This window comes from Oenanthe melanoleuca, chromosome 4A (genome assembly GCF_029582105.1).
Source record: "Oenanthe melanoleuca isolate GR-GAL-2019-014 chromosome 4A, OMel1.0, whole genome shotgun sequence".
Lineage (NCBI taxonomy): Eukaryota > Metazoa > Chordata > Aves > Passeriformes > Muscicapidae > Oenanthe > Oenanthe melanoleuca.
In genome coordinates, this window is record NC_079338.1 from 6,742,901 (window position 1) to 6,992,895 (window position 249,995).

A 249,995-nucleotide genomic window follows, 5' to 3' on the forward strand; every position below is an offset into this window, starting at 1 on the left:
TCCCTCTGTTACCTTGTGGTGAATAGCCACTCTTAATTCTGCTTCCTTTTAAAACCTCTGTTCTAAGGACTTGAGCTTTGACAGATATCTGTTATTAACATGAGTTTTGTTTTTCCATCTATGAATTAACCTGCATGGAAATTCTTGTGCACCACTGTGATACTCAGTATGAAGAATGTGAAATAGGAAAATTGTACATTGGTTTTGCTGTGCATTACAACATGCACTTCAAATGTTCTTATTCAAAGAACATCCCTCTCTTTTTTTGAAGCATATAATAAATCTGACTATTCACTTCATTTGGTCTTTGAAAACAAAGTGGTATCCTCTAGACGTGAATAGGTTTAATAATATAGGATATGAAGCAGTTTGTACAGATGCTGTTTTTAAACTCTTATCTCTGTTATTTTGATGTCTCCAAAGCTTCTGTGTCCCTTTCCTCAGCTGTCAATGCCTTGGATTCTCCTGGGTATTATGAGAAATCAATCTACTTTGTTTCCAACAAAGCAAGATGCCAGCAAGAAATTAAAAGGTTTCTAAGAGAAAGTATTCATGTTGGAGGAATATACATTCAACTTGTATATTCTATTAATATCTGTGTATCTAGTTATCCCAACTTTGATCCAAGATGCAGTTGGAGAGAGACAAATTGAATTGAGAAAGAACATTTAAAACTAAAACTAATTGTACCAAAGAAAAGGACAAAATGGTTTTATTTAAATATATTCATGTTTACACATGCTAAGCAGAAAATATCTAGCTGGTTTGATGGTGAAATCTTCTAGGAAAAAAATATTCTGGAACAGTATTTTCTCATAATCCTAAAGATGCTAAATATATGCTAAAGATAAGGTGCAATATAAAAATCCATTGAAACTTTTCTTGGTAATCTTTTAAAATTTTTTTAAATTATTTTTTAGAATAATATATTGATAACCTGCAAAGAGCCAGAAAAGATATGTATGTGGTTCATAATTCTGGGAATTCTAGAAATGCAGGATTTATTTATTACTTTATTTAGTATCTATTTATGAGCTCCTTATGAACACGTTTGTCTTAGAACATTTTTCTCTCTTCGGATACTGTCCACTCTCACAGGCAAATCACCAAACATCAGATTTAGTTTCTGACATTTCTTAGGTAAAAAGTAAGAAAAAAAAAGACCTAAAAACACCTGTTATGACAAAATCAAATCTTTTAATGCCTTCTATGATAAAAGGCACAAAATTTTGCAAAGTTAATGTTTAAAAGCCTTTTACAGCTTCAATCTGCTGTTCCACACAGCCTTGGGACACCCGAAGAACTGAATGGATGTAACCCTCTGCTTAAGATAAAACAACTTCTATTCTATTGATGTATGTAAAATTAGACCTGGACATACAGAAATGTTCTGTTTCTGTTTGTTTCTAGGGTGTTTTGACAGGTGTTTTTTCTAGGGTGTTTGAAGATTCTTGGTTCTTTTCTCTGAACTTCTGACTCATGGAAATGTCTGTGCTGCTATGGCTCAGGGAAGCTGAAGTTAAGCATTGGCAGCCAAAGAAGGTAACAGCTTTTGCCAGGCCTTCCTCTCTACCAAGGGACTTTGACAGGGATCAGTTCTCCTTGTGTCTTCCCTCAAGTCTGCTTCTCTTAGCTGAGCACTAATTAAGCACGGCTCTTCCTTTTTTGTTCCTCCTTCAAAGTCTCTTGTTTGCCTCTGGGAGAGGCTGATTAGGTACCCAACAGCCCATGAGCTTGTTCCAGATTCATATAATGGGGTGTACAAATCCTGCATTATGCCACTGCAAAATCATCCCATTGGGAGCAAAAGGACAGAAAGGTTATCGAAAACAGACTAATAGTCTCCTACCCCTCTCCAGCATTACCCACATCCTCTCATATGTACAGTCTGTCAGGCATCACTGTGACCACCCCAGCACCAGTAGAGCAGAACCTGTCTGTAGTGCCTGATTATTAGAGCTGCTGACCACAGAAGAAATCCCACTGAAAAATAATTCAGAGAAGACTATGTAGGAGTGAAACTTCACATAAGCAAAGTTTCTGTGAATTTTAAGAATGGTTTAAAGTGCCATAAATGACTATTCATTATATCTGATTTAATGATATGGCCTTTTTTTATGGTTCTCTCTCCTGCTTTATTTTCCCCTCTCAGCTTTGCTGATAATACCAGAATAGAGTTAGTGGGGAAATTTAGAGGTAAAGAAGTGTGGAATCATCTTAAGCAGACCATTGTAATGTATTCAATTTATTTTATATATGTATTACATAGATTATTACGTCTGCATATATTCCCTAGTGATTAAAATGCAGGGTGAGAGATCGCCTTCAGGGAGGCTCTGGACTGCTCACCCTTCTGTGTGCTGATTATTCCACTGTCTTGAGAATTCTGCTAAGAACTGTAGAAATTAAATTAAAATTAAAGTAGTCACTGGTTAAGAGTATCTTGTATACCATGGGACGCTACTGAAAAAAGATCTAGAAGTATGGTCTTCTCAGCATTTATACTTCTTTCCTTTCTTCCTATAAAATGCCTTTTTTCTGTGGCAGTGGTAGATTATTTATTTACAAATATATGACAATCCTTCTCCCAAGATTTTTGTTTCATTTCTGGGACTTTAAGACAAAATTCTGTACATTCTTTCTAGTTATACAACATAAAACTATTCTGAAACAATTCCATTACATCTAATCACTTTCTTGAATGTTTTTTCAACTGCCTGAAAAACAGACACTGGGAATAAATCTTCAGAACTTGAAGTTGGTCAGCAGTGAACATATTCAGTGCCTTATTTTATATTTTGTTTGTAGGCAGTTGAACTTTGTTGGACTTTGCTGTATTCATTGTAGTATTAATTAATGATAAACCCACCTAAATTAGTCCAGTATAAGTTAAAATAGATAGGCTGAAGAAATAGTACTTTTACTCTGAAGCTTACTGTACAGCATGGTTGTGCTGCCCTTGACAATGCTTAGTGCCCTGCAGGACCATCCAGCTGGAATAAAAAAGGTAGGAGTTTGGCATATTGTATGGGCATGTTGTATAGTTCTGCTGTAAATATAACTGGAAATTATTACTTGACTGGTCCATATAGTTTAGAGCTGCTTAGAGTATAATACACGCTTCCTGTTCAGCATCTATTTCAAACCATTCATCTACATTTCATGCCAAGTGATACAGTCATGTTTGTTGCAGCATAGTGTCAAACTCTCAATGCTATTCTGGTCCTTTGTTTCTTAGAAGGAAAATTCAGAGAAAAGGTTTTCAGTCAGTAGTGAATATATAGTCTGAACTGGTCTTTAGGTCGATAGTTCCAGGGTAAATCATCACAGCAAGAAAATACGGAGAATCATATATCAAAGTCCTTTGAGTTACATTTTATGTTACAAGATGTTTATGTTGCCAGATATCTGCCTGATAAACAGCATACACAGATGGTAGACTGAATGTAGAGGACAGAATTACTTATATAACATCATTTTCATGAGACCAGGTAGAAGGTAGTGACTGGGAGAGCTTTGTGGGGAGGGAGCACATACAGAAAAAAGGGAAGCCAGTTCTGGTAATACAGAGAGCAGTTTAGGGAAAGTGAACAGTGTCAGCAGAGGGGTTACTGCCATGCAAAATACAGCAATAGGAGAAACAAGAGATAGTGGCAGCTGAGAAACTGTTGTTCTTGCTGGGTAGATGTGATGTGTTTTCTGTTCTAGGAGCATTATCAGATCTGCACAGGCATTCTTCAGAAAGGCATCTTTTTATACAAAGGAGAAAATAGTATTTTTCCTTGTTGAAGTATCCAAACGATTAATTTTAAAACCACAGAATATAATGTAATATTTGTATATATAAAATACAAAAGTCTGGACATTAAAGGGGAAATAGATTCTATATTAGAGGAACTAGTTGGGAGGAAGTTTGTGGAAGTACTCTGATAAGAAAAAAAACCTTCAAGCAACAAATTATGACAGTTGTTTTCTAGGAAGGAGTGTGTGGCACTGTAGTTGGAGCAGTAAGTAGCAGAGGATAGTTGTGCAAGCAGTAAAATAATGTAGAGTTCTGAACTGTGCTACACAAGCCCTCTAAACTGTCATTCAATGTGATCAGTGATTTGCATTTTTCTGTCTTTCTACTTAACGCTTCAATAGGATGTAACATGATTTTGGAGAACAGGGGAAAGCAGAGATTCTGACTGAGAGTGGAGTACAGAATATTCACAAAACCAGTTTTTTCAACCCCTGGATGAAGATTTTCCAGCCAGATGAGTCTAATTTATGCAGAAAGTGTGCCATTTGTTGAAAAGTCTGTTCTCTGCTACTAAGCTTGAATGATGTATTAAAGGAAGAGGAAGAATTTCACTGAAGTCACATTTTAAAATCAGTGTAAGGGCCACAATTCTACAAACATTTCTACCAAACAGGAGACAGTCGACTGAGTCTGGATCTGTGTTCTGTTTTCTCTTTAGTGTAGGAAGATGGTGAGTCTTTTTCACTAGTTTTAATTGCCAAATGCTCTGATTTCTTCTCATGCAAAAAATACTCTTAGACATGTATGCACTTATTACTTATTTCCCTATGCATATCCTATGATGATCTTTTGTTGTGTGCTTGTACAACCAGTGGTAAATCTATTCCTCTACTTACCTTGTAAAGCAGCTTACCTTGTGTGCATGGCATTTCCAGCTGGAAAGAACGTATTGTCAATGACTCAGGCTGTTGCTTCTCTTTCTTGCTTCTACAACTATCCCTGTAAACAAGAACGATGTCTACATTTTTGTATTTAAATTTTGCCAGAGGGCTTTTGTATTCCAATTGCAAGAATCTGTAGTTGGAACAGACCTCTAAATATATTACATAAATGCAAAGTTATATAATTCTGTGACTGAGTATTTAATTTTTCTATGTTTGGGGGTTTTTCCACAGGCAGGTGCTTCTAGTACACTAAATAATTTTTTTTTTTTTTTTTCTTTTAAAAACGTTTTATGTTTGAATAACATATCTAGTCTTACTATTAATAATAATGATGTATTTCAAACTATCACCTTTCCTAAACACTTTTATCTGTGCAGTTTGTGGCACACACTGCACTCCTGTTGAAGTGATCATGATTTTAACTGTTCAAAGCATTGGAAGCAGCAGCTCCCTATTCATGTCTCAGTTTGATGTGAGCTGGACAAGTGTGTTAGTACATCCCTGAAGCACAGACCTCAAGGCTGTGTTTGGGATCCAGTTTAACCTGAGGAATCTCGTAGAAATGCAGTGTCATGGTGTTTTAGGCTTTGCCAAATTGTGTGTATCCATACATTATCCTGCTGCCTGGAACATGAGTCAGACTCAGCTGTGCATCTAAAGTTTCACACTGTAACCGTAAAAGGAGATACCCAAATTACAGCTGAGCCAGCAGAAGCTTTTGCACTAGTGATATGAACAGGTTCCAAGACAGCAGTGGTCACAAGAGCAACTGGTTAGTTGGACATATATTGAAAACATGTGAAAGTCTGTCTGGAGAAAATGGTAGCAAGAGATCTTCTGACTGTGTCTCTTAAAGGATGAGAGAGAGGAGGTTTGGGGTATGTGTGTTAACTCTATTTCTCTATCACTACATTTTGTACTTCTATTCACACTTTTCAAGAATTGTTATTTCAATTCTTAGAACTTTTGTAAATATATTTTCAGTATGTGAGAACAGTTAAATTACATTATAGGTCTGTCTGTAAATTTTTTCTGGTTTATTCAAAGGTTTGTTTTTTAAATGAAAAAAATCAGTATTTTATGGCATATATTGGCTGTCACCGAATTCCACTTCAGTGATTTGAAACATTTTCATTATGTTTGGTTTGTCTCTGGAGCATTGAGTTAGTTCCAGATCCAGTATTAAATCTTTCTGGTAGTATACTCCCTGGCTAGCCTGAGATATTATCCCAAGTATTTCTAAGAGAGGGAACTTTTCTGAATCTTAGAAGATATGAAGGATAATCTGAAGATTTGGGAGATGAGCACAGTTTAATTCTGCATTGAGGTTTTGGGTTTTGTTTCTAAAGCAGCAGCAGCAATTTTAGAAAATCACAGACCCGCAGGATGGCCAAAGTTGGCAGGCACCTCTGGAGAGCAACCAGTCCAACCCTGCTCAGAGCAAGGGCAGCTACAGCAGGATTACAGTCCTGGGCTAAGGTCTGTTAGCTTTTCAGTACCTCCAAGAGCAAAGACCACACAGCCTCTCCAGAGAACCTGTTCCTCTGTTCAATCACCCTTTTCTTAGGTTCAAACTATGTTTTAACAGAATGGAATTGATGGAATGGTGAACTTATGGAGGCTTTCACTTTCAAGTACCACTTAGTTTTTATTAACATTTAAATGTCAGTCATGGTCTTAAACACTTAATATGCAAATGAAGATTTCTGCCAATGTTGCAGCTATTCTAAGCATAGATACGGCCATTTAATTTCCTACAAGGAAATTGCTATAACAATTTTTTGTTATTTTTTGTCATGACGATGCATAATTTAGTTCTTGATATACTTAAAAGATTATTAAATCATTGGCATGCTTAGAAGGAATTTTAATACTAGCATTTCCATACTTGCAACAAAAGTTATTTTCATGCAGCCATTCCGATCTGCTCAGCATAACACAGGAAGTCACCAGCAGATGGGAATGTAACCCAACTGTCCTTATTACCTCTTACCTTGAACTTGCTGACAAACTCAAAAAATAAGTTGTCACAGTATTGTACAAAATTACATGGCTCTTAGCATAATTTCAAAGAAATGTGAAATTCCTCATGCAAAATAATGTAAAATCTAGGTATATCTTTTCTTGGCAGAAATTATGCAAAAGTAAGTTCGAAATTCAGGGTCCTTCACACAGAAAGGACACTGACATGTTGAAGTAAGTCCAGAGGAGGCTACCAAGGTGATGGAGATGTGGAGTATCTCTGCTGTGAGGAAAGAATGAGAGAATTGAGACCATTTAGCCTGAAGAAGAGAAGGCCCTGGGGTGACTGAATTGTGGCCTTGCAGTGCCTGAAGGGAGCCCACAAGAAAGATGGAAAGGGACTTTGTACAAGGGCCTGTAGTGACAGGACAAGGGGGAATGGCTTTGAACTAACAGACAGTAACTTTAAATTAGATGTTAGGTAGAAATTGTTCCCTATGAGGAACGCAAGGCCCTGGCAAAGGTTTTCCAGAGAAGCTGTGGATGCCTCATCTCTGAAAATGTTCAAGACCAGGCTGGATGGAGCTTTGAGCAACCTGGTCTCGCGGAATGTTCCCTGCCCATGGAAGTGGAGTTGGAACTAGATAATCTTTGAGGTCCCTTCCAACCCAAACCATTTTATGGTTTTGTGAAAATACAGTATTTTGTTATTTCTCGCTATAGGCAACGCTGTGCTCTTTGTATACCTAAATTTTGTTTGTGTTAAAATACTTCTCTTGGAACTGAAGTGTTCAGTCATGGTCTAAAAGTAGGTTGCAGTTGGTACTACCATGTAAATTGTTAACCCAGATTTATATTTTAAACTTACATTATTTCCTCTTTTTTTTTTCTTCTGTATGTCTTTGCCACATAGTGAGATGGATGAGCAAAGTAGTTATAGAAGGGCAATTTGTGTAGCCAGCACTTAATGGTGTTTGAGTTCTTGCAGTTAAAGCCAAAGCCATTAGATGGTGCCATGCTGTAATCAGAATTTTCTCCTCATCTGCTTAAAGCCAGCTGTGTGTTATATCTAGCAGGATTTTAAATGGCTAAGCCTATTCTTCTAGGGCACTGCCTTGCATTGGTCAACCTCAGTCATTATATGCAAAACCCAGACGATAAATTAAATCCCTAGAATTTTTTTATTTGTTTCAATGAAAAGACTGCAACATCCTGAAAATTCAACAAAAGAGAATGCAATGGCAGGACAGATTTACTGTCCTTTTTTCAGTTGAAAGCAGTGCGCAATCTAAATGATTTACTTGTTTACTAGCCCTGCATGGTGCTGTCTCCTGGGTTATCATTCACTTAAATGGCCAATGTAGGACAATGAAAATGATAGTGCAGTTACAAATTCGCTGCAATTTACTGGTTAGAATCTCAAACTGGTAAATTATTTAATTTCCACTTTTTCACTTACTGTTGAAGGTTGAAAACTTAAATGTGGAATGTTAAAAAAAGGAAAAGAATTTAGCATCTTTGGAAGCTCAAGTTGTTAAATTGTGGTGATAATAGGGTGGGCTTTATTGTGCATGTAAATGTAATAGGCTTTTGTACAGCATCTGACTTACTACTGTGTGACATTCTGATAAAAAATTAACACTCTACAGTATCAGCAAAGCCCATCTTAAGTGGATAAAGTGCTGGTTAACTGACAGTTATCAAAAAGCAGTTGTAAATAGGGAATCATCATGTAAATGGGAGAGTTTTTACCATGTTTGTGTGGGGATGGTAGGAGGTCTGACTCTCTGCATTTCTGCACATACAGATAGATATAAAATCATCACTGGTATTTAAGGGTGATGTAAAAATTCTTTGGGTGGCAGGTCATGTCCTGGTCAAGGCACCCATGAAGAGTAGTTTGTGTTACTCTGACATCAGATAGTATAAACAAATCTACCTATTCATTTAGTACAGACAAATGCAGGCTCATAAAACTGGATGGATAGGAACAGGCAACACAATCTATGTAAAAATGGGGGCTGTGTTCTGAGAAGTGAAAATGGAAAATCCATGGGTGAATTGGAATGATGATATTGAGACAGTGTAATTTCTTTTTTTTTTTTTGCCATTTCCATTGGCATGCAGATGTGGGGTCACCCAAATGAGGACTAACTATTTTCTTTGGTAGGTTAGTTTTAAGCTGGATCAGTTCCTTTATCAGACTGTGTGGCCTCATAAGCGCTTGTGCTTGGCATAGTTGGGAGCTAGGGAATAATTGGATTGCCTTTTTCAATGGAATCAATAATTGATTATGAAAGCAAACCCTGTCACCACACAATTTAGCAGCAGCTCCCACTTGGGAGCCTTGAATAGTAATACTGCAGAGTAATGCACAGGAGCCAAGGAAAGGATTTTATAGCTATATAAATGTATTGATATATAGGTATATATATATATAGATACATAGATACTGCAAGAGTGACAGCACTGTGATGGCAGTTCTAATTTTATAAGATTTTAGTCTCAACCCTGACTCAATGATTGGAGTAAAGCTTTGGAGGAGAGAGGCTTCAATACCTTGAGGATACCAGAGAAGGACTTTATTACAGTACCTGTGACTGCCTGGCCACTAACAAAAGTTCATCTCCTTGCAGTAGGACTGCTTGAATCAGAATGACATTTAGCAGTATGGTGAGTGCATGTCCACCAGGCCATAAGTAGCAAAAGCCTGTCTGCAGCAGGATCCATTCACAGCAGCTGGACATGCACAGGTGCTTTCTGCAGGTCTCTGATCAAAATACAGGTCTTGCCAATCAGAAAAATACTGCTGATCTCAGAACATTTGAATGAAGGTCTGGTGAAACTCTTGAAACAAATTCAGCAAGGTCATTTCATATGCTTTCAAGTTAATCCAGAATATGTAGTGTTTCCTCTAACAAAGAGGTTACCTATGTATTATAATTTTTAATCAGCTATCATAAAGCTGTTTCTTTGAGTTTTCTTTGCATCTTCTTTCGATCTGCATTGAAAACAGTGTGGCAATTCCTGCTATCTTTTCTTTCTTCATATTTGATATCATGTGAAGAAGAGAATAAATTCAAGGGAGCATTGTTTATTTCCTGTAAAACATGAAGATAATAAATCCTTTCATTATTATTTATTATTTATTATTTATTATTTATTATTTATTATTATTTATTATTTATTATTTATTATTTATTATTTATTTTATTTTCCTGTTTGGCTACCAAACATTTTGATAAATGAGCATAAATAGATCTTAAAAGAGAGAAGCAAAAACAAGAAGAAAGGAAGCAATATATCAAGTTTTGGAATGTTTCTATTAATTCATAATATTCCACCTCTGGTGACATTGCTTCAGAAGGTGTCTAGGACAGGTTTAATGACCTTGGTCCACTCAATTTAATTCCAAGAAGACATTTGTAATCCAAATTACAAAACCAAGCCAGAGTCTGGCCCGTTTTCCATAACTGACTGGTTCTGATAGGAGAGGTTTGGTAGCTGAAGCATGGGGATACTGGGGGCCAGGACTAAGGTGCCTGGGCAGAACTGCAGGGAGAAGGGACAGTTCTTGCCTAGTTCTGGATGCCTTTGAAGTTGGCATGTTGGGCTGTTTCTTTGCCTCAGCCGAAGGTGCCAAAAGGAGCCGAGAGTTGTGACAGCCTTTTCCAACGCTTTGACTTTTATTCTGTTACATAACCACAAAATAGTGGCAACAAACTTAATCTCACTACCAAAAAAGACTTTCTAACAGAAGAAATTCACACTTTCTCTGCATTTCATGGCCAGGCAGCCTGTGTACAGTCAAGGAATTGTTAGGGTGCACAGTGTGTGACCCTCAACTTTAATAATTGTCCTTTTAAGCTTTGAAACTTAAGATACTTGATTAAATAAATATCTTTATAAATTTGAGGGGCCTATTTCCACATGTGGTTTGATAGATCTAATTGCATTAAATTATTACAGTTCTAACAGATTTAATTCCCCATATAAAAGTAAAGGAGAATGATTGCATCACAAAATTCTTGTCTTCTTTATCGTTTGTAAGATCTAAGAAATGCAAAAGGAGGCAGTGCATTGAATATTCACATTATGTGATTGTTCTAACAGTTGTTTGTGATATGGTTGTCTTCACTGCTTAGATTCTGCTTGTTTGAGACAAAATCTAAGCATCTGCTAGTCACTGCAGAATCCTACAAAATAAAGGCTAAAATTTTACCTCAGCTGACACCAATCAGTGAAGCAGATGCTGCAAAAACACTGAATAGAATTTTAACGTTGTTTTAATTGCATGTTAGAAGTCAAATAGTGCTTTCTCAGTGGGGCAGTGAGTTAAAGGAATAAAAAAGGGAATTTTTTTTTTGTCAGCTACTATTCTTCTGTTCTTTTTTTTTTCTTCTTTTTTTTTAATTGATCAAATATTTTATGTTTTATTTGCAAACTGTGCTAGTTTGTTTGAAATTACTCAAGGTAATTTGAGAATGTACTGTAATGCTTATAGATTTGCTATGATCAGTGTAAGCACACCAGCTTTTCAGTCTGAAATTGGAATTGTTTATTATAAACATTTGCTTTTTTCAGTTTGAAACTTAATAAAAAATACTACAGTTCCTGCAGATTTATTTTTTTATTTAAATAGGCCTATAAAATTGTGGTTATATTTTAGAGTTCGGTAAATGAAATTTTCAATGTGGCTTTAATGCTTATTAGGAAGCATGAATTTTAAAATGAGTTTCATATCAGACCAAACTATTTTTGTGCATGTGATGTCTATGAGAGATGTGAACTCTGATAATGTTCATGAGCTCTGAAAGCTGAAGCTGATGACACCACCAAATATTGACAGTGGGGCTGTATCAGATACAGATGCTGTTGCAATTAGAGGAAGCAGAAAATGTGTTACTGAATAAGAGCAACAAGTTCTCTGTATTCCACTCCAGCCACTTCCTCCTTTCAGTGCTCTCGACAGAAAGCAGCCCCTGCAAGCAAGGAGTCGTGGGGTTTTGGATGAATAATTCTTATATCACCAGGAGCCTCTCCTGTGCTGCTGCTGCTGCAAAGGCTGAGCTTTCCTCAGTACTTTGTCAAGACATTTCTGCTGTTTTTAGGAAAGAACAGAAACTAGAAAAGATAGGAAAGTCACGTGCCTTAATATCCACATAAGAGGGAGTGTTGATTATGTCGCTGCAGCTGCTGAGTTTTTAGAAGCTCACGGTCAGTGCTCTCAGGGCTTGCACTCTCAGACAGATGTGGATCAGTACAAATGAGGTTGCCTTTACTGCTGTAGTTGGGCACTTACTTGCTAAAGTTATGAATAAAAATGATGGGGAATTGCACTTAATTTTAAAAAAAAAGAAGTAGGAAAGCATTATATTCCAGTGCCCCAAAACGGACTTGAAAAAGTGTATTTAAGAAAATAAAATACCACAAAGTTCTTGTGACAGCAAAATTTTTATCATTTGTAAAACTCTATTTAATTTTATTAATACGCATTGCTGTGTTAATATAATATCTATTAATTAATAAATATATGCTGCAATTTGGTGTATTAGTAAAGTATGGTGTGGGAAAGCTAGAAAATTATCCTGGTAAATCAGGTTGATTATTTAGTTATTGCAATATAAGTATTTATTGTAATACAATTTGAGGGCAGGCTTCATCTGCTTTTTCTCTTGATGTGAGGAACCAAGCAAGTCTATGTAAGCATGTTGAAGAGAGTAGGGATAGTGACAGAAGAGAAAGCTCCAGTGTCCAGATTGGTAGCTAATCGTTACTTCAGGATATTTTAGATTGTAAACATACTTCATAGAAAATATCTTTGTTGACTGCATTTCTGTTTTCTTTTTATTTTTTTTTTTCTTCCTGCTGACTCAGTCTATCAGTTTCCATTTAGTTAGGCAGAAAATTCAAGTAAACAAAATATTCCAAGAACAGCTCAGATGTACATGCCTCTTCTGAAATACTGTGAAATTAAATTAATCTGTTCTATGTTTAATGTGAAGGCCTAAACAATGAGTAAATTATAGACATTCTAGAGTGTCACTCTGTGGTAGTCAGTTTGGAAGATGGACCAGGGCTTAGCCCAAGTTCCCTCCACAGAGGGCATACATCTAAGGCCCTGGGAGGCAGGCTGTTGGAAAGCAAAGCCTTAGACTTACCAGGTCAGGCTCCTGCCCTGCAGACACAGAGGTTTTGGCCTAAAACAGTGGGACTTGTGGGGACATGTAAGGGCATGCCCAGACATGTTCCCGGTTCTCTTTGTGATTGTACCTTGCCCTCAGGTATCCCTATGTGTTGTTAAACCGATCCCTCCCCCCTTGTCTTTGGATGCTGCCTCTTGGACCACATGGTCACAGATGGATTAAAGGATTTCTCAGGCACACCATCATACCCGTCCTGTTTTTTATAGCCACGTTCTGACCCAGTCAAGCTGAAGAAGTTGTCGCCGAGGGAAACTCCCCCCCCGCAGCATCACTATAGACATTCTAGAAGAAATAGTTAAAGTGTATTAAAACTGGAATGCAAGTCTGTGAAAAACATATAGTTACAAACAGCAAATAAATATGACCAGGCAAAGTGAGGCAACAAAACTACTTATGCTCCACAGCAGGACAGATGTTTGGGTTTGGTGAGATAATATTTACTGATAGGAACTTACCTTTGTATACACATATAAACCCTTTTACAAGAAGTTTATTCATTTGCTTTTCACCAGGGATTTTACTGGCACATTCCCAAGACTAATTGAAGCCTGTGGATCAAAGCCCAGGAGTCAAAACTGCTGAATGCAGACAGTAGAATTTATTTCACATGAGCAGTGTGTGTTGGGAAATCCTTGAAGGCAGAGAAGAAATGGTGCACAATTCATAAACTCTGTTCCACTGACCTGCTCCTCTACATGATGTACGCAGGAGGACTCATGTTTTTACCAGGTCCCATCAGAATCTTCGAAAATATGATCCATTTAATTTCAAATTATAATTCAAGTATCTTTTAGTGACTCTTCACAGTGTCCACTTATAAAGACACATTTGGATTGTTTTACCAATATATGGTACCAGGAAAAGAAACAGAAGCATTTGCTGGGAGCTGCTTAAAGTGGTACAATCAAATGGAAACTTCTCTGCAGCTTTCCCTAAGGGTAATAAAATTGTGAAGAGGAAACTTCTTCTCATTAATATCTCAATGCAAAAGAAATTTGGACAAAAATGGTTAATGTAAACATCAATATTTCTGGATCATGGAAATACATAAGTGCTTTGTATGTGAAAGATGCAGGTGCTTTTGAGCCATTTAATACATTCTGAACACAAAAATCTATTATAAAAATCTTGGGTATTTTTCTGGCACAGCTGATTAGTCAGAATGGGTTGGGATCATATAAGCTGCAGCATCTGTCCCATTGTTGTTGTTTCAAGTACACAGAGAGCCATTCCCCTATCTCTTTAATTGACTGATGTTTATTGCTTAGCAATGGGAAAAGCCTGTTGCCTGACTAGAGGGCTTTCTGCATGTATTTGAGTGGAACCCATTCTCCAGGTAGAAATAAGGAACACCGCTAGGAGAGAATCACTGCTAACCCAAAACAGTATTCAAAGACACGGTACTCCCATTTACAAGGATCTTTCCTGTCAGGATTTGAGTCTGAACAGAAAACTCCTATGAAAGATACTCCTCTACTGCAGAGTACTGCAAATGTCCTATACAAAAAATCCTATGAACCCTGTTTTTATTTTGGACAGCAGTAAGAAAGAGAGCATTTGAGGATGGAGGAGGGGGTGTCTTTTTCTCTTCCCCCAAAAAACGTGTAGCTCACTCATCTAGGAGGCAGATGGTCACAGTGATCATACTCCCCACTTTGTAACTAGCACTTGTTTTTGGCATGCAAATGATTTATTGTTCTCAAAAATAGCTTTACAGACAGGGTCAATTATAGTTTTGGATTATACAGCATGTAGAGCAATTAGTTGCACAAGGCAGTTGGTTTATAATGCAGTATGGCCTGTCTTCATAATTGGCACGTTTCTGATATCGCATTTATAGCGGAGGGGTCTATTTTTAAAAACAGTCCCTTATATTAACATGCAAATACACTGTCTCCCCCTAAATAGCTTTATACACAGAGACAATTATATTTTTGCTTTGCAGGATGTGTGGACTACTTAGCTATAGAGAAATGGGTCATTTGCTCTTCAGATTTCAAGATCTTACTGCAACTGACTTTGAGGCATATTTAAGGGTAAACTGGTAGGTAAAATTATAGGAGGAGGTTGTGCTATCTCTCACATCTCATCTCATCTCATCTCTCCGGCTGTCATTTGAATGCAGAATGACGCATTTTGTAGTTCTGTTGTTTCATTATCCCCCAGCGTCTGGATCACTCTGTAGTGGATAAGGTCAGATGCCACACACAGCACTGTGCTGGTCTGGGTGAATACTGCACATGGTGCTCAGCCAGGTGGGAAACATCCTAGAACCAGTGGGATTAGTGGCATGCTTTAGATTCAGGTATTAGTTCAGATGTACATGTTATTAGTAACTACCTACTGATTTGTTAACTTTTTTGATGTAAACAACCACACTGATTGACATAAGTTAAAAGTTTTCACATTTAATATAAAAATAACTACTCTCAAGAGAGAGCAGATAAATGAGGGGGAAGATGTTTTCATACATGGTATTTATGACAAGATTTGTCCTTAAAGTATTCTGAGTCAATCTGTAGCTCTGCTAAAAATGTGGTGCTAAATCTAGAGATTAGTTTAGGGTGGCATTTTACATATTTTTTTTTCTTTTAACTAGCAAGACTATAAATGAAAAAACAGAGAAAACAGTAACTCTGCTATACTGTGTGTGGTATGTTTGACAGAATGGTCATCACTAAAACCTTGTAACTATGCCCTGGGGGGATATAGTTAATACAAAGCTTTGTTGATTTGAGTATGGTGAAAAAACACATTGTAGTGGATATTAGCAGGTGGTTTCTGAAATACTGGGGACTAGGTTTAGTTTTGGGGTTTAGCTAATATCTTTTTAAAGTGAGGAATGCTCCATTCATCTGTCCACTTATTTATATTTCTAGTACCCTGTCATATGTTGCTGGGGGAGCAAGAGGAGATAAGAAGTAACAATGCCAGGAGGAAATGAATGAAAATTATAGATTTGAAGCTCCCCTAACAGAAAGGGGCCTGGTCTAGCCTATATTGTAGGTTTGGGGACTAAGTGATTGTATGTTCTTTTCACACCAAGGAAGAAAATCACACTTGTTCTTGATATCTAATAACGATACCACACAATATGCACAGTCTGAAATCAAGCAGAGAATAAAGATAGGTTTCCTGCTGCACAAGGGGACTGATGTGACTTATACACATTTTGGAACCATCTTTAAAAATGGATTCAAATTGTGGAATCATTTTAGAATACTTCAGCAATCTACATAGTAAATGTTTCTGTAGCTTCAACCAGCACTTTGACATGGCTTATACTTTTCTTGCTGAAAGTTTGGCTACTTGTCATCTGCAACCCCAAATGTGTGAGGATTTTCATGTTATTAATAAAAAGCAAAGTGGCATAACAATCTGTGACTGGCTGTATGTATATACATATGTACTACACATATATACAGCTATTTTAGGAGTTACTGCTCCTAGGTGAGGGAAGGAGGGAAGACAGTGGGTAGTGGCTTAGCTGTGCCAACACTGGACATAGGTACTGACACTGCTGGAGACTACTGGCATGTTACCTTCTCCTGGGCCAAGAAACAAAGTTCTTCAGAGGGCTTTTGATCAGAGTGAAAAAAAAATAAAAAACCCCTGGTGTTTTCTTCAATAATTTATGAATTAATTATTTACCTAATTGTCACGGTCTGACTTGGGTTTTGCCAATTTTAATATGTTTAATTTTTTTTAGAGATAGGATTTAGGAGTAAAGACAACGCAGGCTTAAAACTAAAAAGGTACAATAAGAAATTTATTAATAACACAAAAAGAATTCAGAGTAAGATTCCTAGATAATTCCCTCCTCCCTTTTCCTTCATTCCACATTCCTTAACAACAACATACAGAGAACACTTAAGTCAGTTATCCACCCAAATAATCATTTCAGTTCACTTAAGAGAGAAAAGTCCCTTTTTTTTGGTTATGGCTTAGGGGGTGTCTTCACCTTCACAGTCTGCATCCGCCTGAGACCTACAGAACCATGAATTTTCCTCCCATTTACATAGTCCTTCCAGAGCCCTGTTATGGCCTTACTATGGGTTACTACTTTTTTAAATAAATAGGCCAAGAGACCTGCTCCTTTATAAGGCCTTTATTAGAGATCAGCTCTGGGCGGGGAACCCGAATGGCTGCGCACACCACTGCTGCTCCCGAAAGGCGACATGGAGAAGGAATAGTTCAGTTCTGTATTCACAGGCAGAGCTGGGTCTTTCGTCCTCACGGGTCCCTAGAAAGACTGAAGTGGCTCGTTATTGTAAGGAGAGGTCCTGATGGTAGGGTGTGATTCAGGTCACAGTGCAGCTCTGGATGGTGACCTTGCCTTCTGTGTTGTATTTCCCAGAAGTAGACCGCTATTTTCAGTCTTCGATGTTATTTGGGCTCGTTATTTTAGGCGTTTCAGCTCTGAATGGTGTCCCAGCATTCTCTGCGCCTTTCATTTGCATTTACTCCACTGACGTCACTCCTTCTCCTCTTTACAGGCATCATTTTAGGGAGGCAGCCAGGGCATTAACCCGACGCGAGGGGAAAAGGATATGGGATAAGACAATTGGCGCCGAAAACAGGGTGAGGCCAAGAACTTAACATTAACAATTAACATTACAGACAACTGGAAACATTTATAAAAACATACAACTTTAACCCTGGGGAACGTCCCCGTGAAACCACTTGCCCTGCCCGGAATCCCAGTGGGGGCCGAAGCCACGGGCAGCATCCCCCTCCCTCCCGCGGGAACGGGAATGGGGTCAGGATCGGCATTAGGGACAGGAAGGGGAGCGGGATCGGGATCGGCTGCAGTCCCGCGGGGACAGGAGCAGGGAGTGGGGCCGGGGCAGGAGCGAGGACAGGACCAGAGGCAGCAGCTGTCCCGAGGAGACAGGAGCAGGGAGCTGGATCGGGATTGGGGGCAGCCGTCCTGCGCGGACAGGAGCGGGGAGCGGGGCAGCCATCCCGCGCAGACAGGAGCAGGGAGCAGGGTAAAACTTTCTCTGAAGGATTTATTCATAACACTTTTAAAGGCAGGCTGGTGCAAAAAAAAAAGCAAAATTCTCTTCATCTCCTTCTCTATCAAATGTCTCTGTTCATATTCCAGTCCCAAAACAGAGAGCTCAATTTCCCCAAGGCAAAAAGTCTTCTTCTCAAGCACCCCAAACCTCCCCAAGTATATTTCACACTTTAAAGGAATTTTAGTGAAGTCACAATCCCCTCAGCCCACAAAAAAAAAGGTTTTCAGCTACTTATCAGTTGCATCTTTTCAATCTCTTCCCATCAGGAACTTTATCTTCATTCCGCTGACTTCTGTGGACTCCATGCTTTATTCCTTCTCATTCAGGGGAGCTCAGGAGATCGAAAAATCTTATCCAGGCATTAAGAAATAAAAATTGTATCCAGATCATGAAGAAACAACACGGGCAGCTGGAGGCCTCTCCTGCCACGTGGAGAGGCGGGCCGGCAGGGCCGGGGCCGTGCGGTCGGTGCCGGGGCCATGTGGCTGGTGCTGGAGCCATGCGGTCGGTGCCGGAGCCATGCAGCCCCCAAGCCAGGGGCTCCCCGCAGAGCTGGTGCCGGGCCGGGCCCCCCGCTGAGCTTGGAGCCGGACCAGGGGCACCTCCAGAGGCCGGAAGCCGAAAGAGAGCCCAGTCAACTTGATCCACTGTGATTTGTGAACGCGAAACAACCCTCTATTGGTTTCCCGAGCTGTCCATCACCAAATCAGCTCTCCAATTGGTGCCAGCAGCTCACAGGGGAAGCTTCCAGAGACGGGAGAGCCTCTCCCACTCCCCAGCCCCATGGAGCCTGTCCTGAGGTGAATCCACTCCTCCTCCCCAGCACGTGAAACCAACACACTAATGGATTTGCAACTTCTGTTTTCTAATCAAAAGTTAAATGCTTGCACTACACTAAAAATGTAATTTCTAGTCCTGTGAAGTATGGAAAATATAATTTTTAAAAAATAAACTTATGCAAAAATGCAATTAGTTTGTTAGTTTTAACAAAACCTGGAAAACTAGAAATTTTGTCTTACATAATTCTTGGTTTTTCTGGAATGTGCCTAAGACTAATATACAAGTTTCAAAATTATACAGGAGTTTAAAAGTTATACAGGCATGGTTATCTTGTCCAATTTTGTTACGTCTTTATGTGAGAAAATTAGCAAGACTTATTTGGAAACTGGAAGTTTTTTATTGTTTCAAATCCTATTTGGAGACATTCTTTGTTCTGTTATCAGAAATGCCTTTGCTTTAGTCAGGAGAAAAGGTTAGCCTAGGATATAGCTTGTTGCTGAGTTTATCACAAATATATTTCTCGCCCATACCTCTGAATATGTGTTATAAGTTTTCCTCTTTGGATTTCACAGAAGATCCCTTTGGCTTCTTGCTTCAGGATGTGCATTTTATCTCTGTCTTTCCTGCAAAATACTCACAGTATCTGTCCTCTGTGAATACAAAGATTAGACCTTTAACAATTAGAACAACAGATAGGAGACCACATATATCATGGGTTATGATGTATACACATTAGTCAAAATAGAAGTGCTTTAATCATAATTTGAAAGAACTTTAATTAAACAAACTCTTGCACTTTCACTGATAATAATCATAAACCAATCCCAAGCAGTGGCACTACAGCCTGATTACTATAGATACTACAGAATGATTACTATTTAATCAGTATATAAATAAGATGCTCACAGACATCATTCACCTTATTTACATATTGGTGAGCAAATGTGGATAAGAAACTGTATTCGGATTGACTAGGGACAGTAATTTTGGTGGAATTCAATTAGCTCATGTTTTTGGTTGAAGATGTATCTTGGTTTATGAATACCATTACACCCTTTAATGTTTTACTGGTAGGACAAGGCTAATAGCATGACAATTTGATCTGATTAACATAATCTATTGCACTAACTCAAAATTTACTTGCAATTTGGAGGAGACAAAATTTCTAACTTATTAAAGGAATAAGTGCTGGCTAATTTTTTGTTTCAAATTCTGGCATCTCAGCTCTTGAAATCTCTTCCCAGAGACAAGAAAAGTGGTCTGAATTTATCATATCCAAGATTAGTTAGAAAAACACCAATCTCATGTAGGTGTCTTGAGAATGGCAGATGGTCATGTCTTTGTATCAGTGATACAAATGAACACTGTATTTTAATGATATAAACTGAATAAAAGCATGTCCAGGTTCTCGGGGAAAATGTGAACATGAAGGATAGCTTGTGGTACTGGAAAATCCAGTTTTAGTTAAAACTTTATTTTATATAGAGATCTTGTCATAAGTTATTTCTGGAAAAAATCCATGAGATATCTATATGAATATAATTCTGGAGCCAAGCATAAGATACTCTTTCATACCTGCCACAGCAGAAAGACAGTGTCTCTGTGAATGTGCACATATCTCTGCTCCTCAAATTAGTTACATATAAATGTATTAATCTATAGATGTAGCTGTATCAATGCCTAATGCAGCTGCATCTCAAGGGCTGTTCCAGTAGAAGGGCAGTAGATTCCTGAGACCTGGTCTTCTATAAATTGAGACCAACTCTGGAGCTTTGTTGTTTACTGAGGTTTATGATGCTGTTCTATTCACTAGTGCCCAACACACTGATTAATTCTCTCTGTGCAGTCATTCCCCCTGTTGTGAGAAGCAGTGCACTTTTTATGTAGCCCAGCATGTGCCCCTTTCTCCAGAAATCCCCATCCATGTTGCCCATTTCCAACCCCCCAAGGCAGAAAGTCTTAGATTAACTCCCTTCCCTTTCTTGAGGGGGGATTTCCCCCCACACTACTAAGTAGGCTCCTTATGCTACTCTATGTTCTTAAGCCATTGTATTTCACAGGATGAGCCTCTGGATGGGAACAATTGCCCTGAGCTTTCAAGGTCTATTATCCAGAAGCAGCACTCCCCAAATCATAACATGCTGGAAGAGTGTGAGCCAAATATAAGACATAGCAAGAAACTGACATTCTTTCAGCTGTGGATTAGAATGAGTTGGTTTGTGACTCACAATAGAGAGCTCTGGACTTTTTTTTAAAATTCTCTCCATGTAATGTGTCTATGCATAGCATGAAATATATTGCACTTGCTTATTAAAATGTCATTAAATTTGAGTTAATAACAGGCAAATAAGAATGTAGGGTCAAAGCATGTTCTTTGTTTGCATCTCTGTAATTTGCATCAGAATTTTACCCATCATTTTAAATTCAGCTAAATGAAAAGCATATGGCAGGCTGTACTTAAAGCAAAATCAATGCAAACAAAACCAAGAATATTAGCAATGGTTCATCTGAAGGATCAAAAAGATGGATCTGTAGTACAATTTCACAGCACAACATTGCAGCTGGATTGTTTTAAAGTGTATATGTATCTCTTGGACTCTAAATACAATTAATTATTATGAGAAATAACTTCCATAGGTACTGCTTTTCTTTTGCTCAGAAAAAAAAATCAAAACAGTTGGGTCTAAACTTCAGAGAAAGGTCATAGGTTAATGGAGTTCGTAAATAGAACAGCAAGGGAATCTAAACGTCAATTACTATAATGTAAATTACCTTAGAGAGCCCAAATTAGTGATCACTTAGCCTAGCCACTCCACCTTCCCAGTAGGTTCTGCTCACTTTAGGGGCTTAACCCAAATTCCCTAAATTCCATCCAGACTGCTGAGATTGTAAACAATTTGCATAGTTGCAGCTTCTTCTCCAGGAACTTTAGGAAGTCTTTTTTTCTTCCAAATCCCTTTCTGCCAGTTTAGTGCAACTAAAGTGTCATTACTTACTAATTTTTGTTTTAAATAACAGATATAAAGAAAATGACAAAACCAACTGCATTAACTCATCCTGGGGAGAAATGCTGACATACAGATGAGAAGAGTATCAGAAGAGGGCTTTGCAGTTCACATTCCTGAGCTGTAATTTTTCTGAGGATTCTCTTTGCTTTTAATGGCAGGCCTGAGTACATTAGAATTTACTATACAAATAAATTTATTTAACAAGTTGCGCACCACAAACAACTTAAATACATTCCAAGTTCTTAATTCAATGATAAGATGGACGTTGAAACATCCATTTTGAATAATCACTTTGAAGATCAACATAAAATTGTTGTGTTTCCACCATTATGGCTATGAATTGTCTGGCTGAATAGGTGCAGTGTGACAAGAGCTTAGTTAAAGGAAGAAACTTTCTTTTATGTTTGTACTTACTTGGTTCTTCTCATCATTTTAAGAAGTCCCTGTATTTCAAATGCAATAAGCAGTTTTTCCCCAATAAGTCTTAAATTATGTGAGCAAATGCAACAAATAAAAAAGAAGTTTGACAAGATCTATGAGGCTTCCATTCCAGGATTCAGCATTTCAGGGGAGGAATGGTGCCTCTTTCTTTTTATTACTATTTTAAATGGAGATTTATCTTTACCGAGAGGTAATTGTGAAGTGATTTATGGTTTATGGGTGCTTCTGTTGAGAAGCAAATAGCAATATCTGTGTTCATAATCAAGATGTCTTTAAAGTTTTGGTGGCCCAGCTCTGTAATCCTGATGCCTGGTTTGATTTGTCCTGTGAGTGGTGCAAAAGGGGCTGCAGAGAAACACTCCAACAATGCCTCTGCATAGAAGACAAAAAGAAAGAATGAATTTATGGAAGTGTAACCTTTTTGCTTTGAACTTCACAAGATGTACTGATTAATGAAGAATCATGGATAATTGCCGGTTAAATAAAAGCATTCCCTCTCCAGAGTTAGAAAGTTTTAGAGGCAGAGATGATTTGGAAAAGGAAAATATTTCAAATAATAAGAAAAATGAAAAAGCTTTAATATATCTATAAAAGTAATTGCCTTGCTTTTAAAATATTAGAATAACACTGGATTTAATTCTTGACATGTTCTGTGAGATTGCCCATGAGACCTCTCTGTGTGTGATTATATCCTCCATCTAAAAAAACAAAACAGTCTATACAGATTACAAGATCTCCAGGACAAGAGATTTAGACTATGTTTTACAGTTCCTACACAGGATGGTTTCAATGGAAATCAGATATTGTAACTTTTGCTGAAAATACATTTAATGATAATTAAAATAATAGTAATACAACTAGTTAAAAACAAACATCCCCCCCCACAAAAAATACAAAAACAAAAACAAAAACAACCAAAAAACCCACATTGATCTTAATACAGAAAATTTTAGGTATGGATGTTATCTTCAAATTCTAGCCCCACTGTTGCAGAAGTCAAGTTCTTAGTTATCTTAGTTCTGTTAATATAACACCTGCAAAAGAATCTTATATACAACTCCCTAGACACAAATTGCTCTCTCCCAAGTGGCCAGATAAGGTCTTATTACTTGCCAAGAAGAGCATCCTTCCAGGAGAGGAAGCTGCTCTGCCCAGGGACTCCAGGCTTGCCTGCTTCAATTTGATCTTGCTTTGGGGATGGGAACTTCAGCATGTTCTAAACTTACCTGTGCATGGCAAGCCTGCAGCTGCTGTATTGCAGCTTTTTCCATGGCCACTACATTGCAGCCTCTCAGGAGCAAAGATGCCACAATAAGTCCTAAATGGAGGTTGTGAAACAGCCAGGCCAGTCTGAAAAAGGCAGTGCAGAGGAGACAGATCCTAGGAGTGTCTGGGAAGGATCCCCAGCACTCCTATATCTGTCACTTTCCTGGGACATACCAATGTGAGGCTGCTGGGCATAAAGAGGGGTTAACAGAGTTAGTGAGAAATCAATCAGGAGATGTCAGGGCTAAGAGAGATCTCCAGAACACTACCAATAATTTCTTTAATGGATTTTTTCACTTCTATAATAAAAGCACATTTATAAAAGTAATAATAGTTGATTTATTTTAAGCACAAAATGAAAGTTCGAGTTTGCATATTGAGTTATGCAACACATTTGCTGTATATTGCTGTACTTCCAGAATGTAGTCTGTCATAGACAAGAAATAGTGTCTTTGCATGGATCAGGAAAAAAATGTACAGTATTGAATTGAGCTGTGCAGATCTGGTCAGCTTCCAAGCAGGAAAACAGAACATGAGCTGTTACTTAATTACTGCTGCCTTTTCCTTATTGTGAGCATTCTGGTGCTGCTTTCTGTTAAGATAGGATCATAATTATCAGTTTCTGAGGCAGAATGGGAGTGTTTTCCCTGAGTCTTTGAAACTTAAGGAATAATATTCCCTCTCAGCAGGCACATGCTGTTGGTCATACTGAATCTGACATATGGGGTTGTCATTCTTGTGCTTAGCTAGCATTGATCTTTTCAGAATTGTTAATGGGGACTGTGTGTCTCTACTCACAGTCCTGTCATCTCTCCATAACTGAACCTGTGAAATCCATATCTGGTACAAGTACAAGGGTAGTATTTAGTATTCTATTTTTCATCGCCAGAATTGAGAAGAGCTTGTTACTGCATCTTGCGTGGACAAGCTCTGTTACTGTATGCTGCTCCCACTCAGATCAAATGTAAAGATACTTTTGCTGTTGACCTCATTTAAAAGCCATCTAGAGGGAAAGTCTGAAAAGTTGATACAGTTTGCCATGGTTATTCATTATGCATGGGAAGTGCATTGCTTTATTTTCATTAATTTTATATAGAAATTAGATACAGCAAAACATGGTTTTCTCATTTTTGGGAGCTTCACAAAGCTGATGTTGTTATGTTCTCTTCACAGAACCACTTACAGACAGCCAAATCCAAAAACATTCTGTATTCCCCAGCTCATCAACCCATGTTTAAACAGATTGGGGTTGACCTTGTGTTCAATATTTGCATTCTGTTACTTCTCCTGCATATTTTTCCTGGTTCTGCAGAATGACTGGCACTGATGAAAAAAAAAATCAGGTGTGATAAAAATAGAAACTATTCCCTTTGTATACCATTGAAAATTGTAACTAATCACCATTATGTAAATATTGGAATATGAGAGCCAAGGTACAGAAGTCTAGTTGTAGCTGTACTGAACCTTCAGTATCATTCACAGAAAAGCTCAAATACAGCCTGATTGTTGAGTTTCTAAATAGAACTGAGTATTCCTATACTGCACCTTTTTCTTTGAAACCAAGTTGCTTTCTTTCTATTTTTTCTGACTAAAGGAGATGTAAGTGAAAGGTCGGCATGTCAAATTTAGGATGATTTTTATAATCATATAATATAGTAGAACATCATTCTTTCATTCATGAAATATATGCTGCTTTTTTTAGGGCATGCAACTAAATTCAGAAAAGTCTTGGGAACTCTTCAGACAAATGTGGTGATTTACATACTGGTGGAGAACATGAATATAATTTTTTTCTAACTCCTTATAGACCGGAATAATAAAAAGCATAACTTTGTCTTATGAAGATAATGAACATTAAAGGTGTTTTAAATATTTGCATTCAAGCTCAAACCTATTCACAATGACCTTAGTTGCAAGGCTCTGTGCGTTCAGTGACCCAAAGGACTGCAAAGGTCTGCAAATGATGTGCAGTCCCTTTCTGTTCTGCTTCCAATTCCTCTGTGCAGCTTCCAAACTTTCTTACTCAAACCCACTTCTTCCAAGCCCTCCAAATGCCACTGTGAATCAAGTCCTATTGTTTCTTAACTTTCAGAATGACTGCTTTTTCTTCATAGCATATATTAAATTAGCTACAATCCTGGCAGCCCTAGCAAAAATTACTTCTTCAGGCCCAAAAACCTTAGCTAAGATCTAGTGGTTTGGCCACAAAATTACAAACCAGAAACTTCCTTGTAAATCTATAACAATTGCCACTTGTTTCACCCAAAGTAAGCAACTCCTTAAAGCTGATTGTGGTGTCAATTCTTAAATGTAGTATGATGATAATACCTCTTACATTTTAGAAGTGTAATGGAAATTATTTGAAGTCTGTGATCCTGAATGACCTAGAAGTACTAAATGTTGTCATCTAAGTATAACTAGTGCTGATTATGGAATATTTCGTTGTTTACAATATTCTTTTCAGAAGGCTTATGCATGCATTAACATCAAGTTAAATGTAGGTAATCACTTCTGTACTGTAGTTACTAAAGCTACACATCCAGCCCTCACTTAACCTTCTCTGATCCCATTGATTGTTTTGTGATTTACTTTGAGCTTAAAATAGGGTAGAGTTGGAACCTAAATGTTCACTTCTAATGTAATTTATGTTTTGACATCAATGGAGGTTTTGCTTCATACCTCTGCCTTGCAATACCTTGCATTAATTCCATGCAGGGACTGGAAAAATCGAGTAAGTGGAATGTAAGTGGAATGTGTGGAGTATGTTTTGCATAGCAGTTATTCTCAAGATTGCATAACTGAAGTATGGCAGAAAAAGAGAAATTCTTACTGGCACTTCACATTTTTGCTCAGATGGATAATGAGGTTGGCAAGAGGAATATTCCTCATATGTATGTAAATTAAAAAGACGAAGTAAAGCTCTTCTTAGTTGGAGACAGTAGCTCCTGGTTTTCACATTGTATCTGTTCAGAACATAGTTTACCATGTGAGTGTTGCAGCAAAAGAAAAAAGGAAATGCAGCAATAGGCTTTTCTCTGTTCCAGCCACCTGGCCATCCTGAGTCCCAAGTGGTCGTAGAAGCTGTTCTTTTTCCTTCCTACTTAATCCAGCTCTGAGCTGGATTAGCAGTGGCGCGTTCCTTTGTCAAAGTATGAGCTTAGGCTGGATAGCCATGGGAATCCTGCCCTAAGTACCCTCACTTGACACACAAACATGGTCTCTTGGCTGCCTAAGACCCCTGCCCATCTGTTGGTGTGGCACTGTGCCCACTTCCCCAGCTCCCTGGCCATCCCAGTAAGGCATCACTGCCAGCTGATTGTGAGGTTCCGTGGGTGGCTGACAGCACTGCTGCCTGCTTGGCTCTGGGCACAGCCTGCTCTGTACAGAAACCTGTGTTACAGGTGAATTTGGTCTTGAACCACTTGGAGTTGTATAGGCAAAACCCTGGTCCAATTGAAGCTGGGTCAGCTTTACCATGACCTGACTGAAGACAGATCTGAAGAATTACCTCTGCACTGGGGGACAGACAGGGAAGAAAAGGGGGTCTGCCAATGGATGCTGAATCCAGCGCTTCTCTGTGTAAGTGCTTCGTAGATGGCATAGAAGGTCTGCACATAAACGGCAATTCATGACAGCTGATGAAGCAAGGAAGAGCTATGTGTCACCATGGTGATTCCAGGGGAGTTCAAGGCATGTTTTACTTTGTGTTTTTTGTTTCTGCACAATATTTGAGTCATTTGATTCATCTCCTAAAAATAAAAGAATCTGACTGCTTGACCTGCTCACACTCAGTTGCTTTATGCTTTTGCAAAGATCTTACATCCCAGCCCATGTATGTGCATCCATACTGACAGGAGATTCTTCTGCATTTGAGGGCATTCATAGTTTGAGAGTTTTCATAGCTTCCCCATAACTACTTCTCTCAAAATATAGCAGTAATGAGGTTCTGATTGTAGACGAGCTTACATGAAGAATTAAGAAACTGTGAAGTAGCTTTCTGCTCCATCTCTTTTTAAAAGGCATTGGAAATATTTTAGATCTTTCAAAATGTTTGGTTTTGGTTTTTGTTTTTAATTTGTTTTTGCACTTGTTTTGTGGGTTGAGTAACAAGGAATTCCTTTTCACTGTGTGAAAGATAATTGATGGAATCGTCTCAGAAATTAAATACCAATGCCAGTTAATTCCAGTAGAAAGAATTCCATGTTGTTTTTACCAGTTTATACTTTTATCTGGCAGAATAAGTAACACATGGAGAAAATTTGGCCTTATGTGTTGCAGGGTGAAAGGTGCAGTGGGAAGGGAAGTGGGCTGAAAGTCAACTAGGGCTCTTTTATTGCCTCTGATGTTGAACTACTTTATGACCCTTAGCAAGTCACTCAACTTCTCTATGCCTTGGTTTTCTTTTGGTATTAATTAACTAAATTGTAAATTTACCAACAAGACTTCTACACTGATCTTGGCTTGGCCTTCAGGTGCTAATGGATCAAAAGTAGTTACATTGAAAACTTCATAACTAATCCTTCATTTAGCCAAAGGCATTCTTACCTTTTTCAGAAAGTACTAATTTCCTTCCTAAAGACAGGGCTCTGTAATAAAAGAATGTCACAGCACATATTCTTTATTGTCAGTCATCTCTTTATCCTTCTATTCCATATTCACATAGAAGCAAAGTATTTTAGATCCTGTAAAACAAAGAGAACAGCAAAAAGAAGGAATTTATTCTAGCCATTATAGATTTTACAATTTCCTTTATGCCTCAAAATGAAAACCAGCTCTTTTAGCTAGTATATGTAGCTGTATATGTGTGTGCTATAATGAGTACACAATAAACAAATACAGTGTATTAACAAGAAATGTTTAATGTATCATTGTAATTAGATATTCACTTTTCATGGTTTTATTGTTCTGTACATGGCTGTTCTGGATATAACCAGTATTATCTGGAAGCATTAAAACAGACATGCCTTTTGCTGAGAGGAGCAAACAGCAGCTCCAGCTCGTGCAATAAATGTAGGTCAGTTCCCACAGAAGGAAATCTGTTCTTGCACTGCATCATGCCCGCATGGGGCCAGCTCCCACTAACTCTGTGGGCTGTCAGCACAACTTCTTAGGCTCCTCTTCAGTTAATTATACATTTTTTTCCCTTGGTTGCATGATGTGTCTGAGCTGTCTATGGAGTATTTTCTCCGTTCTACATTCAGGTGGTTGACAAAAGTATTTCTGCTTTTGGAAATTTAGCATTTTACCAATTAGAACAGATATAATGTTGCATTGTTTTCTTCTCCCCCACCCTAAAATGTCTCCCTAGTATTTATTTATTTTTAAAATAACATACATGTTTTTAAGCTCTCTGAAATTAACATGAATAGAAAATTTATTATAAGAATGGTGCCAAAGTTTTTCATAGTCACCACTTAGATATGAAAATGCTCAAGAATGAATGTGATAAAATTAATATAATTTTTCATACAGCATTCTTGAAGGGGGTAGATAACTTGCAAACAATTTTAGATAAGTCAATTTTTTCTTTAACATAAAGAATTTAGTGGATCTATTTAATATTATTTTTAGGTTTTGTTTCATCTTTGAAAGTTCTAAGGACTGCTTATTCATTGATCTCTAATCCCAATTCAAACGCTATAAAATTTCCTATTTGGTCTTACTCTTCATTCCTTTCAGATGTTATTGAGAAGCTTCTGCAAGTTTCCATGCAGTGAGTACAAGCAGTGTTTACTTTGTCCATTTTTCTCCCATGTGTGACTACAGTTTAACAATAGCCCTGACAATTTTTGTCCCTGAGAGGCCTAGTTGAGAGTATGGTGAAACAGATATTTCATTTTCTGCTTCCTCTATGGCCATCCCAGAAAAAGGTGATTATTGGATCAAAATATTTGTGTATGCGCATATACACATGTGCACACACTTTTAAGAAACATACATGTATATTTATATAGAAGAATTACCCTTGAAGTGTTCTTGGTTTAAATATGAAAAATTTAAGAAAAAGTGTGTTCTCTGAAGGGGAAGACAGAAACAAGTCTTTAATTCTGCATTGCAACCAAATACATACAGTCTGCACAAATCACCAAGTATACTGATTGGGGGGAGGGAGGAAGTAAACCCCACCTCACTGTGCACTTTTGGAAAAAAAGTGAGCTTACTTAACTTAATTGGAGAAACACTGCAACATTCTCTGACTTCCACACTTGAGGGAGAATCAAATTAACGATTTACATTAAATTACAATGTACACGTGAATTAGAGTGCCTCAAATTCATTGTTATGCAATTTGTGGAATTCCTGAAGTACCCCAAATGCTGCTACTACCTCAGAAATACAGGTGTGGGCAGTGTCCAACACAGTCTCACAGTCTCCAGTGAGAAAGAGCAATTCTCAAGGAGACAGGATGACTCTTTGAGTACCTCAGATATCCAGACTTTATAGAGGACCCTGTGTCAGAATCAAGCACTGTATTGAGACATTTTTCCTAGATACTATCTGATGGAGACAATCTGCTCTGATAATGTATTTGCTAAAGATGCTTTACAGATAATACGCAGTGTTTTTCTGTGTGTGTGTGTGTGTATAAAATTGTTTGTTACTAGGGGGTCACAACTTTTACATGTTATTAAGATGCCAGAACTTTGTGGTACACTTGGCACTCTCTGTAGCTGTAAGCACTTGTTGTAGATCTTTCTTACTTGCATTTGGGAACTTAAAAATCCAAGCAATTCATGGAACTGTGAGGGGTATGTCCTGGCAAGCTAAATAAGGTAGATCAATCCCCTCTAATGGGCCCCCTTTTAAAAGGTTATACAAAAGAACTGTTTTGTTTGAGCAAATTGCTTTCTACATGGTGAAAATAATATATAAATGAGTCCCAGACCAATGCTCCTGAGGCTGCAAAAGGAACAAAAAAATCTCCAGCCCAACATAAAAGATAGATCAGAAGCTATATTTTAGCAAAAATGTCTCTTAATGTTGTCTGACACTATGAACTCCAATCAATGTGTCAGTGTTTTGGAATTTGAAAGGAAATAGGGATCAGACCTGACAATCCAGAGCTGGAATTTGATGCTCTGGTCTTTTTGATAAACTGACAGGCAGTGAAAATTGCACATGTCTGCAGGGAATCAGGAGAAAAAGAGAGACAGTTTTGTGGAAAGTCTGCTTATGATTCACAAAGACATGCATTTTATCCAAATGGATTGCTTCTGCAGTCTGTGGCAGGTTGCCTTCCTTTTTGAATGGAAGGTTTTGCAGGTTGTGAACTGGTAGGTTTTGTAGACATCTACAATGTATTCTGACTTTTGTTAGTTAACAATTTCATTTCAACTGCTCTCTCATTCCTGCTAATGAAGCAAACTTGTTAAAAAGAGTTAGAAACTTTACCCCAAAAGCCTTTTTCATAAATATATGTTCAAATTTAACAAAATGGGTTTTTAAAACTATTTTTGTCAATAGTTTGAAATAACTGAAAATAATTTTTCATGTTTCCTCTTCCTAAACATTAATTCCTTTGGATTTATGTAATACTTTTCATCTGAGACTCTGAAACCATGCTGCAAATGCTCAGTCTTAAATATCTTATTCACACAGACAAATGCCATTATACCCATAACTGCAGGCTGATATACTGAAAGACTTCAAGATTGGGTGACCAGCCTGAGATCACATGGAAACTGGGAATTTATATGGGAACAGAGCCCAGGAATCCTGACTCTCAGGAGTCCTGAGTTCAGGATGGTATTCAACATGGTATTTACCACTTTTAAAATACCAGAACTGAATCCTGCATAAAAATGTGCTTAAATGTGCTTTGTGTGAGGGAATAAAGAAGTTACCTTGTGGGACGGGTTTACTGAGCCACCGAGTTCAATGTACTCTCTCCATACTTACAAATACTTACAAATGCTCCACCCACTCTGTGGTGGTTTTTTTGTGGTTAATTCATGCCTGGAATACAAAGATTAACCCCCCTTTCTTAAATTCCCCACCCCATTCACAGTTATAACTCTGTTTTGTTTTAGACACATGAACAAGTTTTGTGCATTTAGGCAGTGTGCGTTGGAAGTTGAACTCCTGTTTTGCTAGAATTGTTGACCTTTAAAACACTCCTTTTTGTAGTTAATTTAAAATCAAAAAGATACCTGGCTCTGCTGCTTTTACAGCCTTTACAGAAGTTACTAAAATTGCAACCTAAAAACTGCTTTATGTAATTGTACCTTTAGTATTTAGTCTTATAAGAAAGTAAATACCACTACTTTTCTTCCTTAGGAAAGTGTTACCTTTTTAGGTAAGAAAAGTTCTCAGAATTTAGTCACATGTGTCCCTTTGCTCCTGAGGGCATTATTAATATCAAAGAGAACTATCAACTCAGAAAACCTGCTTTCATAAACTTGAAGAGGGTGGCTAGACAGGCTAGAAAGTTTTGCTCCGTGGTTTTATTGGCCATTTCTGAAGTTAAGGGTGCTGTGACATCTCGAGATGACTGTACAGCTGTAGAGACAGAAAGCAGAATGCAGAGGTGAAGCTGCAAGGAACTGGGGTGGTAGAATATGGAGACAACAGGTTCCTTAAAGGGCTGTGGTTTTTCAGAACTCATCTGCCCAATCTGAACCAAATATGTTTCAGTCTAACTAAAACTGATACAACTGTGATTTGTATCTCAAAATATCAAACCCCTTCAGATCTCTTCATCACCGAGAAAAGATGTTACTGCACCCTATGCCGTTGTCAAAAAGGGGAAAATAACTATCTTCTCTTAAATTACTTTACTATACCATGGGCAAAAGTGTCCAGTCCCAGACCAGTCCCGGCTGCTGCTGATTTACCTTGATTGCACACAGCAGTAGATAAAGTGAGTCTGACCATATCAGCTCCTAGAAATTAAACTCTGGTTTTATGTTCGTGGATCCCCTACATAAATCAAGTGCAGTTGTATCTGAAATAATTCTCTGCCAAGGCTACTAGAGCTGTTTCACTCTTACATCAGGCAGTAAGCAGGGTACAATTGTTTATGCAACTGGGAACCTTTTGCTTACTGGGCTCGCTCTCTCTCAAGCATTGTGGAGCATAATCTAACCAACTGTTCTATACAGACCACTTAGGTGGGAGAATCAATAAGAGAAAAGTGAGCTCTGTGTTATCAAACCTTACAACTATTAAATCACATACTGATGTTTCATTGGAGATAAAATCCACCTAAGTTCATTGCAAGCAAGGGAAAACACCTCTACTGCTATTACTACTACTACTACTACTTCTACTTAAATAAATGAAAAGTTGTTTGACATGGTGTCTTTCCCTCTTAATATATATTTTCATCTTGGGGAATGACTCCCTCTAATTGATTCATCTAGGGCAAAATATAACCCAGAATATATTAAACATGATAGGTCCTATTCAAACTGGCAGCACATGTAAATGTTTAGCTGTTTATTGGAGGATAAGGAATTATTCACTTTCAGTTTTCTTTTTACAGATAGATTTTTTAAAAAGGATCTGATATTTACAGCTATTGATTTTTCCGAAGTCTTTTAGCTGTGCACATTCTCTGCCTTGTTTCAGTTTATTTAAAAAAAAATCCTTAATGGATATGCAGAAATTTTGTCCCCTATTACCCAAGCCTGAGTATTCTTACTTCAGTAACTTTCAAGTTTTTTTTTTTTTAACCAATTTTTAATGATAATTTGACTCAGAGAATCTGCATTAGTTGATTAGATACTAACATGCTTTTGCTTTCATTTTGGCCAATCTGACAAGTGAAAAATAGATGTCTGCCATGTGACAAAATGCTGAATATAAATTCTGTTAGTATTTGCTCCTGAGAGGAAGAGAAAAGGTGGGGGTTGGGGAGGGTGGGTTAAGAAAGAACAGGGAGTTAGAGGAGACTGGAAAAGGAGGAATGTTAGCAACTCTTAAAAACATCAAGCCTAAAGAAGAGTGCTAACTAGGTTAGTCAGTTGTTAGAAGCCGACAAGTCAGTCAGCTCCCTCTCCAGCTGTAGGCATCATAAAAACACCTGCAGAAGTATACCACAATTTCAAACTGGTAAGTAAATAAAAGCAGTAAAGAGGCATGTTTGTGGGGCCTTGTTCAGGTAAAGTGTCAGATCAACCTGATTCTTGTATTAACTGCAAAATGTACTGATACTTGACAAAAGAAGATTATAGAGAAAATTTAATTTAAAGTTCCAAGCTTTTAATTTTGTCACCTTATTTTGTTGGGAGGCATTTTGCTCATATAGGGAACTGACATGGCTAGATATCTTTGTTAAAATATTGTACATGTTAAGACCTATTTATTTGAAAGCAGGCGAACAGAAAAGATCTTCTGATGGTTTCTATCCAAAGAAGCTTGTGAAAGGTCAGTCCCTGTCAGAATTCAACATAACAGTACTGAGGGTGAGGATAATATGTTAGGCTGCACTCCAACGCTGTCTCTGTGATTGCCAGCATCTGTTGTGGTTTCCAGACTTGTCCAATGAGATTTGCTAATCCAGTTGTGTATTTGATGCCATGATACTGGATGCAGCTCTCTGGAGCATGTTACATCCAATATAGCTCACCCTCAGGGACAGTCTTACTGCCACACTTCCCCAGTACAGCCCCTGCTGTATTGTGAAGATGACATGGACGTACAAATTACATTGAATCAAAACTCAGGTGCTGTATTTGCATCAGTAACTATAGACCTCAACTACAAAGTAGAGAACCAGATTCAGACTTCCACAAAATTCTGGTCTATTCAGATCAAAACTGAGATTAAGACCTTACAGTAATGAAGGGAAGCTTAGCAATATTTTAGAGAGCATGTTGTCCCAGTTTGCCCATGTTCTGAACTTCTTAGGAGCAATGTTCTGTGGGGTGTGCTCTCCAGTAGTCTCTATCACAGAAGATCAGAATGATGATAGATAGCATTTGGAACTGGAATTGGAGGGTGAAATTTTCTGTTGGCTTTGTATCTGCTAGTAAGTGATGCAGGGAAGTTTAGTGTCTGGATAATAAGATTTTAGTTTGGTGATTCTTTCTTTTACTATCTGTTCACAGAGTGTGTGGATTTGAACTCAGGTAATTAATGGCCTTAGTGTCATGCTGAAAAAATCAAAATGAATGTGCATTATTGTACTTGTAGCCAATGATGATTCCTAAGAATTCAGACTCTTGTTAAGAGTTCCACCATGAGTTTCTCAAAGGAACCAGCCAAATTCACGTTTTCAGATACTATTAAGGGCAGTGGGATATGAAAATACAGAGAAAGAAACTCTGTCTGATCTTAACTTTTGTACTTTTCTAGCTTTTTTTCTTTTTATTTCATCGCAACTTATTTCAAGGAGTTGAAAATAAAGATATTTTATAAGGAGGGATTTAAATTTTAGGCAACTCGTGTGTGTTTTTTGTCAAAATGCCTAAACAGCTATTTGCAGAGATCGTAATGCACATTGTGACCACAGCATATTATAGTCTGGTTTGTATAAGACACACATTTCTTGTAATGATTTAACATCCTCTTTTTTCTTTGTGGTACTCTCATCTTCTCTAACAGCCAGATGTTTGATTTTAGTGGCACAGAAATAATCTCTTACAGTGCTGACATCTTCAGAAAAGCTTATAGAAGTGTAATATATGTTTTTAACTAAAAGTAAAACATTTCTGTAAGAGTCAGACAACATGCCTGCAACCTACCTCTTTTCCAGAGCAGCCCAGCTCACTGTAAGCCTTGCTCCTGCCCTGAAAACAAGTAGAGCACCAGGGACTTGTCACCCTTTGTATCCACATCACTGGCCTCCTACAGAAGCTTTCTAAATAAATTTTTCCTTAAGTACTTAACAGATGACTTTCTTTGCAAGCCTCTGTGCAACTGGCCAGAGCTCTGATCACTGCAGATCTGCTGACCCTCCTGTGCAGGGACTGCACAAGGTGGACAAGCTGATGAAATGAAGGCTTCTTCCCCTCTGGACTATTCACCTATAAAAAAAGCAAAGTAAAATCTGGTGTGCATTCACTAGCTGCAATGCTAACTATTCCAAATCTGACTTTCTATTCAGACAGTAGGGGGAGAAAATGACTGGGCTAAATTCAGGTGAGACAGGCCCCTAGAGAACCATGGAGAAGCAAAAGCGAGCAAATCGATCTGTGCCGTAGGATAGCAGGTCTGAAATGGCATGGTAATGGCAGCAGCTGAAGCTCCTATCGATGCAGCACGGGATGCATTTTGCTCCACTGATGACTGTTGTTCAGTTTCAGAAAATACAGAAAATTCTCTTTCATGATTAAAAGTTAGCCAGAAGGTGTCTGTATATCTGGTACAAATGTTTACAAATCGTTACAACAGTCATTTCTGTAACAGTACTCTTATCCTACCTTACATGCAGAAAGGTCAGGGACTTGTTTAACAATTGCGTTTCACTTATGGAGGAAATAAGAAAGCAATGATCTAATCCATTTGGTCTGAATAGTGAAATTTACTCCAGAATATAAAAAAACATTTTAGCCAATTTAAGTAATAGGTGTGATTATAGCACATAATGTGGTGTGTTCAATACTGCATAATATGTTATGAATTGCATGCTGAGGTATTTTTTTTAGTATATTTAAATTGCATAGAAGCACAAAGCATGCATCTCTGAACTGTTTTTGTTTAGCTGATTATAGGTACAGGAGGAGGCTGAAAGAGCTTTGTTGAGAGGCATTGATTGATTAATAAAGAGCACAGTAGCAACAGACATAACATTGCAGTTATAGATTTTCCATACTTTATCTTCATGGCTTGTAAAGATACAGTGGTGATCAGATGATGAGATTTCCTTTCACCTTGCAGTAAGATGCAACATATCATGGCATTCTGCAATGCCACAAAACAGATTTTTGCAGAACATTGAGTAAAAGAAAACTCCCCCACAATCACAACTTTACAGTTAGACATTGTCCTTTTTCCATCTGATCTCCTTTAGGAAGAGTTGCTTCAAGCAATAATTTAAAGTAATGGCCCAAATTTAGAAACAAAGTGGGAACTGTATATTCAAACACTAACAGATTCTATTTTTATTAAATTGAAAGTGAGTGGAAAGTCACATGAGAAGTCTGTACGCATTTCATTCCTGGTGATAGATACAGAAAATCTGCTAAAGAAACCTGTATTTAGATCACAAATGAACAAGTACAACAGCCTAGAGTTAACAGTTCTATTTGTTCCATTAAAACAACAGCATGGGTACCTTGTTAAAGAGAAGATGTAGAAAGAGCAGGATCAGTATGTGACCAGAATATAGCAGAGTTTATATTTTTAATTGAAAGTCAAATCCTGGCTGGGAAAACACATTTCAGCTATATAGGACTGATCATGGTGGAACTGCTGAAAATAAAGTGGATTCTCATTCATTAGCTGTCATTTCACTGTGTTCCTGTAATAAAGGTCTAAATAGGACAGAGAAAAAACCTGCCACAACAGGAAGATGTCTTTACCGCAGAACATCTTTTAAAGATGTGTATTGAAATAGGATTTTTGAATGTTCTTGCATTATTCTGTATCTTTCCAATAAACCTAAGTGGGGCCTATGTTTTTTGAGGTTTAGCGTAATAAGAGTTTAAATGTAACTTGTTTTGCAGTTTTTGTTAAATCCACTGATCTTGCAGTGGTTTTGAACCCATTTTTAATAACATTTTGTCTTTTCTTTGACATTGTGAAGAGTCTGTAAAAATGGGATATTGAATCTACTCAAATTCACAACTAATGGAAGAAGTATGATTATATAATTAATAACTCCCGGAAATTTTTCAGACAGTTGTCTGTTCTTCAGATTGCCATTACATGATTTTTGTCCTGACTTAAATTCACAGTATATCTCTTTTTTATCCATTTAAAATATAAATTAAGAATCAGAACACATGAAGGTCTTACTAAACAGTCTTTTAAATTTATAAGTACATATATTTTGGAGATTATAATATGACAGTTTTTTTAAAGATAGGAACTGCTTTTAGAGGAAGCATCTCCTCAAGGATAATTACCTTTTACCAAGTTGTAATTTAAGTTTGTACTATTCCTCAGCTCCTAAAACCCCAGTGAAATTTTATTCTGAAACTTTTTTTTTGTGCAGTTTAAAGGATGACTTTAGTTTAGTCAAGGCGAAGTGATCCGCACACATTTTCCTGTAAGTGTTATACAAATACAAATAACCACATATACGTGTACTTAAGTCCCTAAGTGCTATTTGAGGATAAATATTGCACTAAGAAAACATGAGGTGAACACCTCTCATGGATATGTTTCTTTGAGGTGCAGGTAGGACACTGAGTACAGTCATTGGATTTCTGTATGGGACTTGTGCTTAAAAAAACCCCTGAATTCCGTGTTAGGCCAGATCACTTCTTTCTGTAAAAGTTGTCACTGAAAAATGCCTTGCAGTCAGAACATCATCGCTAATAACAGTCTCCATTTTCAGCATGTATTAAAGGAAACCCTTTTGTTCATGTACAGCCCACACACTGACGCAGCATTCAATGATCCCAACGGGGAAACCTTAAGTGATTTTTTGTTAGGAATTTTAAAATGTGTCCAGTTCTTCAGCAATTACCATTGCTCCACGGAAGCAAGTGGAGGTATGATAGTTAAAACAGAAGAGGATTTTAGTCTATGCTTTTAATTTTTATCATAACTTGGAGTACGATGCAAAGTAAGATCTGCCATATTCCATGCATGAAATCATTGAATCATCATAGAATCACAGAATAGTTTTGATTGGAAGGGACTTTAAAAACCATCTCATTCCAAACCTTTTGCTAGGGACAGGGACACCTTCTGCTAGACCAGGTTTCTCAGAGCCCCATCCCACTTGTCCCTGAACACTTCCAGCATGATAAGGCATCCACAGCTTCTGTGGGTGACCTGTACCAAGTTTCCACCACCCTCACAGGGAAGAATTTCTTCCTAATATCTAATCTAAACCTACTTTCTTGCAGTTTAAAGACATTCTTCCTTGTCCTATCACTCCATTCCCCTGTTGAAAGTCCCTCCCCAGCTCTCTTGGAAGGTGTTCTAAGGTCTGCTGGGAGCATTCTCTCTTCTCCAGTCTGAACACTCCTAGCTCTCTTAGCCTGTGTCCATGGCAGAGGTGCTCCAGCCCTTGGAGTTTCTTTGGGGTCTCCTCTGGACTCACTCCAACATCTCTCTTATGTGGGAGGTCTTGAGCTGGATGCAGAACTCCAGGCAGGGTCTCAAAAGGGCAGAAGAGAAAGGGAAGAAGCACCTCCCTAGACCTACTGGCCACACTACTTTTGAATTAGCTCCTGAAATGAGCTGAAATGGTCCAGTTCCCTGCTGTTCACATACTTACATCAACAAGCAGGTACCTGTGTTGAAGCTGTACTTGATTTTGCAATCTCACAGGCATCAGAGCATCAAAGTCATACAGTTATAAATAAATAAGTGATGCTGAGTAATTCGCTGTCTTGGTGATAGAAAAAATGTAAGCACGTGTAGGTATGATGCCTTCCAGACTTTGCATAGGATTTAGCAGTAGTCTGTTTCAAACATCAGCTGAGAAAATCCTTTTATATTGACCCAACAAGAAAATAGTGTGAATTCTAAGACTACCAGCACGTTCCATCTCTTTTTAAGAATAAATATAAGTATATTTTTACTTTAAACTTTTAGGTTACTTTAATCTTATAATCTTAGTAGATTCACAAACTTTTATTAATATGTAGGATATGGTAATTCTGAGACCTACAGGGATCAGACTCTTCAACTCTTAAGAAGAAATTTGTGACAAGAGAGAGCAACTACTGTAAAGTGCACAGGAGCACTTTAAAACAGCTTAGAATGGGAAATGAAAAATTCTAGTGGAGACTTCAGGTGAATTTATTAACTACATTGTTACTGCTGGGAATATGAACAGAATAAATATTGAAAGATTTGATATGCCACAGCAGTGTCTGTTAATGTCATCCTGAGGCATTGTTTCAGTACTGAATTCATTCTGTATCAACATGTGTCCTGGGAAGAAATAAAAAGCCAGTTCCTCATGATAAACACTGAACACTGTAGGCTTGCCAAGTCCTCTGCAGCACTGGACTCTTAACACAGAAAGCAAATAAAACAGGAATTATTTTGCAAGTAGATCCACTCAGATTGCCTCAGCACTTTGGTGACAATCCTTGACTATGTTGGCTTCATTAAATGTATTTGAACAATTAAAAAATAAAATAGGGGGAAACACACATGTTTCTGTCATACTGAAAGCACTTCTGCATCTCAACAAACTTCAAAAAAACTCTAAAATAACTAAACTTAGCTGTTTGCCAGCATTTGCTGGAACAAGATGAAGAAGAGAGGTGGATTTATACTTTACTGCTCAACTTTATTTCTGTATCCATATCTCCTCCTTCCTCTCCTCCTTCCACTCTGCACCTGTGTGCCTCTCCTTCCCCAGCTGTCTTATAACTGTTTAGATTCACTGTGCCCTGTCAGCCTTTGATTTTAAGTTACTCCCTGGAGCTTTTGCTTTAACACAAAGAAGAGTGTACAGAAAGAGCACTTTGTATTTCTTTCTCCTAATGGTACACAAACCTGGCTGGCTGATAGCTGCTGGCACTGAGACCATCTATGCTGCTTCCTCCCCCTTGCTTTCCCATTTATCTACTGATCACATTTTACTGGGAGTGGTGTGGAGCAGGTAGAATAGACAGATTCATTGGATTGAGTAGCTGCTAAAGGAGAAGGTGCCAATAAAATACTTAGCCTCTGCCTGTGATGTGTGGATTCAGGAGACCTCCTTAGAATAGAAAATATTTTATTATAATTGTATCAAAGGAAAAAAAAGTGGTGAGAAATGCTTTTCAGTGAGAAATTAATTTTCTGCCTGTGATTTTCCGTCTGTCGAAGACTGTGCAGGTCACTTCTTACTGTTCAGCTCTTACAGAAACAATATTATATTCCTTATGCTAATTGTTAGTTGGGAAGGAACCAGAACAGAAGAGGTGCTGTCTTTGGAGGTTCTTGGCACTTTGGCATATGCTTGTCATATAGACTTGATGCTACAGCATCAAATAAATATTAGCTCAATATTCAAGAATATGATACCGCCATCTGTAGGAGGTGTTTGCCTCCAGTTTGTTTGTTGGGGTAATTTGCTGTGTTGATTTTTAACAAGCAGGGTTTTCATGCATGGAGTTGAACCTCGACTACAACCACTGAAATCATGTGGGACTCTGACATTCCTGTATTAGTTCTTAATTGCGGAATTTGCTGCTCTTGCTGCTCCAGTGGAATTCAAGATTGTTGACCTTCAGGCCTCACTGTGAAGCCTATCTCTTCTTTCAGACAAAAAAAGGATTAAGTACGAAGGGGGAGTTAGGTGAGAGTAGGAATTAGGAGCAGGTGAGAGATTTTATATGTTTTTTTTAACTTTACATTGTGTCATTCTTGGCACGTACTATCCAGTAAAATAATGGGTAAGGATTCATGGGTAATTTTTCATGGAATTGCAGTGCCAAGAGCCACATGTAATAATTCAAAAGCTGAAGAATTTAGAGGTATCCCTTTAATTTTACTCTAGTCCCTATACTAACCTGAGAAGTTAGTGAGTGTTGTATGAGGAGGCAGTGCTTTGGACATAGAATATGGCTGAGCATTTGACACAGAAGAGGGACCACAGAGAATGATTTTTCTGCACAGACTTTAATGAAGATAAGGAGAAAGCAATGCATAACTCACTCATGTACAGAAGCCAACAGGGATTTTGCTTTTCACTGCATTTGTATGGTTTTGAGTCCCTGTGTCTTTAATAATTTACATTGCTGAAAAGCTTTTTAGAACTGCACATGCAGATGTTTTTCTATTGGAGCACCACCAAAAAGTCTGTGTAAGCACAATATGCAGGGAAAAACATGTCTTGAAAATATTTTCCTGCACAGAGAAAAAAAATATTTAAAAAGGACAATATGCTGCATAGCATTTCTATCCTTTCCTGGAGTCATGAAACTGTTAATATTAGGGCCTTTTTCTTATTATTACTTATTTATTTACTGAAAGGACAAGTGTGAAAGGGTCAGCCTAGAATCAGAATGGGAGATGGTAGGACTAAAATAACCTACAGAACACATAGGTAGCATTTCTTATCTTTTTCCCATTCACACTTCCTCAGTTTTCTCCATATAGTGTAATTAGCACTGAAGCTCCCATTTTTATATAGGGCTACTTTTTGTTTCAAGAAAAGACAACATTTTGACTCAAGAAGATTATTTTATGCTCTGCCGTGAGATTTGTACTTCTCCCCCACCTCTGCTGTTAGCTAAAGCTGCTTTGTAATACATTAAATGATACAACACAAAAGATCTAATAGAATTTGAAATAGCTTGGGTTCTTAGAAACATGTAAAACTCTGCATAAAATGAATATTGCTAAAGCTCAGTCTGATTTCCATATTATTTCCACATTGTATTTGTATATAATAGGCTTCCAGGAATGTTCATGACCTTACAGCTGTCCCTTTTGTTTACAGTCCAGTGCTCTGTCCTTGAGATATGTTGCACACAGAATGAAGACAAAATCATGGCTTCAGGCCTCTGTCTCCCTTCTCTGGAAAAAATAAATAAAGCCTATATAGGAGACACTCTCCAGTCAGTACTGTTACAACTGCATGTGAGTGATTACACCCTGGGAAACAATTATGGATGGTAATAAAAAAAATTAAGCTCCAAGGGCAATACAGTTTTTCTCAGGAACTTCCAGGGAAAAGCCTGCTTTGTGCTTTTTTTTTTTTTTTGTTTGTTTTTTTTTACTTTGTTTGTTTATTTGATTGGTTGGTTTGTTTGGTGTTTTTAAATTATCGAACACACTTATTTTTCTCACTTAAAAAATAAAAATGGACAGATCCATTTCCAAGCAGTTTGACTCAGTATTTTAGAAGATCCTTTTCTTTTTGAAGGGACTGTATCCTGCTCCCCCCCAAGAAGCCTGTTTCTTGTTTGCTGTCAGTGAGCAAACAATCAATGCACATTTACAATAGCACTTTAGCAGCATAATGGTGATGGCAATGTTTGGTTTCTTTTTGCTGCCATGCAAATTTTCATTCTCTTTCAGTAAAAGTATTTTTCTGCTGATATTTTGCTTTCTGGCAGCTGCTAAAAACTTCCTTGTTCAAATGTATTTACAGATGGCACAGGCATGGGTTTTGTGTATGGTGTCTGAGTAGACAGTGCACAGCCTGGGACAAAATTACAATCACTAATTATTTTAGAAAGAAGGGCCTGTGTGAGATTTCAGTATCAAATGTTTTGATACCAGCAGTGCCGTGCACAAGCACTAACTAATGTAGCTCTTTTTAAAGAAGCTTTGGGGCTGAATTTGAAGTTTGTAACTATAGGATGTGACAGTGAGTATCCAGGACAGCCTTGCTTTTGGCTACGGCCTCCTGATGTGGAGGCTGGCCCAGAGAAATAAAAACAGTGCTGTGCAGGTAGATGTTGGGAGGACCTGTGCAGTAATACTTAGAAGTGCAGTGGCGTTTTGGTGTTACATTAGGGTTCTTACTGTTTCCTTCTTTCACTAGGAAGTTTACAAAATTTGTTAAACAAATGGGATGGATGCCTGATGATTATATATTGTGAAATAATTGTGTGACTCATAGTGCACTCCATTAATTTAGATTACAATTCAAACTTTCTAGAAAATGCCAAGTAATTGTCCACTTCCAAGTATTTCTGAACATTCAGATCCATGCTTTTATATGGGGTTTGAATTTTGTGAATGTTTTCTAATTGCAGGGAGGTGGAGCTGCTCACATTAATCAGCTCCTTCTGGAGACACCAAGCAGCTGTTTCACAGTATTGTTCCATGTCTGGACAGTAGTTTTAAGTGTACATTCACAAGCAGCTCTACTGGTGAGGATTGTTGCACAGCTCTGGTAACATTCCTGAAATTCAGAAGTCACTGGATTGTGTCTGGATCTACAGACATGACTCCAAACTTCCCAGGATCACTTACTATGGTCCAGGCACCACCTTTGCTATTCTCTCTGGCAGAGATATTCTATCTGACATCATTGCTTAAAAGGAGGGTCTTTCAGTCCCGCTTGCCTTAAGTTCCAGGAGCAGTTTTAACCTGCTGAGGTTCATAATTTCTTTCTCCTGTTCTTCATCTAATTGACCAGTTTTAGCCATACAGTCAAAAACACAGACAAGGAAGTCATCACATCATGCCGAGGGATTTTAAGAGCAAATCCTCTTGCTTTAGCAATAAAAATTGGCATATCCATATAGAACACACAACTCTTCTCTGACATTTTCTGTGGCTGTCCTAAGTGCTTACAGCTATTCTTTAGGATTTGGGTATATGTCCTGCCAGGATTTGTGAGTTCCTTCTCTTTAAGTACCTCTTTAGCAAAGGCCCTCTCCTTCAAACATACAGTGGTACTCTGACCTTTCCAGTCACCATCTTTCAATGTCAGGAGTTTTACAGATTAAAAAATACTTTTCTTCTTGTAGGAAAACTGTCCTTTTCAATGTTTTTCTTGCTCTCTCCTCAACTTCAAGTAGAGTTCATAAACAGTATGTTTGTTACTAGATTTCCCAAATTATCAGAAACTCTTCCTATTATTTACTGGGTAAATAAGTACTTATAGATGACATTTAAATGAGGAAAAATACAGTCTTTTTCCAAAACAACTGAAGTGACCTGAAAAATAGCAGTAGGATATAAAACCACAAGCAAAAACATTAGTAGGACAGAATAGAGAGAATAAGTCCTGTCATTTGTAGTAAAGCTGTATCATGTTATCTAATTTTTATTAATAATTTAATTTTAATAACTACATGTGTGAATTTTGTTTGCTGAGATAGAAACACTGGCATTGGGTGTTAGGTGAGCTTTTTTTAGAGACAGTACTATGTTTTGTTAAGTGCTGTGGTTAACAATATCATCTCAATGTTTTTCATCTTTCTCTTAATTCATACAGTGGCACTCTGGTTTTACTGACTGTCTCCCTTGGGTGATGAGAGGGCCCTTACTTCCACATACCACATTGTTTGAAAAGAATAGTGATAAGGCACATGAACTGTAAAGATATCTCCCTTGAGGTCCTGAAGGGAAAGTCTGGGAAATTTTCAGATGGATGTCAAGACAGATCCATGCACTGTATGTGCAAGGGGAGGGAATTACTGTCACATGAGCCCGCAGAGCTTTAGCACACTTCATAATTCCACAGTGTGTCTTGGGCATCCATATTCTAGCAACTGATGCAGAGCCTGTTAAGCTAAAGAAAAGCACGGAAAGCAAGAAAAGTCAAATAGTAAGGAAAGCATCTTGGGCAAAAGGCTAATAGTGAAGAAGATCCATAGCATTCTTGCTTTCCAGTGGCTCTGCCAAGCTGTGCTAGAAAGACCTGAATTCATATGCTTCAGAGAACAGGTTTTGGAAAAGTTTTCTGCTTCTGCAAACTCGGCATTATCTTAGAGTCCCATTCTTGCTGCCATAAAAGTCAGAGTCAGTGTTGGAATGAGAACTTGCTGCATGGCTTTGAAATGCCTTTAAAATACCCTAATACATAGAAATATACTCCAAAGCAGATAAGGATGCTGCTTTCCTCAGAATGCTGGTTATTAGCAGTCTCACAGTGAGTGAGTGTAGGTGGGAAGTTCCTCATTGTCTCCAATATTCTACTACAGAAGGTGCAAAGAGATATTAGGTCTGACTTATAAATGATCTTTGTACAATATGTATCTGTATTTATAAGAAGTACAAGGATCTATCCTTTCCCCACTGAGCTGAACACCTTTTATTCTCATTATGAATTTATTAGTAGTGCAGGATGTTCAGCAGTATAAAAGAATGTTCTTTTTTATCAAACAGTGTTCTGGTGAGTTCTGTCTTTGTTTTAAGGGAAAATACTGATCCTCAGTTTTGGAATACAGCTGAATGAAAAATGTGGAAAGGCCGACATCCATGAGATATGCCACTGGCACAAGTGGAAACTGGAAGTGGTCCAGGGATGCACTGTTAGTGTCATTCCAGATACTCATTCACGGGGTGGTTCAGCAGCATCCTCAGACTAAAAAGCTCAAGGGAGTGTGTATCAGCCTGGATCCTCCTGACTGACAATTAATTCGAAAGCTGGAAGTTTGTCTTTTCCTAGCAAAAACATCAAGTTGAGGAAGAGATGTGTTGCCTCCTACTTTCCTTTCTCAAGGTATTTTACCACAACTTAGCCTGAGCTGAGATGAATTACATAGTTTGGCTCAAATGGTCAATTTGCCTTTTCATTCCACAAAAGTAGATTTTAAAAAACCCTAAAAATTATTTTGTTTCCATATTCAGCATACGAGAAAGGAACAGCAAAAGTCTGGTGAACTTTACAAGTCAAATTATACATAAACCTCTGTAGCTGTTTCTGTGAAAGTAGAAAATGGATACTAGAAGACTGCAGCATTTCTGTGGCTGGCATTTAGAATACTTAGGATGCTGGAAAGAAAGAATAATGGATGCACTTGTCATAAGCTGGAAAATAGATTTAGTGTTTATAACATGACTAAGATAAACAAACACGATCAAACAAGAGCTGAGCAGGCTTCTGTGTAACCCAATGCCTCATGAAGTGCAACTGCTGAAAGGAATCTGTGAGAGGGGAAACAAAACTGAGCAGATGAGACAGACGGCATAGTCTAAGTTCAGTGCTTTCTGATGACACTGAAGATTTGCACTTGTTTTGGCAGCTGATTTGGTACTTTCCCTTATTGAAAATGAGCTGGGGAAGTGCATTGTGAGCATCTCTTGCACCTCTGGTGTCAGCCTGCAGATTCTAGATTAAACATGTTCTTGGCAAACAAATAATGTCCAGCTCTTCATGCACAGTGACCCACCAGGGTGGGAGTTAGGAACAGAGTTAAGAGTTGGGGTGTCTATTTTTATGGAAAATGTCTCAGGTTGGCATTTGATATTTTGCCTTTGTGGTTGCTTGTTTATTTAGTGGAGTAAATTTGCTTTTTTCTTTTGTTCTTTTGTTTGTCTTTTGCGGCTTTCCTGTCTGATGAGCTGTATGATATATTAGTCTTTAAATGTGGACAGCACTAACTGTTATTATCATCCCATTCTGATATTCTCAGCTAGTAGTAAACATAAAGGGAGGTTACTCTGCTGTATACTGAGTACATGCATATATTGAAAAGTTCCTAGCAGACTATAATATGACTTTCTGTTTTTATTGTGCATAACTTTCTCACATAAAAGAGCTCTCATTCAACTTCTTGCCAATACCCAGAAGTACAGTACTGCCTTGACAGTCAGGGAAGTGCAATAAAACGCACTGAATACATGCAAATGAATTAGAAGGAAGTGATGGGCACAGGAACTATCTTGGTTTTCAGCATTTTTTTTTTTTCTATAATATAACTTTTAGCTGTCCCCAAGCGTATTCCCTGTCTACCCTCTATGGTCACAGCTCAGTCACTCAAGTTTAGCTTTCTGGCATTTTTTGAATCCTGGAAGTCTTACCACTCTGTGGTCTAAAATTGTCCTTGCAAGGAAAATAAGACTCTCTTTTACATGTTTATTCCTTTAAGTGGGAAAATTGATTACAGTGAAATCTAAGACCCACCAGGTCAGATTTCAAGATAAAAGTAGGGAATTATCAGGAGATTCTGTGGTCTTCTTTCTTTTATATCATATCAGTTTAGGGAAGTATGAATATAATATCTGTAGTGTTCTTAATAGGTGTCTTAATGCTCTTCTAACCTACTAATTTTCTGATATGCCAAAATACATGCAAAACATAGTAAAAACTGAGTTGCAAGGATTGTTCTTTGCTACCCTTTGGTATTTAGTAAAGGACAGTCTGTGTAAGTCATCATAGTAGCTTTACAGTGGTCAGTTTGTATTTGATGAAAGCTAAAAATATTTTTCCAGTCCTTATCTGTTACACTGTAGTCAGGAGACACTATTTTTGCAGAAGAAAGGGCCATTGATTGCGTTTAAATATCATCATAGCAAAAGCAGTCAACAAAGCCTACTGAAAACTGCCTTCCAGGAACACAGGAGGAAAAACTGGTGACACAAATCCCTCCTCTCGTACCTTTGTGCTGGATTTGCTGCTTTGGAGAATATATTCACTTTACTCTGCTTATCAGCACAGGCCTGTATCCTGACAGCTGAGTAATGTTCTGCTCACGTCTTCCCTTGTAAAATGAAAAAAGTAGATAATTTAATATAGATGTGACACATACAAGATATATTTCTACCCAGCACAGTTCACTGCTGAAAGTATTAGGTTGAAAGCCTTCTTTAAGGACAACCAGATTCTTAAATTCTCCCCCCTTCCACCTTCTCATTTCCCCCTGCCCCAATTAAACACAATACAGAGAAAACTAAATCCTGGATTTATTCTTTGATCATTTCAGTATGGGAAAAAATCTCTTCTGTTTCCTGTTCCACAAAATAAACAGGTGTCTGTTACTTCTGCCAAAGAACAGCCTTTCTGCGAGACCTGTGAGATACAATGTATGTATGTTTCCACTGCAGATATTTTTGGTCCATCGCTGATTTTCTTGTCCTGAAGTTTATACTCCTGAATCACAGATGCAGTTTACTGCTACTTCTTGTGGCCACTGTGGTTGGGGACCAAATTAAGGGATTGCCTTCTGAGGCAAAGCATGACAAATTCTTTAAATCCAAATTACATTTCTGAGTTTGACAGGGTCTGCGCTTGGATTTCACCAGCTTCTTAAAAGAAACACATTGGACAATCCCCATACCAACAAGTGCATTAGACATGGTGAATACACAGCATTGTTGGGCTGTCCTGATGCTGCCATAGAAGTGTTATGTCCTGTTCTCTGATCTTCAGCCCATTTCTGTTCCCCTCAAGCATTAGTGCTGTCTGCTGCTCCAGTCCTCCTGCTGCAGCTCCAGAGCAGTGACTTGGAGCTTGAGGCAAGCTATGCTGCTCCTCTATTCCTCTCAGCCAGCAAGGCATCTTCTTGTCTCTAAAACATCTCAGAAGTGGAGCAGAGCTGTGACTGGTGGGGGAAGTCTAAGTCTTTGAGGGATAAGGCTGTGGTGAGGTGAGGAGAGTTTAACAAGTGACCCAGCACCACTGTGGAAGCTGCGTCCTTGGTAACAGCAAAATCAGATTGAATTGGGAAAGATAGAAGTTAGCATGGGGTTCAGCTCTTCTAAATCCCGCTTTTTCCAGTCTTTAATAGCGTCATGGATTTGTTTGTGTTCTTATATTGTCTCTTAAAAGTCAGTGATGTGAAAAATCCAAATGGTTGTGACCCATCACTAAACTGATTTTATAGTACTTTTTTCTGGTTAAGGTTATACAGTAGCAGAATTTGAAATTTTGGGACAGTACTTCAGAACTGAGAATTGAGAGAACTGAGTCAATTGAGAATTCATTTCTTTTTTTCGTATGAAGCTGAGAGCAGATTTACCATGAAGTTCAATGGGTGAAATGTTAACCTACTACCAAACATTAAACACCCTCATGTTTGCTGCATCTGGGCATTGACTACAATTATCTATGTCAAAGGAGCAACTTTTCTTTTATACACTTGATATGGTACATATACACTGCTTCTTTGAGATGCACCATGCTCAAATGTCCCTACACCAAGGAAGGACTACAAATAAAGACTGAATACAAAAGACCTCTCTTAATGTTTTTCACCAATATCCTGCTTACAAATGACTCAAACACACTAGTTAAGGGGAAAAACACCTAATATCTTCAAACTAAAAGGAATATTTTAATCTAAAAACACTTTAACAGCTTTACTGAAAAATTCATAAAGATTGACTGCCCAAACTTATAGTGCTGTTCTATTGACTCTCTGTTCAGCCCTGCACAGATGGTAACTCCCATTTACTTTGATGGGAGATTTGCCTGAGGTGGAACTGCAGAACTGATGCCCAGGGTGTTAATTAAATGTACAGTCAGCTGGCCAAAATGTAGCTGGTTGAATCATAAGGACAGTTCTTCCTGGCTTACCTAAGAATACTTCTTAGTAAATAATTAAACCACAAAACTGACATCAAAGTAACGATAAGGGCCTAATGTAATGCACGTAACTGAGGAAATTCACGCCAACATTCCTTCCTTTCATCACCCAACTGGGCCAAGCTAGTACACAACTCTGGGTCTGGATACTCCCTTTCTCAAACACTGGTATAAAGGAGGTAAAACTGATGGAACTGGCTAGATTGGGTATAAAATTGCTCAGGAAGGGGTCTTTGCAGGCACAAGTCTACTAGAACCCTAGGAACTGTGTTTCTATACCATATCTCTTGAAGCTATAGATCTTAACTTTAGAGATGCTTTAAAGCATTCTTTTTTCACTTAACATTGTCTTAAACAAGCTGGAAAAACGAGATCTAGAAGAAGATCTACTATGGAGTATTAGAAAAATGAGTTGGGAAACCGAAGTCAAAGAACAGTTACCCATGATTTACTGGAAATAGAAAAGGGTGTTTCAAATGTGGTTTCACATGGATTTGTCCTGAGCCAGATACTCTTAAATATTTTCATTAGTGACTTCATTGATAGGATAAGGAATGTTCATATTAAATTTGCAGATGCCACAAAGCTTTGAAGACTCCAGGAGAACATGATTAGAATTCCAAGGGGTCTTTACAGATTAGAAAGATGATATGAAAAAAAACCCAGGATGCAATTAAAAATAAGTCCAGTTTCTGTACTTAGACAAGAAGAATCATTCATAGAATCAACTGAGTGAGAAACAACCAAACAATTTACAGTCATAAAGGAAAGGAATTAAGGGCTGTAGCTGTCTGCAGCTTGAACATGAAAGGAGAATGCCATACTTGTGTAACAAAAGTGGAGGGGAGAAATTTCGAGTTCTAAAATCAGCACCACAGTCTGCAAAACGAATGAAGTATTTCTACTCTCTTACGGCTATGTAAAGTTCTAAGCTAAGTTAAGGTTTAATTCTCACATGCACCAGAACAGAGCAATATGGCAACCTATGAGAAAAGATTGCAAGGGTTTGAGTTGTTTAGACTAGAGTTAAAACACTGAGTAAAAACATGACAGCAGTTCCTTCAAATACAGAAAAAAGCTGATGCAAAGCCAGAGAGAATAACCTTGTGGCTAGGACAGAGTGAGTGATTCAAGTGCAAAACGAAATGTTTTGCTAGGCTTTTTTAGGCAAGAACTTTTTTTTACTATAAAGCTAGTTAAACACAAATTACTGTAGAAGTGTTTTTTCATTAAGCTGAGGTTAGAAAAAGTACCTGTCTGGAATGAGAAGGATATAGTTCAGGGTATCTTGGGTAGCCACGATATTTCTTCTTGAAGTTCTTTCCTGTTTTGTAGCATTCTCTGACCTGATAGGAGAGGATTTAGGAATCTCTTTAGGAGACTTGTTTCTCTGCTTGCTCTGAGTTTAAATCACTTTCTAAGAGCCTCCCAAGGCCTGATGGATGTTTTTGAGATGCAGGTTGACCCATTATTTCTTTGGCCAACTTTCTGGGCTACCTAGTAGCAGACTTTCCATAATTGGGATTACATGATGGACTCGGCAACTAGTTGTGGTTGTTTTGGATTTTTCTTAAATGATGGCCTTGAAGGATTTGTGAGAAAGAATCAGTGAAACTGTTTTGTCTTTAAAATAATTGTTTGTTACACTAAATATCTGACCAGTTTGATGTTGTCCTGGCCATGTGGAGGGCTGCTGGATTTTCCTGTATGAAGTAGCAACCACATGTTTTCAGTAAGAATGACCTTCCATCCAGATCAACAGTCGCAAGAAAATTGTATTTGTCCTCAACACCAGCCCTCAACATATTAAGTGAAAGTGATTAAAGGTATAGCCTTTACAGCTTAAATACTGAGTTAAGTAAAAGTTATGTAAGCTCATAGAAAGGCAGTGAACACCAGAAGACTGAAATGAATGGTACTTGTCACTGGATGATACCAACACAACCAAGCATGAGCTGGATGTAGACAGATAATTGTATTTCTCTATTTGGTTTTAAAATAACATTAAAATTTGGTTTCAGGCTGTAGAAGTCAGTGAAAAGTGCTCCAGTGGTACTGTGTACAACCTGCTTGAAATTCTTGGGTAAAAACATTCTTCTCTAGAACAAATTATTTTCTTCCTGCTAATAAGAAAAACAAGGGGAGACAGATTGCAAGATCTTAATAGGCTTTTTTTCTTCCAGTGGGTTTTGTGCCAAATTCTATCCTCGCATGAATTCTTGAAACCTCTGATATCACAGGGACTTTGTGGCTGTAAAAGAATAGATTTCTTGGTCTTCATGTCTAAAAAGCTTCCTTCTGTATAAAGTGCTTTACACATGGAATGGCTGCTGAAGCAAATTGACTAGAATGGCAGTCAATTTTACACTGCTGCCCTCCCACCTGAAAAGCACTTTTGATGCCCTACAGAGAAAAGAAATGGAAGAGGAGGGGTAGACACATGCGCATACACAGAGGGAGAGACAAGATGCTTCCAAAGAAGGCTTTAAAAAGTGAGCAAAAATGAACTAGTACTGTCTGCTCTCTGTCCTACATTTTTGTCATACTGATTGGGGAGAAGTGTTTCTACAGGGTGGAGCATATCCAGTGAATGCACATTGAGCCAAATTTGGTTCTTATCTGACATTACCTTCAAATAGCTTTGCTTAAGGGCTAGAATATTCCCAATTTACATCCAGGGAAAGTGAAGATTTTACATTTAAATCAGTTTTTAAAAGATGCCTGCTTAACGTCTTCCTATATTGTAGTTTTTAGGGACATATTTTATATTGGTGTTAATTCAGCATATTTCTGCTAAGTATGTTAAAATGATATATATATATCAATATATAATATATAAGTGTATATATATATATAGTATATAAGTATATAAAAGTATATATCAATTTTATATAAGCAAAGTTTCTAGTCCAACATCATCAAACTAAACTACAAGCTTTAACAAATAATTGACCAGATATCTTTAGTTAAAAGTAAAGTTGCATCTTCTGTGAAGAAGGCTCCTGACAGCTCTGACCAGCAGTATTCATAAAGCATTGACTGTGAAAGTCTATTCTAGAAAACAATCTTCAGCATATGTGGTCAAACAGAAGTGCTGCTAATGCAGCAGCTACTTTAGAGGGTGAGAATGGGAGTGATAGGAGACCATGCCAGGAAAATATGTTGATTATGCAAGGTCTCTATCTTTTGCAACAAGAATGGTGTAGTGATATGACATAAGATTGAACAGCTGTTTCTCTGAACATTTGAGAGTGTTTGGAATATATTTTAAGGATGTCTTCTGTGTCCAAAAAGCAGCCTATTTGGGGCTGTTCTTGAGTACTCTGATTTTATTTTCAGGGATGTAACAGAAAGGGATACACACAATATGATAACTCCAAATGTTACCCCGTCTAGATAAAGTCTATTTTCAAGGATTTCAGAGCTCAAGAGAAGTTTTAAGCCTGTTCCCATAATTACACACATTATGGGAAGCCTTTTTTGAATTTATTTCTGATAAATTTTCTTCTTTTACATGTAATGAGGCTGTTTGAGTACTAGTGATGGTGACAGCCTCTGCAGTGTTACCATTGATTTTCATTTTTCATCTGAAAAAGTTTTTGTTTGATAGTGTCTCTAAGGAAGTGTTCCTCTTTACAAATGTTGATTCTGTGTTCCTCTTTGGTTGAAGATAACAAGCAGGTCCTCAGATATGTTAAATTGTCATAGTTCCATGAACTCATATGCTGATTTGGACAATCTGACTAATTGTAACAACATATATTTTTTCTGATCGGCAGCAATCTTACATTAAAACTAATGTGAGATTTCTATCATCAAAGTATTAGTTATGCATTATCTTTAGAAGAACACTAATTTGTATGTTTATTTTCATTCATAAGAAAATGTGCAATCTATTGTTTCAACTCTGTTCATTTTAATTAGGTGAATGTCTGGATCTATATTAATTACCTAAATCTTTAATTTTATTACTTAGATATGATCTAAACATTGCAGAATCTTGTTCATTGGAACATCTATTTAATGAAACTTCTTGTTATCCAAAATTTGGACTATGTGTCCCAATATGCATAATTTGTATTGGATATTCATTATTTATGGGTAGCATATCCCATTCTGATCAGGGTTATAGGAGTTAAAAACATTTTACACACCAGGTATTCTGTTCTCTCTGAATTGTGTCCTGAATATAATGTTCTTTAATTTTCAGTCAATAATGAAATTCTGTTGTGTTCTTTATTTTTCATTTGATCCCTCTTCTATTCCTTGTCACCTGGTCATCAGTCAGTACCAGAACCTGGCCTTCAGATTGCCAAGTCAGTATTTTACTAAAATCGTTGGCAAATTAAATGGAGAACTTCAAGAAAACTGCTACTTGCCTCAGTGGCAACTCGTAATGTGCAAGTAACTTCTGTCCATGTGGATCATATCAAAGAAATTCAGACATGAGACAGGGTCACATTACATTTTTGAGTTAATTTGCTATTTTTGTTTTGTATTTTTCAGACCTTTGGTCAACAATTTTAAGGAAAGTGATATGTGTATGATTTCAGAAGTTGCACAGCTCATTACCTGCAGTAAAGCTTACAATCTGGTTTCAAAGACTTTTTTCTTAAGTTAGCAGATTTTTAGCACAGCCTAAGACACTTCAGACCCCAGATGTGTGAAGGAATAAAAAAATGAGAGCGCTCTTGCCTGCTCCTATTCTGGGGCTCCCCAAGGAGCAGCAGTTATCCTTGAAAGCTTCTGCGCTAGTGCAGCCACTGGTATGAGGAGGAGCCTGCTCGGCTGCCCCAGGCACAGCAGAATGAAGGCAGGCTTTCAGAAATGTGGGGAGATAAGGCAAAGGAAAGGTGCTGGCAGTGGTGTTCATCTTAAATTTTAGAGTTCATAAACTCAAAAAACAATACAACCTGAGTGGATGGTGTAACTGATGTACACTTTCCAAAATCTATTTAAACTGAGACCACTGAGTTCAATGCAGCTCTAACAAGGACTCACTGAAGTGAGGAGATGAGGTCGCTTGAAAAAGCAAGAGAATTTAAGTAGACTTGTGCCTTATGAAAGCAGGGAACAAACTATAAAAGAGCAATTTTCAGTCTGCAGCTGAATTAACTAGGAAAATACAGTTTGCCTGTTATGGGCTCTCCTGGATCCAGGCTTATCAATGCTGTGAAAAGGCTCTTTCTTGGAGGACAAACACCCGTGATGTTAAGAGAGAATGGTTTTGTGGCTGGCCATGTGAGCTTTTGCTGAAATACCAGTTCAAGCACTGAAGCCTAACCTATGACTTTTTCTGAGTGTTTTTGAGGCAAAGTCATGCATATTCTGTGATAAATGGAACCTGAAATGTAGCATTGCTACTAGCAGTGAAGTGCCTGACTATAAATAGTGTATTTCAGTCAATTTTAATCCTGAGAAACAACAGGCCCCTTTTCTTCTTTATTTCTCCTTATGTAAACTGCTTCCTCAGAGATCAATTCACACAGATATATAAATAAATTAACTTAATAAGAATAATTAAGGCAATGTAAACAATATAACAAATTATAGAATATCTTAAGAAATATATACATCCTCATCAGATGCTAAGATTTGTAATAACCTGCTCTGACTATACTTTCATTGTAGTCATTCAGTGTAGTTTCACCTGTTTTACCTGTTGCTTTTTTACAGTCATAAAATTGTAAACTACAGTTACGCTTTGGTCTTTAGCCATACCATGTTATACCACACACACTGAAGCCATGGCACATGGGCAGAGCCCAGTCCATCTGCACATTTACACATACATCTGCCTTTAAACATGTAAGCTTTGTGCTGACTTGCAGTCTACCTTCTCAGATGATGTCCTAATCTCTTTGCTTGTGTCCTAACCTCTTATGCTTCCTGGTGAGAAAAGAAACTGAAGGCTTGGGTGACATTCATACATCTGTCGTGCAAATACTGTCTGTACCTGTGAGCTGCCCCTGCCGTTGGATCTCCTGCCTTGATACGAATGTCTTTTTAGGTACCCTAGCTGAGAAGCAACTTAGAAATTGTAAGGTAGTGCTACCGAAACCAAAAATACACAAATTGGGTGTCTTGTCAGCTAATATCTCTTGCTTTAATGACAATAAAGGCTGCTGACTCGTGTGGTCGCGGCAAGAAGGCTCTGCAGTGTGAATGGAGCAGCTGCTGCTGATAAGGGAGGGAAATCAATGACTCAGCATTCATCAGAAGCATCCTCCTGCTGGTCACCACTGCCAAGTGCCGACTCATCGATTTTTCTCTCTGCTAGGCGAAGACTGCTCTATTTTCTTTACAGCACGCTTTAAAATGTTTGCAGTGCACTGTATGCAGCTGTCAGTTCCCATTGGCGGGTCTCAGTAGGAGCACCCCAATACATGAATTGCATTGGGGCTGGAGCATAAATCTCAAATTCGTCCAATGTAGTTTTTTCAAAGTGCCTGAAGCTCAGCATGTGTGAATCTGCAAATCACCCTGTCTACCCCAATCATCACAAATGAGGTATTCTGCTTGCCATAAGCTTGCTATGTATTTTTTTCTTGTGAAATGGCAAATGGAACACAATATGCATGGCTCACAGATTCACAGCCACTGAAACAAATCCAACAGCATGCAGTTGTCATCAAGAAATACATGTAGGAAAACCTCTCTAGCCACACAGTTACAGCACAGCATTTGAGTTTCACCCAGTCCTTCGATATTCAGCCAAAGAGATTGCCATATATAGTGCACATGAGGAGTGCTGTCCTTTGATTTCCCCTTTTAAAAGAAATCATCCTAGTTCTCCATTGTCCCTCAGTCCTGAATATCTTCTTTATTTAAAGACACCCTGGAAATCAAAAATAGAATCAGAAAGGGGTCTTTGTCTGCTGGTATTAAAGTCCCATGAGTCATGTTTTCCCAAATCTTTCACAAAATTCATTCAGAATTCAGCTCACAGCTTCAAATTCAGAAATGCTGTGAAGGTGACTACAAACAATTATATTAATTTACAATTTGAAAAATTAATTTACCCTAAAATGTGTGATATATTCACATGCATCTCTTTTCTGTTTCATTTACAAAGAGCAACAGAATTGTGGAGTTGAACAATAAAGCTTGAAAGCTTTTAGTTCCATTCTATTTTGAAGAAGCAAATGAAACAAATTCTGAAATCTGCAACCCAGATTCTACTTGCTGATTTTATTCTAAGAAATGGCATATTTACTAAAATACTTACTGAAACAGAAGATTTACTTTAAAACAGTATCTCACTGTTTTAGAGTTGCAAAGATTTTCAGACTTCTAACATCGCTGTTCTCTTCAGAAACAAGGAAATATGCAAATAAGTTGTTATTTATAATAGCTTGCTGCTTGTAAAATAATTATATTTACAAGTTAATTGACCTTGTATGCACAATAGGGACAAAAATAAAGAAATGATGCATGAAAATTCAGAGTAATACTGAATTGGATTGGTTTGGAAAAATATATTAACTGTTAATTTTCAAAAATAGCAAGCAATTAATTGATGCTGTAATGAACATTTCCGTTTTACTTTGGCAACCGCACTGTGTTGCAAGTCAAGGCAGACCAATTGATTGCAGTGTTTGCACTGCAGAAAGTACAGTTTTGATTTAATGTTAAATTTTCACCTCAAATATTCTTATAGGAATGCAGATGTCCTATTTGTTGGTCTTCTTAAGATCTCTGTCATGTGAGTGCCAGTGCATGTAGTAACAACTAATAAATTATGTAAAGTGTTGCAGTGTGCTGCACTTATATGACCATTTCAATATACTGTAATTGTTTTCTACACTTCCCTCACAGGTTAGTCTGGCTTCCAGCAGAGGCAAAAGTGAATAACAAGCCAATCAACATGCAAAATATTGAAGAAAGCAGCTCAGCACACAGCCAGCACTCAAACGTGAGATTAGCATGTGGCTGCAGACAGGATGGTGAGTCTTTGGTCGCCTTCCTGAGCCTGCACATCTCTCCCTGTATCTTCTGAATCACATTTCTGTTGTTGGCTGGTCAAAATGAGCTGTTCCTCCTGTCAGCAGTGGATGATTAATACAGTGACAGAAGTATGGCTAGGTTGTATTCATTGCCAAGTACCAGTGAGGATCTTCATTTTGCCTGTTAAGAGCTTTGGCACTGTATCCCAAAGTTTGAGCCCCAGTTTTGTTCTGAGATAGTAAAAGCAGGTAACGTGGGGATATGTCCTGGTGGTGCTAACTGGCCCTTGCACATAGGACCCTACTCTGACATGTAGATGCACCTGGTCTGGCTTTACATGAGGAAGTTTGATCCCATTTACAGTGTGGGATTCTGCCTCTGCTGTGCCCAAGTGGTACAATCCGTTTTACTTTAGTAGATTTGACTTGAGGAACCCATTGTCCAAAGACATTTAGTGGCTTAAAGAGTTTTCTGTTGAGCAAACCCAGATCTATTATTAGAGTGGTACTTGGAGGACCTGTGTTTGGTAGATGCCTTTCGAGCCCAAGTGAGAGCCTGCTTGCATAACAAAGCTCTTTTTCCTTGTGGGAACAGCTGGCACTGGCAACTGAGCCGAGACCGCAGGGCTCCCTCTGGATGAGCCACGCTGTAAAGATACTGGAAGGTTGCAAATTTTAGCCTGTGGGGTGTTTAGCCAGTGATTTAAAAATGAAAATGTCTGAATTGCATCACAAATCCTCTGAGGCATCCAGCACTTTTTTTTATTATTATTATTCAATATGTTTTTAACTCATTTTTTTAGCATTTCTGGAATTCACATTAGCTACCATAAAACTAGATGGATTACTGCCCATAATCTGGTTTAGTTCTCAAACAGTCAGGTATCTACAAGTTGGGAACCATTGACTTTTGCGTGTGTAGGTTGGTTCCTTTCTGTGAAACAAGTAGAATGTTTTTGCTGTATCTTTTTCAGAAATGAATATTTTGCAATTCTTCTCTGGTGCCAGAACATCCTTATGAGAGTAGCTAACCTGTGCTAATGATTGTTTAAGAATAAAATCGGAAAAAAAAGTGAACACAGGAGCATCTCTGAATTTATGGCTTTGCAGTCCTTCCCATGGCAACACAAATAGTCAGATGGTTCAGTAGCAAAGTACAAGCAGGAAGAATAGACAAACAATGACAGAAAAAAAAGGGAGAGAAGGCAATGTGATTTTCTCTAAAAATATAACTAAATGGTAGAAGAAAATCTTTATAAATGGTATTGTTTACTTGTAAAGAATATCCTTCACTTATTCATTTCTTTCTATTAGACTAGCTTGTCTAAAACATATACTGAAAGCCCTTTAATATCCCATTATACTGTATACTGAAGCATTCAGGTCTAATACTATTACTGATAAAGAAACCAAAAGTATATTTACAGAGACTGAATGTCTATAAAGAGCAGATCAAGCAAGTCTCTTGAGAGAAGAAAGTCCCATATCAGATTATTGTGTGAAAAAAAAACCATAGCATGCTCATCTCAATTACAGCAGCGATTTGGTTTATTTAAAAAGGAAGTAATTCTGGGTTTATATCATAAAATCACTTTTTTTAAGCCTGTAAACATCCAATAAATTAAATTTTTAGATAAGATTCATTTTGCAAAAAGCTATTTATGAAAAGCTTCAAATAATAATTAGAGAGGATTTAATAACCTAATCACTGACTAATGCTAGCACACAGTAAGTACACTGAATTAGATCCTTTTGTGGAGTTACTGTTTTACCTTATCTCATTTGGTAGCTTATTATACAATGTAAGTTGCTCAAGCCTATAATCCCTATACCATTGAAGGTATGTAGCAGAAAAATTCTGATTGTAGTCTCTTGAGTTACTAAGTAAAAAAATCTTTAAAAATATTTGTCAGGATAAGTCTAGTTGAACCTAATGCAAAAGCAAAATACAGTGTTATACTGTAAATTTATGAATGTCAACATCTGAAACATAAAGTTATGCTGCTTAGCATAAACCTGGATTAAATATTGTCAGTATGGTATGGAATACTAAAGCTTTTCCTTTAAAACTGTGTTCATATTTTGGCTTATGTTAACTGTAGCGCTCTACTAAACGTTGTAGGTATTCTACTAAAGTTAATATGAGGCCTTTTGTTTATCTTAATGCAATTTGAGTCAGACTCTAGAGTAATTTCATTCCTGGTCATCCAATTTACCTCTGAACAAAAATGAGTGAAATGTCACCCTGAACCTGGCAAGAAAGAGAGGGATGATGGCCCAAAATCAGAAGCATTACAATACAAGTTATATCCCTTACAACTAAAACAACCACTTTTCTACTTGAATCTTTTCTAGTGAGATTTAATTTAATTTTTAAGAACTTCAGGGCAGGTTAATGAAGGTCTACTCACAAAACAGACACAAGATATTTAAAATGGGTCAAACCATAACCCTGGACAGGCCATTACAATACTTTGGGACTTTAAAATCCTGAACCAAACTTCTTGTGTTAACAATGCTTGGCCATTGTTGCTCTTAGCACTGATGCTCTTGGTGGTTACTCCTGAGTGTTCTGTCACATCCATCTGCTGGTCACAAGCACCAGATACACTGCACTGAAACACAGCATACCAGGGCAAGAGCACACCCTGGACACAGTCAAGTTACATTTTGCTGTGTATACTGAAATGTAGGAGAGCACTGTAGTAGTTAAAAAAGGCAGAATAGGAAAAATAAAAATACAGTCAAGCAGTGTGTATATATATATATATAGGCAGACTAGGGAACCACTCCCTCGTGTTGGAACTGTCCTCAAGGAAGTAATTGTCAGATCAACAATGTGACCACTTCCATAGGTACGCTTCTGGTGCCATTGAAAAGTTTCCACTGAAGATAACTATACTCCTGTAGTCACAAAGATCTGGCTCTTAACAGCTCCAAATTCCACCTGAAAGGCAGTCACTTTCCTGTAATGGGAAAGTGAAAACTGGGAGAGGATTTTTGGGTTTTGAATAAAATAGTTTTAAAGTATGTGTGTATACAAGTGCCTGACAAAAAGTGAGCAGTTAAAACCCTGTGTAATTTTATGCATGATATTTGTGGCAGTGTCTTAGTGCCACTGCATTGCTATTAAAGTGCAAAGCAACTGCAAGCATCCCATGTTTATTAAACCACTTTAAAGAAGTTCCGACAGTGTTATGACTTCAGTTTTCAAAGCATATAAATGGGCAGGGCAAAAAAGGGGAAGAAATCAGAAACCAAACTTCCAGTTTACTCTTTCATGCCTCATTATTGGAACATACAGGGGGGAATATGTAGTCCTTTGAGATGTTTGCAATAATAATCTTAATATTTAGAATAAATGATCTCAAAGTACATTGAAAATTTAACAGTTTGATATCAGACTTAAGAATAAGATGATTACTTGTATAACTGAGATTTCCTAGGCAAAAGGTTTTCAGCAAGGAAAGAATATGTTCTTTCCCCACCCCCCCCCCTAAAAAATAGCAAAGGAATCATAGGTGTGAGGGTGTAATTATGCAGGCTGAAATGAGGCCAGTTCGCTACTGCTAATTCCTTATTCTTTAGAAAAAGTGCTGCAGATGATTAGATTGTCAGTTTCAAGTATCATCTGCAAGGTGACATCTCCAGCAGCTTATCCAACGATGTCCAGTTTGCAGAGCATGGATAAATCCTGGTAGGGCAACATGCAGCATTTCCCCTCCATTTTTTTGTGACCCCACGTTCCACATCAGTGGAGCTGGAGATTCAGTGCCTTGTCATTCATGCTTTCAGCTTAAAGTTTCCATTTATTAAATCAGCCCTTCCATTATCATCATTTATGTACTATTCATACATTATTTCTATCTATTGTAGTACTTCTTCCAGGATTTAAATAACTCTGGCACCGAATAGCTTGTGCAATCTGAACAAATAGTCTTAAACTATCTGAATAGCTTTATCTAAAACATACTTACAAATAGATAAAAGGAAGAACATTGTTTGTGTTCTTTTTGTGTTTTGTGAATAAGAGTTATGCAGGAATAGATATACTCAGCATTGAGTACATTCTGGCAACAAACAGATGCAGCCCCAACAGATGAAGAAAGTTGCTGTGACTTCTAAATGAACTCTCTCTGCATGTTCTGGAAATGTTCTTCACTGTCCAGTTAATTACATATCTTCGCATTTTTTATTATATGTAAGATGTTGCTAAAGACTGATAACCTTGGACTTATTTTAACTTCTAGCTCTTTTGGGTACTTTTCTGGATAACATCCTTTACTTTAGTTGTTTCTTTCACAATCTTCAGCCAGTCAGATGTTGCCAGTCCAGCATCATATCCAGATTTTTAGCTTGAAAACTGCATTGCTACCATTTCTTTGCATCAGAACTGTTGGTTGTTGTGCAACATCCCAAATTGTTCCAAGATCATACGATAAAAGCATGTAATTCTTGCACTCTAAAGATTCCATAGCAGATGCATTTTTTGAGAGAATGTACAAAAAAAAGATGGTTTTAAACTAAAGCCAGGCTCAAACTTGGAAACTCCTCTTCAAAAATCATAGATCTACTGCATTGGAGGAGTTGTTCTAGAAAAGAATGGACATGGGGAGAGTATGAGTGATGTCCAGGAGGACTTCCTTCAAGTCCCTGCTTTTCCTCAGCAGCTCTAGAAGAGCTGAGAGGAGGACCTGGTCAATGAAAGCAGTGGTAGAAGGCACTTCAACTTGTTTCCTTGGATCCTAGTAGAGCAGAAGGTGCAATATATATCTCCCTCTCCTTGTGTGTGTCTTAAAATGTCATCCAGAACTCTGCTGGAAAAGTAAAATGAGAAGCACTGGCATATATAGTCTTTGATATAATGGGTAATGACCCAAGTTGCATGTCAAGCCCTTGCTTACAGAAGATGTGGAAAAAGAGAATGAAGAGCAGCTGCTATGTAGGCATGTTTTACAACTACATTAGTTTTGTTTCATTTCAATTGCAAAGTGCATATTGCATGTTGAGTTGTGATAAATATGTATTCAAGACAGGAATATTTCATTCATACCTTTTGTATTTTAGGTAGAAATTTGAAATGGATCATCAGAAATTACTTTTTCAAACCTTTTGGTTTGCAGGCTTCTGACAATGCAATTCTCAATCCATTTCCACCCCTTCTTTCTTTCCTTGCACTCTGTTTTGCTGTGTGCTGCTCTGCATTCTGAAATTTTTCCTTTATGAAATTACACACTTTTACTTTGATGTTCTTCCTGAAGATGATTCATAGCATATAGGAAGTCCAAATCTGTGAAAAGGAGAGCCCATTTCACAGCTTAGGGGTAGGGCAGAAGCATTTTTATTGTTTAATCTTTCCTTGCAAAGGTGGTCGTGCTGACCAAACAAAGTGCAGCTGCCACCTTGGCTCTCAATGCTGCTATGGCGTTAGTACCATATGTAAGAGTAGGTATCAGGACAAACCTGGTTTCTGGTATCTAACACTTGTGTTTACCTGTTATTCAAAAGCACAAGAATTCATTCTTGCATCTCCTACTATAAAGTTGTACCATAATAAGTTGATGCACGTTGTTTCACACCTTCCCTCTCTGGGTAGATCTGGTCAGAGAACAAAGGTTTCAAATTCCAAAGAGTGTTCAGAATGGAGACTTGCTAATGCTGTTTGCTTTTTCCTGTAGAGTTCTTATGCCTGTGATTTGGTGGTGTGTGATAATTTAAGGACGGATGTAGAAACACTCCTTCCTTTGCACTCTGGAAGCAGGCTGGCAGTATTCAATCGTTATTACATTAAGATGATTCAAGGCTGAGAATACTGATGCCACCCTTCCCCCAGCACTCTGAAGACGTACACAGACATGCACACAGGCGTGCACACGGTATTATCTCTGTTTGCCTTATTAATGTAATTGTGCAGAATTCCATTTTCCTCTCTCTTCTTGTCCCCAGGGTCTATAAAAAAAACCTGCTGGACCTTTTATCCACCCACTAAGTCCAGATTAATTTATTATACTCCATCTAGTTTTTAAACTGTTCCTTCTAAATGTGCGATGGGGCTTAGGGCTGTGCAAAGGGGATTCAAGGAAAAGGGGAGAAAACATCCTCAGGCTGTAGCTTACAGTGAAAGGTTGTGTTACAGTACAAGCACCTCTACTATAATTATGCATAGTCATGGAAGATGATGCAGGAGGAATGACTGATTAGAGCTCCTATTTAGCTAAATTAACATCTCAAGTCCATTTTTTTGGTGCAAATCTGAGTTCATCATAATCTAAAAGCAAATATTTGCCTTTAATAGCTCTTATTTATGCATAGAATGCAGTGTACTCTTAATTTCCTTATTAATTATTATTATTTTTTTAACAGGTTCCAGGCAGAAAGTCAAAGCCTGCTATGTTTTATATTATATTCTGCAACTCATTTTCCTGTGTTTTTTAAAATAAAACATCTAATTAATCTATGTAATCTGAATACTTTCTGTTTAAATTCAACATGCTAGTGAAAGAACTGAATGAAAATGTAGATAATTTGTTATACCTGTGAAAGTAATAGGTAGGTAGAAATATATAGAGATAAAAAGTTGAATACTTTATGCCCAGTGTGCGAATAGTGACTGGAAACAAATAATAATAAGGGTAACTATGAATAGAAAATGTCTGTAAAAAGGTCTTCAGTGAAGTGAAAATTATGCTCCTAATTTTGCTATCTCATTTTTGCTCATTGCATAACATGAGCTGGGACTGATGATCTTGCATCGCTACCAATAAAACTGCTATTTCTTTTCCATTTGTGGGAAGTCTCAATATAAAGTTTTTACAGGATACTGCTAAAAAGAAAGATTCAAAGACTTTCAACCGACCCATCTTCATCTTGGGCTGAACACAAATAAATGACTAGTTGTGTTAGAAATTTCTTTTTCTTTATCTCTGTCTGACTCAGCATCTTTCTCTGGGGAAAATACAAACAAGAGGAGCCAAATCATGTATTTAGAAATTTAAGTGTGTAACTTCAGGTGGCAAAGTCTGTAAAAAAAGAAGGGGATTAGAAAACTATGCCTTTTGATGAATTATCACCAGTAAAATTTTTAATGGAATATTTGTCAGGCTTTTGCATGAAATACCATCAGCTCTTTAACATCTTTAAAATTGTTACCTAGATGATTTCCAGTAATGATGAAGTTGAAAATCGATGTAGGAAATATTACTATAGTAAAAGCAAAAAGACACCTCCAAATGGTGATGTACAAACTCTCACAAGGGAAAGCTTACTTTCATATGCAACTTTCCCAGTAGAAACACAATAAATCATACATAAGTGAGAGTATGAATGAGAAAAAGAAAAATAATTATCAAGATAAAGTTTAGAATTATTTGAAGTGTTAATTGTTTGGCACAGACAAATGCAAAGAGAATATGTTTGTTGAGCACGGTCAGCAGAAACTTGGCATCTCATGGTGTCTGAGTGGAAGTATGTAAATGCTGGTTTTTTGAAAAATATATTAGATGCATTTCTTTGCCCACTTTTGCATCTGCACCAAAATCAGTCATGACACATAACTGCTAATGCAGAGAAGTGTAGCAAATGGAGAGTCAGGACCATTTTTTTCCTCAGGAAATCTCACCCTTGAGGCAGAGTGACTTTTGCATGGTCTTTACCTGTTTTTGTAATTGAGTCTACCAAAACAAAAAAGGATGTGTGGCTTCCCCTCTGGCATAGTGTTGGTCATTCACATTTAGATCCCAGCATGAAATCTCAGCCCTGTTGTACCAGTGGCACAATTCAAAATTACTTAAACAGGAGTAGCAGCCGTCTGATCCGGTTTCCTTAACTTGAAGGAACTGTATGTTCTTGGTGGTAGCTCTTTGCACTGCAAAAACAAATGGGCACGTTTTAAACTACCTAGAAATCTCAATGTTACCAAATCAGTCAGATGTTTTCTGAGATCTAGTTTGAAACCATACTATGGCTGCATTCCTATACCCAGGATCACTTTGTCTTCATGTTATACAGAACAGTAACAGGAAGATTGTCTCCACCCCTCTTTCAGAGTTTTATAAATTATGTGCTGTCTGAGATAGAGCAGGTGGCAAAACAAGGACATGAGTGACATGGGAAAATCAAATAAAAATAAAATAAATTACATTTAGCAGGGAAGCTTGAGCTACATTTTCTCAACAAAACCACTCTCTTTGAGAAGTTGTTAGAGACACATAACTTCTGCTGTGTAAATACAAGTGAGATTGAACATGGCTGCCTCATGGGCAGTAACACAAATGGGACTGGTGACTGCAGACATTTTCCAAGAAATACATACATATTTATACTGTAACACTTTTTAATTAACGCTCAACTCAAAAACATCCACAAGATCATAAAAGCAGCTAATAGTCAGGACTGCAGATGCCCAGATTAGATTCTGTTACAGTTGAACCCAGAATGACTAATGTAATATTCCACTTCAAAGGAAAACTTTCTATAAGATAACAATGCAAATAAAGCTTTACTACGTAGTTTAATTTTTAAATCACCACCAAATCATGCAGACTTGTCATAGAAGTATCCACAAAAATCTTTCCTGTAGGGGCTTCCATATTTCAATGTCACTATATCTCACCACTGGCTACAAGTTGCCTTCACCTCCAAGGTGTTTCATGGCATGGGAACATGGGAGTTGGAAGATCTCAGTCACCTGACAAGGTAGCTCCACGTGGAGCCTCCAGAAAAGATTACAGAGGACGCCAGAATTGTCATTTGAAAGGTCCCTGTTTAATTTACACAAGGACAGAGGGATGAATACTAGGCTATTTACAAATACAGCTGTGCCCTATTTCAGTATAAGACAAAGTCACATTGCATAAAGGTAATGCTGTATGCCTGATTCAGGCATATCTGACAGTTTCCACTTCTCTATTCTCAGCTTGCTTTTGTGTAAAGCAAATGTTTTACAGGGCTTTGCGTTGTGTGCTCTGCTAGCACTGCTTGGCCAAGCACAACAAAGCTGGTCATTCCCCTACAGTGAGGCCATATCTTCTTTTTATATGGTGAGCAGGATGGCAGTTTCCTGGTCTTTAAAGCCTGCAAGAACAGCTGGTCAAGGCTTTAAAATGGCAGAAGTGCTGGGAATCAGCTGTGGTCTATTCCCAGCTGGAAGACTGAACAGATTGACTGCCTGGAAGGATGAGGGGGTTACGTAGTGGGAGCTTTTGCAGAAGAGAAGGCAGGGAAAGGCTCTATGGCCAGGAATTTCTGGGGTTCTGGAAAAAGCTGAGTATTTCTGCCTAACCTGCAGAAGAGAAGTAGCCTTTGTAACTGTGTCCTATCCTTTGACTGAAGATAACAGCTTGTTCTAGAGGTTTTTTACAGGAGAATGATGATAGATGTCCTTGAATGGTCAGCTTACGTGCAAAGTAAAGGCATAGCTGTTACCCTGTCTTTGGGTAATTTTGTTATTCCTCTTTTGCAAAGGTAAAGATTCAGCTCCTTTCTTAAATGTTTGCTGGCGGAGATCTTTGGAGCTTTTCCACTGCAAAAATGGGAGAAAGCCCTTCCAGTGAATGGGAGGGCTAAACACAGTTTCAACAGCTATTTCTGACTAAACAGGAAATAACCAAAGCCAGGCCAGCTCCATGCTTTGTTCTTCTGTAATGTGTCACCTTTAATGAGCATAAAAGTGAGTCAGATATTGAATGTCATTTCTGAAATTACTTTTGTTTCTGTTAGGACAGAAATGCAAGTTTGTAGAAAATGTAGAAGTTTATTCATGTGCACACATATTATCTTTTAACATGTTTGAAGCTCTATTTTCAGAAGCCTACCTCAAGAGTACCTAATGCAAAGTGTTGCAAATAATCCTGTAAGGCACAGTTGTTTACTAATAATAGATATTCTGGGCAAGGCTGTTTGAAGTGCTGCTTTACAGTCATCTGCTGAATTGAAAAATCCTTTGCAAACAACATTTCAAGGAAACAGTTAAATTATCTAGACTTAATATCCCACACTCAGAATTCCTCTTTACACTGGCACGGGGAATACTTATTTTATGCGCATCCAGTAAAGTACATATTTTAAATTATATTTTACAGTTCAGTAGTTTCTCTAACCTGAAGTTAACCAAAGTGCTCCTCAGATGACGGTGAAGTTAGCTTAAGAAGAGTCCTGTGAGCACAATTATTCCCACTTTGCATACAGAGAAAAGGAGCAATGAAAACTGGTGGTTTGTTGAAGGTTGCATGCAGGTGCTGGCAGCAAGAATAGAACCTGCACTTCTTGCCTCCCACTCCTGTGCTTTAAAGCTGCTATTAGGCTTTCCACATCATCCTGTAATTGAGTAACTTTCATTGTATCAGTGGAGATTCAGGAATTCTGAGCTAATTAATGCTCTGGCATTTTCAAACCCTCAGCTGCTCTTTACCTCTGATGGTTCTATAGGGTTTGATGACTTGCAGTGATGTGTCTGTGCAGAGACAACAAAGAAAAGCAAATAAAGAAAGGATGGGGATTCACTAATCTTGTCTCACAAAGGTAGGGGCTGTTCTCAGAAACATTTGCTTAGGTTTTATAGGCTCCTTATTCTTTTTAAAAAGAGGGTGTAAAAGCTTCTAGGAGGGACACTGTCATGTTAAAAACTGGTAATTTGTAAGTTCTTCTTTATCACTGCTGGCTGCACTGCTCTTCCACTGATTGAAGTAAATCACCTGCATTCTCTTTTAAAATTCTCCCTTTTCTGTGAGATCAAAATTAAAACCTGTGATTCCTATATATGCCACAAGGAATCAAGTATTACAAATACTCTGCCAGCTGTTCTTCTAAATAATTAGGGAGGGACACAAGCTGACACTGATCTGGATCAACACATCCCAGAAGTTTGGGTTCAATTTTTTGGTTCAAATTTGACAACGTACAGTGTGTAGAGTTAGCTCTTTCAGCATTTCTTGTAGTAAGAATATTGATTGTGAAGGCAACAAAGAGGCTAAGCTATTAAGAGTGGTGAATTTTGGAGCGAGTCATTTTTTCAGTCCAATTAACAGCACATGGCCTGTCAGTTATGGTTGGGCATCAAAAGGCAGTAAGTTGCAAACAACCAGGAGGACTTAAAAACATTAATCATAAAATTGTAATGACATCTCAATTCTCACTGTTACTCGTCTCTCTTTACATGGCAAAGATTTATGTTTTGTTTACATTTTACTTTGGTATTTTAATATGTTCCAACAACTCCCCAAAGTGGGTCATGAATGTGTATATACTTGAAATATGTAACTTACCATGTTAGAAACAAAATATACAAAACATAAATTCTTTCTAAAACTACTTTTCTTTTGTGTCAAGCAAAATCATACAAATGTTTTGCAAAACTAGACCTCTAAATATGACTTTGAAGCTATCAATATATATACATCACTGAAATAACTGAATATTCTGAATGATTAATCAAAACAATATAAAAAAAATCAACGTGCAAAACAGTGTGAGGAAAATGGGGATGAAGTAACTTTGCAGTGTTAATAAATGAAGCATTAAGCACTGCTGTAGCACTCATACAGGAACATGACTAATACTTAAACTTGTTTGACATCAGAGCTTTTTTACTACATATATTCAACAAATTTACAAATTGAGAAGAGACTTGTTGAATCTTGTTCCGTGATAGACTTCTGAAGTATTTGGGCTGGCAGTTTTCAATTACTTCATCTCAGCTGGGATTCAAAGCAGGACGGCCCACAGGGAGGGGGAGGCATTCAGCTGGACCAGCTGAAACACAAGGGGATAACACATAGGCTTAAAGGGGAAAAGCCCAAAGTCTGGGCTCTTCTTGACATACATCATTAACTATTGATAGACATTCAATATTTTGTGAATTTGTCCCAATTGGCTCTTAGGATAGAGGATCTACATGCTTTACTAATTATCCCTAACCTGCTTGGAGGCATGTTTGTGAGGGCCAGTCATTTACTGCCAATTTACATACTTGGGGGAGGGGTCTGGGGAGAGAGATTCATTATACAAAAACAGATTAGAGTTAGTGCATTAATGTTTCCCTCCAGCTCACCCTGTTCCATGGCTTGACATGTCCATCTCTGTCCTAAATAAACCTAACCACTTGTATCCTTCACAAGTGACAAGACTGAACAATTTCATCAAGATTAATTCCTTGGGATAATGTCAGTCGTTTGAGGATGTTTTTAGAGAATGAAATTATATATTTATGAAACAGTCCTGATTGACTAGTTTATATGAATTGCAGTGTTTTCTTTTTGTATAACATACCTTGCAGTGTGTCGGGAAGCATATTCCTAAGGGAATCCATAAGGGAACACAGACCTCCTGTTTGAATACATATTCATTTATTGTATTCCTTGCCTTGAGGTTTGAAGTGACTTGTTTTCACCCAGAAAGAGGGTGGGCAAAGCTCAGAGTGTGAGTGTTGGGGTAGTGGCATTAGCCACACATGGCTAATGTGAGGTGTCTTGCCTGACTGCTGTGCCATCATCACTGCACTTGCCATGCTTTGTCATCGTTAGGTGGGTGTCTGCTGTGGCAAGATGCTTCTGTTCAATGAATCAATTGTAAAATGAATGTTAGGCTTCTGCAGGGGGAAATGTCATGCTTCCTTCTTTTGACTTCTCACCTCCAACCTTTCTCTTTTTATTCTCCTCTGACATGCTGCAACAGATTTATGAAAATCAAATACTTTAATAGTAAAACTGCCACTTAATTGACAGCACACAGGATTAATTCAGTACTCAGCTCCTAGAGATCACTTTATTTAGCATTCCTCTTTTTTTCTTCCCTTTCTCCATCTTACCAAGCAAATCTAATATTGAAACACATGCCACATTGTTTATGAGGTAAATATCAGCATCATAGTAAGCTTTAAAGATGTTGTTTGAAAACTTCACAATTTTCAATATTTCTTTTATCCTGGGCTGGGTTCTTTGGTCAGCTTAGGTGTAGTAGCCCTAACATGGAGAGCAGTGAGTTCTTCCTGCAGCAAAGAGTTCTCCTGTCATACCTGGCATTACCCAGCTGGTCCTTCCCAGATCCAGCAGTATGACAAGGCAAGGTTCAGTGACTTGAGGTTCCTGAAGGTTTCACATTTGACCCTTGCTCTTACTAAGGATGCTGCTGTTCCAAAATATCAGCCATTAAGCTTCTCACAAGTGCTCTTGTCAAATGTACTGCTGTCTGAAAGTGATTTTAGCATGACTGGAGAAAGTGTTCTGCCTCCTCTTTGTGAGGGCACAGTGAACAGGATGCTCTGTGCGCAGTCACTGCAGTGGGGCTGCTGCTGGTATGGGTCTGTAGCATGCCTTCAGATGATAAAAGTGATTCATTGCTTTTCCAGAGCAGTTCCTACATGGATCTAGGCTGAGTATGGCACAGAAATGCTCCAGATGAAGGAGTAGTTGGCCTCATTTGCTGGACACAGAAGAGGCAGTGTCCCATCGTGTAGGTCTGTGTCATGCATGTTATGAGAATGTTTATAGTCACGTGGGTGATGGAGAGGATCACTGCACTGTAGCGAGACTTTGCTTTCCAGATCAGAAGTGGATTAAGCACATTTAAAAAACAAACAAACAAACAAAAAACACCCAGAAAAAAGCTAAATGCAAATGCAAAATAAACCCTGACTGGAATGAAGCCCGACAAGATGGAGTTCGTGCAGAATATGCTGCTTCTGGAGCTTCCCAAGTTACTGCAGAGCATTTCTGAGGGGTGTGATTGTTCTAGATGTTGCCTGATATTGATCAGTTTGGAAAGTCTCTTTTACCCTTGTCTATAAACCTTTGGGAAGAGGGAATCTCTCCGCAGCGTGAGCACTACAGTGGGCAGCTCTGCACACTGCTCAGCTGCCTCGCACTGAGACCAGGTTTTCTCTGCACTCACCTCACTGAGATTGTCTACAGATAAATGAGGGCCTGTTTTAGTTGTGATTTCTAAGTCTCTGCCTGGGGGTTATTTATCCCATTTATTTAGAAATGGCTTATTTTGAAAAAGGGGAGGAGGAGGTGAAGAGATACAGCTTCCTAGATTGTAGTAAAGTGCATGCTGTGTGTACATGACAATGTAGGTCTCTGAGGTTTAGTGGATCTGGAATTATGCCATTTGTCTCACACTAATTGAACCATGTGTCTACAAGTGTGCAGTGCAAAACATAGGATAAATGGTGATCATAAAATAAGGGCACTGCATAACCTATCTTATTATTAGACAGTCACTTGCACAGCACCTTAAAATGTATGTTTTGTAAAGGTACTGTTTTTTGTGCATGTGTATATACATATTAAGCTAATAGGATGTATTTCTGCTGAGCTGATCTGAGACAACATGTAGTCTTTTACAGCGTTTCCAGAATCTTTCCTCTACGACCCTCATGTTTGTAAATGTACTTTGCAGTGCTTATAAAATTATGAGTTCACAGTAACAAGCATTCGACTTAAACCTATTTCAGTATGAGGAAAAGACATCTCAAAGAGAAAGCATTGTATCTTAAGCATGATTAAACTTCATTTCTTCATACACTGGAGTCTCTAGTAGAAGGTTTCTGTATTGTGAAGTTTCAAGAGACAGTTGCTGAAATGAGGCTGGACTGGATCACAGTTTGAAACAGCTTCAATGTTACTGAATGGGCATGTCTCCGTACCCACAGAGACATTCAGTGCAATATACAGGTTAGTTTATTATGAACAACAGTGTAATTTGTTACTACATTATGTTTATTGCCATGGTGTTCATGAAATCTCATTGTAAATGTTTTCAAGAAAGGTAATTAATGCTTTTTTTGTTATTTGAAGTTTGGTTTCAGCAGCCAAGGCAAATAGATCTGTGATATTGGCTTTGGGATCAGACGTTTATATGTCATTTCTGTCAGTTTTAAAGTAAAAAAATATTTTCAATATGTCGTTTATATTCTTTGCTATGTCTACAATATTGCTCAGCTGCATTGAGCTATGCAAGTGGGTGGGGAAAAAAATTAGAAACTTAGTCATATTCTAAAGATACCAAACCATTAAGAGACGAAACACTTCTGCTGTGTGCCTGATCTCTGCAAGTTACTGAAGCATCCACTCATAGACTTAAGGGGGAAAAAAAAGGAGAAATAAAAAACCCCAGCCCCCAAAGACATTTTCTATCTCTATGCTTCAGTGCAAAGCAAGTGGTGTATGCTTCTTAGGCATGATTCACAAGGCAGATTCATGTGCAAGTGACTCCAGGTACAGCTGTGGGGCTGGATCTGGATCGTGTAAGGCCAGTGCTGAATGCGGGAAAATATTTTCCTCCCACTCTCCAGTAAACAATGTCAAATCAAAAGGTTTATATTGCAGTTTTATTGTTAACACAAGAAGAGACCTGGGTCACATGAAAGGTCCATTTAATCTGATATTCTTACTAGAATAGTAGGTAGTGTCTGATACTTAAGGAAAGGTAAGAGTGAGGACAGATAGAGACAGACCCGCAAATATTAGTTTACATTTCTCATGAGCAGAGGTAAGATTTGAACCATTGTGCTCAGAGCAGCCACTGGAATTACTCTGTGACTTTGTCACTCTTTACATATTACATCTACAACAGTCTGTGAAAACAAGCCTCTGCAACTCAATTCTGTACTGGGTGAAAAAGTACTTCTCTGTTTTAAGCTTGCTACTGAATTAATGGGTACACCAACAAATTATTGGGATGTGAGGAAAAGAATTGTTCACAGGTGAGTTCTTTGTCTATAGCCCTCCACCTTATCCATTCATTGTTATCACTCTTCCATTCTGAAAATTCCTAATTCTTTCTGTGTAAAAAGGTTATTCTATACCTTTATGCAGCATTGTTGCCATTCTCATTACCTTTTCTATACTTAAAAAAACCCTAAACAAACAAACAAACAAAAAGCCAAGCACAAAAAGACAACCCACCTACAAAAACAAACCATAAAATAAAATTAATTATTTAGAATCAAAGTTCATCAGAAAGTGTGGGGGTCCAGGGAGTCCCTCTGGACCTTCTGTGGGTGTGAGAACCCCCCTGTCAGACCCCTGTGAGACCCCCGAATAAAGCCGGGGGGGGGGGTCCGAGAGCTGGATCCAGCTCCATGGGAACATCTGCCTTCTCTCAGAGAAGAAATGCAAGCTTTAAGAGTAACTAGAGTGTGAATTAGATAGTTAGCACGAAGAAAAAATAATTTTTGGGATTGTTTATATTATCAACCACAAGGCCAAGATGGAGGAATTGGGGTGTGGTGTATTTCTTCCTTCTTATTCTTCTTGTTCTCCATGTTGGTGGGGGATACTGGGAATCACAGATTGGCTGGGGAGCAAACTGGATATAGTAATAAGATTTTGTAGTACTGGAAAGTTATTGTAAACATAGAATACATAGTTTAGAGTATAAAAGATAAGTCCTACCTTCCGTGGGCAGACTTTCGTCCTGGACACGGTGGTGACCAGACTGCTGCTCGCGAGCAAGAACACTTTAGAGATAACAGATAATAAACAAACCTTGAGCCCGGACGACTGTCTCCTGCAGTTTCTCTTCGGCAGCTTCAAGAATTCCCTGCGTCCTGAACCACCCTCCTATGTCCATCTGAGTGGTCTCGGGCACAAAGAGACCCTCGGACAGTGACAAGAAAGGGCAGCTTGAAGCAAAAGTTAGAACCAATTCCACAAGTGAATGATGATAAAAGTATAAGCATCAGAAAAGGTGCTATCAGGTGCTTGCTTTCAAATCCTAATGATTGGCCAGAAGCATGAGAGATACTGTAGTGTTTTCTCTTAGCTAACAGAAAATAAGATGCAGAAAGATTGGTGAAGCTTAGGATGGAAGTTATTATCAACATGCTCTATGAACTTTTTACTTGTTTCACACTCACATGTTTATATTCATTTCAAATGAATTGATGGCAGCAGCTGATAAATGAGCTGCTGCCAGTTGTAGTCCATTGTGTTTGTCATCAGTGCGAGTTCACTGTAGTCAGTGATGAAATTTCACATGCTATGTGAGAGAAAATAAAATGCACAGTTGTGGTTGTAATTAGGGTTGAAAATCAATAGTAAAAGATGTTTTAAAAATGAAAAAGATGGTAACAGAGAAAACGAGAAAACTGTCAAAAGAGAATTAACTATGGAAGATAAAAACAGTGAATACTGAGATATATTGGAGGAAATGGAACATTAATCCAAGGTAGAACACCTATGACCACTTTTTGAAAGAGATTTCATTTTGAGATTTCATTTTATAAGAAAGAACGTCTTTTCTAGTAAAAATCTCTTTTCCTGTGGTGGTGTGTTCATGTGTATGAGCAAAAAATGAAGTTGCCTTAAAGATCCTTTCATTTTTTCTGCTTCATTGCCTTGGTGGCCACCATCCTGGAAAATAAGGGACTTGGATGGAACTCACTTTAGAATTCAGGAGGGGATGTACCTGAATTAGTGAGACAGCAGCATGTCATAATATGGTTCACAATAAAGAATACTGCGCCTAATTTTTTTTTCATTTGCCTTAAAACTATTCTCTAACAGCCTTTAAGAAAAAGTATCTGGGGGTTTGGATATGACCAGATGGCTGAGCACTCTGTAGTCTTCTTCAAAGTTGTTCATAAAAAGCATCTGTACTAAAAGGGTGGAAAATTGAAAATTCTTGTTGGCTCCACAGGGGATGACTTGTGTTTGGTTTTGATGGAGTGAAGCATCTTTGTCTATTGCTGATTAGGAAAGGGCTTATTACTGGCTAGGGAGTAGAAAAGGCAAAGCATTTCATTCTCTGCTTTTCTTAGCTTTCACCTCAAGAGCATCAGCCTAGGAAATAGTGTGTCAGAATGTCAAAGAAATGCTTGAGCAGTTTGTTCTTTTTATCTTTCTCTAAGTATCAAGCAGCCTGGTCATAGACAGTCAGAAAAGAGAAAAGACAGTCTTTCTCTAATAAGACTATTTCCAGTAGAGGAAATATGTACTAGAATAGGAATACAATAACCTTCTATATAACACACAAATGTGTAAAAATGTTTTCTCCCTAATAAATAGCCTTCAGTAAGGGATGTGTATTGTGCTCAGATACTAGACTGCATTCTCATATCAGTTTGAAGCTACATCTGCTGTATTTTAAACAGTAACCAACAAAGTATGACAAGATGGCAGAACAGTTTAATATCATGGCCTTTATCTGCCCAGAGAGCACGAAAGAAAAATAAAGCAAATGGCTAGTGTAGGAGGGAAGACCATGTTACTCTATCAGTGCAGACAATTCTGCTCCCATTGGCACATCAGTGGTATAATACAGAGATAAAAATGAATCCTTTTACAGTGAATTCAATATTTCCTCGAAGTTTTTGTTGGAAATTTCTGATGTTGTTAGCTAAGGAAGATTTACTTTATGCTTGAGTTACCAGACATCAGTTTCTCAATGCACAAATCCACATGAAAGCAACATCCCATGGGTATTGATGAACTTTTTTTGAAGGGACAATAAATCTAACAAACAGCTGACTTTGTAGGGCTTTGCTATATATCATATTAAGCAAAGGTAGTCAAGTAAGAGATTTTATGTGATTTTTGTAGAAACGTACGAAGACTAGATGATGTCTGACACTAGGTACACTTGTAAGGGAACAAAATGAGAACAAAAAAGGAGGCAGACAGCTGGTTAGAGCCCAATTCAGCAAACATTACCCACAAAGGGCAATGTTTGCTTTTGCATCTGGGCATACAGGCTTCTTAAGTCAGAGAAGTCTATGGAAATACTCTTAGAAATAAATAACATCCAGTGGGACCGTGTTCTGCAGTAATACACAGAATGTGTAAGATGTGGTTATAGAAGTATTGTCATTTTCTCATACTGTTTATGGAAAGTTTGTGGGCTTCTCTGCTTTGCATATCTCGAAAACCTCAGCAGTTATGGAACAGAAACAACTTACAATGCAAAGCCTCTGTTGACTTCAGTGAGGCTGCGGGTTCTGGAGCCTTTGGAGTCCCTTGTGCACCTGTGCACATCCCTTGCTCCAGACAAGATGAAATGGAATTCCCAAGCTGAGTATGTGGCATCCACAGTACTGCTTAAATGTAGATCTTAGCTGATTCTCAAGTCCCAGCTTGTTCATCATCAGTGTTGTTCATGCACAAGCCTGTGCTGAAGTGTGGATTTAGGCAAAGCTCCAGAGCACACCCAATGGCAGCAGCGCAACCATGCTCAGTTCCCCGTGGGTCCAAGAGGATGGGTTGGATCAGGGAAGGCAATGTGTACTGCCTACACCCTGTCCAGCAGCTTTGACATATTGCTGTCAGTTATCCTGAAGGATGGGAAAGGTGGGCCACAGCTGGGCTGTTAGCCAGGAACTTGGGTGGATAATGTGCACAGCTCCAGTCCCACCATGCTAAACTTTATCTTTTCCCTTCTGGTGGGCATGTGTGGCAGAAAACAGCTGTGCATCTGCAAGACTGAAATGTCAACCCTCTCACTGCACTCCAGGGTCCCCAAGCTGCTTCACCCCTCATCACGTGTACTTTTTTAAAAAAGTAACAGTGGTAATCAGTGAGAAATCCATTTGCTCTACAAAATTCCCACATGGTATGAATTGGTAGTGATTTAATATTGCAGATGGTAATGGTGTGCCTTTACCCTGAATGGTAAATTACTTCCTTATAAAAGCAGGTAACCTTTAACATTTACATTTTTTTAAAATGTCAGGATAAAAACCAATGGGAAGGTGGAAAGAGGGGGAAGAAGTATTAGCACTGCATTGTTTACATTGTGTGCACAATACAGCCCGGTAAAACCTTGAAAGAAGTCTAAACTCTTTTATTTATGGGCAAATATGTAAATAACTAGCCATATCTACAAAATCAATTGCTCAGCCATCTCAGGTTGAAAGTTGGCTTAAAAATCATGAAGATTTTAAAATAGTATGCTTCAGTTTTCTATTCTTCTAACTTTTGATTATTCTGAGATGATTTTGTCTTATTTTCAGGATTTTTTTTCACTAGAAGCTCTTGAATGTGATCAGAATTTTAAAGGAAAAATAATTAAAATCACCTACTACAACACCGTGAGATTAGGGTTACAGATTTTGAGCCTTACCAGTACTATTTAGAAAATCAAGTTTTTAGTTTATTACAAAGACCTGAGATTTGGAAATTAAAATTTACAGGGCAAGAATTAAGTAAAAATATTAATAAAAATACTCAGCAAATCGAAGGATGAGTGCAGTCTTCAACAAGCCTGAACAGCATAGGCCCAGCTCCTCAGTGATGTAAACTGCCTCAGAGCAGTGAAACTTTCATTAGCTGGAGAGTTCTGGCCCTGGAACCAGCAGCCTTTCATGATCCAGTGAAAGAACTTGAACTATATTTCTGCTTTGCAGAAGGAAAATTACAGTCTCTTATTAGGACTAGCTTAAGGACTTGGTCTCTCTGGAGCACAGTGCTCACACCTGGAGTAACTGTGTTCCACATGAAGTGTCGCTGCTGTCACTGCAGGGACTGTGGTCAAGCCCTCTGTACATGAGGCCATCCCTACCTTCAGCTGCTCAAAGGAGTTGTCACTTACCAAGCTCCCCTGTTTTATAGCAGGATTATAACCCGGACTCAGATTTCCAAGAGGAATCATTTTAAGGAAAGAGTCCCCTTAGGTTATCTGGGAGAGACAATTCTTAAGTAACTGATTCAAATTTGTAGCAGTAGATAGTGTTTATGACTTCTCTCCGCACAAGTTTTATTTTAAATCCAAATAAACATTACCCTGAAACATATTTTCAGAGTTTTCTATAAGCCATAAAGCACATATCAAGAAGCTTTAATGCCGAGATTATAAAATGTTTCCCTGCAGATGTAAAAAAATCTCTAACAAGATACAGACCTAAGTATATAGACTGTAGGTTTTGTTCTGAGCTGATTGAAGGGACAATTTAATATATAAAACTGGGGAAAGGAGAGAATTTTCATACAACCAGACCCTCAGTTGGTGTAAATTAATATAAATCTGTACATTTCTTAGGGACTTGTGTGAACTAAGGATCTAATTGATGCTTTAAATATTTAATTGAACAATTAAAGAGTATCTTGTAAAATATTCTGATAAATTGCACTTTTAGGCTTAAACATCTCTATGAAAATCCAAAACCTACTGCCACCCCCAAGAGTGGTGCTTCTAGTAAACATTTCCAGGCAGTTGTGCTCCTAAATTAAATTATGCTGGTAGATTCAGCATAGATCTTGCTGGACAATCATCTACATGATAAAAAGTGCAGGATATTTGCCACAACTGAGCAAAACTGTCATTTTCTATCTAAAAGAAGCTGAGGCTAAGTTAAGGCAGAAAATAAATCCTCTGTGACTCATAAAGAGAACGCTTTTTAGGTCAGGTCAAGAACAAAGACACTGACAGCGCAATGCTGAGAACCTTAGAGTGGTATATCCCTAAGGACAAGTCCCGACACCAATTGGAATTTTTTTCTTGATAGGGTGAATAGTTTTTCAATGGATTTGTAAATGTCCTTAAAATAATCAGTTTATTCAATTAGCAGATTGTCCTATTGTCCTTTAAATATGGAAAACTTTTTGGTGTTTGTTTTTTGTTGGTGGTGTTTTGTTTTTTTTTACCAAATATGCTGTTTAGTGTCTGTAGCAGGAAGATAATAGACAGAGATGACTCTGAGAATAGGAACAGAGTAAACGCTCTGGGGAGGGTGAGGCTGAGAGGGAATATCAGTACTGCCCTCCCCTCTGCCAGGCACAGGCATATCACTCCACTCTCATATCACTCCACAGCCACAGTTCCTTCAGTGTAGAGTAGAGGAGTCAAGGTGTTTGCTAATATTACTGAAATTATAATTTTTCCTCAATGTTCAAATTTTCTTGTGAGTCTTGCTGTTTCTGAGATTTTTTTGTTTGCAGAAAAGGCCCAGAATTTAACAGCTGCTTTCCTAAATTCCCACATTACATTTTCTGTGTTTTTCCTTTGTGCTTGGGTTTTCCTTTTAAATCCCATGGTGCTCTGTTAAAGCAACCATCTTCTGGTGTATTCATAGTGGATCTGCATGTTGAAGGTTAATAGTAACCTAAGTCAGATGGGAGGTGGGAAAACCTTTCCCAGAAAGAGAGCCAGGAGAAAGTGCAACAAAGCATGGTGTGCTGACTTGATTTAGTCCAAGACTTCTTTTGGCCTTGGGTTTTCTTTTCAGTTCACCTTGAAATTATGATTATTCCTTAGAAGGTAATTTCAGAGAGCAGTTTCAGGTTACCTGTTACGTTAACATTGTTTTTATTTGTTTTTTTCCCCATAAGTACTGTTGTGGGCTAAGAGTTGTATATATAACCTTATTCATCCTTCCATTCTGTTTAAAAGTTTAGAGTTGACTGGTTTCAGAATTGATATATACCGCCTTTCCTGCCAAAAATGTTTCTTCCACCCAAACTCTCCACCTCCCATGACCACAGGAAACACTCCTGAAGGCTGTAATGAAGATCCCCTCCCCCCTACACCCTACACCCCAGTAACTGAGTCAATAGGAATAATATTGATTTCTGCCCTTTACCTTCTGAACTCCAGAAAAGTGTAGCAAAGTCCATGGGTTGTAAACGGCCAAGGAAAACCATACTCCATGACAAGCTGTGTGGGAGACAAATGAAGGTAATGAGACTGTTCTGGCAAGCAAATATCCTGATACTCCTAGGAATGAAAGGACATCCAAGAACATCCAAGAAATTTTTTATCTACTGTGCTCATCCATTAATCCTTCCTTTGCCACTGAAGGATCATGAAGTGATTGGACAAAATAAACTTTGGGGAACTGAGAATTCTCCCCTGTGTCCCCAGCAGTGGTGCTGCACTACATGTCTGTGATGGCCTATGGCTCAGTGAGTGTCTGCCTTTGAGTGTCTCTTGATCAAAAACTGGAATTGAATAAGTTGTATGTGAGTTACCTGGAGGTGTTTGCTCTTGGATGCTATTACAGCTCTTGTAACACACGTAATTCAGGGAAATTGCAGCCACTCAGAAGTTCATGACCAAATAGGATGCAGGTGGAAACCTCCCTGGATCCTCATTGAACAAAACTGCTCTGGCATTTGTGACATGGGAAGGTCTCTCAAGGCAGCCTGACTTTGCTGCCTGGTCAGGTTCCTGCAGGGTCAAGTGATTTGGCATGTGTATCATTTCCTCTAAACTTTGCTTTGAGGAAGTGAACTTTAGCCTTTTTGAGGGTCTAATATAAACTTTTGTAAAGTTTTATGTGTGCTCAGACAGCAGAATAAGTGCAAAAACGCACTGTGAGGAAAGACAATCCTCTGAAATTTTCAGTCTGTGCTAGACCAAGATGTACTGTAAATCTAACATTAAGTCCTTTTTAAGTGGCATTTCTAGCCTTTCTTAGTCGAAGAACTTCAGATATAAGCAGCCAGACTTGGGAATCCACATGAATCCTTGTGACTCTTTGAAGCTTTGCCCATCATTAATCAGCCCATCCATGAAAAATGTTCCAGACATACACACCATATGCACATGCATGTGTTTCTGTGACTGTTAATAAACCCAGCAATATTATCATCTCTATATAGTTATAATCCCCACTTTATGAAATTGCCTTCCTAGTATTTGAGGTTTAAGAAATCAGATCCCCAACTCCATTTTATAAACATTTTAAAAGCATCACCTAGTTGCAAAATATTCCCCAGATACATGTTTTTCTTTGAAGATATTCTAACTAATGATGTGTTACTAGTGTGAAGGGCCAAATTATCTACTCATCTCATTGGTTCAGCTCCACTGTGCCGCAGAATTTGACATTATCATTTCTCAAGGTCTAACATAATTCATATGAAATATCAATTTGTTATACTTATCATGTTAGTACAGAGAACCCTTAATAACAGGACATTTAATGCAGCATTAGCTTTCCAGCATTTTTAGAGCAGAGAAAATATATTTTTTCTTAGCAATAATTTAAGCAGCCCTTATTTAAATGGTTTTGCTCCTCTGCTTTTTAAAATTAATATAATTTTAAATTAATGTAATTGTATTGTAAATATTAATTAATTAATGTGGAATCAAAATATATTAGTTTGAAAAATATGATTTGCCATTCAATATCAGATTTAAACATATAACAAATTAACAGGATAATTTTTCTGTTCTGCTCCTTGTATGTGAGATCTGGCCAGTGAAAACCTCAGGATATGGTTTTCTTGTTCTCAGTTGTCATTAAGCACGGGCCGCTTTTGACAAGTTTTTGATGCATTGCTCTTCCATCAGGTTCCTTACTTTCGATTGTGGAATGACAAGTCTATTTTGTGGCGGTGTGAAATGAACCATGTCCTGCTACCGCTGTCTCATGTCTCATAATGGAAGGTTCACAGCATGGACAATTGGGAATTTCTCCAGGCAGGGGAAAAGCACTTACTTTCAACCCCTGGCTTTAATCAATCAAGGAGAAACCGGAAATCACTGTAAAGTAATGAATGTCAATTTATGTACATGCTATTGATTTTAGAAATTTAATGCTCTGTTTCTCTATTTTATGTTGACCTTATGAAGTTTAATGATGAATACAAAAGGTGAATATTCTTGGGACTGAATTAGTTTTCCCCTGGAAATACAAACAATATGTTTTGTACATTCTGTATATGGAAGAGAAAATATTTTTAAAAAAGGAAGGAGAGGGGTCAGCTGGAACTTAAGCCAAAGGGCTGCACCAAGTCAAGGGATTGGAGAAAACAGTGGCATATTATTAAATCCATTTGTTGCAAAATGGGCAAAACTGTTCTTGCAAGTCACATCCCAGTTGTTGTGATCTTGGCATACTGAGGATCTGGGCTATTAAAATTTTTTCTTTGGTTAAATGCATTCTTGATTTCACTTTTGTTATTTTTATATAAACTATGAAGATATTGTTTTGAATAATTCACTGTTTATCTACCTTGTAGTTTGCATGCTTTGTGGTCCTCCATTGCACTCTGACAGAGTGAGAAAGATTAGTAAACATGACCCCAGAAGACCTCTGTAAGTGCCTGTCTAGCGTAACTTATTGGCTTCACTTTCTCCGCCTGGAGGATCCTTAGCTTCGCTGGATACATTACACATGAGTTTTGCTATTGCTTATCTTTACAAAGTTTACATCTCCTTCATTTTCATTCCCAGATAAGAAGCTCAGGCGCTGTCAGTTAGCTATACTCTCAGGAACGCGCCCTCTCCCCTGCAGAGCAAGAAAACAATGACTTCAGAGATTATATAATTTGAACCCACGTTAAAAAACATCATTCTTATAATGTTGTTTCCCTAATTGCTCCTAAGCATAAAAACCAATTTCAGTAAGAAACTGCATATTACACTGGTGTTCTAATCAGTCACAACATTCAGCCCCGACAGAAGCAGTAAGAAAACACACAGAATGTTTTGTTCGCTCTGAGGATTTCTTGTTGATCTCCACTGCATATTTGTACAAAAGCTCTCAAGGGATTTCTCATGTTACTTCCCTGAATACACAGTAACAGGATTGCACAGGAAAAGTGCTGTTAGTAGCAGCATGCTCTTAACCAGCATATTCTTCTACTGCTCTGACTAGTGCAAAAATTGAAGCCAGCTCTGAAAGACAGGTTTTTCCCCTCTTTGCAATAGTTTTACAAATGAAATCACAATAGTCCCTGAAATTACTAGTGCACTTGACTCCACGATCAATTTACTCCATTTTCAATATAGACTTTGAAAAGAATGATTTGTTTATGCTGTCACATGAATCAGTCTCAGTAAATTAGACCTGTCAAAGTTGCTTTTTCTGCACAATACAGTTTGCTTTTTTTTTTTTTTTTTTTTTTTTTGACATCTGTGCAGTTGGGAAAGCAATTGTAAGTAGTGTAAAGACTTGAGTCAGAAGGTAAGCTATCTGCCTTTAGATCCTGCTCCCTGTGTCAGAAATACATCTCCACAGTTCCCAGGAGTATTTTTTACTTTACTTGGAATTTATAATAATAATTGATAATAACAATTGTGATTTGAAATGGGATTTTGAATATACTACCTGTGTGCATTGAAGTGCACGTGAAAATCAAGCATGGATCTGTGAGAGTAAACAGGCAGTAGAATTTTGTACTCTAGAACTGTGGAGGGACATCACCCCCAGTGTTTATGTAGCAATGTCAGTGTGGCTGCACTGGCTGTTTTTAATTACTTGGCCCCCTTTTCATCATTGCATTTTACCTACAGTCAAGGTCTAGATTGTGTCCTGGGGTTCAGCTGTGCCTCTTGCACAGTGTTGGCATCAGTGAACCTCAGTGAAATATGCTCTGAGGTGAGCTCCCTCCCTGGCTTGAGGTCTTGCTGCCCACCGTGTATTGACAGCTTGCGTGTGCATTTGTCCTAGGTGGAAGTAAAAGCTTCATACTAATGTATCTGAGTTTGTTCCTTCTCAAGGCCTGATGCGTGTGTGACCCAGATCAAAACTGAACCTTGACACTGCACTACACAGCATGCTGCTGGGTACTGAAGGGAATAATTGTAATGATAATTTCTTATGATAACAAAACATCATTAAATCTGTTCATGAATATTGGATTTGTTTAAGTGGGCTAGTACTTATATACTGAAGGGTCAACAAAAAGAGTTAAGACTTATTTGTGTGACGAAGTTGCATCAGTTGAGCATGCATATTTTGGTGCAAGATTTTCTGCCTGCCTTTTGCTGTGCCAGGGAAAACTTCAGGTTTCATTTAGGCTGATGTCTGATCACCCCAAGCTAAACCCTGATGAACCCACCTTAAACCTGTGCAGCTCAGGTGTTTTACGTAACGGGTTGTGTATAATCTGGAGCAGCCTTTTGATGTCGACAGGCCCTTAGTGCTCATTAAAGCAACAGAGTGATACCTGCTCAGATCATGCCTGAGCTTAGCACCTAAGGAAATCACCCAAAATGAGGAGGAATAAATGTGAAAATATGGAGGTAAACTGAAATCAGTAACTACTAAAGAAAAACCAGGCACAACAGTGATTATTAGGGTGATCTGCTACTAATTAACTGAAGAACCAAATTACTTCAGCTTTCTGGTTTCTAACTCTGCTTTTTACTTTCAATTCACCTATTTCTTTTCAATTTGAATGTTCTGCTAGAAAGTGAAACACTCAGTGCTTAACAGACCTTCATGATAGAGTTCATTTGATCCAAGCAGGCCCAATTTATAGCTGCTTTTCCCCAGAGCCTGTTTACTTTGCCAGGATTATGATTTGCTGTTGCAATATTGGAATGTCAACGAAGGAAGCCAGAGACAAATGTTATTGATTGATGGTACCCTATGTTTCTGCAAGAGGAGTGCTTTATCAGCATCATAAAGGACCTTATCCTTTCAAAAAACAGGGTGTTTTTTGTGGCCATGACAAACAGGAACAGTTTTATCATTAACATTTTAAACAATTCTGTGATCAGACACATTTCTGTGGGTCCAAGCAACTCCTGGTGCTTATTTCAAGGGTCTCTTTTTATTTGAAATCATACTCTAATAACTGAAAGTAAAGAGGATATATTGAGTTTTTAAAAGGAAACTAGTTTTTAAGCAACACGATTAGCAGAGATGTTATTGTTGCCATTTTCCCTTTCTTCCCTCCAATTTGCAGTTTTGGATAGTCAGTGATTTTTATTATTTTGAGAGTAGAAAAAAGTGGTCTTTGCATATTTTGTAAGACTTTGTTGCAGAAATCTGTCTCTGTAATTGGTAAAGTGTCTTGCAAACCATAGCTTGTGTAAGTAGTTTTTACTTATATGAATAATCTCATTTGCTTCCTTGGGGCAGGAATACTTAAGTAGTCTTAAAGAGTATTTAAAAGATGAGGCTTTTGCTGGCAGTAGGTTTTAACTCGTACCATTCTGCTTCCTTTTCTGTCCTTTAATTAAAATGTGCCTGGATCTGACCTCAGAATAAAGAGAGGCTGGATCTCACTGGCTCCAGCTGGTGTAACCTGCACTCACCAGAGCAGTTCCATTGGTGTGGAATGAGGGTCACTTGTGCCTGTTAAGCTTTGCCTTACTTCAGTGTTAGGATATGACATGCTGTTGGCATTGCTGCTGTCTTGAGCTGCACCTGTGTCTGCTGGTAGATTTGACAGGTACCCCTCAATGGTTATCAGGGCCCTGCCTACACTAACAGTCCCCAGTGCCCCTGCCCAGCCCCCCAGCAGCCTGTCCATGGCTCAGGAACCCCTCTGCAGTTCATCCCTGGGGCTTCAGTCCCTGCATTGTGAGTGTGCATGGTCCCAGCCCTGTCTTGGAATGTCACTTGGATTTCAATTGACCTTGAAGTCAATGTGTAACCTACTGTTCACTTGTGGCTCCCTGAGCTGTCACCGAGACCTGTGTCACTGCCCTGATCTGCTTGCTGGACTCAGATGCCATGGGAGTGTGCCCTGGTTCTCAGCATAGTCCTGTGCTATGGGCACCATTTCCTGTTCCAGAGGATGTGCCACTGTCTCTTGTCCTTATCTTGCTGGTGGTGCTCAAGCTCCCTGATTATTAAAAAAAAAACAAAAACAAACAAATAAAAAACCGTTCAAAAAACCCCTGGCAACTAAAACACCAGATTGCTTGCTACAGTTCTCAGCTTGAGATCCTTGCTCAGGCAGAATTCTCACTGAGGCTGATATTTCTCCAGCACACCTGGTGGCAAACAGTGAACAACAGGCTATTGAAGATTTCAGCTTATCTATGCTACTACCATCAACTCTTTCATTTCCACTCAACTGAAGTCACTTCTGTCCCACTTGCAATTCTCACCCACATCAATTCCTTTACCTCTTTGAGACATCCCTTCCCCTTGTCACTGGCTGCAGTTGCTTGCCTACCTAAGCATCATTATCTCAGGAGCCTCACTTCACTCTTTCCTAAGATAAGTGTCCTCCTACCAGGTATCCTTCCATTGGTTGATTTTTTGGGTTTTTTTCTGGTACCCCCAGCAGGCAAGTAGCAGTGAGGACACAGGAAAGGTATTTCCCCATCAGACCAGTCAGAACATGCAAGCCTTGTTATCCAGAACATGTGCATGCTCTCCCAGCATCCCATGCATGCTTCTTAGCTGTCAGCCACAGATAACCTAAATAAATTGGCCTGTTGTCTGCATTCAACCACTGAGCAACATGATGAGTGGATCTAGTGGCACTATAGGTCTGATTTTTCTGTTAGTTTATGACTACCTGCTTTCCTGCAGTTGTATTTGATTTATAGGGTGCAATAATATGGAAGTATTGTTTGAGTAGATGGTACAGCTTCAAACACTGCTCAGTAGACCTTGTGAAAAATGGGGAATATGTTTTGAGATCCTATAGCTGTAAACAGCTATTGGTGAAGGTGTAATCTGCACTTCTGTACATCTGTGTGGTAAAGGAATATTGGTGAAGGTGTAATCTGCACTTCTGCACATCTGTGTGGTAAAGGAAAACCTACTAGTGCCAGGAGTTATTATGTGGGCAGTGAGTCTGGTCGAGCTGTGAAGGTAAAAAAGAACTTCACAGTATTCAGAACCATTGGCATTTGGGGAAAAGATTCAACTGACAACTACCATAAATCGTTTCCTACACACACAACACCCCCCCTGCAGTGCTCCAGGGTCAGGGCAGAGGGGCTGGAAGGTGCCCAGAGGAAAAGGATCTGGGAGTGCTGTTAGAGAGCAGCTGAACAGGAGCCAGATGTGCACACGTGGCCAAGAAGGCCAATGGCACCTGACCTGTACCAGCAATTGTGTGGCAACAGGACCAGGGCTGTGACCATCCACCTGTGCTGGGCACTGGTCAGGCCATACTTTGGATCCTGTTTTCAGTTTTGAGCCTTGAATACTGTTTTCAGTTTTGAACTGTTTTCAGTTTTGAGATGGTGGACATTGCAGGGCTAGAGTGTGTCCAGAGAAGGGAATGGAGCTGAGGAAGGGTCTGGAGTACCAGGCTGATGAGAAGCAACTGAGGGAGCTGGGGGTGTTTATCCTGGAGAAAATGCTGCTGAGGAAGGACCTCATCCTCCCTAGAACTGCCTGAAAGGAGGATGTAGTGCTGGGGTCAGTCTCTTCTCCCAAGTAACAATAGGACCAGAGGCCTTAAGTAGTGTCAGAGGGGATTTAGGTTCAATATTAGGAAAAATTCCTTCACTGAAAGGGTTGTCAAGCACCAGAACAGGCTGCCCAAAATGTGTTTGAGTCACCATCCCTGAGGGTATTCAAAAGATGTGTAGATGTGGCACTTGGTGACATGGTGTTGTGGTGATTTGGCAGTGCTGGGTTAATGGTTGGATTTGCTCATCTTAAGGGTTTTTCCAGTCTAAGCAATTCTGTGAAATGTTCCTTCATAGCCAATTCCATGAGGTACTGGGCTCTTTTTGTGGGGATATTAGCATGTTTGGGGGACATCATAGCTTCTGAGTAATTGGCAGGATTAAATCCAGAGTTAAACTTGCAGGTTGAATTTTGGAAGCAGCTAATTTGTGCATGGCTGGCCCACGGAGAAAAGGTAAGAAGGTTTGCTAGTATTTAGGTAGTATGTAGAGGAATGAAAGTGCGTGCTGTGATGGGATTTAAAGTTCCAAACCAATTAGAATTTTAATTGTTACTTTTTTCCTATTTGTTAGCAGTTGTGACTAACTACCCTAGGCCAATAGATAGCTAAAGCACATCCCCATGTAGGGACATCGCAGTCCTACCTGTTACAGAAATTTCTAACAATGAGTCGTGAATTATCTCCAAAATATCCCCAGTGCATAAAGACTGCATAAACCTGGTAAAAACAGTGAGTTTGTTTACACCTAACAAATTTTAGGGCAAATTGAGAATGTTTATTTTCTGAACACATTCCAACATAATTTTGAAATGATTGTTTTTTTTATTTATAAATGATGATTTCAATATCCTTAGCTTCACAAGTGTTTGATCTAACTGCAGTTGATGTTCAGCCATGGTAACACTAAGGATTTTCTTTTCATGCCTGTTGATTTTCTGCCCTCCCCGCAACCCCCTGAGACTGATTTGGAATCTATCCAAGTTCTCTCAGGGTGGTATCTAATTTGTTCTTTTCTCTCCATACCTGACCCATTCTGGCTTTCTGTAAATGTTAAAACTAGCAAGGGCCCAGCCGTGATGGGAAAAAACCCACAACCAAACAAGAAAATCTCCTTATATGTTATTCCTGTACAGGAAGGTGGCTAATGGGAACAATGGATTTACAACAGACTATGTTAAAAGTGGAGTTACCAGTAAGGTTTCTTTTTGTATCAGACTATAGAAGAAAGAGGGAAAGAAGAAGGAAAACCAAGTGTAGGCATTTCTAGAACAGCTGTAGCTACCTCTGCAGCACTCTGTATCCATCCCTTTATACCCCTTTACTTATGCAATAATAAAAACAATTCTTTTCCATATTCACACTCTTAACCACACTGCAGTTCAAACTGATATTTCATATAATAATCACAACAATTCCCCTGCTTATGGCTGCACACACATTTGTGCGTCAGTTCTTTAAATACCCGACCTTAGGGAAATAGGCCCTGGGCTGGAGCAGGAGGCTCTCAGCCTCAGCATACAATGAGTTTAAATGGAATAAGCTAATTTGTCACTGTTTTGTTATGATTGAATGTATGTGTTTAGAATGAAATTTAATTTAAATCCAATTTGTAACATCTCTGTGGGTGGGACAGAGGGAGAAAAAACCCCAAAGGATGTATTAACTGGATACTGTACTGTGAATGTAATGGGACTTCTGAGTTTAATGTTCAATTTAAAAGCCCTGCATGTTCTTATTACTGTTTACAAGAGTGGGTTTGGGGGAGATTCATGTTATAAAAGTCCCACTGTACAACCCTTTTTTTTTGTCACCAACTCATGCAAAGTCTTTACCTGCTACAGTAAAGGCATCTGATATTCTTGAAGGAAAATTCAGTCACAGAAATATCAAGAGATAGAAAGCACATTTGTATATAAACATTTTCCCGAGTTGCCATGTTGGTTTTCTTACTTGAGAAAATGAAGACGAATTAGTATCACTGGCTGTTGTGTTTGGATATGGAGCAGAAGAATCTAAGTGGAATAAACAAGTGTGAGCCTTGTGGGGGCTGATTAGTCACAGGCGGCAGCGCTGGCAGCTTGGCCAAGCCAAGCTGGGCATCTCCTGCTCCCACACCCTCTCTGCTGCTGGAGAGGAGCTGGGAAATGTAATGAATGGGAGGAGGAGAAACAGCATCTTTCCTGCTGGTTGATGGATTGGCAGTTTGTTATTGGGTACCTAACTGGGGGGGGTCAGAGTCTCTAGTTGGGGTCCCAGCTGATAAAAGTTGGGATTTCTTGGTGGGCTGCAGTGAAATGATACTTCTTTACACTGGATTTCTTCTATCAGTTATTTTTTTCTCTCTTGTTAACCTAAGAAAAATGTTGCAATTCTCATATTAAGATGGATGAGCTGGATGGGCAGACAGGTACTCACCATTTTTTATACAAAGGATAAACAGCTACAGTCAAAGGTGGCTAAGTTTGAGTGTATTGGCAATCATAAGTTCATATCACCTTTCCATTGCTTATTTAACCTTGAATGTCTGTATTGAATATATCCTTTATATAATCACTATTCACAGATACATAAATACATATCTATAATATATCCTGCAAAGACAGATTTATTTATTATAAACCCCTAAAATACATACAAATAGTTAAATACTTTCTTGCTTATACCGTATGTTCTTTCATTTGCATGTGATTTGCTTAATATTAAGTACAGACTTATTAGAAGCTCTCAAAACAAATATATCCCTTATTGGGTAATTAATACTAATCTTGCAAACACATTAACAACACAGAGGCAGTAACAGCTATCTTAGGAGCTGTTACAGTCTATCTTGTAAATCCTGTCTCACTATGTGGATTAGTTCATGTTCCTTTGGATATGTGAGAATCTACAGTGCTGATCCTGATGCCATGAATGGGGCTGGGTCTGTAGGGATCCCTTCCCCTCCAGATTTTAAGGGTTTTAAACACAGCTCTAACAGTACATTTGAAGTGCATGGGTGGGAGGGAGACACATGAAAACCACACTTGCAATTTTGAACTAATTCAGAGCTTTCCAATTGTATATGTTTGGATTAGAAATAAGCAAATTAAGTCTTTAAATTTAGTATTTCAAAGTTAATATAAAAAAAGATAAATCTTTTTTAAAAACAAAACTTTGTTTAATAAAGTCAACAAATACTATTATTCAAGGTAGGTTTTGATATTTTGGGGGGGCAGGGGAGGGTTGAGGGGTTTCTTAAGTCTCAGAAACCTCCAAGCATGATGTTTTTCATCAGATGTAAACATGCTTTCAGGCTGTGACCTCCAGAAATTACTTCCCTAAAGGGAGTGCTTACTGAAATGATTGTAACCGTGACTTTACTGTAATAATTTACAAAATAGAGATGATGCAGTAAGAGAAATGGTTTCATATACATTTACTCATTGTTTTTAAAATTACTTTTGTGGCTAGATAGTAGAATGATCCTGCTTTATATTCCATATGTATATTTATATTTGGCTGTTCACAAGAAGTGTATTATCCTATCTCTGGGTAGCAAGTGCATAGAATCTCCTGCCAGCATTGCCCACACTGGCTGTCCTGCACCCTCACCTTGTCCTGAGCAAGTCTTGTTACCTGCTGCCCATGTTTGCATTAAACTTCCTAGAAATATAAGAGCAATATTATGGATGCAAAGAAGAGTGGTTTTGGTACAGTCCATGTTTACAATTCTAATTTGGATTAATAAAGAAAAGACATAGCCTATATACACACACACAAAAGGTACAGTGCCAGAGTACTGATTGAAATTAAATAAGTTCTGTTCATGTAACAAATTTAATTCAGAAGTAACCTAGATTCACATTCAAAGAGCTGAAGTCATTGTGAATCCAGAGCCACCTTCTGAGAACTGAAATATCAAGTTACTTTAGGCATGGCAACAAATATTTATATTTAGAGTCCTGTTAGTTTGAAACTTGGCTTATCACGTATTTGCCCAGACAAGAAACACTCTTACATTGATTGATTGTATACAGCATCTCTGACATTGTCTGTCTAAGAAATAATTTTCCTCCTCCTTCCTCTTTATCTGCACTGTCAGATCAGTATTTGTAGTGGCACAAAAGGGAATGTGCTATGAATAGTCCAACTTCCATTACACTTGTGCCCAGCAATGCAGGGGTGGATTTCGCTTCATCATGGGAGAGTCACTGGAATTGTCTGAGAGCTTCATTAGCTGCCAGTGTCTCTGTGTCTGACATGTCAAAACCCAGGGACAGCCTACTAATTTCTTGTTGAAAGCAGCCAGTTTCTAGAGCTTGAAAAGATACACAAGCTCCTTCCTTTTATGCTAACACACCTGGCAAGTGCCAAATGCTCACTCCTCTGCATAAAATCTGAAATCAATAGGTTTTGTGGGTCCTCAGAGTGCTCAAATGTTTTTTTTAGAGACCACTGGAGTGTTTTGTCTGGGCTGGGGTTTAGGAAGTTTCTTGGCACCCACCTGTGACTCTGCCACATGCATCCTGTTCACAGTGAGCAAGTCACTTAGTCCAGATCCTCATTAGCTTCTTCATCTCAAAATGGAGCCCACATCTTTTTTTATCTAATAAGTCTGTGGTGAATTCCTGAGTATTGGTAATGTGTTCAGGTTTTATGGTGATGGTTATTTTAACAAAAAATGTCTTGAATAATATTTGGATCCTTAAAGTGTTCATATGAAATTGTTCATGTTTCATCTATCCTGACTCCACATCCAGACAACATTTAGATCCTTCCCAGCCTTTAGTCTTGTTTCCCTGAGATGGAAACTCAGAGCATCTGTTGGAACACAGCCGTGATGTGAGGTGTGTGTCGTGCACCATGTGGGTGCCTGTGGGTGCACATCTGCCTTTCATCTGTAAGGTGAGATGCTGTCACAGGCAACACAGTTCGTCTTCTACTGAAGCTTGACTTTCTCAAGTAAGTTTGAGGCAGCTTAGCAGCTTCATTATTCCCAGCGTAGTAGATCTGGAGCAGTCCTGGGGTAGTTTTGTGAAGGCTGTGATTTCTGCCTACATGATTGCCTTCAGCAGCAACATGATAAGCAGCAGCTTGTAGCACCATCACACCCGCCCACACTGGGGGTGACTAGAATGTGCAGTTGTCTTCCTTGTTTCCTAATCTAGTAGTACATGATTTTATAGCCCTTAGATCCTGCACTGATCCCAGACAGGCATATGGGTCTCATACGCTGAGAGGAAAGGAGGAAACCCTGAGAAATGCTAAATGTCTAGAACTTAAGCAGAGTCGCTGGTGACTCTTGATTCTCAGGATCGCGTCTGAGATGTATGATGCACACATATGATGTATGCAGTCCTTTTGCCCTTAAAGAAGAATTTTTATTTTGTATGAATGGCATTGGCCAAAGATATTGTCCAAACACCAGATGTTATATAGTCTTTACTGTGATTGATTATTATCGTCGCTTGAAATGAAGGGATGGTACCACGATTGTGCTAAGGTTGATTTATTGTTCGGACCCACTCAGCCTCAAGGCATGGGATTTAGAGAAACAAGAAGCCAGCCATAGCTCCAAAGTAGTCATGAGCTGCTTCTTCATTACAAGGAAGTTCTTGAAAAGTATATTTTGTTTTTCTAACCTATCACTTAATTTTACTTCGTCCACATATACTCTTATCCAATGAGTTACTGTTGCATACACACACATATGCTTCTATTATGCCTCTATTATAACCCACAAACTCCTAGCCTACCCTATACAATTCCATTACTACACTATAAAACTCTGTACTATCTTACCTGATAGTTTCTTATTTACTTAAGGCATATTCTTACAACTAAAGAAACATAAGTCTATAATTTTTCTGCTTAATGTCTGTATACTTCTATTTTTACATCAACCCAAGCTTTTTGCATGGCTGCAAACCAAACCTTTCAATGTCTGTGGAAGTTTCTACCTTTTCATTTCCTACAATTGATTTCTGCAGTTTGGGAGCTTTAATTTTAGCTCTTCATTCCCATGGCAAGACCTGTTGGCATCTTTGTGGAATAGGAGTAGGGTCCTGAATTAGCACAGCTCTTCGACAGTGTATAACTGAAGGAAGGAAATAGCTCCCCTGGTAGGTATTTTTACTGTAAGCAGCATAGGGATATTTTTTGAGATTCATTGAGGAGTAGAGGCTGTAAGAAGTTGTGGTGTACTGTAGCTTCCCAGCAGAAGACAAAGGTATGGAGACTTCAGGGGAAACAGACAACCTGTTTAATTCTCAACATGCTTACTGTTCCTCCAGGATGAGCAAAGCAGTAAATATCAAGCAAAGGATATTGATTTGTATGTGCAGCAATTGTTGGAATAAAAATCAGTTCAGACATCAGTGACTCTTGTCAGCCCGTGTTATGGCTATAGAGATCTAAATTCACAGCAGGTAAATACAACTGAAAATTCAGGGTGCCCATCAGATTGTAACTCCAAATAGATCCTTCTCCTTTGCAGAACTGGCTGGAAAGTTTCCACAGGAGGAAAGAGGCCTTGGGAGAGCAGGACCTGTGGAATTGTGTTGTATGGGAAGCTGTATCCCCAGCCCTGACTGAGATGCTGCTGGCATTTTATTTGTTGTTAAGTAACACAATAATCTATTGCCGAGAAAACAAAATGAGAACTCTGTACCAGAGTGTAGATGTCAGACAAGCATTAATAAAACAATAAATGAAATTAATAATTTATATGGCTGGTTTTACTTTTCAGGTGGGTTGTTTTTGTCTTTTTTTTTTTCTTTTTAACACTAATAGAAGGATATTATCATTGAAACTGAACTAGAGTGAAATTACTTCTACTACAGATAAAACATATTCAGATAAGCAGCATGCTTTCCCCGCAAAGCTAACTGCAGTCCCAATTAACACTTCTCAAAACTGAATTTATTTTTTTCCCCCTGCTTCCTAATGAGGTTTTTTCCTCCCTGCTGTCTTGATACAAAGCTTTATGCTGTATGAGTGTGTTCATATGGTGCTTGAGTGCGTTATCTGACCTTGATTGGTGTTTTGGGAGCCAGTTAAATAGATTACATAGAGGTTACCTTGACAACTGTCTTTGCTGATTTAGCAATGCAGTTCATTCTTGGGCACAAGACTCTCAGCAACTGTGGAATTCCACTGACTTCATATTAATCATTAACACAATGTTCTGGAGAGGCTCTGCCGAGCTAGCAATAAGGACTGTATTGAAGTTATGTTTTTTGTGGGCAAATGTTATAGACCAAAATATGTTTACAGTATGAAATGTTGTTCATAGTCATAAAATGAAAATAGATGTTCCTGTTTACTTCTTCTCTCTCTTCTAGTTTCAACAATAATATCGGAATAATAAATCTCCTATCATGTCTGATGGGAAAAGATGGTCTTTTAAATGAAACTCTTTCCCTACCATTGATCTTACACCGTGCATTCTTTTAGGTCTGTGCTGTAACCTTGCAGGCATGACAGATAGTTAAATTCAGTGTGCAAAAGCTTATAAGCCTGGAATCTGGTCTCTATCAACTTCAAGGAGATTGCTTCTGATTTACATTAGTCTTACATATTGGTCAAAACCTGGAGCTTTTCAAAAGATTTTGGTAGACAAGACAGGCAGTTTCTTCTTCAAAGAATTGTTTACAATAGCTTAAATATTAAAAAACTTGTGTGATAAGCGCTTAGGGCTTTGTCTTTAAAATTAATATTTTTACTTTTAAGTCACCACCTCAATCAGAATTTTGCAGGAGGATGCCAAGATTCCAGGGCTGTATTTTATTGCAAAAGGCTGTAAATCTTGTGGAAATTAGACAAAGTTTTTTATGAATCAAATATAAAAATGAATAATGTAGTCAGAACAGGGGCCATTTCTTCTACTATAATATTCAGTGTATCTCGTAATGTCTTGTCCATTTTCCATCTGCAGCGTGGTACAGCAAATCTAACTGGTTTTTGGGGTTGAAATTGCCTAATTGCATCATACAAAATGCCATGTTCGAAGTCAGTGGAGAACAGAGTTGATGTGTGTGACACATAAATTTCATATGTGGAGGGAGATTATATGGGGCTTATGGGTAGAAATATTGGGCTAAATGTTTTGCTAGTGCTATCAGGTAATGAAATACTAAAGTGTTTTTTTTAACTGCCATCATTAGGTTTCAGAATTAGTCCATTACAAATAAAAAAGTCATTTGTACTTCCTGGAGTGGTTGTTTGCAAGCTCAGAAAGACAGAATTAATCATGATGTCTTCAAGTCCTGATTGTGAGTTACTGTTTGCCCAGTTTGAGAAATATTTTCTTTCAACTGAAATTATACTGAAGAATAATTTCCCTCAGATTTCTTTTTCTATTCTTTGAGCAGTTTGTTGCTGGGACAGTACTCCAGTCATGAGCCATGTTTTATGTTTGAGGTGAGGACAGTGCACACATGGCTGGACCTGTGGCCAGTACAGCTGCTGAGGTGTTTCTAGGTGTTTTTTGCAGAGAGTATTAGATGTAATTGGAACTTTTTTTTTCAAGCAGTGTCTGGGTATGGTCTCATGTTCACAGGTTTACTTTTCCTCACTTCAACACAGAGGACTCCACATACCCACACAAAGAGGAGGTTCTATCTAAAGAGATTTAAAATTTTTTGGAGGCAGGTATCTACAGTCATTCACGGATGGCTTAGTAAGACATGATATTTGCCTTTGCACTCCTGATTTTGTCCCCAGTGCTGCCTTGGCATGGTGACAGCTTTGAGACAAACATCAGAGGCATAGGTAGAATAGTCAGTAGAAACTGGATTGTGTAGCTGAGTTACTGTACCCAAATAGGACTCTGCCCTGGCCCCCTCCAGCACAGCTCTTCTGCATGCCCAATTTAGGATTTTTTAGCATAAAAATACACAGGTCTGCAGCTGGAGCCTAATTTTGGACGTACACAAAAGTACCTCTAATACAGTATACTTACATTTATTTTTTGCTGGTGCAAGATCAGAATCAGTCTGAAGCAGGCTGGTGGGGCTTCCTGGATGCTACTCAGAAGAATACCCAAATCCTTTACTGCAAGAGTGAGTGGCATTGCTTACAGATTGCTTAAAGAAAGAAGGAGAACTTTGTTACTAGAGATTTTAATCTGTCACTTTAAAAGACAGTGATTATTTCCAATACATGCTCTCGGGTGTTTTACAATTGCCAGAGTTGATTGTTTTGGAGGCCTGTAACCCTTCAGGAATCATACCTTGGGGCTTCTAGTTTTAAAATAAAGGGCAGAGCTGATGGAGATTTCCTTGACACCATTTCTTTATTTTCAGATCTAATGGGTTTGTCTGTTGAGCACTGTGGTGCCCAGCTGCCTGATTATGTGATGCTGGAGTAGGAGAAGGAGATGGAATAGCCAAAATATAAATAGAGATAGGATTGGTTTAGGGGTTCTTATTGCAACTAGGAAAGTTCCTTTTATCAAAGGAACCTATGAGCATGAAACAATTTAACTTCTACATTTTTTTACTAATAGAGTTTCCAACTATCTATGACTCATTTTAAAATACATGGGTCATTGAAAGTCTTACTTTAGAAGATCCACTGCAGATTGCTTTTAGCCCTATGTAATTTTTACACCCGTGTACTCATTCCTGCAAGCTGTGACCTCATGTGATCAGAATCCAACCCACTTCTCTCATCTGCCCTTCTGTCACTGCAGAAAATAAGGGAAATATTTCTGTCTCTCATGATAAATAAATATTTCCCTTGTTCATATGTGAATGTCCTGTGTAAACCCAGTGGCCCTATGTACTGATAACTGCCACATTTCATCATTCATAGGAAAAAAGTGGTTTCATAGCTATCAAATTTCCATGGATAGGAATTTTAAGAAAATGTAATTTGATGCCGAGTGTCAATGCATATCAAAGTTTTATGACTAGTCAAGACAAACATCCATGGTAACATCTGGGATGTATTTATGCTTTAGCCATTTAACCAATCTGGTCAGAATCTTCAAATCAATGTCTATCTGGGCCTGAGAAAATTTTTCCAAGATCATTAGATATAGTTTGAGATCTATAGACCTGAGAGTAATGGCTATTTAAAGCCTTTAAATTTCTGCAGAAGAACAAAAAAGCAGAAACATTCATAGACTCAGATAATGAAAGAGTCACTCATGGATTATCAGGAGGATATTTTAACAAGATACTGTAGAAACGTTAAATTATGAATAGCAGCCACTGTTCAAAAGATATGGTCAAAATTATCAATACTGAAGTTATGCAAAGAGTGAAATAAGGCTTTCTCTAGGCCGATGAAGCAAATGGCTCTCGAAGCTATTTATGCTTTCCCCAGAGAATACTCCTGTGGTATTGGTGCTTGATGCCTGATGAGCTTTGGATTAGAACAAAAAGCATTTAGATGCTGGTGCTTGAAGCTGCTCTAACTTATGCTTTGGGACTTTCTAGCAATGAGGTTGGGATCGGGGGATTTGAAAAGTCACCTTTTCACCTCCTGTTTTGAGCTGCAGTCTGTTTTTTTATCTTGTATCACAGATCATACTGGGGGATGGGATTGGAGCAGTAATTTACTGTATTAGTTTTCCCTACACACCAATAAATAGAAAACATTTTGTATTTTTTACAGATTTATTCTTTTGAAATAACTCCAGAATTTAAGATTTGTACAACAGTTGTCTGGGAGGAAAAAAACCTTTGCAGACTTTTGTTGTTATATATGTTTTTCTAAAAGGTCCTTAATGGAACCAGATAGTTCCACCTGTGTAACATCATTCAGTGTAAGGGTAAAGTTGTCAACAGACTGCAGGGAGATGAGCACTCTGGTTTCCTTCATATTGAAGTAAGATATATGTGTGTTATTTCCTTACTTGTCACCTGGAAGGTTTCCCCTGAGTATTGTCAAGTCATACAATTAACACTGCTGAATTCCCCACAAGAGTCTGCTCTTATGATTTTCTAAGATAGTGATTCCAGCCCCAGACCAGCTTCAATATTGAGTAACACCAGGTACAGGTAGCTAGAAAACTTGCACATGTTTATGTACAACAAAGGCTTTACTAAAGCAAGACAGAGCACTAGCTTAGAATATAGAATGATTTCTCCATCTTCAGTTTATTTCTCCTTTTCTCAGAGGGTGGGAAAACGGGAAGAAACAACCTCTCAGGTCAAGGTTGAAGACTTTGTAGTGCAGAACAACAAAGCTTGACTGTGATAATCGACAGAGCACCTGCCCTGAGGATAAACAAACAGTTCACATTTTTGTGCTTTCAAGTCTGGTATGAGCAAAAGAGCACAAGCAAAAGATTCTTTTGAACCTTTTAGGAAAGGAAAAACGGAAATCTGAAGAACAAACAAAGTATTTTATATCCTGTGATGGATTTTTTTAAGAGAAGCTGCAGCATGCAAATCAAACTGATCAAAACCAACCATGTCATAAACCGCATGATTGGATCTAAGACAATAAGGTCTTCTCCCAGTTTATACCAACTCAGTCTTGAGCTTAATTTTGTCTTCCTTGCCCTGTACCTTGCTGATGGCAGAAGCACACTGCTTGCCTCATGAACCATGCCTGAGTTTAGTCCCTTAAGCAGGGTGATTTTTCCAGAAAGTTTTCCTAGTTGCTGTGCTTTAATATTCTTTCATATACTCCAGACATTCCAGCACCTCTCATTCTTTATACCCTGAGTAATCACATTTTTAGACACTGGTGTTTAAAGCCTTCTCCTAGCTAGTAGCATTTTCATAACTAACACACCACACACCTATCACATGGTCCATGCTGATCATCCCACAGACATGCGCGAAGGTTTTTCCTCCCCCTGTTGCATTTCTGTTGTTCAAATACGGTGTTGATGAGACTCCAGAAGTCTTGCAGGATCTTTTTTCTGTGCATGATACACTGTCCAGCCTTTGTAAATATGCTGTTTTGGGATAATCAAGGAAACAATTTCCCTTCCAAGTCTTGGACTTTGGTCTCCTAGCACAAACTCTGAGAAAGCAGGCTTCTGATAACTTTGATTTTACTTCAGATGATACTCCAAATTATACAGAAATGGAAAATAACTGAGGAGACCATTGACAGACTGAACTGGGAACCATTAACCAAGAGTACATGGTTAAGAGATATTAAGCTGTATGTTGCTGAAACATTGACTAAGTGAAAGGGAACACAAACCTCAGGAGTTTATATCAGGCTGAGCATCAACAACTGAGTCCAACAAACAGACACACTTGGATTTCCAGAGGGCAGACTTTGTCCTGTTTAGGAGACTGGTTGACAGAGTCCCTTGGGAGGCAATCCTGAAGGGAAGAGGAGTCCAGGAGAGCTGGACATACTTTAAGTAGGAAATTATGAAAGCATAGGAGCAGGCTGTCTCCATATATCAAAAGACTAGTCAGTGAGGAAGACTGTCCCAGCTGCACAGAGAGATTTGGCTGTAACTCAGGAATGAAAGGAGAGTTTATTACTTTTGCAAGAAGGGGCACACAACTCAGGGAGACTACAGAGATGTCATGGGATTATGCAGGGAGAAAGTTAGAAGGGCCAAAGCTTCGACACCATTTCCCACAGCATTTCCCTGAGAAACTGGCTGCTCATGCCTCAGATGGGTGCACTGTTCACTGGGTAAGAAACTGTCTGGATGGCCAGGCCCAGAGAATGGTGGGGAATGGAGTTACATCCAGCTGGGGCTGTCACCCAGTGACAGTGTGGTGTGTACCACGGCTCAGCACTGTGGCCAGTTCTCTTATCACATCTTGATTAATTATCTGAACAAGGGGACTGAGGGAATCCTTAGAGGTGGATGGCATCAGGCTGGGTGGGAGGAAGGACCAAGACAGTGACTGTCCCCTTGTACTGGGCACTGGTCAGGTCACACCTCAAATCCTGTGTTCAGTTTTGCATCCCTCATGACAAGAAAGACATTGAGGGACTGGATTGTATCCAGAGAAGGGAACAGAGCTAAGGAAGAGTCTGGAGCATGGGTGTGATGAGGAGCAGCTGAGAGAGTTGGGGGTGTTTAGCCTGGAGAAACATAGGCTCAGGGGGAAACTTATCACTTTCTACAGCTGCCTGAAAAGAGGTTGTAGTCAGATGGGGGCCGGTCTCTTTTCCCAAGTAACAAGCAATAGGACAAGAGGAATTTGCCTCAAATTGGGCCAGAGGAGCTTTAGATTTGAGATTGGGAAAAATTCCTTCACTGAAAGGGTTGTCAAGCATTGGAACAGGCTGCCCAGAAAAGTGGTTGAGTTACTGTCTCTGAAGGTATTTAGAAGATGTGTAGATGGCACTTAGGGGCATGGTTTAGTGGTAGACTTAGCAGTGTTGGGTAAACTGTTAGACTGGGTGATCTTACTGGTCTTTTTCATACAAAAAGATTCTATAGTTCTAGGCTTGCTGGTGTCCTGAAAGCTATTACTGACTACAGCCGGACTCCATCTTGATCCCACTGCAAATCCCTAACAAAATTCCTATTTATTTCCTTTGCTGAACAATCCTTGGAACTGATGCCTTATCCTGGTCTTAGAAAAGTAAGACCCGGACATGGTTAAGGGATAAGGGGCTTTACCTCAGTATTTTAATAAGGATTCTTACTGGTGCACCTCTTCGCCAAGGTAGAATGCGCTGCAATGCAGACACAGGATAGATTGTGTATACAATTTATAGACCTTACAGACTAGCATATCTAACAAGGATGCCCCAATGGGAGGCCTGGATGAATGGCGTGATAATCCCCCATCCACGGAATTCCCTCCTGGATGGGCCAATCTGTAGTTTACAGGATATATTATGAGGAGGGCCTTGGTTTCCCAAGTTAGCATAGGGTTTTCCAGCCTCCTACTATGAGGCCTTTAAGATGTTTGGTCTCCTGGCTTAACAAAATACTAGGGCTATGCTAAGTATCAGACTTAAGGAATTACAATTATCCATGCTAAGAATACTGAGGATACATAAAAGTTATATAAAAGGTATATAAAAGAAAAGGCAAAAAAATCATCTTGGCATCAGAATAACAGAAACATTTATATGCAAATAAAATGTGTGTGTATGTTTATGATTCTCCTCTGGGTTCTATTTTCTGTAGAATCAAAGTCCCATTTCCCATTTCATGATGAATCTAAGTCTTCACTTCTGTTAACACCACAGAGAAATCTCTGACAAGACAGATGTCTGCAGCCACCAGAAATCTTAAACTGAACACCTAAAAATAGAAATCTGCAGAATTTATAAATATTTTTGCAAATCAACCTTTTATAACTACCCTCCTTTTGCAGTAGTGGTAGTTAGCATTTAAATCCAAGTATATTTCAGCAAAAGAGAAAGCTGACCAAGCAGGCAAGAAATTCTGCAGAGTTCTGCAAATTGCAGGAGGCCCAGGGAAGGAAATCACTGCATGCCAATTTTCCCCACTGTTTTCTATTGTCTCTACTTAACATATGTAACACTAGGAATGCAGTGTGGAGCACTGTATCTTCTCCACAATTCTTACCTAGATAAGAGCCTGATTATGTTACATGACTTTGTTTTCTTATTCAATATAATTTACTCTTCAGTTAGAAAATATGACTGTCCCCAGAGAAACAACCTTTATTCTCTTTGTTCACAAATTAGTTTGGAGAAGGATTGACTGGTAGTGTCAAAAGCCTGTATTGGATCTGCTAAGATCTCTTCCTATTCAGGTTTTCTTTCTGTGGCTGGAGACTACTCTTGATAGTTATTTGGAATGAAATATTGTTCATCTCCTTAACAAAGAGATAGTTGGTTCCATTCAGTACTTCCATGATCTTCCGACAGTGTTTATACAGTTTGTATTCAAAACACACCAGCTAGATCTTACCATCATGTCATTCTCTGACCATGGGCTGGGTTTCTCTTTTATCAGAGGGGTTCTGTTCAGCTGGCATCTCTTTTTGTTCTTTTATATCTTTTCCTGTGCAATCATTTCCTACACTGCCTGAGAAAATATGATTATGAAGAGGAAGAAATGCAGAATTTCCCCGCAATGGTTCCTTCAGCTTTTCTTCCAAAGACTTGCTCCTGTCTCCCTGTCTGAAACCTGAGGTTGGTACTCCCTTCTCCACTTCCCTGGCTCCAGCATGTGGACATTGCTGTGGAGCCCATAAACAAATCACTGTGGATGATTTTCATTTATATCTCATGTCTCAGTATACTTCCTCGTTAGGACTTCTCTCTTGTCCATAACCCACTTCTTCCTGGTTTCACATTGCTACTGGAGCAATCTGTGCCAAGTAGGAACAAATTCAGGGGACTCTTGTAAGTAGGAAATTATTCAACCCAAGTAATTTTACCTTCAAAAAGAGACCCTTGCTGATTAGTAGATCTCTTAAAATGGATCTCTACCACCAAGACTTTGACAGGAAGATCAAACCTGTAAAAGCTTCTTGATAAGGATTGAGTACTGTGTATAAAAACAGCCTGTACTGCTAACCAGACTTCTCTAATTATATAAAACATCCAGCAGAAGATTTATTTGGCTGCTATAAATTGTGCCAGCTCAGGTGATTTCCTTTTGAAGCTATTTTGGCAAAATGCTGCCTATGCAATTTTTTGTAGGCTAAAAGGATCATCCCCTATGAAGGACTTTTTTGGACCAGGTGAATTTTTCTATTGGACTGCTATGAATATCTGTGAAAATCTAACTTGGATAATAATAAAGCCTTTGGCTTAGCTGCAGAAGTGGAATACGAAAGGAGGAAAACGAGATTGCTACTGCAGCCAAAAAATTCCCTGAAAGATCCCAGTATGCCCAGTCTCCATACTTAGCTAAGTAGCTAAGTATATCCACTGTCACCAGAGGATGTGAGCATTGACAGCATGTATCCTTCCTCTGCTGGGTGTTGAAGTCATCATGGACAACACATATTAGGTATTTTCTTATGCTTATGCAGGCCATTGAAAATGCTGGGCTAGATGCACAGATCCTTTACATTAATGGCTGTCTTAGATTGCAATACAAGATGTAACCAAAAGTGTGTATTCTATCACCATCTGTTAAAACCAGATGGGGCAGTGTTCTTTATCTCTTCAATGACCCATCCTCCCTCCAGGGAGATATCTTCTGTTAATGGGCCATTGAGTCCTGCTGCATGACTGATAAAATTACATCATCCCATTGGGAGATGCTCCACCCAGGGGGAGGAGCCAAGCATTGTCTACGTGGATATTATCTGAGATTTGGAACATCACAGTCTTTTTCCATTGGATTCTCAGAGGAAGATTTGACCCTTCTACACCACCACTGGACCTTCAGAGGAAAACTACAGGGTCACTGCTTCAACAGAACCACATCTGTCACTGCAGGGGGACTGCAGCCACCATTTAATTGGACTGCTACCAACACCCTGACTGACAGAGTGTCAGGTTGTATTCTGACTCTGTCAGTGGTTTTATACTGCTCTATTTTATTTTAATTTTCCTATTAAATTGTGGTTCTGACTTGGGATCTCCCACTGGTTTGCTTCAAATCAGCACAATGCCAATGCACTCCTTTACACCAGATGACAGCCTAGCCCATAATGCACTACATGCTATTTCTTATTTTATTTTATGTGCTGGAGTGACAATAGAAATGACAGTGATACACAGGTCAATTCAGTCCTGGTGACATAGCCTTAAGGAGCTTTATGTTTAGGGTTTTTTTCCCCCTCTCCCAAGAGAATCTCCATTACACTTTTATATTTGGTAAGGTTTATTAAATAAGCTCAGCATATTAACAGTCTCATAAGCTTATGATTTTTTGTATCTCTTTGTTTTTTTAGCTTTATTAATCATCATGGTACTTGAAGTTGCTAACATGAGAAATGCAAAAATAAATAATCATTATTATTGAAGTGCTTTCATAAAATGATATGTGAGATTAAAGCCTTATTAAAACAGCATTATTGGTCATGATTGTCATTATTATTACATATTAATTAATTGTACCAAGATAGTGCAGCTTTTAGAATTATCTTTATCAAAGTCAGTTAAATATGAAGGTTTCAAATTGCAATAGATTTAGTGGTTTAGGACATGGTACTGGGATTTCAGATATTATTTATTCTGTTCAATATTTGCAAAGAGTGGATGATGTGCTCAGTGCTGTACACAGCAGAATTTGCTGTCTGAAACATATACTTTAAGAAAGAGAAATTATATAGTTGCATTAGAGTAGGGGGCTTTTTTTCTGAAATCCGGAAGTTCAGTGTTGTTTATGGCTCTGCTACTTCCTGTGTCTGTTAAATTTTGTGCTTTGTCATTTATTTAATCTTTCTCTGACTCAGTGTACTGATGTGCATAAAGAACATTCCATTAATTTATCTGTATACAGCGTTTTGAATTATAGGTACCACGTAAGAGTGGAGCATTTTTTCTCATACCTGAGAAGAAGCTGCAGCTGACATGGATTGCCATGTCTTTAAACTCTTCATAGATGTGGTGCCTGCTTCATTAATGTAACTGGGAGGTGATGTGATGGGCAGATTGTGTACAGCACACTTCCCTCTTTTTCTTTTATCTGAAGTGATGCTTTTACTCCTGCCCTTTGATGGAGTAACCTAGCAGAGACATTGGATAAGAAAAGACTAACAAATAAAGTATTATTATGGCAGGTTTTGCAAGATGGTACTGTTATATAAAGTCTTCCAAGCTCTTTTTTTTCCCACCTTATTATGTGAGCAAGTGTTCAGTGTTCAGAAGACACAATGTGTTGGAAAATTTTCTTTCCCAAGGTCTTGGATAGAGAAAGTCAAATAATACATTTTGTAGCCTCAGCCTGTGGATGGAGTTGTTCTGGAGACAGATACTCTCCAACAGGCAGGCAGCAGTACTTGGCTAAATTCCTGAGCAAAGCTATTGCCCTCCTGCTGCCATCCTTTTTTGAGGTCTAATTTTACTTATTGCCTCTTCTCTTTATGTCATGCCTCAAATTTAGCATCCCAGGCTTTTCAGGGGCAGGACTTTGTATGAGATACTGAAATCTAACTTAGGCACTGATTCTACCTGCAAAGCTGGACCAGGTAGGGAAGATAAAAATGACAGACCCAGGAGCCACCATATTGAAAAGGGAACTGGTGGGTGAGACAAGAGCAAGATGCCTATTTAAAATGGGTATCAGTGGAGCAGTAGGTTGGCATCTGATGTCAGTTAGGAAAAACCCTAAACACTTAAGTGAAACAGTAGCAAAGTGATTTTTTTGCAAATCTCTGGAATTAATAATTACAGCTATTTGAGAAGAAAAACAGTATCATTCATACTGAAATATATTCTCTCCCCGCCCACAGGGGAAGCCTGTGTAGGTGTGGAGCTGCAGTCTGGGAAATTAAAAAATGCAAATTAAAAAATGCAAATGTAAAAGAGAGGCATTGCTTGCTGCAGTGCTCTAAGGGTTTGCTTGAATAGCAACAAATTAAAGAAATGCTATGTAATCAAAGTTTGTATCAAGCCTATGAAAGAAAATCAGCATTATCTCTAAATATAGTAATAGTACTCTGCTCCTGATCCTATATATTGTGCACATATTACCAGTAAATTACAAAGATACTGCATTATGAGTTTCAACAAGTCCTTGATGAAAATGCACATTACCCTTTTATATGCCACTTTATTGTTGTATTAAAACATGATGATTAGGAAGGAAAATGTAGTTGGACTACTTATTTTTTCCAATTCAGTTCATTCAGGTTTCTTCACTCCATTTCCCTTTGCTGTCGGTACCAATAAGGGCTTCCCAACTGGAGGTTTTTGCTGCCAGTGGTAATACAGGTCAATCAGATAAACTACATGGATTCTATAAAAGTTAGATAATAGATTGTTCTGTCTTCCACATCCCCTTCCAGTTTATCCATATATAACACTATTCACCTTTTCTCAGTTTCACATCAACTTCATTTGTGGTCTGTTTACAACATTTCCCACAAAAGGCCAACACAGCCCATCTAGTGAAAATAAATGCACATGCAAATATTATCTTTTCCATGTTTCAAGATAAGCACAGTGCAGTGAGAAGGAAGGTAAGCAACATGGCCACTTAGGAACTTTCCAGCACAGGGGTGCAGAATGGCAATATCCAAATGGATTAACAGCACAGAGAGTGGGCAGTGTGGCTGAGGGAAAGGAGAGAATATCAGGCAAATGGTGCATCCTAGCAACATCAGGTAACCTGTAGTCTCCAAGGCAATATGTGACTGGTTTTGAGAAGGATAAGATCATCATCAACTAAAATTAAGAAAAATCTATGATGGAAACTCATATTTATTTGATTAGTAATTACAATCATTTTCTCCAGCAGAACTCAGGATATGTTGGCCATAACTAAGAATAGAGGCCCAGCCATAAACTACATAGCTGGGAGTTTCAGCAAAGGTAAGGAAACTCTCTTGAAGTTTTGATTCCTCTGTTTAAAAGAATTTGTATTGCTTTGTGCTGTGATAACGTCACAAGTTTCATTATTTTTTTGTGATTCTTGGTCAGCAAACTCACTGGAGCCAGAGATTTGCCCATGACAATCTCTGGGCTTCTGCAGAGATTGGGTAGAAGGCAAAATAGAAATGGAAGGTTGTAGAGTCTTCTTTCTTGAAATGTTACAGGGGAAACTTGCAACCACAGCAAGATGCAGAGCCTGGAAGTTGCGGAAAGTAGAGCAGATTTGTATAAAAGCAACACAGGCTTTACACAAATGCTTGTGACCACAGAATTCAGATTCTTTTGGCTGAAAATGCACCTGGAGCCTGAGCTCAGAATTTAGCTCTGTGGATTTGGCAGATGGAGCAAACAAAGACTTCAGCAGAATCTCTAGGTACTTGAAGAAACTAGGCTAAGAACAGCCGTGTAGATAGCAGCTAGATATTTTAGATCCTGATTTTAATTAAAATAAGGCATAACTACCCCATTGTGGCACTACTACAGTTTACAATTCTTTCTTCATTTGTTTAATGAATCAAAGCAGATAAATCAGTGTTAGCAAACAGTGCTTGCAAAGTCTCCTAGATTAAGAGACAAAACTCAGATAACCTTCACCAAATACATTAATAAAACCAGAATTAGCAAAATACCCCAAATACCTCTATAGATGAAAAATGCTAAAGGGACTTGAAAAGTGCTCTTAACAAGAGTTGTAAAAGGAACATTTTTAAATTTACTATTATAATATAGGATATGTTGCTTACTGTTCATACTCATTAGACAGAGGGTACTTGAATAAGATATCCCGCAATGGAAAAAAGGTGGCATTTTCAGAGCTGTTATGTGTTATGACCATGTGATGTGGTGAGGTGAGCAAAGATTCTTCCAGGGCATCTTCTTGAGATACTTCTTATATTTCAATGACTTTCTCTTGGTCTGTCAAAGAGGGAATTAAAACAGAACTGCATTGGCAGTGCAAAACGTTCACTGGTAGATTATGAAAGTCACTTACAATGTGACTGACTCAGGAGATGAACTCCAATCCCAACCAGTTTCTGCAAAGGACAGTCATCATCACTGTTTCTTTACTCACTTACTGGATCTTCAGACGTTTGTAACTAGTCGAGCTGTGCTCCCAAAGGGGCAGTTTATTACAAAAATACTTAAGTGTTTCCATGATTAGCATTCAAAATACTTCATGGTACCATAAACACAGGCCTACCTCTCCTTTGATATTTTAGTCCTAAACTGAGATGTCCACTCAAATTTTACATTCTCTGCAGTGTGCATTTAGCAGCTCTGAAACTCTTCCAAATAGTCTGGCTTTAGCTGCTTAGAAGAATCCATTACTTTCAAATTCAAATAGCATCATAAAAGCTGCTGTAACACCAGTGGTCCTTAAAAGGTCTTCACCCAATTCACCTAATATTATCAAAGTACTTGTAACTGGACTTTTATGTTTCATTCCTTATTTTAGACTATTTTAATGTAACTAGCATTGAGAAAAAATGGTGAATTTCTCAAGGTCTTAAAATAATCTAATATATCTTTTCTATTGGGTCTCCAATTCTTTACACTTTTCCCTTGCTCCTGACAACTAGAGTCAAGTTCTGCTACCACTAGTTACGAGTTTTATGGGTGTCAATATTAGCTGTTCTGAAGCCTTTAAAATGGCTAAAGAAGTTACTGAAGTAATTACCATTTCTATGGCAAAACAAGTCAAGTTGTCAGACTCGTCCTTTTCAAACCGACTAAATCATACCTTCCTGCCCTGTCATCACTGGAATTACCCATCTGTTTCCTGTATTTTAGTGCCTTGTTGATTTGAGAAGTGCCTCACTCATGTTTCTAACTAAAAGTGATGTGCTGAAGCACATCTGCAGGGATTGAAGTAAGCTTACAGCACCTATTCAGTGAATGGATTGAAGGACTTTTGCCTCTAAAGCTATTAATCTTGTACCTTACAAGCAGAGAAATCAGTATCATTTTGGAAAGTCAAATTGTTAATAATGGAACTGTGGGTGGTGTCAGTGCAGAAAAAGCTCATAGTTACTGAAAAATACAGAGGAATATATGTATTTATTTGATATTGGGTAGGGTGTATCAGAAACACGGCAAATACCTCTAGCAAGAAACAAACAGAAATTTTTGTATAAGCCTTGTTGGCCAAGAAAGGGGGAAACAGATCTAAAACCAGAAGAAGCAGGGCTGTAAGAAGTAATAATGAAATGCACATAGTAACTAGAGCTGGACTACAGTGCATAACCTTTTCCTTCAAATGTGGACTGAAATCTTTCCAAATATCAATTAATCCCTATTCTACCATGCATTTCCTAGCTGCTTCCTGTGCATTATTAATGGACTGGTCACCCTGAGATGAAGGTAGGAAGTAAAAGCAATTAAATTCCTCTCCCACCCCTGCAGATACAATTGACCTAGAGGATTCAGCTACAAGTAAAAATTAAAAAGCTTCAAAAAATAATAAGCATGGCCTTCTTGCCTGAGCCAGACTGTGTCATCTAAAAAGCTGCGTGCAAGAGCAACAGCAAGCTCCCTTTATATAAAATTATCGAATTTTATGATTCAGGGCTGATCAAGGAAAAAAGCAGGTGCCCAGTCTCTGCCTTTTTTTTCTGGTGCTGTCCTGTAGCTGAATGAAAACTTTAAACCAGAACTCCAGACACTGGTTCTTTTCTCAGTGTAGAAAAGAAAATCCCATCTGTCTCCTGGGAAGTATTGATTCCATTTGAATTCAAAGAAACAATTTTAACTTCATGCTTTTGTGGAGGGTGATGGCCACAGAGTTCAGGAAGGCTTCTGAATGTGTAACACAGTTAACTCTGGCCTGAGAGGAATACAGTCATCCTAGCCTTCAATTCCCAAACAGATCAGTCAGCAGTGGTAACAAGGAGAGCTCTGTGGCTGCTGTTTGCACTCTGATGTTAAAGGTTTGTGTTTGTTTCCACAGTGTTATAACGCTGAGGTGAAAGTCTATCCCTTTTGCTCTATTCAGCATTACTGGAGATAATATACTAGGCCAAAATAGGTGTATTTCCAAAGTCTCCTAGCTCAACCAAGATTATATTACTAAACTTGGGGTGCATAAAGAACAAGGGAAAAAGGAGGAAAACACTGACAGTGCCTACACAGGTAAAAAAAAAGGAGAAGATGTGCCATGTGGTTGTATGACAGAGGTCCACTCTGAATGTCTCTGAGTGAGGCCCTTGACTGTGCCCACTCTGTGTGTTACTACAAGTATTTCTCACTGCTCACTCTCTGGAGACAGCCAGTCGATGCTGCCATTAAGATAACAGTGAGTGATCTGAGTAATCTGGTTCTCCTTTCAATGCAATCCTGAAGCAGCCAGAAGAGCCCAGTGACAGAAACCAGGGTGAACTCATGCTAAAAAGGGTGACTTGGGCTGGCAGTGTAGCCCAGCTGAGGATGACTGTAATGGGAAATAGGAGGTGTTCGTTTTGCACTGTAATGAAGAACGGCTTTGGAAACAGAGGGTGCAGAAAGGTGGGTTATTGGCTGAGATTGAAGTGACCATAAAACAACAGGCAGGTTGCAAATTGGTATTGTCATAAAATACTCAAACAATATTTTATCAAGTATTGAAACTCTGCTTATATGCCAACAAGAACTGAATAAAACCACAGAACACAAGCTTGATTATGTACCTTTTAGTGGGATCGTTGTACCCATTCTTCATAACAACATAAATTAAGGAGAGACCATCCACTTTGATTTTGAATTTCCATGTTTGTCAAACTGAGTTTCTAAAGTGGTTTTTTTTCTCTTTTTCTTTTAAAAGGACAAAAAATATGGAGATCACAGTATATTCTAATCACTTGTCAGAATTCCTTTTTTAAAATCAAAGCTGTTGAATGTTCAAAAATCCTTTTTATGCATATAAATTGTGTACTCTTCTATGATTTAAAACTCATTTTATTAATATTAGCAAAAATGCTGTCACAGACAGACTAAACTCTTCTGTCTTAACTCAAATCCCAGCTAATTATGGCTCAGCTGTAAAGTTATAAACCCTTGAAAAACAAGGTTTATAAGAGAAGTATTGACACAGTCTTAACTATAGCCATGTGAATGGAGCCACTGTAATATTATTTGGAAATAGTGTTCTAAAAGGGAATCTTCTATGAAAAGAGATGCCAGCTGTTCACTTTGGAAACATTTATTTCATTGGCTCATGATAAAATTGCCTGTAAAAGATATTATTCTGAAACACAGTAACTTCTTAATTTCATGATGACCCGAAGCCACTGGGAGAGATGATGCCTAAGAGCAGTGAAAAAGGATTGCCACTGTTGGTTTTGCTTATATTGCTTTTCAACAAAAATACACATTTTCTTAGAATAATTCATGCTGGACAGGCCCTCAGAAGGTCATCAAATAACTCCTGCTCAGAGCAGAAGAAAATAACAATACATTTTATTTCATTTTTGCAACCAATATTATCTTTTTATTTTAAAAAATCCACATGCTTTGCTTTGAGGGAGCATATGTCTACAAACATGGCTACAATCCTGTGCCAATCCCATCCATGCTCCACAGTCCAGGATTGCATAGGAATAGGTGGATAGGTGACTGTAACCACAAGGACCCAAACCCCAAAGAGATAAGTAACAAAAAAAATTAAAGAAAGAGAGAGGAATATGTCCTGTTGACTGATGATCTGCCGCATGTATTGCAAGTCAAAATGTTTGCTGGGGCGAGATCCAGCATCTGAGAGATGCCACAGCTGAAAATGCTGCCCCACTGATATCATTCTGCAGAGAACCTAACAGGAAATAGCTGTCTACCCTCAATAATAAGATCTGACATGAGTCTCCTGTACATCAGGTGGAGTTTGTTCGTCTCACAGGAGAGGTATGGAGTAGTATATCTCTGTATGTGCCCAGGTACACCTGGCTATGAAGTCCTGAAACTATATCCTACATATCCTGTATTATATTATATATACCTTATATTCTAGCATATTTTAATTGTGCAAAACTCTGGGAAATGCAGAGGAGGAAAAAACTTCTGGTTCCTTGAGTAATTTTTCTATTAGCATTCATGCAGTGCTAAGACCCATGTCTGTGTGTGTTTGTTCCTTATTACTACATCTCTTTGTCCTTGAATAGTGCTGATAAATTTCTTGTACTGGCCAGTGTGTGCTGCTATTATTGACTGCAGTCTCCATCCTTTGCCATGCCGTTGAACTTCCATCACCATTGGCTTCATTAGCAATTACTGTTTTGGTGAAAAAAATCTTATACCACATATTACGGGATGACCTGAGGCCATTATGGAACTGAACGCTCCCATAAGGATAATCTAGCCACAATATATCAAAGTGCTGAGAAAATATCCTTTGTCTCAGGTCATGTAACCAATGTGGCTGTTAAATGTTTTAAAAGCAGTTATATAACTGGCATTTAAAATGTTTTATTGAAAACCCTTAATGCTACTGTAACTAAAATGACCTTCAGTGGAGTAACACACATCACATCTTAAAATAGGATTTGATTAAGAATATCAAATGTTATAATGTGCTCATGGCTCTACATGCACCATCCTGTCATACCAACCACAGAGGCAGATGTATTTGCTTTGGCTTTTCAATATTATTTTCAGCTTAAATTTATAACCTAGTTACTTTACAAGGAATGATTCTTATAAGATTTTAAACATTCCTTGCAATATTTGACATATGAGCATTTTATTATTGGTATTTTTTTTATGAACAGGTGGTATCTTTTAAGGCAGATGTTCCTAAACAGAGCATTTGATCTAGGGAGGGTTGGCTAATCAGAGGCTTCTCACTGGCTTCTCTTCTCTTCTCTTCTCTTCTCTTCTCTTCTCTTCTCTTCTCTTCTCTTCTCTTCTCTTCTCTTCTCTTCTCTTCTCTTCTCTTCTCTTCTCTTCTCTTCTCTTCTCTTCTCTTCTCTTCTCTTCTCTTTCTGTACTATGATTAGATCTTTCTGAGAAACAAAAATATGCATCCATTAAACTGTACTGTCATAGAAGAAACCACAAAACTGCAAAAAGTAGAAAGGTGATTTTACATGGTAATGCAAAGCAAGACAGCCATGATTTTTTTTCTTAAGAGATTGCCTTTACTAAAACCAATTTCAAAAGCCCCATAGAGAAACGTACACTTGAAAAAATATTAAATGTCGTGTTACAAGTCATATACTGCTGACATCTGGAGTTTTGAACACAAAACCATCTGAATAGTAAGAGTGGAAATGTTTTTGAACTCAAGATAAGAAAGCTAGAAGTAGAACAGATAGGCAAGTGGGGGGGGGGGGTACCCAAACAAAACAGATTCCCTGAATGACAACTGAAATGAGAGATGCTTTATAAAAATGGAAAAATGCTCTCACTGAGACTATCTAGCCCACTGAGAAGCACAATTCTTTTTTCACTTTCAAGTACTCTGAAGAGGGCTAGGTGGGAAAAAAGAAAAACTTACTCCAACAGATGAGAGCAAAAGATGTTTTTATCTTTCTATTTACTTTCCTGCCTAGTAGTTTTTTCTCTACAACCTCACAAGTACTGGTCATTCTGAAGAGATTATCTTCACTATTTTACAGGTAGGAAGTTGAATCATAAAGCAGTAAAGCAGTAGCCAAGATCACCAAGAAGGCCTTTGAAATGTAGGAATCAGAAGCTCTCTTCACAGAGTTTGTAACATGTGCTTTCATCACATAAATATTCTTCCCATCCCAAATTTCACTCCCAGTGCCTATGAAAATATAAACTGATACACGGAGAATGGACAAGGCTTTTGTTGTATATGGGATTGGCTGGAGTGGGATTCTGGAACACAGAGGATGAATTTGTTACCAAGGTATTCATAAGCAAAGTGAACAAATATGTGGCCAAAACAGACATGCAGCTTTGAAAAATATACACAGAAATACTGGGGGAGAGTTTATCAGAAGTGTTAAGGAAATAAAGGACAACAATGAAATTTAAAGTCAATAAATGGACTTGGTAACTTCCCCATATCTGTCCATGCTTTCAGAAAGTCACCTCTACCCCCATGAATTTAAAAGGTACAGCCACAAGCTTTAAAATACCTTGGTGCAATTCTAATTATTAAACATTTAGAGCAGTAATTTGGCAACAGCTGTGGCAAATAAAGGAAGGTCCTGCATTAAGGCAAAGCTTTTGAGGCTTCGTGGGTGCTGCTGGGAAAGAGGCTGCAGGCCTGCAATGGTGGGAGAAAAGGCTGAATAAGAAGGAGCTTTGGGGACCTGGAAGCAGTCCAGAGCACTGGAGGAGCCTGGAACTACAATGAGGAGAGATGGGAGCATGAGGTGAGTAAGAAACCCCAGCTAAACAAATGTTGTACTGACAGAGCTAGAGAAATAATATTTCAGGTATGAAATTTGTTTCTTTGTGGCTGGTATTTTTGACTGTGAAAGTTTTAGAGGTTGGCTGGGTGAGACAGAATTGGTGCTGTTGTTGTCAGAGATGCTGTACATAGAATGGGGTTTATTTCTGGAGCCATGGGAGGTGCCTTAGGAGAATATTTTTGAGTTGAAGAAAGTCAAGAATCCTGTTAAATGTGTTTAAACAAAAGTACAAAGAAGGCTCTAATGTTGTTAGCAATTGCACAAAACCCCTGAAAGTTGAAACCAGCCAAGTGCTGGAAAGAAGGAAGTTTGAGGGGGTTGAAAATAACATCAATTGTGAGGATCATACTGAATAGTCTGATCAGCATTTGTGTTCTGACAGCCCAGGACTTGTCTACCAGAGTGTTTGATTTCTGCAAAGGGAGAACAATGGAATCACACATGCAAAAAATGATACTTTGTGGAGGGGAATGTTTCTTGACCAAAAGGGAAAAGGAGACCAAAAGAAAAAAGGGAACATAGGTTAAACTGATGTTTAAAACTTAAAAATGTGAGCAAGAAAAAACCAGGAATAGAGAAATGGAACAAGCATAAAAAATAATAAATAGCTCCAAAGGCATGGGATAAAGTAGGCAAGATAGTGGTGGCAGCTCCTGTGTGCTAAAGGGCCATGGTGGAGATATCAGTGAGCTTGTAGTGTGCTACTTATTTTGGTACTTTTGCAATAGCAAACGAGTAGAAACAACAAAATGTTCTAAGAAATGTCACTATGGAGCTGGGAAATCAGTAGGTTTCTTAAGGAATTTCTTCTAATAGGGAAAGATGAAATAACCCAGGGAACAGTAAATCCCAGTAAATGTTTATACACTAAACTTCACTCTGATGACCAGATCAGTCCCCCTCTACTACAGGGCCCTGAAGTAGAGCTGGCAATTAATCTCCAATTGCTTGGGTGGGAGCAGTTCACAGCTCAAGGGGCTCAGTAGATTATAAATCTGGCAAGCAAAATAGGAACTCAGAGAACTGGTCATGAGGGAAGTGCCAGTAGTTAAAGCTATAATCAGTAGAACTGCAGGGCAGATAGTCGACACCTACATGGCAATTTTCAGTTCAATAACTAAAGTAACGGAGTTGCCTAACAACACCACTGAGCTGCGATTACAACTGGCAGCATTATGTAACTGTGACAATCAAAGTGAAAAAAAAAAAAAATAGAGAAAGGCATATATATTTCCAGTGCTAGTTACTGAAGGAGTCTGGGGGATGGAGCCCCATATTTGAAGGCTGCAGAGAACATACTACAAGTCATTATGGGTGCTCTTCATCTGGGGATCTACAGATACACACAAAGGTACTTTTTTTTATCATTACCATGACAGTGGCACCAGAACCATATTTTTTCCACTGATTTAATAATGCAATTCAAGTATTCTTAAAAAACCTGGAGGCATGGCTAGCCTCAGCTCTAGCCACCAGTATGGAATTTTGCACGGCAATGTTCTCATGTTCAAATTTACCATAGCAACCTCCATATCACATTTAACACACAGGGACATCCCTCCTCTTTCCTGTTTAAAGAGCCCTTGTTAAGTGGGTTTGCTGTATTTCGGATGCCAAGATGTCGGTAAGATTGATGGAAGGGTGCACAATCAAACTTGCAAGGAGAGCCTAGCATCTAGCTCATTATATAAGGGAATTAGCAAGGCAGCTCTTTTGACATGACAGTCCATTATGGCAGCTGTCAATCATACCTTAATATATGCTTTTTTGTTATCTTTGGCGTTAGGTTTTTTTTTTAAAGTTGTTCCATTCCTGTTCCTCAATAAGGCAGCATGTAGATGCTTTGTGTTTATGCACAGTAGCTGTTGAAAATCTAGATGGGCAGTGCTTTCTCCACATAATTGCTGGGTGACATATAATTATGCACGCATGTGTAATCCTGACTCGTACGGCTCTTTGTCCCAATTTTATGTGCACAGAGGCTTCAATCTGTTATGGCTTCTCATGCACCTCATAGCTTTGGCCCTCTCATGAGAGATAATGATGCTTAGGTATTTTGGTGCAGCAAGTCTTAAGTTTGCTTCCTGAGGAAAATGTACCTATGTCCTGGTTTGAAGGACAGGTGTCTGCCAATAAATGTAGAAGCTCCTCTTTGAAATAGAGAATGTAAGCCCCCTTCCTCCCGGGTATTGTAATTGTTTGAATCAGGAACTCTCAGACAGAGATAAGGGGGTAGGAATAACAGCTCTTTGCTAATATATCTAACCGGACAAACAGAAACAACAGCAGCTATGAAAAAAATTAACAACAAAACAGAACAAATAACTCAGTTCCAGTCCTGTCTTCAGCCGCAGACACACTCTGCCTGTGTCTGTTCCCGGTGGTGAAAAACGTGGCAGGGCCTGCACAGCTGCGGAGGTGGCAGACGGGAGGGGGGGAAGCGGCAGCGGCCGCGCTGTGTCTCAGGTGGGAGCAGGGTGGAGGGGCAGCTCCCCGCTCACCGTTTGAGTCCTGGTGGTCAGCTGTGTCCTCAGAGGTAGGAGGCTGGAGCGGAGCAGATGCGGGGCAGTCCGACCGCAGAGCGCCTGGCTCCCCCGCGTTCCGACCGCGTGGGCTGGAGACAGGGGCCGTCCTTCCCCTCCGTCCTAGCTGGCGAGCGAGTAGCCCCCCCGAAGCCAGTCCCCACCTACTCCTTTGTCTAGAGTCCTGAAAAGAGCCTGAGCGTAACTCGGCAGGCTCCCTTAGCATGATAATGGGAAAAATTCTTCAAACTGGGACAGTAAGATAACAAAACCCAAGCCCCAACAACCTAGAAGAGCAATTATATTTACTCATTCCCCCTTCAGGGGCGGGAAGAAGATCTTGCACTAAGACTTTTCTTAAAATGGTATCAGACGTTGATACCATAATAAAATATACCACTTTTCATAAAAGGACTTCCATATAATGAACAAAAAGTAATTAATTTAACCGGGAAGATGATTCCGTGTTACAGTAGTTGGCATGTGAAGAGATAGATGTGTGGAGAATCTCAAGATTGACTCCAGTTCAGTACCCTTCCTCAAGCCTTCGATAACTGAGCCTTTGCCTATTAGAAAAGAACAGGGAAAGGAAACAACTGCTTTAAAAGGCTCTTTACTTCTCTGAAAGAACATCTAAGAGGGAGAGGGGGCACTAGAAGGACAGATTGCCTCTGAAAAATGAAGAAGTTCATCTGTACAATCTCATCTTGACTGGTGTGCTCATTTGAGAGGGATGGTTACTGGCAGTAATGCATGCTAAGAACACTGGGAAGTTAACATATCAAACAATAGTGCATTTGCAAACATAGAATATGTATTGCAATAGAATCATCTTTTCATTATATTTTTAAGAAAAAAATCCTATATGTTAGAAGGCAGCTTGTAAATTATAGTTTCATCTGCTTTGATTCACATACGTATATATCAAGCAGTACAGCTGAGACTAGGAGAACGCTTTACTGGTTTTGGCTCACTCAGAGGAGGGAACAGAGAGATAAGTTGGAAAAAGAAGCTTCATTACTGCACATCCATCTTTCTGCCACTTGTTCTTTCTGAATGTCTCTCTCTTTTCTAGCCCCTGTGAAGTCCATGTTCTTGTCTTCTGGGGCAACACAAAGGGAACAGTTAACACGAAGCTGCACCAATGGAAAAGAGGAAACACATCAGTCCTAGCAAAGATGAACTTCCAGAAAGAGGTTAATTCACTTCAACCCAGTAAAAATGCCCAGTTTTTGGTTACAACTTTTATTGGGGTGAGTAGGAAAGTAGCATTGCATTTTAAAAGCTCAGTGGGAATACAAGGGTTTGGGAAGGTTTCTTCCTGAAGTAAATGTTTTCAGACAAGTCCTTTAAAATATTCTCTAGTTCCCCTTCTCTTAGTTTTTCTGGAAAGAAGCAGTGTGCTTTGTTTTATGCTGTTACCTACAATCCTAGGTAGGACTGGGGCATCCATATAAATGCAGATACATTATCCCCTCTGCCCCAAGGATCACACAGATTAAGGCTTGTGTCCTGGAAATTGCTGACTGAGGCAAATACTCTTGCTCACATAGATTGGCAATGATTTCAAGGGGGTCCACCAGAGCCACGGTGCAATAGACCTCCCAGCAGGACAGGTCTTGGACAATTGGTGTTGTAAGCATTGGCTTAGTCTTTCTGCACAAATGGATCAAGCATCATTGACTTAACAGGTACTGCTCAGATGTGCAGTGATGTGCAGATGTTTGCTTCTGACCTTTTAACATTCTTTTCCATTAAAAATCAATAAATGATGCCTAGAAATACCAAGCAAGATGCGCATCATTTCAGCTGGTTGCAGCTTAGGTGTTCTTCCTTTCTGTGCTGTCATTTCATAGTCCTCATTCACTGTTCTTTTTTTTTTTCTTCTTTTTTTTTTTTTCCCTTGAGGGAGAGAATATACATATATATTCACAACCTGTTCAACAACTTCAAGGATACTTCATTCTACTATTTCAGACATTATGTGACTCTTCCCCTGGTCTGATCTGCAATGAAATCAATGGAAAGTATTCTATTAAATTAATTTAGCTTCAGATCAGATGCTGTCATTGAGAACTCTAATATAGGCAGCCTGGTACATAATGGCACAGTGTGGTCCCAGTCCTGCAATCTGACTCTGGGAAAATCCCTATTGACTTCAATGAGAGCTCTCCTAAACTAAAGATTTCACAACCAGTTAATGAGAAGCAATGAGCATACACTGCCTTCTCTATTAGATCCTGTAGTCAGACTACTTCTGATGGGCTTCTCTAAAGTGATATTCTCTGGCAATCTGTGCTTGCAGCAGCACCTGCTCTGTTAGTCTCTCAATTCTTCTGTTAACAAAACAGCTTGATTCTGCAGGTGAAAGATTCTGAAATGTTTTAATTAACTAGCTTGAGCACCATTTGATTTCTGTCTCCCTAGATGTTTCAGAAATTACAAACTGCTTGGTTATGTGACTGCCATCAAACAAGATTTGAACATATGAAACAGGCTGCTATAAGAGAAAAGGGTGCTGAGTTTATAATGTAAAGTTTATATCAGGCCACTGTAAACAGTGTATGTACACAGTTTGTTATCACTGGGGAATTTGACTAGCAATGTTTCTCAGGCTGCAGGAGTAGTTCCAGAAACTACTGGGCCAAATCTTATAGCTCTGATTTAGTCAAAACTCCTATTGATCTCAGATCTTTTGAGTTGGGGCTTATCTTGAGTTTTAGAGAATGAAATAAAAGATCAATGGGAAGAGCAAAAAAATCCCACCTAGAGTTTTTTAAACTATTCATTTTTTCAGGTTACACAAGAATATGCATTTTGGTAGGCTACTATTGTACAGAAGCAATTGGAGCGCTCGGTCATACAATTAAATAATTACTGCAGTGTTCTGGCCATATTAGCATAGCTCAGTTCAGTAGGTCAAAGCTGTGCACCTACCACCTCTAAGAGAGGGATCAAAAGAAGGCAGTAAAACACAGCGCTGGGAATCCTTCCGAGACATCCCACACCTCCGCCACTCACAGCAGGGAGCGGCTGGAGATAAGGGCTTGGTGTGTGCCTGCAAAGAAATAGGTTCTTCCTAAAGGCCTCAGAATGGATCTGTATTTAGCAGGGGCACAATCAAGCTAATACAGTTTATCTGCATGTATCAGCCTGTATACTTGCTTACAGGATCTGATATCAGGCTTCTGAAAAAAAAATGGGAAAAGTAGGTGTGTGAAAGAAGGGAAAGCCATCAGATGTCTGTTATGGCTAGTGGGAACATTTTTTAAGTCCTATCAAAATGATGAAAATATACCTTTAGTAAAAAGATAAAAGCTAAAATTCGCCTGTAACAACTTGCCTCCGTGATCTGAAATATCACAAGACTTATAAATGGATGAAAGCTGAACAGTTTTATTAGTACAGCAGCAAAGCACAGTGTACATTTGTGGAATTCAGGATTTGAACATGATTTAGTCTATATGGAATGGGCTTTAAATATTCTACACACAGTAAGAAACCATTTACCAACAAATCTTTAATAATCAGTGAAGTGCTGCTGGGGAAATTTTTTTCATTTTTTTTAGTCCAGGATTATGACACAGGTATCTTTGCAGAATTACACATACTATTGTTCTGAAGTCAGAAACCTTAATCTTTAGGTTTTTTTCCTCCTCGTGTTAATCCCAGTAAGCTAAATGAAGTGTTCTGTGCTGCACTCTGTCTTTTCATAGTTCCTGATCAGAAGCCAATTTAAATAGTTAAAATCCATTTATGGGTAATATTCTTCCCAAACACTGCACCACTGAGACTATTTGTCTTTCTGAACTTGTGGTAGTGCTCATTGCATTAGGAGTTTAATCAGATTTGTTAATGAATAATGTTTTGCTTGCAAAGTATATCTTACGTGCATTAAGCTCTCAATTGTGGAGTTGCCACAAGCCCTGGGTTAAAGATGGTGCACACTGAAGCAGCCATGAGGAAATCCAGATCCCAGCTGGGTTCCTGCTCTTACTCACTCCTCCATGGAATTCCCACTGGGTGAGTAACAGACCCTGGTGAGCCCCATCTGAGCTCTCTGAGTTCTTTGAGGACCATCCTGCTTACCTGTAGTCCTTGGTGGGGCTCAGGTAGCAGGGACAATTTTTTTGGTTGTTTGTGGTTTCCTTCTACCTTGAAACAGAGGAGTGTATGGGACGTTGATCCCTGAAAATACTAATTTAACCCCATAGAATAGTTTCTATATTGTTGATTACTGATGTGGTTTTCCCTACTGATGCCTTTGCTCTAGCCTTGGAGTTGCACTTTTATTCTTTAGCTTAGCATTTTAAGAAATCAACCAGAAAATTGAAATTTTATGTAAGTCTTGGAGTTTTAACCTGCTACTTTTAATACCTGGTCCTTAATTTTATATTGCAATTTTATTCATGTTTTTTTCCTGAGTGGATGTAATTTATTAGTAAAATATATTCACAGCTGGGCATCACAAAATTCCACAGGCTGGGCAGTCTTTATTAAAGTAGAAGCAAGCTTCTACATTCTGACTAGCGATAAATCACAGCGTTTTGTATGAAACTTCTCATTTAATTGCAACGCAGAACAGTGGGGCAGAAGTAGGAAGTGAGGTTTTATTTCTCTTTGAAGTTAAACGTTCCACTTCTCATTTTCTTATCAAGTTTTCAGTTTCATATGCCTTTAAAACACTGCTTTGAACAATGTCATAGAAAATTGTGTGCCAATTTTTTTTAAGGCCTGGAAGTACATATAAACATAAGTTGCTTCATATAATATCTTGTTTTGTGGGGCTTTTTTGAATGCAAACTAGAGTACTGAATCAGAGTTAGGCAATTGTTTAAGGATATAATGAAATCTCAAAATTATCAAATAGGAAATCAGGTCCTGGATCCAGGTATGAGTGATCAATTCCTTCCTCAATTTGGGTGGCAAAGCACTTTTGCAATGTTTTAAATATGTTCACTTTTCTCCATTGTGATTTTTTTTTTTTTTTTTCCCTGGGGAAAGCTAGTATGGTCTCAGACTGGATTATCTCAAATTGCCTTCTTTAAAGTACCTTTTTCAATAGTGTGAATTGTAACTTTTATTGAGTCATTCTAAAATCTGTCCAAATTCAAAGAAATGAGCCAGACGTGCCTCACCAGGGTGGTTTCGTAGCTGTCTGCTCTGTGCCTTTGCTGCTGGGCTGTGCTCCAGCTATGTGAGGAACCTCTGGCTGTGCCCATAAAGGGCACAGCTGGGCTGAGCATGGGCAGCCTTGAACTATCAAAAGCACCCGTGGCCAGTAAGCTGAGCTCGGTGTTCACTGTCCCTTACCTCAGGTGACACCTCAGGTGAGTCAGAGGTGAAGCAGTGTGCATGAAAGCCATCACAGAACCCTGTAACCACCACTTTTCCCCCTCAGCCCCATTCTTGGTTGCCACCCAGCCACTGAGCACTTCATGGGAGGCAGCAGCTCATGATCCTCGGCTCCCTAATGTCATCAGAAGCTGCCTGCACACATCCTTCTCCAGCTGGTTTGGGAGGCTGCGGGCTCAGGTGAAAGGTAGTGCTGACAGCTGGGCCTCCTGGCAGTAGCACACGGTACTTATTTAGATAGGCTCTGTATTAAATGTTCCCCTATGCCTGCTTCACTCAGTTGCTCTTGCCCTTTGCCAGCTGATACTGGGAATTGCTCTGCTCTAGTGGTGCTAATTCAGGAATATGGCGCTGGCTTGCTAGCCTGACTCTGGGAAACTTCTGGGTTTTTCCTCTTAAAAACAAACAAACAAACAAAAAAATCCTCTGGGCTTTCGTGCTGTGAATTCTATAGATGTGGATTAGCAGGTTGTGGCACTACAGTGGCACAGCTGCTTCCCAAGCAGGGGGAGCAGGAGGCCCTTCCCACGAGGCTCAGCAGCACTCAGTGCGGCCGGCCGGCGGGGCCGAGCTGGAGCGCCCGGCCTGTGCAGCAGCGCGGGGCCCGCCCGGGGCTGATGCGCCAACGACGAGCGGGGCGGGCGCGGGGCCAAACACCGCGGACGTCACCGCTACCGACGGCTCTCCCGCCGGCCTCCGGTTCCTTCCTGGATTGTTTATTTATTCCTTGTGGTGAGCACCAAATGAATGCGCTGTTTTATCCCCAGCAGGACAGGGCACACCCAGTGAGGAGAAGCAGAAAGTTCATCGCGGCTCCAGCTAAGCTGGGAGTCTGCGAGGTCACTATCAGCTCGAGCGAGTGGGGTGCATTTGGCTGGGGAAATATAACAAGTAAAACTTAAGGAAGGAGGCAAAGCAAGCGTGTCACCTCTATGCAAAGCAGAGCTAGGTAAACCTGCTGCCTAATGGCTTACACCAGCTGCTGTAGCCCGTTTCCTAGAGTAAAGGCACAAATAAACCAGATTGTGGCTGTAAACCTCATCTTACATGTTTGCCTCTCTGGCGCTGTATTTTGGCAGTAGAAGGATTGAAATTTTTGAAATTAATGTGTATGTTATTGCTTTCTTTGTGTGTACTTCTGAGATGCTTGTGTGTAGATGGCACACCCCAGCATATCCCACTCATTCTGAAGATGGTCCTTCTGCTTTGGGACTTCAATGCAAGTTTATCTGACTCATCTTCCCAATCACTGTAATGTTTTCATTTAGCACCTAATACTGTATTAAATTCCTTTTCTCTCTTCTCAATACACCGTGTACTTAGGGGGCTGCTGAGTACTGTGTGCTCCAAGCAGTGTCATCACTTGCTCTTCAGCCAATTCCCTGGCAGCCCTCATGGCAGAGAATAATTAAAAATGTTGCTAAGCTGGACCATTTTTCTGCATGCTTCCCTCAAAGCCAGCAGACTTGGGGGAAGTAGTTGCTCCATCTCTGGCTTAAGATAACTTCTGACACCATGTAATGTTTTATAAATACTCGAGAGGCAAGTTTTTCAGGAGAGAAGGTACACTACCTATTAAATGCATGAGCAGTCAGCTGTGGCTGATTTTACTGTGGTGTTTGGCAGCTTCTGAAGTTCTACCTTTTTGGTAGACACAGGATGCTCTCAGTAGTTCTGTGATTATCAGCACATATACACCAGAATTATTATTTCATTTCTTAGTCATGTTCCTGCTTGCAGCCAGATACCTCAGTCCTAACACTCTTTGGCTAGCTCTGCTATCTTCTTGTGTACAGTCCTATTTCCTCTGTGGACACAGCACTGAAATATAACCAAGTGTCAAGCCATGGTGTTAAGGTATAAAGTGCATATGAAGAGCAGAGTAGCTCAGCAACAGAGCAACCAGTGCCATAGCCAGGGGTTTGTGTACAGGTTACATTTTTGTGTGAACTGAACTATGCTATAAACATGAGAGAAAAAAAATCCCTGGTCAGAATACTGTTACATAAATAAAGTCATATTTATGTCTTTGGCCTAAGAAAATGTTGTGACTAAAACATGGAGGGAGATCAAAGAGGCAAAAAACCCCCAAACCTCTAAGTAACACAGTAATAAGTGGTGAGTGCAGCTTCCCTCTTATAAACTGGTCAAATGTGCCAGAGCAAGTTCTTAAGCCCTTCAGTGATCACAACTGGAGCAATGCTGCAGAGCACACAGGAGGGGAGGCTGTTCATGGCTAGGTCCTGACTAACACTGACAAGTTAGCTAAGGGTGTAGCTGTGGCTAAACCACAGAGCAGCAGTGAATACAGTGAGTACAGGCCTGTATTTTGTTTGAAAATGAAGCTTTCTCTCATTAAGAACACATGGAAATATCTGAGGAAAACGGATTTTTAGAACACTTTAGGAAATGGGCAAATTAGGTCTGACAGAACAGTGATATGTAAAACAAAGAATCTAATACAAAAGGTGCATCAGGGAATTCTCAAGACATCATTCATAATAACAAAGCCAAAAGCTATGCAAGACATGGAAAGATAATTTTCTTTCCAGATACAATTTTTTTTCCTCATTTTCTCGCATGCTGTTCCTATTTAGTGGCCTAGTAGCCTCTCCTCCATCTGCCTGCAATGCTGGGTCTTGCTTGTACAAGACATTACCAGTGAGTAAAGTTACTCAGACTACACACTCACAAAGTATTGTTTTTCTATCTGTGTGAGAAATAAAATATTGAGTATTCAAAAAGGACAATTAAATGTTCAGAAACAGGTTATGAGCTTATCTACTCTGATGTTAACTAGGATAAAAATCTGAAGATATTTAAATGCTTATGATTCACAGCATAGGTAAGTACTGACTGATGAGACTTAAGGAAATATTTCCCTCTAGGGCAGGCTTTTTCATAATCAGCCATTACAGGCACACTTCTCTGGTCCATGATACCAGATTACAGGGACAGCAGGTGTGATCCAGAATGGCAGCTCCCATCTTCCTGCAAGGTAACAGCTGTGGCTGACAGTCCCTGTTCTCTTGGAGCCGTGCCTCCTGTAGCCCGTTTGGGAGTTTCCCCAAGGCATTATGGGGGGCTCCACTTACTTGTTTTTCATCATTTTAAGCTCCTTCCCAGGTAACCTTGTTAAAAACACTTCTAAAATTGCTGTGGATTGATTGTTGATCTGATGTTACACCCAACTAGCCAGTGACTGGTCCAGCAAGGAGTGTTATCATTCTTGTGTGTTGCTGTTGAAGACTGGGCTGTGGGCTGTGCAGAGTGTGATTTCAAGACAAGATTTCAGTTAGACTGGGAAAAAGAATTATATATATATGTATGTATACTGAAATTGCTTCATGTTCTACTTTGGGCAGAGGCTTGCTTCTGTAGTTACCACCTGCCTTACTTCAAGACCAGCAGAAACTGTGAGTAGGACTGTCAGGAAGGCAGGTGTGACTTTGAACAAGTATGGTCCTGTTAGATCAGCAGTGAAACCTGCAGTCATGTCCTGCCACCAAAGACAGAGGTCCTGTCAGGCTGCTGCTTCTGTGCTGTGAAACTAATGTATGGATATGTTTGTTGGAAAAGAAGGGGTGTCTGATGTGCACAAGTAGGGGATCAGCAGCTGGGGTGGGTCCCTGTGTCTTGCACATCTAAGGGGCAGCTTTATACACTGGGTGGAACAGCTCAACATCCACAACAGTGGTGTGATCTTTTAACAAGTCTCCTGTACTGTGAAGGCACTAAAAATTGAAATCAACTCCCTTTTCTGTTGACAGCTCTTTATGATCCTCTCACTGGAAATACTGAAATCTGCAGTTAAAACAGAAATATGTTTAAGAAGTATACTTTTGTCTGTGTTTGCTTTGGCTAGAGGCTGAAGTGAGTACAGTGTGAAAATGTGGTGCAATAAAAGAGGCTTCAAGAAAGAAAAGAGTATGAAATGAGTATAGATGCATTATAGATGTAAATATCACTAGCAGAGCTGTGCTCTAGAATAAATTGAAAGGTTTATAATGGGTTTCTGTCAAGAGGTTGCATAATGGTTAGGAAGGTGATATATGGTTCAAGTCTAGAAATGGCAGCAGATGGAAAAGTATTGATTTATATTAGTGACAGTAGAAAAATAAAGTAAATAATTGAGCTACAACAGCTAGTTTCATGCTGAAAGAGCAGTGTTCACATTCCAGTTGCTTGCTGCTACTGTCATCACTGTGACTCCAGGAGAGATGCCTGTATTTCAGCCACTGACTAGCATGAGGGCCAAATAGTTTAATAGCCATCAACACTGAATTTAATGGCATTATGCTATATTCAGCTAGTGCAATTGAAAGCAGAATTTTGTCTTGATAGGAAACAAAACAATCTGTACTTCTCTCAGATTCTAACAGAAAATATGTAAAAACACAATTATTCTCAGCTCTAGAGAATGGGGAAGATGTTAATGATGCAACCATGGCCTCTTATATGCTGATCAATCTATACTGACAGACCCTGGATGACGTAAAAAATGATCATGAGATCACTCCATTCTCCACCACTGGAATGGAATTTACATGAAATAGAAGATCACTGGAGCAAAGCATCCCGAATACCTCTTTCTTTCCAGTTAAAATCTCTAATGAGATTGGAAACACACAGAAATCATTTCCACTTGGCTTTATCCCTGTAGTGAGGGAAGGTTTTCTTCTGGTCACATAAAGCAAAATCTGTTACTTTGTGCCACTTTCACATTATGAGGCATTCTAACCAGGGATTCACCTGCATGGGGCTGCATCTAGACCGAATGGTTTAGGAGAGTTCCCTGTGGGTCCAAGATCCCCGGGTGTGCAAGTCAAGTTCCCTGGTGCCCAGGCAGCCAGGCTCCTTCTCGGGAAATTGGGAGGATGGTGGTGGATGGCTGAGTCTCTGTGGATAGGGGCTAGCAAGACAGCTGAGGCAGGAATCTGAAATGGGAATGTGCTCCTGTATCTTCCGGCAGCGCCCAAGCCTGTGGCATAAACATGGGCAAACCCCTCACCTGGAGAGCTGCATGCAAAGGGACCCTTGCTGTCTGTGCTCGCTTTCTCTCCCTTCATCTCTCACTTCTTTTCTGAGCAGAAATGCTGAGCTGAAGCAGGCTGGGTTCCAGTTGAGGCTCATCTCCCATAGGGTACTTGTGCTCCCCTTTCTTGGAGTTTCAGGAGTGACAGAATTCCTGGATGTTGTTTCTTTTGTGAGTGTAGCTGCGTGGAGAGGTGTCCCTGAATGTAGGTCTTCACCTAACTTAGCCCTGGAACAATAAAAGTTCTGTAAATTAGGATTGGGTGTTTAAATCTGAACCAAAAAATTATACAGGGGTCAGCTAAGGCTGTGAACTGTGTTGTGCAAAACCCTGTATTTTTATCAGCCTCCTTTGCACACTTAACCCATAAGGTACAGGGTCCTCCAGGTGGGTTTGCATTGTGGTGAGGCAGCTTTCTGTCAGAGATGGCCACAAGTCCACATTTGCAGAACAAGGCCTGAAGGACCTTGCTCATATTCCTTTGGAAAGATGAGGTATGCTCAGTTCTGGAGGTATTGCTTACGCTTCCTGCCATCTTTCATTGGTCCATCTGCCCCAGTAAGTGACGGTGCAAAGCAAGAAAGATGACTTGGATTTCTGGAAGGACCTAGGCTTCTCCTTAAAGGACTGCTAATATTGGCTGCTGCAGGAGCAGATGGCATTTGCAGGAACCCCAAGCTCCATCTGTTCACAGTAGACATGATGAGCCCAAGATCCAGGGCACAGCTGAATGCGATGGCCAGCCCAGCATTGTCAGCTCGAGGTGAGGTACAAATGGGTCAGAGCAGCCAGATTAGAAAACAAGCAATAAAGTCTTCTTTCACTAGAAAATGGCAGAAAACACTTTTCACCACTGTTGAAATATACCTGTGGTAGAAGCAAAAGTCCAGCAAGGCCACCTTCTAAATACGTCTGGCTGTCCTTTGAAGAGCCTTATTTCTCCCTCTAAGATGCCTATGGCTGGCTGCACTGAAGGAGCCAGAGCTGACTGCAGTATGCAACCTTTTACTTAGTGGGTGGAGCTGGCACAGCAGCATTTGTAACCTCAGAAGCTTGAATAACCCAGTTTCTAAAATCATCGTACTTGCCAGCCTATGCAAAGAGCATGTAATTAGAGAGCTTTGACTATTTCTATTGAAATAGCTCTTGCAGCTTCTTGTTAGTTCTGATAGCAGGAATGCTGCTGCTTCTGCACTAATTACTGTAACAATCTTCCAAGGGCTCAGTCCTGCAGTCAGTACGTACCATTCCTTCTGAGCATGCTGCTCTTAAAACCAAGGGACTGTCAGCCCTGGCAGAGCAGGGAGCAGTGCTGGCTTGATGTTCTGCAAGTTCTTCTTGCATTAAAGAAGACATTGCTACTTATTATTGAAACAGTTCTTCAGTGTAATCTGCTGTGCTTCCATCAGGCTCTCCACATCCAGTTTCTGTCAATGTCCATGAGCTCTGCTGTGACTCTCAGGAACAGTCTCTTACTGCTGCAAAAAAATTAGCCCCCTTGGGTAAATGATGAGTTCATCTAAGACAGCATCCCTTGCTGATCCACTCATTTCTTTATATGGGAAGAAGATGCTAAAGCTACCTTAGCTCTCTGTTACCTGTGACATGTTTACCATTCTCCACAATGGGAAAGCTTTCTCCTTGTTTTGGCTGTGATTCTTAGTTATCACCTGATACTTCCACATCTACAGCACCATTAGGCTGCATTTGAAGTGGACTTGTTTTGTCAGCTGTGGAAGTCTCAAACTGTAGCTGTGCATGCACAGAAGGCCAAATGAACTCTATATCCTCAAATGGCCTAGGATCATCAGAACTTTTTACCAAAAGGCAAAGCTTCCTTTTGAGAGCCTTGGCCGTTGTTGGTGGGGTCAGGCTAAAGCATTAGCAGACCAGGATCTTGCATATGTAACATAGATTAGAGTAGTGTATTTGAAATACTTTAACATAAATGTATCAGTCACTGCCTCTGGGGCATTTGCCTGATATGTTGCAATCATCTGGATATTTTAGCAGAGTTTCAATAGACTTGCGTCAAAATCATTTTGCCATCATCTTGATATAGTAATGTAGTCTCCAGTGACTGCAGTGACATTATTTTGCCATCACCCTGATATCATCTGTTACAGCATTGTGGTCCCCATGCTCTGGCATTGCTAAGCACTTTGCCTTATTATACTATTTTCATAAGCTTGCTCTGAAATTTGTGTAAAATAGCTCTGGTTTTCATAGAATGTTACATGCATGGGGAAGTTCCCTAAAATCAGTAAAGATATTTCAAGTATACTGATCTGCTATTTTTAAGAACACTCCAGTTTTTTAACATTTTTCCTTTAAATTACCAAAATGTCTAATTCATACAAAGCTGCCAGAAAAAAAGTGTTCCCTTAGGAGGTAAATGATGTTTTACGCAGAGTTAGGCAGAAGTATTGAAAACTGGTTCCAAATTATGCTTTGTTAATCATTAAAAGCAACATAAACTTAATCTTTTTGGGGTGTACACTGAAGGAAGCATTGCTTATTGCAGCCTGAAATAGCCTCAGTATACTTATGTTGATGATCCAGTGACTCCTGTGTTTGGAACCCAGCTTATTTTGAACAATCAGTGCTTCACTGTATGGTTTTAAGTCTTGATCACAAACATATCCCAAATACCTTCAGATAATTTCAGAAATCAAGAGTATTGCTGAATTGTCTTGGATAGGAGAAGGCTTATGTCTGGGCTTACCATGGCCACATTAAGCTAAAGCCGTCTTAAACTTAACCATATTCTGAACTTAAGACAAACAATTTCTCCAGTGGGATTGTTCATGTGAATGTTTGTGGGAGTTGGGTGGCCAGGGATGGACAGAGAGCTGGCTCTGGTCGACAATGAAGTGGACATCAACCTAAGACTGTGGGAAACAAGGTGCTAAGAAGGGAAACATCTGGAGAGAGATGTTTTGGAGATTAATATGGAGAGGAGAATAGAATTATGGGAATGGCTATGATAATATGGTAGCATCAAATAAGGTAAGGTTCTTAGTTCTTTTTAACGATTGGTTAGCAATGTTTTACATATAAGGGAAAATAATTGATCATTGGTTCACTCCCCTCCAGCAGCACTGTAACAAAGGTTATATATTGTCATGTTAACCCCACTGAAGTGTCTTCTGAGGTTGTTCTATACCGTGTATGGCTTCTCTTTTTGTTGGCACATTATTAAATTGTTTTCCGGCCATTCCTGTCTCTATTGGATTTGCCACCACGGCTGGTCCGAGGCAAGTTGCATCGCTGGTGACAAACATTAAGTACACACATAAGTATTTGGAGAATCCAAGAGTGAAAGAGACAGATGTAAAGATTCTCACTGACTTTAGTGGCTTTAAAATGGCTTCAAGTAGCTTTATACCAGGTTGCTGAAGAGCTTCTACTTCTCATATTTGTAGAAACAGGGGAAAATTTAAGCTTGGTGCATCGGTCAGTGCACAGTGCACTGTCTGTGGTGTTTCAGTTCTCTGTAAGCACAAGGAATGCTTTCAGCAGGGGATACAACACTGACATCACTGGAGACTCAGTTGACACAGGACTTGATGCTAAGTAGCAGGTCATATTTTGCAAGCTTTTTGTAAATTGTTGTAGGGTCTCTACTTAACACCCTGTCTTGGTATTCTCTATTCCATGTGTCTCTTTTTCACCTTTTTAGTTAATCACATTTTCTCAAGAGAACAGCAGTAAAAATTAGGTACTGAATGAAGGCATTAATCCTTTTTTCATGCCCTCATAGGAGGCCATCAGATTACAAACAAAAAATTTCAAAAAAAGTAGTTTGATTATTTCTTAATTGGGAGAAAATAGCTGGGTTTTTTGGTTTTTTTAGCTTTTTTTTTTTGTTTGTTTGTTTGTTTGGGTTTTATTGGTTTGTTTTTTTTTTTTTGCTATTGATGTTACCCTTTTCAAAAGTACACACGTAGCAGGAGTTTTAAAGTTTCAGCTTTTAAAGTATGTTGTCTCACATTCCAGTACTGATCCTCGCAGTATTGTCTCTTGGTTGGCTGCCCTTTCATTTCTCTTCAATTACAGCTCCCTCAAAAGCTGTATAGAAAAAGATGCAAAAGAATAACACAGGCCATTATTCTGGGCTTTCAGTGGTGATAGACTCCACTATAGCAGACATTCAAATAATGACTGAACTATCGCTCCCCTCAGAAGCTGTTCTAACAAAACACCACCAACAAAATTCATGGGGTTAGTTAATGTTTAATCGTGACAAGTTATGGGATGATATGGAATCACTTTTTGTTCAAAGCCAGAATTACCTCATGGTTCCGTTAGCTATATTAAATCTTCATTAGTCCAAAAACAAGACTGAAATCAGGCCATTCATACACTGACATCTGCTGAGCTTGCAGATGAATAAAACTTTGTGCTTCTTTCCTATGTTCAGTGGGTTGGCAAACAAATAATTATTTTCGGTTTCTATTTTGTTCATACAGAGCCACTAAATCATGGTGCAAATACATGCAATAGTAAATCTCCCATTGTCTTTAACCAGAGCCATGTCTGGGTCCATCTATATGCAAGTTGTAAAGTCTGTCCTGAAAAAAGCTGCCTGGTAACCCTGTGAGTATGCCAACAATCATAAATGTGGTCTATTTTATAGGGCATGCTGGGTAACTACTTGTCCTAGGGAAAAAGTTCCTGACAGCAGCAGCCACTGTCCCCGGGATGGGAAGCAGGCACGTCCATTAGTGATTCCTTTGTCACAGAAGCAGCTTATCTTCATAATGCAGCCAGGGAAGGGCTGAATTCCTATCAGGAAAACAGACAAGTAGCTGCTACTGTAAGGTGAGTGGGAGGAGAAACATAATGGGGACCATGTCGATGAGACTGCTGAAGGGAGTGAGAGGGGAGTTAGATAAAATTAAAATAGGGTCAGTGTCAAAATGTTTAATTAAGAGGCAGCAGTGGAGTGAGCAGGAACAGGAGATCACAGGAGATAAAGGCATGGTGGGGAAAAGTAACAAAAGCAAAAAGCTGAAGGATCGTCTTTGAATTCTCTAGGGGTTTTTCCCAAGGAGAAACATTGCTTCTGGAAAAGAATCTCCACCTCCTTTACCCTGATAGGAGGTGCAGGTGTGAAGTCTGAGTGGGTTTCATTGATCCTCAGCGAAGAATGAGGAGACCCCGAGGAAAGGGACACTGCTGCCAGAGGGAAGGAGATGCTGTGTGAGGAGCACCTCTTCCATTTCGATGTGGGTGAATAACAGTAAATGGTAATCATGGACAGGCAGATTGAAAGCCCCTGCACCCCAAAGGGAGGGAGGGAATGGCTTTTGTCCGCCCAGTGCTGAGGCTGGTAGGATGAGATGTGTGAGGAAGAGCTCAGTGTGTAGGAAAAAGGGCTTTTTCTCTGGATGCCCCCAGGCTAAAGCCCAGCACAGTGTTTAAAATGTTTCTGCCAGGCTCTGCTTGCATCTTCCATTTTAAAGCAATGAATATAGCCATTCCTAATTTATTGTACGATGCTCCGAGCTGCCAGATCACCACCGTTGTTTCTTCTCTCCTTGGATTAACCTGGTGTTCTCTGCATTTCTCTGAGTTACTGCTACCAGTGTTGTTGTTTTGAATCCTACAGCAGCAGCCCAGTCAATCACCATAATAGTGCTGGCATTGAGACACAAAATAACATGGAAAAAAACCCCACTGTGTAACCCAGGGAAGGGCTGGGTGGCACTGTGAAATCAAGAGCAGACACATCCTGCCAGTGTATCATCTCCTCATTCCCTGCTCTGTGTTTATGTGTGTGTGTGAGTATGCACATGTGTTGTGTGGCTTTTCTCCTTCCTCCTACAAGTTTGAGAAACTTGGCCCAGCATGCCAGAAAAACCTACTGAAACAGCGAAATACTTAATGGATCCTCTTTATGCCACAAATCCAGTCCAGGCTAAAGAGAATGGAGAAAGAAATTGTGATTAAATTATTAGTTTGATGTATTCTTAATACATGCTTTATTAGCATGTAACTAAGTGTTGTTAACTGAATGAAATATGTTGTGTAACAGATCACACCTCCTCTACAACTGACACCCTAAGATAGAGATCAGGGTTTGTATATGAGGGAAATGCAAGAATTCTAGTACACTTTGCCTTTTCAAACAACAGACAAGCTCTATCTCCTTCTGATTTCCCCAATTTTATTATCATTTTAGCGATGCTATCTCATGCTGTGTAAATTCAGATAAACTAACTTCCTCATTTTCTGGGAGCTGGGACTTTCTTCCAGGACTGTGGCTTCAGTGGTTAGAGTGACGTGTCTGGGACTGCTGGCAGTGGTAGGAATATTAATATCTTTGTGACTGTGAGCTTAGTTATGGATATTCTAGTTACCATTTTAACACAAAGATTCAACAACTGTGTCATTCAGAGCATTCTACACATGGCAAGGTCTCAGTTTAAACATGTTTATTGGAGGGATAAATTCTTGGCTAGTGGCCAATGATCCAATGTCTTCTGTCTGCATGTGTGTTACCCACAGGCTGTTGAGCAGATGCTCCCGAGCAGGGCAGGAGGGGCAGTGGGTAGGACATGATCTGCTATGTAAGACTTGGGCTTAAGTGTTCAGTACTTTGTTTCCCTCTGAAATGAATTCTTAGCTAGACCACAGAGTGCAGGCTATGTTTTTGCCCAGCAGTTCAATTTTCTCTGGAAACATGAAGCATTGAGTAAAGCCCCTTTGTGTCCTTCAGCAGCAATTCCCGGCTGAGTACTGTCACAGGCATGAGCAGTGGATGGTAAAAACATCGCCAATTGTGTTTGCACATTGGCAGGGGAAAGGCTGCCAGCTGAGCTCCTGGTTCAATAAAGTGCTGAGAAGTTAGTTCAGGTACAGAGGTGCCTGCAGGAGGGATCACCTCTCTGCTGGAACTGAGGCACCAGCTAACGCACCTGCTGAGCCACTGATGCTGAGAGAGGGTTTGGGGTTGCTGTGATGTGCCATTCCAGCATCCAGGCATGGCTGCCATGATTTCCCTAGAGTGAATTATCCTTTCAAACTGGGAGAAGAGTAACCCTCATAAAGGGAAGTGGGTTTTTGGAGGTCATCTAAGTCTGCCACAACTTTAAAAACATAACTTCTGGTAAGTGTACATCTTGAATACTCCTGAAACCTTCCAAGGAGGGAGGCTCTATGACCTACCCAGGTGATCTTTTCCAGTGCTTAACTAGCCATATTATTACCAAGTGTTTCCTAATGTTTAACCTAAATTTCTTATGCTCCTGTTTAACCCAATAATTCTTATCCTATCCACACTGGATAAGGAAGACTACTTATTCCTTTCCTCTTTTAACTGCGTGTTACATTTGTAGTCCTCCTCCGCCTTTTCTGCAGACTAAATGAGAACATTCCTTCCATTTCTTGTAGCTTGTGTTTGCTGGGGCTCTGGCTACTCTCAGTGCTCTCTGCTAGGTCTTTTCTCTTTGGTATCTTCTTTAAAGCTGAAAAGACTTGCCACAAACTGCCTACACTGTTCTCTCTGTGAAAAATTGCACTGTGTTCTAAACAAACATCCTCAGAATGGCCTGGTGTCACCTGTGCAGCCCTTCTGACTTTTACTAAAACAGAAACTAAATCGTTCTGATCTAACATACAAGACTTAGAATAGAAGTATTTCATAGGAGCGAATCCAGGGCAGATGTTTACAGACATGTACTTAACATACTTCCAGTTCATGAGAGAATTTTGTAGGTAGAGGGAGACTATTTTTCCTAGCTCACTTATGACCATGAGGAGGCTGATCCTGATAAGCTTTGATAAAGCTGAGATCTTTATGTTGCTTCTCCTCCATTCCCACTGAAGGAAATTAAATTGGTTTAACAAATCTGTGTTTTTGACTAAGCCATCCTAACTGTTACTCATCTCCTTGTTATTTCCTGAGCGGTTACAAATAATGTGATTGTTTCCATATTTTCCCAAAAATTGACCTTCACTCATTGCTCTTTAATTGCTCATTACAATAATTTCCCTCTGTGTAAGAAAGCACACTATCTGCTATTTTTCTGTCTTCTGGATATTCACCCATATCCGCTAAGATCTCCAAGAAAACCACTCATGGCCCTGAGATTGCTTCAGATAGTGGATGGGGTACTTTAGGATTAATTGTATCTGATCCAGCCAGTTTGAAAGATCTGATTTATCTGAGCACTATTTTATCTGTTCTTTCCCTGATTTCACTTGTGTTTCTACCTCTTTGTCACTATTGCTGTTTCCCACCTAACCTCATTTGACTATTTTGATAAAGATTGGAGGAAAAAACCTTTAAGCCCTCAGCTTCTTCAGCATCACCTGTCAATAACTTTCCCTGTCTTGTTCAATAGAAGGCCAAGACCTTTTCCTCATTTTCCTCTGTTTATGAGGTATGATTACATCCTGTTTTCTTGTTGTCCTTTCTGCACCAATTTGTTCTCATTTGACCTTTGTGATTTGGGCCCTACAATCTGTCTTTTCTTTCCTCCTAGTCTTCAGTAATCTGATCTATGTTCAACTTTCTATGCCTTCCTGGTGTTTGAGGTCAGAGAGGAGGAGTCCATGATTTAGCTAAGGTGGTTTCTTACAACACTTCAAATGGTTTTGCTGCTTTGGGATAATTTGCACTCATGCTGGTAATAGAACTATTTTAAGGAACTATCAGCTACTCTGAGTGCATTCCCCATGAGATAATACTTAAAATTCTCTGAGTTTATTTAATCTGGCTTTTTTCAAGTCTATTGCTTCTATTTGCTCTTAATTTTCCTTTCCAGGAGCAGTGGGTTTTCTCATTCCATGGTAACTGTCACCAAATTGCTTTCTGTTTGCTCATTTTTAAACCTATTTCTTCTGACTTTTAAATGAAGAGTAAAGAATGTTCCCTTCAGTTGCTTCTCCAGCCTTGTCTCTCACAAGACATTGGCAGTGTGGAGTTTGTCCTGTGATCCCTGTGTCCCAGCAGGCATTTCCATCAGCCTCCCACCTGTGCCTCCATCGTCTCCAAACCCAGTGGCCTGGATGTGCATATGATTCATTTTCTTGCCCTCCAAAAGAAGGAGTTCTGTCCATCTGTTCTTTGTGGCTTTACTCTGTGCAACCCCCCCTCCCCGCCCCCCCATCATGACAGCACCTGTGTTCACTCCATTATTATTAGCTAGGGATTTTCTATTGGTTATTTCTTCCCATGTTTTACACTGTGGGATTAATGTGTCTGTGGGGACAGCATTATGTCCTTCTCCCTGATTGAGCTCCACTAGATATATTAATATTCTAGTCATGTGAATTATCCCATCAAGTTTCTTGTGCCAATTAATTCGTAATTTTGAGCATGTATTAAAACTTCCAAGTCCTTCTGTTTATTTCATGTATTTCTTGCATAAGTTCTTGTGATTACTTTTTTGTGATTACACCCAGCATCTATCAGAAATAACTCTCTGAAGTCAACAGGTCATATTTTGCTGTCATTTACATGAATGTCAATCCAAATGATTCTACTGATTGGCACTAAGCTATTTCCAATTTACTTACATGAGGGTAAAGGAAGAATTTGGCCCCCTGGAATGGATTCTGTGTGAAATAGGTCTGGCCTCTAATTGCTAGATGTGTTATATTGTATGTATGTAATCAGTGTAATGGCAATAAAATATGATTGCCACACCCAGGCTATTTCATCACTGAGCTTTTTTGAATCCTTTAATTGTCCTTCACTTGTTACTGTGCTCACATTAATAAGTTTAACATAATTGAAAAAATAAAATAATTTAAAAAGAGAACTTTGAGATGTGCATGCAAGCAGACTGTTCCATATACTTTGTGCTACAGCAAAGCAGCAGAATGAGGTAGAAAAAGTCAGCTTTTGAGGTTTTATTGCTTTTTGCTTTGTGATGACTGGCTTCAAGCCCACATATTTCTTGAATACACAATAGGGAGTTGGGCAAGACTGCAGAAATAAATTTTATTAACACACAATCACTGCAGCACCAGACAGAATAATCTCCTTTAGTCTCCTCTAGCTAGCAGAGTCCTCTTTGTACCAGGTCAAGTCAATTAGCAGTATAATGTACAACAGGTTTTATTTTAAAAGGGTTTTAATTAAAGTTTTGTTACAAAGCTCGTATAAACTAACAATCTGTCTTTTAGGGATATGTATTATCTAGAAATTGATTTTAACTTAAACACTAATTTATAGACTGTCCCCTTTAATAAGTGTAATTCCTTGGAAGATATTAAGGTCCTCCTGCCCCAAATAAATTCAAGTCCTGATTCAGCAAAACATGTAATTACTAAGGACTTCAATGAAGCCACTCATGCATTAAAAGCTGAAGGTGTGCTCCAGTACTTTGCTGAATTGGGGCCTTACTGTATAACCCTGCCCTGATTACACACATGGGCCAATTCAGCCATATCTTTGCTGAAAAAGATACTTGGAACCATTTGTGATGTCTTTAAAATATCTCATACAGGCCAGTAAGGATGGGAGAATTTCCTTTTTCTAGATACAGATGTTTTTCACAATTTCTGATATCTTCTCAGTTCTCACATCTAAACACAGTGATTCACCTGTGCCACCTGTGAATATATTTTTTTAAAATAGCAAATATTCACCCTACTAATTATTTGGTTTTTTCTTTGTTCTCTTCCCAAGAAAGTAAAGGCTTGCTCCCCAGAAGATGCAACTATATAGAGATACCTTAACTTAAATGGAGCTATGTTAGTTTATGGCATTTGAGGACAGTAACGCAAAAGTTTATGTTCTTAATGAAAACTAGCTGTGCTACTCTATTGATTGCTAACTACAAACTTTCACCTGATTGTAATCCCTATAGAATAAAAATACACCTAAAAGCTGAAGAATTTGTCACATTTCAGGATAACTGATAATTCATCATTTTATGTGACTTTTTTATTATTATTATTCACAAGCTATATGATTTAGAGTAACAAACAAGTGACTAGAAGGGATTTCTGTGTAGAAAAGATCCCAGGGTTTTTTTGGCTCTCATCTGGGCAGTGTGGTTAACTTATATCAAAACCTCTGGACCATTAATTTTCCCAGTGACCAGGAGGCAGGTGAGCTGGGGTCTGTAGTCTGCAGTCTGGCCCGGACACCCCAGAAGGCACTGGATGTTTACAACATATGCTGGACCCTGCTGGAGCAGCTCCCGGTGCTGGGAGCAGGCTTGGGTAGCTCCAGAATCCCCGTTCTGGCAGCATACAGCCATGAATCCACAATAATGGCCAGAGATACCAAGAAGCCTTAGAAGGCATCTTTCTGTTCTTCACAGCATATCTGGGAAAGTTGTGCCTTTTTGTTGTAATGTTTATTACCAAAGCAAAGCCTCCTCATTTTTTATTTTTACTTTTTAAATCTTGAGACACATGTAACAGCGGGTCAGAATTTGCTTCGATTAATCTCCAATCTGATTCTACTGTATTCTTCCCCATGGTGTAAATCTAGACTGCAGCTAGTGGGGGGTTGTAAACTTAAAAATAAATAAGCCTCAGCACCACAACATGCAAAGTAGCAGGCTTGCATTGCCTACTTCTACATCTGAATAGTCTGGAAACCAAAATATAATTCAAATACTCCTTTTCCTGCCACCTTCTGCCTGAGCACTCCAGACTTGAGGCAGGGAAGGCAGGTGTGTATTTGAAATATGTAAAAAGATAATAAAATGGGAGGCAAGCAGAGGGAGAGAGAAAGAAGTGCATTCAGAAAACCTGTAGAAAAGAATAAAGAAAAGCTTGAGTAGAGCAATAAATTCTGTGGGACAAGTCCTACACTGACAGCTTCAGTGACATATCCCTTGATTTCAGGGAGGCTGCCGACACTGAGCTGTTCAGATTTTGCTGTGATGGCCTTACTTGTTTAAGCAGAGTTGTTGGGTGGGGATGCCTGGCCCAAATATACATCACAGGCTGCCTGCTAGCTAGAAGAACAGGCTTGCTCATTTAAAACTGAATCAGGCTTCAAGCTTAAGTTTGCAACAGAGAAACATAAAGAATGAAATAGTTTGCAGAGAAATTTTAAGCAATCTGATAAATTCTCAAACCAAACTCTTCAAGGTGTGTCCGGGATTAATGCCCAGTCATATTACAAGTTAAACATGCTGGTCAAAGCTTATTTTACAAAATCTGAAAAGTCCTAGCACACAGTAGGGTGTGGGGTACCTCAGTAATAACTCCCCTGGGTCAGGTGTGCTGGGGGCACAGGGCACAGCTGGTGCTCCAGCAGGCATGGCTGGTGTTCCTCATGGAGGCGGTCAGGCTGAGGGACAACGGATGCCTGCAATTAAACAGAAATATTTTCCATGCTTGAGTTCCTCGTTGGCCAGTTAAGAGGAATGGGGTATCTTTACTTTCCATTTTACAAGTCTGTGTGTAACCACATTGTCCATAGTATACGGAGAGGGATGAGTATTTAAAGATTCAAGTACTATTTCCCTGGCTCTGCATAAGTGTCCTAGGGGTGGTGGAATAGATGTGTTGGAATGTGCGCAAAGCCTTGCAGGTGTGAGTACTAATGAAAGGAACAGGGAGGCTGGGATGAACTGGTGGCATGGAGAGAAAGCAGTTCATCAGGGATGAACTGCTGGGAATGGATGTTGCAAGGTGCTGTGCACCAGCCAGTGCAGGTAACTGCCCTTCCCAGAACAGCAGCTTCTAAGGTCCCACATGGCATTTCTAAGGTTCCAATGGCATTTGCGTGTTCAAAGTTAAGTGTGTTTTTAGAAGTTCAATTGAGTTTGGGGCCAAACTGATCAGCATTTTAAGAGTTCCAGCCCAGAACTGTAAAGCAAAATGAACCCAGGCGTCCATGTGCCAAAGCCTATTGTGTTAGCCCACTCTTTCATCCATCCATTGCTTCCCTCCCCTCCAGAAACAGTCTCACCCAATTTTACTGTACTGTAATGGAAAATAGAAATCAGAATGCACTGGGACCTCCTTTACCAATTTTGTTTTGAGTCCAAATAGGTCCCATAGACCTCTCACCAAGTGATTTCAGTTCTCTCAGTCAAAGTTGCCACATGGGATAAAATACAAGCCACATTATTCCTAAAAGACAAAATATAGCAGAAGAAAGAGTTGTAGTGAAAATTAAAATATCTGCAAATTAATTCAGTTAGCATCCACCGTCCTTTTTACAGTTGGAGTGATCTTCCTCTGGAAAAAAATAAATTAAGGTCAACACACAAACTTCCTCTGCTTCCTGGAATTCTTACATATTTTCACTATGATAACATGATTTGTGTGTGTGTAAATGCGAGGGGAGAGGCGGGTGAGAGCTGGCAGAGAGCCCCCTCCCCCTCGGTCCTGGGAGAATGCCTGAAGCATGAGCTCAGCTGTTCGGCTCTGTGCATGGTGTCATACACTTCCACAAGCAAATTCACAGTGACATTAAGAAAAGAAGATCTGGGGCCCTAGTCTCTGAAGTGCTCACAGTGTCCACGAGATAGCTCCTACATAAAGGGCTGTTTATTTGTTGAATTAGCAAATTGGTACCCGTGAAGGGGGTTGAAAATATCTGAGCAATCCTGGGGTTTTCTTTGGTACAGTCACAAAAGTGTGTTTTCTTCTTTGTGAGTTTGCTCAGACAGAAACTCAGGTCTTTGTATTTCTACTGCCGCCTCCTCCTCCTCCCTCATAAATAAATACCATTAAAAAAAGGTAGCTCACAATTAGCCATTATTAAGTCCTTTACTGTTTAAAATAAATAGTTGCTGAACGCTTAGGATGAGGATCTCAGCACAAAGCACATCTGTACACCATGGTGTGCTTCCGCGAAACAGAATTTAAATGATTTGCATATGGCCACCTAAATATTTAATGTGTTTGCAGTTTAGGAAAGCTGGCTTAGAACTGTGCTGTGCAGACTGTCATCTCTTCTGGCTCTGCTGACTATGTTGGGTCAAATGTGTTGTTATTTTTAGGTCTGATCCTGGAATTTCAGAAGCTGTCAGAGCCCTTGGCACTATTTTAAATGGGGGCTCCTGTCCAGCATTGTGTCTGCATACAGCTGAGCCTAGGACACATTCAAGTTTCTAAAGCTCTGGAGTGTTTGAGAATCTTTAAGCCAAACCCTGGCAGTGTTGTTCCCTTCACAAAGAAGTTTCACACTAGTGTGGTATCAGTTCTCAAGCTGCCTTACAGCCCCTTTTCTTCCCCTGCCCCATCCCCCTACTGTGGCCTGCTATGTACATGCTCCCAAGCCCAGCTAAGCATTTCACGAGTGTGCAGGGCTGAATGCACATTCACAGGAAACAAAACCGTGAGATACTTTCAAAAATGCAGACACACACAACACTTCTAGACAGCTACAGGCAGGTGCAGTGTTTATGCTCCAGCTGACTGTCCGGTACTGCAGCAGAAAAGAGGCATTCCAATGAGACTTCCCTCCAAGGCCATAGTAAAATATTAACTGAATGGAAACGTTAAAGAAAAAGAAGCAGCTCTTCCCAGTGGAATAGTAGCATTCTCTCCTTGTCACATTCTTTTGAGCTCATTCATTCCTTTGAGCTCCAATAACAAGTCAGCTCTTTGTATATGGTGAGACTTGTAATGGAGGAGAGAGAGTAATTCCCTCAGAATCAGAATCCTGTCTTGCACTTTTTGCAGGAATCACTCACTGTGCTTCTGCCAGATGCAGAGAGATTTCTTCCCAATTCTACTTCCAGGCCACCTCTCTGGCACAGACCTGGTCCCTGTGCTTTAGAGATCAAGTCTTCCATTGCAAACATGTATCCAAATAACCAGCCCTTTTGGAACCATCATTTCCAAGTACTTCATCAGGTAAACACTGCAGCTGATGAGGCCAATAGCCCTGGGGATTCTTAATCTCATGTAGAATCAGGTTTTTCTGGCTAAATCCCAGTAATCCAAAATTCCTGTTGACCCCAATGGAAGTTGCAGGTGCTTGAAAACCTTAGATTTATGGATCACTTCGTTCAGCATTCCACTGCAGCCTTGTCTGGATAAGAAGACAGTAACCTTTAAACAGCAACATTTCACAACCATTGACTATTTTATGCATTTGTATCACAGTTGGCTCCAAAGCCAACCTTGGCAAGTGTCTGGAAGTTTTTCCTGAGAGTTATTTTGTGTGTTAATACTCTGTTTAAGCGTTTAAGGGTTGTTTCTCTGATCCTTCTTCATTAGAGGTAATTCCGTAGTTCAGAAGCCCAATCACTGTTTGGCTGAGTCTTCCAGTCAACAACCCCACTGATTGAATAATCGCTGACAAGACACAGAGGCACAGAAAGATAAGTTTATCACAATTTTCTAGCACTCAGAACATCTTCAAAGTGCTTGACAGGCCACTAATTACTTTATTATAAACAGCTGTGGGTTCAAATCTTGCCAAAATGCAGAAAGATTCCTGTAGCTCATTATTTTGATTTCCCTACTTCACTGGTGACATTGGCAACAACATCCTCCACACAGTTCCCTCACTTGGGGAAAAAAATTCCCTCCAGTTGCTTTGCAAGGAGGTTCTGTACAGCCCCAGGTGCCAGCCCCTTCCTCCAGGCTTCTGAGCTGCTCTGTGTTCTTTCTGTGCTAAAAGATTTCATTTCACCACCCCCAGCGAGACAGTCTACCTTCTGCCTGAGGCAGAGCTGCAGCTCAGCCATGCCAATTATAAAAGATGCCTCCCAAACGTGTATTCCTGGTTTCCAGAGTGACTCCGAAGTGCTACCACACCTATCTTCAGAGTGGCTAAAAGTTACCAAAAGGCAGTGTGGTCACAGGGAGTCACATACTGTACTGATGAGCATAGCATAAATTGCTAACTAGACAATCAGGGACACTTGGATTTTCCTCGTGAAATCCCTAACTGACACAGACAAATCTACAAATCTTTTTTTCTTTTTTTTTTTTTTTTTTTTTTTGTGGATGAATTGCTGTTTGGCTCTCCGTGTTTTGCTGGGACATACCATGGCTTGCTTTCCTTCTAGGCATTACATCCAAAATTGCACTTGCCTCTTGTCCCACTTCTTTAGACTGCCCTGTTAGAGGTGAGCCCCACCTGAGAAAAGTGCTCCAAGCTCTGTGATCCATTTCATTGCCATTGACTTCAATCCTTTCCCATGGCCCCTGCTGTGGAAACTGTGATATATGCTCATACCAGCATTTTTCAAAAACCTTCAAAATAATGTGAATTTTGAACGTGTGATCACTTTCATCCTTGGACTGCTGACTCCCCAAAAGCCTCAGAATCACTGCAGCAGAAATTGTATGGAGCTCTGTGGTTAAGTGTCTAGAGGTGCAGCTGGAGCAGTGCAGCATGGCTGTTAGTACAATAATTCTACAGCAGGCTAGAGTTAAAGTCACCTGTGCTATAGATATTTCAAATCTATCCAATTAAACAATGTTAATTGGTGGTGGTTCTTTTTTCTAGTACAGTCAGAGCTGTTTTTCCCTGTCTAATAATGGAAGAATGCCACCACCTTCAGAAGTGATTTCTAAGGACTGATTAAGGAATATTTGTTCAACTTAGAGAAGAATGAAGTCCTACATATATGTTAATACATCCCCACTAACACAGAACGGCTTTTTGTTGTTCTCCTCTGTCTGGAACAATTTATAGTCTCCTGCTGCATCTAATTAGTGAACCTGACCCTTAAATTGAAGCAGTTGAGGTTTGTGATTTCTAAGTCCAACATTTCTAGGCTCTATCATTGAAAAAGAGGCTTCATAAAAGACTCAAGAAATGCATTAGGATGATTTTTAAAAGCTGGTTCAGATACAGCCAGAAAATAAAGACATGCTCTGAAGCAGTTGCATGGCTGTCTTGGTTCACATTCACAACACAGAGCAAAGGTAAACTGCTTTCAGCATGGATATGTGGGAAGAACTTGGCCTTGTACAGCTCCCTCTTTGGTGCTTGCCAAGATAAAATTACATCAGGATTACCAGCATTTAGAAAACTAGGATATGGTGCTACCACAGAATGTAATATGAATATACTTTAGAAAACCATTGTTTTTTTCTCTTCTTAAGTGGTTTCTCATTCTCTGTGCCATTATTAAGTGCCTTTCATTCTCTGTCTGGATTTTTTCTGCATTTTTCCCAGGAAAAGAGAGGATATGCTTGAATTAATTTAATTGCCAGTGTTTTTTTCAAATAGTTGTGGCCAAAATAACTTCTCCTAGCCAGGTTAAACAGCCCCTTCAGCTCAACAGTTAACACTTGTTATTGCTATCAGCCCCTCTGCATTGATTCAGGATCATACTGCTATTAGTGCTGAAGTGGCTTTGGAAGTTGCAGTGCTTCCTTTTCTCTCTCCTTTCTTTTTCTTGCAAGAGCAAGATGATCTCACCATAATCTGGCAATAAGTCGTTTTCAAATACTTCAGGAAGAGCCAGAGTGCTCAAAAGGAATTCAGGGATTCATTTCTAAGCCAGTTGAAAATTGTCCCCAAATGAGAGGGCTCTTCCTTCACAATGTGGTGATCACTGTTCTTCTGTGGGGCTGTTGTGTCTGTAGGAAATAGGCATCAGCCAGGCAACATCCCCCATGGCTAGAAGCTGCTTCCCACCTTTTCCATCCTGCTATGGCAAAACCCAACTTCCCTCAATGTAATGTGTAAACTGCAGACGATGCTGCTCCAAACAGCAGTGGGTACAGTTGGAAGGCAGAGCAGGAATGATCACTATCACTTCTCTGAGAGGAATGTGCTTTCCCTGTCCCAGCTGCACCAGCCACAGCAGCAGGGAGAGAGCAAAGCTGATTCATGTCCATCTCGCAATCTTTACCTGCAAAGGTTACACTGGCTGGTCCTGTGAGCCTGTGCCCTATTCCCTTGTTCACAAATTTAATCTATTTGGCACTGTAGATAAACAAGTGAGAAGACAAAAGAAAATGCTATCCTGTTTATTCTGTCATTTTTGCCACCAATGTCAGTCTTGAACTTTTTGTATTTTTGTAAACATAGAACTTTTATTAGGGCATACTACTGACTTGAGAAAAGTGATGGTAAAACATGGAGATTTTTTAAAGAAAAATTTGAAACCAAACCCCATCTCTGAATACTGAGATGGATATGGACCAAATTCTGCATGTAGCAGAATTGTCAGCATCTTTTACCAAATTCCAAAATGCCGTTGTAGCCTGTGGCACATCCTGGCAGCTCCAATAGTAGGTGAGAGACCTGTCTCTCATCCTGTAGCACTTTCCTTCGGAAAAGGAAGACAGCAGAGTGGGTAGCTGGAATAAGAGGTGTGAACACAGCAGAAGGACCAAGAAGAAGTCTTAAGAAGTAGTAGAGCTAAATGAAGAAACACTGTGCAGGAATGCATTGAGCGACCAGGAGCAGAAGATGGGCAGGAGAACAGAGGGTCCTGGGAGGGGAACAGAGATCTGAGAGGCCACACATGCTGGAGCTCCCAAGGGCTCCCAGTGGTATTCCCCTTTCTGCCATTTACAAGTGCTGGTAATTCAACTATCACTCTTGGCCCTAATGTACGAAGAGTAACTATACTCATCACCCTTTTGCACTTGTGTGTCATGTAACTGACTTGTAAGTTATACTTTTATACATACATAAAAGTAGTTAAGTTCAGGCTGTTTCTTGAGTTACATGAGAAGTCTGAGGTCACTGGTCTTGTACTTTCCTTTGGGGGACGGGGAGGGTGGTAGCACAATTTCTCAGGACTGTGCCACCGTATTTATTTGAATAACAAAATGTACGTTTCTGGATAGAAGCCATTGTTTTATTGGTATTATATTGGACATAGAAACATATCTTAATAGCTTTTATTCATTCCTTTACTGAAGTGAAGTAAAGCTTTATTTTTTGGTTCAGGAAATCTGACACTAGTTGAGACACCACACATTTCTACAGAAGGCTGCAGCCTCTAGCAAACGGATGCATATTTATATGACAGGATATGCTCAGTAGCCCTGGGAAACCAAGAATTTAAATCAATAATTTCTGATAAATCAAACAGACATTGGCAGCATCCTAGTCTGTCTGAATATCTGTATCATCACAGATACTCTTCTTTAATAAACAGAACATGCAATGTTTCATGCATTGGTTTTGCATTTTCTTGGCAACTGCATAAAAGTATAATTTCTAAGCATGAACCAACTGATCTCTGACAAAGGAAAGAGGGTGACATTTGTTTCTGTGAGCTTTATGGGTTTAAATCTCAGGGCCAATTCTGCCATCAGGTAATTTATGAATATTCATGTAAATTGTTTTGAGTTGAAGAATATGTAACTTTGCCATGTATCTGGCATGGAAAGAATACTTTGACAGTCACAAAATAGAGAATGTTTTAAAAAATAGCTTTAGCAAAGAGAGGACAGCTTTTGAAACTAAAGGAAAAATTACGGGAAAAAAGTGCATTTTTGTAAAAAGGAGGATAGCAAAATTGTCTGAATGTAGAAGCATTTTCTTATGCTTAGATATTTAAAGCTATTTGGAATATCTTGTGTCAGGTACTGGTCAGATTCTGTTGACTTTTAGAGGAATTGAGGCAGGTCTGTATGTCCCTGGTCATTGCACTTGTGTATGAACTGTTTGTTTCCAGCAGTAAGAAACAGCAAGGCTAGAATTATTGCTAAGCCTCGTTTGCATTACTACATATTCTAAGTGATGTCTTCCTTGCAGATGTGTACAGGAGTCAAACAAGTGTGTCCTATTGCCTAGACCTATTGTTAACCTGGAAATTTGGCAAGTGATGCCTGTCACTGATTGCTCCTCATCCAATACCCATGTGCTGGCACCCAGTTCTGTGCCCATTTGGTTGTTGGAGCAATTGAAGAATGTGACAACACTGCTGAACATAATGCTTGCAGAAAAGATGTCTTCTGGGGAGTGACAGAGGCTCGTTTAAACAATGCCTGAGTGTTTGCAGATACCTCTCACTTCAGCAAATGACAGCTTTTATTCTTAGATGTAACTGAGGCTGCAGGTGGAATGTGCAGCAGCCTCAGACCTGCTACCCAACACACCTGCAATCCAGCACGGGGTTTGTGCTCGCTGGGCAGAAGCAGCAGCAGCCACAGTGAGAACACACATCACAAGTCAAGAGGGAAGATGTTTTACACACAAATCAGAATTGGAAAAATGTCATTCATTATCAAACATTTCAATGTATTGTTGCTCACAATAGAGCTGTTAAATGTGATATTATGTTCATTCGTATCAGCTCCTGTGCTTTTGATGAAAACTCTTATTAGCTACAAGATGGTCAGAATTGAAATGTCTGTGAATCTTCTACAAAAGCTGCTCATAGAATCCCAGAAGGGTTTGGGTCAGAAGGGACCTTTAAAGGTCATCTGGTCCAGACACCCTGCACTGAGCAGGGACATCTTCCAACTACATCAGATTGCTCAGAGCCCCGTCTGACCTGACCTTGAAAGTCTCCAGAGATGGGACATCCACCAACCCTCTGAGCAACCTGTCAGCATTTCACCACCCTGATCATCTGCGTGCTTCCCTCAGCACTTGGAAGGGTAATCCCTTCAAGTTCTGAGAGACTCATACATAATGTTAGCATGTGCCTAAGTGGATCTCTGAACTATGCAAATAATCAATTTCTGAGGTTAAAAATTAAGTTCAAAAGACATAAATTTGAAACCAGCATTTGGCCACTAAGCAGCCATTAACAAGTTATCATACACATTCTTCTTTCATGTCCAGTGAAGACCATGCTGAAAACCTTTAGTTAACTGCATACAATCAAAACCATTTTTTTTGAAGCTTATTTTCCTAAAAGTAATGTTTCTTTAAAAAAATTGAATTGATACGTTACATTATACACATTATACACATATACATATATTATACACATATACATATATTTTTCTATATGACTTACAGAATTACTCAATGTAGCGGCATTACTGAGTAAATTAAAATTGTTTATCGATGTGTTTTATCTATTTTTAGGCATTTTCCATATACTTCTAGTAGAAAAAAATCACGTATTGATAGGACTGAAAAGAGAGAAACTGAAAGACAGCAGATGTAGATTAGATATTAGGAAGGATTTCTTTATTGTGAGTGTTGAGGCCCTGTCACAGGTTGCCCAGAGAAGCTGTGGATACCCCATCCCTGGAAGTGTTCACAGTGAGGTTGGATGGGGTCCTGAGCAACCTGGTCTGGTTGAAGTTGTCCCTGCCCATGGCAGGGGATTGGAAGTAAATGGTCTTTAAGGTGTCTTCCAACCCAAACTATAGCATCAAAGAATGGTTTGATTCTATGAAAAAAGACATGCAATTAAACACATCCAGAAATTACCTGAGATGCTGTTTAACTCAACACATTGTTACTGATGCTGATAGTATTGTGACCTTCAGAAATTAATTGAAATTTTGCATGCATTAGTTATTTCATCCCCAGTTTATTACACTGTACTATGGGGAAGTACCCGAAGGACATGAGCCTTCCTGGTTCTGAGCATCAGCCAATCACAGATTGGCTTTGCTTAAAAAAAAAAACCTGCTAAAAGGCTTGCACCACTACCTGCAATTTGTCCTGCAACTGTTAAATAAAAGTTTTTCTATCTTCTGTAACATCAGCTATTGCCTGTGGTCAGAGGCAAGATACCAAATTAGCTGGACTGCTGATCTGATATAGAGGAAGAAATGCAGTACTGACTAGTCTAACTGAAGGTTCATCTAGCCCAAGCCATTGATTTCACCTGATTTCAGGTTGCAAATGTGCAAGTTGAAAGCATCACATGCTTGCCATCTATCTGGTTCTGAGTCACTGACAAATTTATGAATCCTTCAGTGAATCTGTGGTGAATCCTTGTGCTGCTCAGTTGCTGCTTCCCTTCAGTGTCCAAGACATGCTGTGGGGCCGTCCTTGTCTGCTCAGACTTCTGTTAACCTTTTTGGTGCCAGGAACACCAGAGGCCAGCTGGAAGTCAGGCATAGTTCTCCTGAGAGAGCAGTCCCAGCATCATGGTTTCCTGGATGCTCAGTTTTAGCATGTTTAGTTCACACCAGCCTGGAAGATGCAAACCTTTTCTCTAGCACTTAGCCTTCTTACACTGGCAGCGCCTGCGCCTGCTGCTGACACAACCCTTCAAGGCTGTGTCTGAGTGCACGATCCTTTTGCTTGGTGAACACAACTTCGGGCAGTTATTTACAATATTGCAGCTTTCCAGCTAACTGTTCTCCTTGGGTAGAAAGATACTGCTTTTCCAAAACTGTGGAGTAAAGGAAAAACATTGGTTTTGTTTGAGTATTTTTGGTTTGTTATGTTTTTTGGGTTTTGTTTTGGTTCAAGGCACTCTTCTCGTCCTTTTGTTATTTTTCAGATAAAGGTATAATTTCTCAGCTCTTTGACTCTGGCTTTTGAACAAGACATCTTAAAAATTACACTAGTTTTATAAAGAAACAAAGCAAGCTGTATTTTCTATGAATATTAAAGATGCTAAAGGAAATGTGGCAAACTACTATAAAATCGATAAAGAATGTGATTAATCACAGCCAGTCAGGCCCAGGTTTGATGCCCAGCATTGGGAGAAGCATTTGAGGTACCAGAATATGTTTTGTCAAGTCCCATGGCCGTAACAGCCTTGATGCCATTAGAATCACATATTTTCTGCAGAATCCTACAAGTCACTTTTTCAAAATAGGACAGAAGGATAGCAATAAGGTAGTCTGCTACATGCTTAGGTTAAGCCTAACCTGAGAAGATGAAATACTGCCCTGAAGAAGCCAGTGAAAGTTTTGTTAGTGATTCCAGAGCATGCAGGGATTCCCCCAGGTCAGCTAGAGTAAAAATGCCTAAAGAAAGGGCTCATAATTTAATCACAAAGACTAAATTGCAGCCCTGAAATCCCCTGCTTAGCCATTACCTATCGCTGAAAATGAGTGATCTCTGCAAGGGATTTGTTAAATGCTTACGCTGCCTGAAATTAGGCTTTTGAGCACACCCAAAGCTGTCCTTGTCACTGTTGAGCATCCCAGCACACACTATACAGGCTGATCACCCCGGTGCACCAGGTTTGGCAGCATGGGCACACTTGGCACTGAGCTGCTGGAGTGACATCCAGAGCCTACGCAGCTTAAGCCAGCAGGTTCAGAAAAGAAAATGTTGCCACAGTTCTGTCATGGACTAATTGCTAAAAGTTAGTCCACAGCTTCCCTGGTCTTGATTTGATTTCCCGCTGAGAGCACACTCCACCTTAGAGAGGAGAACATAAACTGCTACCTGGCAAGCAGATCCCCTTGGCAGCTAAAGGCAGCAGCACCATTCCTGCTGCAGAGCAGGTAGCCAGGACTCCTGTACACCTTACCCATGTGATCTTCCTTTTGGGGAAGGCCTTTGGTATAGTTTTATGAAGTGAACAAAGCAAATGACAGTTCTTAGGAAATATTGTTATCTGTCAGGAACTTCAAATGTTTGGTAAGAGTCATAAACTTGACAATAACTGGTGGGCACTGAAGGTGCTGCACAGAAAAACTGGCACGGACCCACTGTTCATCATCTGATCATGGTGTTGTCAGTAGGTTCAGCTATAGAATATGTGAATCCCTGTGTGCCCCACATGTTCCATACATATGTATTTTAGTTTAAAAATCTCCAGGGAGAAAGATGGGAGCCCTTACACACGTGTGTCAGGGGAGGGTTTCTGACATTGCATACTGGGCAGTGGCACCTCCTTCCAGATGGAGCATAATTCAAGCATGATGAATGTGTATCTTCACTGAGCCTCTTCATTTTAGGTGGCTCCTGCTCAGCATGTTGGCTCTTTTAGATCCCATGTTGATGCCCTAATGCTGTGTTTGGCACAGCACCTCAGGCAGGGTTATAGATTTGGTCTGGGCAGCCCAGCAAACCCAAAAATCAGATGTTGATACACCTCCCCTTAGTCATTGAAACCTTTTGGGATCTGGCCCTCAGAGGCTGTAGAATTTACACCCAGAAAAGTTTATTATTTTTGTGTTCCTTTTTTTTTTTCAATTGACAAAATAGATCAAAGTGATTTTAAATAATATAGAAGGCAAAAGCACTAGAAAAATCAAACCAATAAGTTTCCAAACAATGCAAACTGAAATACCACAAATACTGCTCAGGGTAGCAGGCCCATTGTTACAGCTGTCATAGACAAGACAGAGGCTTCAGCAAGGCTAAAAAGTGATGTTTCTCTGGTGATGAACTGTTATTGCCAATATTTACTAGTTCAGGGTACAAAGATGGGTTTGAAGGCCTGTAAGTTTACTGCAAGTCAAAGGTGGTTGCTGTCTGGAAAACTCTAGACAGCCAGATTCTGGCTCCACTTTTATGTATTTAGTTACAATAAAGGGGTTGTATTCAAAAAACTTTATTCTTAATTTTAAAGAGCATAATTTACCCATATCACTATTTCAGGAATAATCTTAGAAGTTAGACATCTTATTGCAAATGCTACTAAGTCTTCCACACCTCATCCATTGAGTCAATGTACTGGGACAGGGTTTCTAGCATCTCCAATTTATCAGGATAGGAGTGACAATTGCAGTGATTTAGCAAGGTAATAAAATGAAATTATACCAGCAATTATTTGTGGACCCAGTGTGCTCTCCTAGCTGCCTGCAGATTGCTCTTCTCAGTTCTTCCTGCACAGTCCAAGAGCAAGTCTGAATAGGTTCTCAGCTTTCAGTTAATGGTCTATCAAAATTAGTGTTCAGAGGTTGCAGCTTATAGCAAGCACATTTATAGTCATATGAGAAGTGTGTGGCTTTATGGGAGCTCTCTATTTGGAATTGTGTCTGTCTTCAAAAAGACATGTACACAGCACAAAAGATGAAAATGGAAGAACTCTGCTGTGTCCTTCTTGCTAATCTGGGTTCACTTGGGTGAGATGAGTTTAACCATTTTGTGTTAAGAATGCTGAATATCATATGTCATAAAGGGAAATTACAGGAAACTACACTCTATAAGAATAACTCAAACCTTTACACTTCATACTTTGGGCTTTCTTTTCAGTGATTTGAGCACTTTTATTTGGAAGGGAAAAAATGTTATAATTGCCAGTAGCTTTCTGACCTGACTTTGTACAAAATGGACTTGAAGCTCTACGAGGAAGGTGCTAAACATTCTAAGCAGCTTTTTGTGTGTTAAAATTTTGACCATAGGCTGGTGAATTTTTGCCTTCATGCACGGAGAAAAAAAATTTCAATCCTTGGATCTGTAAGGTATCCAATTTCTGTAGAGAAGAAAGCGTTACTTCCCCTTTAAGCCTGGCGCCGTTCGTGTGTGTGAGCGTGCGGACTGTGTGTGTGAGTGTGTGTGTGTGTCTCCTCCTCTTTGAGTGACACAGCACTTAGATATGCCTATCAGTAACTTAAACCCCACAAACTCCACCTTCTAAGTGAGGAAGCTGTGGGTTGATGGAAATGTAGTGAGCAGATCGAGACAGACAGTGAATCATTAGCAAACTGCAACGCCAGGATGAACTTGTCTGGAACCTAAAAGGAGAAAAGAGGCTGCGAGTCCTCTGCGGCGCTGGGCTTGCTCAATACAGCCAAAGTGGATCTAAAAGCCGGTTGATCCCCAGTCCAAGATGCTGCTGGTTTCCCAGCGGGTAGAAGCACCACGGATGGAGCCGCATATTCCAGTAAGTAGCATTTGAAATCGATATGTACTGGGAAAGTAGGAGCTGGTATAAAAGGACTTAAACACGCTCGGAACAGTTGCTCACCGGGCTCGGCACGGTCGCAGCCAGACTGGAAAGTTTGCAGGGGCGGCTCAAGAAAGTGCCCACCTTGGACTCTCTCTGCCCGCGGGTCCCGTGTGCCGGGGACCGCCGGAAGGAAGGGGACAGAAACTTGAGGGGAGAATTTCGCCCTCCATTCTGGTCAGAGGTGAAGTCGGACCACGGAGAGGAGGGCAGGAGGGAGGGGGTCCCTGGTCTCTAAAATGGTGGTGAAGAAGGTGATTTGCGGGGCGGTGCGGTCCCGGCGAGGCAGCAAGTGCGTGGCAGCTGGGGACGCTCCGTGGGTCTCCGTGTCATTGCTTGGCTGTGGAAAGAGGCGGTGGATGCTGTCAGGGACGAGCGGGAGCGGGGACCCGCCGGTGTGCCCGGCGCCGCCAGCCCGCGGGTTCTCGTGTCAGTGCGGCCGGGCCGGCTCAGCCATCGTCCGGGGATTTCCAGCTAAACTTGGATCAGACAGGCAGAGAAGAACAAACCCGTCATCGCCCGGGGACTCCGCCGGGAGGTGTCACGCGTGGAGGGGCTAGCGCTGGTCCCTCTTGTATAATTTTTTAAATAATTCCTGGTATTTATGTTGGCAGCCATGTGCTTGGTTATTTTGGGAACCTGAAGCGCATGTTCGATAAGGCAGGATTGTGAACAAAAGGCTCGTCCGAGCCCCGAAGGAGCCCTGGGTTATTCCTGACGGGCGCGTGGAGCGCGACGCTGAGCCCCGAGCTGCGGGAGCGCGTGTGCGGAAACAGACCCGAGTGCGGGCGCTGCTGCTGGCGCGGCGGCTTCGCCGCTCGTTGCTGGACCGTCCGTGTATTCGGAACAGAACGCGTGAACAAAACGCGTGCTGACTCACGCTTTAAACTGTTTTGGTTTCTTATGCTGTGGTTAAGATTGGGGTTCAGAGCAATGGCAGGGTAAACACGGCGCTCGCTGGCTCGGTACCACGTCCTCCCCACCCAAAGTAGGGGGTGCCCCTCTCCCCGTCAATAGCCGATCCCTCCTCCGACGCCTCTCTCGGCCTGTTGCTCGGCCCGGAGGAGCGCCGGGGCCGGGGGCACCGCGGCTTTTGTTCGTCTTTGGCTGGAGGGGGGTTGTCACCAGGGTGACTCGGAGGGATCCCGGGGAGAACGGCCGTTTCTGGGAAGAAAGCGGGCTTTGATTTCCTTTCACGTTGCCCCTCCTCCGGCCTCCCCCCGGAACAATAAATTAAAAGACCGCTTTTGTTTTCCACGGTGCTCCCGGCGGGGGGGGCGGCGGAGGCCGGGGAGCGGCGGGGGAGGCGCCGCGGAGCCGCGGCCTGGTGCGATCGGGCGGGCAGGTCCCCGGTGCGGCGTGCGGGGGACGCGCGGCCGTCTCGCCTCGTCCCGTCGGAAGCCGATAAACCCCGAGGACCGGCCGGTTGCGAAGAGCCTCCTGGAAGAGCTTTCCTCCGCCGCCTCCTCCTGGGGCAGCGGGGGGCACCTCGCGGTCCCTCCCCCGCCGCGCCAGCGGGGGGATTAACTGCGTCTGGCCCGTTCCGCGGGCCGGGGGCGGAGGCGCCGGGCTGCCACCCCCCCCTCCCCACCGCGCCGTGCGGCCGCCCCGGCTGGGGCGGAGGGCGGGCTGTGGGGAGCTCCGGGAGGGCGGAACGCTCCCCCGGTTATATAACGCGAGTCTTTCCCCTACGTAGCCCCGTAATCCCCGGGTAATGCCTAATGCCGGTGACCCGGGGGCCTATGGGGCAGGAGGTGGCTGCTGCTCCTGGAGCTCCCCCTCTGGGCCGAGCTGTTGGGGAAATAAAGCTGCTGATGTGCAGCATGGACCATATGGTGCCTCCGGGAGGCAGGGCGCCAGAACGGCCTTGAACCTGCCGGTCCCGGCAGCTGAGTGCTGCCCCCCACACCCCGGGATCCCCCGGCGCAGCCGCACCCCCAGAGGGCTACCCGGGACGTGCCCTCCTGTTGGCGGGGAGGAGCTGCGTGCTGGGAGAGAAGCGGCGGCCGAAGGCACAGAAAATTTCCGGGGGGGAACCCTCGCCCGGCGAGAGGAGGGAAGCCCCCGCGCATGGAGGGGGCTCTTCCCTGCGGCCGCGCTCGCCGAGTGCAAGGCAGCGAGAGCAGTTTGAGTGAGTTATACGCGAGCCCCTAAAAAAGCAGCGTTCTAGTGCTGGCACTGCCCATTTTCAGTCCTCTCTCCCTGCCATATGTTTAGAAGGGAGAAAAAAAGTGCACTTTGGGAAGGATGCTCTCAGCTGAAGGAGGAGGTGGGCTGGGGGACGAGGTACAAGGAAATTCCGTGTTAGGAAAGCATTAGCAAGGGGTGACATCTAATGTTTTCCTGCCACTGACGTTGACAGTGACACACATGTGTGGGTTGATATTGGAACGTCACAGAGTTTTTAAACTCAACCAGGAAATAGTGTGTTGCTCAGGGATAGAAAACAAATAGTCTATACTGTATGGCCAGTAACATGCAGTTAACAGCCTTCGAGTGAGTGAAAAGCTGTTCAATGTTCACAATTGAGCAGCTTAAATTTAATTCAGCTTTTTATTTTCAGAGGGGTTTTTTTTCTCTTTTTTACATGTGTTTTTTCAACTCTATTCCTTTTAAGTAATAGTTCAAAATCAAAAAAGCACATATTGACAGGGCTTTGCTTTTGGTCCCTTGTAACTAAGTATTTTGAACTGTAAAGTGTCTTGGATTTTTTTAAAGCTAAAGTAGTTGTTAGAGGTTTTGGAGAGGGATTAGTAATTAAAGGAGGCAGTTATATTTTTTTAATTCTTTTGTATGACTTCCTCTTAACACAGGTAGGAGTGTTTAATAAATACAATTAATTTGGTTTTGTTTTTTACTGACCCTGCTGTAAATGTTACTGTGTTGTAGCATGTAGAGATTTAAAATGGGATTAGGGAGCTATTGTGCTGGAAGGTTTCTGAATATGTGGAAGATTTACTGGAAAGGTTCATGATCCAGGTGACAGGCTGACACTCTTGCCCTGGCTTAAGTGGTCACTAACCTGCCTGGGTGCGACTTTAGGGCAAGAATTGACCTAATAATGGGCTTCATGAGAGAGACAAAAGTTAGGGAGGCAGAAGGAAACACAAGGGCAAGAATAACAGTAAGTAAAATCCCTGAGTCATCCTGTAGGTTAAGTACAGTGCAACTCATTGGTTCCCAGTAATTTAATCAATACAATTTCTATGTTACTTGCTACTCTGATAAAAGTTGCCTTAACATAACTTTTATGAGCATATAGCCATGGGAAAGTGAAGTAAATCTTGTAGAAGCTGTGACAGATGGGTTTACTCAAACTGGGGGATGGAATAATAGAAGGTTGAGCTCCTGAAATAGGGAGAGGGGCAGAATCCCCAGGTTTTCATTGTTCCTTGGTGCTGGCTGCGACAGGGTTTTTCATAATTTAGGCAAAGGTGACTATAAGTTACAATTCATTAGTAATTGGTATGATCTCCAAATAAAAATAGCTTAATCAGTTTAAATGGTGCTGGCACCTCTCCAAGGAGTCCTCCTTATATCTGGCACGTTTGCTGCAAACTTCTTTGAGAAACACTTGATATTGTACACTGCTATATCATCCTCTGTGGGAAGAGCAGTGATGTAACTCACTATAAAGGCTTTCTACCTGATGTTCCAGTTTGACCTGCAATGTTTAAAAAAAATATATACCCAACATTTTGAAGGAAGCAGAAGACACACCAAGACTTTGTGTTGAACTGTTTTATATCAATATTGATTTTTAAGGGGGTTTGTGTTATAAAGAGGGAGCTTTTATCCCCCTGAGCTCTTTGGCAATTATCTTCCTGCCATAAATGTTGATGCGCACATAATGGATGTAACTAAAAAATCTCCTTATCCCAGCAGAAAAGGCTGACTGTTTGTTGGAGCAGAGAGAATGCTGAGAGTGTGAACAGACAAACCCATATGTCGCTGGTGAGAGAGATAAATGATGGACGAACAGGAGTTGGTTACTATGGATCAGCACAATAAACCAATTCCCATCATACACCTCTCTTAATAATATACCAGTCTCAATGCCATTGATGGGTAACCTAGGTAGCACCAGTCAACTGTAAGTTTTTCAACTGTTCTTTTATACATCTCAAAGAACAGTTGGAACATTTCTAATTTTTTCAGATATTGAGTGCTAAAATTACACAGAACTTCCTTTCTTGCCAGTAATTTTGAAGGGGAACTTTAAATCACAGCTGTAAAATGCCAAATGTGCATGATACCACTGTTTGCTTGTAGTAAGTTTTGTGTTGTGCACCCATAAAAGGGGTACCCTTGAAAAAGCAATTGCTGAAAAAATATGTGATGAAACTGATTGAGTATGTAGTACTGTTCTCATTAGTTGTTGTTTCAGAATTGGGCTGGCTTTTGGAAGATACTGGAATATTGTTTTAAGAGAAAATAGAAATAGAAAAATGCTGTTTAATTTTTAAAAACAGCCCTGTAGAAGAGGCAGTGATCAGTACCACAACCACAATTTTAACTTTCTGCAACTCATTTCAAGACTGCCAGCAGCTAAAGGGAAACTTTGCAAAACAGTCTGTGCTTGTATCACTGTCTCCTTCCCTTGTTCTGTATTATCACTGCTAGTGCTTTGCACAGAAAATTGAAGTATTTGTCATTTAGAGGTTTTACTTTACGTCCTTGTCTTTTGGTAGATATTTTTCATTGCAGTTGCTATGGACTAGGCTGTCAGCTCAGTCCACAATGAAAGTATATGTCAGGGTGATAGCATAAGCAGGGTTTGTGGCTCTTAGAAGTCACCCGTTACATTACCAGAGAGCAGTGCAGTCAGAGTGGGCTAACTTGCAAATGCAAACGAGTTGGAAGGAGTACTTATTCCTCTTGGAGCCCTTCTCAGTGATAATATTTTTCATTTTATTAAATAGAGGGAAAAGTATTACAAAGTCATTACTTTCCTTTAATAAGAAAGTACTTATTTTGTGCAGCATTTACTTGCCAAGTTGCAGTAGGTCTTTCAGAGCTTGGTGTGCACCCTGGGTGAACTGCAAGGTGTTTGTTTGTTTGGGTGGTAGGAGAGTAGACCCAGCTTTCTCCTTCCAGGACCCAACCTAACAGTCCTTTTTTATTTTGTAGAGGATGAGGCTCAGATTTTATCCAAGGGGCTCAAGGATCAGGCCCTTCAGTACAGACAGGGAATTGTTGTGTGCTCCCACCCTGCTCACTCTCATCTGGTGGGGGAAGCAAAATGGAAGCAAAGCAGGGGTCAGTGTACTATCTCTGATGGATGAACTGTACCTTGCTCTTTGCTCCTATGGAGAACCTATTGTGCCCAAAGGGAAGAGCAGAGGCAAGAGCTCTGGTTTTTCTTCCTCTGCTCCCTACCCACTAGCCAGCTGGACTGGCTGGAGGACACGTGCTGTGCCTAAGGAGTGTATGGCTGGCGGCTGTATCCTTGGGACCAGTGGAGAGCCAGTGGGGCCCAAGCGTGGGAGATGCAGTAGGACGTAAGACTTTTTATGGCCTTTTAGTCAGAGCACTGCCTCATTGCTACAATGAGCCATTGATAAGCACTGACCTGATTAAAGGGCTGCTGCTCATGGGAGGCTGGGGTGCACCCTGGGCCTCTGGCAGGGGCTGCCAGGCTGCCCAGAGCTCCTCTTTGGTGGCCAGACTGAGGAGGGGGAGACCAGAATTTACTGGAGTGTCTTGTCCAGAGGAAGGTATTATATGGTGACTTGTTGAGATCCACAGTGCTTTTCTTTGAAGGGATTTGGCAGTTTTATTGATAAAGGAGTGTTATGTAAGTACCCCATCAGGCATGTCCCAATTTGTTAATAATTGATGATCTGGGTGGTACAGAAATGTTGGTGGTGTTAAAGCGCTTCCACACGATCTGCAGTCTCTGCAGACCCCCTACTTGACTTTTACTTTAATTGTAATACAGGCATTCTCCTTTTTTTTTTTTCCATTTGGTTTTGGGGTTTTTAAAATTTATTTGGTGATCCCACTGTGGGTGCCTGTCATGTCCCCCCCTATTTGGTCAGTGACAACTGGATACTCAGCCGGTTGCAAACAGGATTGAGGTTCCCTCTGCAGGGCCGGGTGTTACCTGTGGGAGTGTGTCACCCCCCATCAGGCAATCTCTTGAGTGGCAGCAGCTTTAGCCCAGGGAGAAGCCCGTTCTTTGCGCCTTCCACTTTTGGAGGGAAGGTATCAATCTGATGGGAATGGAGGCAGTGGTGCCTCTGCAATTCCTGCACCAGGATTTGCCAGCACGGGAGCCAGGATGCGTCTTGCACAAAACAGAACAGATGCCCTTCAGTTACCCCCCTGTTCATAACAGGCTATGTTGGCATGGATTTAAAACCTGGCTACTTTCATGTGCCACAGCTAGAGAGATTGGAAAAAACGTTTACCTCTGCTGACACACACAAAAGAAATACTTACTGGGTATCAACATCATCATGATCTGGCTGCCTCTTTCTTCTAGCATGGTTTTTTTTTTTTTCTGTGTGTGTTTTTCTTTATAATTAAGTACCTCAAAACTCTGAGCAGATTTGATATTTACACCTACCCCAGACCTACCTATTCACTGTTTTCAGAGTAACCCAGCACGTTTACTCAGTTGAGGGCAATGAAACCCATTACCTACATTAAAATCCAAAGCAGCAAGGTAACTTTCTAGTTATGTTGTGAAATATAATGCCATTGTTTACTTTTATTAATGTCTCAGGTGGATTACATGGTGGTTAGAAGCCTGTTCTGCTGGGCAAAAGACTGTCTGTAATTTCAAGTGGTTGATCCTGATGAGGCAGTTCAAGCTGCTAAAGCAACAATCCCTTGGAGCTCTATAAGATCTGCCTGGTAGTATTGGCTGCTCCAGGACTTAGTCTGATTTCTCAGCATTCCGTCCCTTCGGTTGGATCACAGAAGTGAGGGACTTGCCAATCTTCCCTGTTCTTTGTGCCTAATTCTGAAAGACCAGCAGGCTTTATGCTCTGTTTTCTGAAGAGGGCCGGCTTTACTGAGATGCCTGTCAATCAGGGATTAATTTAACCTCTAATTACTACATTTTCTTCACAGTTTGCTGCACATGAGCATGTTGTAACAAAAGCACAAAGAAGTATGTAATTTTATTTAGCCACTACTCTGAAATTAATTTAGGGGGTACAGAGTCAGATCTAACACACTTGGTGTTAAAATAATTGTGCTGGCATTAGAATTAAAGTACATAATCTTGTTGTTTCTAATGATACAACAGTACTAGTGTAAATAGTGTTGTTAACTTGTTAGTTACAGTGAGAGTAATGGAAGTGATATCTACTTGCACAGAAACACTCAGATAAGTATCTCAGCAAAATTTCCCCCAAATAATTCAGGGTTTCCTCAAAATAGTGGCATGGTTTCTAATTGATTCCCATCTGACATTTTGGTTTAGGATTACATATCTAAGTCTAATTTGTTGTTTTTGTCTCAAAAGGTCTGCCAAATTGCAGTAAACAAACATTTATGATGGCTTGGGCTTCTTCCAGCCTGGATAATGATTTTTGATTTTTGATTTTTTTTTCAACATGCAGCATCATGGGAACAGTACAAAAGGCCGTATGTCCTCTTGTCCCTGCTCACAGTGACATCAGCAGTGCCACAGTTCACGTTTAGAGCAGCCTGCTGTCTTGAAGAAAGAGAGTGAGTCTGCTCCTGTTACAAAACATGAGATGACTTTCTTCTTTTCCAGTTCTGTAATATTTACAACAAAGGTGTCAGTTGTTTTTTGGTTTATTTTCTTTTAGAAAGGTTAGGCTTGAGAAATGCAGACTATCTTCAGTTTAGGTAAATGTAGCTAAAATGTAGCTAAAAGTCGTTGTTATTGCATCAGAAGTGTGCAGTAGTGGTCTTGTCATTCAGCACCGTGTTCATCAACTCTGAGACAGGCTTGTTAAAATTACTTTGAAAATGTAATTTCTGATGTCAGGTTGGGCCTGAAAAATCATTGGTTATGTACTGATAGTTTATTTCTAATGGAAACAGAAGATTGGTTGTACTGTGCATTTGGGTTACAAAGCATGGGCCCAACTCAGTAATTCTCCTTCAGTAAAAACTGTAAGTGCATTTGATGGGAAACTTTTCCTAAAGATTCCCCAAGGTCAGGTAGGACACAGTTACAGAGTCACATCTTGTATTTCCTTTCTCCAAAGGAGAATTAATGTGGCATCATTATCCAGGCTTATGGCAACAGTGACACAGGATGCCAAAAAGACTAATGGGAGGAAAGTGATGATTGATTCTCTTTACAGCCGTAGATCAGATTATATCTCTGAATTCTTTCTCCAATTCGCTCAATTCCCAAACTGTAACCAGTTACTGTAATTATTTACTCTAATTACTTCCAATTTACAAGTAAATCGAACATAAATTAAGATGAACTGATGTGAGGGACAGGGTGGTTCAGTGAGCTGACAGTCAGGTTTGGAGACACTCTCGCTGGTCAGAAGTTCCACAGGATGGTTTGGTAGCTCTGTGGAGCAAGTGGGATTTTTTGTGAATATCCGTTTTCATATAACAAGCCAAATCTGAGTAATACTTATTCTAATTTCAAACTTTATTTTTTTTTCAAAGTGTTTTTGAACCCTTTAAAACCAGCCTGAATATATATATGTATGTATTGCTGGAGGAAATTTTTGGAGTAAATTGTTTCTAGGTTCTTACTTGTCCATTGTAAAATGGGAATGATGGTACTTTACCTTCACACTAAGTATCCTTAACTAGTTAAATAGTTCATAAATCGTCAGTGCTTGTTACCAGCTGAGGTTTTTAGGGTCCTTTCAAATAGTTGGAAATTATATTCAAGACAAGTATATGCTACTGGAAACCCCCCTGACTGTGAACAACAGTTTTATTTCTTTGCTTTAGCTGTAATGCCAACTAAGGTGGATTTTTTTTGTTTGTTTTTCCCCTCAATATGACATTATAGCATCTTTCTTTTTTGCTGAAACTTCAGAATTTCATGTAGAGGTAAAGAAAATATTTAAAGACAAAAATGGCATCTACCCTCTGGCATGTATTTTGATGTTTCATTCTCTGTCATGAGTCTTCATAGGTTTAAGTTTTCAGCAATGGCAAAAAAATCGATATTTTACAAAGAACTTTGTAACAGTTCCAAGCACACCAGTAGCTTTGTGCCCATGCATTACTATGTAACATTTAGTATGTCAACATTTGAATTAGTTTAAGAATAATAATTATCACTTCTTTCATGTTGTTATACTGAGTATAATTTCACTTTGCTTGGAATAGTTACTTAAAATCCTACTAGGATTTTCACAAGTCCAAGTTTATGTAAGTAAGTAATTTCTGAATGTATTTGATACTTCAGTGACCCAGTAAATCTTGCTGATGGTCGGGTACTTTCAAGGACTTCACTTTTTCTGTTACCTTAACTTACTTATTTTCGTAATTAATTGTGTTGATTTGAATAAACTCACACAGAGAAAAACTCAAGTTTACACAATATTCTAATTGAAATACAGGTAAAAGGTTTTGATCTCTGACTTTCAAATGGTGACTCATTAAAAAGAAATTTTTGTTCCTCCCTTTTGAAAGGATTACTCACTACCAAGCAGTAAATATCTAGTTTTGATACGACTGCATTGAAATGCCTGATATTGTTGGTATATTAAGTCCAAAGCCTGTAAGACTGTTCGTTCACAGGCTTCATAGGTTTTTTTGTTTGTTTTTCTCAATTAAAGAAACCCATTGGGGAATTTTCTTCAAGCTTTACCCCATCAATTTGATTACAGACTTTGTTTGGATTTTAATAACAGAGGACCCTGTCCATTCTTTAGGCAGTGGGTCATTCAAATTATTTTTTAAAACGCATGACCAAGCAAGCACTAATTTCTTTCTAATTTTGCATTGGGTAACATTAGACAAGGACATTGGAATTTGTCTAAATCAAAAAAATTTTCTTTGTCTTCCACATCAAGGGATGTGTGCTAAGCATTTTCTAATATTACATTGTATTAAGCTGAAAATAGATTGTACTGGAGAAAGACAGACAAAATTCAGCCCAAGGCATGCCCTTTTTCTCCATTTCCATATTAATCTTGACTCTCTGAGCCACTTCTTTTGTCTTCCTGTTCTTACCTATTCTACACATTTGATGGAAGGGCACAAAGGCATGTTTGAATCTTCCATCTCATCTCCTTTTCTTAGGTATGGATTAGTTGGTTTGAATTTACATACCTTTGGAAAGATGTTTTCTTGGTTGCAGCAACACTTGTGTTTGACTTGAAGCAGAATGAAAGTTCATTTGAGCTTTTCAATACTTATGAGACGTGTATCGTGGTCCCTGATCCCGGGAGGTAGATCAGACTTAATTTCAAGTGAAAATCCTGTGTCTTCAAATAACTTCCCATGTCAGTTAAAGTTCAATATTCTTGAATTCCAGAGAAGTAGATGAGTCAAATCTGAAGTTTAGGGCAAGCGCGAAGGATGTAAGAGAAAATGTAGATATTTCTTCTGACTCCACTCTCCCCTCCTCTTTGGGGCTCCCACAGTCTGTCTGCTGTAACAAAGTGATTTGATTACTTTGTAGTGTTAAGCTAAAAGAATGAATTTGAGAGCCTTGGGAATGGGGAACCAATCCAACAGTCAAAACCAAACAAGTTAATAAACGTGAAGCATTTCTGCTTAGTGCTGCTGTAGAAATGCTAGGTGCAGAAATGCTTGGGACAGCAATGGCGATGGCCCAGTCAATTAGTGCAAGTACATCCCCTGTACAGAGCACCATTAACTGCATGCTGGCGTCTGAGCTCCTGTTTTGAAGGAGAAGGTGTGTGTGTTCTGCTGTTCTATGAAGATGATGAATGTCTCAGGATGCACTGTTTATTGCTCACCACCTCACCTCCCATTCTCTCTATGTACCTAGAAAAGGTTGACTTAGGCAATCTGAATTGCCCTTTCTTTAAAATCACTTTGGCCTTATACACATTGTCTACAAATTTCTACTTTCCCCATGTCAGTTCTTTTCTCCCCCAGCCCAGTATCCCACAAACTAGCCAGAAATAGAGCATTTAACTAACTGTCCACAGAGGTGGTGTGAAATCCAAATGACACCCTCAGACTGGTTTCTGATGCCTGCATGCCAGGCTAGGTACAGTCCACAGACATTTGGAAGACACTGTACATAGTTATACTGTGAACTACAGCAACAGTGTCCAGAGTTGTTGAGTAAGAAAATTCGTACTGTTTGTCTGTATGGAACTGATTGTGGAAATGGGTACTTCTGCAGATAAAACCTGGATTACTTACAAAGAACCTTATGCTAGCCTGTAGCTTTAATTTTATCATATCTAAGAATGGCTGTAATGGCAAACGAGCCAGGAAATGTCCAATTATGGCTGCCCACAAGATCTCCCTGTGGAGCATCTACGTGTATGTTATTTCTTGGTATTCAGTGGCCAGCTAGTCCAGCAAGCATCTATTTGTTGGTGTTCATGTCTGGAAAAGAAACAGGTACAAGAATGGCAGAAAATATGCCATTGAGTTCTTTGCCATCTGCTCCTCAAACTGTAGCAAAGCAAACTGTTAAACTTTGCATGGAGCTCAGGGCCTGATTAACTTAAATTACCATCCTGTGGTACATGTTTGCAATACCAAGGGGATTAGGTGGCATGTATTTTCAAGAAATACATGTTCATTATTCAGAAGGGTTATGCAATAACATCCAGTGGTCATTTCCTTTTGGAGCATAGCTGTGTCGGTAGTATAGCTTGTTTGTGCATTCATCCTGCTGGATCCTGGCGAGGAGACAGACCAGCACTGCCAGCACTAGCAGAACTGCTCTGCAGCACTGGCTGGCCTGGCTGTATGGGCTGGTGCTGCTGCAGCCACACGTGGAGAACCAGAGACCTTGGGGTGTAGAGGTGAAGAGGTCCAAAGTACAAGGAGGCAATGGTAGGGGGGAGAGAGAGCTGGGATGGGCTGGGACCAAAGGGAGGGCAAAGCCAAGGAGACAGGAGAGCTAAGGAAACTGGGCAGGTATCTGAGAGATGATGGAAGTGCAGCAGGTCCAGAACTGCCTCAGTAAGGCTTGAATCTCATGCCTGGTCCACAAGGTCCAGCATCTCCTACGACTTCCATTCAAGCAGTAAGTGCGTCCTGTGTGCAAAGTTGTTCTGTGCTCCTTGGACACTGACATCCAGGCACTGCTTATCTTTATTTCCGTTGTCCGTTTTAAGTTTGCAGCCCTTGTTTTCCCTTGTACTCTTCCTTTCATGCTTTTGTTGTGGTTGCTCTGCTCCTGGGATCTCACTTGGAGTCACCTCTCCAGAGGCAGGCAGAGCAGTGGCAGGGAGCAGCACAGTGTCAAGGCTGTGCACTCCCCGTGATCACAGGCATGGCTTGCTTGGGTTTTGTTTCGTCAGAAAGATTTTTCTTTGGGTGAGCACAGTGGTGGGGCAGCCCAGGTATCACACAGCTGGCTGAAGCACACAGCTAATACTGGGGTAAAAGTCAGCCCTGCTGTCCTTATTCTGTGAATTCGCTGGTTCAGGCAGAAACAGGACAGCTTTCACCTGGCCAACCTGCAGTTCACTGCTGGCAGGACAGCAATGGCTGCATGAGCTGAGTTTGAGCTGCAGAAGTTGCTTAAGACATTAAGTAAATAATCTGCTACCTGACCCACATGAACAGCAGAAGTGCCTGGAGCAGTGTTGCCAGCCTGCCTCAAGCTGGCTTTCCCTGGGCCAGCCTTCCCCAGGACAGCCTTAGGGGTATGTCTGCATGAGACCAGTGCACCTTGCTGTGCATCAGGAAGCTAATTCAGATCATCTGAGCTGCTAATTAAACATCTTTCCAAATCTCCTTCAACAGCAATTTGGAATCTTAAGGTAGCCTTGGATTCTGTGAACCAGAGATGGTAATGTTCTCTTTTACAGCTGGTTCTGAAAGCATTATGGCTTCCCTGAAGTAAGGAGGTGTAATTCAGTATTTATAAAGGCAGACAGGAAAGTAAAAGAGTGTTTGGTTCTCTGTGAGAGTTTTTTCAAATGTAGAAAGAATGAGTCACTCGACATTTCATTACTGAATAGGAGCTGATTTACAAGTGCGTATGCCCTGAATGTCGATGGATGAACTCCAATAGTTTTCTCCATGACCATGCTGTAAATGGACTTCAGCCAGTTTGATGTAATTCATTCTGTGGCACTGTGCTGTCTTTTGAAATGGAAGTATCATCCTTCTTATGATCTTCGAATGCTAGAAGGCCAATTAACATGGGAATTCCTGATTAGCTTTGATTCAGCTCTACTACTCCAAGAAAGCACAGTTCCTGAATTGCACAAAGAAAGCCTCGTCAAGCATGGACCCAAATCAGTATACTGAAGATCCTGTTGGTGGGTGTGGTGACTAAGATTAATATTTACTTGATGTCTTTCATCTTCCAAGTACTTTACACAGAGTAAGCATTTAATCTTCACAAAAGGTAAATTAGTTAGGTGAACTAAGTTTTACTCCCTTGGCTAAATAAAGGCAGGGAAACAGAAGCAAAGAGATTAAAGTAGTTTGGTCATGGTTACAAAGAGGGCCAGCACTGAAACTGTGTAATTCCAGGTTTCTATTTCTGAGTCCAGACTAATGTCTCTTCTTGGTAAGATGAAGCAGCAGGACAGACTTTGGAGTAAGAACATCATAAGAACTCAGTGAGGCATCACTTAGGCTGGTGTCCTGCCAGCCTTTTCTCCTCCCTTACAGAGGCATTCCCACAGGTTGCCGCTTGAGTTGCAAAACGTTGTGGATCTTTCCTTATGCTGATATAATGGCTCAGTTTAGTCATTGGTCTGGTTGGACCACTGAGAAATGAGTGCGTGTTGAGATTTCTGGAATAAAAGAATCTCTGTTAAAGTGATATGATGAGATGCATTTACAATTTTAATCAAGTCATGGCTTACTCCATTAGAAAGTGCTTAAATTACATTGTTGAATTTTAAGTATGCAAGTGGTCTCATTAATCTGGAAAAATTATCTGTTTACCTTTGGTTTGGATAGGACTACTCGCAGAGCTCTGAATAAACTGAAGTTAATTGCCAAATCAGGGCTCTGGTTTGCAGCAAAGCTCATGTCATGAACTGGCAGGGAGCCTGTTGAGGGCCCAAAGGTAGTAGCCAAAATAGGAATAGCCATTCCTATTAAGATGAGTCAGTGGACAAAGCTTAACATTTGAGAAAGTTCTTGTCTGAGAAGGCATCTGATCTTCTGAAACCTCGGTAGATGCATGCAAGTTGGGTGCATCCTCAGTCTGGTTGTGCAGCTGGTTGACTGTAATGGAAACCCTCACCTGGGAGGCTCCCCTGGGAGCCTCCATCCTTCTGTGTGGGGAAAAGCAATTGCCTTTTAGTTCCTCCAGTCTTACCTTAAAGAAGAAAAAGAAGATGCCCTTGCCTGAAACCAAAATCCACTCAGAGATGGTGGCCATAGAAGCCACATAATTTTGTCTAGATTTGACTGTAAATCAAGCCTCCTGTTTCACGTGGAATAATGATTTTAATGCTGCAGTAGGAGTAACTGGATGAGAGAAGAGAGGCAGGAGAGAAAAGCAGTGCAGCCCTTGTAAGGCCATGGTTCAAAATGCTTAATTAGTTGTTTCAAACCAGTGGCTCTTCTCCTTTGAGGCAGGAATGATGTATCAGCAAAAGTTGACCAAATTGATGTAGCAAATAAATTCTATGGTAATCCATTTATTTAAACTTTGGTACTTAAATTTATAAGCTCTTCTCAAGTGTGCCTGTGCTACCGTTCATTAGTCCTTATTCTTTCATGCTCTTGCTGCGAGGTTTAGCAAAATGGCCCGGACGTGCCACTTGAAACTGCCTCCAAATGTAATTCAAGCAGGTCTGCAGTAATAGTGCTAAAAGAAGAGCTATTTAGCAGCATTATTAATGGGCAAAGAGTTCAGGCAGGATTATGAAAAAGTAAATTTTTACTAAGAGTGGAGGAGCTAGAAGAATGGACTGATTGCCTTGAGTCCCCTGGACCCTCAAGCAATCAATTTCCCTTTCTAGTATTCAGTTACTTGCTAATTGTATTGATTTTTATCCAATATGTGTACAAATCAATTTTATATTTTAGTGCTATTAAAAGCTTCCTTCCTTCCTTGCAGGCTGCTCTGATCATTCTCATTGTCTTCCTTTGTTTTAATGCTTTTATCCTAATGCATATTTGCCTTCGGACATGCATGTTTTTCTTTAGGATATTGAACTAGGTTGAGATTTTACCTCGATGCTTAGGGATGGAGCAAATAGGTGTCAATCAGTCCAAACCTCTGTGAAGTCAGTGGAACTGTCTGCTTAAGGAAACGTTGCGGGAAAGGGATGTGCGGTGTCATAAAATGGGTGGGTGCAAGTGACCACACAATGTGACCCCTTGAAGAACAGGAAGCATGGCTGCCACTGGATGGGGATTGTGCTACAGAAAGCTTGTAATGAAAAAAAGAGGGGATAAATGCTGAATATGATGCACTCTTACTGAGTAAAGAGAGAAATGAAGTCGGAGTGAGAAAAATGTAACTCCTGGTTTATTAGGATGACCCCCATTGCTGCTGCAAATCAAGACATTTAGGTACTTCAAGTGAAGGGGATGCTGGAGACCTCTCTGAGCAGAGTGAATGTATTGAGCTCTGAACAAAAAAAAAAAGCATTCTCCATTTGTGTTTGTTTATGCCCATGGTGATTCAAATTGTTCCTGTCAAAGGTACCTATTTTCTGAGACAGGACATGCTTCTGTTCTCCATTTAATGTGATCCACATGGTTTGGGTTTGGGGAGAATCTCTGGCTGTGTATGAGCCTGAGAAATAGACTGGCATAATTTAAATGTTTGGTGTGTATACAGCACTGCCAGAGATGGTGGGGAAATTTTGAACTTTTAATGGTGTGAGCAGTAGTCACAAGAACAAGGAGGGTTAGCACTCTGCTTTTCCACTTGCCTCTGACTTAATATTAAAACTAGAGTTTGTGGTGGTATGTTTTCCTCTCTTATGCCCAGACACTTAAAATACTTTTATACCTTTTCCTCAGGAAGAAAGAGCTGCATTAGCAAGTGTTTGGGTTATACATGTGGTAAAAATACACCTTACATTGACTCATCTGAAGCAGTGGTACATAGAGCATTTGATATTTTTCATGGATCACTTTTGTCTTTTTGATTATATTCTCCTCCCTGGTTCCACTGATGTTTCTTCATCTCACAGCAAACCTATCCAGGAAAAACCAGGAGAAGTCGCAGCTTTCTCAGCCTCTCCTCCTTCCCAGTCATGCCTCCCAAAGGCAGGGGTGCTGTGGTATGGGAAGACAGACCCAAGCCCCGCCTCATCCAATGGCAAAAAAGGACTAGGGTGCTGGTTCCCCAGGAGCCCCCAGACAACAGCCCAGTGGGGTGCAAGCATCCTTTGTGCCCCATCACACAGTTTTGCTGCATTTCCCAGCTGCCACAGTGACTTTTCTTGCCACTTTGGGGTTCTTGGTATTTTCAGATCCAGTGCAGGCACTGCAACCACCATCACCAGTACCATGTTTTAGAAGCTGGTTAGGAGAAACCACTTTTCGTGTCCTTGGATCTCTGTACACAGTGAGTTCCCTTGCTGCACGCCAAGCTTGAGTGTGGGGACAGATCCTGTGTGAATGCACAGGCCCCTGCCTGAGGAGCTGGCAGCTCCACACCCCAAAAAGCCAGGCAGGTCTGTGTGGGACCAGAGCTGCTGTGGTGCCGCTGCCTTGCACCGCCTGGCCAAGTGGGGGCACGTTTTTGTCATTAGGTTTATACATCACCTCTTGTAGGAGAAATCACAGCCTGGATAGACCATGTGAGGGGTCATTATAACACAGAGAAGATAAATGTACCCGTTCTGCTGGAGGCTGTCCTCAGGCTGTTTGTTATGTGTCTCCAGCACTGTCACTACATCACACACTTCCTCGATCTCTGTATTACCGTACAAGCCTGTCTAATGGGATCCTCTGTTGCTGATTCCAGCTTACCCTGACCTACTTCTTTCTTGTGTCCCAGCAAGCTGTCAGGAGCTATCAGAGCACTGGGAGCTGAAATAAACACTCACTGAGGGGAAAAGCAAGGCTGTATCTAGTGAATTTAATTAGCTTTGTTTAAGCTTGCTTGTTTGCTTTGTAAATCACGTCATTTTTAGTCAAATTTAAGGGATAAAAAAATCTGTCATTAAAATCAAATGATGCACAACCTTATTAAAAGTCAAGGGTTTTAGAAGTTCTGTACAAAAAGTAATCTAGTTTGTAACACGTTTGCAGCGCTCTGAATGTTTTAGGGAGAAGAGAGACGAAACTGAGATTCTTTTTGGTTTTGGTATCTTTCTTCACACTGGAAAGAGATTGGGGCTTTTTGAATCATTATCTTTACCTTTTCCTGAATATGTATTAAAAAAAAAATTGCTTTGGTCTTTCTATCAACATTGCAAGCTCACTGCATAAAATTTTAAAACCCAAATAAAGATTCTTACTGTTCCCTTCTTCCCTATGACCTAAGCATCCGTATATTATGCATAGTTTGAATCCTTGCTGTTGTGCGAGGTCATGGTTTAAATCCTGGCTTCCCTTTGCACGTCTGTTGCATTTTTGAGTGTTGGAACAGAAGGCATTGTAATTTTGACTCTGCCAGACAAATGAAGCACTGACTCGGCAAGTCATCACTGGGTTGAATTTGAAAGTGCTTAGAGTGTTTTTATCAGACAATACATTTGTCTTTCAGGTGCTTTACTGTATTTCAGTGTGGCACATATTTCTTCTAACAACTGATGCTCTTGCTCTTGTCAGTGTAGAGTCTAATCCTCTTGCTGTTGAAAATGATAAAAGCCCTATGAATTCCTAATATGTCTTATCAAAATCTGGCTCAAGTATAAAATGTCTGACCCCAACTTCTAATTATTCTTCAGCAGAAATATATTTCTTCCTTGTACCATGCATGCATATTGATAGAGCCTCCTGAGCACATGGCTTATAGAGATACCCTCATCCTTGTGTTGAGCTGCACCATGAACAGAAAAGGATTAAAGGACTACTGAGAAATAAATGGATATGCATGAACTTGCAGTGTGAGAAACAGTAAAATATGGGATAAAACTACCACCTGAGAGTATGGGAGGAATCAAAATCTGTTTCACAGAGGTGCAGAACTTCTTTGAGTCTTTTTGAAGAGGATGTAAGATTGGCTAACCTGTGAATACGGCACTGAGAATTACTCGTGGTAATAATTTCATTGAGGAATATAATAAGCAGCCTGATTGCTCAATGACTTCTGAGTAACTCACTAACTTAAGGATCACTGTGAGGTTTCAGGGAAGGAAGAGAGAAATGTTCTTTTCTCAGTGGGAGTTTTGGAGGTCCCTTGTCCCTACTGGACCATATGGTGCTGGAAGCTCTCTGCTGTGCCAGGAGTGGAAGTTGTATGAAAGTCTTGCAAAAAAATACAAAGAGGGACACTTCAGTGGCTTGATAAAATTGAATTGAAACAAGAATAGCCAGATGAGGGGGTAAGCGAGCACCAAGTGGTTGAAGTCAAGTGACCAAGTTTGTGGTCATTCAGCAGTAGGGAATGAGGCATGGAAAGCTGAGACATCGCAGTTCAATTTCAATATCTTCATTTACTCCAGTGAACAAAGAGCAGAAAATTTGAGGTATTATAACTTCAGAAACTTTGCTTGCAATCTGCAGCTTTTCCGGATCCTGTATATGTCCTTTGTGGATTAAGGTCTTAAGTATTTTTGGCATCTGTAGCTGAGCTGTGTAGAGTGGGAGGAATACAAGTACTGCTCTTGGGTCATTGCTCCAGAGAAAGTGGCTGAGGTGCATATTGTGGACCATGGAAGCAGACATGTTTTATAATCTCATCTAGTGTGAATAGCAAGAAAAATGTATAGTCTTGATACCCTATCAAGAGGTGAGTGGTGGAGCAGGGAGGTATGAGGGGGCTAAAGCTAAATGCTCATTTGGATCCATTAGCTGCTGAGTGCTGGTCACTGCAGCTGAAAACCAGGTGTGAGGAGAAGGAGACCTCGGCGCTGTGCGAAAGTGGGAATTCAGTGTGTTTAGCAACAAACGTGATTAATAGTTGCATGCCTGTCATCTCTGTGACAGCACTCTTGTCCTTCCATTCATCTCCACAGCTGTGGGACAAAGGGAGCGGGAGAGGGACTCTGCTCAGGGTAGTGGGGACGTGTGCTCTTGGTGGAAATCAGGAGCTGAGAAAGGGACCTGTCCTGGCACCTCCCTCTGCACATAGAATACTGCCCAGCGTGTTCTGGGCACCAGTAATCTGATTAATAAACATTTCATTCTAAGCTCCTCCTATTTGGCTGTGGTTCTGTTCAATGATGCTTTGCTTAGAGGACATGAAAAGGTACAAATGTTCATAAAACTCAAGTCATTTAACTTAAATCAACCTCCTCCTACCCACTATTGACAGATCAAAAGAACCAAAGAGGCATGTTTAATTACACATGCACCTAGTTTACAGTTAGTCTGCAGACTTTTTTTTTTACTTTTTATTTTTTTCTCCCAACACCACAAGGAAAAATTTGGTCCTGCAAGAGGTCTTACTGAATGTAAGAGGAGCAGGGCTGCAGTGGTTTTTTTCTTTTCCTTTTTAAATATAACTGGAATATCTTCTAGGTCAAATGATTCAATCTGATGCTGTAATGTGACATGGTTTAACAATCCTTCTACACCCCTTCTGCTTGTAATAAGTGACAAAAATATGGCTTCTTGCTTGATAAATGGGTTAACAGTATTCACAAGGCAGGTAATAGAAATCCATATTAATAGGTGGAAATTGGCTCTTGATGCCAGGCAGGAGAGTCTAATGAAACTATTATTATTTGAGCTTCCAGCTCCTTTGGAAGCTGAAAGGTAAATGCCCGTATTATGTTCTTATTACCTATTTATCACACCATATAGCTAAGTGGATATTTATTAAATTACATTCATATTTAATGCCTGTTTGTATACTTTTCACTCAGTGTGTTTTCAAAGGAAATTCTCTGATAGTATTTCAGAAACACACAGCTATTTTCCCATTCTCTTTTTATAGAGTAAAACCATTGTTGCTAACTGTCAATATACAGTTGGCTTGGAAATTAAATTGTTTCCTGCTAAGCTGTAAGAACCAGCTAATCCTGCTCTAATTAATTTAGGAAATAAATATTTAAAAATCTGAAAAACACATGGTATACCCAAGATCCCAAGAGCTGGGCTTACCTATTTTCAGCTTTAATTTAGCATTAAATTGCTTCATCAGGGATTTTATATATGACCTTCTGTATGTTTGTGATTCTTCTGAGAATATTTAAAATAGTACTGAATACCATCAAAGATAGAAATTAGAAGCCTGTTTATTAATACACCTACTTATCATGCTTCTCCAGTTTTACATTCTTTTTTTTTTCTTCTTAAGCAACACTTTCAATTAAGTCCATCTAGATTAAAAGGAAAGAAAAAGAAAAGGAAGAAAACTAAAAGAACAAAAAACTAAAGCAAAAAACCCAGCACAGCTCAAATATTCCCACATAGCTTTGACCTGGAGAGTTCTGGTATCTCAAGGCTTTTTTTGTACACCCTGAGAGGCAAAAAAAAAGGACATGGGCTTGCATTTTCTTCCACCATATTATTTCCACCATTATTTTGTCCCTCTTGTCAGAGCCCTGTGAGTATGCAGCACTGTGGCATGATAGTCATAGTGAGTCAGCTGAGGACCAGGGCTGATAGCCAAGGGCTCCTGGTTTTCTGTATACCTTGTCCAGCAGAGTCACACCACTTCCTTCCTGACCCAGCATCCTGCACTCACAGACCATGCAAGAGAGATCCCCAGCTGGAAATCTGTGCCAGTTTATTTAAGCAATCCCAAACAGGACATTTGACTCCCACCCTTACACTGAGAAATAGCTGTAATGTGTAGAAATCTGAGGGATGTATTCTTTTCCTTCACCAAGTTTATTTGCAGATGCCTCAGAAATACCTGGGGATTGGTGCAGGCAGCTCCTGTGCTCACACAGAGCTTCAGCAGCTGTCACAGGCACCCTGACCAGCATGAAACAGGTATGAAACTACCCATGAAATCCGGCTGGGGGATCAGCCTGTGAGATCTGGACTTAGATATTAAAAGAAGGCCAAGTTTTTACAGGTTTTTTTATTTAAAGGCTTTGATAGCTCTTGTCTGCTTGAAGTTTAATTTTGGTGGAATATTGTATTGATCCATCAATGCAATCTGTTAAATACTGCTATTTGAACCACTCTGGCTCGTTTATATTAAGCATAAATAAATAACCCAGAGCTGCTGCATACATTGCAGCTCTCTGCAGTGCCAGCAATAATGCAAACACTCACTTCTGCAACAAGCAGGTTAATCATTTTCTCACTTTCACTAAAATTTTATGCCACTGCCCTTTAAAGACTTTATCTTTGTCATTAGTGGGTTGTAACAATGCCCAGTGAACCTACTTTCAAATTACAGATACTGAAAAAGAAATCTATATAAAATAATATCTTGTTATGCTTCATTTAGTAGTGATTTACATTATTAATATTAGAAAAATTCAGAAAGCAGTTGTAATCTTGCTACCATTTTTTTTTTAGTTGTGTGGAGAGAAACAATAAATCAGACTTCTGGAATATGTGAAGCGTATGAGCAAGTAGCAGTTCCAGCAAATTTTATCAGGTTTATTGGGTTTTGAAACTTTAGGCATCTTGGATCAGCAAATATAATTAATGTTTTAAGAGCCATTGCAAGCTCTTCCTTAGATTTTGTATATATATAAATATAGAGAGAGTAAGAAGTTTATATATATGAGTGTATGTATATGTAGAGACATAGAGAAATTCCATCTCTGTTGAGCATTTTAGTAGTCATGGAAATAAGATCTTCAAACTTTCAGTTTTATTAATCTTAAGTCCTTTTTCAGTACTTTTTAGTCCTTCGGTACTAAAGCAGCTCTGCTTTACTTTTGTGTTCAGAATGACAAAGACTCTCTGGGCTAATTAGTTTTATTTCTGCTGATATCTGATAGTTTTCATTCTTTTGGCTTCTCAAATCTTGATTAATGCTTTGGTGTATTTGCTGTAAGCACTGCAGGGAATGGTTGTTCTCTCTTCTGCACCCCATATTGCATACTGCAGCACTTGACTGGTTCCCTGTCTTGTAACACCTTTAAAATATGGCTCTGTTTGAATCAAGGTTTCATAAATCATAGTGATAGAAAAGTTGCATTCAATACTTTTTCATGTAAGATGTACAACAGAATTGATAGCATGGGAACTCATCTGAGAGACACCCGTAACACCCGTAACCTATTTTCTGACCTGCCTTAATTTCTCTTCTTATTCCAGGCATCTGTAACTGCCTGTGGTAATTTTTTATTTAATGATGTTCTTTAAGATGAAATTTTGCCAATTGGTGTTTGGGCAAGTTTTTAATAAGATTTTTTATTTTCTTGATTTGTTATCTTACTCTCCAACAGTTTGAGCATATTGGAGTTATTTTGAATTTGGATTCTGTCCTTGGAAGTCAACACAAAGTGCTTAGCATGAGGCAAAGATCTTGTATATCGTACAGTAACATGAAAGCAGCTTGTGGCACTGGAAACAACAGCAAAACCACTTACAGGTTTAATATGTTTGGATAGGAAATGCCCAAGAAAATGTATTTCCAAGTCCCATGTTGTTTGTTAAGTCACATGGGCACACAGCCGAGAGCCTGAGGAAAAGTTCAGGAATGACAGAGAGCAAGGGAGGAACTCCTTGGTGGAGCATTTCTGTGGAGGTAGTTTGTAGGCTGTTTATTGATTGCTCGGGTCATTGGTGAAAGGTCAACAGCTCTGCTGTGTTGGCAGATAAAGACAGAGGAATGGCATGTTGAGGTCACATTGGAAAGGAATTCAGTCACATTAAAGAAAGAACATTTTAAATCTTTATTTACTCAAAAAGGGTTGTGAGGTATTGAGCTTGCACATTTATGAACCTTCGGTGTCCGATTAAGAAACCTTATTCTCGCTTTCCCTGGGAGTTTCCCCTTCACTTTACAATCTGCTTTTAGAGTTGAACCATTTTTAGCTCATTGCTTAATTCCTTGCTGCTGGTTTTGTGTCTGGCAAAGATTAGAAGCGTATTTCCTTGGGCAAAGAAACACTGGTAATTTTTTCTGAACAACCAAATTTTGAAGTGATTATGCCCTGTGGTTAATTTATTTTTTCCCCTTTTTTCCTCAGAGTGCCTGTAGAGTCCTGAATCCTGTTTGTGTTTATTTCTATTGTGTTTTTCTTCTACCCTGTATGAAGATAACTATTGGATGGCAGGGCTGAGATTTAATACATCTGAAAGGTGAACTGTTCAGGGCAGAATTTAAATCAGGAGGACTCAGGTCGTGTCTAAACAAGGTAGTGACACAGTTTATCAACTGGTGTGTGCTGAGATTTAGGCATGATGCCTTAAGTTTTAACTTCTATATTTTTCAGATTCTCTGCTGCCTGGTATGTAACTCTGAAACTTCATATTAGGTGTTAGTAAGTTCTCTTCACAGGGTAGTTTAGACAAAACAATCCCTTCCCCGCTTGAATCAAAGACAACCGTTACCAAAAAAGCATAAATAACAGCAAAGTGAAGGGGCCAAGCCATGAGGTTGAGACTTCATGACCTGGAGCTGTAATTGGACATTTAACCCCACTATGTAAATGGACCAAAACTTATAAAAGTGTAAAAACTCGTGATTGGGATCCATCTTGAATCCATCCTGGGTGTAGCCCTGGCCAGGCTCTTGTACTGCCCAAGGTAAAGGCCTTTAAATAAATACCTATTTTATTGTTTTAACTGTCTAGTCTCTGTTCCAGATCAGCCTCTTAAGGCATCAGGCAGGCATGTTGAGATTTATTTACCTTCATTAGGAGCCAATTTAAATGAAAGCTAATAGGCCACCATTATTGCACTTCAGAAAAAAGGTTCTTATACAAACACTTAAGTTCATGGTTTTAACTAATCCAATGCAGATTTTTTTTGCAGTAAGCACTAAGTAGATGGGGAGCTGTTTTCCAGATTTGGGGACCAAAACACCCGTCAATAAGCATGTTATTTTCTCTAATGCAAAGTCCTGTCACCAAATTCCTCTTAATCCCTGGAAGTGGTACAGTGAAGTACAGTCAGACACAAAGTGGGTGGCAAAGAGCACGTTTGTTTCTTTAGTCAGGTTGGGCATAAGGGCAGTAAGTGAATAGGATTTGCCTGTGTAGAAGATATGAGAAGAGGTTTGTATGTTGGAAACAGGGTTGCTGTGACTTAGTCTGGGCTTCTAAACTCAAAAATTACAGTTGAAAAATAAAAAAATCCATGTCTCTTTCTTCAGTGACTCAAAGCTCCTGATCAGGGAGATTTATGATCAGGGTAGATTTTTTAATATTTTATTATTATAACTAATAAATCCTGCCTTTTAGATTTTGCAGGACTGCTCAGGTAGTTTGCTTCCTCCCTACCAACCTTGATTCTAAGCACTATGTAAAGTACACTTATGCTTTTGATGAAGGCACTCAGAACTGCTCAACAGAAGATGCTAAGGAGCATGTCCAAGCACTGGGCCTGTCCCAGCATCCTTGTGCACCCTCTGCATCATCACTACTAACCAGGGCTTCTCCTGCTCAGCTTTACAGGTTTATATGCTCAGTGCTGCCATTTCTGTACCTCACAAAGAACACAGTAAAAAATAAACATCTCACCTGTGTTTTGCAATCGCCTCATCTCTGCTGTTCCTAGCAGCTCAGATGTGGGTGGAAGGTGACTGCAATGCTCCAACTGCCCATGGAGCAGGGGCCACCACCTGATGTGCCCTGCTCTGGCACTGTCCTAAGAGGATAGAGCAACAGAGAAGCTGCTTATGGCTGTTGGTGTAAAACATCTGTAGTGGAGGCTGCATTTTGGGAGAAATTTTGATAAAATGTAAAAGAAAGCTTTTCAGAGGCTAAGCCAAATGTGATGCCAAACAGAGGATTTTTAACCTTATTGATGTGTGGCAATACTATAATTCCTCATAGGTTTTCTGAATACTAGAGAAGAGTTATGTTAGACCAGTAATGACTGTAATTTAAAAAAAAAAAAAGACAATAACAACAAAGTAAAAATTAATAAACCGAATTTTTATTTAATTTATTTAGAAAAAAAGGAGTCTTGAAGGTGAAATGAATACACTGCTACTTGCCTGTAGTTGCTGAATCACATCCTGCTCCATCCAGAAGTAACTACATGTTGGCATCTAAATGACTGTTGAGTCACCTTTACAATATGAACTGGTGCTTTACATTCATACACCAGAAAAGTGTCTCTGTTTAATAGTGAAAAAAAAAAATCTCCAGACTGTTTTTTGCAAGAGAATGTCCCAGAGGAAAAATCTCTGTATGGGGTTAAGATTTCTATTGAAAACAGACAGACAAAAGCTTGCAAGGGACCTGCCCCATGTAGCTGCTGGGAGAAGGTGCAGAGGTGCAAATACCCAGCTAAAGCTCCCTTCTTTTTCTAAATGCATGGTCCCAAAACCTGAAACAGAGCCTGGGGAGCAGACTCCTACAGCTACTGGCAGAGCAATGGGCCAGCACTGTGCCCAGAACACCGGGACCATGTTTTCTGTGTGTGTGCCCTTTGATCACAGAGAAACAGCCCTTTGTCTGAACAACTCCTTTCTCCTTTTCTTTTCTTTCTGAAGTTTTCAGTTGGTGCCTGGGAAGTGGGGAGGGGAGAGGGGTAGGCAGCCTGAAAAAATTAAGCAGCTCATGAAAAGAAAGCTGCTGAATTGGCAGATTGTTTTATCTGGATGAGTTTTGTGTTCCTGACTCTGTGTTGCAAGGGAAGGTAAAGTACAAACAGTATTCTGGCTCACACACTACTACTTCAGGCAGGAGATCACTCTTTCTCCTTGTCCTGCTGCTGCTCAAAAGCTCTGAGTGCGTGTTATCCTTTTCCTCCCTCCCCCTGAAGGTGTCTGCTGCTGATGGCATTTCTGTTTAGTAAGGACCGTGTTTACACTGTAAGAAGTGTGAAGGATTTCCACGTTTCAAGGATTCTGCAGCTTTGTGTACCCCCACAAAGTGGTAATTCCTATGGTCGCTGACTCCAAAAGGGTCCTGTGTTCCCAGCCTCAATTGCTTAACAGTCTGGAAAGAAACCTGGAAAGCTGAGATTAAAACATCTAAGTGAGCTTTAGGAGGAAATGTGGAAGCCCAGGCTTTACCCTTCATTGGCTGAATCTTCTTCTGCTTCTCTCTTCTTCCATCAGAAAACTTTAGGAACAGCTGTCTCTCTGGTCACCTGATAGTTGCTTTGGTTGCCCATTTGGTTGCCCACAGTAATCCCAAGCTCTAACAAGAGATGTGGTGATAGTCTTTGAAATGGAGAGGTGATGGCCTCCATATTATTAAAGGTCATCAGGCATGTGGTACAAGCTGAAGAGCTTTTTTGCAAGCAAAAGAACAAAAAGTGTGTATAAATTTTAAAGGAAGAAAAAAAGAGGAAAAAAATTATGATAAATTTAGTGCTTCAGATTCAGTATTGGCAGGGAGGGACAGGAGGTGGGATGTGTGTGTCCAGATTAAATAAGTCCTGTTGATTCAGGGCTCTTGAAAAGAAAATTCCTCTTCTAATGCAACTGGTTAGGTTTTTTTCTCATTCTGAACTGTGTCAGTGAGACACTAAAACTCTTGTCATGGCGGCGGGGGGGGGGGGGGGGAGGAAGGAATGGTGCTGCTGGCCTCTTCTATGCTGAAACTGTAATTTAAGAATAAGGGGGGGTTTTAGGGCTGCTGGAAGTTTTCTGGTGTTTCATCTGAGAATAAAGTACTAATGCATCCCCCCACAAAAAGGTAGGAAGCCAGTGAGGAGGACTCTTCTCAAACACAATGGCTCTGTCTTGCTCTGTTATGCCACAAAGGAGTGGCTTGCTTAATCTCTGAAATTAATAGAGCAGAGAGGAAACGGCTCTTAAAGAGATGTGTGTCTGCTTCCTTCCTGTGTGGAGCATGGGGAGCCTGGACTGCTGAGGCAATGTCATTTCACATAACTAGAGGGCTCTTCTTATAAAGGACAATTACAGTAAGGCTGGAAATTCCTAGCAAGCTGGAATTTTTGACTTTTCAGGGTTTTTTTTTCTCTGCTAGGGTGGTGGGGATTTTTGTTTAGAACATGATACATTATGGTGGAAGATGATGCTGTGAGAATTTGTCCCACATTTGCTTTCTTGAGAGATTGATTTTCTTGGGTGGGGAGCAGGAGGTGTCTGCCTGTTGTTTAGTGACATCAGAGAAACCAGTCTGCTGCTCCATTCGCTGTCATGCTTAGTACAATAGTCTAAATGTGTTTTGAGCTCTTGTCCTAGGAGAATGTCAGTTCAACCAGAGTTAACGGAGTGTATTCTAGTAGAACAGCTCCTTTTTCACACTGTGTTGGCCCTTTATAGCAGTGTGTTACTCTTGGCGTGAAGCCAGGTTGACTGATAAGCAATGCACTACATTTTCCTGCATGTGGTCAAGGCTGTTCACATCTATACAAACATTTTTAGTTTTAGGAAAAAGGCCTAGTGCTCACAAAACTAAACCACACCTAGCCACTGTCACTTCAGAGGGAGGGAGAGAGAAAAACTGGCTTTCCGAGAAGCCTTCAAGATTTTTTAATTGCTTCGGGGAAAAAGATGGGGAGACCAGGAAGAGATGCCGTGGGGACCAGGGCTCCTGGATACCGTGCTGCTTCCAGCCCATTTGATTTGAGAACTGGGGTATGCTGCTCAGCATGTTTCAGGAACTGACTTTAGTTGGGTAGATGATGCTTTGCTCTGCTTTCATTCTTTAACTTTTGTTAATAATTTATGTGTGATACTGCACAGTAGAAATATACCTCCAACTCTGCATTTGAAACCGCTGTCTAGAGTGGCGTCGCATCATCCAGCCATGTTGTGCTTCTTGTGCATTTATTAAAAAGAAAGAGTGTGTGGATTGTGTGGGTTTTGAGTCACAGTCAGGGGGAATCTGTAATAAAATGACTATCTATAAAGTGCAGGACAATTTGTTCCCTCCTAGCAATATGATGTATTTTACATATGAACAATTGTAGGTTGCTTTGCAGAAAATGTGTTTTTGATAGTAAGATTATCAGTGCTGCCACCCCTTGTCCCTCATTTATTTTGGGACTTACTGCAGCAAAACTGCCAAGTACTTAGTGCTTTTTCAGTTTTCATTCAGCCACATGATTTGTAATGACTGTGGTGAGCTGGGGAAAGAAGGAAGTTTAAATTTGGGCACTTGTGCATCTATCCACAGCTAACGAGGCATCTAATTTCTGTGCAAATCTGATACAGCTTTACCACAGCCCTGGCTATAAGTTCAAGTATTCTGTAGTATTTTTCAATATTTTTCTGCACCTTTGCCATTGTCAGTGTGTTTTAAGTGCCATCTCTTTTGGATTTTATTTATCCGAAAGATGAAATGGAGAATTGGCTGGTATCAGTGCTGCTCACCAGTGCTGTGGAAGGCTCAGCTACCTTTGACTGATCCCACATTTCCTATGGCTGCTCTAACCAGGTACTGGAAAGGGCCAATATTCAGGGGAGATTGTATTGCTTCACTGTCCTTTTCCTTTTGATGCCTTTTCAGGAGCCCTGAGTAGCTACATCCATTTGTCCCAACCACCACTTTAGTTCCCTGCACAAAATTCCCTTTCCAAGCATGGCTACAGCTTATCTTCAGAGTCCCTGCAGGCTCCTGGGGGATCAGCTTTTCTCCTGGTTTCAGGCAGGTACCCAGCCCCAACCGTTGTGACCTTGTCTGTCTTGCAAGGAATTATTGTGCTCCACGCAATATTGCCTGAGAACAGGCGGCAGCACAGCACAAGGTGGGATGGCTACAGTTTAAAATAGCAGATGGCATAATGAAGTTCTTAGGCTAAATGCCAGTGTAAAATTAGCATTTAACTTTCCCCTTAGAATTTGCCTTTTAATTAGGTATCACTGTCTATATTGGAGTCATTTTTAGAAGTTGTTACAGCAATATTAACATTACTGAAATGCATTGCATGAAATTATATTATGCATCAAAGTTTTCTTCTGGTGGGGGCTTAGATCATACAGCCCAGCTGGGAATGGTATTATTTTACTTGTTCTATTTTAGACATCTAGACACAGTCCTCAGACTTAAAGGAATGTGTCTGCAAGGTAAAATAGTAAGCGTATACCAGACAGTCCACAGGATTAGAAGGCTATTTAAATGAAGAAAAAGTGGGGGGTAGAGATGAGAAGGGAAGGAATTCTATGCCTTGTAACAGTACCCTATTTCACCTTCCAGCTAGGACTTCTCAAACTGGATTAGGGAACTGAACTTTTTCTTCTGAACTATCAACGTATAAAGCCAGGTGTTGGCATCCCAGAGCAGATTGGATAGAGGATTTCCATTGCATCCTTTCTTTAGACTTTCGGTTTTTAAAATAAATCTTAATGCAGTGCCTTTCATGCATTTTGATATCAAGTTTCACCAACTGGCAAAAAGTTTCACTTCTGGATGTTTCCCCAAAATAGACATATAGATATGGCACTGAACTGTTGTTATGGGGCTTTCCTCTGCTCCAGGAACTTTCTGAAATCCTGGAAAAGTCTGGGGTCTAGTGTGTGCAGGGCTGCCTGTTATTGCAATGCCTCCCATTCACAGTAGTCATTGTCTTTCTTTGGGGGATCCCCATGATGTGGGGTCCCATCCAGCTGGCCTATGATAGCACTGCCCATTCATTTTCCTCAGCTCTGTTTCTTTTCTTCCTCCTAACCAGCACAGAGTTAGAGGCATGCAGGCTCTGGGGTTTTATGCCATGCACCATAGGAGTACCAGAAGACAGGCAATTTGCATTTTAATAACTCCCTCATTATGTATTTGTCTGATCCTGTCAATATTTTGAATTTTTTAAACTTTGCTGACTGCAGACTTTGTGTGCTATCAAGTCAATAGTTAGATCGCCTTATTTTAAGCACCTTGGCTATAAATCACAGCACCCCGATTCTGTAGCCCAGTGCTGTGTCTGGAGAGCAGCTGGCCTATATGTGAAAGGCAAAGGATTTGAGGAGAGCATTGCACACAGATTTGCTGTGTTAGGAATGCCTTCAGGAACATACTTAAAATGGTTGAGTGGAGGGGGTCAATCCTTTTTCAGAAATAAAAATTACAGAAATTAAATCTTCGTCAGAGGATATAACATCACCTTGCCTGTTGAGTGTGGTTCTTCCCACAGTGAGTAGGAGTGATGTAAACCATACCTTCATTTTATTTCACCTGCCTAATGAGGTGGGGTGTTTCATTTCACCTAAAGCCTGAGCTAATGGCAGAAGCATTAAGTGCAAATTGCGCCTTAAGGACCCCCTTTGAATCACACAGCACAGCTTGTACTGCCATTGATGCTGGGTTTATCTTAGTTGTTGTCTAAGGCTTTGGAATTATAACTGTTTGCATTAAACATGTGCTTTCTCTTCCTTGTAGTCTAGTTATTTTTATTGCACGTGGAGTTTGAGAAGTCAAGTATGGAGAATTCAGAGTCAATAAAATCTCTGTTCATGTCTAGATGCACAGGTATGCAGAAAGTGAGGGTGAGTATTGGTATTGCTGTAGAAACTGTGGAGGTCATTTAATCCTCAAAAGAGCAAACTGTGAGTGGATACACAGAGAAATGCCCACTGAAATCAGCAGCAAAGTTTCCAGTTGTTTCACCAGCTCAGGTCCAGTCATAAAACTGAATACAGATTGTTCTGAGTACAGAATATCCTAAAGACAGATTTCAGAGAGGAAAAGCCCAAGCTCTGCTTTTATTTTAAAGAATAATACTGATGATCACTGAGATACCCAAACAGAAATTTGTTTGATGCATGGGGCAGTGGAGAGCCTGGACCCGATGAGAGCTGCAGTTGAAAGAGAGCTGCACTGAAATGTGGCAAAATGGTTGCTGGGAGGACATCAGCACAAAGGAACCCCCAGGAACAGGTGAGCACAGGCAAGGACAAGGTTTGTTTCTTTAAATTTGCATCAGAAATGAAGGGAAAGTTGTGTGCAGATGCATTGGAGAGGGAGGAAAAGCATTATTAGAAGCTGCTTTATTTCACTTACTGTAAATAGTTTTGTGTTCAGCATGGAAAGACAGCAGCTCTTCCTGTGGTTGTTTGCTTTTCTTGTGTGGCTGCTTGATGGTTCAGCTTGTTAATGGACCAGGTTTCTATTAAAAGTGTTTAGTTTTTTGACAGCCATGTGCTTCAGAAGCCAGGAGCTTACTATGTGCTGGTAAAGGCTGCCTTTAAATAAGTTTTCTTATATGGAAATATACATGTTTTTAGGGGGTAATGGAAATTCCTCCTGGCTCATGGATTACTCTTAGAGTTAGGCACTAATCATTAGAAAATAGTGGAAATGTACTTGAGATTAATTCTCCTTCCTTCCCATTCAATCCATAAGCTTCTGCACATTTTAGGGAGAAAAGAAGTTTGGTCTCTTTCAGAAAACCCAAAACTAATGTGGGTCAGTGAGAGATCCAGACTATCACAATGTGAGAGCCATCTAGGAATCCCTTAACAGCTCCATTTTGGCATCATGAAATAGGCAGTCCTGAAGAGCCCATGGTTTTCAGAGTTGCTATGCAAGAGCTGCCCAAGGTGCCCTCGTAACAATGCCCCATCCCGAGAGGCCCTCAACACCCTGAGCCCTGGGAGTGGGGGCACTTAGTGACAAGCAGAATCTTATCTTGAACAAGTGTGCTTGGTGAGGAAACCTGGTGACACAGCTTCTGGCCAGCTTGTCATTTTCCCCACGAATCCCATTTTTTGGCAGAGCTGAGGAGTGCGGTCTCGTGCTTTGCTGTGGGCCCAGCTTGCTCGCAGGAGCCTGGCGAGCTCCTTCCCGCAGTGCAGTTCCACCTCCCACACTAGAAACACTGCATTGTAAATAAGCAAAGTTTGTTTTCAGGGAGTTGCTCAAATTGCCGCTTCTGACTTACTGTCTGTCTTGTTACAGAGCAGATTTGTCTCACAGAAACCAGGAAACGCTGTGTAAGGCAACACGCAGGGCACAGCTGGAGCAGAAACTTCTGTAAATCAACAGTCTGCCCCGATGTCACTCCATTTCTCCCATGTGTTCTTCTTGGTGTCTTGTATACTAAGAAAAAGTAGTTCAAATTAAAGAAGAGTTTGTGGTTTTTTGTTTTTTTTTGCATTGGAGGACTGATAAATTGTGGTGCATTTTTCCTTTAAAGATACACTTGATGTTTATCTGTCCATGTTCGTATATAATGAATGGGGAAACAAAAGAGGGAAATTGTATTTCAACTATAGGTGCTCAAGAGGACAAGAGAGGTAGTTTTACTAGGGAAAGACATGCTGTATCTGATGACAATTCCTTATTCTTTAGGCTGTCATTAATGCCTGGATAAAGTAAATAAAAAATGCTGCCAGGTTAGAACAGTGCTATTTTAAATACATTGTCCAAACAATTGTGCAAAGAAACAAGGTGAAGGACTAATTCTGTGTTGGTTTTCTGATTAGATTTTGAAATAGAAGCAAAGTGAAGATGACTGTAAAAGGGAGAAATATAACAGCTGAAACCTCCTAACAAATGTGCTTAATCACAGTGCACCTTTTTCATTCATCAGCACCTCTCATGTCTGTACAGAGCCCAAATAATATCAATTGTTTAACAGTTTTTGCACCAGTATCAGAAGGAGTAAAAATAGGTTGAGTTTTTTTAATGTTTGTTGATCTTATCAAATTCATGCACTTAAAAATTCACTGTACATTTTAGATTTGTGTGCAAATAGGTATAAAACAGGGTGTCAGCCTTTTTCATTAAAAAAAAAAAAATAATGTGTTTGGTAATGTATTTGGCTTTCTATTTGTTTTTGGCTCCAGATCTGACTGAAATGTTTGTGTAAGAAAGGCTGCACTGAAAAGTGCAAGGTCAGGTCTTGGTGTGCTACACAAACGTGTCATGGAGGGAAGGGGAAGAATTGCTGCCATACATAAATAAGGTTCCCACATCATGTCTGGTAAATGCAGTGGCTGAAGCACAGGAAACCAGGTACAATTTCTTTGCAGTCTCTTCAAGCAAATTCAATAGGAAGTTAGTTTTGTAGAACTGGAGATCTCTTCCTCCACAGGAGTGGGATGAAGTGCAGAGGGCTGGGTATGTGCCCTGGTGAGGAACCATGCTGGTGCTGGTGGGCACTAGGAGGGATACTGCTGAAAATTTGCTTCAGAAGAGAAGTAGGCCCTCTTATAGGAACTTGGGAATGAGAGACTGGTGAAATGGGTATTGATGGTTGTGATGTATGCAGGATATGCTGTCAAGGTCCTGACAGAGCTTTGAACAGGTATGGATGGAGGTGAGGGGTTGCAGCCATGGTAAGCCATTGGAAGTACTCAAGTTAGTCCATTTGAAGAAGTTTCATTTCCTTCCTTCTACAGAAGAAATGTGCAGCCTCTACCTGACAGCCTCTGTGCCAATGTGAAATAAAATGGTTACCCTCAGCGACCTTGTAGTGGTTCACCTATCTCCACTGTGTTTGCAGTCAGTCAGTGCTTCTCAGCTGGAGTTCAGCTACTTCCACCTGAGGGGCTGTCATTTCTTAGAGAAGGCAGTCATTTTCCTGTGCCTAAGGTGTCCTTAAGGTGTCCTCTCGGTACAGTTCCACTTAGGATTGCTGAGACTACCTGGGCACAGCACATGCAGTGTCCTGCTGAGGTCTCAGCATGTCCCAGCCAGGCGGGTTGCATTAACACAGTGCCCACCCGTGCTAATTAGTCCCAGAGCTAGCTCAGAGTGGCCTTGGCTTCAGGATCTCTGAGCCCCAGGGAAGGAATATGGTCTGAAGTGATGAGGTAATCTCAGGCAGCTCTGTTGAAATTAAGTGAACCTCCCCTCTCTGGATTAGGGTTAAACTGGTGCCCCTTCAATTCCTTGAGTGCTCTGAAACTTGAAGGTGGACACAGCACAGTGTTTAGTGACAGATGAGAACGATTCCAGGAAATCCAAACTTTTGTTCCCAGTTTGCAAAGTCTTTGCATCTCCCCGGGAACACTCCATGTTGCCATTCAGACAGTTGTTTCCTGATGGTTGCAGCAGTTATATCCTCACTGACTAGTAGCTGAAAGAGGAGGTTCCTCCCATTCTTTCAGAAAAAAAATGAAGAGCTACCTGCCCTCCAGCTGTGTGGTTTGAGAGAATTCATACTTGTTCATTCAGGTTTGCAGAGTTTGGTGAATGATTGTGTGTGCTGGCCTGGACAGCAGCTTTCCATTGTCTGGCATCCAGCCAAGCCAGCCCCTCTCCTCAAAGTGGACAGGGCGTCCCTGTGCCTGTGTCTACTGGTGGCTCAAGCCCCTTTTTGGAGGAAAGGCAGAAGTCTCAGTAAGTCACAAGATTCAGTGGCAGCTGTGATAAATTTATGTAGAAAAAGTTTTGCCTTCACTTTCAGACACTGGGAGAAGAGCATGTTCTCGAGCTTGAAAACTTTTAGGGGAAGTAGTGTGATTCTTGTGGGTAAACTGAAATGTCATAGCTAAAAAGCAGTAACAGGTTTGTCATCCTGAACTAGATACACATAGTTCAAGTGTTCTGACCTTTCAAGAATGTGTTTGTTCAACTCCAGACATCATGTCTGTATTAGGAAATAGAAGGGTAATTAAGTGTTGATGTTCAAAAGCATACAGTGAGTTTTCCTGAAATAATGTTTCTTAGTAAAGGCCAAGTCTCGCAACCTACATTTCTTAATTAAGGAGCCTTTACTAGGATAAGGACTATAACCTAGGATGTCAGCCTTGCTCTCTGGGTGGAGAGAAAGCCTCTACTCATTTGAAAATTTAAGTCCTTTAAGAAGGGCTCAAAATCAAAGTACCTGCAGGGTTTTTTTGGCTTTCTCCTTAACCTGATACTCATGTTGTGTAATGTGAACACTTTGGGCAAAAAACTGTGATATTCTGAATTGAACTTGTGCTAAACTTAAAAAGAAAAAATAACTCTGACCAGAACACAAAAATAAAAAAAGCACATGTATATATTGTAGACATGGTGTATTGCAGCCATAGTACATGGTACATGTTACTGCCTGGCCACTGCCTCCTGTGCATTTCTGCTTGCTCTGCTGCTGCTGCAGAGCCAAGGGACACTCTCCTAGTCCTGTCCTGAGTTCTCACCTCCCAGACATGCAGCCATATATGTGGCGGGGTAGAGGAAGCAAATGAACACTTTGTTTTGAAAGTCCATTAGTGTTTAAAGAGTTCTGATGAGGGAATGTTTGATCACACATACTATTGGAAAGAAGAAAAGTGAAATGGGAAAATGAGGAGTCAACAACTATGTTGAAGCACTCAAAAGGTCTAGGGATTTTTGAGGGTTTTCAGGTTATCTTGTCCCCTTGAAATTAAATTGTAGCCAAGTGTCTAGGCTCATCTGCAAGGCTTAGCTAAGACACTTAATGAAAAAAGTAGTTCCTTTAGATAATTCCCTTCCTTTCACCATTAACAGGATATATGGAATTACATCAGTACTTCCTCTATAAATCAATGTATCGGAGGCTATTGTCTCCATGTGCAGCTCCAGCTCAGAGTGCAAAGCACTCATATTCAAAGCTTCAAAGGTCAATCATCTGATTAATACTCCCATTACCCTGATGAGTCTTTTCTCTCTCTGTGGTATCCCTGTAGTTTTGAAATGCCTTATGCAGGTGACTCTAAAAGCATTTCGTATGCACTCAGAGTTGACCCAGCTGCTGCAGCTGCATGTTGATGCTGCACCCATTGCAAAAGTTCCTAAAGGGAATGAAGGAGGTTGCTCCAGCCATCCAGGAGGCTTCCATGAGATTGTCCCAGTACAGCTAGCAGTGAGTTTCAAGCTCTTTTTCTCCTGCTGCAGTTCGTCTCCCTAGAGTTTTACAGATACCAGGACCACGTAAAGTATTCCCAAGTGGTGCGGCGTGCTTCATCCTGTGTATTCCAAACTACCTCCTCTGTTATGACAGATAAGTGCAGTCTGGCTACAAAGTCTGTATCAGGGATTGGTAACCCTCCAGAATGGTACTTGGCACTCAAGAGCTAACACATGTTTTTATTACATGAGCATAAGTCTCATAAAATGGCTCACTGGTCTAATATGCCCCTTTGTAAAAACAAGGCTCAGTTGGATTTAGAAATTGTGATGATTTGGCAAGTTCAACTATTAACTTCTCTTGCAGGGTTAAGCTTTGATGAGAAATTTGCCATGAACCCATGGGCACATCCTGCTAGGAAACAACATGCAGAAATCCTTCACTGTCCTACTTGATTTATCTGCACACTGCAAACTTGGGAGTGTAGAGCTGTATTTTCCCCCGAGGAAGTCACAGCAAGCTCCATCACCACTCCAGAGTAGAATGTGCTGAGGTTTTTATTGGTTTTGTCCTTGAAAATAGTTCTGCTCTGCTCAAGACAATACATCTTTGGAAGCTGTAGTAAGTCCTGAGCTAGTCTGTTTTATACTCTGCTTTCACCATGTTTTGGGAGAAAAGTTGGAATGTAGTGAAGAGCCTGAGCTATGTTAGCTATGCAGTGTCCTGTGGGATTGTTTGTGAACACAGCGGCTAAAGATAGGAGTGCACCACAGAGATGCTAAAAATATTGTCCAACTCTACGGTGGTTGTTTAGCATTTGGAGTGCTATAGTTGGCCTTACACAGACAAAGGGAAGATGCAGTTTTGGAATTTGAATATGCAAATAAAGTCATGATCTTGCAAATGTGCAATCACATGCTCAAATCTAAAAAGGCCACTTGTATTCCTGAGGTTAAGCATTGGCACAATTAAGAGTTTAATCAGTCAAATACAGTGTCATCAGAAGTTAGTGTGATTGCATGGCAATGCAGAGACTTTGCTTCAAAAAACAGCCAAAAAAAAATCATGTTGTATGATTGAGATGAGATCTTTACATTCCACATGTTGATACTTGGAATTGTATTGTTTTATTAATCATCTCTTATTAACGCAGTAGGTTGCAAACAGTTTCTTCTTTACATTTATATGCATGATTTAGTAAACAGTATTTTAATATCAGTGGGAACACATCCTGTGCTTCGTGGCTTTCAACCGTGTGACCATTCAAGGCAGAACAAAAGCTTAGAAATTAGAGTTTACATAAAACTGAGAAGCATCGAAAGCTTAAAAGGCTGTGTAATTCACTTCTGCAGCAAGAACACTATTTTCTCTAACATTGTTTGCATAAGTCAGCATTTATGTTGTCAATTTGCAGTGATGAATGTGTGATTAACATTGCTTCTAGGACAGAGGTGAACTGGTATCTATAGCAAGTCGAGAGGTTCTGTGGTTAAAACTGAAGTAACTTAGGCATTGCATATTCTGGCAGAGAATTTCTTCAACTCCTGTGTATTTTTAATTCACTCCTTTAGTTAGGAGGAAGGAGCAAAGAGTGAAATGTCATCCCTGATGAAGTCAGCGTCCCAAAATATTTATAGATTCATAGAATCATTTAGGTTGAAAAAGACCTAAGATCATCAAGTCCAACCAATTTATTTAATTGAGGCCAAGATTTAAGCAGCTTTGTACAGAACAAGGCTTCAGGACTAGCATCTGTGTTTGGTTTAGGGTTTATAGTACCACTGACATATAGAATCGCTTTAAAGGTTCCTGGGTAAATTCAAGAGCCATGTTCAAGGAGCAGGTATTACAGGAGGAAGGGCTGTATGCTGAGCTGGTCATCTTCCTGCTGCAGGAGGAAAGGTGTGTACAAACAGCATGTTTCCAATTAATCATTTTCATATTCCAGCTGATGCACGCTGAGAATAGCAGGGGTGCTGGGTTGGTAAAGATGAAACTGGTTTGAAATTTGTTCAGAAACAAATTAAATATTCATTCCTTTGCCTGACAAAAGATTTCTGCTTCTGGCTGTTATACAGACTTCTTTCCACACCCACTTTTCTGCAGGACACATTTGATTATTTGTTTTCCCTAAGTGAGGCTTGGTTTTCTTGGGTCTGTATAAGTCAATATGCTGTTTATTGTTTCATTTTCTGAAAGACAGAGAACATCAAAGAGGAGGAGAGATGCTGTTCAGGATGTTCTTTTCCTTGCCCACTTGTTCCATCCTTCTTGAGAGTTGTGCTCCAGTTTCTGATACCACTTAGGAGAAACTTCAAACTGCTCTTTTAAATGTTTTGTCCTGCCCAAGCCTAGAGGAGAGCTCCAGAATCAGTAAGAGATCATTTTCCAGTGCAGGCAGTCAGCAGAAGGGCACTGGGCTGGCAGATGTAAGGGTGCTGGTGTCAGCGTTCAGGGTGGCCTCACACAGGAGGCTGTAAGTGTGAGTACTTCTGCTGTTGAAATAAAAACGCCCTTCTTTCAGACTGAAATCACATTGTTTCTTACTGTTCTGTGAATTTTAAAGCTTTTTTCCCTAGGTTTGACCTAATTGGAGGCTCTGCCTCCAGGCTATTAATTCCCCAACCATACCTTTTGACAGAATGGCACCTGTAGTTTGGTAAAACCACAGGACTAAGTGTTCTGAGATATTAAAAATATAACACAATATGTAGCAGAAAAGAAGTGTCAGACTGGGTTTTATCTGGTTATCTAGTAAATGGAAAACCTACCTCATAATTTAGGAACACGTACATCCTGTTTCTTCTACTTGTGGTGATTGCATAACTGTGCCAGTGTTAGGACCTGAAAAAGAAGAGAGAAAAGTATCTTACAAATCCTGGGAGACACACATAGCAAAAACATCACTTTCTGCTCAGTGGAGAGGATCTGCAATTCTCAAACCTAGACATTGCTGTGAGAAATTAATGTAGTCTACAAAATTACTGCAAAGTGTTCCATAGGTCTTCTAAATTAATGGACTATAAATAAATATATAAAACAATTCTGCTGGTATTAAAAGTGAGGTAAGATGAGGTAATACTGATGGAAAGGCATTGAGTCTAAGATTGATCTTGATTTACAGCCAGATTTGAAAGAAATGCTCTTGTACTACAGCTTAAAACCAAGAGGTGAAGAGCTTGTTCGGTCTTCATCTGTCTGGTTAATAACACTTGTCATTAAATGGAACGTGGAAGTTACAGCCAAACAATACGCATGACGTGATTGCTGTAAGTCTTCAGATGACTAATTGCAAGGCATCTGTACAGAGATCTCCTGCTAGCAGCACAACACAGGAGCAGGCAGTAGTCCTGTTTTTCCAGATCCATTTGTCAACAGCAATATTTTTCCTGGAAAAATTTCCATTTTAACAGTGCCATTAACACCAAAAGCAGATTAATTGCTAAGGAAAGACAAGATGAAAGGGCTCTGAACATTTGTTTTGATAGGGCAGATCTCTGTTGGTGCCTACCGAGAGAGTCTGGTAATTCCATCTGACCTGAAAAGTATCAAAGCTACTGATTTTTTTTTTTTTTTTTAATTTCTTTATAGTGAATTCCACTTGGCTTGTTGCAGGCATCTTGCTTGTGTAAAATGACAAAATAGTTATATTCTTGGAACCCATCCTACATTGATACCTTTATTCAGGCATTAGTGATGTTTCCTGTGATTTTGCACAGGGGTAATTAGAAAAATCTTGTTCACAAACTTGCTGTTCTGTAGGCTGTAAGTTGTTCCATTTGGAAGCAAGACATAGATCACACATATTTCTATCATTATAAGTATAATTGCATTCACACAGTCGGTGAATGGGAAAATCATATTTGTAGTATTTTCTTCCCCTTAATTTTTCATTAAAATTTAGAAGAAAAGAAACCTTAGGCTCATGGTAGTCCAGGTTGAATTTCCTGTTAGCTTCTGTGGCTTAAGTTTATTGTAAAATCACATTATTCTGGTTTGTCTGGTCATGATGTTTGGGGTTTCTGTGCTTACCAGTTAAAGGGCACATTTCAATGTTTGCTGCCAGGAATACTTCCCTTGCTGCATGGGGTCTTAGGGGAGAAGGCCATGCGAGAGTGCCAGGTCTGCAGTCACCTTTCAGAAGTTCACATATATTCAAGTCAAACAAGAGACTGTGGTACTGCAGCATTGTCACAGGGAACAGCTCTGGAGCCACCGTGCAAGGAAGCTGAACCTTCTGTTGTAGTCTCTGACAGTGCACACTCACAGGTTGTGTGAGCACAGCCCCTGTTTCCTGCAGCTTCGCACTCACAACATGAGCATGAGATTTATAAAGGAAAAGCACACACCTTGTTCTTTTCTTTCTCTTTTGACACAGCTTGAGGTTCCTGATTTACTGAGGGAATAACTGGGGAAGATCTCAATGAGTGGTGCAAGTAAAGGATCAGCGCATATTCTGTCAAATCAACTGATGATTGTGTGCTGATGGGAGATCAAACTCTCCAAATATAACAACAGTGTTTAGGAGGTGATTTACATGTGCACACCAAAGTTGCAGCTTCTAGTACCTGTTGTTACTATAATTGTTTTAAAGATAGGAGTTGGGAGAAGCTGTAGCTCAGGTAAAAACAATCCACATAATGCATACAAGCTTGCTAATAACCAATGTCATGTAACTGCTTACAACCCTGGTTACTTTTCCTACATCCTCCCTTCCAGTTACCTATGAGCATGATGAATAGAAGGAAATCTACCCTGTGAAGTTTCTCTACTCATAATCCTGTCTCTACCACCACATCTCATTACAAATGGATTTTCCACCTTTGCAGCCTACAAGTACCCAACAGACCCTAAAGAGGACTTTACTCTGGTACTCCTTACCTGAAGAATTGGGGAATTGCAATTTTTAAGCACACTGGTGCATGCCTCTGGTAGCTTGGAACTGCATTATGATCTCTTTCCTGACACGAAAATGACAAGTTAATATCCATCCATGCTCAAATTGCTTGAATCAGAAGGGTTGCACAGCCCAAAGTAGTAGGAAGAATGTGATTTTAGCTTATGTTTAATCTTAGTGTGGAGAAAGTGAGTGGTAGTTTTAATTGCTTGAGCCTCCTTGAGTTCTCCTTGTAGTCTGAGCTATGACTTTGATAAAATGTCGTTTATGTTTCTCATATTCAGGTACTGCTTTGGCTGCTTATTGGTCAGCAGGAGACATTTTTTCTTGTATTTAGGAATATAATGTGAGTGTCTTTTACCAAACTGCAGCCAGCATGCACAAACAGAAACTTACAGATGCTAAATGCACTTACTGCAGTGCCAGGTCCTGCTGTACTGGAGTGGGATTGTTGCCCAGGAGAATTTGGGGTTTGCTGTTCATGTGCAAGCTGGTCTACTACCCAACACAAAGGGTCTGCTAGTAACTATTTAAAAGGTAATGTTATATATCAAATCCATTTTCCAGTGTTTAAACACAAAGGCATATTCTCACTTCTTTTTCACCAGCTATCCCTAAATATTAGCAGAACAGTAAAGTCTATCTTGAGTGTGGATAAATGAGCAAAAGTGAGCACAAAACTTTCCAAACTGTGAATTTAAGGCATGGGAGAAAAAAGTTGTGAAGTTTTCTTGTTTTATATGGAAAATTGCCAGTTCTGTTTTCTCATTGCATGACTGTTTTTGTCAGAACAGATAGAAACATTTTGGGCTGAAGGGCAGATAGGTTTCGCTGAAGCTTGTTGAAGCTACAGAGGCTGAAGTCTTCATTGCTGAATGCTGCAAATAGGTCGCTTCTGGCAAATGCATACTTCCAGTTTTGGCAGTGTCTAGTATTTGAAAGAGACAGAGACTGATAGATTCTCTAGTCAGTTCAGTTAAGCAAACCTTAGACTCAGGTTTTATACATTGCAGAGGGAGCAGTTTGCAATATGCCTTGAGAAAATACTGGGAGGAAAAAATACTTCTGTTTATCTCAAGCTTCTGCCTTGCTCAGTCCTTACACCAAAAATTAAACGTGCTCCATCTGTCAAAGTGATTCAGATATGCCAGATCTTAGCAGCCTGTTAGTGACCTGGATTCTCCAGGTGTCTTGCTCTGGAAGGCTTTGTGCAAAGCTGCCACCACATTAGCAAATCCCAGGATCTGTGGTGAGACTGATGTCTTCCCCACCCACCCCATCTCCTTTTACAATAATTTTCTCAATTAAACAAACAGAAAAGCCAACACCTGGGATTTCCCAAGGCTACAAGGGTCTTGAGACTCTTAGTGAAAGAAGGTTTTCTGACTTCCATTGTGGATATCCCAGTCATGGATCCATAAACTTCAATTTATTAAATCAGGAGAGCCTCTGGCCATGCTGCTGGACCCAGGGGAAGCTGCCAAGGGAGGATATGGATGGCAGTATCCCATTGGTCTCAGTGCTCACTTGAAGAGGCTGTGTAGGTGTGGGAATCACTGCTGTGGGTTGGATCTGTCCTTGGCAGTGAGTGGAGTGGGATAGTGCAGATCAATAATCAGCACCCTGTGGTTATTTTAAATCTAGGCTTGACTCTCTGACAGGCTGCAGGCACAGGAAGAGGCACTGAAATACCTTGCTTAATGTTTTTCCTCTCTCATTTCTGCAATATGTTGACCTAAATAGGAATCTCTGGTTAGAGGTGGCTTGTTTCTGGTGGAGGGGTCAATTGTGAGGCTGGAGAAACAAGGCTGTCCAGTACAGGATGCAGCTGCTCCTTCCCAGGTTCCCACTTGCAGGTGAAGGAAAGCATGAGTTCCAGGTGAAGAATTAACGGGCTGGCAGGAGTGCCATGGGGCAGCCTGGCTCACAGGGAGAGCTGAGGACAGCTGATGTGTTACAAGAGAGGAAAGGCTGAATGCTGGTAAAGCAGGAGCCAGTCCAGAGATGCCCATGTGTGGTTGGTTATTAAAATCCAATGGAACTATCACAGTATGTATGTGTTAACAATACGATCACTCTGCTTCAATTTTTGCCACTTCCTTCCTTCCTTTCTGCCTTCATTGAGTAAGTTCCTCAAGGCCAGCACCATCTCCTAAGTTTGAAAGGTGCCTGATGTCCAAATCACCCTCACAGCAGCCTCAGCGAGCCCAGCTCGGGGAGGGCACAGCCAATGACTGGCATCTCCTGCTGAGGCTGTCTTTTCCTCCTTGCACAAAAGAAGCCTGTGGAGCACTCTGCCCACATGGAGGGAATCAGTTTGGTGCAGGGAGGGAGTGTGTGACAAATTAGCTGTTTGTAACCACAGCTGTGCAGCTTCTGTGGACAGAGCAGCGTAAACAGTTATATATTCTGATTGTGCTGCCATGCCAAGCCAGCACTGCTGCTCCTGCGTAACTTGGGTCTTTCCCAGAAAGACAGCCTGCTGGTTTGGAGATCACTGCTAAAAGCAAACCTGAGATAATGGAGAACTCATAATCGGATATTCCCTGAATCAGAGAGCTGCCTTTGTTACCCAGGTTATTCCCAAACAGAATTTAGCCTGTGCATGTCAGTGCATTTTAATGCATTTTGACAATGTCACAAGAGCCCCTTTGTTGCTTGTCTGCTTCATCCTTGCTGGCACATCTGAATGAAGCTTTCCCATATTGAGCCATAGGCAGCCTTCAGCCAGCTTAGGAGAGTGAGAGTGTGTGTGTGTGTGTGTGTGTGTGTGTGTGTGTTTGTGTGTGTGTGATGCATTTCTAAAATATTTCCATTCACTTCTCAGGTATTCAATTTGAAACAGAGCTGTCCAATATACTAATCAGCAGAGAAAGGGGAAGAACATGCTTTGGTGTTCTCTTTTCTATTGATTTTGCCAAATTGTGTAAAAAAAAGAATAGGAGAGAAAGCTGGAATAAATCGGGTCCTTCCTGGGGAATCTGGAACCAGATGAAGGAAATGGATAATAAAAATATTTTTGGTAAGGAAGAGTCTAGAAAAGCATAGGTAGGCTTCAAAGAGATAGTCTTGCAATGTCTGGGAGTACTGAATGAGTGTTCTGCAAAAAACAGCTTCTTGAATTAGTGAGGTCAGGACCCCGTAGTTCTAAAAGTTGTAGTGCCTTGTTGATACTCTCCTGCCACCTCCGTGGTTTGCGTGTCTGAGCCAAATTTGTGTTACTGTCCCCTGCACTGGTCAGGATTTCCAAAGCAGCATGTGCATGGAGAGCAGTGACTGGGAGCTGAGGCTCCTCATAGCCAGTACCAGCCCAGAGCATGCTGTGTGGGAGTAACAACCACTGAGGTGTCAGTGGGGAACACTGCAAACAATCTCTCAGTCAGAGCAAGGAGGGATTTCTGTTTATAATGGAAACTTCATACTTCAGTGCTGGTAACCATGGCTTATTTTTTACACTGGTGATGTGCTTGAAGCAGGATGATGGTACCCAAGTGCCCCTTTTAACCAAAATTACTCTAGAATTTGTTTAGTTGCTTTAAGGAGCGTATCTTTCTCTCTCAAGTTTGGGGCTGTAGTCAAATCTATCTTAAGCAAAAGCAATGTTACTAAATTCTGTGGAGTAATACCTGCCTGCACTGGGAGAAATTGGTCTCCTGGATTTTTTGGTACTTGTGCAAATACTCTCATGGGAAACAGGAATCTTGCTTTTCAAGAGAACATGACACCCAGCTAATTTCACTGCCTCCCTTACAGTAAATCTTCTCAGGAGGGCTAAGCAACAGCATCCTATTTAAAAGTCCTGTCCCAGTTTTGGAATACCTGTGCCATCAGAAAGCTATGGCCTTATTTTATCTGTTTATATCTAGTAACAGTCTAGGGGAAATGAAGTTTCATTTTCCCATCACATTTTATTCCCCAGTGCAACAGTTAAAAAACTATTTTTCAGAGTGTTTAGAAACCCCACATTTTTCCCTGATAACTCAGAGGATTGGAATGTCCTATGACAAAGGAAAAGCTGGCAAGGATATGCATGCCAGCATGTCAGCTGGCCAAGGGTGGGAGATCCCCCACTACTTCCTGCCTGAAGGTTCCCAGGGTGCAACTTGGGACTACATTCTCTTTTGGATAAGTGAAGCCCCTGTAAATGCTCTCTATACTTGTCTGAGTTTTAAATATATGTAGTTATGCTCCACCAACATGTTTCAGGCTACACAGGGCAACATCTGTTGAAACATGCAATTCTGGCTTAGTTTTAGCAGAGAAAATGAAGGAAAACAATTTCATCCATCTAGACTAACACTTGAGAGAAGATTTAGGCCTGATCCCATTTCCTAAAGCTAAGACAATTTTGGTCTCATCAGCAAATGTCTGGTGGTGCAGCAGTGTCTGGCTGTGACACTGGGACAGTCTCACAGAACAGCAATCCTGGCCCAGCACAAACACTGCTGCCCAAAGAAGCTCTCAGGTAACCAGACAATGTGCACTGGAAGCAGCTCTCTCTCAGTTCTCTCCACCTGTGGTTTTTGAGCACTGCCCATGTTAAAGCAATGTGACTGAAGATCACCAGAGACAAGCACTAGTAACTCTGTAAGGGACAGGTTCCCTTGAGGAGTAAAGGGAAAATACCCAAAGGTCTCTTTGCCACAATGCCAAAGCTGCTGTGTCTGGTGATGGAGGGTAGATGAACACCTCCTAAAAGCTGTTCAGCAGCACATTGTAGTCTGCAGTCCTACCATGATGGTCATGAATAACCAGCTTTTATCATCTCACTGTCTTCCAAATGTCTCTGTAAACTGGATACCAGCATGACAATATCTGATACTAATCCCAAACTGCATCTACATTCTCAGCAACTGTAGGCACAAATCTGCCATTGTCCTTCTGCCCACCAATTTAGAAATAAGTGATGAGAGGTGTGAGAGCAGCTGAGTGAGCCACCAGGCAGCCCTTCCACATTCCCAGGTCAGAGCCATACATGTTTGTGGGTGATTTCCTGAAGATAGGCTGAATTTAGGGATGGACATCAGTTTTCACAGTGGAGAAGGAGCTGTACATGGTGTGCCCACCCTGTGCCCTACAGCCTTCACACACTCTGTGATGACAGGGCTGTGACACTGTTGTCTGAGAGCACCAGTTGTGCAGTGACTGAGGCATAACTGTGATGTGTTTAAAAATTACTGTAAAATTTGAAAGTTGATCATTTGCAGCATTGCCCTAGAGTGGATCTGGTTATGCTGGGCTTGGTGGGAGGAACTTTTCTGGTGATATGAGCTTTTATGAGATGGGATTTTTTTTTTTTTTATAGCACTACATGATGAAGCACATGGACTTGTAGCCCAGAGCTGGGAGAGGCTTTACTGGGAGCTGGCTTAGAGAAACCAGTGTTCTTTCATTTTCCCATTGCTGATCAGATACTTTTCTACATACTGCTTCCCTCTATTGATAAACAAGTTCATAATGCTTATTTCCCTTAACTTGAAGCAGCAATGTTAAGGTCTGATTAATCCTGTGACATACAGGTCATGCTTGTTAAAACTGAAAGCCATAGATGATTTTATGTTGAAGAGATTGCCATATCCTGAAATAGTATGAGAAGCATTGTTTTCAGTTTCACTTTCTTTATATGGAGAAGGCAGGTTTATTTTCCCTAAGATTTGTGAATTTACTATTCCATTTCTTGTAGATCAAGATATTTATATAATTGTATTTTGAAAACATGTCCATTTTTATGAATGAGTGGCAATCCTTCAAAAGAATGAAGCTCACAATGCCTTAGACATAGAATAAACAAAATTTAAGACGGTTAGCTGTTCTTTACTCTTTCTGGAATTTAAAACATCTATGATTAGGAAATTTGAAAGTCTGTTTAGATAGATAGCTAGATAGAAAATGTGTTTTGTTTTGGTTTGTTTAGAAAGTATGCTAGTTATTTCAGATGTTTGGCCTATAAAGAATGTAAAACAATTTAATTATCTCAGGTCTGAATTTAATCTGAGTCATTAGCAGAAGGTCACTAAATTGAGTCCAGGGTTTCATTCAGATTTGCCATTTAGACCTAAAAAATGTTACCATAAAATGTTGGCATGTTTGTTATGCAGGGAGTATAATGTCTTAAATAAAATGCAACCAGAAACTATTTTAAAAACTTCTATTACAGTTCACATGACAGACAGTATTTTGTAGCTTTAACATCTGTTTTAAAGCCAACTCATGAGATTTAGCCTTTGTCTGACTATTTTCATTTCGGTGAAGTTGCACATATATAAATCCTGATTGAATTTGTCTCACATGATTGGCTTTTTAATTATATGATTTAATTTTCTTTATCTCCAACCCAGTGTCGTATTGTGGAGCTTCAGCACATGTCAGAATCTGGTCAATAATGGATCCTTTCATCTTCCTTTTATATTTTCACAGTTACAGGGATCCATTAAAAGAAAACTGGAAGATGATAGCTCTCCTGCCTCCAGTGGCGTGCCTGATGTCACTTTCCCAAATGACAGTAAAAGAGTTTGTCTTGACAGTGTAAACCTTGCCATGAGCCAAGGTGCCAATCCCAGCATGGCATGCCCAGAAATGCAAAGTTCTCCATTCTCCACTGGTCACAGCGCTTCTTCCCTGGGAGTCACAGGGCACCCAGTGCTCCTCGAAAACAATCACATGAATGGTGGTGGCACTGGCTCCCCGTTCTTAGTGCCACCCAACACAGAAATAAATCAGAAGGGGTCAATAGAAGGGCAAACCAACAACATCGTCCATTATGATGAGAAAGGAAACAGCTTACAGTCTGTGGACCAAGAGCTGCAAGATCTATTGGAAGAGCTGACCAAAATGCCTGATCCATCTCCCAATGACCTGGATCTGGAGAAGATTTTGTGCAGCAAGGCTGAAGATCCACTTGGTCTAAGTCATTCCCAACCAAACATAAGTACTACTTCAAAGTCCTCCCCGCAGACTTCCCACTTGGAGAACCATGTTGCTAACAAAGATTTTTCTCCAGGCTGCAATCCAGCCAGTGGAGGATCCCCTCAGATGAGACCGTCATCTGCTGGAGCTAACTTCCAAGTTCCTCCCTCAAACAAACCTGCTGCATCACCCATCTCTACAGCAGCTCAAAACAAAAACCAGCCACCACCGATGCTCCCAGTACCCTTGCCCAACATGCCTGGCTCCAACTGGCATGCTCAGCAGCTAAAGCAGCTGGCAGCCAGCAAACAGGTGTCTGGTACCAAGCAACAAGTACAGGCTCCCAGCTGGCCTACTATGTCTCCTCCTGGTCTCTCTCCACCTTACAGGGCGGGATCATCCCCACACCATCAACCTTTCAGTCCTCAAAATGTTATGGTGTCTGGCATGCCTGCTAATAATTTACCGGGAAACAACATTCAGAGTCCTCAAAACACTCTGCTTTCAAGCATGACTTCCAGCAGCACCCCATCCAATGGCCCCTCTCCCCCTTATGGCTCTGAGAAGCTCTCCAGTCCAGCTCTGAGCCAGCAGCCCTTCAGCCCTCAGAGCTCCATGCTGCCTGCTCTGACAGCAGCCAGTTTGCCAGCCAGCAGCATTAAAAGTCCACAGAACAACTTGGTTGCCAGCATGCCCTCCACAAATACTGGACCTTCTCCAATGTACAGGCCAGAAAAGCTCTCAAGCCCTGCTCTGCATCAGCAGCCCTTCAGTCCTCAAGGTACATTAATCTCTAGCATCACTCCCACCAGCAACCCCACGAGTATGCAGAACTCGCTTTTTAAATCAATGAGTACAAACCAGACCAAAAATATGAACATAATTATGCAACAGCCATCCAGTAGCTTACAGCCAGGTTTGGTGAATGAGAGCCCTGTTAGCCAAGACCAGTTTTCTTTCAACAACACCAAACCACTGTCTCACTTTGCCTCAGAGCCAGCTACTCAAAAAATGTCTCCTCTGACAGCAGGACAAGGACAGCAGTCCCTCATTCACTATCTCCAGCAGCAGCAACAGCAGCAGCAGCAGCAGCAGCAGCAGCAGCAGCAGCAGCAGTCTCCAGCCACACAGCAGTCTCCAGCCACACAGCAGTCCCAGCAGACCAACAACAGCCAGTTTCTTCAGCAGCAGTTCCGACAACTAATGCAGCCACATCGGATGCAGAGACAGATGCAGGCTGGCTCACTGCCATCTCAAAGCAGACAGGTGAGAACCTCTCTTCTATCTTACATGGCTTATGTGAAAATACCAAATCATTTATTTTCTTATTTTTGCTTTTTCATTTGTGTTTCAAATGAAATGTCACTAAATTTCTGAGGTGTGCACAGTTCATATATGGACAAGGCAATAAAAATCTCTGGTGTTATCAGAATAAATTTATTTCTTTCTTCAACTAAGAATGTACCATCATTCCACCATGCATTGCTTGTTTTAGCTTGGTGGAGAACTTTGTGCTATTTTAAAATAATTGTTTTTACATGTATCAGTGATAGTTTCTTATATTATAAGCTTATATCTATATTATAAGCTCCAGAGATATTTTCATTGCATGTTTCATGTTATCTTTTCAGAGGGAATATCTTGTTTTTATCTTAGTGTCCTTCAACAAATTCATCTCTGTGTTATGCTTCTGAGGCTAGAAAAGATCAGGTGGGGTGAGAAGTAAAGTTAAAATTTGTCCTTCATGGACAGCAGTCAAACAGTACAGCTCCTGAATAGCAAAGAGGCAGAGTTGAAATACCTGTTACTAGCTTTGCCAGAAGCCATTTCTTGCTTTGGATGAGGGCCATTCCCCACCCATGTTGATCTGTGATACCAATCCAGCTGGTAAATGCAAAAATGCAGCTAGCAAAAGAGAGGCACAGCCCTGGTTTTTGTCCAGCAACCTTCTCAGTGAGACTCAGTGAGAGGTGTGAATCTGCTACTACCCCAGATCAGAGAGATGTGCTGTGAACAGGGTCCTGGGAGCAGGGAAGGGCTCGGGAACTGGGTCTGAGAGCAGCCTGGCTGTGAGGAATAAGCGTCTTTTTGTTTGGAAGAATAGTTGGAAACACTGAATCTCACCACCAAACCAAGGGCTTTGTTAGGCTGAGCCAACGCTTTGTGAGATTCCTCCAAGCTGCTTAGCTGTGCACACAATCAGCAACTTGGGAAGGACTGAGAGAGACACTTCTCTCCCAGCAAAGCAGAGACTGATCGCTGAAATTCTGCTGGGATCTGCTTGAGAGCTGAAGTATGAAATGCACCCTAGAGCCATGTCTTCTTTGCTCTTTTTCTTTGCAAAGTGACTGGCTCTTTAAAAGGGGGATTTCATCAGTCTTGGTGTTAACTCTGGTGTAACTAAATATCATAATGTCCTGTGATAGCAATGAGAAAGAGGGGGATAGTTACTAAATACCAGCTTCTGAGTGGTAAGCCAGTGAGGCGCATTGCCCCTATGCCTTTTCAGGATCAACTCGCTTTTTTGCAAGTTGTGCACACTCCATTCTCCCTTAGTTCATGCAGCAGCCTGAAGCAGGGGTAGGGGAAGGACTGGTGGCTTATGCAGGTGAACAGGCAACAATGGGGCACAGCTAGTGCTCTTTAAAAGGTTACCACTGAAAGGCCCATTATTCAACAAAGACCTTCAGCAGTTTGTTGCTTCAAGCACATGAAGACCCTGCTTGTGTCCGGTGGGACCCAGATTAAACAGAGAGTAGAAAGTCTTGTGCTAGCTTGGGATCCAGGCCTGTGGATAGGCATGGTTGAAAGGAACAAAGTGCAGCACTTCCATGAATTACTGCCCACTAGATGTTGTACTCTGGAGGCAGGTGTGGGTGAAGAATACATTCATAGTGTTTTCCTGCATCTTGCATGAGGACTAATGAGTTGTTAATCACAGTGACATGTTCACTTTTGATCATACGTTCGTAACCTTTGAGGTTATATTTTTTTGGCTTCACCACTGAGTCTGTGAAGTTGGAACGTCCTTGTTGGATTCCTGAGGTTTCTGTGCCCCAGTTTTCCTTGCTTTGCATTTTAGTCTTATTCCTCTGAACCCCTTGCATCACTGATTAGACACATTAAATAAATAAATAAATAAATAAATAAATAAATAAATAAATAAATAAATAATAGAATCCTGAAGTGAGTGTCTAATTGGCCAAAATATTTCTTCTTCAAGCAGCTTTTCTGGTGCTCTGCCTGTGCTGCATTTTCAGCTGATTTTCACTGTCAGAGAGAGAGTAATTATAATCTTGCTGCTATCAGTAAAGATCAAAGGCAGTTAAGACAATGATTACAGGTGATGAACATTTTACATTTTCAGACTAGTTAGGTAAGCTTATGGTGCCTCCCTCATTTTACAGGGAAGACTTAGTACAATAATTATACACCAGATGACAGTGCTTCAGTTTTACAGTCTGTTGAGCTGCTTAAGAAAGATGGTGGATGTTCAGAAGTGGAGCGTTTTGTAAGGTTTTGATAACTTTACTGCAAATCTCATAGAAGAAAATTAATCCTGAGTGCTGAATTAAAAGAAAGATTACATAGGAAAATTATTCTGTGTAGGAATCCTTGAGTCTGAGATACTTATGATGTTTCTTGGAATCTAGCATGGAGATCTGTTATTTGTCTGCAATAAATTTCTTATTTACATTGAGAGATTGGTACTGAATGTTGGACCCCACCTGCACTGTACCAATTTTACTGCATTAGAGTGAAGTAGCCCCAGTGACTGTGGTTTTGATTTCCAGCAGTATATCCAGAGCTGAATTTGAGCTTTGAAGAATTTCAATGCCAATTCCCTCCTAAGGCAGGTGATGAATGGGACTTTTCAAGCATAGAGCAGTTGTTTCATTAAAAGGCACAATGTTAAAGATTCAGAAGACAGGAACACTACTTCTGCATCTCAAAAATTAGTAGATTTCTGGCGGAAAATTTCCCTTTTTTAGCTTCATTCATAGAAATTTGCTCAGAGAAGAGTAACAGCATTCCCTGAAATTTCATTTAGTGCTTAAAGGTCATCTCCTTCTTCTATGTGTGTGTTTGAAAATGTGACTAAAATTTATAAAAAGAAGGCATAGTTCTCTCTTCTTTGGAGCAAGAGGTGCAGCTTTGTATGGAAGAAGAATGTGGATGGTGGCCAGTTGGAGGGAGAACAATAAACCATGAAATTTGATCCTTGTAGCAGGCACAGCAACATGGAGAATAGAGCAGCAGCCCTAGACCCAGAATTAGCTGGGTTTTTCTGTTGTTTCACTGTTTCATTAACGCAAACACTCCACATTCCAAAAGCGTTACTGCTAGTGCGTCACAGTTCTACCATTTTTGTAGTTAGTGATATATCTTAAGTGTGATCAGTCTGTGTCCCAGATCCTGTCTTGCCTGGACAGCTGCTGAATCTGATAGGGCTAATATCCCCCATCTGAAGCACTATGTCTTTGTTGTTGAGCATGGATGGGTATTGATTGAGGTGCTGACAGTTTGCATTGTGTGATAGTGCAGAGCCTGGTGGGGCTAACGCTGCTCTCTGGCAATGGGCAGGTTTTCATTTAATTCCAGTAGGGCTGATGCCTGTGAGTGAAATTATACTCAAAGGCCTGGACTCGTAAATCCCGAGTATAAAGATGGTAGTTAATGCCAGAGTCAAAGATAGTCTCCAGAATTATCACACACTGTTTTCAGGGGTAAAGCTTCACCACTTGACTTTATTGGCTGTTTCTATGCGCACAAAAAGCTGCATTTACCCAGGCAGGTTGACTAGCTGGGAATCTCCCTGATTTTCATGTCTAAGTAGTTTGTACTTGCAGATTTGCCATTCTGGAATGTCAGATACACTGGGCTCAATTCTGCCTTCAGCAATGCTGACACAACATCCCACTTTCAGAGGAGCTCTTCTGTCAGTTCCTCCAGTGTGAGAACAGACACAGGGTTCTGTGCAGGGGAAGGAGGGATCCCCTCCTCCCTGAAGGTAGGAAAACCAGCCAGTGATATTCACAGTATAAGTCAGACTGGAATATATAAACCCTTTGGGTGGCTATTTCTTTTCAAAGCGCAAGGTGATACGAGTTAAAACCTGGGAGTCTCAGGGAGGAGGGCAGGATTGCCCATTCTGTGTGTGAAATGCTGAGAACCAAAACACCGCTGAAAAGGTTGTTTTGTTGGGGGGGATGTAGGTGATAAACAGCCATTGTCTGGGAGGGACATGCTATGTCTCTGAGCTCCAGTTGCACTCTAGGAACCAAATGTGCTATTCTTAGAGTTCTCTGCATTCCTGCTAACATCCAGAGAGTTGTACACTGGATTGTCAGTGAAGGGTATATTAGTTTCATCTCCATTGCCAAAAATACTGAGAGAGAAAAAATTACAAGAGACAGAGAGAAAATTAATATTATTTACAATAAAAGTGGCTGTATTTTTACTACATATGGACTGCATATGAGATAGCGAAGAACATGCTGGAGACTAAAATACCCTTTGAAAAGCAACGTATTTCTTTGACTGTGGGAAAAGCAATAGAATAACAATACATTATCTGAGTTGGAAGAATAAACTATAGGTTGCAGAGAAACACCAAAACTTCTGAGCTAGATTAAACATACTTCTTTTTAAAGTTAAAAAAATAGTATTATTTCCAAGCATAAGTTTTCTAAATATAGAAACAAAACTGAAGAAGAAATGTAATAAAGAGCATACTGATCCAGATATTAGATGTCAAAGGTTAAATAACTATAATGGAATACAAAATACACCTTTTATTAATATGAAGGAATTGAATACCATGGCCTGATTTCTGGGTGCCATATATATTATGGGAAGTTATTTCTGCCTAAAGTCAGAATAGTCAGTGCACTGATAACAGTGACTGTTAGGTAAGACTCTTCTGACTCAGCAGTACTTTATAAGCTCTGATGCAGGTTCATGAAGAATTTGGAAAAGCAGAGAACACAACCTGCATCATCTGAGTACATATAGTTCTCCTGCAAGTACAGGGGAAAATAATGTTCTATTTGGGATTTCCAAGATGTCACAAGGCATCTTCCTAATACATAAAACAATTAGAACAACATGCATTATTAATAAAACCAAAAGTACTGGCCAGATTTCATCTGCAGTTTCAATCCCCTACCCTTTTTCTTCAGGTGTCAAATATTTTTAAAGCCACTTTGAATGAAGTTCTGCTGGTCCTCTTCTCTTCTCTTCTCTTCTCTTCTCTTCTCTTCTCTTCTCTTCTCTTCTCTTCTCTTCTCTTCTCTTCTCTTCTCTTCTCTTCTCTTCTCTTCTCTTCTCTTCTCTTCTCTTCTCTTCTCTTCTCTTCTCTTCTCTTCTCTTCTCTTCTCTTCTCTTCTCTCCTCTCTTCTCTTCTCTTCTCTTCTCTTCTCTTCTCTTCCCTTCCCTTCCCTTCCCTTCCCTTCCCTTCTCTTCTCTTCTCTTCTCTTCTCTTCTCTTCTCTTCTTCTCTTCTCTTCTCTTCTCTTCTCTTCTCTTCCCTTCCCTGAATCTTACCTGATACGTAAACTTACCTGATACGTGACTTTATCTTTCCCTTCCCTTCCCTTCCCTTCCCTTCCCTTCCCTTCCCTTCCCTTCCCTTCCCTTCCCTTCCCTGAAACTTCCCTGAAACTTCCCTGAAACTTCCCTTCCCTTCCCTGAAACTTCCCTGAAACTTCCCTTCCCTTCCCTTCCCTTCCCTTCCCTTCCCTTCCCTTCCCTTCCCTTCCCTTCCCTTCCCTTCCCTTCCCTTCCCTTCCCTTCCCTTCCCTTCCCTTCCCTTCCCTTCCCTTCCCTTCCCTTCCCTTCCCTTCCCTTCCCTTCCCTTCCCTGAAACTTCCCTGAAACTTCCCTGAAACTTCCCTGAAACTTCCCTGAAACTTCCCTGAAACTTCCCTGAAACTTCCCTGAAACTTCCCTTCCCTGAAACTTCCCTGAAACTTCCCTGAAACTTCCCTGAAACTTCCCTGAAACTTCCCTGAAACTTCCCTTCCCTTCCCTGAAACTTCCCTGAAACTTCCCTTCCCTTCCCTTCCCTTCCCTTCCCTTCCCTTCCCTTCCCTTCCCTTCCCTTCCCTTCCCTTCCCTTCCCTTCCCTTCCCTTCCCTTCCCTTCCCTTCCCTTCCCTTCCCTTCCCTTCCCTTCCCTTCCCTTCCCTTCCCTTCCCTTCCCTTCCCTTCCCTTCCCTTCCCTTCCCTTCCCTTCCCTTCCCTGAAACTTCCCTGAAACTTCCCTGAAACTTCCCTGAAACTTCCCTGAAACTTCCCTTCCCTGAAACTTCCCTTCCCTTCCCTTCCCTTCCCTTCCCTTCCCTTCCCTTCCCTTCCCTTCCCTTCCCTTCCCTTCCCTTCCCTTCCCTTCCCTTCCCTTCCCTTCCCTTCCCTTCCCTTCCCTTCCCTTCCCTTCCCTTCCCTTCCCTTCCCTTCCCTTCCCTTCCCTTCCCTTCCCTTCCCTTCCCTTCCCTTCCCTTCCCTGAAACTTCCCTTCCCTTCCCTTCCCTTCCCTTCCCTGAAACTTCCCTGAAACTTCCCTGAAACTTCCCTGAAACTTCCCTGAAACTTCCCTGAAACTTCCCTGAAACTTCCCTTCCCTTCCCTGAAACTTCCCTGAAACTTCCCTGAAACTTCCCTGAAACTTCCCTGAAACTTCCCTGAAACTTCCCTTCCCTGAAACTTCCCTTCCCTGAAACTTCCCTTCCCTGAAACTTCCCTTCCCTTCCCTGAAACTTCCCTTCCCTTCCCTGAAACTTCCCTTCCCTTCCCTGAAACTTCCCTTCCCTGAAACTTCCCTTCCCTGAAACTTCCCTTCCCTGAAACTTCCCTGAAACTTCCCTGAAACTTCCCTTCCCTGAAACTTCCCTTCCCTGAAACTTCCCTTCCCTGAAACTTCCCTGAAACTTCCCTTCCCTGAAACTTCCCTTCCCTGAAACTTCCCTTCCCTGAAACTTCCCTGAAACTTCCCTGAAACTTCCCTGAAACTTCCCTGAAACTTCCCTGAAACTTCCCTGAAACTTCCCTTCCCTGAAACTTCCCTGAAACTTCCCTGAAACTTCCCTGAAACTTCCCTGAAACTTCCCTTCCCTGAAACTTCCCTGAAACTTCCCTGAAACTTCCCTTCCCTGAAACTTCCCTTCCCTTCCCTTCCCTTCCCTTCCCTTCCCTTCCCTTCCCTTCCCTTCCCTTCCCTTCCCTTCCCTTCCCTTCCCTTCCCTGAAACTTCCCTGAAACTTCCCTTCCCTTCCCTGAAACTTCCCTTCCCTTCCCTGAAACTTCCCTGAAACTTCCCTTCCCTGAAACTTCCCTTCCCTGAAACTTCCCTTCCCTTCCCTTCCCTTCCCTTCCCTTCCCTGAAACTTCCCTGAAACTTCCCTGAAACTTCCCTGAAACTTCCCTTCCCTGAAACTTCCCTGAAACTTCCCTGAAACTTCCCTGAAACTTCCCTTCCCTGAAACTTCCCTTCCCTTCCCTTCCCTTCCCTTCCCTTCCCTTCCCTTCCCTTCCCTTCCCTTCCCTTCCCTTCCCTTCCCTTCCCTTCCCTTCCCTTCCCTTCCCTTCCCTTCCCTTCCCTTCCCTTCCCTTCCCTTCCCTTCCCTTCCCTTCCCTTCCCTGAAACTTCCCTGAAACTTCCCTGAAACTTCCCTGAAACTTCCCTTCCCTGAAACTTCCCTTCCCTGAAACTTCCCTGAAACTTCCCTGAAACTTCCCTTCCCTGAAACTTCCCTTCCCTTCCCTTCCCTTCCCTTCCCTTCCCTTCCCTTCCCTTCCCTTCCCTTCCCTTCCCTTCCCTTCCCTTCCCTTCCCTTCCCTTCCCTTCCCTTCCCTTCCCTTCCCTTCCCTTCCCTTCCCTTCCCTTCCCTTCCCTTCCCTTCCCTTCCCTTCCCTTCCCTTCCCTTCCCTTCCCTTCCCTTCCCTTCCCTTCCCTTCCCTTCCCTGAAACTTCCCTGAAACTTCCCTGAAACTTCCCTGAAACTTCCCTGAAACTTCCCTGAAACTTCCCTGAAACTTCCCTGAAACTTCCCTTCCCTGAAACTTCCCTTCTCCTCTTTTTTCCCCTTCCCCTCCTCTCTCTTTCCCTTTTCTTATTTCTGGGGAAGCAAGTTTTAAAAATACTACCTTATTTATTTTTTTTTACCAATGCTATAAGGAGGAAAACCGATTTGATTTCAAAGGACAATGGTAGCACAATACCAAAGCAAAGCCTTTGAGGGTTGGAGAGCTTTTGAAGGCAAAGCAAGCCCTTCCACTAATTAAGTGCCTTTGAATAGCGGAATAAAGGAAGCTGGTGATGAATCTGGATTAAAGTGAGGAATAAGGCTGAGACTGGAGTTTGACATCTCCACAGATGTAAAAACATCTTCTTGAATGGTCATTTCTGAATTTATATTTATCTGAGCATATGCAAGTGAGTTGATATTTTTTCAAACTTGGAGATTCTCTTTTCTGTTCTCAAGAGAGTCTGAGAGGAGCATCTTCTTTCTTCCCTCCCCTGTGAATAAATAATGTCAGATAAGTTTTGGAAAGTAGAAGTAAACTTGTGGAACAAAAAGGGGTGTTTGGTCTCAACATGTCAACAGTAATACAACATTTTCAGAAGTGCAGTAATCAAGATAAAAAAAACCTTAATTAACATCTGATCTTCTAAGCCTGTTGCTCTTTTGCAGCATTTTTCTGAAATTGCATGCATTGTCTTCTTGTGTTCCATTTTGGGTATTTCAAAGCATTCTCCTGTTGTAGTAGACCCCTTGCAGCCATGTCTTAACCTTCCCACTTCTTAGGCTTGCATTTTAAGATGTTTGCAGGTACTGATCTTTCCAACAGCTCTGCCTAATGCACTCATAATTCCTTCCAGTTTAGCTCTCTGTTGTGCTGATAGCACCCTTGGACACTACACAGCACATCATTAGAGGAAGCAGTCTACAGAGGAGAAGCTTGTAAATAGACCAAATCCTTCTAAACACTATGTGGGGATCATCCTCCCCAACTCACCATCATCCACCTTCTGGATCTGAAATTAATGTGGACACCACCAAAGCTGCAGCACTTTCCTCAATTCAGACGTGTAACCCTTGGTTACAACCTGTTTAATAAATGGAAAGTATTCTGCCAGCAATTGAGCATTTAGGACAAAGACAACTCTATGGGAATCTCACACTGGACAAATTAAAGTCCAATTGGAAAGAAGAAAGAGGACTCATTGTAAACACCAGTGAGGGGTGCTCTCTTTGTTGTGTGCAGGACAATGAAGCAATGCCTGCAGGGCTGAGGGAGGGTTGTCCAGGGTGGAGAAAGTAGTGCTCATATGCTGTTAACATGTAGAGGGAAATGTGACTTACCCAGAGAAATTTAGGGCAAGGTGCTGCATTTCAGCCTGACAGGCTGCTTGCAATGTTTCCAGATGCTCAAGGCAGAGGCTGTGTCTCAGGGCTGTGTCCCTGCTCCAGTCCAAGCATGGCCGCAGAGCCCTGGGTGAGCAGAGGAGGGGGAGCCATGGCATGGGGATTCTGTATGACCCCTGAAAATCTCGTTTTTGTGATTTTGAGCTCTAAGCAACAGACAATTGCTTCCTTATACTCTGCAGTGCAGGATGGGAGACAGCCTCATCTCCCAAAGATATAGGGTAGGTGGTACTATCATGCTGAAAAATGTCTGATTGACCAGTTGTACCCAAACCCCTCTGACCCTTCCAGCCCAGGTGGGCTATCTCAGGTTTTCCAGGCAGCTTGGTAGCAGTTCACAAGTGTTCTGGGCTAAACATTAGCTGAGTCAGGCCCCATCTGCAGATTTTCTTGCCTTTTTTTCTCCCACATAATCGAGGTTGCTTTCTTTATTATCACAGATTAAAAAAAATATATCCATATGCAGAAATCTTTAATCAAAAGCAGTTGAGCAGAAGGCTTTGAACATACATATTTTCTCAGCTGTGCTCTTGGATACAATGAAGTTTTAAACATCCTGGGAATCTAGGGAAGTACTTGACAACCTTCTCCCTGCTTGGCTTCAGGATGAATGCCATAACCTACTTCTGTGTATCATTCTTAAAAGTAACAACTTGTAGAGTGGTTATGATGGGTAAGGTACATCCTCACAAGTGAGCACACCCAAAATTCTTACATTGCAAAGATGTGTTAATGGCCTAGTGTGCTGAGGAATAGCAATGAGGAGATGGTTTCCATTACCCTTTTGTACACCCAACTCATTTCAACTGTGCTGTAAATCCCCATTAATATCAGAACATCTTCATTCCATTTTTCCCATGTTTTTGGAAGATAGCGCTGTATGTTGTCTGTATTTTCTGTCTCTTTTTAGTAAATGACAGTTTGGGGAGCTTGTGTTGAACTAAAAGCAGTCTGACTTTTGGAAAATGTGCTCACTTCCCTAAAATCATGCCCTACTTATTGCCTCAAATTTGATGCCTAAATTAATAAATAATTTTAATACTTACCACAGTGATACTGTTAGAGCAAGGTATCTAACCTTGATTTTTGGGGTGCTTTCTATCTGGTGTTGTCTTGTCATAGTCTAAAATTATCTCAGTACTTCACAAGGCAAAAATATGTACAGAACCAAAGTCCAATTTAACAAATAGAATAAAGGCAAACAAGTGGGTAGAAGAGTCCCTGGGATGCTGTTAATGCCTTGCCTGGCTCCAGCCTGCACTCCAGCAAGGCAGGGTGATGGGAGAAGCCCCTTTGCCTTCCTGTTCTGCTCCTCTGTTATTCCTGCCTGGCTGCAGTGAACACTGCATACCAGCTCAAAGTACAAACATGTTTTGATTCATATGCAATACCTAGAAATAACTTTCCTGGTAAAATAAACTCGGTGGGTTTTTTGGTTTTTTCCTTTGGGCATTTTGGAGAAATTTCAGTGTGCGGGTGGGGGAAAACAAAGCTGTGGCTGTAAACAGGAACAGATATTGTCTGTGGGACTGAATGGGGAGAGAAACTGAACTGGCCTCGGTGATTCTCTCATACATCTGTGAGTGTGGAAACACTGGGATGATTCACAGTTTGCTGATTAATACAGCAGCAAGCAAAATGGGGTGAATTAACGGCCATTACAGAGCTGCACTGGATGGCAAATACCTCCCCAGAACAAATGATGTTTCATGAAAATTGCTTAGAGGAAGAGGTAATGGGTCTTAAATACAAATTAGAAACAGTCCCAACAAAGCTGTTAACATTAAGGTTTGAAAGCCAAACACTATTATGAGCTGTTTTCAAAAACTGTACATTTAAGAAGCCTATCAGTCTATCCTGAGGGCTGTGTAATATTTCTATCTCAAGCACTTTGGATATTTCAAGCAGCCAGCACTAATAATTGACAGAAATCCACAATCAGAATGCAGCAGCCCTTCTTAGGGCTTTAAAGGCTAATCACTCTATTACACGTTTTAAAGATAAATTTTTTTATAGCACATATAAGCAAATATCATCATTTATCAGTACATAATTCTGAAGCGCACTACCATTAACAAGAAGTAATCCTGTATTGCAATTTAACCCTTGGCATATAGGAATGTTAAAGAATGAAGGTAGTAAATGCATTACTTCAGTATAAATAATATTCTAAGTATAACTAGCAAAATTATTTAACATTTGTCATTGAATTAATGAAAATGCAATTCCTTGGATCAGTGTCAGGCAGATGCAGATGTAAATACAGGTTATGCACAAGCTGTACTGAGTTATTTTTCCCCACTACAGAGCTGATGAGAGACCCACAAGGAGGTTAAGCCCTTTAATGTAGCCACAATAGTGTGAAATCCTGGCCTAAGACATTACATTAACAGCTTGATCTTGTAAAGATTCAAACACACGCCTAAATTTTGCAGTGGGAGGTCATTCCAGGACGACTGCAGGATTATTTCTAAGAGCAGACTGAATCATGTATGTATCTAAGCTTTGTATGCTCAAGAAAGACCAAAGGTCTCTCCAGAGGTGGAGCAGAGGGGTGCAGCAAGGGGCCGAGCAGTCATTGGCAATGCTATAGGAGTGCTGCAGCAAAAAAAGAGAGGGAGTTGGAGACTTTGATGCACTTATTCCTGCCTTAGCTCAAGTTTACATTTGAATTATTTTTTACTTTTCTGGTGATTTTGTTGTTGTTGTTGTTGTTGTTACTGGGGTTTTTTCCCTTTAGGGGTTAGTACCAGCATTTTACAAACTTGTCAAGCTTCAAATAAATTAATCAGTCCAGGAGTTATTTGAAGTCCTCTTGTGTTTGTTTTTTAAAGTCATCAATTGCAGAAGGAAAATTTGCTTCTTGTAGAAAGAAAAGCTGCCCCATGCTGTCAGGCACAGCAATAAAAAAAGCAAATGGGGAAAAAAATCTTAACAAAACACTTTTTCCCTCTCTTTTGTGATTAGCAGGCTGCTAATGTTAATGTGTTTTTTCCCTTTCCAGCAAGATGAGGACATACTACCCTGTAATATCAGTAGTATGTATCCCTGTCATAAACAAATCAATTTCTCTTACTGCTTAATTACTCAGGGCTTTTGAAAGCTTATCTTTGCATAATTATGTTTAATATTTCCTTTACTCTCTGGCATTAAGAATAAACAGTTACAGCACTGGGTTGAAGGGTAGTTTACAGGGTGCTCATACTCAGGCAGTCTGTTTTCTCTCCCCGTTGCTCTGAAGGCTATGTTTAAGCAATGAATGAACAATCATATGAGCATTATTATTTTGCTTCATACAACTCCCCTTTTCTCCTCCTTTCCTGCTCAGTCAGCACATTTTCTGCAGTGGCATTTTAGTTTTCTACATGGAATTGTGTTTAGCAGCATAGCTTCATGATGAGTATGAAATACTTTTTTCTCCTTTCCCTCCTCCCCCAAGAGATGCCCTGTAACTTCCTCTATTAGTCCATTAATAGCCGTAGCTCAAATTCAGTCAAAGGAGCAGAACGAGGTTGAGAAGTGCAGATTCTAGGAATTGACTTGACTGTTTAGATTCCCTGCTGAGCTCATTTAGAGCTGGAATTAAGCAATTCCTGCTGTATTTTTCGTCCTTGGCTCGGAGCTAGCGCAGCGCTGAGGGCTGTGGCAGGGAGTGCAGAAGGCACAGCAGCCACTGATTACCCCATCCCAGACCAGCCTTGCCAGAGCAGTGTCCATCCCCTGCACCAGCACAATACCGAGTAATCTTGGCTTAGTTTGATAAGAAGGTCAGTTTTTACATTGTTTTGTTTACTTGACTACAGGAAGAGTGGAGAACCAATTCACTGAAGGAGTAAATCCTGATGATTCTGTTTTTAGTTTAAGCATCAAGTTTCCATCTTCAGAAGATCTTTACTAAGGTTGGGGCGCATGCTAAGAGTGGGAAAGCAAGAATTAAAACAAAATGTAAATGGGAAATTTGTAAATAACATGAAGTTTCTTGTAAAAGTTTTTTTTATGCTGTAATGAGTCACTTCTGGAATATAGTTGGTGTTAATGCCTATTTACACATGCAGTTAGAAACTGGTGCTGTTTTCCCTCATTAAGTCTTGTTTTTCTTGTTTGCTTAAGGCAGAAATGCAAACTGCCCATACCTGTGGTGTTTGCTGCAGAATAACATCTGCTTTTGCAATTCTTACACATCTCAAATTCCTGTTGATGTAACTGGGAGTACAAGCTCTCCAGGAATAGTGTTGGACTCTTGATGTCATTTTTTGTGATTCTAGAGTTCCCCAAAGTGTGCTAATATCTCTCAAATACAGTCACTTGACGTGTAGGTTCATATCTCATTAATTATTGTTAAACCTACTGTGCTTTAGTTTATGGAGAACTAAATAATAATCCTCAAATTTCATCCTTTATAAAGCATTTATCAGAATGGTGAGCTAAAATCTTACCTTCTCTATGATTTCTTATTTTTTCTACTTATGAGAACAGTATTGAGACATTTCATAAGATGAAATGCTGTCTAGCTGCATTTAAAATACACATTTTGCATATTTCTGTCTTGATCAAGCTGGGGGAAGGTATATACCTGCTGCCTAGATTACTGTCAAACATAACTGAAAGTAGAGTTGAATTGTGCTCTGTTCTCCTCACAGACCCTATTTGCTCATCTGATTGGGTACTAAAAGGCTTTTATTGCCCTGCCTCAGTAACATTTTCCAAATGAAACTTTTTTTGCCAGTTTCTGAAGAAATAGCAGAACAAGTACCACCTTAGACAGGCTGGAAGGAATCCTGTGCCATGGATTATAAAGCAAAACAATTGGCCAGAACAAGGAATTAAAGTAATCCCTGATATTAGGAACATGAAAAGGAGACGACCTTCTGTACATGTGAGTTTCTAACCCAGCTGCACCACAGGCTCCCCTCTAGCGCTGTTTCTCCACACCTTTACTGGGCAGAAAACAAAAGCCCAGCCGTTCAGCTGGGAAACTGGAACATATGCTTGCAAATGTTAGAGACTTTAAATGCATTGTATTTTTAACAGTAGTTAAAATTTGATTGGAATGACAGGAAGGAAATGAGCAGAAAACATGCTATTCTATCTCTATATAAAATCTTGCTTGTGAAAGATACAGTTACCACAATAATGATGGGACGCCAATTGATTCATTGTTCTGGGAGACAAGTGCTGAGCTGGAGAGCCAGCAGGGTCATTTTCTTGCTCCAGCTCCACTTTGGTTGTTTGCTGAGGAAGGGCAGGAGAGGGTTATAAAGCTGCTGCCACTTCATTCTGTTCATGTTTTTCCTCAGAAAAGAAGAAACACCACCAGCCAAGATCTTTTTCCTTTGGAAATTGTGACTGGGAAGGGCCCCTTTGGCTTGTCAGACAAAGTGGGCAGTCAGACAGCCCCTTTCCTGAATACCAGGCAGGCACCAGACGGCTGAAGGAAGAGAGGCACCAGGCTGAATTAGATTGCCTTCTGCTTTGGACTGTACGGCAGGGAAGCAAGCTTAATTGCTTTGCAGCTGTTCATTTTTTCCCCTTCTCCCTCCCCTGCCTCCTCTCCCTCCTCCCAGCTGACTCCAGAGGCAGCCCCTGCTCCTGCCTCTGGAAACCTCCCCAACTTAGGGGCGCAGAGTATCAGAGGTTTGTGGACTCATTTTTATCAGTCCTCTTTCTTCAAGCCTTGCAGCAAATTGGAGCAGAAAGGAAAGGATTAAGGAAAAATTGGTGTAACTTAGTGGTTTGTTGTTTTTCTCCTGGGTTAGTTGGTGCCCTGGTTTCTGAAAGCTGCTAGGACAGGGGCAGGGCAGCACCAAGCAGGTGGCTCAGGTGTCATCGTATCAGCAAAGGCAGCAGGGTGTCATCACCAGCAGGGCCTGATATCCTGTCTGAGCAGACAAACCTGGAGAACCTTCAAACGAGCCCCCTGTGTTGTGGCACTCCCTGCAGCAGGATTTACAAGACATTTGGGGTTTGCTCTCCAGAGCTGCCACTCCCTTTACAGAGCTCTGCCAGCATCCTGCCAGGTAGTGTGACTGTCAGCTGAGGCTGGTTTGGTGATGGTAAAAAAGCCTATACTGAAACGGTCTTGCTATGACTATTCAAAGCAAGGCAAAGCTCTTTTGAACCTTGGAGAACTCTGCGAGTTCTCCAGCCCTCAAAAACTGCTCAGGCCAGACCTGCAATTTGCATGTATCTATAATCCCAAACTGTCTGAAGCTCAGGTTTGTTCAGGAAACAAAGTTTGTTTTCTTAATTGCTCTCACTCCCAGATATAAAAATTTAAAAGGTGTTTCCGTGCTGGAGCAATGAGGCTGTGGGCAGCACTGTGCTCACCTGCTCTACAGAGAGGGGCTCTGCTCACCTCCTACTCAGCCAGCCTTCTCAGTTCTGTTCGCTTCCAGCAGCAATGTCAACCTAACCCAATTTTTCAGCTGGAACTGAGTGCTGCAGGCAAGCTTCGGAGATGTCTCTTTAATTCCTAAACTTGTAGAATTTTGTGAATATTTTCCCTCCAGTTCTACTGACTCATGCAGCCCAGGGAGTGGAGACAGTGAGAGAACATGAAGACTGTAAACCCAAGCCTAATTTACTTATCTGGTAAAGCCAGTTGTCAGTAAGCCTTTCACCTCTCTGTCCACATAGGCAGTGCCTCCTGTGAGTCTGTTTGGCCTCCCAGGTATAAATATGGCATCAGTAGTACTTGACTGTTCTAGGCCAATGCAGCTTCTGTGCTGCGGTGCCCTGTCTGGGTGACAGCATTCCAATGGGAAATGCTGCTGAGCACACAGCCCAGTGCAGGGCATGTAGCTCTATGTTGTTGGAGGCACAGGCTGTGTGGCACACTAATCTCTTTATTCTGGACCTGTTTGCTGCTTATTTTTTATTATATCCTTAAAAGCCTAAACCAGAACAGAACTGTAATGGGGATCATTGCTCAGTTCCACTGGGGAGACTGAGGGTATCATTCATGGAAAGGGAGTGTAGCTATGAGATGCTTCGGTGCTCAGAGAGATTCATGTCTGTAAGAAATGGTTTTAGAAATAAGTTACAATAGCATGGCAGTGACTTTTTTTCCCTGTAATCTGTTTAACATGCAGCTATGATAGCTCTGCCAGTTAGATTTGAATTGAAGCTGGCTCCACAAGGTACAAAGACTCTTGAGCCACATTGCTGAGACCAGAAATCCATTGTGGCTCCTGATTAGTGCTGGTGAAATTGGAAACCTTTCTTTGGGCAGATAATGATTTCACAAATGAAAATATAACCTGCTAATCTTTAATTTTAACAGGATGGTTAAGCAACTCCAGGCCAAATCCAGGATGTGTCTTACCTGTGCACCCCTTGGTCAGAAAGGCTTTGGTGATAAGGAAGGATGGGTTTGGACCCCTGCAGTACCCTCTCCTTAGAGCTCCCCTGATTAAAGCCAGGCCTGTGGCCAGAGGCAGCAGAGGGCTGATAGGGGTGAGACTAAGTAAAGAAATTTGGGTTCACATGTTGGGACCACCCCTCTGAACTTCTTGGCTGAAGTACCTTAAGATTGGGCCTCTGTTTAATGTTCCTCCCCATGACAGTCACCACTGCCAAAAGACAGGTGGTCTGGCTGGGGCTATCCATGCTTTTGCAGTCCCATAATAATCCCTTTAATTATGGGTAACAATAGGTTCTGTTTTTTCCTATGTTAATAACAAGTTCCGGGGTATAAATAATTCTGCAATTAAAACACCCAACGATTTACTATTTGACACCTATGCAGTCTGCTGGAGTTTTGGCTGTGCAAGGAATTTTTTCTCCTGCCCTGAATATTTTATAATTGGTCTACAAAGAGGACATTGATGCTCGAGGTATTAAGAAATTACAACCAAGGTACATTCTGGCACCAGAGAGCAGAGAACAAATAGCTAGGGCTGTGCTGCAGCTGGAGGGAGTGTTCCTTTCAGACCTGCAGCCCTGGTTTGTTTGACTAGTTCTATATATTGACCTTTGTTTTTTAAGAAAAACACAAACAAACAGTATTGTTTTCTTATAGGACCCATTAACTCCTTCAGAGGCTTTGTGGTGCCTGTTGATGAGAGCAGCACACGTGTGGCTAAGTACTGCAGCCTGGAGCACCTCTGCTGTTCTGCTTTCGTTGGGTGTTTGCAGAGAGAACCTGCATGGCCCCTCCTTTGTGCTTTTGGAAGAGGCAGTCTGTATGTAAATACATGGAAATAGGCATAGTCACATTTGCCAAGGAGATAGGTGTGATGGGCAGAAGGAAATTCACATATACTTTCCGTGGGGAGGCACGGAGTCCCAAGTATCATTTCCGAGACAGCCTGAGATGTGTTTGATGTGGAGTCAGCAAATGGAGTTGCTTAAACATACTGCTGTGCCTAAAAATATAAAAATAAAAGCAGTGCTATTTTAAGACTTGAGAAACAGTGATTATAAATAGCCCAACTTGTGTTTTACTTCTGTCTGGGTGTGTCAGTCCTTAAACATTAGCACAACTGTCACTTCCCTTTGAAGTGGCTTGTCACTAATGACTGCAGCTGCGGAGCCTCCTCTGCATCCCCGTGTTCTCCCGATAAGCACAGGGCACTGATAAGGTGCTTCCAGGCTGAGTCCATCACACCAGCCTGCGGAGCTGGGATTCAGTGGAGGGAAGCAGTGCTGGCCAAGTGGTTCTGTTGAGAACAAGCTGTGGAGCTGGAACTGCTGTACCCCAGAAAAAAGCAAAACAGTTGTGTGGTTAAGCACTGGTTTGGGCCTTGTGAGCTGTGGGTTTACTGCTCTCAGTTGTCAGTCGTCCTCAGTGACTGGTTAGGATACATCTTTCTGCTCCATCATTTAGACTTCTCTTGTGGCCAGTGGAGAAAAAGATGTTGAGAGAGTAATTTCAGCTCACCGTAATGTGCACCTCGGAGATGTGGTGGACAGGTTGCAGTGAGGGAAGCCTGGAGAACAACATCAAGGCTTGGCCCTTGCCTGCTGAAAGTGCCTTTATTCCCAGTCTATGGAGGGAACAGCAGCTCTGGTGATCCAATATATAAAAGTAAATTAAGTTGAAAGTCACACAGGTACCTTAAATAGCTGACTTTGACTTTCCAACTTTCAAAAATTGCTTTTGTTTCTGTCTGTTATTCCAGTGTGGGGGCTGGAAAGAAGCACCTTTGATGGTGTGTTCCACTGCCTCCACACTGCAGGTGAGAGGCGGGGGACAGGCTCTTCCTTGGAGGCTGTTTCCAAGAGGAATTCTGGCTGACTCTTGCACCAAGTAATTATATGTTTATTTACAATACATGGAGCCAGGAGCCATCTCTGGGTGATAGGGATCTGGAGATCAGTAAACAAAAAAAGGCAAGGTTGGAACTCAAACTGTGAGAAGAGTTGTTTGGGTCTAAAGAAAACAATTATAAACGAAATAATGGTGATGCTCAAAAAGGTCTGGAGTGGTGTATGTCAGGACAAGGTGCAAATGTATCTGCCAAGCCCCTGCACTGGTAGGATGCTAAGGTCTTAATTATTCTCACAGGGAGCTTTGAGCAGCTTGTACGCAGAAGGTGAAGCAAAGGGAGCTTGTTGGCCATTTCTTATTTTCATAAGAAATAGAAATAGGCCAGGGATCTCTCGTGGTGTAGCTGAGTCTTCACCAGACAGGGGGAGCTTATTTCATGTTCTTGCACTGGAGGAAAGCTGGCAAATAGGCATTAGTAAAAGAAGCAAAACACCCTGATATCTGAAGGTTTCCAAGAGCTCATGCTGAATTCTTACTCTGTAGCCTGCTTGTAAAACATATGCCTGTGTCCTGACAGGATTCTCCACTAGCACAGGCACCAAGCCATTGGTGATAGAGAAGATGGTTTCTATCAAAAAATGAACAGGAACAGCAGCAGTGACAAATAAAGATCGTACAGGTTCAGACCTGATAAGCTGACAGTTCAATTTCCAAAGCTGGATGTCTTCAACTAACCACCTAGAAACAGTATTTTAGTAATCTGCTAACCTGTGTTCTCCACAGTACTGACAATCAGGGAGCTTCTGGGGGTCCTGAACACGGTTCTGAAAAGTTACAGTTAAGTGCTAGGCCAAAGAAGAAAGCCTTTTTCTGAAAGTGAAGTTGTTAGTTCAGTCTGAGAGCAGAGACATCTCCCATGGCTCTCTGTGGTCAGAGCTGCTCCTAGAGGGCAGTGGAAGGACTGATTTAATGCTCAATGTCTCCTTGCTTTTATGCTGAACTCTAAATCATGCCTGAGTTTGGCAGCAGCTTAGCAGTGAGTGCAGCACAGAGCCTGAGACCCCTCAGGTACCACAAGTACCCAGATCTCCTCTGCCCTGGCCTGGGAGATGTTTGTAGCTGACGTCTGTGGCTCTGTGAGGATGCACAACACACATAGACACAGACACAGACGGACACAGACACACACACATACACATCCAATTACGGTATGAAGAAGCTCAGCTTGCTTTTTATTCCCTCTCCCCACTTCCCCCTTCTTGTTTTCTATAATCATTGCAAAACAGGAACAAATGAGTATGTCACTTTAAACCATGGAACCACTTAGTCCATAAAGACAAATTTGGCGTCTTTGTCTGGCAGTGACAGGCCAGCGTCACTCCATAGTGATCCCACTGTTCTACTCAGCCCCACACCCCACTGCCCTCCCCACCCCCTCCAAGATTTGCTCTATGTTTGCCTGCCTCTGTTTTTGTGGTTGGTAACCAGCAGAAGAATGGAATGGATTTAATGATTTGTTGGCTGCAGTGCTGGCATGATTAAGTCAATAAAGCTGCAAGCTGAAAACAGTGTAGTTACAGTATATGACTTTAACCTTGTTAATGAATGTTTACGTCCTCCTGCCCAATGTATAGCTGTATATTGCATAAAGAAGACCTGACCAATCTTTAACCCATTAAATAATTCATAAAGTGAGAGCAGACATCAGCTACTTGCGGAGTGGATCAGTAACCATGGGATCAGCAATAACTTTGGCTCCCTGGACCATATCCAGCATGTTTAAACTCTGGTGATGTCACCAGGCAAGCTTCTAAGCTTGATCATTTGGATGGGAACAAAAGGAACTTAACTGTTGACATGCAGTGTCTCTGGTGTCTCTGCAGAAGAGACACGTGTGAGTGCTCTGCAACATCTCTGCCTCGCAGTGAGCTTGGCTGAGCTCCAGCCTCCGAGCCTCTTTTGTACACTTTCCTCTTTCCTTACAGCAAAAGTGTGGCTGACCAAATGTTCAAAGGCATGTGTTTCCTAGACTCCTATTATCTTATGTGAAAGAGACACCAAAATCTCTCAGAATTTCAGGGAAATGCTGGCTGACATGAGAAGATGGTATTTTGAGGCACTTGGAAGGTTTTCTCATAATGGATAAATTTTGAATGAAAAACATCTGCCATGTAAATGATGGAGAAGAACATATAATGGGGATGGAACAGGGCAAAGACAGGGATGTGGGAGAGGATGTGGAGTGAAACTGGACCATTCTCCCTGCAGTAGAAGTTGTCATAATAAAATATCAAGCAAGACTTGCAGGAAGATCCCAAGATTTTCACACATAACTACCTCAGCCTGTCTCTTCTTTTTGTAAAGACAAAATATAGGGCTTTCTTGTCCCAGCACTGAGTTCTCTTTACACAGCTTGCAGCTAGACACTGAGGGATTCTCCAGGTGTTGTGATGTCCAAAGCTGTTGTAAGCAGAGTTCCTTGAGGACTTAAGGGTCAAGTCACGGGATCATGGGGCGTGTGGCTGGGACATGCTGCACTCCACTGGGCTGTGCAGCCAGACCTGCACAGAGGTCCTGGGAGATGATTACAACTCTGTGTAGTTTATTGTTGTTCTTGTTGTTTATTGTTGAGATGCAACCAGCTATGGCAGACCTGGAGGAGAGGTGCAGAGAGGAGAACATTACTTGTATGTGGAGTGAAGCAGGAAAAGCCCTTCCACCTCTCACTGGTGAGCAGCAAGGAAATCAGCTCTACCAGGTCTGTGGGGTCATGACCCCAGGGCACAGGAGAGCTGCATTTCAGACATAAACTCTTACATTGCCTCAGGAAATTTTCCTCATTCCCCTTTTCTGGGAGGAAATTTAATTCCTTTTGGAGGGAAACTGAGACAGGGAGCAAGGAAGTTGTTTGCCCATAGTCGCATAAAGAATCTCTGTATGACAGAACTGGAAACTGGACCTAGTCATGTGAGCCCAAGTCCATAGGAATTGCTTTTGTCCTGTGACTCAGTAACGAAACAAACTCTTTGTTCAAGATCATCTCCTTTAGAGGCTTGGGAATTCACCTGTAGTGATCCCAGCTTCCACTTTTCTGACAGATTGCATGCTTACAGTCTTATGAGCTCATCCTCCACTGTGTATCCAAAGGGACACTTGCTTACGTGGCTAAACTCCTTAGAGTCTTGAATGCACAGCAGAGACCCAGAGGTGTTTGCAAACAGACCTCCAGTTTCTTCATGTTTTCATGGCTAGGACTGCCAAGGCTGTTAGAGACACCCAGGTAAAAGCTCTCATATGATTATTTGTGAGGCAGATGGCTGCGTACAGGAGAGCATATCTGAGAATCCACCACATCCGCTCAGTAATGAATTTTCCAGGTGCCAAAAGATAGGCACCTTGTGTTGGAGATTAGAGCCAGGACCTTCAGTCTGCTGTTGCCAGCATAGGCAGGCAAAGATTGGGGACAAGACTGACCCCCAGAGCTAATGCTGCTTATTTTCAGCCACTCAGTTGTTCCCTGTTTCTTTTTGGTTTTCTTTTTTCTTTTGAAGATTCTCAATTTAATTTACCCTGCTGTTCTGTTTTGTTTTGTTTTGTTTTGTTTTGCTTTGTTTTCTTGGTTTGGTTTTTGCTGTAATCTAGAACAGCAGTCAAAGAAGATGCTCCTGAATTTATGGCAAGTCATATCTGATCTGCATAGAAATTCCATGTTCAGTTTTCTTTGTTTTTAGCTTGGAACATTGTGCGACATGCCTGAAAATCTTTCTTTACTGGTCTGTTGATTTCGATTAATGAACCCACATACACCTACTGATGTTTCATTATCACTCACCTATCATATGGTGTTATAGCAGCTGGTAATTTTTGTGAATTGGCTGCATTTTTTTTCCTGCTTGATGGAAAACACAATTGCTTCAAGCATATGATAATCTTGAATGGGGGGATCCCAACTTCTGACCCATAGCTAATATCCTGCAAGTCACATGAAGCTACCAGGGATTCTTGAGCTGGAGCTCGAAATGCCTGTTTTACCAGCAAATAAACACCATTAATTCTCTAATATGGCATGCAGTAGTTAAATGACAAGATTCTCATTAATATGTGTGTATATCCACCTTTCAGTGTGTATGAGAATGAAGTGGTAAAATTATTTAAAATCAGTAGGGAGTATTTACAGGAAGAGATAAAGAACTGTCGGTTGAGGAAAGCAGCATTTTATGTTCTTGTGATGATGACCTTGCTCCAAGGACAAATCAGAGCTTTATGAAATGAAGCTGCAGATGGCTAGTCTCAACTCTGTAATAGTGAAATGACACAAGAAAAAATTGAGACATCGACAGTTTGTAAATACAATCTGAATGGAAGGGGAGAAAAGAGATTTTTTTAAGGGGAGACTGAGTTGAGTTAGTTACAACAGTTCAGCTTCAGGTGTTTTAATAATAATTTCCGTAATGGAATTGCTCCTTGTTCCCCATACTCAGGGTCACCTTAACACATTTTTCATTTTTCATGTGACAATATCTTGGTTTTAAAAATTTTATCATGAGGGCTAAAGTACATCCTTCTTTGTATCCATTATTTTAGCATATTATTGACCATTGCATTTTGTTTTGTAAGTTATGGTGGTGATTTTTGACACCTGATTGGGCAGAGGATCTGATGAAACCCTTTTTAGGTTTCATCTGTTTAAGTTTCATCTGTTAAGAGTAAGGGTGTGAGAAATTTAATACTGAAAAAGTGATGTGATACTTTGTGCCAGAGCATGCTTTGTTTGTGCACTTACATGAGAAATCAGGAGTGATGCTGGGTTTTGCATGTGTGAGATTTTCATGCAAAGGGCTTCTCAGAAGTTATGAAGCAGCCAACTACTATTGAAAGTGAAAAAGACTTGGGCATCTGCCTCTGCACATTGGTCATCTGCCTTTGCATGGCAAGGAAAAAGAAATTGATGGAAATGTTAACTTGGAGAAAGCAGGGGATTTTCAAAATCTCAGTGATCCAGACCACCTCATTGCAGTTCACAGAGCTTTTCAGAAATAGGCAGGTAGAAAACTGATTTATCCCATTAGCTCAAGATTTTCTGACTTTCACTTTGTTAGTGTGAAATCTTCAGTATTGCTTTTATCAGATTTCTTCTGCTCTGTCTAATACATAAATTTACCAGCCAGTCATTGCAGTTACCTGTAGCAGCTTCTGCTGGGCATTGAGCTAACTTGACTCCTTTGGAATCTCATCAACACCTCTGAGAACATGACTTGACATAACACAAGGATTGCTTGAGTCAAACCACTTTATAAGATACAAGACATTGTAGTTTGTCATCATAGCTAGCACAACCTTGTAGAGACAGGCAGAAGGAATACCAGCTGAAATTGGGGGAGATAAATACAGTTTTAGGTTATCTCATTAAATTTATAGGCAAGCTGCCCTCCATGGGAACAAGAGTGTGGTGTCAGGGGTTGGAGAAGCACAGCAGCTGTACAACCCAAATATAAATATCTGTTCTGTGCAGAGAATTCAATTTTGGATCATGACTATATGTTATACAGAGAGGTACAAAACACCCATCCCTGCATCTTTGGGTGTATATACAGAAAAACAGTAACAGAGTTTCTTTTAAAGAATAGTGGTGTTGGATGAGTCTGACCCCAGAGTGCTGTTCTCAGGTGGAAGAAAAGTGCGTGAACACTGCAGGCACCTAGGTCCCACTGCCATCAGGGGCCTGGCACAGAGTCTTCCTGAAAAGATGGTGGATCCTTCCATTCCATTCAGGATAGTGGATCAAAACTGTTCTCCAGGCTATCTTCACCCATGGCCTGGGAGTTTATCTAGGCCAAAGGATCTATTTGCAAGGAAGCTGCTGTGGATAAAATCTTGATCACGCCTCTTTACAAGCACTGCAGTCCCTGGGAAGTTATGCCTGTCTGTTACACACCAACTCTTCCATTCCTCAAGCTCTTGGCTGCTCCTAAAGCTGTTTCCCATGTTCCTTATAACTACACTGGTGCTGGTAACAGCATCACAGCTTGATTTCCACATGCCTGCTAAAGGATGCATTTTTATCTAAGAGAAAAATCACTATTGCATAAATTCAGTCTGGATTTTCTGTCTTTCTGTTGCTCTGGTTGCTGTTGCTCTTTAAGGACATGTTTTCATGAATTAAATCAGCTCTGAAAATATTGGTAAAGTCTGCACAAAAGCTTTATCTAATTCAATAAATTTTTTTAAGAGGGGAAGTGGAGTCAGTTTCCATCTTACTAGAATTGTGGGTGCATTTTAAAAGCGCTTTGGATGCTTTGATGGAATTTCGTTTTGTTTTGAGCAGCATGAAGTATAACAACTATAGGGAAATCAGTGTTTTATCTGCTTTTCTTGAAGGCAGGAAGAAGATCCTGATAAAATTGCTAGCCAGGTGTGGTGATGTTGTCACTGCTCCTAGCAAGGAAGGAGGATGACCTTTTAAGGAAACTGTACATGCTCATGCTGTATGAAAAGAAAAAAAAAACTTAGAAGATTTTTTTTTAACAAAACCATATACCCACAGATCACTCACAGTCTTCAAACCAAACCTTCTCCTGATTGACAGCCCCCAAGATAAGCTTAGGAACTTGAGTCTGGCAGTATTTCACATGCTTGTGAATCAAGTAAATGGGTTAAAGATGGGTAAAAAAAAAAACAAAAAACAAAACAGCAAACCAGATCCACCGAACTGCAGGTTGTTTTATCAATGTTCATACATTGTGCTAAAGCAAACGTGCAAACAAACAGAAAGCTTTAGAGCATTTCTGAACTGAAAGGCTGTTTTATCTTGAAGAGCATCTCTGAATTGTGAGCAGAATAGAGGCGAAAAAAAGACAGAAAACTTTCAAAGAGCAGATAGAGAGTTTTGTTAACAGAAGCACAGGTACGCCCAGATTTCCACATGAAGCAAATGACAATATCTCACAGACATAACACTTTTGAGTGTGCTGACATGATCCTTTTGACAAACCTGACCCTGGATTTTGTTTGCTTTATTTGTATGCATAGGTCACTATCTTAGTATCTAAGTGCATTAACAGCTGTGGAGGCCATAAGCCTTCTTTGTAAAGGTGGCATCAAGGATTCCTATGGGGATGCACAAAGTCACTACAAAGCAGAAGTTTACATGTAGCTTCTCTGTAATTTTAAGTAATGAAACTCTTAAAACCATCAAGTTGGGTGAGACAGCTTTAATGCTACTGGTGTTTTAATTGCTTGGTCTGTAGTATTTATAGTGTGATTGTGCCCAGGGGTCTCAGTCCTGGGCTTCAGAAATACATGCTGTCTAGGCTTGAAATCCTAACCAAAGAGATTCAGCACAGCCCGTGGATGGAAGAGAATGCATCAGGGGGCAGGTGGGAGTGCAGGGAAATGCAGGGGCATTAGTTTGAAAATAGTATTTGCATTTTCTCAGCAGAGTACAGAACTCCATGTATGTAACAGATGTTCTTAAAACACAGAACAAAACTTGGTTCCTGCCATGAGCACGAATAGCCCACGAGTCTCCAGCCCAGGAGCCAGGGCCTTAGAGCAGGTCAGGAGTGGCTCTGCTTAAGTCCTGTAGCCATGGTTTTCTGGTTGTTTCTTGTGTTTCTTATTTACTATGTGATATCATGGTAAATACTTCAAACTAAGTTACCTTTGGTTGCCAAAAAAATGCCAAAACTGGTGGAAAAAGCAGTTTGTACCACTCATGTACTTGGAACAAACCTCCACCCTGGGTGCCCCATTTCCTTTGGTCTTTTGTTTTTATGCTGTGGCTCATCTTAACAGCCCGTCTGGTTTAAGCTCTGAAATCACTGGATTCAGCTGGATGCCTCATTGGAAGCAGAGGGAATATTTCTCAAATCAGCAGTGTCTTTTGGAATGGAATAAACTTTTTAAATTCAGGTACTAGAAGTATTTTTAATTAGCCTATTTTCTGTTTCTGCATTACTGCTAATGTTTTCAGTGAGGAAGTGCAGCTCTTCCCCAACTCTGCAAATATCTACTGAAATTTGCAGTGCTGCTTGCCTCTTTCTCAGTAACCCTGCTGTGACCTGGTTATCTATTAGAACCACAAAGAATTCAGTCTCTAATTAGTCCATCTGTTAACTATTCAAATTCATGACTTAGTTTTATTGTCTGAGCCTTTAATATAATACTGAATGGTCTCACCTGGCAGCTTATTTGTTATAAAGCAAATGTGCCTTTCTGAGAGCCATTTTGGTGCAGATAACTGTCTTTTCAGCATTGGACAAAAGAGACTGTCTAGTAGCCTGCAGTCCCCTTCTTGCCCTCACTGAAATAAATTGTACATCTCCAATAGCTCTGGGCTTAAGTCAATACAGTTTAACATGTACAATTTCTTTGTTTTATTCTTTAGAGTTATACCATAAGAGCAGATGGGAAAGTTTAATAATGATAAATGAGTTTAGTGTTTTCATGTAGTCCTAAAAAAACAATGAATGCTTTTTATTAAAGATTTGAGGGTTTTTTGCATACTTGCCAAAGAGTGACTACAGCTCTCATTCAGATCCTTGGAAAGTCTCGCCTTTATATTCTTTTTGGACTATCTGTTAACGAGAATTCAGAGGAATTAAGGGGCCATAAATTTACTCATTCTTGCTTAAGTGAAGACCACAAAGTGATTACTGGATATACCACTAACTATTGAGGACTGAAGTTTATCAACCATGTTCACACAGAATGATTCATCTCCACACTTACTTGCTGCAGCTGTGCATTTTCTACATAGTCAGATGATGGGGCTCAAGCTCGTAAGTGGATTTTTGGAAGGATGTTGATTCATAGATGTACATAGAAGGGCTCAGTGGTGCTGTTTGCACCCTTTCCATTCAGCAGTTGCCTGAATGGTTGTTGGACCAGACCCACACTCGCTAAAGCTGTGTGCAGTGACCTGCAGATTTGCCCATCGTGCACCAGTCGGGCAGCTGCGGGGCGCTGGTTTCACTGGCCTTGTGAAATGGCCTTCACAGCTGCAGTCAGTGGCTGAACAGTGACAGAAGCATTACACATTCCTGCAAGCCTGGAGACTGACTCTTTTCTCCTTGCTCTTGGAACTAGTGCATGAGATACTAAGTCAGCATTGTGTCTTTTTCCTCAAGGCCTTTCTGAGCAGAAATTGCCCCATTGGGAAGGCCAGGGAGTGCTGCAGGAGCTCTGGACCTGCTGTGACACTTTGGCTGGCAACAGGAATACGTGTTCTCAAACACATTCTCCAGTTCCAGGTCTATATGGTGTGCCAAGGGATTCTGCTCATTTTAATATGTGTTTTGGGATGGGAAATGGAGAAAAACCCTGATACCTACATGCAAATGCTTTTTTTTTTTTTTCTTAAGGCAAAGAGTCAGAACCTCCCATAGCTCTCTCCACCCTCCAGTGTTAACTGTACAGCTCAACCACACCTTGGGTGGGAACACCCACTTCCAATATTCCCAGCTTTGGCACCAGAATCCTCCTCTGTTTCCTGTCTTCTTGGATTTATAATGGGATAAATCCAAACTGCAGACGATTATGGCTGCTTTGACTTGGTTTTAGTAGGGGAAGGAAAGTGATTTTTCTTGGGAAGTGGTGAAAAGGAAAAATGTTTAAAATTCATTAACCTTTGGTACAGATTGCAATGTCTTTTAGACTACACCATAGCTATTCTTAGTCATGACATGCTAGTGGTTATTTTTTATTGTACAGGAATACAGTAGTTCCCACTAGTGGTGAAAAGAGAGAACTTTTTCCTTTTCCTTTCTGTTTTTCTTTTTTGTCTTAACCTATAGATGTGAACTTGCAGAAGTCAGGATTTCAAATTCACTCTTTGGCTTCTCATCTATACTATTTTGTCCTTATTTCCCCAAAAGCAAACTCCATATCTCTACATTGTTCTTTTTTACTGGCTAATTAAGTGTTATACAACTTTGCTCCGAAAAACTCAGCAACCCATTCAGTGCATTTGCAAATGAACTTTGCTGATTGTCATTATTGCTATAGGGTGCCTGCAGAAAATCCCATATAATTAAGCAGTTGTACTACCACAGCACAAGAGCCACAATTAGTAATGTGATTTACACTTCTTTACCATTAATAATATGGAAAAGTCAACATTATTTTCTTGATGGTGTTTAGGAGAAATTAGAATGATGTGGACATGATTAGGAAAAGAGACATTAATGTTATGACTTGTTAATGCAATAGCCCCGAGCAAGACATCAGAATGATTGTCCTTGCACTAAAACTCCTTTGCTTCAGTAAGCACAGACCCTCTGTGCACCACAAGACAAGTTTGGAGGAAATTGGATAGATGGCAGGGATTTTGGTGGTATGAACATTTCAGCGTCTTTCATGTGCAGAGTACACAAACTGAATCTCTCCACTTTCAAATATTTCCCCAGAGGCAATCTGCATTATTCAAAGCTTAACTGTGGCTACAGAATCCTGTCTGACATGAAAGCAGACTGCCAGCTTAAAATGAACTTTCATATTTACATCTGTAGTAAATAATATTTACTTTTTCTCACCTCGTCTTTATCTGTGGGAGAGAGGGAGTAAAATGGGTAGGAAGGAAAGAGGAGGAGGAGAGATGTCCAGCAGAATTGTAAGCAAAGCACCAGTAATAAAATCTAGTCTTATGAATGGGAATCATAATAAGAGCAGTGATGAGCTGCAGGTTTGTGTCTTTTAGTAAATTATCTCACAGGCATTTACATTTCATTAATTTTGCTTTTGCATAATAGACCAAAGTGCTACAACAAAAGGAGGCACCATAAAAATGAGTAATTTCAGTGACCTTCTTGGTAATCCCTCGTAGAAAGAATGTCTTGGAAGGAGCTGGATGATTCCTCATGGTGAAGCCTCTGTGGAAAAGTGCCCCAGGCTCAAGGAGCTTTCCTGGTGACAAATGCCTTTCAAGGCCTCCTTCTGGCCACTCTGAAATATGGCTCGTATCCTGTTTTCTCCATCTGAGCATGCTTCTAATTGTCAGATGTCAGAAGGCAACAACCATTTTCTTCTTGCTTATCTCCTGATAACATTGATTCTAAAACAAAGGATGTGGGCTTCCATTCTGAAAACAAAGGAAGCATGGCCCAACTAAGGATGCTGGATATAACATATATACTTCTCCCTGAAAGTAATAACAAAACATCATAAATAATGTAGAAGCTGGATGTGAAAACAGAGAACAGGGAATATGCTGGTGCTGCTGTTCCTGGGTACAGCACTCACAGGATCTTGTCCTTAACGAGGCCTTGACTTCTTCCCTCATTTTTCTTGTGTATTTCCCTGAATACCTACCAGCTCCTAAGATGCTTAGAATTCAGTATTTTTTAAATTCTTTTTCCATTTTGGGTTGTGTCTTCATCCTGTTCTTGTGAATTATTTTTTTTCTCCTCCCCACTGTACTCCTTTGGAGGCAAGAGCTCAGCTGTCAAAGTCAATATGGTTCTTTCACTGAGGACTTAGAAAGAGGCTGGTTTGTGCCAGGCAGGAGCAGGGCTCTCTGCATTTATTACTGATTTGTGTCCATACATGACCTGGCCCTGCACTTTTGTATGTTCTTCTCTCATTTCACAGTCACCTCTTCTTGTTCATCCATCTTGAAACCAACAAGAACTACTTCAATCCCAGGCCCACATCTTCCTTATCTCTCTGGGTCCCGAGTCTGATGGCACCTTTTCCATTCCTATATCTTCCATTTGCTCTTTTCCTGTAGGCTTTTTCCTTTACATTCACGTGCCAAATCCCACCCTGATGCAGCTTTACTTCCATCTTTCAGTGTAACAGTTGGAGAAGTTGTGAAAAATGTCATGGTTTACTCACACCCCTTCTGCTAGCCAGGCAGCCCTGTGACTGCAGGAGTGGTAGTGAATAGGTCCCCATGGCCTTGGGCAACTCACAAGGAATTTTGGATTAACCTTTAGCTTCTCTCATTTCTTGTGCTGATCCTTAAAAATCAGAGCACCCCCACCTCTCACTGTCCTCACTGTAACACGCAGGGCCATGTGAGTCCATGAGGTGTTTTGGCCTTGGGACAGCTGAAGACTGAAGACAGGGCATCAGCAGAGAGGATAAGGGCTTCTGTTGTTACTTCCCTAATGAGATTAATTTTCTTTTTTTCATCTTTCTTGGCAGGATCAAAATCCTGGAATTGTTGCCAGATTGCAGGAGCCAGGCTCCATCCCAAGTGGCGGCTCTGTGCCGGCACCAGCCACGGTCAATGGGTACACGATGAGGAACCACTTACTGAAGCAGCAGATAATGAAACGGCAGCTGATGCAGGTACGATGCCAAATGCCTCTGTGGGTTGTTGTGCTGTCTACCTCCCTGGGAAGGACAGGACTAACTGGAATGAGGAAATCATCAGTCAGCAAATGCTAAGAGTGACCTTGGAATTGCTAGGCTGAGTCAGACTAAGGCTGTGGTGAGTCTAGGATGAGGCCAAGAGAGGCCAAGGCCAAGTTCTGCTCTGCCAGAGTTGAGTGTAGATTTGCCTCCTCATATGCAAGGGAAGTATTTGGTCATCTCCATATCCCTGACATCATTTTTGGTCAGCCACAGAGTTGGGAGGGAAGATGCAGAGAAGGGAGGCTTGGAAAGTGAATCAGCCCCATGCAGTTCTCCATGCTTGCCTTTCTCTCTGGTTCCCTTGGGATTTAGCAGAGTAGATGTTAGGCTCCAGTTTGTCTGGGACTTGACTGGTCTCTCTAGCAACAGAAGTCCCTGTAGGAGGTTTGCAACAGGCTGTGTGAGGAAGCTGGGATGAGGAAATCCCACTGATGAATTGGATAAAGCAGCTCTAACCATGTGCCTTTGACTTTCTGAATGTACTGCTGGATGTGGGTCAAGGAGGCTCATTTTGATGGATGGGAAATGAGATGAGAAGTAGCTCAGTAAAACCCTCAGTGAAGTCCTGTGCTGCTTCTTGATCGAACTCCCTTTCAAATACAACTCTGCCTCCCTGCCATCACTTGGCTTCAACTTTTTCTGGGCTGCTCTAACACAGGAGGAGCTCCACCATCCCCAGAGAGCTCCCCAGGTCACAGCTGCTGCCCACAGCAGGGATGTGAGTGCAGTGGTGGGTTCTAGGGGCTAAATGGTGGGAGATTTGAATCAGGTCACCTGGAGTAGCCCAGCAATGCCTTGCTCAGGGGGCCCTGCTGTGGATCTCTGGCTCCTGTGTTCTGGTCAGAAGTGGCAACCAGCACACAAGGGGATGGTGCACATGGGCAGAGCCTCCAGCAGCAGCACACTTCACTCATAAGCTGGTGAATGCAGGAGTCTCCATGTTTGTCCAGCTCCACTTTGGCTGCCTGCACAGCATCTGCCAAAGTTTGCAGTTCCCAGGGCTAGGCTGGCATCAGGACACCTTTGCAACAAGGGAATGTGAGAAATTAAGATTCAGTCTGAAATGAACTGTCTAGGCTGAGCCAAAAGGTAAAGGGTGTTTGGGAGAGGTTGTTTATGACAGTGGCTGCACTTCAAGTGTCTGCTGCTCTTTTGCTTGTCAAGAGATTGCAACTTCACTATTACTCCCCTTGTTTTCCAGGAAAAGCAGAGACAAAACATGCTGGGAGTAACATCTGAACAGAGGAGCTTGTTTGCGGCTCAGCAGTTTCAAGGTAAGGAAGGAAATGGCCTGAAAATGGTCTGAAAATCCTTGAGGTACCAGGGCCTGGTGTCTGGTTATATAGAGGCACTTAATGATTCTCTGCCCTGAATTAAAAGCATTTTGCATTTTATCACATACCATGAGATTCCCCTTTCCTTACGTCTCCAGTATAACTCTATTACAGAGAATACAAAGGAGAAGCCCCCATGACATGAAAGAAAGAGCAGCAGTTTTTAAAGGTTTTGACATGTTTCAAGGGTGAATCTGTGGTTACTAGCTAACATATCTCTTTGTCCACAGCTGTGCAGCAGCCCATTGCTGCTGACTGCAACCAGATGATCCCAGCTCCTCCGCCCAACCATCGCATGCTGCCGTCAAACCCAGCCATGCTCCAGAGCACTTTGGGCTCTGGCATGGCCTCAGCCACTGCCAGCCAGAGCAGCGGGACAATGGTGATGATTCCACACAACCCTGGCAAGCAGCAGGGGATTTTTCCCCCTAATTCTGACTTTAACATCCCACTACGGCCGAGCCAGAACTCACTAGGCATGAACTCGGGGTGCCAAACTGTTCACAGCCACTCCACTGTGAGGCCGGGAATGCCAATGGGAGTCTTCAGTTCTGGCTCCTTAGCAAATCACTCCACGACACAGCAACACATGAGGCAGCCGAGTGTGCCAAGAATCCCCAATGTCTACCCCAATTCATCTGCCCAGATGTGGACACCGACTACTGTGCCAAGAATGCCAAATCAAAGCCAAATGGATACCAGCATGCAGCAGTTTTCTGGGAACACGGTGTTCTCCAAACAGAGCGTGAGGCCAAGCACACCGGGTCAGGCATTCTCCCAGCAGGCAGTGGTGCCACCAAATCAGATCGCTCCTGGCATCCAGGTCAGGCAGATGCAGAAACTGAACATGGGACAGTCTGGCCAGGGCTTAAGCTTAATGAGTAATCAGAACTTGAGACACAATTTAACCAGGGGACCGTTGCCAGCTATGAATGTTATGAAATCAGTGCCCCAAGGCGTGTCCAGTTTTAACCACCTCAATCCTGCCCCAGGCCTCAGCCCACCAAGCTACCCTTCTACTGGTCAGCCTGACACCTTCAGCAGGATGATTGCCGCCGCTGATCTGCCCCAATATGACTTGGTGTCCCAGCACAGCAATTCCGTCATGCCTGCCAACTGCAGCGACACTGACTTCCTTGACTCCCTCATGAAGAACAGCAGCAGCAACGATGAAGAGTGGTTGAACAATCTGACAATGATAGATGACATTTTGGGACAGCACGCTCAAAGCTCTGGACACGTTTAGCTTGGAGAGAAGCAGCCTCATTGCAAATAACACACTATGGCTTTGAACAGAATGGACGACCCGTGAAAGCCACTGCCTTGTTCAATACAGAGGGAATAGACTCAGGCAATTCTTTGCCTGCATCAAAGTTTAATATTGGCAGTTTTTCAGATGATTGTATATATTTGAATATTTTGTAAATTATGTTTTCCTAAACCTTAAATGTAGAAGTATTTATACTTCCTTGCGGGACTCTTTGTAAATAAATCCATAGCATAACTTTTGGTTTTATTATAGGGATTTCATTATACCTTGTTATAAATATGCAAATAATATTGTTAGTTTCAGTAATACTGTGTATTACAGCATAAAATACTTATGTTTTTGACATAACTTAACACATGATCTAGAGGTGTCATTCCAACCAGACTAAGCAGAAATCAAATGTGGCATCTATTCTCCCATATCAAGAGGAAAGATTGAAAAGTTGCATTAAAAAAACAATTAAATCCCTAAAAGGGGCTGCTGATTCCCTTGTCGCTTAGTCTTGCAGACCAAACCTGGTACATCAGTCCCATCCAGGCATTCAGTGCATTGAGGGATCTGGTTTCAGAGATCCATTTGCCAGATCCAGGGCATGTTTTAAGCTTGATACACTCCAGTAGGTCACTGTGCCACTGACAACGTGCCAGCACTGTACTGCAGGGAGTGTGTGCTTGTGACCTTCCAGCTGCTGATGGGTGTGTGCCTGGGGTCGCAGGCTCAGCATGGTGTGGCCCATGATGGCCACACTGAACAGGAGGTGCTGGGCAGGTGCTGCCCAGCCTCCAGCCACTGAACCCTTCAGCAAAAAGGTAGCTCTGGTTTGTGCACCTCTACCATGTATATTTGTAGTGTACAGGTGGTTTATTCCTGGTTTTAAGGCTTTTCATAATTTCTGTTTTAATGTAAGACTTTTTTCAGGGGAAAAGTCTACAAACATTAATAGTTAATTTTTGATGTTTTCCTGTCAGCTACTACTGTCCTCTGTATATTTAAGAGTCTGTTTATGAAAGATTCGCTGTACTGTAAACTTCTTAAAATGTTCTTCATACTTTGTGTAATCATATTTTAATAGTCATGTCATACTTCACAATACATTTGTAATATAACGTCAGCTTCAAGCACAGAATGTTTTTTTCTTCATACCATAATAAACTGCCAGGGGAAAATTGCATATCTTTATGTGCTCATTTTTCAGCTACAGCGTTTTGTACCCACAGATATTTGAATTAATTTAATTTGTCCAAGATGCTAGAACATCAGTCTAATAATGTACAAATGCATGTGTGCTATTGGTAGGAGCAATGAGAGCCAGACAGAGAGTTTAAGCAGGCTTTAATTTTTTTTTAAGGTGGGATTGCTGAGGCCCACTGTCCTTTTCAAGTGTAATTATAGGTGAATGTGAAATAATGTCTGTTGGTTTTTTTTTTTTACATAGCACCATATTTATTTAAGTGACAGTTCTTGTGTGTAAATGCCAAGTGTGAGGCAGCGAGAAGGGGACCTTGCCCATTCTGTGACACCTGCAAGGACAGTGGTGGGTACAGAATGTCCTTCCTTTGACACAGAAATTGTCTTATGGGAGAACTGCTGCCTGTCCTGGGGGAGGCCAGGCTGAGAGGAGAGGTAGGAAAGAACAGGAAAACTTCAGCAATGTTAAATAAATGCACAAATAGAATCTGAAACTAAAATTGCCTCAGTTTAACTGAGCAAGACACCACCCTAGCTTCCTGGTGGAATTGTGCTGTTGCTGCCCTTTGTCCCAGGCACATTGTGGGCACTGAAAGCCTGAGGAAATCTCCTGGAAGGATTCCTTGATGGAGGGAGGGGTTTGGCAAGGACGTTCCTGGGTCCTTCTAGGAGCCTGTTCTCCAGAGCCAAACGGCGGAAGACTGTTCTTAAAGTCAAAAATGAGAGCGGACAGTCAGAGTTTAAAGCAGCCAGGCACATGCTCTGCTGCTGGTGTGCAGATGGGCAGGAGACCTCCCTAGGTACAACCACTCCAGGCTTGTCAGAGATGCTTGTGGCCTCCTGATGGCAAAGGCAGAATCCATGGGGCCAGAGGTTTTGAGAGGAATGACCCCTAACCAGCTTCATCTCAAGTTTGACATGTATTTGTATGTTGGAAGGGTGAGGAAGAAAAAAACCAGTTTTTCCAGAGAAGGAAACCAAACAATTGCCCAAAGCATGCTGTAGAACTCAGCAAATATATGAGTAAGGCAGAAATGCTGGCTTGCTTCTGGACAGCAGAGAGGGGGAGAAATGTCCATGATTAAGTCTGTGGTGAGAACAAAGGTGAGTTGGTTTGGCTGCAAAAACTGGCACCATTTCAGCAGCTTTTCTGTCGTAAGCTGCATCCTGCCAGGGCACAGGGAGCTTCAGGGAGTGGGAAATCTGACACAGGTCTGGGGTCTAGAGGCACTCAAGCCCTCCAGGCTGGCCAGCAGCACAGCAGTCACTGATCCCAGAGAAGGCTACTGCCCACATGCTCCTCTTTGTGATATTAATAAAAACAGTAAAAATGTTCCTCTTTTCATTCTTAATTTTGTTTGTGTCAATACACACTTAATCTTTTCAGTTCTGCATGATCTGGGTTACAAACACTGTGAGGAGGATGTCTTCAAAAGCCAACTCTTTCCAACAGAATTTTTGGAAAACAGTTTATCTTGTACCTCTGTTATGCATGCACTTGTTTTCACTCTTGTTTTTCTGTCTACCTTTTGAGCTGGTGGAGCTTCTCACCCCTGTGTATCCCATTTCCTCACGCCTCAAGAGGGAATGATGATTCTTCCTTGCCACAGAGGTGTTGTTGGAAGAAGAACCTGACTTAGTATAATTATCTTGCTGGTTGTATTTGTAACTGCTCTTTAGTCAACATGTCTTTTGGGGAGTTGGCAAATAACCACAACGACCAATGCCCTGCTTGGGTTGCAGCCCAAGCACATGGCTGCTGCCTCACCCTGGCTCTGACAGCAGCTTGGGCTGGAGCACAGACACAGGGAAGTGCAGGGCAAAGGCATGATGACCATGGACAAACATTCCAGCAGCTGGAGTACCAGCACTGAAGTCCTAGTTGCTGTCAGGCTGTAACAGTTAATAATAATTAATTGTCTGGGTTTTTTTTAAAAAACCTACCTTTGTCTGTATTTTTCCTTGCCTTTTCTTCTCTGTCTTTAAAATGTGAAAATGTTCAAAGTGCCATTGTGCCTTCACTCTCACAGTTTGTCATTAAGGCAAATAGTGACAGCTAGTAAGGGCTAGTGAGTTGTAGGACTAAACATATCTGCACAGTTTTCCTGCTCTGTTTACTGGACCAGCAGATCCCCCTACACAACGTATATGGATTTACACCATGAACTAAATTCTGCCACCAAGCAGTGTAAACACACAATAGATCTGAAGGCAGTGGTATAGTGTAGGATTTGAACGAACATCAGTAAGAGCAGCATGTTGTGCTCTGTCAGTGCAAACTGAATTTGAATTTCTAAAATACTTACAAGGAATGAAGTGTCTGACAGTACTCACTGAAAGCTATCATTTATTTTCCATACAAGTTACATCACCAGACTGCCTTCATAATTATGGCCATGAAAAAACAGAGGCAAGGCAGTAAGCTTTTCCTCTTGGATCTAAAATAACATCAAATGCTTAAAAGGTCCAGAATTTCCTAAGACCTGAGCTCATTGAAAGCCTCTCTCACTGAAAGATTAGTAGCATAGTTAAGCCAGACTTACTACAGAAAAATTCTCTTTGAAAAATTAATCTAAAGCAGCCTATATATAACAAAGGATAAACAGAAAAACACACTCATTCCTATTAGACAGTAGGCAGGGAGCACCTAAAAATAGATGTCATGGGAGCCTGGATCAGATTATTTCCCTGGGAAGCATAGCCCTGACTTATGCAGAACCTAAGCCCTGCTGCTCAGTGGTTCTCCAGGATTGATTACATGTCTGTCTTGAGAAGCTTTCAACAAAGGAAGCTCCATTGATGTTGAAGTGTAAGGTCAAGCTCTCCTCTTGTGTACGATGTTGTAAATCAGGAGCTATTCCACTGCCTGCTGCAGGGTAACCCCTGATTTACATCTCTGGGAGCAGAAAAAGCATGTGGCAAAAAGCTGGCACTTGTCTCATGGTCCTGCCTGGGTGATCCTCATAGTGGGAGAGGCACCACAGATGTTGCAGGGTGGTCCCAAGGGAGGACTTGTTCCCTGCTGGTACTGCAGGGCAGCAAGGACATAGGAAGACATGAGGCCAGCAGCCTGCTGCACCAGTGACAGGCAAGTGGCACATGCCCCTGAGGGACACTTGGCCATGGCACATCTGCCCAGACAGTTATTCAGGCTGAGTTCAGGTTTTGGTGCTAAACTCCAAATTAATGCCTATTTCCTTCTATTCCCTGACAGAGATAGTGATGATATAGAGATGACAGAGACAGAGACAGAGATATACAGAGATAGAGATAGAGATAGAGATAGAGATAGAGATAGAGATAGAGATAGAGATAGAGATAGAGACAGAGATAGAGATATATAGATTGAGGTAAAGATAGATAGATAGATAGATAGATAGATAGATAGATAGATAGATAGATAGATAGATTAGATAGATTAGATAGATAGACAGCAAATTGAAAAACAAAAAAAGGTCTAGAAAAAGTGAGATGTTTTAAATACCAATAAAGGGCTCTCTTGGGCAAGCTAAAATAGAAGTACTGGCTGGCAGATGTGGGAGTTCCTGAGAACTTAACACTCTGGTTGGGCAAGAGGCCTCCTGTGTACAATCCTGCCTGCAGGGACAGACACCTTACTAAAGCACTTGGGCTGAAACCACTGGAGCTGTAGTTAATCACAGCCATGGCTCCTCCCTTCCCACTCACTGAATTGGTTTGTAGCACTGCACAGAACAAATACTCAGTTTTAAGCAGGTCTTCATCCATTTCCCATTACATGTCAGGTCTGAAGCTTTGCTTTCATCCCCACTCTGAGGCAGCCATTCGCCTGACAAGGCCTTGTGCTGTGTCAGGCTCTGTGTGTTGGTGCAGAGCCATGGGTGCTGGCGCTGGACTGAGTGTTGGTGGAGGGCTCTGTGCGTTGGTGCTGGGCTGTGTGCCCTGGTGCTGGGATGTGTGCGCTGCTGCTGGGCTACGTGTGTTGCTGCTGAGCTAAGTGTGGGTGCTGGGCTGTGTGTAAGCGCAAGGCTAAGGGTTTTGGGGCTGGGCTGAGTGTTGGTGCTGGGCTGAGTGTTTTGATGCTGGGCTGTGTATTGCTGGGCTGTGTCTGCTCGTGCTGGGCTGTGACTGTTGGTGCTGGGCTGTGTTGGTGCTGGGTTATGACTGTTGGTGCTGGGCTGTGTGCATTGGTGCTAGGCTGTGACTGTTGGTGCTGGGCTGTGTTGGTGCTGGGCTGTGTCTGCTGGTGCTGGGATGTGTGTGTATTGGTGCTGGGCTGTGACTGTTGGTGCTGGGCTGTGTGTGTTGTTGATGGGCTGTGTGTGTTGGTGCTGGGCTGTGACTGTTGGTGCTGGGCTGTGTGTGTTGGTGCTGGGCTGTGACTGTTGGTGCTGGGCTGTGACTGTTGGTGCTGGGCTGTGTTGGTGCTGGGCTGTGTCTGCTGATGCTGGGTTGTGTCTGTTGGTGCTGGGCTGAGTGTTGCTGAGGTGTGTGTTGTTGATGGGCTGTGACTGTTGGTGCTGGGCTGTGTGTGTTGGTGCTGGGCTGTGTGTGTTGGTGCTGTGCTGTGTGTGTTGGTGCTGGGCTGTGACTTGGTGCTGGGCTGTGTGTGTTGGTGCTGGGCTGTGTTGGTGCTGGGCTGTGTGTGTTGGTGCTGGGCTGTGACTGTTGGTGCTGGGCTGTGTGTGTTGGTGCTGGCTGTGACTGTTGGTGCTGGGCTGTGTTGGTGCTGGGCTGTGTCTGCTGATGCTGGGCTGTGTCTGTTGGTGCTGGGCTGAGTGTTGCTGGGGTGTGTGTTGTTGATGGGCTGTGTGCGTTGGTGCTAGGCTATGACTGTTGATGCTGGGCTGTGTGTGTTGGTGCTGGGCTGTGTCTGCTGGTGCTGGGCTGTGTGCGTTGGTGTTAGGCTGTGACTGTTGGTGCTGGGCTGTGTGTATTGGTGCTGGGCTGTGTGTGTTGGTGCTGGGCTGTGACTGTTGGTGCTGGGCTGTGACTGTTAGTGCCGGGCATTGTCTATTGATTCTGGGCTGTGTGCATTGGTGCTGGGTTGTGTGTGTTGGTGCTGGACTGTGTCTGTTAGTGCCACGCTGTTTGCGTTGGTGCTGGGCTGTCTGTTGGTGCTAGGCTGCGTCTGTTGGTGCTGGGCTGAGTGTTGCTGGGGTGTGTGTTGTTGCTGGGCTGTGTTGGTACTGGGCTGTGTTGGTGCTGGGCTGTGTGTATTGGTGCTGGGCAGTGACTGTTGGTGCTGGGCTGTGTCTGTTAGTGCTGGGCTGTGTCTGTTGGTGCTGGGCTGTGTCTGTTGGCGTTGGGCTGTTTCTGTTAGTGCTGGGCTGTGTCTGTTGGCATTGGCCTGTGTGCGTTGGTGCTGGGCTGTGTGTATTGGTGCTGGGCAGTGACTGTTGGTGCTGGGCTGTGTCTGTTAGTGCTGGGCTTTGTCTGTTAGTGCTGGGCTGTGTCCATTGACGTTGGGCTGTTTCTGTTAGTGCTGGACTGTGTCTGTTGGCATTGGCCTGTGTGCGTTGGTGCTGGGCTGTATGGATTGGTGCTGGGCTGTGACTGTTGGTACTGGGCTGTGTGTTTTGCTGCTGGGCTGTGTGTGTTGGTGCTGGGCTGTGTGTTTTGGTGCTGGGCTCTGTGCCCCTGTGTTGGATTTTTATTCCTTTTCGCAGGGTTGGCATGAGCAGCCCATGGTCTGGGTTGCATTATTGTGAAGTGCCATTTAAAAGAATCCACAGGCACAACAGTGATTTGTCCCCACAGCCCAAAGGGCCGGTGGCTGAACCCTGCTGCCAGTCTCAACGTGTGTCAAAGCCAAAAAGCACTGAGAAGCTCCTGGGGTTTGTGCATCAACTTGTTTTTGTCCTTATCAAGGTTTTTGATCCTGCAATTTAACGTCTTTAAACAAGTTGGCTGGAGAAGAAAAAAAGAAATGCCCTTTTAAGCTTAAAGTTGGATTTATATTTAAAATGGACATTTTAATTGTTCTTATCTTGTCTTAATCCCTTTTCAAGGAGTGAAAAGACAAGTGTGCTGACCCTACTGGGTTCCCTGTCCTGGAGTTGTGCTTTGTTTGATGGATGACTGGGACAGACAAAACCCTAGGGCAGTGGCAGGGGTGGTGAGACTGGCCTATTTTCACTCCTTGAGGGGAACCAGCCCAAAGCTATAAAGCTGTGAAATCTCTTTTTTGTTTTGCTGATATAGAGCTGGGCTTGGCTATCCAGCTGTAGAAACATGTTCTGTCAAGTTTATAGACTAGGTCTTGTCAAGCTGTTGGCTTTGTATAGAAGCCAGGGAAAGAGAATTACCTGGCAGCCCCTCTTCTCAGCTCATAAATTACTATTCACTCTCACCTATTAGCTGACTGCACTATTTGCCTAAGCAGTTCCCATTAGCCCCATTTGAGCCTTACAATCCTTAATAAATATATATGTTTTTCCCATGCTCTTTCAGGATAGTTGATGATGTCCATTAGCAGTGGGGGACCACGAAGCACAAAAGGGTCAGGACTTGAATCCCATAGACATTTAGGTGCCCAATGAGGCAGGCAGACACCAGTAGGAATTTTCAAGGGCAGTTAAGCACAACCAGCAGCCACATCTCATGGGCAGTGTGTTGTGTGTTACCACCAGTAGCTGTGTAGATCCACGAGGATCTAAGCTGGTTGTTTATGCATGGCTTGTTGTGAGCAAAAAGGGTCTGTGAGTCAGGCCCCTTGGTGTCTTAATTTTCCAACCTTAAGAGCCAGTTGGCTAATTCCAGCAGGGGTAGCATGCAGCCTGGCAGGTAGGCAGCAAAGGATGAGCCATGGATTCCACCTCTCCTCTGTGCAAGTTCTTTGCTTTACTCAGTGCCTTGTTCCCATTTCTGTGATGCGGCACACCAGGCCCTGCCCTAGGGCTTGGGCTCACACACAGAAAACTCGAGCAGGTCACTCTTCTTGGCCAATATTCCTGCCAATAAATTCTTCAGAAGTGACACCTGTGCATCTCAAAGACCTCAAACCTCCAGTTATTTACTCGGCTAAGGTTTTCGGGCAATAATCTGTGGTACACTGCTAATACTAATGAGCAACTACCCAGACAAGAGAGCAGCAGAAAGAAAACGTGTGCAGAGACAGCAGGAGAGAAGAGGCAAATTTGAGTTTTGATCCCCTCCAGAGGAAGCAGGAGGTTCCTGTTTGCAGTGGGGAGGATGGGCATGTGTTTGGATGGGAAGCCTGTGTGGCACAGCTCCTTCAGCATGGGCTGGAAGATGGCTGCTGCTGTGGGTGACAGGGAGCAGCATCCCCCCTCCAGTACTAAGCTGGCTGTGGCCAAAGTGGGACTGCTGGGCCTGTAACATCACCTGGGGCAAACCTGAAATGAAGGAAGGACAGAGGAAGGGAGGGAGGGAAATAGGGTGCATAAATGTGCTGGAGACATCATGTCTAGAGCTTCACTTGCAGCTTGAAGTGAATAGGGACACCCTTTCCCCAAATCCTGTGGCACAGTCACCTCCCCTGGAGTCTACATGCAGAGTGGAGCCTGCAGAAATGTAATAGTGGAGAACTGGGAGTGTGGGAAGGGAGTTTGCACAGCTGATTGCCTTTGCTGCTCTGTAGAGCCCTTTCCTTCCTTTGAGGAGGCTTTCTAGCCCACGGGTGAGCTTGTCACTCTAAATAAGAGGCTGCTAGTGTCTGTGCCTCAACTTACCTAGCCATAAAATTCAGATAGTCCCTCATCCACACATAGTTCGAGGGGTAGCTCTTTAACACTAAATCAAGTGTATTTTGAATTTGGTACAATTAACCAACAGTGCAAAATCATCTATTTGGGGGAGGGGTGATGAGTGGGAGTATGCTTAAACATGCAAGAATTGATTGCATCAGACTCATTCTCAAGGGGATCTGGCTGCAAGTGAGCTTGTGATATGGGTACAGCATTCAATAGAGAGGAGACAAACCAGGGGTAGCAAAAAAGGTCATTGCATCCTGGAATGGTTACCAGTGTACAAGCCAGAAAAGATGCCCCCAGTTCCAGCTGCTATGCCAAAAGCTAACATGCTAAGCCGTGTGAAGATCTACCACCACAAGAACATGCTTTTCCAGAACTATAATTCACAGGGATATGAAGCTGCTTCACTATTCTACCTCCTGCTTCATCTTGCAGATATCTCCATGACTGGCTGGTTTAAAAACTCAAACTTGACACCTCTTGAGCGTCTAATGGATGGTTAATGTACCCAAGATATAGTGAGACACCATCTGCATCCATGCTTGTCCTAGCATGAAATCGGGAGGGAGACTCTTCATCTTCTTGCACTGAGAAGTCTGATCCCAGAATAATGTTTCCATTGTAATTGTCTGTCAATTGGTAATTTTATCCTCTTGTCACCATCCACAATAAGCATGAGAAGTTTTGCTTCTGGCTGTGGCAGTATTTCTAGCTATAGTACCTCTTGTCCTGAAATCATCCTGACATCCTGAAACCATCCTCAAACTTAAACTCTGAGCTATCCTGGAGAGCAAATATATTCCTTGTGTATTTTATGCAGTGCCCAAACAATGAGATCCTGGTGTCTAGATGCTACCGTAAGTCTACTAATAATTAACAGCTCAACACTGAGATTAACACTGCCACACAGGGACCACCTGATTTGGTGCATTAACTTCTTACCCTTTTCATGCTGTGAATGTAAGCTGTAGCTGGAGATTAAAAATGCTGCGAAGATTACTGTAAGTGCTCTGTTCTTCTGAACCCTAAATGAGGGTCACTGTTGTATAATAAATTGCATTAAAATATAAATGAAAAGAAATAATGTACAAATTTTCCAGCATGAATTATTCACAAGAAGCTTCATGAAGAAATGACTGCATTAGTTCCAATAAAAGCCATTATTTCTTTCAGATGGCTGCTTGAAGATTTGCTAATTCTCTGAAGAACCTATATCAGCACCTGATGTGATATTCAGGGCTGCTGAGACTCCACGTTGTCTCAGTGATTTTGCCAATCTGAAAGAGGGTTTGTTTCACATATTAGACCAACTAAAGAAATTATGCTTCATAATAAAATTATTTTCTTCTATTCACCTGTGCTGGTTTTGCACATATGGCGTCTGGTGAGGAGGGAAGAAGCTACCCACGGAAATTATTTTTTTAAGAGGAGTTGATGAAAGCTTCTTTTATGTCTGACAAAAAAACAATCAGGAATTAATTTTGAGAACTGACAACCTGTTAAACCACTGAGAAAGCTGAACACACCTCTGTGAACACACATGTTAAAAACTAACAAGGTCGGGAAAAAGCTCTCTTGCTTTCCAGTCTTCGGAAAAAAAGAGCCGACCCAGTGGCCGGGTGAGATTGGGGAGGCTCAGGCCCGGCCGGGCTGCGGCTGCTAACATCGACATCTCGCCGACACTGAGCCCTGCCCTGCTGGCGGCCGGGCCGAGCCGGGCTCCGCCGGGCCCCGCGAGCAGCTCCGGGCCGAGCCGGGCTCCGCTGGGCCCCGCGAGCAGCTCTGGGCCTGCTCCGCCGCGGCCCCGCGGGACCTGGGCTGGGCCCTGGCGGCTGCCGGGCTTGGGGAGGGAATACCATCAGCCCGCGGCTGGAAATGAAAGCAACAAAAGCCAGAAAACAACCATGTAGCCAGAGCAGCCAGCACCGTTTCTCTCTGTGGGCACCTGTTAACCTGACCGAGGCCCCCAGCACAGCCGCTGAAAAATTCTCCATAGTAAGCATCTCCGACCACCACTCTGCAGGGATCACATGACTATCTGCAGGCCTCGGGCTATGTGTTAACTCTTTCACTGTGCAGATGAAACCTGCAAACATTGATTCTCTCTTGAGTGAAAGAAAAGGACAGAGGTGAAGACACGCAGAGAAACAGCATGGAGACATTGAGGTCAGATAAGAAGGAAGAGTCATGTTCCAGATGGGATAGGAAGATGAGGAGATGCCTTAAGCTGAAATTCTCTTGTAAGCTATGGTGGTGGACTGTGATATATTGAATATCCCTATAAATCATTGAGAAGTATGAGGTGGTTGAAGCATTCAAATTGTAGATACGAGCAAAGGCATCTTGCTAAAGCAAGCAGATGTTGAAGTAGCTGTGATTCCATGAAAAGTCAGAACAGAGAGAGAGAGGAGTGATGAAGACCCTTTGCCCCCAGGGAAGAAGACCTCTGTTCACAGAGATTAAGATGATCTCAGAGTTAGATGAAGAGAAACTTTGCTTCTGAACTGTTCAAATCCTTAAAGTGTATCCCATAGGTTGGCATGGCTCTTGAAAACAGCTGTGGGAAAAACTCTAAGTCAAGGGGAGCAACTTTTACACAGTGATCAAGTTTCCATTCTCCTGGGCAGCTGATTCACTGTGACACTGAAGCCACAAGAGAACTGTTTTCTTGTGAAGAAGTCTTTGTAGCCTGACAAGAGAGATTCTACTCCTTAAGTGAACTGTAGAAAGACTATTTTAGAGATTGTAAACAGACTGATTTGTTCCTGTACATCCTCAGTGTGAAAGAAAAGAGGGTGTGGGGGGAGGAGAAGTGTTCTGAAGGTGTGATTCTGGTTCTTTTATTTTTGTTTTTCTTTTAGTTTCTATTAATAAAGTTTTCCTTTATACCCTTTACTGTTTGAACCTGCTTTGCCTTCCTCCTAATCCTATCTCACAATACGAAATTAGTAAATAATTCTATTGGATGCAGTGGTAATTTGGCCAGCACTAGGCCCACCACGTAAATTGGTCCAAGAAATCTCAAATTGATGGAGTGAAACCACAACATGAAATTGTTGTTTCCACCTGGTTTCGAACTGAAACCGCCACATCACCAAAATGTAAAATGTGCCAGGCTAAATTATCCACAGCAGTATGGCTCTTTCAGTCTCACAGGAATGATCCTTGGTCCCAAGGAACTTAAGAGAAAGATCTTCATTGATTGCTGCAGTGAAGGTTCCTGCTGACACCTTGAATGCCAGTTGGTTTTAATGTCAATTTTCTCTAACAGTGGGAAAGAAAACTGCATTTGAAACCCAGTTTCCCTTTTTCCCATCATGACATATTTAGGCAAACTGACTATGGTGGTGTGTTTTCTTTTTCATTATCAAGATTAACACCTTAGAATAACAAGATTAGATCCATTTTGCCTACAAAGCATGGTCAAGGAAATTTTAATTAAACCAGAATCAATAAAGCATGAACTTGGGAGAACTCAAAGTGCCTCTCAGTTCCTTGAGCTATGCACTGGCAGCCTCTGCTGACAAAGGCTTGAATCCAACAAGAAGGTCATCACTAACACCTGATAGTTAAGAATTTTCTCCAAATTATTGGATCAACTGGCCTTCAAAGAAACAGAAATCAGTAAATCTCTGGTAAGCAGTGGTGCCTGAAACAGCTTGCCCACTCATTGGTTGCCTATTGTGCACAAGCACTCACTGCTGGTCTGTGACCTTGGGACTCTTTGTCATTCAGCAACTGCAGTCTGATGTCTGGAGCTTGTCTGAATTTTGAAGCTATCTCCTCTTTGTTGTAGGATGACAACTGGAAGGGTTTATGCTGTGTTTTCAAAATCACAGATATTCCACTGTGAGTAGGAAATGCTGGCTTCCTGTCCTGCCTTATCAACTGCTGTGACTCTTTGAACTATAAAAGAAAGAATATTTCTCAATGGAGCACATATTAACTCAGCTGTGACAGCCTATCTCTGTTGCTTATTCACATACTTAAAAGGATGCTTAAAATCTTACATGCTGAATTTTTAGTGATTTACACACTACTGTAGTTAAAGCTTCACTTGTGTGGACCTCGACAATAGGAGGAGTGTGTTTGGGTGTCCATCTTGCACAGCTCCTAAAACTGTTTGATGCTAAGATACTTTTGCTTTTACAAGATGTTTTAACTTCAACCACTTAATTCCTGCAGTCTCAGCTGCCTGAGTTGTGTTACTGGAGTTCTTTCAGGATTTCAGTGAAACCTCAGCCCTTCACAGAACTTCAGAGCACAGAGCAAAAGCAAAGCACTTACAAGGTATTAGTCTAAACGGTCTTTCTCTTTTACAAGCTATATTTATACACTTAATGGTTTGCAATAGAAAATGTACTGGAAATTCATGCTTTTGTGTGCTATTTGCTTTAAGAAGATTTTCTTCTATTTCTCTTAATTTGTGGCACTGTTCTACTAGAATGAATTCCACTAACCGATCGAGTAATTCAGTGAATATTACTAACTTCCATTTGTTTGGTTCTTCTAATCCAAATACTCCAGTTCTCTTAAAGCCTTTATGCACTATGCAAATTAGGTATGATACACATGAGAATGAGTTTGCCTTTCTGTGAAATGCAACTATTTCTCAAATAAAACATACTAACTGCTTCTAATATATGCATGGAGAAAATAAGGGGGTTTTTTTCCTGCCTAAATATAGGATCAGCAAATACCTGACAATAATTTTCTTTGAAGACAAGGAATCAGTATGTGTCTATTGGTGACAGCAGATGTGTGTATTTATGTACATACACATTATGTACATACACAGACAGGTGTATATTGTACGCACTAGTTCCCAAGTGCCAGGTTTTGGTCACAGCAGTGCTGTGTATGCAAACCCAGATATCCAAAAGCGAGCTATCATCTGCCTGAAATCACAATAGCAAGAATTCAGTCAGTGTTTCTGAAAATGCTTCCCAAAATACAATTGCTATTTCTAGCCCTTGGGAGTCGCAGGATCCAGAAATACAAGAAGCCTCTTATATAACTCACCTTATTGCTATTGTGAATTAAGCAGCAAGGGGCCAATTTCTTTTAGGGTGCTATATGTGTTTTATTTGGTGGCATGTTACTTGATAAAGAAACAATTAGGCTAATTGAGGGGAAAGCTAGGCAGAAATAGGTTAAAGAGGTATTAAAATGCAGCTTACCAGAATTAAATTTGGAGGTCTTTATTTAGCAGAGAAAAATAAAGGTCAGGTTAGCAAAGGATAATGACAGGAAACAAAGGGTGTAAGTGGCACTGTGCTAGAAAAGCAAAAGAATCACTGATACACCATATCTTTTTAATGAAAAGAAAAAAAATGTACGCATGTGTACGCATACCGACACATCTATGGATTTGTGATGTTTAACACTGCATTGTCCTTTCCATTTTATCTGTTATAACAGCAATTGAAAACAGCAAGAGAAAATTATTGTGTGATAAATAGACATAAATCATCTTTAACTCGACCTACGGGCCTTTATATGGGTCTTTATTTACAGATGCAGACTCCCTATATCCACTTCGATTTTTCTCCAGAATAGTAGGAAAACAAGTTAATATTATTATTAGGTATTGTGCTCTCAAATTGCACTTTGATAGCATCAATCTCGTAATACCTTAGTTTCCTCTAGCATCTCAGTTCTACATGTGTATTATTATTTGCTTTACCATAGTGCTGCAAGAGCCTGTGTGTATCAGAGTAGCACCTTTTATCCTTTACAAAGTGTGAAATGAGAGAACTGAGGAATATGGGCAGGAGAGGCAGCATAATGGACTCTGACTCGCTATTGTAGACATTACAGGTAGAAAAAGTTTCAAGGAAATTTTGTGGGTTGTTTATAGGATCCTTGGAAATAAAAGGCAATGAAAAGAATGCACAAAAGAATATATTTGAATGCATTACAAGTGGGCTGTGATAACAGGCATCATGAACTGATTGGAGCTGCAGTTAAATGTCAGCGGGGAGTGGAAATGGTAAGTACAAAGGCTGCCAAGGCCTCCAAAGTAAAGACAGGAAGGTCTACATGATAGAGTAGTCTTAGCCAGCACAGAGATGAAAAGAGCAGAATAACATGGTGAGAATGACAGACTAAGAAAAATGGTCACTCTAGTAGTATTCTCAATAGATATGAGTAAGACAAAGTTATATTTTTCAAGGCCAAGGGAAAGGATGTTGCAGTAATTGAGATTGGAGAAGATGGGAGT

At 40.7% G+C, this 249,995-nt stretch overlaps 1 protein-coding gene across 6 annotated transcripts; it reads left to right on the plus strand.

Annotated features, from left to right (window-relative positions):
• Positions 1-106,573: 106,573 nt before the first annotated feature.
• MAMLD1 (mastermind like domain containing 1) lies at positions 106,574-236,061 on the plus strand. Of its 6 annotated transcripts, none has more exons than XM_056491829.1 (6): positions 150,886-152,523; positions 199,805-201,074; positions 201,321-201,559; positions 232,074-232,220; positions 233,488-233,560; positions 233,851-236,061. In XM_056491829.1, the coding sequence occupies exons 1-6, from the start codon at positions 152,470-152,472 to the stop codon at positions 234,864-234,866; spliced, it is 2,799 nt and encodes a 932-aa protein (XP_056347804.1). In that variant the 5' UTR covers positions 150,886-152,469; the 3' UTR covers positions 234,867-236,061. The 6 variants fall into 6 exon arrangements, with proteins under 6 accessions (XP_056347803.1, XP_056347804.1, XP_056347805.1 ...); XM_056491830.1 differs by having other exon boundaries at positions 201,324-201,559; XM_056491826.1 differs by adding an exon at positions 153,201-154,717 and having other exon boundaries at positions 150,888-152,523; positions 199,805-201,559.
• The last annotated feature ends 13,934 nt before the right edge of the window (positions 236,062-249,995 follow it).

Excerpts from the sequence above, each read along its gene's own strand:
- MAMLD1 (XM_056491825.1), top strand. The coding sequence starts at position 152,470 with ATGCTGCTGGTTTCCCAGCGGGTAGAAGCACCACGGATGGAGCCGCAT. Across the intron at positions 152,524-199,804 it reads GGATGGAGCCGCATATTCCA|TTACAGGGATCCATTAAAAG; the intron begins GTAAGTAGCATT and ends ATATTTTCACAG. Across the intron at positions 201,560-232,073 it reads TGCCATCTCAAAGCAGACAG|GATCAAAATCCTGGAATTGT; the intron begins GTGAGAACCTCT and ends CTTTCTTGGCAG.